At 42.5% G+C, this 253,009-nt stretch overlaps 15 protein-coding genes across 24 annotated transcripts; 5 read left to right on the top strand and 10 right to left on the bottom strand.

Moving 5' to 3' along the window:
• Window positions 1–34,471: 34,471 nt before the first annotated feature.
• On the top strand, window positions 34,472–167,221 carry adrb3a (adrenoceptor beta 3a). 3 transcript variants are annotated; one of them, XR_011584400.1, is made up of 3 exons: window positions 34,472–36,327; window positions 43,427–45,410; window positions 167,203–167,221. XR_011584400.1 is itself a non-coding variant. In XM_070833067.1 (2 exons), the coding sequence occupies exons 1-2, from the start codon at window positions 35,024–35,026 to the stop codon at window positions 43,452–43,454; spliced, it is 1,332 nt and encodes a 443-aa protein (XP_070689168.1). In that variant the 5' UTR covers window positions 34,472–35,023; the 3' UTR covers window positions 43,455–45,415. The 3 variants fall into 3 exon arrangements, 1 of the variants encoding a protein (XP_070689168.1); XR_011584401.1 differs by lacking the exon at window positions 167,203–167,221 and having other exon boundaries at window positions 43,427–44,197; window positions 44,251–45,415; XM_070833067.1 differs by lacking the exon at window positions 167,203–167,221 and having other exon boundaries at window positions 43,427–45,415.
• Window positions 47,382–56,885, top strand: got1l1 (glutamic-oxaloacetic transaminase 1 like 1). Its single transcript, XM_070834473.1, has 8 exons — window positions 47,382–47,514; window positions 53,845–54,026; window positions 54,260–54,383; window positions 54,865–55,082; window positions 55,187–55,337; window positions 55,801–55,966; window positions 56,185–56,327; window positions 56,746–56,885. Exons 1-8 carry the CDS (start codon window positions 47,382–47,384, stop codon window positions 56,883–56,885), a joined length of 1,257 nt encoding a protein of 418 aa, XP_070690574.1.
• On the top strand, window positions 64,735–66,459 carry prlhr2a (prolactin releasing hormone receptor 2a). The gene is made up of 2 exons (XM_070834442.1): window positions 64,735–65,195; window positions 65,823–66,459. Exons 1-2 carry the CDS (start codon window positions 64,735–64,737, stop codon window positions 66,457–66,459), a joined length of 1,098 nt encoding a protein of 365 aa, XP_070690543.1.
• Window positions 69,576–82,533, bottom strand: rab11fip1a (RAB11 family interacting protein 1 (class I) a). Of its 4 annotated transcripts, none has more exons than XM_070833665.1 (6): window positions 81,819–82,533; window positions 76,107–76,543; window positions 75,041–75,971; window positions 71,978–73,765; window positions 71,554–71,659; window positions 69,576–71,083 (listed from the first exon to the last, which is right to left on the bottom strand). In XM_070833665.1, exons 1-6 carry the CDS (start codon window positions 82,166–82,168, stop codon window positions 70,883–70,885), a joined length of 3,813 nt encoding a protein of 1,270 aa, XP_070689766.1. In that variant the 5' UTR covers window positions 82,169–82,533; the 3' UTR covers window positions 69,576–70,882. The 4 variants fall into 4 exon arrangements, with proteins under 4 accessions (XP_070689766.1, XP_070689768.1, XP_070689769.1 ...); XM_070833667.1 differs by having other exon boundaries at window positions 71,584–71,659; XM_070833668.1 differs by lacking the exon at window positions 71,978–73,765.
• adgra2 (adhesion G protein-coupled receptor A2) lies at window positions 84,104–122,599 on the bottom strand. Its single transcript, XM_070833439.1, has 19 exons — window positions 122,226–122,599; window positions 105,111–105,182; window positions 93,643–93,714; window positions 92,521–92,592; window positions 92,349–92,420; window positions 91,421–91,584; window positions 90,807–91,020; window positions 90,484–90,648; window positions 90,207–90,405; window positions 89,943–90,092; window positions 89,684–89,845; window positions 89,271–89,471; window positions 88,928–89,117; window positions 87,934–88,142; window positions 87,712–87,839; window positions 87,500–87,623; window positions 87,268–87,416; window positions 86,435–86,524; window positions 84,104–86,284 (listed from the first exon to the last, which is right to left on the bottom strand). Exons 1-19 carry the CDS (start codon window positions 122,525–122,527, stop codon window positions 84,865–84,867), a joined length of 4,155 nt encoding a protein of 1,384 aa, XP_070689540.1. The 5' UTR covers window positions 122,528–122,599; the 3' UTR covers window positions 84,104–84,864.
• Window positions 127,143–160,208, bottom strand: pdlim2 (PDZ and LIM domain 2 (mystique)). Of its 2 annotated transcripts, none has more exons than XM_070833912.1 (10): window positions 160,120–160,208; window positions 152,004–152,132; window positions 149,852–150,003; window positions 146,537–146,606; window positions 145,942–146,096; window positions 144,619–144,682; window positions 133,161–133,279; window positions 129,453–129,601; window positions 128,872–128,980; window positions 127,143–128,311 (listed from the first exon to the last, which is right to left on the bottom strand). In XM_070833912.1, the coding sequence occupies exons 2-10, from the start codon at window positions 152,094–152,096 to the stop codon at window positions 128,119–128,121; spliced, it is 1,104 nt and encodes a 367-aa protein (XP_070690013.1). In that variant the 5' UTR covers window positions 152,097–152,132; window positions 160,120–160,208; the 3' UTR covers window positions 127,143–128,118. The 2 variants fall into 2 exon arrangements, with proteins under 2 accessions (XP_070690013.1, XP_070690014.1); XM_070833913.1 differs by having other exon boundaries at window positions 129,453–129,598.
• Window positions 161,453–183,993, bottom strand: sorbs3 (sorbin and SH3 domain containing 3). Of its 4 annotated transcripts, none has more exons than XM_070833062.1 (21): window positions 183,923–183,993; window positions 175,889–175,961; window positions 174,968–175,156; window positions 174,675–174,747; window positions 173,693–173,826; window positions 173,450–173,513; window positions 172,643–172,681; window positions 172,462–172,549; window positions 170,853–170,961; window positions 169,136–169,189; window positions 168,854–168,961; window positions 168,144–168,199; window positions 166,647–166,717; window positions 165,983–166,044; window positions 165,756–165,802; window positions 165,381–165,495; window positions 165,147–165,272; window positions 164,120–164,656; window positions 163,899–163,999; window positions 163,699–163,805; window positions 161,453–163,106 (listed from the first exon to the last, which is right to left on the bottom strand). In XM_070833062.1, exons 2-21 carry the CDS (start codon window positions 175,898–175,900, stop codon window positions 163,045–163,047), a joined length of 2,154 nt encoding a protein of 717 aa, XP_070689163.1. In that variant the 5' UTR covers window positions 175,901–175,961; window positions 183,923–183,993; the 3' UTR covers window positions 161,453–163,044. The 4 variants fall into 4 exon arrangements, with proteins under 4 accessions (XP_070689163.1, XP_070689165.1, XP_070689167.1 ...); XM_070833064.1 differs by having other exon boundaries at window positions 161,453–162,519; XM_070833066.1 differs by having other exon boundaries at window positions 164,555–164,656.
• A 2,839-nt stretch (window positions 183,994–186,832) lies between these two features.
• Window positions 186,833–189,696, bottom strand: LOC139204413 (E3 ubiquitin-protein ligase NEURL3). Its single transcript, XM_070834436.1, has 4 exons — window positions 189,634–189,696; window positions 187,825–188,334; window positions 187,511–187,675; window positions 186,833–187,360 (listed from the first exon to the last, which is right to left on the bottom strand). The coding sequence occupies exons 1-4, from the start codon at window positions 189,668–189,670 to the stop codon at window positions 187,179–187,181; spliced, it is 894 nt and encodes a 297-aa protein (XP_070690537.1). The 5' UTR covers window positions 189,671–189,696; the 3' UTR covers window positions 186,833–187,178.
• Window positions 189,697–191,633: 1,937 nt separating this feature from the next.
• Window positions 191,634–193,858, top strand: nkx6.3 (NK6 homeobox 3). The gene is made up of 3 exons (XM_070834417.1): window positions 191,634–192,400; window positions 193,091–193,260; window positions 193,533–193,858. Exons 1-3 carry the CDS (start codon window positions 191,986–191,988, stop codon window positions 193,764–193,766), a joined length of 819 nt encoding a protein of 272 aa, XP_070690518.1. The 5' UTR covers window positions 191,634–191,985; the 3' UTR covers window positions 193,767–193,858.
• Window positions 193,859–195,786: 1,928 nt separating this feature from the next.
• inpp5l (inositol polyphosphate-5-phosphatase L) lies at window positions 195,787–212,336 on the bottom strand. Its single transcript, XM_070834363.1, has 16 exons — window positions 211,831–212,336; window positions 207,702–207,743; window positions 207,191–207,291; window positions 206,593–206,680; window positions 203,494–203,557; window positions 202,810–202,913; window positions 202,495–202,547; window positions 200,809–200,928; window positions 200,451–200,535; window positions 200,250–200,345; window positions 200,079–200,153; window positions 199,666–199,739; window positions 199,469–199,580; window positions 199,001–199,069; window positions 198,849–198,908; window positions 195,787–198,032 (listed from the first exon to the last, which is right to left on the bottom strand). The coding sequence occupies exons 1-15, from the start codon at window positions 211,888–211,890 to the stop codon at window positions 198,867–198,869; spliced, it is 1,185 nt and encodes a 394-aa protein (XP_070690464.1). The 5' UTR covers window positions 211,891–212,336; the 3' UTR covers window positions 195,787–198,032; window positions 198,849–198,866.
• Window positions 212,337–214,085: 1,749 nt separating this feature from the next.
• Window positions 214,086–227,445, bottom strand: LOC139203860 (glycerol-3-phosphate acyltransferase 4). Its single transcript, XM_070833755.1, has 13 exons — window positions 227,317–227,445; window positions 225,944–226,550; window positions 223,730–223,799; window positions 223,330–223,630; window positions 221,474–221,548; window positions 221,254–221,343; window positions 219,041–219,134; window positions 218,785–218,900; window positions 218,563–218,618; window positions 218,383–218,468; window positions 218,118–218,246; window positions 216,687–216,766; window positions 214,086–215,486 (listed from the first exon to the last, which is right to left on the bottom strand). The coding sequence occupies exons 2-13, from the start codon at window positions 226,109–226,111 to the stop codon at window positions 215,378–215,380; spliced, it is 1,374 nt and encodes a 457-aa protein (XP_070689856.1). The 5' UTR covers window positions 226,112–226,550; window positions 227,317–227,445; the 3' UTR covers window positions 214,086–215,377.
• A 484-nt stretch (window positions 227,446–227,929) lies between these two features.
• polr3d (polymerase (RNA) III (DNA directed) polypeptide D) lies at window positions 227,930–231,943 on the bottom strand. Its single transcript, XM_070833841.1, has 9 exons — window positions 231,817–231,943; window positions 230,480–230,641; window positions 230,323–230,366; window positions 230,075–230,229; window positions 229,839–229,963; window positions 229,154–229,313; window positions 228,754–229,001; window positions 228,519–228,671; window positions 227,930–228,402 (listed from the first exon to the last, which is right to left on the bottom strand). The coding sequence occupies exons 2-9, from the start codon at window positions 230,633–230,635 to the stop codon at window positions 228,283–228,285; spliced, it is 1,161 nt and encodes a 386-aa protein (XP_070689942.1). The 5' UTR covers window positions 230,636–230,641; window positions 231,817–231,943; the 3' UTR covers window positions 227,930–228,282.
• Window positions 231,944–234,181: 2,238 nt separating this feature from the next.
• On the top strand, window positions 234,182–240,333 carry LOC139204279 (phytanoyl-CoA hydroxylase-interacting protein). The gene is made up of 5 exons (XM_070834278.1): window positions 234,182–234,263; window positions 236,587–236,763; window positions 238,368–238,542; window positions 238,749–238,866; window positions 239,787–240,333. Exons 2-5 carry the CDS (start codon window positions 236,587–236,589, stop codon window positions 240,331–240,333), a joined length of 1,017 nt encoding a protein of 338 aa, XP_070690379.1. The 5' UTR covers window positions 234,182–234,263.
• A 1,056-nt stretch (window positions 240,334–241,389) lies between these two features.
• Window positions 241,390–242,917, bottom strand: ppp1r3c2b (protein phosphatase 1 regulatory subunit 3C2, duplicate b). The gene is made up of 3 exons (XM_070834130.1): window positions 242,874–242,917; window positions 242,637–242,721; window positions 241,390–242,401 (listed from the first exon to the last, which is right to left on the bottom strand). Exons 2-3 carry the CDS (start codon window positions 242,654–242,656, stop codon window positions 241,540–241,542), a joined length of 882 nt encoding a protein of 293 aa, XP_070690231.1. The 5' UTR covers window positions 242,657–242,721; window positions 242,874–242,917; the 3' UTR covers window positions 241,390–241,539.
• Window positions 242,918–243,959: 1,042 nt separating this feature from the next.
• gins4 (GINS complex subunit 4 (Sld5 homolog)) lies at window positions 243,960–247,703 on the bottom strand. Its single transcript, XM_070834105.1, has 8 exons — window positions 247,569–247,703; window positions 247,377–247,463; window positions 246,248–246,361; window positions 246,067–246,164; window positions 245,898–245,986; window positions 245,667–245,757; window positions 245,416–245,520; window positions 243,960–245,094 (listed from the first exon to the last, which is right to left on the bottom strand). Exons 1-7 carry the CDS (start codon window positions 247,665–247,667, stop codon window positions 245,424–245,426), a joined length of 675 nt encoding a protein of 224 aa, XP_070690206.1. The 5' UTR covers window positions 247,668–247,703; the 3' UTR covers window positions 243,960–245,094; window positions 245,416–245,423.
• Between the last annotated feature and the right edge of the window lie 5,306 nt (window positions 247,704–253,009).

The following is a 253,009-nucleotide window of genomic DNA, read 5'->3' as shown; positions in this document are numbered from 1 at the left end:
TTTTTACCTCCTACTGTATCTAAAAATGTCTCCAGTCTTTCGCTGAGCTGTTTCACCACTGACTCTGTTGGTCTTCCAGTATTTTTTAATGAAAATATTGTATAAACAAGAATAGAATATCACTTTTACAGATCTCCTGCAAGCCCATGCAGATATGCATTGAGCGAGCCAACATGAGGTTTCGAAACCAAGGTTGAGAAACTTTTTACATTTCATTTATAAGATGTAACGTTGAACAATTTTTGACTAATTTTTTAAATTGATGAAGAGTCTTGGTTGGCTGCATCTTTATAGCAGTGTGGGACTTTCTCCTGCAGGGGTCGCTGTTCCATCACTAAATAAATGTGGCCATGCACTTTTTTCACTTCCTTCTTTCCATCAACGTTACAAATCTTAATTCAGAGATAATTCTACCAGTATTCATTCCTTTTTCAATAAATGAATGTATTTATCTATGTGTGTGTTTTGGGGGACTCATATTAGGCTTTGGACAATCTTTCACCTAAAACGTATTCACTGTTAGAGTTTAATTTCCCAGGAAACACTTTACCCTATTGAATTCCAAACTCTTGTCTACCAGTGCCACCTAAAGTGTTTGCAGCACAGATGATTAATCAAGCACCACATACATGTGTTTTATGTTTTCACTGTAAGTGGTTTACATACCGAATGCTTAATGTTTTAAGAAACATGGCTGTTGAGTCCTGTCTTTGACAATGTATGTACGCATGATTATTTGTTTAGAGAATACAGCACATTCATTCTAGCACAGCTAATGCCTTGGAATCAATGTAGCCACACTTATAAACATGTAGGGACCATTTTGCTAAAATAATTGAGCCATTAAGGTATTTGAGCTGCTGAGTTGTTTGTGCTCTGGTGATAAATGACGAAGCTTTGATGCATTCTTTCCTCGGTGCTCATCTACAATATGGCAGATCTCTGCTGGCCCAAAAGCTAAAGGTAAACATACTTTGTTCTCATTTTGTGTGGTCCCTTGAGAACCAAAACATCCACACAATTTGGTGTCTCAATTTAGATAATGTTAAATGGCAGGGTAAAAAAAAAAGCAAGCATTATGCATGCATACCAGCAGGTTGTAGAACGGGGTCTAATGCTGTCTGTGAACTGAGCAGAGCTGCAGTTACGTCGTTAGAGAAGTTGGATGCGTCACTGCGCAAAAAGATCACACTAACTTTGACATTTGACAGTTTTTATGTGTTATAGTAGTTTTGTGGTGAAGTAAATAAACCTCAGACACCTGACAAATTCAGTGTCAGTGTAGTGATATTCCTCCCAAAATCTACCATTTGAGCATAAAGGAGAAAGCTAGTGGATTTGTAAAAGTTTTCCTCATCAGTGGAGTATCAAAACATCCGTAGGAACTTCCCAACCACTCTTGAGTTATAATCTATCGGTCTTTTGCCCATCTGTGTCCTAAATATGTTCCACACAGTCCTAGCTTTGCAAAAATATGACTAAAACATGACTTGACTGATCAGAGTCACAAGATGGTGAAGCGTTTTGGGTGGAGTATCTCCTTAATAATAGGCCAAAAAACATCCCAACTGCAGCAGTTTCTTCTTCATGTGTGAAATGATCCTTTGAATGATTCAACACAAAATAACACTGTCTTAATTCTCAGAGCTCAAAAATACATGAAAGTGGTATTAATGTTTTCACTCAAGTCACTGAAGTCATTTCAAAATAATTAGACTGAAAACAAGGATTCATTTCACGCCTTTGCCTCAACTTCACCTCAATGCCTACCTGAATCCTTCCTGATGAGATTAGATTGATTTTTATACTAAATATTGTGAAGCTTTGAATAAAACACTTTTTATCTCCCACGCTTACTAAAGGAAATGAAAGCACTTAGCATTAATGACACGGCCTGACCTTTATCCTCCCTCAGTTCCAGGTAACTGTTCTCATCGAGATGGCCTTTTTCAGCTTGAAATGACCTTTCATTATCTTTAACGCCATGCAGTATATTGTCCATTGTCTAACTGTCAACTTGGTGTCGCAGCCAATTAACTCTAGGATGGTGACTTGAGTCAAAACACAAAACATTTCTCTCTTTTAATGGTAATTTGATCTTTGCATAACACAAGTAAAAATTGGCATGTTCATACTTACTGCAGATAATCAAATCAGCAACTGCGTTTGGATTAGATAGTCCATCAAGCTTGCTGAAAACACAGCGATTATTCATGTAGATAAGTCTGCGTATATTAAATCCCAGTCAAGGCAGCTGGATCCCAGTCCCTGATAGATGGTACTTTATTTCTGATAATCAAATCCCACACGATTGTGAAAAGAGGGACTGTCAGACTCCTTCCAATCTGCCCGCTTGTTTTGGCATTCAGTACTATTTTAGAGTAGCTGATTGTTAGACTTTTTGAGTGTGTGAGACATAACATACCCACATGAGAGAGCTGGATTGTCCTCTTTCAGACACACCACACATCTGGATCTCATCTCCCTGTGAGGGGAAGCCAATCATCACATACCTGAGCAAACACTCTTGACTTCCTTGGGATTCAGCAATGGAGAGGTTCAAGCCTTAATTATTGCACCCATCAGAAGCATAAAGGTTTTTAAAGGTATGGTCCAAGCTCTGACATAATATGTAGATTCTGGATTCTGGAAGCTGAGCAGGCACATTTTCAAGGAAACTTGGCTATCTGTAGAATACTGACACTGTGCAGTGAAGTGCATCTTGAGCATCAAAAGGAATATTTTTAGAGGAGTATATCATAGCCTGGTAGTTCTTATAGAATATTGCATTTGTAAAACAATCTGTCCCCACACACTCTGCTTCAGTCCCCCCACCCTCCATCTGGAGCCACACATTTGCCTTAAATCCCTGCCGGTGGTGTAAAATCACAGGATGGAGAAATCTTCAGTCATGGCTGGGTCCATGTCTGATTACTCCAGCATCGTGGATTGTAGCTGGGGTCCTTTACCAGTGTGTGTCTGAATGCTTTGAACAGAATACTCCCAGATTTTTCCTCTCTTGGTTTTCCACTCGTGTTGCACCAAATTCATTTGAGACAGAAGAAACATGGAAAGTAGCAGTGCAGATAATTGAGAGCAGATTTCCTTTATGCATTTCAAGTTTGGCTGTGATGCGAATAAGCCTCGTGTAATGCCTTATCGGCCGCCAACACAAGCTTATTCCTTTTTCATTCCCCTTGAAGTTCTTCTAATTCATCACAAAATATATCATAACCCTACAGGATGGACATCTTTTAGTTGCAAATAATAACAGGATGTAGAAAATGTATGCATTCTTTGAATTTGTCTTAATTTCTTTTCAGAATATAAAGTAGCGCTTAATTCTAAACCTGCCTATGGGCATCAGGGCCATCACTGCCACTGACGACACTGGAGACATGTCCTTGGAATTTATTATTTTAATTTATGTGTATTTCTGTGGTTTAGCAACGTTGGGGAGTTTACTTCATCCAGCTAAAAGCATGCACATGGAGAACATTTTGTAAGTTAGTTCCAGTATTTTGATTAAATTTGTATAAAACGTTTTTGTGCTATAAACTGTGTAAATTGCAATTAGTGTGTGGAAATCTTCAGTATACCACAACCATTATAAAAGAGATGTCTGTGAAACTGTCGACAGGACAGCTATAAATACGGCCAATTATTATGCTTTGTATTGTATATTATGAACACTACTGCGCATATTCAGTAGGCTGCTGAACACAGAACCCAGAAGCCTGATACTTTTTTTGGCTTAGGCGCCTGGCGAGTAATTGTCATTGGATAGAATAGGCGCAATCTTTGCCTTTGGCATCCAGTTCATCCATGGATCTGGTCGTTGCCCTGGATTTTAACATGATGGTAGATAGTTTTGTGTGTAACAAATCTGACATATATTTACTCTCTTGTCTAGTGGTATATTTAGGTGATTAACAGGGCGTTTATACATGCTGGTGTTGTTATCCAGAATGAACCTCTGTGCTTGTGAAGCATGCAAACAGCAGGTACTTCATGTATGGTAATGTAGCTAATATGTACACCTCACATCAACCACATTAGTAATTCAATGTAAAATTTGAAAATTAATTTAAAAAATGTGTTAAATGTTGTTAGCAATTACAGTATGATGAGCTGTCTTTGGTTGTTAGCTAACATTAGCTGTGTGATGCCTCTAACTGTTGTACAGCTGGCCAATTGGAATCGACCCTGAGAAGTTGTTAGAGCTTGATGGCCAATCCCATAGAACAAGTTTTTTTGACTGCGTCTGTCACTCAAGCATTTCATGGAACCGATACTCTTCCGTTTTTTCAAATAAATCTAAGTCTTATGATTAAGCAGTTTTCACTGTGGCTTTCTTGACTTGCAAAATCATCTTTAAAATTGACAAGCATCGTACGTGTGATTTGTGGCACAGTTCGAAGGGGATCAAAAAATAGCATGAGTATTCTGTGTACGGTAGTCTCTCGTACATGTTTTTTCTAAAATAAGGTCACATGGTAGTCCACTGGAAGGGGTAGTACTTGACCTTTCTATTGAATGACAGAAAGCTAATGCACCACTCTTGTGGATTCCCAATAAGGACATGGCTGTAGCAGAAGTGCACTGGAAAAGGTAAGCTGGCAAGCTCGCAAGTGACATAGGAATCTTTCCCATCTCTACTGTAAACGTGGCATTAGTATTTCTAAAATTCTGACCTCCCTGACACATAGACGTGAGCAGAAGGTGTTAACACTAAGTCACATAATCACTCCCATTCATCAGTCCACCTGACATGCATGGATTTAGAAGGGGAAAGCCATGTGTTGTAACCCTGAGCCACCGTGATGATGGCTACGTTCTCCTGAATTAAATGCTGTGCATGTTTGCGTGTCAGTGACAGTGTCAAAGACACATTCACCTGCTCTACAGCCAAGTATTGTATGCACGTATAGTGTTGGTGGCAGTGGGACGTGCTTCTTCTCGCAGGTTCACGGTGACAGGCAGCTACTCTGTCAGCCACACATAATACAGCAGCAGCTTTTGGATTAGTCCTCTGATCACGGTGGCAGCAGGTGTGCTGATTGGAGTGGATGACGATGATGGCTGAGGTGACAAGCGGCTGACCTGCCTGGAACAATCACACTATCTGATGGAGCTTGTGGCAGCTGCAACAACAGTATCCTTTGTGGGAAGAAAATCAAATAAAATCTTTGACCCTTGGATGCAGTCTGGGTGCGTAGGATGAATGTGCGAGTGTGTGTGTGTGTGTTAGACTTGAGATGAGCTACTGATCTATCCATGTCTCATGTGTACACTGACTTTTGAATGTGAAAAACACAAGTAAAATGTCGTAATAATTTCTCTCTTACAATATGTAGTGTTTGTAGCATTTTTTTTTTCTCAGCTTATCAGTGTGTGAAAAAGTTTCACACCACCAAAGGTCTGAAGGTTTTCTCTCCTCATTAGCATCTCTTATCGGCCCACCCAGCCAACAGTAATCAGCGAAGATCAGTGGAGGCAGGAAGAGTGAGGGATTAAGGGAAGAGGCAACGGGTAAACTTCCTGTGGAATGAGCCTGTTGTCTCCAGCAAAGGGACAGAAGAGGGGCATTTTACCCTATTTCTTTTTTTTTGTTTTTGCAAATTATTTGTGGTCACAGTACACTAAGCAAGAATACTTCCCTGTGTTAGTAAGCACAGACAGTCGTTTTTTGAAGATAAGACTGTTTTTCAGGAATGAGGAAATGACCTTGTGATGCCAAAGCCTAGAGTGAATTAGAGTACATTAAACTCGTTTGCAACAATGAGAGTCAAGATCTGGCTGCTATGTCAGATGATTCATTATATGTCAAACGGTGTACATTTCATTATGTATTTAGAATATTCTTTGGTCAGAGTTGGCCGCTGTTTGAAGCAACAGATTTATGACAATTATGGCTTCAAATGTCAAGGCTTAAAAGTTTGATGAGATCCATGAGACCATAGGTAGGCGTGTGTAATTCATTTTGTGTTTCCTAGTAATCAAAAGTGGATTTTCTCTCTGCTTTCTTATTTCATCTCCTTTTTTTTGTCCATGCTTTAGTTTCCGTCTGCCTTGTTTTGAACTGTTTCAATGCTTACAATACAATTTCATCAAGGATTCCCCAGTTCTGAATTGTTTTGAGCAAGACATGCTGTGAAACTGCTGACCATGAATGTGATAACAAATTCTCTCAGAGTGTGAGGGATTACCACCACAATAGGGAAACTGTCGAAGCAATTGCAGACAGTAATCATAATTGCTGTCTGTGGCAGCTTTCTCAATAATACACATGTTTAAATCTGTAAGGAATTCACTCCAGTAAATCAGCTGAATATGGCTTAATATCACAGTCATCAATAACAGATGGACACATGTGCCGCAGGAAACTGAAGATGCAATGTGTAACATTCAGTGGTTCAGCATATGTCTTCAGTAGTTTAGGAAGCAATATTAGGACTTTGACAATTCCTTTAGCCATGGTTTTAATTTGTCTTCTGTTTCATCATCAATTATGTGTGTGCCACCATCAGTTCAAATTAATTTCAGGAATTCCTTACATATGATGCCAAAGCTGTAATTACTATTAAAAAACAGGAAAGTCACAGTGTTGATGATAACAGATGCCTTGGAAAGCTCAAAGCTCAGATGTGGTTAATGGGAAGTTCACACCGTATTTAGACACCGCTGTCTACAGATGAAAATAAAGCTGCTTGTCCCCTGGAGTGGCTGCAACAGATACCCTTATTGCTTTCATCCTACCTTCTGGCACAACAGACTACATTCATCAAATGTACAACAAATCCCCTGTGGATTGTTGTGCCACACTAATGAGTGGTCAGAGGGGTCCTTAGGTCTGACCTCAAGTTCTCAGGAGGCCACTGAGCAGCAGTAACAACAGCGAAATGGACATGATGGCACTGCCACAACACCAGGCAGTGTACCGTTTTATTATTTCCATGTGTGACATGGCTGGTCAGAAAATCAGCTGTTGTAAAAACAGCATTTTTGGTTGAATGAAAAATAACAAAAAAGCTTCTATATGACAATACAATGGTTTAAATTCACATCTACACCAGTCAATCAGTCAAACTCATGCACATATGTATAGTGTATAGTTGAGTTACTCATTGTACTCTAAATAAATAACTGGTTTTGTTGTGGTTTCTGTCAAAGTGATACGTATAAGGTTTCTTACAGCAACAACAGCTTGTCTGAACAACAGCTTGTGGCAGGAGTGCTATAAAAATAAAGAATCATCTCTGAGCCAAAATTAGAGTGAACATTTGCTTCACCTTCAGAGTTGAAAAGCACTGTGAGATGACAGCGGAAGTCCATTGTTACCGAGCAACAGGCTACAGTGAGTAATTTTACGTTTATTTTAGACCAACGGTGACACGGACTTTCAGCTTGGTACAACTACTTTGTATTTATGTATTTGTAAAGGCAGAATTATTATATACCAAGTCCCTAGATAACGTTATCTTAGTGCTTACCGACATCTATTTTAGAGGAAATGTAGCATTAATGTAATCAAGAGGAGGTTGAGAGGTGCATAATACATATCATGTCTTATTTTTATCGTTTGCTTATAGAAATGGGGACCAATTTAACCTATTAAAATGATGTCACACCAGCCTAACATTTACAGAAAAGGGCATAGTTGTAAATTCAAATTTCTGCTTTACCATCAATATCAGCTGAGTATTGCCCACCTTTAAGGTCAGAGATCTATATTGCTACACTTTATGCAGTGTTGGCCAAACTTATCACTTCAGTTCAGTCCGGTTCTTTAATGTCCCCCTGAGAGACATTCAGGTTTGCAGCAGAGCACAGAAAAATGATGACATTAAACACGTTACAGTACAACAGAATTTATGAGAAAATGTACTGATGACAGATGAGGTAAAATGCTACGCTGCGATGTGTGTGCAAGAAGTATATAGGTGCAAGGTTACAATGACCTTTTGTGCAAGTTAAGCATGTGTATTGCACAGTGGACAAAGGGAAATTGAAATCTATTGCACCTTGCCCTGTACCTCTGACCTAAAGGGAGAGGATGAAATGGGCTGAAGAAGGGGTGGTCCCTAAAATCAATCCTGCCTTTGTTCAGACCTGGCAATAAATGTTAATTGAAAAATGTAATTAATTACTCCTCTAAAAACTCATTATATTACAACAGAAAACACAGCAATGGGGTTCAACAAACTGACAGCCTATATTTTGGAAGTATTTGCTGGCATTACTGTACTGCCCAACGCTAAGCATACAAACTGCTTGCTAATGTGACCATATTCTGAAAGGAATCCATTGTAAAGATGGTATTTATTTGCTGTGGCAACCGTTTTCTTTTTCCAAGGCAGTTTTCTGTATTTGCTGAGCTGACTGCTGTTCCACTGTTCAAATGGTAAAAAGATTAAAAAGGTATTTTGATGCTTTCATCCTGATCTGAATGTAGCATATTTCATGCATAAAGAGTTCTGCATCCCATTGCACCAGCTATGCCCAACTAATTTGATACTAAAGCTGTGTCAAGGTTTGGTTGAGACAGGAGATTCATCTTAGCCACAATGGCATTAAGTCCACACTCCTGGGCTATGTGTAAGATTTATGTTGTAACTTATGCCTACGTTGGAACTATTTCCGCTGGTGCAGCCATTAAATTGTTACTAGTGTGTAAAATTAAGTTCAATCAAGGCTGTGTTTTAATTCACAAATAGCTGGTGCAACCCAGTGCTAAGGGTCACAAGATGTGATGCAAACCCATCACTGAACTTTCAAGCTTCACATGTGTTGATCATAGCAACTCAGTCTGCTTGGCTGAGGGAAAAGGTTGACAAACATTAGACAAATGATCAGTCACTGTAAAACCAGATGGATGGAGTGAAATTAAGCGGGCATTAAAAGGGTTGTCTCATGCAGCAGCAATGTTTCCTGAGCCCGACATCTCATCTCTGGTCTCCAAATTACACACCGGTTTCTGGCAAGCTATGCCCTCCAGATTGAAATAACAAACTGAACGGCAGAAGCAGGATAAGTATAATGCTTTATAAAGCATTATACTGATTTCACAAATATGGCACTATGGGTCTTCACGGCAGATTACTGTTAAATCTAAAAATAACGTACATGATTTTCTGGTTTTCTTTACTACTACATTTAAACTGACTACTGCACTACCTGACATTATACGTTTACTCACTAAGTTTGTTTGTTTGACTGTTTATTGAGCTAAGCCTGTTGTTTTGCCATCACAGACATGCTAGTGACGCGACTCCGCCTCAGATGACAGCGGAGACTCATGAATTGATTCATGGTGAAATGTTGTGAGGAAGACTCAGAGGTGCCCGAAATCTGTAAGCCTGCACCTTCTGCACCCACACCCACTTCACGGTCCACGGGTGGAAGTTTAGTATAATGTCCAACATCCAGCAAGCCAAAGCTTCCAACTTGAGTGTGAGCCGTATGATCCTTGTCAGGTAATCAAATACAACCTGAAGGCTATGCAGGTTGTATTGACATTCAGGGCTGCTCTCAGAAAAGGAGAGTCTTGTGGATGTTAATGCTCTGATATTGAAATTTCAAACTACCAAGCCAAAGGCACAAAGCTCTGAAATATTGGTTTTATGACTTTGGTAATCCAACAGCTGACAAAAAAACTGCTAAAGATGCAATTTTGGCAGTGGCTGCAAGACTCAAGTTTAAGAAGTGCAGGTACAGCTTGTGGCCTTAGTAGACTTCCTAGGGCTGCTGCACCTGTTGCACTATTTTCCTGCTTCTTCGCCAATCACATGCCTGCTTATCATTGCGTATAAGCACAAGCAACCGACTGCATTAAACTAACAGTGACCTAGTGTATGTTATTGTGGGCATTGTGGGAAACCGATTACCTCAATGCTTGGCTCTGCTGTGTGAACCTGAATCTCTGGGAGCCAGTGTTTGTCTCTATGTTTTCAAGCCATTTTCATCAGTAAGGCCAATAAGCTTGATCCAGAGGAAATATGGAAGAATACTCACTGGCTTTAAAAAGAAGAAAAAAGGGGTTGAAAATAACTGGAGGGATTTTGTTTCTGTGTCTGTTGACCCAATTCAATAAATCACTGTCTCCAACTATTAACTACCGTTTGATGGAGGGATGTGCTTGTTTCCTCTACAAGCTAACAGACTTCATCAATGTAAACCACACAAATGCCATTTCCTTGTGTTTTTCCTTGCTTTTGGTGGGTTATAAATCACAGAACCAGAGGGGCGGGTAAAGTGGTGACATTTTGAAATAACCCCTCTCGTAAAAGCAGCATCAGGCTGGGAAAGGATTAATGAAGTATGAGGTTGGGCGGAGCGTCCAGAGCGAGTAGAGTCACCACAGAAGTGGAAGCACAAGAGAGTTCACTTCACCTCAAAAGACACGACTCATTTCGTCTGACTGTATCTGCTGGCCACTGACCTTCGGGTTTAACACAAGACATCATCACATCATTAATGTTACTTACCAGGTGAAAGCTGAAAATAGGCTGCTTTAAGTTGTTGACAGCATGAAGTAATGGCCAGCGTGACTTTTTCCAAAGCTCCTCCGCACTGACAACAGCACCTATACAGGGCAATTCACAGTCCTCACATCACCGTTTCTCAATCTAATCTGGAAAGTCTAATGTGTCTTGTTATCATGCCAATTATTGTGAGGAACGAGGTAGGAACTGAGCTGCACTGTGGCAGCAAGCCAATATGTCTCCGACTATAACAGCTTTGTGGCGAACTCACATCCATTAATGTGATGTAATCCCAAGGAGTTCTCAGCCTCTCCAGAGACTTGATCACAAATGTGCAATACATGTGTAATACGCACCTTAAATGGCTCTTAACTGTGCCTCTTATGAAAAGCCAGAGAGAGAAGGGCATGCCTCAGCTGGAGTCTAAAACTCTAACACAGCAGCCTTTTGATAGTTAAAGCTGATATCATGAAAATTAAGAAAAGATTATCTGTGAAAGGCTGTCATCAGTTAAACACAAAAAAAAATACGGGAAATACACATTTTTTTCCGTCCTTAATTCGATAAGGATATCATTAAGTAATCTTTCCTAGTAAGAACACAGCGTGACCCAGGGGAAACTAAATGAATGATAAAAATGTGAATGAATGAATCAGGAAAGATACATTTAGTGTGGGCTGTAAGCAGATTCTCAGAAATAATCATCAGAAATTGTTTCATCAACAGTCTAAGTACAACAACATTATCGATTATTTGATCCCTGCTTCAGAGTTATTTTGGGAGCAATTATCACCAGTAATTATCACTTACTAGAGAACATTCCATTGTTGCGTTTTAGCAGCTGGACAAATAAGCAAACAAAAAGTCTGTTTTCACTTAGAGCTGAGATTTTAAGAAAATCCAGACTCACAGTCCATGCAGCTTTTTTCTCAGCTTTATACTGGATCAGGAGAAGATGGAGTTTGCTTGGTTGTCATGGTGATGGATCAGTTGGTGTGCCAGATCAGTACTTATTGTAACACATTCTTTTATAGGCGTTTTTACAGCAGATGTTTTGACTTGTGAGATCCAGTGTTGCAAAGAGCGTTTATGATGGCTCAAGTGTCCCATTGAGCCACGGCAGTGTGACAGCGAGCCAGCATGTACAATGCAAGGACCCTGAAAGTGAAGAGCTAAATGGAATACAGCCCTCATTAATTTAATTATCTCCACCAGTGCTTTTTTTTTTTACTGTTTACTACAAAAATGGCAGCAGCCATGTTTAGCTACATTCCCCACACCTCCAACTCCTGCACCAAGCAAACATGTCCCAGGCCAGTCTGCGTGCAGAGAAAGCACTCTGATATCAAGCATCCACCTACACCCAGCTTTATGTCTAGATAAAGACTGGTGCCGCCTATGTTTCTGCTTGGATGTCCAAAAATGTCCTGCTGTTGAATGACTCCACGCCCCAGCACGAGCAGTGTTAACAGTCTCTCCTCTAGTCTGGGGATCTAACTGCTCAAAAACAGGCCCACAGCCTTGGTGTTACTTTTGACTCTGAATTGCCTTTTGATTCTCAGGTGAGAGTGGTGCAGTCCTGCTTTACCCTACTGAGATCGCTCAGCAAGATCAGAGGTCGTCCATGCTTTTATATCCTCCAGACTTGACTACTACAAGACACTTTTTTGTGAATTAACAGGCGAAACATCCAAACACTGCAGCTGATACAAAATGCTGCTGCCAGGCTTTTAACACGTACTAAGAGGATCGACCACATTACACCAATCCATGATGCCCTTCTCTGGTAACCTGTGAGTTTCAGAATTGATTCAAGATTTCATTATTTGTTTTTTTTTAAAGCCTTTAAATGCCCCTAACCGTAACCCTGCCGATATCTGTGACCTGCTGACTCCCTATGAGCCTGATGGCTGTCTGAGCTCCTCAAGCAGGGCCCTGCTAATGGATCCTAAATATTGACTTGTCTCTAAAGGTGACCTAAACGGGCCTTTGCTGTCCAGGCCCCTCAGCTGTCTGCACATGACAGGCAGGCGAACTCAGTTTCCTCTTTTAAATTTCTTCGGAAGACTTTTATCTTGTGGCTTTTTCTTGTTGTAACTTTTTCTAGTATTTTGTCTTGTTTATTTCTTAAGTTTGGGATCTTATTTGCTTTTATTATCTGTTGTCATTGTAAAGCACCTTGTAACTTTGTTTTAATTATTACCCCCAGTATAATGGCAAACAAGCTGATCCACAAATTATCAAAGTAACTGAACTGGGAGTAGTAGCTCTTATGTAATTGCAATTCTTGAAGATACTTGTAACTTGATACTTGAGTACTTGTGCATTACTGCACGGCACTGTTCTTGCCACATCATATGAGTCGATGAAGTGTAATGTAATGCAATTTCATCTCATGCATCTTCTTTTCATTGATGAGCAGTGCAAGAAAAGTTGATGTCTTTTGATATATTTAGTAACTGTTTCTCAGCCCTAGGTGGTCCTTCAGTAAGTAAGGAAACTTGAACTGTATTCAGCTTTGGCAGGGTCTGACACAGGGAATGGCCATGTGGAGACCAGCATGAGGGCCTGAGAACAAGACTGGAATGTCAACGTACCAAATCACACACAACTGTAAACTGCACTGCTGGGCCAAAAATAAACCCTGAAGCACTGCAAACAAATACATAGACGTATGCAACTATCTGTTGTTTTCCTATTTAGAACGTATACTTTGTGTCTCAAGGGAACCAGCCTTTGAAGAGTATAGAGTAATTGTGCTGAGGATTCCCATTGGTCAGAGCAAAGTTCCCACAAATCCCATTGGCCTTGGCTCTCTGAGGGTGTGTGTGTGTGTGTGTGTGTGTGTGTGTGTGAAATTAATCATGCTGGCGTAAAGAAACCCAGACATTTCCGAGTTCATAATGGGCTCATATACACCCACTCTTTGCTCCCACAATTCCCACCCCAAGTCCTCATTTCCCGTTGTCTCCTCCAGTAAAAGGTCAATGACGTGATGCCTAAATTTTCTGTCTGAAAGCATTTTTTAGGTTTAGGTTTAAATGCATAAAAAGATAACATACACACAGTATGCAGCACCTCTCCTGTATAAGTACTCACTTGAACTTAGTTATTTGTAATTTTTCTGTTATTCAAAGTGTCAAAGCACCACGTGGTGCGACCGTCTAGCTATGACAGCTGTTTGGTTTTCGTTTAAATAATTCTAAATCTATTTAAATGTATTTTCTGTCCTGTTTTCCAGAGTGTAGTTCCGTACAAAATTACAAAGCATTTATACTCATATTTTCTTCATAATAACAACTCTGTTCAATGATGTCCATTTTATGAAACATGTCACTGACCATGAAGAAGTGACCACTTTGCTTCCAGTTTTTCCAGCATAATCCCCTGCAGCCCAGAAACCATCTTCACAGTGTCGAAATTGTGAAAGAGACTTCTGTAAAACTGGTGACAGGCCACCTCCAGCTATAGACATGGTCAATAATTACACTTTGCAGCCTATTGGATATGTTTAAACCATGGGGGGGTTAATGTTACTAAAACTTTTCCAAAGCACAGAAAGCCTTTTTTTTCCTGAACAACATCACCACTGTGATACGAATCCATTCAGCACTATGCCTGGCTGGGCCAGAGGCATGATGGGATGCATGTAATTTCACTTTATTTATTTATCTAATGTAAATTAAAGTAAATGCTGCTCACCAGAGGCAGAGTCCTAATTCTGGCCCTGCAGCAAAAGATTACTTAGAGATGAACTTGTATTCTGAATATAAGTTCGTTATAAGTAACGAATAATATTAGCTCACTGGATGCAGCACCAATGCTAATGCATTGGAAAACTACTGGGGAGAAGATACAAGAGACGACAAAATAGCAGCAGTCATGCCACTTGAGAGGTACAAATGTTTATCCACTTGAAAGATAACATGACCTCTGACTCCAGTGAAGATCGCCTGCTGAAAATAAGGTCTGAACTTGACCACATGAGGAGCAAGTATATGGGAATCGAGAATGAGATCTAATCTCAATTGATGAAATAATGGTTCATTACAAACAGCAAAAAGCTGGAAGTCTGCAGCAGTATCTACCCAGCAAACCTAAGAAAAGGTTGTTCAAGACCTATGTGTCATCCAGTATATCAGGCTTTGTGTACAACCTCAGGGTTTACACAGGAAAGCCTACATTTGGCGGTGCTACTCCAGACAAAGAGTTTGGGTAAGGTGCAAATGTTGTTCTGCAGCTGTGCAGAAGTCCATGCGGACAGGTGAGAGCAGCCACACAGCCTGCATGAGCGCCACGGCTCAGGTGTGGCTCATGTAGCTTCTCACCACGACATGCATGTGGTTCACAGCAACAATACACAGCAATATTGACATCATACCAGCGACAAGAAAAATACATATATGGCTCAGAAACGCCAGTGTCTGAAGGACTGTAGGTTGGATTCTGCCAAATGACTCATCTACGCTGAAAAGGAGAAAAGGAAATTGAAGACTACACACCACCAAGAGTAATCAAACAGCTAATTCTCCCCGGGCCTGTGGACAATATGATATATGATGGGAACTACTAACTCCCGATCCTGTCAGTGGGAGGCTGATGCAGGATGTGCCAGGATGGACAGGCCTCCATCATCTGCAAAGTGAGGCTTTACTTTGCTGCTGGTCAAAATGGTCCCAACTATTCCCTCAGCTTCCATTGCCAAGAGGATACTTGTAGTGTACAGGCACCACAGGGAAGACGGTACTATAAAAACAGGAATAAGATGTTTTGCCCGTAAATGTTAAAAACTTCTTGTTTGTTCAAAGATTAGATTAGTGTCCAGCGTTCAAAACATATGTGGATGACTATTGCACATTTTTAACTTCTTTAAAACATTGTATGTGAAACATGAAAGAAAGTAGCAAATCCATTGCTTAGAAAATGTTGGCACATCAATAATGAAAAAAGGGGCAAATGTTACATTCATACCCTAAATGTGTAATGTATCTCAGGAGATATGGAGTGCAAAATAGAAAATGACGAACATATTTTGAAATTGTGTCATTTTAGCCAAGATACACTAGAAAACAGCAATTATTGTCTGGTTTAAATCTATTTTTGGATGGAATTCATTGTTTATTAATCTCTTAAAATACATTTTTATGGATATGAGGTCACTAATCTCGCTGTGCGACCAATAACAGTAATAACTGTATTACATTCAAAATTAGACAGCTCTCTTCTGTGGCTGAAATATTAATCACTGATACAGCGAGCTTAAGTGAATGGTATTTTTCAACCTTTTTTTTCTGTTCAGTTTTATGCAATTTACTGGAAAAATAAGTCAATTACTTTTAAGAAAGTGACGGTAACATCATAAAATACGACATCAGTATTTACAAGAATTCAAAAGAAATGCTAATACTTTGTTTCTAAACACTTTATATTACTGAGAACTTGTGAAAAATGTTAAGGAAACAAATTCATTTTAAGATAAATCTCAACTGAGCTAGATAAAAAAATTTTTATATATCACCTGGATGAAAAAACACTGAAATCACTTAATTTAAACAAATTTAATACATTTTGATATAACTTTATGTCTGCTTAATATTGAAACAATTTCAGTAAATATTATTGCTTTTTATACTCTAAATTTGGCCTGTTGAAAATCCGCAGACGTCACTGACCTAAAAACAGCCTGTGCTATCTGCCCGTGTTGCTTGACATGCTAGTCGCTCAAATCCAACACTGTTTGCTCAGCCATTATCCGCTAAATTCACCAGGAAAGCCTCTGGACTTTGCGGCCACTATCGGAGTGAAACTTATTACTCAAGTCTGCAAACAGATCTGTTCCCCAAGAAATACATCTGGACCAGCTGTGGTGAAGCAGCTCCTCACACTACGACCGGAGGTACTTAATCACAAACATCAGAGTTTCATCATATTTTTAAAGTTGCACAATTCCTGTACCGATAAGCACGCAGCGCCGTGGTATGCCTGGATGTCCAATCAGCTCACAGTCTTGCAAATGCAGACTCATGTCTGTCCTATGAACCAGAAAACAAACAGGCTGCATGCGGATGTGAGGTTTAGGCCAGGAGGTGAAAGGTGAAATGCAGGTTTATCTGATTTGGACTGATAGCCTGAAGGAATCTGATCATCTGATGTAATGTGTCTGGATTTAGAAACGGCGCCTGACTGAAGCGGCATACCATCCCACACACCCAGGTTGCTCCATACAGCCTGAGAGAGACGTCACAGAGAGGGCAAACACAACACAGTGTTAAGGGGAGAGAGAGGCATGTTCTCAGCCCACCCTAACAACTACAGCTGTTGTTTTGTTTTGTTTTTTCAAGACTTTCTATTTCAACTCACTCACAGACACAGAGGATAGAATGTCTCCTTTTACTGAAGCTAAAGTTAACATTACTATGTTATTAGATAAACAATTGAATGGCCTTGAGTGACTTCTGTAAAATCCGTCCTCATAATGAATATGTTAATGACGTCAGAGCGTTCAGACTAGTGAGAGATGTGATTCTCAGGCTGCACTGTTTGCCAGCCTCGTCACTCACCTACTCTCTTCACATGACAGCCACGGAAAGTGATACATAAGCGACACAAATCAAAATCAGAATCTCCTCTTAAATGCAGCTTTCGTGCACCGTGAAATGATTTCTCTTTTCATGGAGTTGTTGGTCGGGAGGCTTTAGGGGGTCAAAGCGTGGTCAGTCGCAATCTGGCCATCTGGGCTGTACCTGCTGTAGGAACCACAGATGGAGGTTGAGTTTACACAGCACACAAGGCAACGCCATTCATTCAACATGCTGACATGCAACGCTGGAAATTTCCTTTGTACCATGATCGCATCAAGGGTTAAAAAAAGCACAGTGGGGAAACTTGATTCATTGTGGTTCTGGAAATTGTCAATGACTGGTGTGAGAGAGTTTGCACCTGTTATGAATTATCACATAATTTGATACAAAATTATCAATTATAATCAGTTATTATTTACCAGTAGTTTTTCTCAACAATATGTGGTCTTCAGTAAACGAAACTGAAAAATACACCGTGTTTAATTGTGCTAAGTTGTCGAGCAGCTGTATTGGATGGTGATTGATAGTAATGGAGATGGAAATGGAGAAAGTGCGCAGTCTAAAGTTAGATCAAATGCGTCAACACTTGTTGAAAAATGTGAAAAATTCAGGTGTCATTCAGGCCGTGAGCTACCTCCTCTGCTCAAGGTGAAGTCAGAGGCAGTCAGACTGATGGTCAGACATTACATACCCAGTGCTGCAGCGCCAATATAGACAGAAACCGTGCTGTCTTATGCAGTCAGAGAACACAAAATGAGTCAATTAAACAGTGTGTTAGCAATAATACTAAAACTATTGTTGGCAACCGTTTTTCAGTCTCACTCATCCTATGTTTCAAGCAACAAATTGTCTTTAGCCTAAGCCTGGACCTGCCTTCCTTGCATCAAGGATCCATCATGGTGGGAGAGGAATAGGGGAATGCTGGAGTCAACCAAACAGGCAGCAACCCAGGAAACTCTAACTCAAGAGGGAAGCATGATGATACTGTCAGATAAACAAGGAATTCAATTAGAAGACAGTGTGGGACATTAGAAAAGACTGAGAAAGCCTGCAGCAGGGTGAGACAGGAGATGAAAGACATAAAATGATGCTATGTACAATCTCCCTTAAAAATACAGTATAAAGCTGTTATTTATACAATTATTACAATGCCTTTACGGCTATAGATTACCAGTTAACATGCAGGCTAAACACTGGAAGAGACCGAAATAGACTAAAGTAATTCTAATCCAATCCAATCTAATTCAGACACTGTGCCCCAATGAAGGAAAACTCTCACTTTCCCATCGCTCCCTGCATATGCCTGCATTAACTCTCTCCATACAAGAAAATGCATGAGAAACCACTGAGGCATATTTAATGAACATTTTATTTGTGGTGTTAACTCCAGCTGAACTCATCTATTTCAGTGCACTCTCACAAAAAAAAAACATTAGCCCACAGGCTTTGTCATCCACTCTATCAAGGCTAAGTGGGTCATGACAATAGACAGGATAATCAAATAACTTAATTTAATTTCAACTACATTGTCTTGGCAGTATGTTTACTTCAGTCTCTGTGGGAAGGCCCACTGTGCAAAGTCACACAATTTGAAGATTAGTTACTGAGATTAACCCTCCTTTGTGTGTCCGTATTTCTGATTCCTGGAACCATCCGGATCATTTCAACACAGCATGGATTAAAAAGGTCTATGAACAAATATTTCACTTTAGCTGTTTGCATCCCTCATTTAGCAGCCCCTACAGACATGTCTTACTTGGCACACTGTGGGGGAAACCAGCATTACAAAATGGTTTGTGCAGTTGGCTTTTTTGCACGTCAGACACGTACACCTACAAAGAATTTGTACAAACACACACACGTGCTGAGCGCATAAAGTAAAACTTCTGTGCATGGATGCGCATGGGATCATGGTCTGTCGCTCAGTTTAAACTTTGACCAGAGGCTACTGTAGAGTGATAGATGAACCTGCATGCTCAGGACTTAGGGGTAATGATTCCATAAAAAGCAAAAATGAATCTATAGCGAATTTATTATTATAATCCTATTTTATATTTAGTATTATTAACTTAAGTAATTGATGTGGCTGTGGGACAGTAAAGAAATTAATCTCAAGATCCAAGTAGCGAGTACTAGTTGTTACACACTAATTTCTTCAGTAACACTAATTAGGTTTATTGGACCATGGTCTGTTTTTTGAAGGCCATTCTACAACCAAAACAAATTTATCATGGCATGCAACAAAAAAACCCACAAACAACCACAACAAAAAATAGATTGAGAGAAACAGGACAAGGCTCAAATCACAGCAATGGGAAACTGCTATAGGCGTAAACATGGAAAAGAGGTTCACCCCAATATGTGTAGCTAGCACAAGAGCAATGATTCATTTAGATATGATACTGTTGACAGAGCTGATAAGCACAAGATAGCCTACATATAAGGAGTCACAACAAGAGAAGGCAATTGCTTCCATATCTCAGCAAACAACTTCCCCTTGGCTAATAAGTGCCCATTTGGCTGGGCTCTTGTTATCATAGTGCCATTAAAATAAGTATATACGGGGACAATTCTTCTGGTAACGCCAGGTCAAATCTGCCAACATCAAGCTGCAGCAGCAATGGGAAGTGGCTATTTCTGCAGCTGACAGAGTAAAGGACGGGGAACTTTGCACGCTGCATCAATGTGCTACTTAAGCTGTGGCTCATGCAGAGCTGCTTTTAAGTCTTTGGGGGCAAATGAAGTCTGTATATACCAAAATAGCCAATAAGTCCTCATTAGGATATTACAAGGCAGGATGCCAAGTTTGTATCATGCATATTGAACAAACCCACTGAAATGCCCTTTGCTCTACGGAGTGTTTAACATCTTTAAGCTTAGTGGTTTGGCTTGAAACTTTACTGTTCTGTTCAGTCCAGTTTTGGTTTCTCATTTGTGTCATTTCCTAATGCAACTGCTGTTATTGAAAAAGCTCTAATAAGTCACCCACTGTACACCATCTGTCCAGCATCAAACAACAGTCAGACACAGTGAGCGACTCCCTGGTGAACACAGCAGAGCATTTAGCGACCCTCAGGAGTTGGTGGAGACCAAAACAGAGCTAAAATGAGAGTGAATATTAGACTTGAATTAATTAGCTAGGCTTAAACACAACTCCAAATGAATGCTTATGTTGCTCTTTATCTGCTGGATGAGTAAATGAGCAACTGTTTGCTAACAAGTTCACCATAATACCATAACAGGTGATAATATATTAGCAGTTTTAACATAGCTGACTCTAGGATGCAAAATGTGCAAACGGTGCTGCATTATCTATTTTCAAGGTCAAAACTTCATTTGCAAGTCTCATTCAAGTCCAAGTCTCATGCCCAGAGATTTGGGGCACATTCAGCAAAATGAACAGATATTGCTGCATGGTGTAGATTTTGAGAGATCAGATTTCTATCTGATCTGAACAGCCACAGAGAAACACGGTGGGACACGGTGGTAGTCCTGCCTACCTGATCTCAGAGTGTCATTAGCCTGCTGCTGATAAGTTGGTAATTACTGGAGCAATCAATGTCTGAATAACATGTAACTTCATTAGAAATCTGACTTACTGTGCTAAACTGTAATCAACACTGTTATCACAGTCTCCATTTCCTACTTCTCTACCCTTTGGATGACCTTGTTGGCACTGCTAACATCAAACCAGCTTCAAAATAAGGTGACAACATGAGGCTCACAAACACATTGCCTTGAAAAGCTATGCAGCAAATTTTCAAAGAGAAAGAATTGGATATCCACATAAATGGAATATAATCTGCCTGATGCTGTGAAGTATCCTCTGCTTTTAGTGAAGTATCTAATGGCTGAAGTGCTGTTCCATTTGGAACAGAAAGCCAAGGTTGAACATTTCAGGCCTGTTTCTCTAAAAAGGCAGCATTAACTGAATTCGGGCTCAGTGGCAAGGCAGTATCTCTAAATGACATTGGGATAACAAGACTTGTTTCTCCAGCCGTGTTGTTTTTTTTTTCCCCACATAATGAGGATTGGTTTCCCCTCAGCAATGATATGTCCTGTTTGCATTTTTGGGCTGGTACTCGACCAGCCTTGCCGCAAAGGAAGAACCAAACACAGGGACCGGCTGTTCTATTTTAAAATCTGAGGAACAGGTCTAAGCTCGTCGACTGCCTACATATACCATTAGCAATGTCAGTAATGTTCCAAAGCAAAAGGAAGCCGGCTGAAGAGATGCTATCGCAGGGTGCGCTCTCATGTTTTCATGCCATTCATGTCCCTCTGCCGTCTCAATCTGAAGCCTAAAACCTCTCCTGCCGGTCTTCTCCTTCGAGCTTATCCCTCCTCCAATCATGCATTCTGACGTTCATATCGATCCTTTTTCTTGCTCTGTCTCCCCAGTGCAATTCAAGCATAAACTGGCAGGTCAAGATTCTTACGAACATACAGGCAAACAGGCCTTGTGGCATTAGACAGCAACGTTGAGGTGTGTCTTTCTGATCTTAGTCTGACTGGCACTGAGGGCATTGAGGAGGTGAGCATGTCAAGGGACTTGCGTGCAGCACAGGAATTTAGGAACAAAGGAAGGCAGATTCCGCCCCACTGGCCTCTTGTCAATTTATCTCTGAAGCCCTTTTGGGATCACTAACAGCATAATTAGAGATGCTGTCATGAAACTTTGCCAAAGTAATAACACAGACCATGATTTAACTTTAAGACGCATAATCCAAAAAAAAAAATAATCATAGTACTACAGCATGTTGTTCTTCTCAATGAGGGATCATTCACTAGTAGATTACACAACCCAGTTCCCCTTCCTCACCATTTCCTTTTCTCAGCTTTATCTTCGATCAGCATGTTAAGCCTTATTACAATATGCTTTACATGGCGCCAGGGGCTGAACCTTCTAACAAAGTCTTAAAGGTGCAGTCACACTAGGCACCAGTGGATATTGGCCTAACCCCTCATTAATTCTAATTAAAAATTACATTAACGATGAGTAAACCTTTTTGTAACTTTCATTTCCAAAACTATATTTTATTCCACTGAACACAGGCATCCATTTTGAGTACATTTTGAATTTTCACAGCCAGCCAGATGAGCACGTCGACCTCTGAAAGACAAACTGTATGACAGGCAACCAGAAGTAGTGTTGTTTTTTTTGTTGTTGTAGAATAATACAGTACATGGAGAAAATAGGAGAGCCAGGAGTTAGCAGGAAGAATAACTTTGTCTTTTGAAAAAATAAATCAACAAAGAGGAACAAACTGAGTAATGTGGGCTCTAAGATACAACCAAAATACTGCACAAATCCCCTTGGATGTGTGTGATAACAGGATTTTCCAGTAAATTAAAAAGTAAAATGAGACGGTGATAGGCAGAGGGCAAGACCTTTTACAGTTGAAAAAGAAATGCCTTAAAAGGTTACGTTAGTGGCCTGAAATTTAAAAAAAAAAATGAGCACAAAGAAAACTGGGATTGTAGGTAAAAACAAACCAAAGAGATGATATTGATCATCCTGATGGAATGGATTAATATATTCCTGGAAACGCTCAATAATACATGACCTCCTGACAGCATGCTCTCATTTTCTATTAATCTATGATGCGTGTATTGAATCAGTGAATCACTCTTTCAAACAAAATACATTTGAAGTAAATGCTGACATCAACTGGTGACGTTGTAGTCAGATAATTATAATTAATTATGCAATCTGATAATTAGCTAATACGTGCTGTGAGATAAGAGCCCCTACAGCCTAGTATTTGAATATACTTAACAACCTGGACATAGGATAAAAGATAGAAGGGCACTCGGAGAGCACAGATCTTCCCCAAGGCCAAAAGTCCAGATCTGCTAATAATCGCTGATCTGTGAGTCGGCTCTGGATCTGCTCTAAAATTTAATGGGTTCTTCCTTGGCCCATGCTACACCGTTCCAGCAGGTTTCATGTAAAATGGGCCAGTAGTTTTTGCGTAATCCTGCTGACAAACAGACACAACACAGACAAAATGTAACCTCCGTGGCTCTTAAAATACAGTCATGCAAATCCGTTAATTTGCATATGTGACATGACAATGCAATGATTTATGCATGTGTGTTAAAGAGAGATTTTCTGAAAAGATGCCACGAAATACAGTATGATCCAGTCCAAACTATATTTACTTATTTAAACAGTTAATTACAAATACATATCTGCACATCATTCACAACAAAACCAAAGAAGTCCAAAGCAAACAATGGGGATTATTTAAGACTCTGCTGTTGTCTGAGTGCCAGATGTACGTCTGCAGGGTCATGACGTTAAAGGCGGTCAACAGAGGCTGTAGGAGCCATGAGTGAACTGTTTTGTTGTTACGTTAAGGGGCATATTAATTTATTAGGTTTTGGTTATATTATTGTTTGAGATTATTGGATAGCGGGTCACATGGGTATGGGCGAGGTTATTTAGCTAATTGACTCACCTGTGCGTTGTGGATTATTGGATGGAGAGAGAGGGGGTGAGCTGGGTGGCCGTATTTTTTGCTGACCGCTGTTTTCGCTATTTTCCTTTGTTGGCTGTGACCATTTTGATTATGAGTTTACGCATTATTTATCCTGAGTGGATCTTCTTCTTTTCTTAAATAAAATTTATTATTGGTAATCGCAGTCAATTGTTCTTTTACGTGCGTCTGACATACAGGCCCAACCTCAGTCCCTCAGTGACTCCTTTTGGTAGTCGCTACAGAGGCGATAAACTAATGCTCGCCGCACATTTTTCCTGGAGAGAATATCGTCAAGGCCAAATAGTAAACATATAGACACTCATGTTGAATGAAGAGCTGCTGAATAAATTCTTATTGCTGACAACATAGGAGTGAAAAGAAACAGGCTGTTGATGGTGATGAGAAAAACAAAGCCTCGACACATAGACAGGACTGCTGTCCTCAGCATGAGGCCTGTTACTACGTTATTACCTGTGGCACACATTAAAGCTTTCGGATGCAAATATCAGATTGTTTTGAAATAATAAATCTTAAAGGGAGGGCAATAAGTAAAAGCTCAAGATGCATCACAGCCAAGTACACCTTTATTTACCGCTGACAGCAGTAGGTAAAGGTGGGGTAGGGTGTCTTATGTCAACATAACTAATCATATTGTGCAGAAAACAGGTAGTGTAATCCAGATGAGATTTAATTTGGCATGTTCTACTGGCAAAATGGCTAGTTGGCAGCAGTACGTGCACAGTGCTCAGCTTAATTATTCCCTATTGCACAGTCACCGGCTGCTTGTCAAAAATGTGATATGATGGTTTGTAGGTCACATATTGTTGGTTTACCTCGACCGATCCTGTATATAAAGAAAGCACACGAAGCATCCTATGGTGTAAGGTAGAAACAACATAAAAAAGGTGAACTGATTCTGATTCTGATAACTGATTCAATTTAAGTTGACTCATTATGAATTAAATTACATTTAAAAAATTAATTAAACTAAATTAGTTATTTTATTAATTTTATTTAATCAAATGTTCTTATTTCAAGTTTCTTAATTGAACGAGACTGAACTGAATTGCATTTAAAGACAATGAAAGCTTGTGTATCACAATAGGTACAATCAGAATCAAATACAGTATTATTAAACCAAATGTTTATCTCATTGTTACTGTGTGTGTTCTGCCTTTGTGAAGCTGTCATATTCGATTAAAAGACGTGTTGATTAACCTTTGGGAAGTTCAAAAGCTGTTGTGGGGTTTTACTGGATACAATTTATAGTATATTACTGACAAACTATAAAGTGTGTTAAAGACCTATATATTTGTTTGACTTGCACAGATGTATCCTTAGTTCCCAGTCCTCCATCCACACCCCTGAGATTATGTCCCACTGTCTCCCTAAACCCAGTACATTTGTCTTATTTGACTGATGTTTTCATATGAAATACAAATAATTTCATGTAGATTTATGCAAATGCTTATGTGTGTGTGTTTGTACAATGAATGAATATAATCAGAGGAATGTAGTACATAGGGGACTGGGTTAGCACAAGTCTGGAGCTTAAGAAATTAGGGTTCAGGCTGAGGTTCAAGATTAAAGAATGAATAGAAGTCAGTGTAATACCCCCAGTCCCCAGTTTTGACCAGGACAAGGATGTGCGTGTACTAGTGGGAGTGAGTATAGCTTGATATGTGGGTGTGTGCTTGTTTCAGCTGTTTTATCAGGTGAATCTACACATTAAGGAGAAAATTCTGGATACACAGCAAATGATCTGTGGCCTCACGCTGAAGCAGCATAAAAAGCAGCATTTCACCAGAATTATTCAGAGAGCTTTCCTTCGGACCCTAAAATACAATAAATGGCTTGGTCTGTAATGAGGCCACTTAATGTGGGTGGTGTGTTGCAAAGCAATATACAATGACCTGCCTTGACAACACTGTGGCTGGAGCACTATGCTCACAAATGCACTTGACAAGTTAGTGGAGACTGGTTGGTTGCTGCAGAATGACCGCTGAGGATGCAAGCCAGTCAAAAAGGATTCTGTGAGTTCAAATAAGGACAGTTTGCATCCCCATTACAAAAAAAACAACAACTGATGGACTTTGCTTGTCTTTCTTACTATATGGTGGACTTTATGTAGCCAGAGAAAATGGGTGGTACACCTTGTTTATTTGGCCCAAAGTGTTCACTCACAATGGGCTGGGCTTTGACATTAGTCTGGAAAATGAGCGTATATTTCTCCCTCTTTCAGTGTGACTGTGCACACTGTGTACTGGAGCATGTCAGTCCAGATAATGTCTGCACAGCGTCTCATTACTAATGTTTAGAATATTAGAGGAGAGTTTGCTGGGCAAAACAGCTGCTGTGGATAGATACAAAAGTATTTGCATGGAACAAGTCAAGCGACCCTGAATATACAAATGTGGTAGAAATAGATGTAAAAGAACAGCTTAACTAGTTTCAGTTGTACAGGGTGCTACAACAAATAATCCCTTGTATCTTCAGTTTGTAATCTTTTGGAAGATAAAGATGGCCGGCCAACGGGGTGATTCCTTTAACGGCCCATATCGTACCATCTTGAACATGGCGTTCACAATGTTGGATCTGTTCAAACCTGTCTCAGTTTCACAAACAATCGCCCTGCACTGAGGTTATCATTCAGCAGCTAACAATGGCCCAAGCTATGAAACAAGAAGTGGTGTTCTGAGATCTCGAGGATTTGCACAGTGCCTCATTTTGTATTCAATGTGTAATTCTGTTGTGGTGTTTAAGTGTGTTCTTGTCACTCTATTAATTCCTTTTGTCAGTCAGATAACGTGAAAGTTATCAATATGGGAGAAATTAGTTGGGATTAGCAGCCACAGTAGCAGCCTTGGTGCTGAAAACCCTCTCCTGGGTTTCCTCCCGCAGTTCAAAGACATGTGTGTCTGGTTAACCCTCCTGTTGTCCTCGGGTCAAAATGACCCGCCACTGTGTTAAAAACCCAAAAAAATTCCCCTAAACGATATTTTTTCAACTTGAAATTTGATTTCCTAGATTGACCCCAACATTAGAAAAAGTGAATTGTTGCCTTTATTCACATTTCCATGTAAGCTGTACAAAAAAAGGTACAAAGATCGTCTTCGGGTCAAAATGACCCGACAGTCAAATTGAGTTGAAATCACAGTCACAGAGTTAGTTACACACCACAGAATGTGAGAAGGTTTTAGTTCTGTCTCAGATCAATCAGTAGCAGACATAAACAAGACAAGACAGGTGGTCTTCTTGCAGACTGCACTGCCTTTGATCTGACCCAAATGTAACAATATTGCCCCTTTGTCTGTGGATTCCCAGAGGCTATAAAGGTGCTGCAGATGACAGTACCCCGAATTATCTCTGTGCTGAAGCCATGAGTGCGCGTCATAACGTCGAACAGGCTCTAGAGCTGATTTTTTCAGATGTCCAGCAAGACAACTGTGATTCAGAAGAGGAAGTGGAGGATGTATCAGAAGAAGAAGATGGGGAGGAATACCCTATAATACCCAGAATCTTAGCAGGTGTATACAGTCATGCGACTGCAGCTAGTCTATGGGATGCAGAGAGTGGAAGGCCAATTTTCTGAGCCACAATGCCACTCAAACTCTTTCACACCTACTCAAGACTGCTACGATTTGATAACCGGAAGTCAAGACAACAAGAAACAATAATACAATTGACAGTGTCATAGCAACGAGTGGTGTCTTGAATAAATGCAATCTTTCTGCCAGGTGAAGAGGGAAAACTCAGGTATTCACACAATTTGTGGTGAATGACAAGTTGTTTCTTCAAGCAAAATAAGATTTGGTGTTTCAAATTCAATTAAGTTGCTTATATTGGGGGTTTAACGAAGATGGGTCATTTTGACCCGGAGGACACGGGGTGTATACAGAATATGAGGACAACAGGAGGGTTAAATAGAAACCTCAAACTGGCCATCATATGTGCTGGGACAGGCTCCAGCCTCCTTATTCCCTGACCCGGGTAAAGATAATGGACTAACGAATGTGAATTGTGGGCTATTTGTTGGAAATACAAGGCAGAATTACTGCCCTAGGTAGTTTATAATCATTACCTGTACTGTACTTGCATTTTGCGTGCACAGCAGGATGCACAGCTTATTGGAAATAGTGGTAAAACAATGTTGCCATTATAGTGCAGAGAAAGGCTTCACGATGATGAAAAAAATGCTACTTTTAAAACATTTGAAAAAGGCGTTGCAAAAGTTAACTTGCAAAAAAAAACTAAACGTAAATAGAGACAATTAAAAAAAATGTTGAAGTGAAAAATATAGAGAAATACAGTTTGTATGAACTAAAAATGCAGATATGAGAGCTGACCGAAATATACTTAGTGTGCAAATGTGAAATATATTTAAGTGAACTAGTCTACAAATGAACTGCATTTACCATTCACCAGTTCACCAGGGACCAAATTTGGGGTTTTATTGTCTCACTCAAGGACACGTTGACATGCTGTTTGGAATATTGAACCACCGACCCTGTGATTCCCTGGACAAACTGCACAAGTATCTGATGAGCACACATAAATACAGTTATGGTCACATAATAATCTATGAGTGGCTCCTTTTTTCTTTCACATTCTCCAGTTTTGATGTTGCCTTTTCTGCAGTTTGCTCTCCTATTTTTTCTCTGTGCTATTCTTGTGCCTCTATTTTACTTTTCTACGCCCCATTAACCGCTCGTTGTTTTGTCTCTCACTCTTCTGTTGTACTGGCAAAACTGTCATCACTCCGTCCATCAAGGTATCCCATGAGGCCAATCTTCGTCTGGCATGTACCTGACAGAGGACTTCACCTGTTGGTCGATCTCACCTGGGCTGCCGTCAATAATTCAGTGAGATCACAGGCAGTAATGACTAATGATGATGATTAATGTCATCTAAACTCCTGCTGACTGCAAAGGGCAAATATGCTGCTGACACTAGCCGTAGTCATCGGTCCCCACGGGACCAGACGAGAGCTGAACCAGAGCTCCTCTCTCTCCGTCTGTGTGTCCTCGTCTCTGGCGCCAGTACCCTTCACCCCTGCCTTCCCCACTCTGACACTGATGCAGAGGATGATCAGAAGCAAGCCACTTATTTCATAAAGATATAAAGCCACTGTCAACCCCAGGCTCTACTTCATTGTTTGCCTTAAAGTAACAATGGCAGACCTGATGTGGATTTTTAATAGCATGTTGTAATGGCCATCTCCAACAATCTCGCAGATTTACAGCCTCCTGACAGCTTACTTCTGCTGACCAAGAGTCCAATGTGAATATCACAAGGAGCAGAACAAGGCAGATCACATTTATTTTCATTTCAGTATTTACCAAATGGAAAGGCCAGCATGGTTATTATTCATAATTTGTTATGACAACGCTTTGCTTTCAAAACTAGCCAAACAAGAAACTCTCTGGCCTGCTGCCTGTAGCATGTGTCCTGTTTTGTACTAAAGGTAACTCTTGGTCATTAGAAGCTGCGTCCTGTACCCCAATGTGGACACTTCCAACACGATGAAGAACAGACATTTAAGTGAAATGCGAGACAGTATGGTGGATTTCCCTTAGTAAGCGAAGGCACAGAGGCACCAAACTCCAAAACATAAAGATATATGACAAGCATCTGTATATCATCATAAGTTGTGCGGACATGCGTGAACAAATTTCAGTGGTGTTCCATGAAAACAAACACTGCAGCTAAGTTAAGAAAATAAATCACACATTAGTATCTGTGTGATCCTCAGATGACCCTGAACAGGATAAGTGGTTTAGAAAGAATGAACAGATTCATTCAAAAAAGCACGGGGGAAAATAATTCTTAAAGGGGCTTTTAAATATACCTTTTATTTCAATTATTCTATTTACAAATGTGTCTGCCTGTCATGTTCCATTTCACAGTTCATTTGTTGCCTTCTTTAACATTTACAGCTTCCATTTGTTGCTTACATCCAAAGATATCTCTTTTTCATCTGTGCAGGCAGCGAAGTACAACCTACAAAGCCACATCTGGAGCTCTGATTGTCCAGCTACGACATGGTGGCACAAATCAGAACTCCTAGTCAAACTCACAGCCCGATAATACTTGTCTGGACTATAAATTGTGAAAAAACATTATTATTATAGGAATAGTTCAGCATTTAAATCCAATCAGGAAAGCAAATATAAAGATAAGTAGGTGACATTTGTGCTTTGAGATTGTGCATAAGGAACTGTCACCATTGCTAAGTAATCCCTAAACGTTATCTCCATTCCATCCAGTTATTGTATGAACATGAGCTTCTTCATATAAGCATCTTCATATAAATATATACATCATTATTACTGATGTATACATTTATTACTGATGTATATATTACTTAAACAGTGTTATTACTTTTTTACTCACTGTGTATTTATTTTATTTAACTGCACTATATTCATTGTGGATGCTGCTGATACAATTTCCCAGTCTGGGATCAATAAAGTACATCTATCTGTGTGCATTCTGGGTGGTTTTCAGAATGCAAAAGGATACTTGGCCAATTTTCAACTGGCTTTGGATCATTACAATATGGGTAGTTTATGCAAATGATGTTTAAACTGTCTAACTTCAACTTTGAGAGCCGTGTAGGTGACATGGAGGAAAGTTAAACACTGTTCATTTGCACAAACTACTCACGACAGCAAAGTATCCCTGTGAAATGGCCCCAAAAATAGACTGACATTGCTCTTGGACATCTCCCGTGAGAGTGTATGGAGGAACATCAGTGCCTTAAACCCTCAGCGTTCCCTGTACACTGTCTCCAGAAATCTTAGCATGTGGTTCCACTCAGAGCATAATTAGTGTGATTTACCCATGACATGATAGTTGCAGAAAGCTTGAGCGCCTCAGTCTCCAGTCACCTCAGCACATGGTCTCATGCTATTTATCTGTTGGCCAAGGAACTACTTTTGGGCTTAAACCCCCACAGGATGCATACATGGGGAAGAAATATTCTCTGGTCAAACACCATTTCTGTGATTCATTTTCTTTAAATTCTTAATATATGCTGCAACACAGTACATGCTACACATATTATGAGATTACACATCTTGTTTTATGAGATAAAGTAGAGCCACCATTAGTGTCCTGGAGTCTGAACTTTTGTATTGCACTTGCAGCCACTCCTTCCTCCTCCTTCCAGTCATGATTAGCTTCTCAAGCTAATGTAGAGTTTCCTGTACAAACTCTACAGAAGAAGAAAAAAAACCTACACATTGTCTGATGCACAGAAAAGTCACAATAATACAATAGGTGGTGAAGGCGTGATGTGAAAAGAATCCCAGCTAACATTATTATGAGACTTAAACTGGATTTCGATCACAGTCCTTCAACATGGAGGATTGTGAACATGATGCACTGATTGTGTAGTCGCTCAGTTGTAATGGAAGACCTTGACCCAACAGCAGATCCAGACAACTCAGCATCTTGAGGAGCTACTCGATTGAAGAAAAAAAAAATAAAAATCACATCTGGTGTTCTAACGCATGGCGTACGATCAACCATGATGAATGTGAGCAAACTCAGATATCAGCAAAATGTACACCCCCAGGCTTTCTTCAGAGTGGAAGAATGACTGCGTGGACTTTTCCAAGCATGGGAGTCTTAGCACTGAGCAGATGGGTTGCATTGTGAATTGAGATTTTGGCTTGTAAAGTCCAGATGTCAGACGCAGATCAGGCCCTTGCTATATGCTGTTAACCAAGAAATACGAGAGGTTTTTTGAATACAAGCTGATTGGAGCGTATCACCTCTGAGGTTTCCATGGCAAGGAGGGAAACATTGCCAGAGTTCAGTATATGTAGGTAATAAACATGCTTTCTAAAGGCTTATGACTTATGATTTACAGCCTGCCATCACGAACTCGGAAAAACCTGGAGTGTTTTGTCAAATGTACCTTAAGAGAAACAATTCACTTCATACAAAGCAGGTGAGGGTGCAGCAAACATTTTAGTCTGCTGAGGTCAAGTGCACTGAAGGGCCATGTTCATCTGAAGAGTTTTCACATGATTAAAATTTTCAGAGAGCACAAATTTGGCCTTAATGGGTGATTTACATCACATTAAAAAAAACACTTTAAAAACCTTCACTACCATCAACAACATAGATTAGTCTTGTCGGCTGTGCAAAGAGAATGTAAAATGTTATTCTTGCAAATGGCTTATTATGCAAGATAAATCACTCCATGCGCAGCAGACTAATGTTAATATCACAAGGCTCCCTCTACAATGATGAGAAAGCTGTCTCGGCTGATTCCACCATCAACAACTCAGCTTCTGCCAGCTGCCGTGCTTGACTGCACTAGGACCAGGTCCAGAGCCACCGATGGCATCTTCTCACGCAAAGACAAATGAGCATCTGTCAAGCTGTCAGCTCCACAGCAGTGACCTTCATCTACAGAAATGCCGTCAAATGGGGCCTCTTGGTCATCAAGTTTAAAAAGGCGCCGGCGTTTTCCTTTTGCCTGCTTTTCCCGTTTGTGAAAGCACTCACAACTCCACAACTTCCTATCAGATGAGTGACAAAGTGACCCAGACTGAAAAAAAAAAACCTCTTTAAATCTAAATGGGGCAAAAGGGAAGGAGGACATATATTAGGACTGCATATGATGGCAAAGAAAAGCGTTCTGCTGTACAACACAATTTGATTAAATATCTATTAGATTCTCTCTCAAGACCGTTTGTTTAATGAGTGACTTTTATTGGCAACAAATAAGTACAGACGGAGACAGTGTTCTACCTACTGTAGACATTAAAACTTAATGAAATGTTCAATTAAATGAAAGAAGAACCTCTGTGTAGTCTGTGAAATGTTCAGTGTGTCTACTCACACAAGATTACTACTCTCAAACAGTCCTGAGGTAGCAAAATCTACCTACCCACATCTCTAAAGTTTACAAATTAACACTTATATTTTGTTTGTTAAAAAATTAGTTTTTGTTGTTGCTAAAACAAAAGTGTGAAAATAAAAGAAATATATGAGTTTTAGAGGTGCTGGTAGTCAGATTTTGTTAGCTTTGGCTAGGTTCTTTATCCTATGCTAAGATAAGCTAACCATGTTTTGGCTGTAGCTTAATTTTTGTAGCTTTAAAGCTCCATTATGCTGTATATCAAAAAAAAAAAATTAAAATCATAATTGTTGTTGTGGTAGTGTGTTATTAAGCTAGCTTAAGCAACACTTCAACAAAAACAATGGCGACTTGACGTCCATGTAGCCAGCCGTGCAAGGCTGTTTTGTAGTTTTGTCGCACAAGGTGTGAACACGGCAAAAGTTAAGGTGATGAGTCTATGTTGGTTATTTACCTTTTTCACACCTTGTTTTATTAGTTTAAGTATAGTTTCTTAAGAACAGAGACTGCCGCCTCCCAAGAACAATGTAAAGCTTCCCTGTGTTATTTTGCTGAAAATTGTTGGAAAACCTTCTACACGACATGGGTTTAAATTCGAGGATTGCTGTGTATTTGACACTCTAACTTGAGGGTAGAGTGCTTCCTAACTGAGAATTTCTTTGACTAAGAAAACCTAAATGACAAAAAAATGCTGTACAAATATAATCAAATTCCATCCATTGTAGATGAAGACAAACAGACACTGTTCAGACTCAAAAGATAATAAAACAGTTGCCTTGAAGTAAAAAACCTGCATTGACCTACTTTTTCCACACAGAAAATGAATCAAGAATCAATAAGGGAATTGATAAAGAATTGAACAGATAAGCAGAATGGATGATGGTACTGGCATCAATAAAATCTCATCAGTTCCCACCCCTAATTTTTATTGTGTCAATACAAAAACATCAATTACAGCTGCTTTAAAGTAACTGTAAAAAATCAATCTCAAATCACTGGAATATTGATCATGAAAAAATCATCATGAAAGGTGCATAATTGCCAATTAATATATATATATATATATATAATATATCAATTCTTATGGAATTATTCTCTTGATTATCCTCTCATTAAGAAGAAGTACAATGTGAAGTGGGAATAAATCACAGCTGCAGTAGAGTGGATCAGACCAAAGAAGGAACTGCTCGGTGACAGGAGAGCTCAGTGCCGCAGCACAACACTGAATATCTGAAGTGAATCGCATGGAAGGCATTTGCCTGATTGTTCTTCTCCAGCGCACTGGCTTGAGTAAGAGTGAGATAACAATCCATTATTTTCTTTTACTGCTTTGAGTCAAAGGGAGGGCACTTGTTTCCTGTTCTCTACAGTCGGCGGAGCCTCGTGCCTTGTGGTCTGCAGAGCTGACCACAAACTGCATTACAAATAAACCTTCAGAGACCTTTACAACTGTCCTATTAAAGTAGTATTAAAGAGATGGTGAAAATAATCGCAAATAAATATCTGCACTTGCCAGGAAAGTGCAATAATTCTATGTTTACTGCAAAGCTGGTGTTCATATGAATGACAAAGTTGAGGCTGAGTCTTGGAAGTGTGTGCTTTACACAATCCAGTATCACTTGACAAAGAGAACAGAAGCCAGCGACGAAAAAGCCTGTCACATTGTTGACACAGTCAGGTGACAGATACACTTAATGGGTTAACAAGCTTAGTGTAGCTGCTACAACACCAGCGACATTAAAAAACAAAGAGCGGATGGTCATCACATACTTTTACATTTACGAGTAAACAATGTGTGTATCTGCAGTTTTCATGCTTCACTACACACATTTTACACAGGATTAGTTCTTTGCCTATAGTACTACACATTTGCGTGTGATTGCTCGGATGGCTACTGATCCCAGTATGACTTTGGCTCACAGGCACTATTTTAAACTCCTCCCCTCTCCCTTCAGCCGGGGTGTGATTAGAGCCAATACAATCTTGGGCAACCTGCACTGACAGAGAGAGAGAGAGAGAGAGAGAGAGCAGAAGAAACAGTGGACAGCCACTCTGGTGGTTCTCGCAACAGCGTCACTGTTGCTTGATCTCCAGCAGTCCAACTGTGGCATTGTGGCTCATGCAAGATTGGGCGAAAAACACTGCAAACTACTCTAATCCCAGAGGACACACTTATATATGGACAAGGCTGGCTTTTCTTCTCAAAAACTTTTTTCACTCAATGTTAATGTTTCCTGGACTCATGAGACCGTTGCAGCTCAGTGAAGAAATATTGCTTCGGCTTTGTGGACGGTTTGGATACATCTTTTTGGAGAACATGCTGTTGTTTCCTACACGAGGAGAACTTCAACAAACATTCACGTCAACGGAAACATGGAAAGCCACTACCCCCTTTTGAGCGCTGCCACAGAGGACTACCAAGGCATGAAATGTGAGCAGTAACTGCAAAGTAAAAGTGTAACTATTATTTAGTGAGGAAAGCATTGTATTTTGAGAAGACTTATGATGTTTGTAAGAAGTGCGTATTCTTTTGTTCTGCTATTTTTGACGTGAAAAACACATCTTCGACTTCTCGTGACCAAGCCGAGCCGGTGAATAATGGATGGCAACCTGAGCGCTTCAGCATCCAGTGTAACCAACAGCACAGGACCCTACCATGATGCGGCGGGACCCTGGAGCCTCATCATACTGGTCATCATCATCCTGATCATAGTGGTGGGAAACCTGCTAGTCATCATCGCTGTAGCTCGGACTTCACAGCTACAGACGACAACAAACATCTTCATTATGTCCCTGGCGTGTGCAGACCTCATCATGGGGGTCTTTGTGGTGCCTCTGGGGGCCACTATTGTGGTGACGGGTAACTGGCAGCTCAGTGACACATTCTGTGAATTCTGGACTTCCGTGGACGTCCTGTGTGTGACGGCGAGCATTGAGACGCTCTGTGTCATAGCAGTAGATCGGTATGTAGCCATTACGAGGCCGCTCCGACACAAGGTTCTTCTCTGTAAGTGGCGTGCCAGGGTAATTGTTTGTTTAGTGTGGGTCGTGTCCGCCTTAATTTCCTTTGTACCCATTATGAAAGGGCTTTGGCGCGCATATGATGATGATCCTGAAGCGAAGAGGTGCTACGAGACCCCTGAATGCTGTGACTTTGTGACCAACACGACGTTTGCCATTATATCTTCGATAGTGTCTTTTTATATTCCACTGCTCATAATGATATTTGTGTATGCAAAAGTATTTCTAATAGCCAAACGGCAGGTCCAGCTGATAGATAAGCATCGCATACGTTTCCAGAATGAGCATATGCAAGTCAACCACATCAACAATATTCTGCCATCGGCGTGTGCAGGCTCCAGCAGCTGCAACAGCGCCGCGCGGAGAAAGAGCGCCAAGCGGAGGCCGTCACGGCTGATGCTCGTCAAAGAGCACAAGGCCCTCAAGACTTTGGGTATCATCATGGGGACCTTCACTGTGTGCTGGCTGCCGTTCTTTGTCACCAACATCATCAACGCATTTAACCGAGAAGTTCCTCCAGAGAAGATCTTCCGACTGTTGAACTGGCTGGGTTACATCAACTCCGGCCTTAATCCCATCATCTACTGCAGGAGTCCAGAGTTTCGTACTGCCTTCAAGAACCTGCTGGGCTGCCCGTGGCTGTCAACCCAGGGGCTCAATACTTTCTATAAGGGGCTGCGGACCCGCTGTTCCTGCTTTCTATGGCAGGCTGAGTCAGGCACAGCAGGCTCTTTCCAGAAGTCTCCAACCGGTGGGACTGAGGGTGGCGAGAGTCTGGCCAGTACTCAGGGAAGCAGCAGAAGTGAGGAGGCTTCCCCTGGTCCTCTGCAGTCCAACGGCAGCACACAGTTCAGTGACTTATCAGAAGCAGGCACAAAATTGTGAGTTCTTTTGTCTTTTCCATTTTAACCCACACAGTCAGTTATTTTCTTTCAACAGTGATGAATGCTTAAAAAAAAGTCCACTTTGTACAACACATAAATACCTCTATCTCTTCAAAGTGCATTTAGTGAAACTCTTGCTTAAAGGCGATGAAGTGTAAAATTTTGACAGCTCATGGACACCTGGACATCAGGCACAGCATTAGACAATGGCAACAAAGTGACCAGTACAACATTAACGTGTTTTAATTTATGTGGATTTTCTGAGTAATATGATCATTACATAAAATACATGTCATAATACCATACATCACGCTACAATGAAATCTCAGTGCATCTTATTTGAGAGAACTAATAGACTCTCTGAAAGGGAGGCAACTGTGAGGTACATCATGGACTCTTAGAATCCACCTTTATCCTTTAGTGATTTTTCATTAATTCAACAAAGCAAAGTGTTGCATCAGTGATTGTGTGTGTGCGCGTGTGTGTGCGTCATGTGACGTGAGCAGATCATTCGCACTGTGAAGCAGAACTGTGAAGACTTTCAGTGTAGATTCAATGTCACGGAGAATCAAACAATTTACATTACTTACCGCTTTTGGACATCCTGTTGCAGATTAACAAAGTGTTGCACAATGATGATGGAGAAAAACACACCCACGCATGTGTGCTTGTTTTCGGTCTGACACACAGTTTGACAGTTGCCAACAAAATAATCCCAAAAAAAAATTGTATGAATGTACAACTTGTGCAAACTGACAGCCATTATCACTTTCATATGAGGTTTCATATTTCAATCAAATATCTCTTGTAAATTTCTCTTGTAAATAGTTTGCCTTTTAACAAATTATAACCCTTTATAATATTTTCATGATATACAGCAAAGACATTAACTAGGCATCCTAGACACCTCTAGACATATCAATAGTCTTGGATTTAAATTAAACGCTTAATAGAAAACTATTGTTTTACTGCCCATTGTGCATATAATAAAAGCAGAAATCCATATTTGGACATGTACTAATACATCAATGTGCTGCTATCCAGAAGTGAAATAGATTAAGCAGAACGGTGTTGAAAAATCAATAATTTCTTAAGCACTGGCTGCTATTGGGGTTTTTGCAATATTACAAAACTAAAAGTGAAACTCGATATTTGGATTTTCACGCATGATCCAATAAATGTTTGAGGATTGTACCGTAGCGTATCAATGTATCGGTAAATGCACTTTAATGTCACATGTAATCAATCTTTGAATCCAGCTGATGTCAATGTAGTGAAAATAACCACAGCACCTGTGTCCCCGGTGGGTGGGTAGTATGTTTTAAAACACACTAGTTAATCAAGTTAACAATACCATTAATTCATTTTGTGTTTTATAGAAACCTCCAGAGTGTAAATGTAGATGTTTCTGTCAGTTTCATCATCTGGTGTCTGAGAAACACGAGGCACTCCATAATGATAAAGACGAGTGTAAAGTGGCTCTGTAAAATTGTGGCACGTTTGAGGACATTTGTAAACATTAGCGTGCCTCTGTGCCTGTCAGTGGGCCTCAGCGTGCCCTGCCCAACACCCCCTGCAGCAGATAAATCTTTATCACAGACGCACAAGACTTCCCTCATAACTGGAGAGGCTGTTTACGAGACTGACAGCCAGTGAGTTACCATAGGTTAAATGGTGTGGCACAGCTCAATATCTGATCCGTTACTATTTTAATACACCAGTACATGATGACAGCAGGCCCGTTACAGAATACAGCAAGACACATAGTAATAGTTATGAGATGTAAAAGTATTCTAGAAAGGTGTAAACATTGTGCCACTTGAATTTTATGGTCCAACTTTGAATATAGTTGAGGTTTTTGTTATTTGTTGAGGGTTTTTTTCCTTCAAATTCTAATAAATTTCAATTACAAAGTTTTGAAATTAAAATATTCCCCAAGATTTCAAATGCAATTCCAGCAAACTTTCTGTTTGTTGCAACATCAATTCCACATATTATTATTATTATTATTATTATTATACTGTGGTATAGTTTTAAAAGCCAAATAAGACAATGAATATACTTAAGACAGTTTGAAATGTAGTAACCTACCATAATCACTAATATTTAATTACCATGTTTGGTTGATGTTTTCACAAATTACATTTCTATTAATGTTCAGTGAATTTGACAGGGTTTCAAATGTCAAAATTAAGATTAAAATCCTTACATTTTATTTCAGTGACGTACATCCAAATGAAAACTGAGTAGTTCAATTTCAGAGCACAACATTTAAATTAAAGACTCGTGATTCGAATTCATTTGACGTGATGTGGCAATTTTTACACAGCTTCCCATGCCCTGTGAAGCCCAATTTTATGGGAAGGGGATGTTTCATTTGTAAATATTTACCCCGCACGCTATATATCATTTTTCTCTTCTCTTTACATGACATCCTCTGGGTGGAAATTTACAGACATAATCAATGGGGCTGTAAAAGGGGAGACATTTAGGAGCTTATAAAAGTCTTCCTTAAAAGGAGCCTGGTGTGTTCTGTAGTAAATCACCCCAAGGGGAAGGGCTCAGCGTACTCACCGTGCGCTTTGAGCAGGATTACAAATGTTAAGTGAGACCAGCCGCTCGAAAATGACTCTGGCGGGGCCGCGGCTTTAAGACAGGTTTAATGAAGGAACATGACAAACGCTTCCAGGTAGAGTCTGGACTGCTGAAGTGGCCCGTTATTGCTTCAGAGAATAATGAATAATGCCATGTGAGACATCTGCTGGAGAGCATGCACTCTACAGTCATCCCTGTCAACTTTATATATCTATTTCCCCTGCGACACAAAAGAGCAGTAGAGCAGCATATTTCCTTTAAACCTTGGGACAACAAGCAACAGCAGGTTCAGTGAGGTCAGGGACTGATGTATCTCAGGGCTGATAAAAACAGCCGTGCAACCACTGACATAAATGGTTACTAGGGAAGAGTGGCTGCACCGTACAGAATGGCCATTATCAATAGTTACTTTGTTTTCATAGAAATACATGCAGACATATCACCGCTGCCCTCATCAACATCCACAGCAGACTTCAGCTTCTGTCACGTATGCGTACCACGGTGTACAACAAGTGCAATTTTTCATGGATTCCCTGCAAAACAGCATTTCTAACTCATCTTTCATGATCACAAATTGAAAAGATGTTTCAGATCATCAGAGTAGAAGTGGAGGTAGATGTGGACTGCGTAACTTAGCACACGACTTTTGACTTTTCCTAAGCTCTTGTCAGTCATGCTGCTCTGAAGTACAACAGGCTGATTAGTTGCCCTCCACTACTGTAAAGCCAAATAAACCTTTTTTTAGCCTTTTATACGTAACCTCTTTTCACACCTAGTCAACAGCTAGCCATTTGGGACCAGGCTGTTTCCAAGAATGAAAGCATTCACTCCTAAATGTACGTCATTGATGCTTAAAGTGTTTGTGATTGCTACAATACAACATCTCCCATCTCTCTGTCTTCAACTGCTCTTGAATACACTGTAGCAAGCGACAGAGAACGAGCTGCACCCAAGATGCCACTCAGTGATGTAACAGTTAATATACAATACACAGTGTCTACTTCTGCCTGTAGTAACACACTACTAATAAACAGGGCGGATGAAGGGTTGTCAAGAGAATCAGACGGGCAGATATGTGTGCAGGCAGACAGAATAAGACAAAATCTTCACGTATTTGAGAGGCAGCATTGTGTGTTATGAGCAGAGGGACTTTATTAGCACAGTTTATCCATGATTGAGAACACTAAAATTAAGCTAACAGAGAGCGGGAACATTATATTTCAAAGAGCGGAAGCCAACTTGGTTGTGTACTAAATTGCAGTGTGGATGTAGAGCACAAAGAGTTTGACAGAGTGGGTTAGAAACACAACCGGAGCTTCAGAACAGGAGCCATGTGTGAGCATGGAACAATATCATTATTACAGAGCTCACATAGGAAATGTGTTGTGTGCCACACCAGTGCTGATGCATCACAATCAAAGTATCAAGAGACAAGCATGAGGAAATGACTTGTCAACATGTTGCAAAACGGAAGATGCTGTGTATATATATATATATATATATATATACATATACATATATAAGATATATATATCTTGTGAGCTTTCAGCTGTACAACAAAAAAAACCTCCAAATATCTTAAATGTCTAAATAAAGCCATTTCACAAAGCACAGAAAGAATGATGTCATTTCCAATATAAATACTGGCTCACTAAAGTTGCCAAAAGTGGCTCATTAATCCAAATGATCATGTAAATGTTTCAGACATATTAGTTGACAGCTCATAAGGACAAATCTAAGAGGACACTGTGTTTATAATGCCAACATCTCAGGTTTATAAGTAACTGTGTGTTACTGGAACATCATAAATATCATAAATATCATAAATATCATAAAACATCATAAATATGTAGATGTAATTCTATTTCCCACATGGGTGCCCAAGGCTAATGGACACTTTGTAGTGTGCAAATATGACATGCCGTAAATATGGAAGACAATTTAAGTATGGACTTAATTTCAATGTATAATCCACTGTGGAGGATAAGTCATGTGTTAAATAGGAATTTGAACTGGTGGCATGCTTTGCTGCAGAGGCAGTGATTGACAAGCTTTTTACTACTCAGAGCTGCAGAGTGCGGCAGGTTACAGTTCCATGTGATTTCAAAGTGGCCTGAACGCTGATGTAATAAGTTAAGGCACTGCAGTGAGCATATGATTAGGCACACATTAGGGCAACCTGATGTTTTGATAGCGTTTTAGGAGGGGCCACCGTGCACTAATGCTTTTTTTCCTGTGCTGTGAATGCTGTAAATCAGAGCTTTTCTCCGCAGTGTGCTAATTGCGCCTCTGACCCAACTTCACAAACCAACTCTTCCCTAATGTGCATTTAGTTAGCTTAGAGTGAGATCAGGCACAAGACAGCGTGAAACAAGGAGCGGGATAAAGCAAAGCATGGTGGAAGTGACCTGCAGAGAACCTAAACAGGTCACTGTTGAACCTGGCTGATATCAGAACCAATCACACTGCATTACGGTCTTTAAATGGAGGCATCCGGGAGTTGAGCAAACACTTGAGAATGCTATAGATAAATAAGGCTGGGACAAATGCAATAAATCATATCTGGATATTCTTTTTGCTGTACACACCAGCAGCTAAAATCAATACTGCATGACAGAAACTGACAGTATCAAGACTGAGTCACAGAAATAGCACCAGAATTCAACATATTAGTACTCTAATGCAATCATCCATTTAACCATTAATGGATGACTGTAACCATTTAGCAACATTTATTGTGTTCAAGCCAAAAAAAAAAAAAAAGGTTGCACAATTTGATTTACCTAATGACATATGGAAGCATTAGTACGGAGAGCTGGCTTGATTTTATATACATGTTTGTTAGTACTTTTGGGCTGATTGGTTGTTAACTTGTCACTGCTTGTTGCAGTTGTTCTTATATATTAAGTAATTAATCATCTTATTTAGTTTAATTGTGTATGATTTACCCTATTTATTTATTGAAAACACCACCACCATTTATTAATTTTCACAAAATTGCTAATTTAATTAAAAATCTGTTTAATGTCTGGCTCTACTTTGAAATACATTTTCAGCTGCCGGTAGGTTATGTAGTTAAAACTAATGCATTTTACATGACTTCACCACATCATTTTGGAGTGCTGTGGAATTTTATTTCATTACAGAGGTATTTCTAATATTTTTTTTCTACCCATGAGGTGGACAAAATATTAGAAACACCCCTCAGTGTGTTGCAGTACAGCTCTCCAGCACCACAAACTACAGCCTCCAAACTGAATACAAAGTTAATTCAACACCTCTGTCACTTTTAACTACAAGGGAACATTATAACCTTCATGAAGGTGAGATTTACTGCAGGACTGTCGGCTTTAGCTAGGTGCACTTGATAAATTGGTGACTGAGTGCGTTATTAGATTATGTTACAAACATTTATTTTTTCTGATGCTGCACACATTTCAGAAAGTATGTACCTTAAATTATTTATAACTGCATCCCACTTTGACTGGCAGAAAATAAATGTTATACACATGATGGATGGATTTTCCTTCCTAAATATGTGCGAGCTATGTCTGCGTTATATGTTTTAGAATAATCCAACAAGTCATGTGTGATTCAAAAGAATGTGTAACATAATGCTCTTCCTGGAATCTTTTTCCATTGAGTCATCCAAACACATCAGCTTAAAATCACTCTTACCTATAAGCCATGAGTGACACGGACCAAAGGCTGCAGTCGTTCCACTGAAAAACGATTAGACTCCATAAAATGATGGGAATTCTGACAGGTAGTTTGAGTCTTCCTGTACGGACATGTACACTGGAGGTGATAGCATCAGAATTCCTGTCCTGTTGGAGGAAAAAATAACGATGAAAAAGTTTCACAGAGCATTTAAGGAATGAGGGCAACTTTGCAATAACTTTTTGTAATTAGCCAGAAAAAATAGTTAAAAAGGAAACAGGTGCTGCGGTGATATTGATGCTGTTTTCTACATGAAAATAACAACACGCTTACAAATAACCTGTAAGACAACAAACCGTCATTGTTGTCTTGAATCTTTCTTATCTGATCGAAACTGAAATACCGTACAGGGTGTGAGCAGCACAGGCCAACAAGTCGCGCAGCAACAAAAGTCCATTTGTTCGTAGGGTCACATCTCACAGAGAGTCAAAGATTTATCGAGATTCACTAACTAGCTGGCAAAAGGTGTTGGGGAACGTGTTCAGTTATATGAAACCAGCAAAGCTAAAAAATTAACCCTGAAATGAAAATGAGCTGCTCAGAGCTGAATGGAGAAAAGGGCTGAAAAGATGTATGTTGAATCCTGTCATTGTGGGACATTTCTGCCTTTTATCTTTAACTCATAGAACAGAGACTAAATAGCACAATTACAAAACTTACTGATGTAATGATCATCTAATCCTGCCACTTTTAAAATGCACCAGATTCACTCGTGCCTTATGTAGCAGTGACATTCATTTCAGCACAGACTCTACATGCTAATATTTCCATCTCTTTTCAGCTTCACATTGCAGGAAAAGGATGGCTGAACTATAAGATGTCAAGCTACTGAGGCAAACTGTCTCCAGCTGTCAATGTGATTCCCGCAAAAAGGCTGAGACCAAACAGCGCAGACAGGCTAAAGAAGAGCACAACCAGCGGCCCCCAACCCTAAAGACGCTACAGGACTGACTGTAGAGAGGCAGCACATTTGGTTGGGACAGAGGAGCGCTGTGACTGCTCCTGTGGACAGGAGACGGGCCGCTCCAACGCAGACACCAGAGTTGAACCTCCCAGTGCCATCTAAATACTGTCTGCAAAAGACAATGCTGAAGTTTTCAATGTGTTCCAGGAAATCGTTGGATACACTGTATGTGGCCTGTGGTTTCAGAAAAATGACTATAAAACAAATTTTGTACAGTATATTATCTCGTAACTTATCTATTTATGATGATACACTGAATTTGCAGCAAAATATGATAGTTGTCTAACTTAATTCAAGGTCATAATTCTGCCATGGCTGTCTTCACTGTGCAGTTAAGAAACATTAATGTTCTTGGCACAAATTAATAGCAGCTAAACCAAAGGGCTGGACTTTAAATATTCAATTCTGTTTTCTGTTTTCAGTCTTAATCTCTCTGTTTGGAGCACAATCGTTATCTTGCTTCAATCCCCTTGTCTATGTTAAGTTATACCACCACTAAGGAAAATGTTCATTTCTGATTGGCTGGCTGATAAAATCTTACATCAGGACATAATTCCAACCTAATAGCTGTCAAAAGTTCAACCATCAGTACAAATCATTGTGCAAGGTACAGTATTAGAGACTACAAGTAACATTACAAGTTCATTGTTACCAGTGAACTCCAAACCTTTTATTCCTTTGGTAAGCGGCCATGGCGTACGATCAATAACGCAGTCTAAAATGTCCAAATATAGAAAAATAATGCACTTTATGGAGGAAACATTGCCTCCACCTCATCCATTATTTTGTTATATCCAGACACTTTGTCAAGCGTTAGTACTTAACATCACCTGTTGCATTGAGAAATAAAGAAAATTGAGAAAATATCGAAAAAACTGTGTTACACTGTGTGCGCTGTGTGCAAACTCGCCACTATGGAGGAAAAGATAGGCCATATTGTAAATCATATAAACAGCTGAATGTATTGAGGCAATGAAATATTCAAACCCATCTATGTGGATGGTTAGCACTGTTGCCTCACAGCAAGACGGTTCCAGCTTCGAATCTGCCAGCCAGATGGTTTGTAGTTTGAACCTTTCTGTGTGGAGTTTGCATGTTCTTCATGTGCTTGTGTTGGTTCTCTCCAGGTACTCCTGCTTCCTCCCACAGTCCAAAGACACGCAGGTTAGGTTAATAGGTGACTCTAAATTGGTGTGAGTGTGAATGGTTGTCTGTCTCTGTGTGTCTGCCCTGTGATTGACTGGCGCCCAGTCCCGGGTGTACCAGCTGGGATTGGCTCCAGCGCCCCCACGACCCTGACGGATAAGCCGTATAAATGATAGATGAATGGATGCATCTATGTGGATTAATATCCTCTTAGCCTCTTTAGGTTTCATCGATTGAGGTAGAAAATGCGTCCAAGATCACAAATAAAAAAACAGAACCGTATTTAAGTGCTCAAATTCAAGAGGTCATTTTCAACTCTAAAAATACAAGTCAGAAATTTGATCGGTAAAATTCAGACACCAAAGTTCAAGATAAAAAAACTCAAACTGAATAGAATCAATAAGTCTCATCGGTTTACGTCGTGTCAGTTGAAATGATAATTACCAGCTAGAAAATCAGATAAAATTTTGAGTCTTCATTTGCCTCCATACATCACAATCATCTATCAGTGTGTCACCTCATTATGACCCCAGTGGACACGAACTGTGATCAGTGTGACTCATTTTTCCCCCACAGGTTGTTTCATTACGAGGAGTATTTGATGTGAAAAACCGAGGCATTTTGAGAAAAGTCACAACAAAATAAACATCATTTTGTGTAAAAACCATCATCCCTGGCTCTGCTACTGTTTGACCAGACATCATGTTAAGTTATGAGAGGAATTTACAAGATTTGGGACTTTAAAAAAAATAAACCAAGAGCTGAATGCAAGGCATTTGAAAACAAACTGCGACCAGTATCAGCTGTGCCAGTTGGGCTGTGTGACTACTGAAATACCATCAAAAAAAAAAAGCCACAACAACTCTGAGTGGAAACAATTATCCTGTCTGAGAGTAAAGCCACATTCTTATCAGCTGATTCCTGTTACAATGTTTTCCATGAACAGGCATAGATTGAAATCACTTCTAAACATTTTTGTAGGGAGAAGAAAAGAGAAGCAACCACTTAAGGTACAACTGGAACTACTTGATGAGATGTGAATACAGATGTTACAAAAGTCCCCAGATTCATTTCTAACAATCGCAAACTTCATACTGGAACTTTTCTGTTCTGCCAACATTTTTTTTCCTGAGAGACTGACAGTACAGTTTTCATCAGGACTGACAACATATTTGCAGAACACAGGGCGTTTCAGACAAAAAAACAAGTCCTGTGACCCTAAACTTAGTCCTCAGAGCTAACCAGTTAGAAGCTGTTTAATCTAATTGAGTCAACAGCTCCATAATTAGATAAAGTATCATAGATTCATCCAGTCAATGCTGTGGCGTGACTGCGTCCAGCTTGCAACCTCTGCCATGGCATCCTCTTTCTCACCACTCACACGACATGACAGGAGATTAGCAGATCTCAAAATCCAGAAAAGTATTTTTCTGCGAGCCTGGAGTCATCTAATCAGCAGTCATTACAGGGATTTTTCCTCTGTACCTGCTTTTCTGGCCCATTTTGTTGTTTGACAGTATTTTTTCTTCTTATTCTAATGGACAACTGGGCAAACAGAGATAGCCTGACATTTAACTGCAGCCACAAAGCAGTTGGCAGGAGGAAAACAAGCCCAGCAATCGACAATGTCAAAAGGTAAATGTTTTGCTGTTTGTTGCTCCCTCAGGATGAAACGGAAGGGCCTTTTCTGACGCACAAGGAAAAATCCATCACAGCATGGGAAAAGATACACATAATGACAGCTGCCCGCCACTCCACTGTGTAATATCCGTCTTAGGCATTTAACACGTTTTAACAGGAGGATGTAATTCAAATTACTCCTGTCCAGCTAATTGGCAGGACTAACTACCTGATTCAGTGATCTACTGCCATCTAGTGCAGTGATTTGTGATTACTCACGTCACATGAAGTGAAGTACACAAGCTGGCTCACTGATTTTTTTTTTTTTTTTCCGTCTGCAGCAAGATGTGGACTTTGATTATTGGTTTTCAGCTACTGTGAAATCCACTGTTACCTCCTCATCCCTGTACAATGGCAATTTTCTGACCAAGAGAAAACTTTCCCATACACCTGGTGTACAAACACTGTGGTGTTTTGTCATTAGGCTACTTGGGGGGAAGTTGGGTGTCTCTTTTTCATTGGTGTCTATATTACCCTGCTACATTTTATACAATCAGAGGCTAATTCAGATTGCACAAGAAATATAATTGCACAATCTAGATGCAAGCCTGTGGATCAGTGAGATCCATGGCAGTAAGTTATCCTCCTCACAGTATGCAAAAATATGTCCAGCTCATGTTGACTCTACAAACAATAGATGAACCAACAATTAAGTGCTGCCTCTGTGTCTTAATTAGTTCAAGAGGGCTTCATGTCCACTGTGGAGCCTCCAAAGCAGATCTAATGAGCAGCAGAGGGTCCTCTTTGAACTGCTAACTAATAACTGCTGCACTCGGACTAGCCTGTTTGATGGCAGCACAAGTAAACTCACCAGAAATTAGGCTGCGACAAACTCATCCATCAGCGTTGCCGGGGCGACGGTATCTAACTACGTGCCGTTGCCTGGCAACAGAGTCTAAACAAAAGGCTCGCGGCTAGCGGGCTGATTTAGCTGCCTGGGTTCAAGATGAGCCAGCCCGGCAGCAGCCCTGATGAACAAGGGGTCAACCAAAATGGTGAGCCAGGGGGTCCTGAAACAAGGCTGTTATCCGCCTTCAAGAAGGACACCCGGGAGAGGAAAGTTTACCTGGCGGGGAGAGGTGAGTCCGATCATCCGCTCATCTTTTCTCACGCCTGTTCACAAACCTAAATTCTGCACCCGGAAGCAGGAGCAAGAGCGACAGCCTTTATATTCCGGGCTCCAATTAATAATGACGACGACGTTTGTGTGCCCCTAATTAACACGTCCTTACTGGATATGACAAATCAGTCTTTACTAACAGGCTATGTACCGCAGTCCTATAAAGTAGCAGTAATTAAACCTCTCCTGAAAAAGCCTACTCTTGATTCAGGTGTGTTAGCTAACTATAGACCTATATCCAACCTTCCCTTTCTCTCCAAGATCCTGGAGAAAGTTGTAGCTAATCAGCTGTGTAATTTTCTAAACTCTAATAGCCTATTTGAGGATTTTCAGTCAGGTTTTAGAGCGAACCACAGCACAGAAACAGCACTGGTGAAGGTTACAAACGACCTCCTTATGGCATCAGACAGAGGACTTCTCTCTGTCCTGGTCTTGTTAGACCTGAGTGCTGCTTTCGACACCATTGACCACGGGCGTGGTAGTGGGGGGAAAGGTGGACCTGACTACCCAGGGCCCGAGTAGGGAGAGGGGCCCATGAAAATCCTGATATATATATATTTTTTTGTGATGTTTTCATTTCGAATGAATTGGGCCCTCCAATTAATTGGTGTCATAATTTATTTCAAATATATTGATAACATCAACTGAGAGAATGAACTATGTCAAAGTCCTCCCAACATATTGGACATTCTGGGGGCCCCTTCTTGGAGGCGCAAAATGGTTTAGTCCGCCTGACAGCGACCGGCGACAAGTGTAACGTCAGTGAGTCCAGATTGAATGACCTGGGGGCTAGACATCATGCTGCCCAAGAAGCACAAGTCGGGGTATCAGAAGAGGAAAGAAAAAGAAAGAAGGCAGAATGAGGGGAGGCAGTGGCAGCTGTTGACTGCTTTCTGTGAACCGAGTTTGCTTGTTATGCAAAGTCCAATTAAAGTTAACGATGTTTGTATGCTCATGTGAAGTCTTTAGCTTACCTAGTTGCCAACCAGGCTGCTTGCGGCCATGGATGGCTATTGAGAGTGTACAGGGCCCAGAATTTGGTGCTACGCCACTGCCATTGACCATCACATCCTGTTACAGAGACTGGAACAGTTCATTGGTATAAGAGGAACTGCATTAAGCTGGTTTAAGTCCTATTTATTAGATCGATTTCAGTTTGTACATATTAACAATGAATCCTCTGTCCACACTAAGGTTAGACATGGAGTTCCACAAGGTTCAGTGCTTGGACCAATACTCTTTATCTTATATATGCTTCCTCTGGGTAATATTATCAGGAAGCACTCCATTAATTTCCACTGTTATGCAGACGATACACAATTATATTTATCAATAAAGCCAGATGAACCCAATCAGTTGGCTAAACTTCAAATCTGCCTTAAGGTTCTGAAACACTAAATATGGAGGTGACACGCGACTTTGAAATCGAGCGTTCCTACAGAACCGGCCCGAGACATAGCGGGGATCGTCACATCATTGTACGGTTTTTGAAGTTCAGAGCCCGGGAGGAGGTTCTCCGAGCAGCCCGAGAGAAGGGCCGGGTCGAAAGGCAAGGCAAGCGGATTTCGTTCTTCCAGGACCTCTCACAGGATGTCATCCAGCGGCGCAAAAAGTTTGACGGAGTGAAAAAACGGCTGAGGGAGAAGAATGTGCAATACGCGATGCTGTACCCGGCCATGCTGAGCGTGGTTATTGAAAATATCCGACATACCTTCACTACACCTGAGGCAGCTGAAGATTTCCTCTCAACAGGACCTTGAAAGACTTATCCAATGCCTGCTGGCGGATTTACTATGGAGGACAAGCTGTTTCCAATTGGGTAACATGGCTGGCATGCTTAAGATACTGTCCCAGGGCTTCAGTCTTAACAAATGGAAGGAGGTCTACACCTTTTTCACTCTTTAGAGGTACAAGACAGGGCTGTCCCCTAAGCCCATTAATTTTTGCGCTGGCACTGGAACCTTTAGCAATCGCCATTAGGGAAAACGTCAATATAAAGGGTATTAAAACAGGGCAGGCAGAACATAAAATGTTGCTGTATGCAGATGATATTTTGTTGGTGTCTACAAATCCAGAAACAGCTGTACCTCACATGCTATCAGTGATCGAGTCCTTCTCTGCTATTTCAGGATATAAAGTTAACTGGGGCAAGTCAGAAGCAATGCCTTTGTCTAAGGTGTGTCCGCAGGATGTCAGACAGGGCTGGCAGTTTAGGTGGCTTCCATCTAGTTTGACATACTTAGGTATTCATCTAACTCCAGGTCTGAAGGATATAATGATGGAAAATCTTCTCCCCCTCATACTGAAAATTGCAAAACTGGGCTAAACTGGGACTCTCTCTTTTGGGCAAAATAAATATTTTAAAAATGATAGTTGCCCCACAAATTAACTATATCACTTATATGTTACCCCTGAATTTCCCTCTTCCTATACTGAAAAAGTATAACAAGGTGGTAGAGACCTTCCTATGGACAGGTAAAAGACCATCCTTCAATAGAACGAACTTGTACGCTGTCAAAGAGGATGGAGGCCTCGGAATGCCAAGAGTAGATTGGTATCACTATGCCTTTTCGCTTAATCAGTTATCTAAAATATATAGTACAGATGGTCAAGTTCCAGCATGGGTATTAATTGAGAGGGAAATTACAGAACCTTTTCCCAGTCATGCCTTTATAACACACACAGAGGGAGAAATCCCATTTAATAACCCACTACTGAGGTTTGCAAGGGAGACATGGAGGACGTCACACCAAATTGTAGGGTCAAAGCCTCTTTTCACTCGAAGATCATCAATTTGGAATAATAAATTGTTGAAGGTGGACAGAAAGGCCTTATCCTGGCATAAGTGGACTAAAGCAGGGATTGTATACATTGAGGATGTCTTGGAGGGAGATAAATTCATCTCATTTGAACAGATGATGACTAAATACCACATACCTAAAACAGATTTCTGCAAGTACCTCCAATTGAGAAGTTGCTTTTTGTCCACGCAAAAGAGGATACTCCTAACAAAGCAAACATTGATACAGGAAATGATACAGGACAATCAGCTGACCAAAAAAACAGCATCTGCATTTTATAGCTTAATGAGACATTCTCACCCGCCAGGACTTGCAGGCCTTAAGAAGGTTTGGGAGGAAGATTTGGGGGGGGGGGGGGGGGGGGGGGGGGGGATAACCAAAGAGATATGGAAGGATATTACAGGGTCATGGTATAAGATATCAAGGGAGATACAGACCAGACTAATTATGTACAAAATCATTCATAGATGTTATTGGACCCCATCTAAGATGGCCAAATTAAAACTGTGGGACTCAGATTTATGTTGGAGATGCCATAGGAGTAAAGGCACACTCTTACACATGTTTTACGATTGTCAATGGATCCAGAATTTATGGATGAATGTAATAGGATTTGTCAACAAAGTACTGGGTACAAAATTGGTGCAAAACCCTGCACTTTGTATATTAGGAATAGGTGTGAGGGGGGAGGGACTAACAACCCAGCAGACCCTGTGGTGTAGGCTGGCCCTCTCCACGGGGTGCAGAATCGTACTTAGCCAATAAATAAATATATAAATAAATAAAATAGCCAATTATGAACAGTCAATCTTTAAAATTAATAATAGACTAAATATATTTCAGAGGACTTCAGAGGACCCTTCATGGATGAAATATTACACAAAAGAATAGGCTGAACGGATGGTAATGTGTATTACTCTCATGATGATATATTGGACTTGTCTCTTGGCAACATAAAGGATGGTTATTATATAGTGATGTGTGACACCTACACTGCTGCTGTGCTACAATGTTTTATTGTCTTGGCCTATGTCTCTTATATTCTTCTCTTGGAAAGATGTATTATATAATTATTTATCCAGTGTAACACAACAGATTCAATTTTGCCTTTTTCTGGTTTTGTCTACTTGCGTAACCCCCTTTTTTCTTTTTTCTTTCTTTCTTTATTTTTATAATTTTATATGTATATTTGTGTGTATGTATATTTGTGTGTGTATATATATATATATATATATATATATATTATATTTGTTTCATGGTTCTCAGACTGTTTAAGTTCTGTTGTTGTGGAAAAAATGGAAAAACTAATAAAAAGTGAGTTACAAAAAAAATAAAAATATAAAAATAAATAAATCTGCCTTAAGGACATAAAGTCCTGGATGAGCAGCAACTTTCTGCTGCTAAATTCAGATAAAACTGAAGTTATTTTGCTTGGCCCCAGACACATCAGAGACAGCTTTTCTACTACCATAACTGCTCTGAACGGCATTACTCTGGCCTCCAGCTCCACTGTGAGGAATCTGGGAGCCTTATTTGATCAGGATTTGTCCTTTAACTCCCACATTAAACAGATTTCTAGAACTGCCTTTTTCCATCTACGTAATATTGCCAAAATCAGGCCCATCATATCCACTGATGATGCAGAAAAATTGGTCCATGCATTTGTCACTTCTAGGTTGGACTATTGTAACTCATTATTATCAGGCTGCCCCAATAAGTCGTTAAAGACTCTCCAGCTGGTCCAGAACGCTGCTGCTCGTGTTCTGACGAGAACTAAAAGAAGAGACCACATCCTGTACTGGCTTCTCTTCATTGGCTTCCAGTAAAATCTAGAATAGAGTTTAAAATCCTTCTCCTCACCTACAAGGCTCTTAAGGGTCAGGCCCCATCATATCTTAAAGAGCTTATAGTACCGTACTACCCTACTAGAGCACTGCACTCCCAGAATGCAGGTCTACTGGTGGTTCCCAAAGTCGCCAAAAGTAGTGCAGGAGGCAGAGCCTTCAGCTATCAGGCTCCTCTCCTGTGGAACCTCCTTCCAGTTTGGGTTCGGGGGGCAGACACCCTCTCTACATTTAAGAGTAGACTAAAAACCTTCCTTTTTGACAAAGCATATATTTAAGGGCTGGCTCAGGCCTTAGACCAGCCCCTAGTTATGCTGCTATAGGCTCAGACTGCCGGGGGACTCCTATGGTGCACTGAGCTCCTCTATTCTCTATCCTCCTCTTCCTCTCCATCGTTATGTCTCATGTCAGCCAAATGTCTGCCTCTAACTTGCTATCTTCCCCGGAGCCTTTCTGTGCTTTCTCATCTCTCAGGTTCCTGTTGATCCTGTGGATCCTGGTCCTGGCCCTGCTGATGTGGTTCTCTGGTTCCTGTGGGTCCTGGTCCCGGTCCCGCTGATGTGGTTCTCTGGTTCCTGTGGATCCTGGTCCTGGTTCTGCTGATGTGGTTCCCTGGTTCCTATGGATCCTGGTCCTGTGCATCTGTCCAAGGCTACAGCCTGTCCGTCCTTGGGAGCTGGATCTCTCCTTCATTGTGGTGCTCCCGGAGGTTTCTCTTTTCCCACTGGGTTTTTTGAGTTTTTCCTTCCCGAAGAAGGAGGGTCATAAAGGGCAGGTGATGCCTCGGACAGATCCACCGGACTGATCCTTTGGCCTCATCGACTGCTGGACTCTTTATTAGATTGTTTGTTCGCTTACACTTGTTTATTTCAGTGAACTTTGTAAAGCACTATGAGACACTCTGTTGTGATATTGGGCTATACAAATAAAATTGAATTGAATTGGTTGGACTTTTAAAATGATGCTGTGTAGCCAAAACACGTGAGAGTAGCACAGAGTAATGTGGCTGAACACATCTGTCATGTAGTATCTGATAAGTACAGATACTGTCAATGTTAGTTCTGCACTTACGGAGCTGCTGCTCCTGGATTTATTTGCATGTTTGTGGAACACCTCTACTTATACATTGCATTAAATTAGTCACCAAGACAATAACTTTTTAAGCACATTGCCTGTAGAGGATCTGTACCTTAGGCACTGCCACATTGCTTGAATCTTTTTTAATCTCTGAATTATTACATCTTGTTTGTTTCTTGATTAGGGCTGTTATTGTTACAGCTATTATTGATTAATCAGGTCATCATTTTATCAATTATTAAGCCAGAAAAATGGTGACAAGTGCTTAAATGTGACATTCTCAAATGTTTTCGTCATAGAGACACCACACAAAATTTACATTTGAGAAGACAAAAATAACATGATTATCAAAGCAGTTGGTGATTAAATAGCTGATAATGAATCGACTAATCGTTACTTCATTTTCTTTTTTTCTTGAAAAGCTCTATTCTTGATGACATGATGACTGCAAATTACACATTAAAAATGAAATGCACTACTTAAGGAAGAGTTTTCACTCTATTTTAGGGCTGTAATCTCTCGGACTGTGTTGGTTGATGGCGCATTTGCATTAATTGTCTTTTGCAGAGTATTACAGTGAGAAAGGGAAGACTTTTGAACTGCGTCTAGTTGGAAAACTAAAGCAGCAGCTAAGCGTTGATCCCACTCTTCGTCCAGAGTATCCACCTTCTCTTGGTCTGACCAAATTCACCAGGCGAGCCACAGAAGCTGCTTTGGGGAAAAGCTCCCGAGCTCTAGTGGAGAACCGGGTAATCTCACCTGTGCACTGTAAACACTGTCATTGATTATATATTGTTTGCACAGAAACAAACACATAGATGAAGCAGTAGCCTGTAATTAATTAATCTGCATCATTACCTGGGGGGGTCACCATGCGAAAGGAATCTGTAATTCTGCATCACATGGATCTATGTCCAGCTTCATCCTCACAGGAAATCAATACAAGGTCAGCAAGTGTTTTAGCATCAGCCTTCTGTTGTAGGTGTTAGGTGTCCAAACTCCTGGTTTTACCGCTGCTGTGCGTCTTGGGGCTGAACTCTTGAGACACTGGCATGATGTCTGTACTGACTGGTGCAGGCCGGTCTACCTCTCCTCCCCTTGTGATGGTAAGTAAAATCCCACTTCCCCTGGGCAGCGTTAAAAGATACAACCGCAAAGTGTGTCGTCTTTAAAAATGATGGTGCACATAGGTAACACGGCGCCTTGTAGCTAATGATGACTTAATTTTCGCGGATGCAGACGATTTAATGGTGATGTGGACATAGAGGACACCTCTGAACAGAAAACATTAATATGCAGTACTCCACAGATGTGAGGCCTGCAAAAGAATGTGCAGTTGAGATGGCAATTTGCACTCCATGCAAAAACTGTAAAAACACTTTGCTCACATCGCAAATGCAGCTCAGACTAGAGGTTAAAAGGTTGGACAATTCAAGCATTTAAAAAAGAAAGCATCATAATAGTATCCTTTCACAGTGGGGGCTGCACACTGTAATCACATCCTGGGGTTTAAAGCAGCATTGATCTTGAGGAGTTTGCAATCCTTTTCCGTAACAATGAAATGTTTTGTCTTCATCCTTCTTGCAGAATCACTGGCTCATATCTTCCGTGCCGCGGGGATCCAAGACATCCGGCGTTATCATTACTGGAATGACAAGCAGCAAAGTGTTTGTTTGGAGAAGCTTCTGGAGGATCTGGAGAGGGCTCCAGAGGGAAGTGTTGTTGTCCTCTCAGCGTCTGCCCACTACCCGACCGGAGCAGACCTCTCTCAGAATCAATGGACTGTGGTTACACAGCTCATCATGGTAACTGACCATAACTACATTTATGCCGACATTGTTTTCATCAGACAGGTAGCTCTTCACTACTATGTCGATCATCATTTGCTGTCCTGGTTCTGTTTCAACAGAGGCGCAGACTTCTCCCTTTCTTCTTGCTACCCACTCAGGCGCTCTGCTATGGGGATTTAGAGCGGGATGCCTGGGCTGTACAATACTGTGCATCGCAGGGGATGGAGCTACTCTGTGCTCAGTCGTTCTCTCACTGCTTTGGATTATATGGTGAGAAGGTGATGGCAAAATGAGCCCATGCTACAAACTAATGCTGTAATAAGTGATGTTAAACCAAGCAAAAAAAAACAGTGCAGCCCAGAGCTCATCTTCCATTAAAAGAAAATACAGGAAGTCCATTTGAACTCGATCTTCTTTTCCTTTGTGCAGTCAGACAGTGTGAGAAGCACAGTCTTACCCTACTGAAATGCATGCTCATCCATTCACAGTCACGCTTTGTGTTGCCTTCCAATTTTGTTCTCTCTCATGTATTAGGGTCAGGTAACTCATTGTGAGGCAGATCCACTTTCTCATTATTTCTTTATGACCTGCAGAATATTCGCTCGCCCAGAGCTGCGCAGCATTTTTTTTTCTCTTCAACCTTATTTTCAAAGCCACAAACATAATAGAGAGCATAACATTAGACTACTACTGCTGGAACACAACGTTCTCCTCTCCCTTTTCTCTTCACCAGGTGAGGCTGTCGGACACCTCCTGTGCGTCTTAAAGCAGAACGCCCTCCTGTCATCTGTGCAGTCTGACGCTGACAAAATAGTTAGATCGCTGTGGGCCCAGCCGTCTGTGGGAGGAGCACAAGTTGTTGCCACAGTGCTCAGTAACCAAGCACACCTTGTTGAGTGGTGAGTCCTGCTCCACTTAAAGAATGTGGCCTGGACAGCTGCATCGCTGCTGTATCAGTACATGTCCACAGTGATGTCTGGACTCTTTTGGCTTTTAAAATGCACTACTGACAAAATCCTTATTTATAAGACTGCTCACTGGATCTTTCATGTGTTGCAGATATTGAACAATCAACTTTAGATATTATTACTCACATGCTGCCCATTGTGTTTCTCAGGCAGGGAGAAGTGAGGCACATCGTGGAGAGGTGCATGCTGATCAGGGAAATTCTGAGGGAGAGGCTGAGGCTTCTGGGAACTCCAGGTTGCTGGGACCACCTGACTCAACAAGGTGGACTCTACTGTTGTACAGGCTTGAATGGTGAGCAGCAGACAGCACAGTCGTTTGTCTTGTTGGACTCTTGTAAAACTATTTTTCTCATACTCTAGAACAACATACGATTGACTGGACAAAACAAAGCACTTACTTATATTCAGAATTAGCTCCTCTGAAACAGATGGCATTTAACAGCACATTTTTTTCTTATAGATTTATGACTCTGAACCGATTCTGGCTCTCTTTGATCATAATGTGCAATTATTGCACTTTATACATGGTAATGGAATATGCTTGGCTGACTTGCACAGTCGCAGACCTTCATCAGTGTGCATTAAAGCAGTATTCACCATGCCATCAAGGAATACTTTTTTTACTTTTTGTGCACTGGCAGAAATAAATAGTGAATTCCTTTCACAGTATTTCTTGTGTTTTTCTTGTGTTTTTTTTTTGTCGACTTCAGGTCAGCAGGTAGAATTTCTGTCAAAGATCCGACACATGTACCTGCTCCCCAGTGGCTGCCTAAACGTGAGCGCAATCAACGGCCGTAACCTGGACTATGTAGCCGAGTCCATCCATCTGGCTATAACTGCTTCACTCTGACCATGTGGCTTTTCATCAAGATCTGAAATCAATGTCAAAGGAACTTTTCAGCCTTACTGAACCTTTCACATGCTGCAGTGCAATGCTTGTTTATGTGGTTAATGTGGTGGTCATTTTACATTACGCTTGCGTTGCTCTGGTTTGAATTGTCTAACATCAAAGGAGCTGTAGTACCTTGTTCGGCTATATGCTTTCACATGATCTGCAGATGATATCCAGACACCAGCACTATCCAATATAACATGAATTAAGACCTCATCAGTAGTTCAAGAATAACCTTTAGAAGAATAAGCCTCAGACAAGCACCCATATATTGCTGTCTGCCTTCAAAGCAAAAGGATGCTCTCCAGCTTAATGTGTTCCTGTCAGCTGCTGTGAACAGTGTCAGAAATATAAATGTCACATGTATAGAGAACACACAGGCAACGTGCACACAGCAGATCTCTCCTGTTTTATAATTGAACTGGGTTTGCTGAATAAACCACCTCAACTCAACAACAACAATGCCAAACCCCCGTGCCTGTTTTAAGTGAGTCTGATATATAACTGTGACCATATCTGACTGCTAGCGTGGCAGAGACCAAAATAGAAAATAATAAGGTGATTCTTATTGAAATCATTTTATTTCAAAAATAAAATTCTTAATGCCATAGGTTGGGTGCATCTCACACAGTAACCTTTTACTGTCACATGGTCCAACTAATGCTTTACTACGAAATATATTTACAAAAGCTGTGAATCTATTATACAGCAAATGATTATTCATTTGGAAACATCAAAGAGGAATCCTTTCCTCTATGGTGCACCTCTGTGCGGGAGTAATGGAGCAATACAAAAATTAGCATTATTTTCTTATTTTGTTACTTTTTTGGCAAACATACAGCTTTTATCTAAGTAACTTTTCATCCGGAGGAGATCTCTATTCATTTGTAAGATATGCCACTATTGTCACTGTATGCTGCTTAGTTCTGGGAAACAGGTTGCGACAAGGTATTTAATGGAGGCTGTGTGCCAGCTCTTTTCATTTTAGTGACCTCAGATGAACAACAAGGATAATCAACATCCACCATCATGCTGACCCTGAGCCATTAGACGCTGTCTGCAGCCCTTTGATTTGCATCTGAGCCTGTTAGTGCTCAGATCGCAGGTTACAAGGCCTGGATAGATTGTTTCCATGGATCCTTATATTCCATGTGCTGTTATCCCAGTTATATGTTGTTATAGATGAATACAGAACATTCCTAAATTACAAATATTACCATGGAAACTGAACTCTCGTAGTAGAAATCTGTTGCTTGCTTTCCAGTTAATGTCAGCATTTAGCCTTTCTAGAAAGTGGCAGGGAGACAGGGGATGCCTGTAACACCTTTGGTCTCAGCACCTATAATTCACTGTTAGAGCTTTCTGTGTTAGAGCTCTGAAACTTTGACACAAAGTACCCAGGCTTCGGTCTACTTAAAAACACGTTTCCAACTTCTCCAACTGTATCACGGAATTCAATAACTGATGCCAAATACAAGGAGCTGTACCTGTGTAAGTTGTTAGAAGAGAGGAATTAAAAAGAGTGCAAAGTATGTGGCGAATATATCTGAAGAAGCTTATTCAGGACGTGCCAACACTGGAACATCTTCCTGTGGCTCACCAAGTACAAGAAGAACTCACCACTAACCCTTGCTGGGAAGCTACAGAAGCCATTAGGGAAGCTGGGTCTGGACGGCCAGTGACTTGGGAAGATGTGAAGTCATGCTCCTGAAAAACATCTGGGTGAAATGGCCAAATGCCTCTGGCTCTGAATCCAGCCTATATGTTGCTGGGTGATGCGGAGCTGGCCCCACAAGACATGGCACGCCATAAATTGATTTGGCGAGATTCATCCTCCTCCAGGCATCCCTAGCAGAGTTCATCGTCTTCTTCAATGAACCACAGACACTTTGATCTAGTAGTTGAAGTCTGTGTGAGCAGTGTTGGGGGAGAGCCATAATTTGCCATAATTAACTGTTGTCTCTGAAATGGGTGAGCTGTCGCGGTTATACAGGAGTAACACCTACTTCTCTGGATCGTCGCTTAATAACATCCCCAAGCCTCTTGAAAAAATAACTTGTCCAGATAAAGCAATCTCCATGCTTCTTCACACATTTACTAAGGTTTCAACATCTGGTAGGAAGAGGTCACACATGAAGTTGACTTGTTGCTGTTACAACGATCCCCCACCTCCCCAGTTTTTAGCCACATTAGCATTAGGCTTTGAGGAGGGCACAGCATTGGCGGTTTATCTGTCTGACATTAATTAACAGCTACCATGCATGTATGTCCTCAGTGAACAGTCATTAGCCACGACTCACTCTGAGTAAGCCCGACCAAGTTCAAACGAAAAGAGTGAATACAGTGGAAATGACATTCTAAATGACAAAACCGTTAAATGATTCCCTCATTTCAGTTCACTGGAGGAAGAATACCACGGTAATTGTCTGAAATATAAAAAGCCTTACTGCTCTTGACAGGGCATGCTTTTACATACCAGACTCTTCTGATTCAGAGATACATGATAAAGCTGCTTACAGTTCTATGTTGAAATATTTACAAAAAAACAAAAAAACTGTGATGTCTAATTCTATTTAACCAGCGGGTGAGTCAGAAGGGCACTGGTTGATGTTGATGCCAGTGAACTGGGCAGCTGTGAAGATTTTTGGCAAGTTCTCAGAAATGATTTTATAGTGTTGCTCTAAAATACTGAACGGGCTGCAAAGATTGCAAAGCATTATGATCAAGTCCTTTATTCTGGTTTCTCCTTCGAGGCAAATCAGAAGCCAAAAGGTAGAAATGTATATTTTAGATATTTTGGTTTCATGATGGCACCTAGTTTTTCATTAATTTGACTGAATACCGTGGGTATTAGGTGCCCATCTACGTAGATGGAGACCTTTCTTGGATACAGCCATTCAAATCTTGCATAAAGACGTAACATCAGTGTTCTATTGTAGGCAGAACAGATGGTCACAGTGGTGTCATATGTACAATAATTTGACCATTTTCAAAAATGGTCACACAAAGGCAACTGGTTATTACCTACAGGATCCAACCAGTTTTTTTGGAAACTGCAGATCTTTTCGAATCAACAGAGGTGTTTTGTCACAGGGGGACCAGAAAAGCTTTACGAAGAAATGATCAAGCCATTATTTATCAATAGATGTGTGCTGCTTGAAAACCTTGTAGGTGTCAGATCAGATCAGTGCGTGGGTGAATGTACCACAATACAAGAGCTTCAGACTTTGAGCAATAATCTACCTTAGCTTTTCTGCTAAAGTGTCTTGTTTGTGTTTGTCCAATACACTCTGCAGCTGGCTAGGCCAAGAAAACCTTTTGTCTTTTTGATAATAAAGAAAAAACTATTAAGAAGTTAAAAAACACTTCATTTTTGACTACAATCACTAAATATAAGTTCAGTTGCATATAGAGGCAAAACAGCACAAGGAATCTACAGTCATGTGAGCAGCTCTAAGGCTTGACTGAGGCACACTGGTGCTTTGGGCTAAAAACGAATGTCCGCATGCTAACAAGCTTAATGATGCGCTGTTAATCAAGTACCAGGTTATATCATTCACCATCTTAGTTTGGCATGTTAGAGCATGTTAGCCTTTCAGTTAAACACAATGTTCATCTGAGACAAATCTGAGTCATTAGATTTGCTGCTATGTGGCCAAAGAGCATTGGACAAATAAAAAAAAAAAATCACTAACCCTAACCCTGAATGATGAATGAAACTTAAAGGTATCACCAGAGCTGTTAATCCTGCGGGGACCAATAATGCCTGGACCAAATTTTATTTGCAATCGATCCAATAGTTGTGGAGACATGATGCTGGAGCAAACATTTGGGGACAGCAAAAGTTGCTCAGATACATCATCTGGAAATGATGAATATCTTTATATATGCAATTTTTGACCAATCTATCTAATAGATGTTTATTTCACTGCGTGAGAGAAAACTTTGACCTGCTTGTGACGCTAAAGGAAAAGTCACCATGATGATAATATAATATAAGAATAATTCAAGCTGCATGTGAGAAACAAAGAGACACCTGACATCTGTGTCTTGATCGTGATGTTTAGAGCTGATATTCAGGAAACCTACAGTGTGATGACACAATCCTGTAAAATGTACTGAGTCAAAAAGATAAGACTATTAAAGCCACGTTAGACTAAACTGTACCACATCAGACAGCCAGTTGTCCACAGGCTTTGAAGGATGATTCCATTGTGACTCATCTGTTCATCTTCCTGTATGGTCTGTTGTGAGCATGTTTGGCCTTGCAAATGAGTGGTCTGAATGCTTGGAATATTGTCTCTGAGGCATTTGGAACATACTCTGATTTTGATGCTATGATGTTGTTGTGCCGAGCAGCTGTTCGCTTAGGTGTCTGTCATGTGTGGTGTTTTTAGGAGGAATCTCCCAACCTTGCTTGAGATCACAATATTTACAGTCATGTATGACCTTGACAACATACAACAGAAAGCCCTTGAATGTGCCAAAATCTGGAAACACTTTACACAAGTCACACAGACAGGGAAACACTCGATAAACGACCACAGCGTCTGTAGTTATTAGCACCGATGCTCGGGCATGGGAATGAGCCATCCCCCTGTTTGAACAAAAGATCTTTTGCTTTGTACTTGTACAGCACGACATATGACTGAAGACTCACATAGATGTCAGATAAATGCCAGAACCACAAGGTGTAAAAGAACAAACTGTTTTGAAACCTTAAAAATTCAAGTGTTTTCATTAATAATATACTCTACACAGCATGTCTAGCTGCAGATTTCCTCTGCAGCTCATGTTGTCTTTGTCTTTATTTGCTTTTTCTCTCTCGTTAAGATCCCTCCCACAATGTCTCTAAAGCAGGTCCTCGGTTTGGAAGGAGACTAACTTCTACAATCGTTTCTTGTGCTGGTTCTTTTGAATTCAGTGACCAACAACGTTGAGACTGACTCGAAAGTCATATGACACATTATGGTAAGAAGGTTGAGTGCGAACTGTAATTTCTGTTGCTCAGTGTTTTGACTTCTTCCAAAAAGCTTGAGGGTAAACTCAGGCTCACCTCTGTCTAGAGAGGCCCTGCTGACAAGGGACTGAGTTACAACTGGCTGCATGCTGGAAGAAAAGTGGGGAGAGTTAACCTCTGTTGATTACAACCAAACTCTTGTGGATTTAAATGAACGCACAGAGGCCTCAGACACACTGAATACAACTTCCAATGTGAACGTCCCATCGGGGTCTCCTACACGGGGCCTAGTCATCTGGCTGCATGCCGGGATATTGATTCAGAATCAATCCACTAATGCCAGCATACAGCCGCGATTGTTTTGTCTCTGCCTCGGCTTGTTTGATAGAAACTGGGAGTCGGCTTGCACAAATGAAACACCAGGCCGACAGGGCTCCATCTCTGACCACCCTCCTCACAAAGGCCACTCAATCTTCAAACATCACATCACCTCCTTATCAGCCTGCCCCTTGGTCCCTTTTACAAATATTTGTAGCTGGTGAAGGATGACAGTTCAAACATTAGAGCCACTGTGGCGGTGACCTCCGCTGCATTAACCCAGACAGCAGTGTGGCCCTTTGCATAATAGCAATAATAGAAATGCCATGCCTTCTCTGTATTTCTCAATATGAAAAACTACTACATTTACCAGCAGGTCAGATTATTTTATAGCAGTGAGGATCATTATAGTGAGCCCTTATAGACGATAAAAAGCAGAAATTAATTAAAGTACACCAAATGATAATTCTCTCCAGCCTACAGACGTAGCTTTTGTTGGCATCGTGTAAAGAGCGTGATATTTTTAAAGCCACGCAGGTTAAACTGTCTCACATGGTTCTTTCAGCAGTCAACTTGTCAGTTTAACGACAGATATTGAAGCGAGTCATCCGTCCGCGCCCGTGTCTCCTGGCAACACGCTCCAAACGCTCAGAAATAATCACATATGTAATAACTGTGCAAATCAACACTGACACATTAAATATGTGGGGCTTCAGAGCTGCTCGGATTCCTCCCCGTGCGTTCATTTGCGTAAGAAGCGCGCATCTATCCAGCGGCGCACAGAGGCTCCGCGCTGCTCCTCTCCTGCGCTCATATTCTGGGTCTGAAATCTGAGAGATCAACACACGGTAGGTGTAACACTTTTTCTACGATTCAACACGCGAAATAGGTTTGTTCTCAATTCACTTAAGTCTATGTAGAAGCCGGCACAAGAAGAAGCAAAATATTTGAGTTGAAAAGAGAAGGATGCAAACAAAAACAAAAAACACCAATTCTTTGCAATTTCAATGCTTTTCTCTTGAGTGAAATATTCAAAGTTACTTAATAGGTTAGAGGATTTTTATTTGGTCATGGTACGTGCTTAGTATGTCCGAGAGAGGCAGTTTTACCTCTAATTGCCTCGCAGTGTCCCAAGGCTGCGTCTCTTTGAGAAAATTAATCAGGCTACAGTAAATATTTTTAATGCCACGCACTGATGTCAGCGTATGTTTATCCTGTGGGACACAGAAATGTCAACCCCAATTAATTTTTGAAAAAATCTGCTCTATTTGACAGAGAGGATGAGTTGGGAGTCAAAAATCAACATTATTTATGTGTATGTATATATATATATATATATATATATATATATACACACTCACTGATTGATAAAAAAAAAAAAAAAAAGATCTGAATGTGTGAATGAAACCTTTCAGTCTGCTCTGTAGCACCTGTTATGTAAACTGCATTGGTCGGCAGTATAGATCTAAATATTGTCGCGTCAGCTCAGCGGAGAACCTGCTGTTGTTATATCTATAAGAGATTTCACACTTTAATTACAGCGACGTTTTGATTAAATTAAAATATATTTTTTTAAAATAACATTAAAAAATGGCTATAAATAATTTTTAAGAATGCCTTAATGTTTATATAGCATTAAATCTGATGATATGACTATATGGCTCTCCTGTAATGGTCACATCAATGTAACTTTTGTCATCTAGAAAACTGTGGAAGCTCGTGATCAAATCAATACAGTAATTCCTCAACAGGGTTTCACTTAAACTACCAAAACACAAGAGGAAAATCAAAATGCAGCAGGTCTTAATGCATCTCTGCTAAGTGACTTCACTGCTACAGTGGTTATCATTTATGCATCCTGTCCTGTGTGTTCATGCAGTTACACTGGCATAATACGTCTTTTATATTTCCTCAAGTGAGCTACATATAGTCGAAGTGAACTGGTGTAAATTGGACACAGCAGCTCTCCTGCAGAGTGTGTGGACAGATGATCGTCAAGAGTGGGTCTGAGTCACACAGCAGCATTTGCTTTAATATTCCATCTTTGTGTAGAAACTCTGATGAAATAGCAGAAAGACACCTGACTCCCAGTAAATAGCCAAGCTGCTTCATATCTGAATTGTGCAATGGCCAAAAAGAGAGAAAAAAAAAACACTTATTCAATACTTCAAACAGAATGATAGAAAGATATTTTGATATCAGTTTCTAAATGTGTTTAGTCAAGAGAAACTTTTTTAGAAGAATATAAACTGTCATACCGAGATGTTTCCTTTGGAGCTGCAAAGGACTGAAAAATATGTTATTACAAGAGCAAGAACAGTATTTGGACAGAGGAGCTGTAGATTTGAGTGCATTAAAATCAATTAAATTGATTCAAAGTATAAAAAGGTCTCCAGTAATGGGGAATCCATGTGTCCTTCAGCATGTTCTTGACTTGGCAGAATTTAATATCACACTGGATGTTGTGGAATACATGCATAGTAATTATGATCACGATTCACCCCTCCAGGTTGACGTCGGACTTTTGGGATGGAGGGCACAGGCAGTGGCTGGGCAGCTGAGCTCACCCCCCCATGTGTTATGCATGAGGTGAATGTTAACGACACCGGTCAGGTTTTTGAAGTGGCCCTGCAGAACGGCTCCTCCAAGCGCAGCCCCCAGTTTGTGGGCGTGGAGCTGCTGCAGTCCTTCAAACTGCTCATCATCCCCTGCTACACTCTGGTGGCTCTGGTGGGCGTCTTTGGCAACTACCTGCTCCTCTATGTCATCTGCCGCACCCGCAAGATGCACAACGTCACCAACTTTTTTATTGGAAACCTGGCCTTCTCTGACATGCTGATGTGTGCCACATGTGTCCCCTTCACGCTGGCCTACGCCTTCAACCCCCACGGCTGGGTCTTTGGCCGCTTCATGTGCTACCTGGTGTACCTCATCCAGCCTGTGACGGTGTACGTGTCAGTCTTCACTCTCACCGCCATTGGTGTGGACAGGTAAGTCGTACTGAGCCAGAGGACTGTGCACAGAGCCTGTAAATAAACCTCACCAAGAAGCTTATTTACATGCATTTCACTGACAAATGCCATAATGCATCATCAGAGGAGCAAAAGCAACAAAGCGAAAGGTTTTCAGCTTGAGTCATTAATGCTAACCTACTTAGTAACCCTGTGACAAAGTGCACATAAATGGAGAAATAATATGGTACACATTTCCGCACGTTGAATGTCACCATCTCTTGGCAGATTCAAATGTAAGCATCTGGATGAGGTGGATTATTATGCAAACATTGGCATTCTATACAAGACTTTAAAACTTTGCCCCCTCGCTCACATCCTGCTTGGTCTGTTGACCTTGGATACACTGGCAGAGCTGAATCGGATTAGATTTTTATGAAGCTAAAACACATTGTTTTTTGTTAGAAACTGTCAAATTGTCTGAGGTCATTTTTGAGGCTGTATAATCGGCTTTACAGCTTTTCTATCATTTGCATGTTGATGGTTGTTGACAAGTGATGCCTGATGTTGCAGCTAAATCATATTTAGCATGTTTCCTTCATGTTTCCCAGCAGTTTAGACTGATAACACTAATCTAATCCAGCCGACTCTGCTTTTTTTTTGTAGATACTACGCCACAGTTCATCCTCTGAAAAAGCGCATCTCAGTCTTGGCTTGCACTTACCTTCTGTCTGGGATCTGGCTGCTGTCCTGCGGTCTGGTGGCTCCAGCCGTGGCTCACACCTACCACGTGGAGTTTAAGAATGAGGGCTTCACCATCTGCGAGGAGTTCTGGATGGACCAAGAGAGGGAGCGACTGGCTTACGCCTACAGCACTCTCTTCATCACCTACGTCCTGCCACTGTCGGCGCTCAGCATCTCCTACCTGTGCATCTCGGTCAAGCTGAGGAACTGTGTCGTACCTGGACACCATACCCAGAGCCAGGCAGAGGCTCAGCGCATGCGCAAACGCAAGACCTTCCGGCTGGTGAGCCTGGTGGTGGCTGCCTTCGGCGTCTGCTGGATGCCCATCAGTGTGTTCAACGTGCTGCGTGACATTGACATTGACCTGATTGACAAGCGCTACTTTCTGCTCATTCAGCTGCTCTGTCACCTGTGTGCAATGAGCTCCTCCTGCTGCAACCCTTTTCTCTACGCCTGGCTCCATGACCGCTTCCGTGCTGAGCTCCGCAAAATGTTCACATGCCGCCGTCGCATCGGTATCTCGGCCAACAACTGCGCCACAGCCAGTGTGGTTTTGTGAAGCACTCGTGTTTCAGGCTACTATTGGATAGCCTTCGCTTCTTTCATGACTTTCAGACTCATGTCATCCTGGTAACATTCAGGACACGCAGAATTAGTGTACATAGGTGTAGATGGATGTATAGATGTAAAGGGATCCAGCTTTCGCTCAAGGTAATCGCATTATGTGCATCACGATTCAGTAACCAAGTGTCAAAAAGGTTGCCCTGTTGTTTACCATTAGGCTTCATTAAATGAGCACTCCACCATCCCACCATTCATTACTTCATTGAGGAAAGCTCTCCTGTAACATAGTCAGACTCACGATGGACAGTTAAAAAAAAAAGAACAATAGTAATAGCAAATCAATGCAAAAGAACCAGAGATGTTGTCTGTAGTATTCCACACATTCGTCTTTGTCAATGCCTACATTACCCACAATGCAACTCAACTGATGACAGTACAGGCAGATATTCTGATTTGATATGCTAGTAGCAGCTAATGTAGCCTTGAGCTGCTAGCCTCAAGCAGAGATGGCTAGCGGCCTGCAGAGGTCTGGTGAGCTCACTTCTTTTTAACGTTACTCCCACAATTAAAAAAAAAAAAAAATCAGACTTGTAGCCTTCAGACCAAACACACACTGACTCAAGTGACATCACTTGAGGCAATTCATCAAATTTTGCACTGCTCCCAGTGGATGACTAAGATGACTTGTCTGACTTGTCTGTAGAAGCTGTTTGTAAAGGGGCAGGTGTTTGGATGAACCAACTATCTATCATCGTCCTCAACCAATCAGATCAATGAACCAACGTTGTTAAACTCTTCTTGAAAACCAGATGGAAGATGGATGTGCTGTTCTTTGCACTTCTTTCATTGAAGAAATCGTTTCAAGATCAAATATAACTGATGCTTTACCACAGGGGTGTCCAAACTTTTTTCACTGAGGGCCACATACAGAAAAACACTCAAGGGCTGGGCCACTCACTAGAAGTGAGCTATATTGCTGACTTTAATCCACTAGAGGTGATGTATATCGCCTCACCTCTAGTGGATTAAAGTTGGCAAAATCAATCAAATGTAGGTAAATTCTGCTTGATAACTGAATATGATTCAAGAAAAAAAAACAGCCTTTCCATTAGTGGGCTTTCATTTATTAGTTGTGGTACAAGCTGGTCTTTGCCTTGTAGGCTCTTGTTCAGTGTGTTAAGGTGATCAGTGAGATCCACTAAAAATGGTCAGAGAGGGTCACTGAGCTCATGAAGAGGTCCTTCTCTCTTCAAAACTGGTCGATTTCTGATCTCAGGAAATAAAACCGCTGCAGCACAGAGCCACGACTTAGCCAGCACACATGAGAATGGTAGAGCCCCCCCCAGCACCAGCATCAGCATCAGAGAGGGAAGCTTGAAATAGAGCCCGGGTGCTCGAATTAACAGCCTTACCTCCATTTTCTTGACCCTCGGCGGACACCGTAGAGGCCATTCCTTTGCGCTCACCTGTCCCAGCTGGAGCCCCATCCGTCGTACCTCCACACACCTCGTCCCATTAAGTCCCATCATGCCAACTGCATCTGGCACAGCTTCAAAAACATCCTCACCCGTCGTGGTGCTCTTTAGACTGCTAACATCAAGCAGCTCCTCCGTAATGCAAAAGTGATCGTCATTAGTTATTAGCTGTGCTCTCATCGCAAACCCCGTCTGAAACTTTCTACACTCACTTGCTCTCCTTTGTTTCCTTAATTCTGCCATTTTGGGTCACATGTAGCAAATTTCTTCTTCGGTTACTCATTTTATAGAGAAGCTGCCTCATTCAAGACAGTTACTCCACCTAGTGGTGAGACTAAGAAGTACAATCCAGTCCAGCGCAAGTTCCATGTGTGGGCCGTATTCCAATACATTTTTAGAATTTCCTGCGGGCCAATGAAAATTGGACCATGGGCCGCAGTTGGCCCGCGGGCCGTAGTTTGGACACCCCTGCTTTACCAGCACCTCCACTAATCTCTTCGGGATCCCTCATTGTTGTTTTCGAATGAACACTTGCTTCTCGCTGTCGTCACACCTAAAACCCCGCCCGTAGCTTTTGTTGATTGGAACTTGGAGCCTGGCAACATGAATATTGCTGTGATCCTGATTTTGCAAATCCAGCTGCCTTGCAAGGTACGTAGTATTCCTCAACACCTGTAAACAGACTTTGATGTGTAAAATTGGCGAACTGACGGTCAACTGTCAAGGATGCCTGTACAGATGCAATCACACTGAGCAGCCTGCGTTTGGCATATTGTACGATTTAACTCTTCTATTTTTGAAATGTGTCTTTCTGTAGGCGAATTTGTTGGAATGTATGTACTGTATGATCTATTTTAGTGTTTGGATCATGAAAAACAACCTTCTTTTTGTCAGATTAGAATAATGACTTGATCGATTTGAAGGATAATAATAAAGCCAGCTAAATCCTGTCAACAGTTCTCTTTAAAAAAAAAAACTGTGCCCCACTTTTCTGTGGCTCTCAGCACCAGGGAAATTCAGTCCCAATTAAGGTGTAAAAATGGTGTCACAAATGTATTCTTTCCTTTTCCCTACTGGACTAGATCATTTCAGAGAACAGCTGGGCTTTGCAATTTTCACAAAACAGCACTTCAACAGGAGTAAGTTGTGAATTTGATTGAGTATTTATGCCCTGGTCATCATAATGAGGGAGTGAGCTACATCAGGCTTTACACACACCCAATAAATGTAAGCAATTCAATGCTGTTTTTGATTTTTTTTTTTTTTTTTTCAAACTGTGCGGTCTGAAAATTAGCAAAATATATTAAACACAGTTAGATTAATTATGTTTTAATCACAATGAAAAGAAGAGCAGCTATCGTGCACAATAAAACATGCAATGAATGTTTCCATGGCAACTGTTCTTTCTTATTGTTATTTTGAGACAATGTTAAAGTCTATTACATACATGTGACAGCATCTAATTTGATTACTAAGGATACAAAAAAAAAACATCTTAAAGTGTGAAAAATATGGTGTGTGGTGAAGCTAACTGAAGGTGTCGGTTGTGCAGATTTAATTTAGACTTGCAGGTGATAATGAGTTCAAGATATAACTGAAAGACTGGAATTGCAAGAAATTGCAGATACAGACAATCTGATGAAATAATTAGTGTCTTTATTTCAAATAAAACCATGTTTAGCTCAGCATCTCTTCCATTGAACTCCATCGAGCTGTCCATTCAGCAAATCAGACAGAAGAGTCATGAAAAAGGTTTTGAAGGCACAGGTCTGTACATTCTGATTATTAATATTGCTACAAGTTCTGCCAAGACATAAAATAATATTATCATATAAAGGCATATATGCAGGATTTATTTATTAGTGTAGCTCAAAGACAAAGTCAAGGCTGGTTGGTTACGACTGATACAGAGTCCACTGCTGCTCCTCTGGTGATTACTCACGCTCTCTTTTCATTTCATAAATACAACACAAACATCACAGTGATCAATAGCTCACATTATTTGTCAAAGTGTTTGATTCTGTACTGTTACTTGCATTATAATTTAATCTATGTGCACAGGCTACATAATAACCACAGGAAAGAAAAAAATGTGTGATTAGTAGCTGCTTGCTTTTCGTTATTGCTGGTTTTCCAAAGAACACCTCTTTGAAGGAAAAATAAGCTTGGTATCTTTTTAAGGACTGGACGGCCAGCTGACATTCGACTGTGGTGAGTAAAATGGGAGGAATGTTGTTAATTGCCTGCTTAATAAAACATACATGGCAGCTAAAGGCCCAACATGGAGATTTAAAAAAATAAGACTTCAGTGGTGAAGTGAAAAAGTCCCTTAAAAACAATCTTAACCTTGAACTCAGCTCATGAGGTCATAATTCATAGTTGTGACCTGCAGAAACTGAATTTGTAGCAAATATATTTGTATGAGAGAATTATTACATTCTTACCTCGTCAAGGTAGTGCATGGATTTGGACTGGTTGTATATGTCTAAGGTTATGTAAGTGATCGTTCATCGCAGAGGAATAAGTTACACAAAGCCTAGTGTAAAGTAGTAAAATAGTTTAAAAAAACAACAGTTTGTTGTCTGCCTCATTAGAATATTAAATAAAGCTCAACCCATCATCAAGTACTGTATGTAAATGAAGCTGTTGAATATATTTTCATATTACACATTTTTTAAAGCCAATTCCAGTACCTTAGTGTCACAACAAATACAATCATTTGCATATGTAAAGATTCTTTACTTGCTTGTTAAGAAATCACCAAAAGTTATTAATTCAGAGACAGTTTTCCAGCATTCTCAAAACAAATTTGACTCTGAAAGTTAAAAAGTGCATATGCTCTAAGACCTTCGTAGAGATGGTGTGTCTCTCAGTATACAGTGACACCAGTACAAACGTGCACAACAAACATAACTGGGTCCTTAGGGTGGGACTCTGCGCCTCTTACACTGGCTTGGCAGACAGAGACTGCAGGATGGCGGGTTTCTCCTCTATGACGCGGACCAGCAGGTTGTCTATGTACTCCTCCAGCTCAACGATCTTAGCGTCCTTCCTGGAAAGGTCGGTTTGCTGCTTCACCACCAGCGTGATCAACTCTTCCTGTGTCAGCTGAGTGTAAGGTCCACTTTCCACCGAGTCGGCCACCTGAGGGGAGTGAGGAGGAGTGTGAATACCGTAACAACGCATTCTAATGAAAACACATTGATTGATTTAATAAAGTGTATGCTGTCCCCTGAAACAACACACTGTAGACTGCTTTTTATAAAAAAAATTTGCAGGGTCACAGTTGTTACACTGTTTGACAAAACAAATTTGAAACTGCAAAGTGGACAGCCACAAAATTTCAGACATGACAAATCCCTCACTTTAAAGAACCCACTCATGAGACACAAAAATATAAATATTTCAATTGCAGGGACATTCTAGGGTGGATTAACTCAAACAGGTTGACTTGTAAATATGCATTACGTAGATTATGTTAAAGGATGAAAAGAGATAATGCATCCCAGAATTCCTCCAGCAAGTAAATCCAATTAACTTGCTGTGACGGGATATGTCAACACATCGTTCTGTGTTTTGGTTCCGGTATGTCATTTATGTCAGCATGACAGTACCTGAACCTTCCCTGGTGTGCTGCCACGGACCTTTATCTCTTTCACAGCGGGACTGCTGATGGGATGCTGGCTCTCAACTGAGCTCAAAGGCTTCACAGGATGAGGTCTGAAAAGAAAGCGCATGCATTATAATAAAGCCCTCAAAGTGATTACTGCAAGGAAGCGCAACAATATGCGCAGAGAATGCACAGAAATATTATACGCGGCAGTAAAAGAATAAACAATTGCATCTACTGCTTTGCAAATCTTTCCAAATCATTCCACAGTGGGGAGTTACCAAGAGATCACAAGCTTTAACAATAGTCCAAACCGAAGTAAATCCCAACACCATATCTGCCTGACCAGCAGCAGCCAGATGCCATGTAGGAAGTTTAGATGAGCAGTCCGTAAATGCATACTTTGTTGGTTGCCTGTTCAATCTCACCTGCGTGGGGGAAAGGCAAGCCCACCTCCATTGCTATTCTGAGCACTGACAGGCTGAACCTCAGAGGGCGAGACCCACGCTCGCAGTGGTGTCTTTCCCCCAGACAGACCCCCTGCCTGAGAGGCTGGTTCCTCCATAACTACCTGGAGGGGCTCCGAGGAGGTCCAGGCGGGGGTTACAGAAAAAGTCTCAGCTTCGAATGGATCCTCTCCTCCATAGAAACTGCTCTGTGTTTTCACATCAGCTTGAGGCTTCGATGTGTCCCTTGACGAGAGGCCTTCATTAGCTGTGGTTGTGGCTGTTTCTTCCTTATACGCGGGATCTTGGCGAGACTTGGGAGTCTTATTGTCTGACTGAGTTGTGGACCGAAGAATCTCTTTTCGTCTGTGCAAGTTCCTTCTTTGCAAAGCAGGACTGGCTTGCTTCGAGTCTCCCTCTTTTTCCATGTGCTCACTGCGTTTGCTCGAATTGCTGCCATTAAAACTAGCAAATGGATCCGTTGGCTTGTCTTGACTAAAAATCTTATCAAGATCGTCTCTTGTCATTCCCTGATCTTCAAGTTTCTGCTCTTTTTGGACACTGCCGGTGAAAAGGTCATCCACCTCTTGGTTGTGCTTCAGCTGTGCCCATGGGTCTTTGGACAGAAGCTCAGTACTGGGGAATGGGTCAAACTCTGCAAAGCCCTCTGTTGTCTGCCTGTCTTTTTTGTCCATACTGCTCATACTTGAACTAGACACTGCTTGGGTGTTACTGTTTATACTGTGGTCAGATTCTGCTGGTGTCGCAGCAGAATCTTCTTGCTCATCTGGCTCTTTGCCGCTAACCCGCTGCCTGGGTTTGGCTGTGGGTGCCTCTTTCTTCACAGTGACTTGCACTTTTCTTTGATCATACAGGGGCGGTGCATCCATTTGGCTGCTTGGTCTGGATGCATGCAATACTGCAGGAGATGGGCGTAACACCCTCCTTGCTCCCTCAGTGGACATCACTGAGAGACTTTCTCGGCTCGAAGTGTTGGTGTTTACAGGTCCTGGGGCTGCAGACGGACTAGGCCTCGTGAGGGACTGGTGGCCAATATTCTGGCTCTGTCTTTGACTGGAATCGGTTACTGACTGGGGGGTTGTGGGTGTGACCGATTTAGGGGGAGCTGGGGCTGCTACTTTTTTTGATGATGTAGGTCTGGTCTCCTGAGATTGTGTTTGATAATGCTTCATAGCTGGACTCTCCTGTGGGAGTGAAGACCTACGACTGGGTTCATGCTCCTCGGGGCCATCCACACTCATCTCTGGACCCAGGCATTCAGATGAGGAGTCCCTGTGTTTCTGATTGACCTCTGCTATTATGTGGTCCCATCGAGTGTGCCCCTGCACTCCGTGTCTCTTCTGAGGAAACAGGGTTTCATAATCAGGAAGTGGTAGAGACATTTTGTTGCCCTGCTGCGATCCATCTACCTCTACGTATGCAGGGTTCCTGATCTCTCTGACAGGAACGTGATTTCCTCCAGTTTGGGGCCCATATGCTGTATTTGAAGGTGCAGGGGGGGCTCTCCTCTTCTTATCGGCCATGGTGGGTGAAGATCCCACTGAGGACAGATTCTCTAAGCTGCCACTAGGGGTACCAGATGAGCTTTGGCTTATGTTTGGTGGAGCCAGGGATGAGTGGAGATTGGAGAAAGTTTCGGGGGACTCGGATGGGACACTAGAGAGGGTGGACTCAGAGGTGGCTGGGGAAGGACACAGCTGACTGGGGGTTTGGCAGTCAGCAGGTTCAGACTCCAGAGATTGAGCCCATCTGCCAAGGAGTGAAAACAAAGGCCTACAGGTCAGTGTGACCATCACATCACCTAACGTCATTTCCACCAACGTTCAACCCATCACCAGTTTGAGTTCCCATTTGTAACGTCGCATAATTTAGTCCCAAAACAGTTCAATATTTACTCTAAAAACTCTCTTCATCTGCACTAGACAAAGCTTAAAAGAATTTGTAAATAACATTTAACAAAATAATTAAATAATAAAACTGTTAAATGTCAACGACCAACCTACAGACAGAACATCTGATATTCACGTGTCTTGCAGTTACTATTTTTAGCTGTGACTTGATCACACAGAGAAATGTTGACTGTCTAATATGAAAAGACAACAACATGAATTTCTGATTTATTTTTCGATTATACTAGGTAGTCCATCATGGCATCAAAATTCAAGATGACATAACTAATATAACAAGTAAATAATGAAAACAACTTTAAACACTATAGACTCTCTGCCATCTACTGTAACATCAATGACAACAGCAAGCACAAAGCCCTTACCATAATGATTAAAATATGAAAAATCCAGTCCCCAAAAAAAACTACAAAGAAATCTACAAACAAAGTCCTGATCACTCACGGGGTCCACACAGGGAGTAACACTGTGGCTTTGTCAGTCCTTATGAGCTCTGCTCAGTCCACTTCCTGTTCCACAACATCCTCACACACACACACATACACACACACAGGCCACACCCAGATGCTCATGTGTGCAGACACCAAACAGGTCAGACAGGTCCATCAACCGTTGGAAGAAACTCAGAGTTTTGGTAATTCAAGACAGTCACATGGTCGAGTCAACTCCAACAGAATGTTGTGAAATCCAAGAGTTTCAGCGTTGACATTCAAGCTGCAGGGCGACACTCAGTCAGAAAGAAGCGTTCCCTTACATGACATTTCCAACTGATAAGTGCACTTTTACTTACTTTACCAACTGATAAGTGCATTTTACTTGGATACCAAAGAGAAGAAATAACAACTCTCTCTTAGTGCTTTGCAGTCACTGTTAAACAAAATGCGTGTACCACCAAAAAGACGACTGTATGTGCAGTTATAAATGTGAGCCTGTTGAGGTAAGTATATTCAAATTCCAGTCAGGCAAGTCTCAGAAGAAATTGACAACAAGCCACCAATAGCATCCCCAGTGTCCTAACAATGACATAACAGTTCTTCAGTTCAACGCCATAACATAGCATTAGTGCAGGGTAACGTACTGACAGTGTATAACGCCACCAAATGAGAGGAAGGCCTACCTGGGTTTGACTGCAGACACTTTAGCGGTGCGGTTGAGGAAGACCATGGCAGAGGGGGTTTGTGAGTTGCGGCTGGATTTCTGCTGATCAGCTGGAGTGTCATTACCACCAAGTGGAGGATCTGAGCTGAGAGGGATGTCCTCAAACGGGTTGGTGGAGTGGTGGGGTGTCTGACGATCTCTGGGATCTCTTGATTCACTGTGATTCACAGTGGCTGGTGTTAGCTCCTCTTCCTTTTTCTCCTCCTTCTTTCTTATCATTCCGAAGAGAGAGGACAGCCTGTCGCTCATGGAGGCCTCCTCCTGCCGTTTCTGCTCCTCAGCTCTGCGTCTCTCCTCCTCAAGCTTCTGGTTTTCTGCTGCTTCCAGCATCCTGCGTTCTTCCTCTCGCTTTCTCCTCTCTTCCTCCTCCTCCTCCTCCTCCCTCTGTTTCTTCCGCCTTGCTTCATCCTCAAGGAAGCGTCTCTTCCTCTCCTGTTCCTCTAGGTATCTGCGCTGCTCTTCCTCCTGTAGCCTCTTGGCCTCTGCCCTGTATTTCTCCTCTTCCTCCAGCCTCTTGGCCTCTGCTAGGCGCCTCTCTTCTGCCTGCCTTCTCTCCTCCTCCTCCTCTTGATGGCGCTGTTGCTCCAGTACTGCCCTATCTGCAGACTCTATCTGTAAGGAGGGAACAGGCACACTTTTAAAGGAATCTGCGTCAGAGGTGTGTTTGCGGACGTCCTCCACAGACCCTTGGCCTGAGCTGTTCAAACTGAGAGTAGATCCGCTCTTGGGCTCTGCGTCCTCTGTGTACACATGGCTGCCGTTGATGCACAGGTTGTTCAGGTCACTGTTGCTCTGCTTGGAGCGACCCAGTAGGGAAAAAGGACCCTGAGACACCTTGCTGTCAGAGCTGCCTGTCCGCTTGTGTCCCAGGAATTTGAATTTCTTTTTAACTGTGGGAGGAGAGAGGGTGAAACATGATGTCAGTGTTGACATGCAAAACACTATTATTGAACTTGCTTGTCCAGCAGAGGAAAGACAGAACTGTCAACACACAGTGCACACAGAGTACGTAAAGGTTAAGATACCTTCAGGGGAGTCCACGTTGAGGCCAGACGAGCGGCTGCCACTGAGAGATGTATTCTTCTCGGGAAGAGTCCCCAGCGTAGACATGGACTGTGAGATGTTACGCTGCAAGTTTGATTTGGGAGCAAAGAGTGTTTTGAGCTTGGATTTCTTTTTCACTCCTGGAAACTGATTGAGTGACTGTGCGTCAGGCTCTCCTTCGCTGTCTGTGAGGACCTGGCTGACAGAGGGAACGATGGCTGAAGCAGAGTCAGAGAAGCTGTCCTTTTTCTTCCCACGGACTTTGTCCTTCAGCTTGGAGATGCGGGAGCGTGGTTTGTCTTGCATAGAGAGGTCAAACATGCTAGCGGACATGTTGTTTCTCATAAATTGGATATCTAGCAGCACCTCCCCACGCGCCTTGTCCTCCTTTCCAGTCTTGTCCACCAGCTTGAACCAACTGCAAACAACAGAAAAAGACAAATCAGATGTTTAGGATGGAATCCATGCTCATAGGAATTCCCAGGGAATAAATCAGAGGATCAAAACCCAAATCTTATCACATAATTTAGTCTTATATGCATACCCTTCAAGATACATACTCCATGACTCTAAAAACGCTATGAAATAAGTTTCTCAAACATGTAAAACAATCCCGATTTTAATTTTTGAAATGTTTCAAATTTTCTTTTCCTGATTTGCCATGATTTCAGAACATGTGATGAGTTTTTTTTTTTTTACCATTTTGACACTATATAGATTAACATCTGTATTAATAATGAAAACTTTAATTAATTGATTGTAAATAATAAAATAATCTTAACTTGCACACTTATTTAGTCCAAAACAATTTGAGCGTCTAAAATGTAGTATATAATTGCAATTTAAATATCTGGGTTTTGCACGCTTGAATGGACAATTTGAAGACATTGCTGCAGGCTTTGGGAACTTTATATGCACATTTATTGAGAACTCAAAGTAATTATTGACAGACTAATTGATAATGAAAATAATCATTAGTTGCAGCCCTTCACTGCAAATGTAATGTCTGAGTCCATGTGAATCTTATGTTCAACTGCTGTAGATTATCAGTGTTACTACAAACGAAGAGAGCTGTGCCACCACCGTGTGCTTTCATCATGAGGTTACTCCTTTACATTTTCATTTTGTGTAAACAAAGCAACATACAGCAAGGTGTATATAAATCCTCCAATTTAATTCCAGGTTCCTATAAGCTCTGACCTCAAATCTGTCAAACATGTTGGAGTTAGTCTGCTATCTTATCAGACCTGAGTCATTAATTAGTGTGCAGCTTGTTCCAGTTCCTGTTGGGCGCACCATGCCAACGACAGATAAAGCCTGACAATTACTGCTTTGTTCCGCCCCCCCACCCCCCTGTCCTCTGTGTTGTACAGGATCAGCACTTATTGTCTAGAAGGGAAAGGTAGGAGTGTTCTGGAGAGCCCTTTCTGAAAACTATGGCAAAACAAGCAATTAGTGCCATTACATACAGACACTTTCTGCTTGTATAATTAAAGCATTGCTCTTATTAGACATACCAAAACAGAAGTTTATGACAGGCCTCTCCCCCTTTGTTCCACAGTAGAGCCCTCCAACTGTTTCACCGATTGTTTGTTTACAACTGGCAACACACATTTTTCCACACCTAGTTCACCCCGTCACCCCCGTCATTCACATCCAACCTTGTGTCCTCTCTCACGATACACCGGGGAAATAATTTTGATTCCCTTATTCATTCCTGTCAGTCTTCCGCAGATATGCCCACACATTCAGCAGTCATTGTCTCCAAGAAAGACATCTGATCATGTGGCCGGTGGATATAAACTATCCACCTCCGTGAAAACAAGAATTCCTCTTTGGGGGTTGAGGAATGTAGAGTAAGGTGGAGGGGAAAGTGACACCATCTTGGGATGGCCTGTAAACCACTCTGTAACTGGAAGAGAACAGTGAAATGCCACAGTGTCCCATACAAATACAAAATACTCACGTGCCCCCCGTCCTCACTTGGCAAAAGTCTTTCTTTGAATGAAAATAAGCACTCAGTGTCGTATGTCGCAGTTTGAAGTTTATGCAATTGTATTTTATTCATTTTTAGGTGACGATGTAGCAGAATGTCATTTTGTTGTAAACAGTTGCTTACAATAGTATGTTAGCATGTGTAAAATAGACTGTAATTACACAGAGGTTTGGTGGTGGTTGAGATTAAGTGAAAGATGTGGTCATTAATATCAAAACAATGAAAAGTCACCCGCACTAACTTACTGCACACTGACTTCTGTGAAGAGTTTGGAAAAAGTGAAGTCAGTGTTGAGAAATGTGTGTTAGCAACGGTAAATGTGTGTCACTGTGCGATTTCCTCTTTGATCACTGGTCGAGCCTTGCAAGAAGTAAACTGAATTAATATATAAGTAAACACAGTGTGGCGTTAACCAGACAGTTATCTGCAGTTCATGTGGAGTTTACTGCAGCAGCATTCATTTTAGTGTCATGTACTGTAGCAGACATCCAGACAGGCTCTCCTGGGAAAAACAGCCAGGAAACAAGTATGGGAGTGAACCAACATTCCTCAAACACTTCCAAACACGCAGGGATGTGCCGTACAGTACGTGATGTAATGAAAGTTACACAGAGTCTAATTCACACATTCCTCATTTCCCACTTCAAACTGAGCACGCCAAGTCAAACAGTCGCTAACCAAGTCCGAGCATAAGGACAGTGAGATTACACTTTCTCAGGCTAATCAGGAGACTGCTGGTTATTCCTTTGTGTCGATTACAGCTGGGAACGCACCCCAACTAACTGCACAGAGACGACCCATTGTCACGCTCATTAACGCACTGACAGGGTGTACATGTCCTGTTCTGTTCTGTTCTGTTTGCAGAGAGACACAGAGCCGTGCCCGATGCCTGCTCTCACCAGTCCAGCTGGACAGGTTCCCTCGGTTGACTGTCAAGGGCACTTCTCTTGTCTCATGTAATGATTAACAGGACTGCCTGCATTTATCCCATGAGTGGCCAGCAGACCGGAGTAAAAGGTTTTATTACAGTACAATGTGGATACACAGGTGGGAAATATTGGTTTAACACTTGACGACAACACACAATCGCATTTTTAGGAATGCTTGTAAGATCGTATCTTGTTTGTGTTCTGTGAAGGTGGCTCTCATCTAGAGTGAATAGAAATAATGCGAAAGGATGGGAGATATTTTTAGTTCCACTCTTTGTTTCCAAAAAGAATATTGTGACTGAGGTGTCTGAACAAATTAAGCAGCTACTGTAGAGGCGGCTCTGCAACAGTTGGAACAAGTCGATGAATGTAACCCGAATATCTATGTGAAACAATAAGTTAATTGGTGGAAAAACTTAAACTGCGACTATTTTGATAATGTAATATTTGTTTGCATCATTTTTCTGTCGTGGGAGATGTCAAACTGAATATCTTTGGGTTTTTGGACGACAGAATGGACAAAACAAGTGATCTGAAGATGTCACGTTGGGCTTAAGGGAAGGTGATGAATGGAAATTCTGCACAATTTTCTGATATTATATAGATCCAACAATAGAGTAATCTAAGAAATTGACAGTAGGTTGATCAATGAAAATAAGAAAAAAAAACTTTTTTGTAACAAATGCACTTAGATCGAACCTTTAAATCCTTTCACACCAAATAACCACCTGATTGTAATAAATGTAATTTAATTCCTGAATTTAAATGGTCTCCTAGTTATTTATCTCAGTGTCTAATGATCTGTGACAGTAAATGACTGACTATTGTATACTAAGACGTGTGTTTACGGCCCTATGACCTAATTTAATCTCATCGTCTCAAATACACTATTGTATCTGAGGCTATGGCGGAGCTTCCTTTCAGTAGAACAACAAAGTCTTCAATGTCACACTGTGTGTCAGCACCACAGGGAAGCCAGATAGTAATTGAACACCACAGGCTTCAAGGCGAACACAGCAACATCCAACACCCACCCTGTATAGTGGCTCTTAAAGGAGAGAGAAGCAGCTCAGACTTGGAGAGCAATCAATGAACTATGCCATTATATTGTGCAGTAAAAACTTAGTGAGCAAACACAAGATAAGATTTCAGATAGGACGGGACGAAAATGGACAGAATGAGGTCATACTAGCACAGTATCAAGGCCGCCCTCGGTTGAGTGATTACTGAGAACTCAGAAGCACAACTTCGGCCAGCCTTTACTAAAGGTCATTTGAAAATTAAAGACCACAATTAGAAAAGTTTACCAGGGCGGTAAAGAGTTCACAGACCACCTTCATTTTTAATTTCTCTTATATAAGCGGGTGTGTATATCCCAATTTAACACCAATGCAGTGTTTTATTTTGATTCCTGTTCCACCCTCGTTACACCCACTCGACGTCAAACCACAGATGTCATCCTGACTCATGGAGCGTATCTAGGTGTGAGCAGACGTTTTGTGTGCTAACAAATAGCTCCCATGAGGAATGTGTGGGATTAACAGCAGCAATGTGAGAAAATACATTCATCACAAGGCTGGCACAGACGGCGTGTTGGCCTCACACCTAATTATGAAGTAATACTGTGAGACAAACGTTAGGGCTGGTCCGACGCGGAGCGAGAGGACCCAGGGAAGTGCTGAGATTAGAATTATCTGTCTATTTTCCTAACATCTCATTAATTTCTGGTTCTCCTCACAGACACTGATAAGAGGAGGGAGGCTCCATCACAAAGTAAACATTTTAAGGTTAATAGCCTGTTATTTTCCCATCACCACTCTGTGACCTGTTTAAAGTGCTCTGTATTTGAAGTATTTATGCATTATTAATTTGTGTTTCTACATTTCTAACTAGACTTGACCTGGTTAGGTCAACAAAACTCCTGATGGCCAACATAATGGTGGGTAAACTAAAGGGTTCATAGGTAATTTTCTGCTAGGTCCCATCAAGGAATGCTCTTAAATGACTGAGCGATGACTTTTATTAAAGACACAACTACAACTACAAAAAGCTATGACAGGTTTTATCGATTTCTGTGTAAGAAAGGAAAAGCTAAAATGCTAAAATTTACTGTTAACAAATTCAAATATGGATCACAGGTAATAAATACGTAGAGACTGGTAAAATGTAACCAATGCTTGTGGTAAATAAACTGTAACATGTTTCCTATTTTAGCCCAAGTCAAGATTCAGATCACCAGATTACCTTGCCAGTAAAAATTACGAACTGCATTGTTAATTCTATTGAACTATGTTGAATTGTGGCCAAGGACAAGCAAGAAAAGAAATTGAAGTCATTGATGGCTGGACAAATATAATGGAAAAGAGTAGGCTAACCTTTCAGTGAAATTAAACTTGGGCCGATGACATTTTTATGGTGTATTGACACTGTTAGTCACAGTTTTGAGGGGTCCTGCTCCTTTAAAGTTTGCTTGTTCATGGCCAAAATGAGTTTTTCAGAAAAGCCTTCAACATCAGTCTTGGCTCAAATTAATTAGTAGACAAGTTAACCCACGGATATTGTGGGGGACAAACCAGCCCCCTGAGTGCAGTTTAAACATGTGTTGAAGCCGATTAAAGTATCACGGTTGAAGCTGAACTTTTAAGGAGAAAAATAAGAGTTTGCGCAACTCTTAACAACTCCACAGAAGCCCACAGCCAGGGGGAAACAGTGTAACTAGAGTGAGTGAATACATGTGAGTGAGGGCACACACAGCAGTGGTCACTTACTCGGTCTTTTTGCGAGACTTGTTGTCATGAAGATCCAGTAAGTTTACCACAGCCTGACCCAGGAACTTGTCGAGCCCCATTTGAGCCCGGTGCATTACTACGATGTACAGGGTGCAGCGCTCAGCGTTGCCCGGGTGGAAGAGAGGCAGGTCAAACGAAGCCTCCTCTTTCCACACCGGGGCGACACATTTCTCGGCCACAGAGGTAGAAAACTTGTCTTTGGCCACCTGGATGATGGCGTAGGCGTCGTTGGTGCCATTCTTGCCCTTGACGCGCAGGTTGCGAGCCTGGTGCACCGTTACCTGGACACTCGTAGGGAACCACTGCTGGCTCTGGTCGGCCAGAGACATCGCGGAAGTCCGTTAAGCTTTACTAAAAGTTAATCCCAAAAGTCTTACGAAATCGCTCACTGGGTCGGGCTGTTTGTTAACCTTTTCCAGGACTCTGTTTTTCACCTTCGGCGTCCTCTGTGGCTGGAGGTTTACGTTACCTAGCTTGACTTCAGGAAGCTCAGGTTGATGGCGTAATACTTCCCTGCCCTCCTCCTCGTAACGCTATATACAAGCTTCCGATGACACACGCCTGCGTTGAGTTAACACTCGGTTAACCAACTTACTGCTAACACTAGCCTGTGTAACTCAACCAGCACATCACTGCGGTGCAACTACTTCCTTTAAGAGGCTTTAAAGAAAACATTCGCCTTGGCTTTACCTCTATCAAGTAAAAACAGTTTACTTCCCTGATGTCGTGAGTTCCCACCCATACTCTACAAAGTGCCGCCTCATTGGTCAATATTTCTGTCAATCCTTAAAGTCCGTCAGTGATTGGACGGCAGAGGAGGAGGGCGTTGACACATTGCGGACCGTTAAGTAGCATTGTCTGTCACTGATTAGAGTTACATAGCCCAACAATTAAGGCTGAACTGAGTCCAGTCATGCTATTTTAGGATCTGAAGCATCTGATCTGATGTCCAAAGTATTTTTCTGGCTTTATTTTGGGTCTAAAATTGTAAGGACCAGTCTTACGTTATCCAAGCAAAGACAGATTTCAAAAATACCCCATAGAATGTCTCTGTAGGAAATTAAATAGTGACATGAAAATGAGGTACAGATGTGGCTTTTTCTTATGAATAGGAATGTCATTTATCTCTCACTCCCATCTTAGTATCTGGAACTTCACCTTGTACATTTCCCCCTCGTGGGACCAATAAGGGAGTAGCTTATCTTATCTTACCTGTTCACCCGGCCTTCATCAAAATGTTGAATACAAATTGTTCAAGCAATGTCCCTTTAGTAGTAGATTATTACAAGGACTTAAAGTTTAGATCAAATATTTCATATCTCTCTATTGTCATTGGTATTTTGTAGGCATGTGTAATGTACATTACACAGAATGAATGATTCAGGAAGTGAAAAAGAGTGGGACATTCAGCAGGATTTAACATTCAGTTATATATAATTAGATAAGTTGCTCCATTCCTCCGCAACATTGCAGACATTTTGGCACGAAGAAAAAGTGTCTTATAATGTTTAACCTTTGGTTGCTCTTGAATACATCTACAAGAGATGCATGAGGTACCTGATAACATTGAAATTCGTATTGAACCATGAATAAAACAAGTACATCTTCATGTTTATACTTGTTTTCCACATGAGGTTCAAAATAGATCACAGTCACATGGATTAGATCATCATTTTCATGTGTAACATCCTGCACTGGGTTGATCCAAAAGATCATACTGCTCACAGAATTTACAATAGTACGCAATAGACACACTGACCATTTCGAAACACCTGACAGTGACAACAGGTGAGGGGACTCTCTAGATCGAATGAACACTTCCTCCCAAAGAACAATGAGAAAACACATTGACAATGAGCCTCATATCATAAATACTATTTCCTGTGAATGCAATTTCCTGAATTGCAATTGAGTAAAAAACAGAAGCAGGGCTTAGGCCTTTGTACAACTGCTTAAATGTAAATTAATTCAAAAAGCTTATAATCTGCATGCAATACTATTTTTTGGAAAGGCCCCTGATATGTTAAAAGTATTTTGTGCATACTCGTTTGAGGATCTTTTTAAACAAACACCTCGAAATGGCAATGAGAAGGTTTACTAAGTCAGCCTGAGCTGGATTAGTTTGTCATTGCAAAAGCTTCCTGAAAATGACTGAAAAGTTTCTCTGCAATCCAGGGGGGGGCAGTACTTCAGTCTCCTGCCAGAAGTGAAAATTGAATCTGAGTGAGTGAGAGAAAGCCAATTATTCTTCAGCGGAATTTTTATTCTTTGTGATTTTTTTAGAAAATGGGAGGTCTGCCAGTGCTGATGGGAATACATAGAAATAAAAATGAAACATTTTCGTCATATATTCAAAAGTCTCGCATAGCTTTTTTTATTCACCTTGAGATTCTGTACAGCCACACTGCAATGCAATAACTCTCCTACTGTATGTGCATACACACATGCACACACATTCACACACACACACACACACACACACACACACACACACACACACACACTAACACACACACACACACACACACACACACACACAGAACATACAAAAGCATACATGAGCACACGCAAATAATTACTCGAAGCACACATAAGGGTGAAAGGTTGTCCACAGATTAAATGCATATAGCTGTACTTTGGAAATGGAACATCTTGCGTTCCATTTCATGCTATAGTTGATATGCATAGAAAAAAAATCACAACTAAAACAGTAAAGCTTTGATTAGACATCCAAAATCAACATCATATGCCAATTTCAGACATATCTTGTACATTTTTTTGTGAAATGAATAAAATAAATGAGTTTCTTATGTTTGAAAATGACCTGCCTTATTTTTTTTTTACCATTTCACAGCAAACTCTTACAATGCTACGGAGGCAAAATTGCCAGTTTAGGGTCCTGGATGCCTTCATGATTTTATATCTTAAATTATATAATTATTATAATCAAGAGACCATTAAAACATAACCCAATCATTTGAGAGTCCATTAAGGTCATGCATAGAAGTTCACATGTAAGTATAGGTTACACTGTGGTTTCACTTTTCCACAAACCACTCTTCATTCCGACTGAGCTCTGGGATTGGTCCGTGCCACTCATGTCCTGCTCCACCTCAAACACTGAGTTTTTGAGGGTGCCATTTGGAGCAGCAGCCCCTGGCACAGTCGTGGTGACACTGTTCAAAGGGTAGGAGCAGCGCTTAGTTTCCCGCTCTGCCGCAGCTGCCAGTTTCAAATTGTCTCTGCTGGCGCATCGTCTCTGAGCACCATGCATGGCTGCTCTGCTGGCCATAGAAGGCAGCAGAGGGAAGGGTTTGCGACTCCCGCTGCTGCCCCCATCACTCCCCTCTGAGGGGCTGGTTGCGACTGACTCTCCAACGTGCTTCCCATTGGTAAGCGGGCTGGCCTGGTTCTCTGATAGGCTGTGGTGGATGCTGCCATTCTCACTAGTGGCCTGTTTGTAAACCGCATGTGAAGAACTGAGGTGGTCTAAACCAGTGGGTCCTAAAGCTCCCAGGCTGCCCCCACCTCCAGCAGTCCTTAGAGCTTTGAGACGATAGTGACTTCTGCCCTCACCCCGGTGGTGATACTGGCCGCCTCCTTGTTTAGTTCTGCTGCTCACTTTCCTTCTCTGGGGATGCACTGGGGCTGCAGAGTTAATGGTGGGCAGAATATTGTTTGTTGGCTTGGTGATGTTGTCTGTGCTGGTGCTGGTATTGTTGCTTGCAGGGGCACGTGCAGCGTTGTTTGGATTGTCTTGTGCCACCTGCAACAGGTTGGTGAGCTTGCAGGGCCCGGGACCCACACTGCTGATTCCACTTGGCGTGGATGATGACCGAGCCGATGAGGAGTTATGAGAGTCACCAGGTGGATGGCAGTTGATGAAAAGTTGTGATCCCTGCTCAGAGGCCTGCACTCCACTCCCTGTAGCGCAGGTGTGTGTGTAAGTAGATATGGGATGCGAGCGGCGATAGCCTGGGCAACATGCCAGCCACGAGGCCTGGACGTCCAGACGTCGGAAGCAGTGATGCACCACCAGAAACGCCCCCAACACCGTGGCAGCCATCCCATAGAGACAGCTAAACAACAAGCTAGTGTGCCCTGTCAGCCACATTGCCATGGCTCCACAACACCACACAACCACAAACAGGAAGTGCGTTGCCACAAGCACCAAGAACTGTGTCTTCAGTGAGTACTGGTCCTCTGGCGCCACAGCAGGGTTTATAGGTCCCACCGCAGAGTCTGTGGAGAGGAGGCTAGTGCTTCCTGCCAATGCAGGCTGGCTCTCAGTCACAGGAGAGGACAGGGTGGTTCCTGTGCATTCTTTGGCCACACGGTGCCTCAGGCGAAACACAGTGCACAGGAAATAGATCCAGGTCACCAGCACCACTAGGCCAGCAGGGACAAAGAAAGAGCCCAGACTGGGGCGCCACAACAGCCAGCAGCTGCAAGAGGCAGAAGAGAAGTCAGGAGGGTCAGAGCAAAACAAGGACATGCCTGTGTATTCAACGTATCACACAGAATCATTCACTTCGGCACCAAACAAAACAACACAAAGGGCCAAAGGACTCAAGGATAAAAAGAGAAGTACTTACTAAGGGCTGTTGTCTCCATAGTTGTTGACATTGACAGCTGCAGTGATCCCACAAATGATAAGAGGAACTCCACCAGCTATCAAATAGAACCTAGAATAAAAGATAAAAGCATCTCAAACACAAGTTCCTGGCTGCCGTTTTAGAAATAAAGAGCAGTCCTTTTTTGTGCCACAGGATACTGTGTGACCTCTGGCTGAGACAACCCATTTTTGAAGTGAACATGTCAGTGTGAATTTCTTTTTTGTGTTTTCATGTCTATCTGGCTGACTATAATCTGAATAGAGCTGTGTGATCTTTCACTGTCTTAGTGGGCAGAGTGCTTCAAGGGTCAGTATAGGCTCCACAAGTCTGTGATTTATGCATCCCATGTGGCCGAGTGGGCAACAAAGTGGTGGTGGGAGAGCCAGTGAGGTCAGTGTATGATCGCAGCTTCAAGATCACAGGGTTAGAGGGAGGAGATGGGGGTGGGAGACTAGAAGGGAATATTTGGAAAGACAGTGCTCCCCCTGAATGACCCTGCTCAGATTTATGACAGCCTCTTTTGCTTCTGTTATGTTGGTTTCATACATTCCTCCCCTCCCCCATTTTGAGTTAATGTTGGCTTATAGCTTTTTTTGTGCCTTACAGCAAAACTCTGTTAAGCCCCCCCAAGATTTCCTCAAAAACAGAAGGACTTTGGTTGTTGAGCACAATGACCCACTTTGACGGCGCACAGTCTGGGTGGCCATGCACAAGAGCTCCCGCATCTGTCTAAAACGTAAACCTGTTAACAGCAAATAACAATCTCATGGTTTAGGAAGTGGGTGTAGGTGAGCTGTGTCTTGCTCACTGACCTGAGCATAGGTCGCTGAGTAGGTGGAGCAGGAGACTCTCCCTCCGGCTGCTGTGGCATTCTCCACACAGTCTCTTTGTAGATGACCCTGGCGCTGACTCCAATCCACAGCAGGGTCGACAGCGAGGAGTAGTGCAGAGCGATGCCCACCTGTCACATTTTACGGTCAGATAAGACGGCAAGCGTACATGACACAAATCAAAACCAGCAGGGCGTGTAAATTTGGGACTTACCGCTTGACAAACCACTGGGTAGGTGGTCAAGCTTATGCCTCCAGCGTAGATGGCTGTTGTCATGGCGATGTGGAAGCAGGTATTCAGTAATGTGTGCCAGCTTTTTCTTGATATGTAAATAGAGCTGTGGGGCATCAGAGTAAAGTAATAAGGGGATGAAGCAAACAATAAACAGTAGCGAGAAAACTGTCTGTACACATACATAACAGTACCTGTGGTGTAGTATGTGCGTGATGATGATAGTGAAGAGGCAAAGGAGGAGCACTGCAGTGCAGGCATAGACCACAGGGTGGAGCACCCTCACAGAGATGGGTGTAGAGTTGGGGAAGTCAGGCACCTCCTTGAAAAAACATCACACGCAAGTCAGATGAAAGTCTCATTGAACCTCTGTGATGCTGGATGAATGATGAATGAAGTACTCAAGGCCATCCTACCTGCAGGACAGCGTAGTTGCTAAGCAAAGAGCAGCGCATCGAGGAGGTGCTGCTATCACTGTGGACCAGCTGGCAGCCCTCCTGGCTCCAGCCTCCCTGTTTCTCCAGCGCCTTCAGGCTCCACTGGGCTGCCACAGCATCAGTACCAGGGGACAAGTGGCGCAGAGACACCCAGATGGGCTCAGAGTGGTTCCACATGCTGCAGCCGTCTGTCACAGAGAGGGAGTAAATTACTAAAAGAAAACTGTACTTATGACTGAAATGTTTATTGTACACTGAACTGAACTGAAAAATCAGTTGTAGATACTTTTATATCAGTACAGTTATGTAAAATACACACAACTGTTACAAACACTTGATTCAGTAAGGTCAGGTGGCTGAGAGGACAATTCTATATCTTTGATAATAGACATTCACTACATGGAGGTTTTAATCATTTAAATTCTTCTTCTTTTGGGGCCTAAATTTTTCTCAAATGTAAATAATATTTTTGCTGTCTGAATTATACTATTTTACTATTTGTCATACTATAATATTATTTTATCTATGTTGGAAAAGTCATTATTGGGAAAAAAGAAAAACCTCAAAATAACAGGTGATTCCGAACTTTTGAACGGTTGTGTGTGTAGGTGGACTGAGCTACAATGACAGCAAAGATTTGTCATGGACCAGACAAAGTGAGTGGGCAAAGAACACTTTTTAGGGTGTGAGTTTTTTTACTTCACATCATACAGCACTAATGACACATCTGCAAAACCTCAACTGACACCTCTGATCTCTGATGTTGATGTTATAGATTTATTTGTTTGATTGAATAAAGTGAAAATGTATGAAAATGTTGTCACAGCTTATATGCTACAGACAAGAACCAGGGTTAAAAAAAAAAAAAAAGGCCCAGAATTGTCTCTCTATCAGTATTTTAGGATGTGCTTCTTTCTTATCATGTGAGAAAGCAAAGGTGGTTTGACTGAAGAGGCAGGGGAAGGTTCCTCACCTAGACCAACAAAGATGACAGGAGTGTTGACGCTACGTCGGCGAGAGTGTTCCCCAGTGTTACTTGAGTTCCCTGACAGAGGGAAAAAGCTGCCAGTTCGAAAGGTTACAAACTGCAGTTTACAGTCTGCAGGCGCATCAGGAGGAAACAGAGTAGCTGGGAGAGTCACAGAGGCCAGGGCTACTGAATTCTGGAGAAAGAAACACAGAATATGCATGCAAAGGTTGAATGTGTTGTTGAAATCTACCAGAGAACCTTGATAACAGTGACAGCAGATACAATAGGTTACTGATGGCACAGAATGTAGTAATAGTAGCCACAAGAGGAGGCTTGCACGCCTCACCTTTAGAGGAAAGTTGTTGAGGGAGGTGTTATGGGAGCCAGTGCTGCAGCGAAAACGAAGCTGCTGCTCAGGACTGGACTCTGCCATTTCCATTCCCAGGCTGCCTGCTGAGACCTCACGACGCTGATACGCAGTGCAGGTTATGCCAGTGAAGTGCGCCGGTCGAATAAAGTGAGCCTCCATCACGATGTTCCTCGACACCTGTTCATGTCAAAAGCATATATAAATGGTAAAGATTGGTTCTGTACATTGTTTTATTACATAGGCAAAATCATTGTTTCTTATGCTTAAACTACTCATGCACGTATTTCTTGTTGTCACAATCTAAATATAAATACATGGGAGTGACCATAAATGCTTATGAGATTAAAAAAATATACAAAAAACGTTAAACCTAGGTTTATTGTCCCCACCATGGAGAAGTCCTGTGCATGACTGTGTAGCTGCGGCCAGGCCAGTGTCTCTAGAGAGTAAACTATGGAGCTGCAGGCTCTCTTCTCTCTCTGGGCGAGAGCGAGGATCTGGTCATCCACCTGCATCAGGTTACTGCCCATCTCGACCAACACCTCTGACAACTGGAACAAACACAGAAAGTGTACAGTAAAAGGAATAGATCCACCAAAAGAAAGCATTGCACAGACGTACCTTTGTACAGCCATGTTTGTTTCTCACCTCTCGCAGCTGTTTGACATATTCCATAAACTTCTCCATCATTTGCGCCACATATAATACATCCACAGAGTCTGTGAAGCCTGCGGCCTCCAGGGTGTACGTGCGCACCTGATGCGCCACAGTGACAGCATTGGACGCATTGATGGGCCTCTGTAAAGCAAGAGCAAAATCAGGACATGGATCATGAAACTAATTCTATATGCTGTTTACTGGACAGGAATCATCTAGTGTTAGTGTAAACCTGCCTCCGGCAGCACTACTGACCAGGATGAAGGTATGCAGGACACGGGTAATGCCATTGGTGTAGTGACAGTCTGAATAGTCACCCTCCTGCCACTTTCCAGTTCGGTCACAGTATCGAGAGGCTTTTTTCTGCTCAATACCCCCTTCCACAGACAGGGAGGGGTAACGCAGCTGCAGGCAGTACTGATGTGAGGTGATGCCTGCCAGAGTTCTTGGCCACCTGGGGATTAAAACCACACGAGACTGAGAAAGCCAAATCTTCAGGTTTGTAATGATAATCACTGTAACTGTAACTAACCTGAACTCCCCGCGGTTGTTGACAACTTTATCCTCTGGACAGAAGGAGGCACTGTTCTCCAGCACCACTATTTCAACACTGCGAGAGGTGTTGCCCCGCCCAGTAGAAACCACACACTCCCACTCTCCCCTGGCCTCCACATGTACGTTGAATAGAATAAGCTCGCTGAATACAGAGGGTAGAGAAAGTTCAATCTAACACCACATACTCTAATATATGTCCGAACTTTTCTTTAAGTTTCAGTTTAAATTGTCTTTGCACAGCAATGAAATGTTTTAAACATTTGAATGCAGACACATCTTTACAGGAAGTTTGTACTGTACCTGGTGATGAAGGTGCAGTCATGCAGCACACTGTTCTCCATCTGGACACCCGTCTCTGGGTCAGAGGTAACCAGCTGACCATTGTGACGCCAATGTAAGGTGGTGATCTTGTCCACCAAGGCCGCAGTGCAGTGGAAGGGCAGCCGATCACCTTTGAAGACCACCTGACGCTGGGACGGCAGCAGCGACAGGGTGTGCAGCTCTAGAGGACCATCTGAGCAACATGGTGGGAAAAGACGCAGATGTGACCATTACACATCAGTCTGAATTATTTCTGCCGCTCTCTCATTACCCAACCTCGGCTAAATGTTTCCACAGAAGCTATTATGAGTCTGCTGTTCAAGAGCAGATTGGATGCAGGCAGCAGCAATTCGTAAATGCTACCCACAGGATTAGTTGTTGACACAGCTCACTGGTACTTTTAGAAATATGTCCCTGCCGAGCTACTGGGATGGATCTATTTCCACCCTTTTGGCCTGCCAATTCTTAGAAATACTGAGACGATCTTGAGCTCAGTCATGAGTCCACTGTCATTGTCATCCACAAGCCAATGTCCTCTGCAACACAGTGGTGAACCGCCTCAGTCATATGCCTCATACTAGCCAGGCTCTCACCACAGCTTAGCTGGCTTTCTCTCAGTCCACGAAGGGGCTTTCCCCTCAGGCTCCTGGGGTAGGCACACAGGGTTTCGTCCCCCAACCGGGCTGAACTGCTGCGAAAGAAGCCCGGGACCCAACGCAAGCCACAGTCACAGGACAGGTAGTCTGAGTTGAAGTTCCTGGAGAGAGAAGTGAAGGTCATTTAACAATAAGGGAGATAAGCAAGTTTTCACTTTTGCCTCTACCTAGCTCAGATACAGCGTTATCTCTAGGATCAACATGTCATATCTCTTTATTATACACAGTATAATGTGCAGTGAAATGTTCTTAGTGCCTGTTCCAGAGTGAAACAAATAAAATAGAATAAATATAAAAACACACAAAGTGAAACAATAAGAGTAGAAACATATATATACACACATTAGATAAAGATAAATAAATAATAAATCAAAGTCTAAAACTGTACTGTACTGTACAGGTATGTTAAAATAAATCATACATGAATGCTTGATGCATGCATACTTTACTTAAGTAACGCCTAATGTGGAATTACAGCCACCCTTTCACTATATCTGTTACATATTACAGATTTATTTTTTTCTTTTCATTTCCTTTTCACTGAACTGACTGTTTTATGCCAGAGCTGGCAGTAATGCATTTGAAAGACAAGCAAAGGTTTGTTCAGATCAGAAATGTTTGTGGACAGACTTATCCATTCATCTACAAGCAATACATAGATGAAAATATCCAAATTTAAATAAATACACGTTGAATTTACTTATTTTAGTTTTTTTGCTACAGGCTTGAAGTCATTGTGAAACAAAGTTAACCACCCCACAACAAAATGTTATCGTTGTCTAGAGTATTTATTGTTTTACTCAGATATGGAATGGTATGCTGTGAGGGGGAATTCGTCAGAGTGCCGACAGTGTCTAATACTCACACTAGCTTGAGAGACGGCAGCTCCTGAAACACTCCTGGATTCATGGTGGATATGATGTTGCCAGAGAGGTTCCTAGCAGTACACAAGTTAGATATTATCAAGTTGACTCAATAGCTTCCCCACAACGCAGAGAGTACAATGTTTTTATGGAATCAATTTATCTGTCTCTTACAGTCTCGTGAGATTGGTCAACCCCTGGAACATGTCTGCAGTCAGGCAGCCAATGCGGTTGTTGGATAGGTCGCTAAAAGTGTGAAAAGACAAAGGAATGTGTTGGCTCTTTTTGAAGGACAGGACTCGGCTCAGGCACAGAGTGTGATATCTTGACTCTTTCAATACCCGTGTTGTTTTTGCGATATTAGATCAAACGCCACATATCTGAAATATGGGCAAAACTGTGCAGGACATCTCATTTATAAAAAATAAATAAATAATAAATAAAGGGTTTTCTTTGTCTCGTGTGTTTTCCATACTGATAGGCCTAGGAAGTTAAACATCTCAATAAGCATGTCCACAGTCCCTGCCACTTTCCCTTATCTCTGCTCCATGGGACCCCAGGAAAAATTTATCACCAATGGGGTAAAAGCAGGGCCCCTGTTCTGCCGTCCACCTCTGAGTGTGATGTATAGCCACAGCCAGAGAGGGATCTGCTCTGTTGCACCTCTGACACTACCCAGCAGAGAGCTGTCCAGAGCATGTGTTTATCTCCCCCTGTTTGTTTTGAGAAGCCCCAGACCTTGCAGGGAAAACACAAGTAGGGGGAGGAGGGAAGGGGAGTCACGCAGTGCAGCGCAGACAACCAGCTCCGACCCACGCCGCAACCAGACCTTGGTGTCCAAAAACACAATGAGTGAGCAGCGAGCGGCTGCAAACAGCTGCCCTGTCACATCCAATGAAGCCTCGGCTTGGCCCTGAGGTTTCCACGGTGGTGGTGCGGGGCACCAGAGATGACATCCCGCGGCCCCCACAAGGATTGGCAGAAACACTTGGCGAAAGGGGTTTTATTGTCACACTAACACCAGGAGCTCAATATAACATATGACATCTGCCATGAGCTGCCAAAACAGAGTGCGCTTAAGATAGATGTGAGGGGGATATGTGGGCCCGTCTCTTTCCACAACTACTGTGAATATGGCAAACGATGCTGCTCATATCATAAAAAAAAAGCCTACCCTGACTTCATTTGTCTCACACCAAACAATTCAATATTTCCATGTCTGCATTTATGATTTCAGTTAATATGTTTGCTTCTCTGAACCCAAAAGGAATGTGAATTATGTTAATGTCTACTTACAGTTTCCGAAGCTCAGACAGGCCTTGGAAGGCTCCAGGCATGATGGTGCTGATTAAGTTGTGCTTGAGGTCCCTGGGGAGAGAGCAAATATTAGGCCTATGAGAAACTGCACGCAGGGAGGATGTTGACACGTCTTGGCAAATTATCGTTTTTGTACAGATTAAACAAATGAGATACAACGTTTTAATTGCTGACCTTTAGAGGTGTTGGTTGGCAGATTTTGTTACCTTTGGACAAAGCCAGGCTGGCTGTTTCCAGCTGTTTTCAGTCTTTATGGTAAGCTAAGCTAACTTCATACTTAATGGACAGACATGAGAGTGATAGCCATCTAACTCTCAGCAAGAAAGAGAATCAACGTATTTCCCAAAATGTTGAACTATTCCTTTAACAATGAGACTTCAGTGGAAGGCTTCTTTAACCCTTCAGAGTCTGGGGTAAAATGGCGTTTTTTACTACTTTTCATTTTACCTTTGTGTTTCCCATTAAAACTGCTTAGCTTGCCTTTCTTTGTGTCTTTCTTTTCAGCACAACCTCACCTATGTGATTCTACAAGTATTTATTTATTTTGACATAATATATGGACACATTGTATGTAAAAGTGCAAAAGAAACACAAAATCCGAGTAGGAACTAGTTGGGTCTTTGGAGGAGCAGGGGTCTGTGCGGACACCTCCTCTCGTTCGTCTTCACGCGCAGCATCCACTTCATCCTCTGAAAGGAGTCTTCCTCAGAATCAGAACGTTCTTCCCCAGATTCAGCATCTTCTAACTCGTAGAAGAGCTGTAGTGCGCGACTTCGGCTCTTCATAAATTTAGTCTTAATAGGCCGATCGACAAAATTCAAACACTTGTAAAAAGTTTGAAGTGTCCGCTTTCCAACAGTCTTTGAATTGAGCACCTGCGTGCTTGTGTCACAGCTTTACATTTTCAAACGTGCGTCATGTGACTTTGACGCCGTGTGGCGGTCCAAGACTCCGAAGGGTTAAGTTGAAAATGAAGGGGAGTGGAGGCACATTTCCTAAACCTGGATCCTCCAGTGGGACACAGCAGGGTGTTTCTGCACACAGATAGGAAATTTTATCCCATCAGCCACCTGGGCTTGAGGCTAGCAAGATGTAGACTCTTGACCAAATAAACTAGAAGTGGAATCTAAAACTGCAAGCAAGGGGTTCTGTCATTTTTCATGTTGTTTCAAAGTGACTCTTCCCATGATAAACTTGGCCATTGCTAACCATAAACATTAATTCCTTTAACTGCCTTTGAGGATCTAATTTCATACTATCCGCTGCACTTTACTCCACCCTTTTCCCATTCCGCACCCACACCCACGTGTTAAACTATTCAGCCAGATGCCCCTCTCCATCAGCTAACCTGCATTAGATTTTGAATCCAAGTTTTTCATTGGCCAGGTGGGAATAACGGGGTTAGGGCAGGTCATGAGACGGATGGTTGTCGACAGGACATGGCCGATGTGGGCTGGAATGCGATCCATGTTTCTACAGCATGAAAAATTATTGCTCCCATCGGACTAGTCGCAGAGGAGGATTTCCTTACAGGAGCTCTAAAGCATCAACACCGTGCCTGCACTTCTGCCTATTTGACTTCTACCCAAGATGCCACTGTGGTAGGCAAGACCTCAGGGGACTTTCTGGTCCTGTTTTCCACATAGATTATCTGACATCGCTGTTCTCAACCGCACTGCCTCACACCATGTACGACCTCAGGCATCTCTTAACCATTGTCTTGTACACTTTCCAAGAGATGAGCTATTTTGATCAAACTCAGGCAAGAAAATTGTTTTAGAAAATAGCTTCCCGTAAAGAATTAGACCGTGCGGTATGGCTGGGATAGAGTCAGAGATCAGGGGTTTTGCTCTCGGTCCAAACTCTTGGTAAGCCATCACTCATATCTGGATTATAGACGGGAGACAGGTTATAATGATGGAGCAGAAACTATCTGGCTTTGGACCAAAAGGCAGAGGTCTGTTGTGTTTGTTTCAAAGCAGACAGCCTTGGACAGCTCAGCCCAGCTCTTTGAGCGCCTGCCAGCTTGTCAGACAGAACACTTTGCAACAACTTCACGGCTTTTTAAAAAGCTGGAGACGTTTCCACCTCTGTGATTCTGACCAAGAAGCTAAAATAGAAAAAAATCAGCTTGGTGCTGTATACATCTCTTCAAATTAAAGAGGAGTGTGTATGTGTTTGCGCTTGACAGAGAACAAGAATACTCTCCAGCATGTGTGTGTGCGGGCTTGTGCGCCTGTCACTATGTATGCGGTAATCTTTGTGTGTGCTGCTCTGAATGTACATGTGTTTCTGTGTGTCAGGAGCTGTATAGGATTTGTTGACCAGGACGGGGGGGAGAACAATACTGCTGTTTCCAGTCTGTGTGTCCCGGGGCTCATTAGTGCAGCAATGAAAGACGAGGCACTGCCCACTATTTCCTCTGTGACGACCGACTCCCCCTCCCCGTTTGCCTTTTTCACACTCATACGCACACATGCATTTGCTGTGTAACACTGACCTCCATGTACATGCACTCAAATATGTATCTGCTATACAAATGAGACAATCAAGAAACTGATAATGTTATAGGAGTGCAATGTTAAATTGATGAAAGGCTCTTTTAAGTTGATTATCTGTACCTTAGGCCACCGCCCTATTTTATACATTTAATAATGGAACTACTTAGAGATTTTTGTGAAGCTGTTTGTGTTTTATGTCTTCTCTCTGTACGTATTTCCCCTGCTGTGCTCAGTTCTCTCTTGGAAAATAGATCTAATCTATCAAAGTACCCTAAAAAATAAAGGGTATAATAATTATAGTTTAAAACATTATTACATTTGAAAGGAAAACAGTCTTGCAGCACAATAAGGAGGACAAATATGATAATGTTATACGATGACACATTATATCAATTAGTATGTGGTTTCTTGATGCAAGAAGAACTGTTAGACAATATGTGTTGTCTATCTAAACAAGCGGAGTATACAGACACAAATGTACATGCACAGGCATACAAACATTGGTTTCGCTATTCTTAGAAGGCATTGCAATGGGTGCAATTCTTTGCCTGGAGACTAGAGTAACCTAAAGCATACATGCATGACCCTGACTGAGCCACAAAGATGAAACAGGCACTGAGAGCCACACACTGGCACATGACACTGATAGTGCGTAGTTCATAAGCACCTCAAGTTTTCTTTAAATGAATATTTTCCCAGTGTGACAAAACCCATCATCAACTAGCAATAAAAAAATAAGTATCAAAGACATCAAACATCTTCATTTCCTACAGCCTGCTGCTTTAATACCAGCATGAGAGGGTACGGTGCTGTGTGTGCTTTGGCCCGAGGAGTGCCAACAGTCCACTACTTCTGATACACTCTCTTATCACCAGGCTGGGGAATGTGGAGGAGCTCACCAGAGTCAACAGGGCTTGAGGCAGTGGCCAAGTGCTTAGCCCTACCGTAGCCCGAATATCAGCTCTTGCTTACCACCACAATCCAGGATAAATCTCTGCACTCACCCACACTCAGACTTGTTTCCAACTTTCCTTCAAACCAGCATAAACTGCAGCCTCAGCAGGCCTCATGCGCAGGCGATGACTTGCCTGTGTGCCCTCTGGGATAGACAGCGCCCTCCCTGACAACAGCTTCACGGCTCAGTGGCCTCGACACTGACGACAACAGCTGTCACCAAGCAAAAGGATCATAGCAGAGACAAGAAATACTTCAAAGCATCACGCTTGCTGAGCATGAAAATATCACGGTGGAAAAGGTTAGAAGTTGCAACTTGTAGCTATCCCTTTTTCATTATCTTCTGTAGCATGTACTTGATTGGTGGTGACATCGTTGTTATTATGACTGTGGTCTTCCTCTTTGAGTTATGCTTTGTAACCTTGGGAGTGCAGTGCTTTATCCCCTTCACCACATGTGGCCTATGTGATTGGGTTGCGACAGGCTCGAGCTCACTCCCAGCCCAGAAGAGGCCATTGTCTGCTGCCGCTGGGCCTAACACCAGCGGCTGCCATTAAGAATGTCTTTTTTTCCCCTGACAAACTCCTTCTGATCAATGGGGCTGGTCCTCTGCCATTCTGAAGAGTCATTTCTCTGTGTGGTACATGGGATGAGCACCTGGGCCCCATGCAGGCTGGAGAGGAGCGACGTGCTTGTAGGGCAGGGAGAGGGTAATAATGAAGACATGGTCTGTAAAGCGCTCCAGACGTGGAGTGCTCCATTATCAGCAGCACAGCAGCAGGGACTGGAGTGCTCCACTGACATTGTTTAGGCCCTGGCCCCGGAGGGTGCTGGGAAAATGACTGAAGCCAGGGAATGGCCACTCATTATCGCCAGACTGGAATCAAGAATTTCCTGTTCCTGGATTTTTTTTTTTTCTTTTTTGATGGAAAGACATGGCGATACAGTGTTTATACTTGAATTGTATTTATCTCTTGATGTAAAGCAACATATGCAACTGCCTGAAGACAGAAACACATAAATAAGTCTATGGATGGAATAAAGGAATGTTGGAATAATAAAGCAAGGGGGGGGGATAACTGGCACCTTGGTTCCTGACAGGGGTCAATGGAGACCATTTTTGTGCTGCGTGTCATTTCCTGTCTGGTTGGCGTCTCTAGCAGAAGCCCTTGCTCGTTTATTTTTACAGTTTCCTTTTTCTCCTTTTTTTTACTAGCTAGCTTTCCCCTGTAGGGAGGGGCAGGTGGGTTAGGGGATTCAGTACTGTGCAAAATCGTCCCTGTGTATGGCCCCGCAGACCCCACCTCCCTACTCCTCAACACACTTGCTCACAATGGGGGCTCTGTAACACAGGCCCCAAACGTACTCCTGCCTTCCCCCCAAAACAGGAAACCGGGATCTGCCGAGCTCTTGTTTTTCTACTAATTTCCTGCTTTGCTGCCCCTTCCCCAGATTATTTTCTTTACTTTTTTCTGGTTCCTCTCAGATTGGATATACCTAATCAACGTTTTTGTCTGTACTCGTCTGGCAAACCAATGGCTTTTGTGCAGCCATGAAGCCAAAGGTGCAAAGATAGACCCTTTGTATTATATCTTTCTATATTTCATGTCATTTGGATTACCACTGGGCACGTATTTGAGATATTTCCTTTCAAACCTAGACAATCACCACCTGATCATACACCATTATTACTGTAATACAGTGTGGTTCAAAGAAATGACTGACAGTAACATTAACAGTGAATACAACTGCACAGCCGTTAGCAGGACATACAGAAAAAGCAATATACACTTTTAATTGAAGTGTAAAATTTCCCTAGTTGATTATATGTTTCTATAGTCTGCAGCAAGAGGAGCTGTAGATTATTCTGCCAAGGAAAACTCTGGAACGCCTGAATGGACTGTTATTGACTTCAGTTCTGGGTTTTGGAGCAAAAGGGGGCCGATGCCCGTTTGGCAGCTCAGTTCGTTTACATGAGATCTCCCAGCATGCACAGCAGTCAGAAACAATGAAAGTTGGTTTATGGTTTCAATGGGACATACAGTGCATGGTAATATTTGTCTGTCAGATTAAAGACCATGTAAAATTTCTCAGGGTCAGACACCTTGAGAAAAAAGAAAAGGCGGTTGCTCTTTAATTCTATTTCTTTTTTTTGGTTGCTTTTTGCTGTTTTTGCAGTTATTAATTCATAAATTACATTTATGAAATGATATTACTGCAGTTTAATTCTGTCAAAAACCTCATTGATATCTTGAGTTAATAGACCTAGTGCTGAAACAATGCACACGTAACAACTGGGAAGGAAGCAGGAACACATGCCTTCCATTCAAATTATCAATGAAAAGGGGAGACTCATGTCCGTGAGTGAATTTTCAGCCAGTAGGTGGACTACAGCATGAAGAGAGTGGGAAGGGGGAGGAACAGCCAGAGACCCAGTGAGCTGGGAGAGGGGAGATGTAAAAATAAAGCAGAAAAGGAACACAAACGGAAGTGGGGGGAAGTAAGTCCAGAGAAAGCTCAAGTTCCTTTGGAGGAACACACCACTGAAACCATATCAAGTTTGCCAAATGAGTGTGCGAGAGAGAGTTACAGGCGTATAAAGCGTACGATTTGGTAATGGGCTTATGAGGGGGCTCGCTCGCTGTTTCAATAAACCCCCAGAGCCATGACTGAGCTAGGCTTGCAATACAAACACACCCCGTTCCTTCAGTTTATCTGAAAGACACATCTGGAGTCTATCAACTCCAGCAGCACCCCCCTTTCTGTTTCCACTCTCCAGCACGCTTAACCCCTTCCTCACCCGCTCCACCCCTTAATGTCATGCACTCTCATTAGGTGACCGTTGCCTAACCGGGGGCCACTCAATGGCGTGTGCGGGTAAATGTACTAACAGAAACGTTCATTTTTCTGGGCGGGACACTCCCATGTGCAACCTCCACAGCTGGCCTTAGCTCTCTCCGGAGTGGTGGGCTGGTACAGTCTGAACCTGGTCTTACCCAGGCTGGTCTAGACAGGAGGGCTCCTTGCCATGTCCGCACATTCTCCACTGTTTTTACATGGTATAGTGCTGCCCACCTCTGCTTTGTTCCCACTCATCAAGGTAATTTGCTTAGCCTGTGTGGAAATAATGTTAATCTCCCACTAAGGAAAACAACCCCAGATTTATATAAGACATAGTGCAGGAGTGTGCTTTTCTTCTTTCCCTCCCTCTCTTTCCCTCTCTCTCCAGCCACCATACCATCTTTAGCCATCTCGGCTCCACTTCCCCTGCGTCAGATGGTAAAGTTGTTTAAGTTGGACAACTTCCTAACCCCAGCTGCTCAGAATGGCAGAGGCGATTTCAAGGTCGGTTTCAGTGAGGATCAGGCAAAGACTGAGTGGCCCGTCTCCCCTTTCTGTAGAGCAGATACTATCAAGTCAAAAAGTAATGAATCGGCCTTAGCCTAAGCATTCTCAAACATAATGTGATAATAGTGTATATGTTTTCTATCATGCAGACATTTTTCTAAACATATCCAACATCTGCACATTCTCATGCCCCGTGTGACTTATTGGTCACAGGTTTCAGTGCAAACTTCCCGTAATTCTTGTTGCTCTACAAGCATAAATCACAGGCACTCCTTATTTTCTGCTCTTGAATAAGGTTGTTAAGAGTCAACAGGAAGTTTTCAATTATCTTGCATGATATTTCCTGTGCGTACTCCTCTGTGGTGTAACAACAGCAAAAGTACAGTCATGTCAGGCAGGGATCATTTCAGACTGTCTTGTTGACAAAGTCTATCATGCTGCCAACACCTTGAGCCTCTATCCAGTCTTAACCACAAGCCTCACTCCTGCCTTTCAGACCTGTCCACTGCAGGCGCCCTGCTGCTCCCTCATCCATCATCATCGCTGCCCTCTGCTCTCCCTCCCTGCTCCCTCTCTCCCTGTAGGGTGAACAGACCTGGTAATGAGGGCCCCTTGTGCCCTGCCTGCCTGTCCTGTGTCCCATGGTGCAGTGGGGCCCAGTTGGACAAGAGCCAGACTGCCTCTGCCCTTTTTGCTCATTATTCTCATTACCTCGCCTCAAATCAGCACAGGACAGGCTGCTGGGATCTGTCCGCAACTCATAAAGGTCCCGGCTCGTTAGTGGGGCTGCCAGCGTCAGCTCCCATCAGAAAGGGTGTGCACAGAGGTGGAGGTACTCAAATAGGTGCACAAGTACAGTATTGAAGGACTGATGGTGTCTTGCAGTGTGACCTATTTTGCATATAGCAAGTGTCGCCACAGAAGCCAGGTATGATTCAACAGTTGTCTCATCCCAAAAGCTGGAAAACACGGAGGTATTCCAAGATCCAAATGTAGCTGTTGGATGGCAAGCTTATTTAAAAGAGCTACAAAAACACAGTAGTCCAGTAAGAGGGCAAAAACAAACAAGGCTAAATTGCTCCTCTGCACTTGGGTGGTTTGGCAGGTTATGAAGGCAATAGTGGCTTTGAGGAGGTTTGTCCCAATGAAAGGGCTAACTGTGTAGATTGCTGCACTGTCTGGCCCAGGCCTGGAGGAGGGTGGCCTGCCCCCGAGCTGTATTCTCCAACTAACAACAGCAGATCAGACTTCATTCAACTCTGAATAGATGTCTGGTGTGAGTGTGTGGGTGTGAGTATGCGTCTGCTGAGAGTTACCAGACCCATTTGAAATGACTGGACAAGAAGCGAAGGTGCCCATACTAGGAAACACACTCGAGAGTTACAGTACACACTGGAGTCACAACAGAGATGGGCCAAGAGTGAGAGTGTGTGTGTGTGTGTGTGCGTGTGCCGTCAGGGAGCAGACTGTGTTTATCCTTGTCACGTAGGGGAAGAGATGCAGTGTAATTCCCTGATGTGTGTTTACTCAGCCCTAGTGGGCTGGCCTTTGATTACAGCACTGACCACATAATATGAGTAACTGCTCACTACTGCTGCAAATGACAAGCACATGTAGACGACACACTGGAAACAATGAGGAGACCTGAGCAGCGATGGCGGGCTGAAGAGAGCAAACAAAACTGGAATCTGACGGAAACCTTTACGGTAAACTCTCTTCTCCCTTCAGACCCTTCCATCGCAGCAACGGTGAATTTCAATGTGGCATTTTTCACATCAGACAGCAATTTCACCATGAGCTCAGATGTAATTATAAGCTGTGCAGGGCTCAATTAAAGGTTGAAGACGTCAGTGTGAGTGAGCAGACCTCCACCGCTGTGTGTCAGAGAGCCAGCAGAGGTTGAAGCAGAGGAGTGAAATGAGGCCTGCATGATTTACGCTATGTCCTCTCCTTACACCAGACGCCCACATCTGCCTCTGTGGAGCATAAGTATGTGTGTGTTAGTTTGTCTGCCTGTTCTGTGTCTTTCCCCCTGGTCTTTTAGTTGTGAGCCTCCAGGAAAGCTCCACCCTGTTGCCTCCTGCTAGTTTTATCACTGCTCCAGCTACATGGGCCAGTTAGTGGGTAAGCTCAGGTTACCCGACCCACTGACCCCACAGAGCTACGGGGAGCCTTGTCCTCACTTACAAAAACAAGCAACATCAGCTCATTTTACACTAAACACTTTAAACTACAGATATGCTATGACTTCAGTTATTTTCCCAAGTATTATTAGTCACAAGATCTTTTTTAGTGAACGGCTTTATCAGCGTCTTCAGTACGAGACAGTTGAGGTGAGAACTGAGAACTTGGCCTTGAAACTGTTCACCCATGGTGTTCACATGCCAGACATAAAAACAGCGATTCAGCTAAAATTTGGCTTTTGTTCTCAACTGGCACCTCTGGTGTGAGCTCCAGCAGGTAGGTACTAACAAGCCAACAACTGCAGCAAATTACCATATTTTTCTTTTTTTTTCGCCATTTTTGAGAAGCTCGTTAACTTCATGGGTGGCAACTCCAATTGGCATGTGGAACTAATATCCCTTCAACGTACCCACCCCTCCAACAAAAAAAGTATGTTTGCCAGACTACAGTATCCAGACTGAAGCTGCTCCATGTGTGTTGTTAGCTACCGGGACGCTGTAAAGCTTTACTGGGATGCTCTGTAAAACAGAACACCTTCTGGTGGGAAACACACACAGATGTAATTCTCACATAAGAGTATCTGAGCGTTCAAGGAGCCCGGAGTGGTGGCCTATAATCGCCAGTCTTGCCTGTGATGACTATAAAGTTGACTAAAAGACATATACCACGCGTACTGTACACTTAACTCCAAATGCACGATGCCTGCTGTTTATCTCATTTCCTGTTATCTAAATCCACACAGTCAAATTGTTACTGTAGTCTCTGAGCAAATCTCCTCGTTCTGACTCACCTGAATTTTCTAACAGCAACATGCTACTGTAACATGCTCACAATGGCAATGGTAGCGTGCTTATGCTGAGCTTTGCTGATTAGCACTAGTCATAAAGCAAAGACCTTGACAAATAGACCCAATGACTGTGGCGGGCCGTTCATTTTACACCTGGGCCTTCAGTGGCGTCCTACCTGAATCAAACCACCTCTTAATACCATCATTATGACGTCACGGCTATAGAAACCATCAATATTATACACAAAGGCAGTATAACAGGACGCTGCATTGCAGACAGGTATCTCATGTTACGAGAATGAATGACATCACTAAAACAAGAAACCCAATTAAAAGAATTCAACAAGTCACCAAACACTCTAACCACCGACTCGGCTTCAAACACAGAGTCGTTCAGTTGCCAATACCAGACATTCTCAGCAACACAATTTGCTCCTCTGTAAGCCGAGGGTACCGCTCGTAGTTGCTGACCTGAAAGTGGCGGACGAACCCTTTTCCCGGCTGGGACAATCAGAGGACGTGAAAATACTGACGTCATCGTACGCCTGCTAGAAGGCCCTGGGGTCACCAACTCGAAATCTGATTGGTTAAAGCAACAGTTTCATTGCGATGTATTTTAAGCTACGGGTGCCTGCACTTTTGATTCTGAAGGCCTCAGGGCAGATTTCTTTGACCCTGGCAACACATGATGGCTGAAATATGATTGGATAAAAGCTCTAATATAGACATACACTGCTGGAAGCACCCCAGCCCAGAGACGCGCTATGAAATGAAGAGCATAGACTATTAGGAATAATCTAAAATGATTAATGGGAAAATATTAAAACGTAAATCAGTGATTCTGAGTTTAGGCCAGCAGAGAAGGCCTTGCTGGCCCTGACGGCCCACCACTGCTGTGACTGTAATTCATCCACTGGGGGTGCAAATTTAAATTTCAGATCCAAATTTCATGACAATCCATCCAATAGTGGTCGAGACACTTTGCTAAAAACCCAATATGTTGATGTCATGATGGTGCAAGAGGGAAAGGTCAGAGGATCCCCAAAGACTTTAGGATTCATCATTTAGGGACCATGAATATCTGGACTAAATTTCATGGCATTCCGTCCAATAGCTGAGATTTTTCAGTCAGGATCAAAGTGGCTGACCGACTTATGGCTTATGGCTAAAACACTGAAGAGCTATTCTGATAGACAACAGTTCCCTCTATGGTTCCTTTCCTGTTTGTCGCCTAGACGGCCATTCATTTATATTTCCCCACAATTATCCTGCCCATCACCTGCCTCACACTCCATTCAGAGAGATTACAAGACTGTCTGTGAACCACAGGCGAAGCTGCCAACACACATCTCCTCCCAGAGATCTCCCTTATCTTGTCCTGTGGAGTGGGGCTTACCTGATAATGACGGACTGAAGCGTAATTATGTGAACTTTTCAACATAACTCTGTGATAGCCGGTCTGAGTGCATCATCCTCCCTGCTGGACAGAAGCCCATGATTGGATAGAAGCGCACAGAGCTGCTCAGATCCCCCTGATACCCTGTCTGTATTTCTTTGCCTGAGACGCGCTAAGATAACAGCTCACACGTGGATGCATAAGATATATCTCACATTAGCAATGACATATGCAGAGATGAGTAATCATGAAGGATGATAAACAGCAGGCTACTTACAGTTTTTCCAAAGCGTTAAGTCCAATGAAGGATCCATTTCTCAGAATTCGGATTTTGTTGTGGCTCAGTATCCTGTAAAAAAGAAACACAAGAGTATTGTCAGAAGTATTCAACTGGGAATAAACTGAAGCATATCTTATGATACTAAACTCAAATATGCTCCAGGGGAGCTCAGATTAAACCAACCACACAGGGAAGGGGTCACAAGAGGAGGATGAGAGCCGAGTGAAATGTCCACTTGGTGCTGCAGTTTCACCAGATTAGCCTGACCAGAGATATTAGCTGAAGATGTTTCCAATTAATGGTAAAGACGGAACAGTACATCAAGATTAGGAGGGAAGCTGTAATCTTGATAATCATTTCGCATAAATTTTTACATCAAAAGGATGTCTTTCCACATTAAACCAATGGCGGCGCAGGCCATGTTAATTAGCCCTTTCCCTACTGGCGAATCACTTGGCTTATAGGATTCTTATCAGCTTAGAGGGCAGAGGGCCACGGCACACAGTGGAAGTGAGGTTTGCTTCGTCTGACAGGGGATCATGGGAAATGGATATTTAAAGTAATCACTTTGCTCCGAGGGACTTGCCATTGTCAGAGTCAGCCAGGACAGACCTGTGTGTGGACTTTTACAGGAATACTTTGGCTTTTTGTGGAATTCGCTTTCTTGCCGGGACTTAGATGAGAGGCTTGACACCACTCTCATGTCGGAGGTGCTAAATAAGAAGCTATAGCCTGCAGGTGTGTGGCTTAGCTTTGCAGAAGGACTGAAATCAGGCTTGCTGCATCTCTCCTGGCTCTGCCCACAGGTACCAAAATAATCTCACACACATAAAGAAAACACTCATACTGACTCATTAAAGCCCCCTGTAATTCTTGTCTTTGCTGAACCCCACTGGTTTAACTTTTTAACTGGTTTTTCTTTTCTCTCTGTGACATCACTGGATACAGTGTTGAAGGCGGGACTCTTATCATTCCTATGAAATTTGCTTAGTGGCGCATGAAGCCAAAAAGTTCAACTTCCTGGGTGTAAAAGTATCCAGATGTTGCACATTGTCGGGCCCATGGACCATGCGCACTAGCATCCCGACCCTGCCGAGCCGGCAAATAAAATGCTCCTCTAGACTTAATGTAAAATATCTAAATGTTATTGGACCGAATGGATGAAAGTCTAATGGTGAAACGAGTCATTTCATGGGGCTTGTGACTTTCACAATGTAAGTCTATGGGAAAAAGTCTTTTGGGTCCAATGGCATCACGTGATGGACGCCATTGTAGTAATCACACAGTTTGACCACTGTGTAAAATTGGCTTCAAATCCTGGCGCACTTCCTGGGGGCTTGCTGACATGGAGTGGACCAAGACACTGCTTTTCAGCCTGGTGTTAAGTTACTTTACTACACAGCTTTGTTCAATACTCAATTCTGATTGGTCAATTATTCTGTTAAGTTCTGTTCTGTTAAGTATAACAAACTGTTGCTATGGACACAGTTCTGATAGCGGAAAGCATTTTAAAATCAATATTTAATTGATATTAATATGAAACTGTGTAATAAGTGGGATGATGTATTAGCCATTAGCGGCCATTATCGTAAAACGAACCCCAACAGGGTTGTGCAGGACCACAACGCGACACCAACGAAGCATAAAACTCTAACACCAGAGATTGGAGACATGTGTTGTTAGGTTTTTGCCACTAAAACATTGGGGAAAAGTTAGGGGAAAGACTGTGGTTTTGCTTAAATGTTGAAAAAGCCAATGCATCCTGTCTCAGGCTTCAAGTCAGTGTTGAGTTATTCAATATTCAGCCAAGACCCCCTCCGCTTCTGCACATTTGTTGTATAGGAACATAACTTTCAGGAGACAGAGTTCAGTGTTTCCACTACTGTGGATCCACAGACCTGCCCACGTCCCCTCAGCAGGAGCTCCCAGTGCAGCGGGGGCCCTGCACTGGCGACAGCCCGCCATCATTAACACACCCTTCAGTTTCACATCATCCTCGCCCCTGCCACATGGTGCTTAATGGGCTGTTTGCAACATTGAGTGTGTTCTTAATCGAGAGAGTGGAGCTGTGTGAGCTCTCTTAAAAGTGGGAGCGGATTGTGAACAGTCTGTGAGATTTACAGATTCAGCAGCAGCAGTCCACCCCACCCCCACCCCCCCTTCCCGTTTCCTGCCACATCAATAAAAACACTGCCTTCAGCTCTGCACCTTCCAACTCATTTAATGACCAGATTTAATCATCCAGTCTTGATATACGGGGACAAACTTCGGCCCGACTTCACTTCAATAACTTCACTGACAGCCACAATATCAAGATGACTTGAAGACAGAACAGTTTATTCACAAAGCAAACAAACAACATGAAAAGTACATTTTCTGTCTCTTCAAGTTGTTCTGGACACCTCTGTCAATATCGTCCTACAATAATCTAACAAAATTAGAAACCAGATATATGTATTTTCAAACTGAGCTGCAATCAAGAGACGAGAGACGCTCCACTGATAATTACTATAATCTGACTGTTTTACTAGGCATTTACACCAAAATCCTCTCTATTTTAGGTTTAGTTGTGAAAATGTGCTAAATCAGTAGGATTCCTATCACAAAAACCACTTTCATTCCCAAAGTTGAAGCCTCCAAAATAGACATCATCCCAGACCAGAGCTTTATTTCTAGCTTTGGAGAAGAAATAAATAAAATCATGGCATGTTCGCAAATCAACACTGAATTGCTGAAATCAATCACAGTCAAGTCAAGGCTTTTTTCGTGTGGGTGTTAAACAAGAGCAGAGTCAGTCCTCTTGTGGTGTAGCCTGTATTTGAACCTATGACTCCTGGACTTTAAGGTCTCTCACTTGACTTTGGGCACAGTATCTCTCCCATAACTGGATGCAGGCCCGGGATGAAAAGCTACAGAAGATCCGGAACTGCCTGAATAATTCAATACAGATAGGAGAGGAGAAAGTCACATCTGGCAAAGAAGCAAGCCGTTTAATTCAACACAGACAGTTTAGATGCAGTTCCTTCTTGACTAAGCTTATCATGCAGAAAAAAAACTACAAGTCAGAGGAAAGCGCACATGTTTGGGTTTGGTATGCTTGAATATGTGCGTATCAATGCATTTTCTATGAGAACAAAATAGATAATTATGATCTGATTCGCAAAGTTTCCTGCTTAAAACATACACAGATGTGTTTATTTGTGTGCAGTGTCCATGCATGTTTGGAAAGAAAATAATTTCACATTTGGCATCCTATCACAATAACCTTCATTTGTCTCAAGTTAAGACATTTCAACACACAATATTTCAATTAGTGTGCTACTCTGTACATCAGGACTTGAAAGCTGACTTTCACAAATAAACAAAGGCCACAAAATGAGCTAAGTGAAACCCTCCCACAGACAACAAAAGGCGCAGATTTCCAGGAACGCGAGGGAGTTGCAGAAGGCAGGTCACTACTGTATAATCCCCACAGCCTGATGTTTGGAGCGCAGTTGTAGTGAAGGACATTGTTCTTTTATAAACAATACACAGAGCACAACTCTGCGAAAGAGAGAGAGAGAGAGAGAGGCTGAACTCTGTAAACAGACAGAAATAGTCGATGTTCCCATCAGGCTAAACAGGAAACCCAGCCAATTAGCTGTTTATTCAGAACCCGGTTTCAGGGGTCAGAGGTTGCAGAGAGAGCACTTCCTGGACAGCCAACAGACAGATGGAGCAGTTTTTGGAGGCAGGTGACAGCTGAGGCATATGAGAGTGCATCACTTCATCACTGGAGTATACAAAGGTTAACAGAGCTTTACAAGCAAAGAAGATGAGTAGCTTCTTAAGCATAGAAATCCACGCTACTTGGAGGCCCCTTCAGCACTGCTACTGAGGTCTTACTGTACACGAGCGGCGAAGTGACACATCAGATGGTAGAGTTAGTCAGCTTTCAAGAGCAATAAGCTGTACAGTACATGGAACGACAGTGTGATAACTCAGTCCAGACTATGGATGGTATCTCTCATTCACTTAACCCTGTCAGACCACAAAGGCCTCGCAGAAATCAGACGGGCTAATTGAATCCATCTAATCCAAAGAAAAAAAACAGGCCCACATGTCAGGCTCCAGGACCCCCATTCACCCATTTCATCTAATTCATTTACATTAGGATCAAAAAGCAGGGGGTCACATGAAAAGAGCCAGGTCAAACAAAAGCATAGACACCAGCCCTGCCCTTGTGTGGTGCACTCATGGCAGAGGGGTTAAACACGGTCAGTAGACATGGAAGGTACATATATATCACCACCGCACTTCATGTCCTGCTGTGTTTTCTATCAAATCTGAAATAAAAATGAAAGTGAATCTATTGTTTCACTTCTACTAAACCCGGATCAGCATCTCATGGTTGAAAGTTATCCTGTAAAAAAAATTAAAGTTACAATATGCTCTGCAGGGGGCTTGCACGTTTTATACTTTTTGGATTCTATTTTTGTGCAAATACTTTTGTAATTAATTATCTGTATTATCTATCTAACAGGCATTTGCAATTGCCCACACTTTTCATAGTTACTGTAGCTGACTTTGGTTAACTGCATAGAGCTCTATAAAGAGAAATAGAAAAAGACGACTGCAGGTAACCTGGTCCAGTGAAGTGGTCAGGATGTCTCAGTGTCTCATCTCTTATCAAAAGTGTTCTTACAAATTGATGAAAAATCTCCTGCATCACCTTGATCCAGATGATGTAAGAGATCTCTCCAAACAAATACTGTGTATTGGAGTCAAAGCAAACTTTAACTACAGATTAGTTGCACAGTGTATGCATTTATAGAAACACACTGTCAGGAACGCAATGTTTTTGTGGCCATTTTAATTCATTATTTACAAATAAAAAGCACTGCTACTATGCTTGATGCTTCGGTAGGATGTGCCTTAGCTCAGTGTTAGCTCAGGGTTTCCTTGGTGCGTGACAGAGTGTGAAAAAGTACAAACCACACAAAGAGTCTTGTCTAGTAAACCACAGCAGCTCCTCCCTGCACCATGCCACTCACTTTGTTGGTTTGCTCAATTTGTCTCCTAAACCCACAAAGCCTTTGAGGGCCACACAGGGGCACAACAGCACGTGCCAAATCGTATTTGCTCACCGTTTCACTTCTGCTCTTCCTCCTGGATCCTAACTGGAAGGCAGTCTCACTGTAATGTTCTGCCTCAGGTGTGTGTGTGCATATGTCTTTGCGTACCTGTGTGTACTGTAAACTGTGACTGTCAGTGGAAAGCAGCATGCTTCCCACAGCTGCTTCTGGTTTTGGGGTCATTGTCAACCCATCATTTCACTGAGGAATCGTCTCTGTGGTGGAGCTGGGAAGGCTCTCTGTGTGGTGCACGGCACCGACACAGGCAGCAGCTGAACGCAGTCCTTTCAACTTTCCAGATCGCAACCTGGTGCGGAGGAACAGCGAGGGAAAACACATCCTTCTATCTCCTGTCCTAACCACAGCTAGAACACCATAAACCAAAACTCAACAGAAAGTCCTACTTACAGTCGGTTACTGCTGAAGGTTTGGTGTCAGTCTCTTTGCACCCTTTATCCTCTCTTCCCACTAGACACACTTAAATCTTGTGCTTTTTTTTCTCCTTTCAAGTGGGAAGCATGCACAGGAAATGCTCCATCCTGGTTTGGCATTTAGTCCCGGACATGAATGAGATGCAATTGAGCAAAAAGCACTGATTCCAATTGGCTGCCGTTGCCCCCTAAATATTTAGGCATGCAGAACTCAGACAGTGAGCTCTATGTAGCTGCAGGCCTCAGCAAACCACAAACTGACTAAGAGTCTTAAGGAGGGATTTATATGTAATAAGAATTCATCTGCAGGCTAAGCTGCCTGCTCTCATTACCTATGTATTACTATTTACAATCTAGGAATTAATAACAATGTTTTTTTTACTGTATTCTGAAGACAGAGAAGACAGACACACAGTGTCACTGGATATCCATGAAGGCATGAGAGCTGATGAGACGCTCCACCTCCCGTCCCACCCTGAGCGTTGATCCAGCACTCCAAGGCCAACAGAGACAGAGAGACGCAGGTTCAGCTCAAATAAAAAGAGTCAAAACAAGCGAGCAGGCCACTGTGTAAACATCATTTAACTTTGGATAGGTCTCTTACCCTCGAGGACCACATGCGAGGTGAAAGACAAGAACCCTTGAAAGAGATTGGTAACGTGCCATAAATCCAGCCCTAATTCAGAGACCAACGGGAGCCAGATAATGAGAGTGATTTTCAATGAGAGTCTCAGAGCGTCATTATTGAATTAAGCCCAGTTTAATTAGCATGCTGACTTGATAACGCACACGCTGGTCTGTGTCACAGCAGTGCTTCAGTTCCAATAAATAAAAAATAATAATTTAGCCTTCAGGGAATTTTCCTTAGAGGTAATTAAATTCTGCAGAAAGCAATACGATTATCCACTTTTACACTAACAGCACAGCATTGTGTGAGCACTTTAATTTGTGTACGTTACAGCTGAGAACATTCTATACAAAACCGTCAGTGTTTTTTACTGCATTTTCCCTCTTTGCTTTCCATTTGGGCGGCTTCTGCTTGCCAGAGTTGCGTTTCAAGTAAATTGGCGGTTCACAGAGGAGAACTAAGAGGACATGGCAGCATTTCTCTTTATATACACATTACACACACTTCAGTCAGAGTAACGAGGACAGACGTAGTGGATCAACAAAATATTGTGGTTGAACCAAAAGATGGATTAAAAGATGTATTACTTAATTTGGCTGTTACCGGGTGTTCCAAGGCTGCTTGCACCGGCCCAAATGCCAGGTCTAATAGATCAAAAGTTCATTACACTGCAGCTTAACCTCATGGACGTGGAGCTGGACTCAATCAGAGAGTCTCTTTTCAGGGTCAGTTATGAGCTTCGGGAACGCCAGTGACAAGGGACACTATGATCATACCTACAAGATACCTAGAGAGTTAGATGAGGAGGTTAATGTCAAGCTTAAATGTTATTTGTTCATTAATCATAAGGTTACAGCAAGCTGCCACAACCACACACTGCTTTCACATTTTTAGTTTTGGTATGGATTTAGCAAATGATAGTCGGCGCGTTAAGTGGAGAGCTTCAGAGGTAAAGGCATGTGGATTTTGTTAGCTTTGGACAGAGCCGGGCTAGCTGTTTTCCTGTTTCCACTCATTACGCTAAGCTAAGCTAAGCTAAGCTAATTGACTGCTGGCTGTAGCCTTATACTTAATGGTCCACATAAGAGATTGGTATCAATCATCTCATCTAACTCCCAGCAAGAAAGCACATAATTGTAACTCCAAAAATGTTGAACTATTGCTTTAAAATTTGTGAGATTTGCTGCATTAGGGAAATTCAGTTAAATTCTCCATGTCAGGACAATGTATTCACTCTCAAAGTAGGTTAAAATAAACTCTTAAAATAAAATGTTGTCCTATGTGATATATTTGACCCAAGTCTACACGTAAGCAGGCTTCAAAATGAACTGATGACTGTAGCCTCCAAGACAAAGTGTAAAATTGTAAATGTATTCACATTGAGGTAAAAGATCAATTTTTTCCAACTTCTTAAAGGTGCCACTTGTATCACTTGCGTACATTTACAAACACACTTAGACGCAGCCTCTTGCCAAGCTGAAGCTCCCGTGGCACCAAACTTACAGCAGTGATTGGTGTAAACCATCATTAGTGGCCGAGAATTCTGGGTCATATGTGTGTGTGTGTGTGTGTGTGTGTGTGTGTGTGTGTGTGTGTGTGTGTGTGTCTCCCTGGTGCATTTGGTGCAAGAGTTGGTATATAGGGTGCATCAGGGTTTTAATGATCGCTACAGAAAGACTTACATTCCCGATTATTTGTTCATTTTCACTCAAACAGATCTTTCGATTTGTCACAGTAGGTAGAACAAATGTCTTGTTAATAACATTAACTATGCCGGTGTGACAGTGAAGCAATATTCACAATACCAGGACCCTGAAGCTGAAATAGCTGAGAGGACGTCAGTCACAATTGACATTGGCAAAATGTCTTCTCAAAAGCCAACACATTTAACACTGAGGCAAACTTTTCCTACAGAAAGAATCTTGTTTTAGTGAACTTTAGTGAGCTGTCTTTGCAAGTGAGGACACATGAAAGATAAGAATTCAATTGATTGTGTTTGTCCAAATAAAATGTTGGAGTATTTTCTGCTTCCCCTGTTGTTATTGAATCCCTGTCTCCATTTGATAAAAGTTGGTGGTCTGTATAAACACCATTGAAAAGAAGTTGCATCATTTATACAGCACGTTGTTTGAAATGTGAAGAGATGGTTTTTTTTCTCTGAAACTGCCTGTGTCCTGATTCATGATAGTAGGTTATTTCTCTTATTTCAGTGGTGTATGGCAGCTTCTGTGTGTCGTCCAAAGGAAAGAAGTTCAATTTAGATGGAAGATAACATGTTTTGAATAAAGTGTTTAATTTTGTCTGAGGTTTGGCCAGACTAAGTGTGGCTTTTTTTTTTTGTGCTTACAGCTTTGGGAAAGTAAATTGACATTTCAGAAAATGTGTGTAAAGCGGGCAGTGGAAAAAAATAAAACTGTAAAAATTTCATACTGGCCAGTCTGTGTCACATAAGCCCTTGTAATGAATATGGTGCAGATGGTTTGATTATGTTTGGATTGCATATTATAGATTTGCTACTGTGCTGGCTGTGTGTAACATGATAAATTATATTTAATATCATTCATTTTATGGTGAAAGTTCACATGTGTGGTTGTTGACACTTGGCATTTGTATCAGGCTTCAAAAGCCCGCATCAGTTGGGCCCAGCTCTTGTCTCTCGGTCTCTCTCTTGCTAATGGACACTTTTGCAGGGACAGGAAGAGGAAGGATGAGGGAAGAGGAGTGAGAGAAAGCATAAGCAGAGAAATCTCTCAGACTGGGACGTGGCTGTGTCATCTTTGTTACAATAAGTACTTTATAAGAGGCCTCCAGACTGCACCCACCATTGGGCACCTGGGTCCGTCCAAATAGCTTAACCCCTTCGCACAGAGAGCCCCCTAAGCCAGCGGTCCCAGGAGCCCCTTGCACCCTGAGCCCGTCCTCAGAGAGTCACGCCACTGAATGTAACAGAGAGACTAAACGCCCTCAAGCGCAACAGGCACTTTAGCAGCAAATGCATGTCAAGATGTGAATGTCCCCATTGTTCTTGACCCACCGGAGGGCTTGTGGCAGCCACCAGGGAACGCTGCCAAGCTACAAGCCCCATTTACCGCCTGTCATGGAAAGGAGCATCCATGTAATTGCATGCAAAATATTTTTTGTGAAATCACTTTGCGAACACCAATTTAATAATTCAGGAGGAGAGGAGGGCGAGAGAAGCCACATTAAGGGGTGAAAAAGATTCTTGTCAGACATGTTAAAGTGACAAACAAATGAGTTGGATGATATGTAGAGAATCTTGTATTACTCAGCTTTATTATCATACTTTCATGCCTTGAGGCTAGATATGGGGAGTGAGCTGATGCATTTGATATGTGCAACCACTTATTATAGAGTATACTGCATTGTGCTTGGGTTACCAGGCTGGGCCAGGGAGTAAGGCTTTGTGGTTTGTGGCTGTGTGTGTGTGTGTGTGTGTGTGTGTGTGCAGATTTGGATGCACAAGTGTGTGACCTATCAGATTTATTTATATGGAAAGTGTGTATGTTTAACTCAATGTGTGTATGTGTGTGTGCGCTTAAGTGGTCCAAAAGCTACTAGTCTAAAATTAAAATCTGGGTTTTTGAAATGTCTCTAATTAGAGAGGGGAGGACTGAAGCCTATTTTGAGAGCTGTGGCCATGCACGCCCTTCCCATATGTGTACGCAGAGGCAAACAGCCTAACACACACACAATACCCACTTTGGAGAGGAAGCTCCCCCACTTGGAGTTACTCTTATTAGACAATTCATCGAGTTTTGCTAACAGGAACCGTCCATGAAGTGTGCTTCTTGTGCCGTCTATACGCAGTTTACTAAAGCTGGACAGCCAGTGGACTTAAAAGACATAAACAAGAAGCTGCTACGAATATTAACAGCCAGAGAGCACAAGTTGAAATACCACCGCCTTACAGTGAAGCTGCAATAAATTATTGCAATATTTGGAGTCAAAGACAAGTCAAGACAAACCAAATTGAAAAGTTTATGGCCTCAGAGCATGAACACAATAGTCAGTTTAATCACCGTCTAAAGTGTTTTTACACTTTTAATGAGGCAATTTAGTGAATTTAGCCTTTTCAGACAGTGAGTGGAATGTGGTGTATGCCTGGCTAACATTGTCTCATTGTTCTGTCTCATAACCAGCCTCTGTTTTCTGCTCCTGAGCAAAGACTGCTGGGAAATCAGCCTGCTTTTACAAAGGGTTGGCTAAAATCTCTCTGCTCCAGATACTCTCACGGTGTCTTTTGAAGCATCTGTGAGAAGGTTGTGTTTTTATTCACAGTTAGTAATCGCATCGCCCCAATTCTAATTGGGACACCAGCTCTGACACCAGAATTTATGAAGTAATCATAAAGCACGTATTGTAAAAACATGGTAGACCAACATGCTTTCAAAAGAATGGTTTGATTTCATGCACGCTGTGTCTTTAAACAGCGGTTTATTCCATCAATTCAGAATTTAATAAAAGCTTATTACTTTATTTCACAACCAGCTCCGTCCCTTTGATTGAGGCTGTGAACCAACTCATATTTAGAGAAGGAGCGGTGTATATAAGAGGCATAGTGACAGATTTTTAATATCTTGTGGTTCTGTGTTACAGTAATAACATACTCGACCTTAAAATGGTTTGGAGGGATGATCTAGAAGTCATGAAGATGAGTTGTTGTTGGTTGCTTTAGACATAATCAGACAATGAACAAAAAGTAGCCACACTCTTGATATTGTATTGTATTAGGACGAATGAGATTCATTCATTTGTCACTTTAAGCTTGGAAATGTGCCACCTAGTTCACTGGTAGATTGGCCTGAACCTTTGTTTAATGACACAGCAAAGAGATGTCTGCAAAAGAAGTTTCTTACTATCCGTTGATGGTTTAAAGATAGTTGTTAGTGTTGTTATCCCTTCTAGACGATATTATTCTATGTAATCAGCCAGTAAAAAAAAAAAAAGCTCCGAGGCTAATAGCTGGTTCAAATAAATATGACCACAACACACCACATTCAGTCAGTTTAAAATTGATTTAAGGATTTTATTAATAACTTTTGAAGCTGTTTGTGGTCTGGCACCTAATTGTAGAACTGAGCTCCTGACTCCACGACTTATGGTGTCCATATGCAGACTTAAAGGACATTTTGGGAAATTCCCTGTCTTGCAGAGAATTAGACGAGGAGATTGATACCATTGTCATATCTGGGAAGTATGAAGCTAGAACCAGCAGATTTAGCATAACAACAGGAAACAGGGGAAACAGCTAGCCTGGCTGTGTCAGCAGCTCTACATTCTATTTAATAACGTGATGCACCCATTTGGTTTGTCATGTTGTACTTTTTTATTAAGTACGCAAACCAAAGTAAAGACAAGATGAGGTTTCATGTCTGGACACAGCCAGGCTATCGTTAGCTGTCCCACTGTCTCTGGTCTTTATGCTGAGCTAAGCTAATTGTCTCTTGGCTCCAGCTTCATATTTATACTGTCAGATATAAGAGTGCTATTGATCTTCTCATTTAACTCTTGGCAAAAACAAAGGAAGCATATTTCTCAAAATGTCACACTATATCGAGAGTCGAAGTGATGTAATCAGTGTGCTGTGTGGTTCACTTCAGATGTCTAGAAGGACAGTACTTTTTTTAAAAAGAAAAATAATCTAATATCATTGTTTACTCATTATATCTGATTTTCGCTGCCTTTAACGAACGATAGTCGAGAAGCAGCTGCAAGCTCAGATATGTCTGTAATAACAGCCGGACAGGACGAGGTAAAAACCTGGGTTTCTAATTCTAACGGCACGTACCAAAGTGGATGCCAACATTGTCTTGAAATACTGAAGTCGAGAAACATAGTCCATTTTTTCCGAATGAGAGACATGCTGAATGAAAGATTGCATTAGTTATGGAAACAGTGGAACCAAGGCTGAGCTGGACATGACGTCATGGCTTCAGCTCTCAGTAGTTGGTATCCAGAAGGAACCAGGGACCATTTGTCATCAGCTCTGAATAGTTTGCTGATTGAACTTATATCAGTCAACCCAGCAACCTTATTTAAATCTCTTTGTCTTTAGGTGTCTAAATGTCTTGTCATATTCTTGTTTAGTCTGTGCTCTGTGTCAGTGTTTCAATGATTTCATGCATCTCTAACTCTGTATGGAAAGTTGTATTATTCATATTGGTAGATATAGTTTATATATATATATACTTCAGGTACTTCTGCGACATTGACATCAAAATCCAGTAGATGACTGCACCATTGTCATGGATTATTTCTCAAGACAAAGCATATCAGAAACACTAACACACACACACACACTGAAGCCACAGGCATTCCCACTATAGACACCCATTATCTCCGCCTGTATCCATGTGTTGTCGACCCAGAGCAGGAACTTTGGGGGCCGCTGTGGTCAGACACAGGGAGAGGGAAGTTAGCGCTGGCAAAGAAAAGTCAAAGTCAGGCATTTTTGGAGTAAGATAAGAAGAGAGCTGCGCGAAAGGAAAAACTAAAATAACAAGAAGCCACTTGGGGGTATGCGATTACTATGACAACACATGGCTCTGTTTTTGCCAGGTTTTGAAATATCGCAGCCTTTTAATCAACAAACACAACGAGGTGATAAGTGAAATTCACATTCATCATCCAAACAGGCGGGCAGCTACAATCCAGCACAGTAGGTGTGCCGGGATGTCCCACTCCGGTCATGTTACCTTGACCCGTGAGGGCACAATAAAACCAGGGGCTTGTGTGGCATTGGCAGGTGCTGCAGCTGAGTGTAAAGCTCCGAGTATCCAGTGTCAGGCCTTTGTTTGCTTTTTTGATTTATTGCTGACCACTGCCCCACCTAACATGTGTGGAGGAGAGCCCGCTCCCCCTCCTCTCAACACCTTTCCCCACATAAATAAACCCTATCGCTGCAGGAATGCCTGAGCTCTCCCTGCTATTGGAATTCTCCCTGCTGATAAGACGACTGTTTAGGGTGCTTCATCGACATACTCCCGTCTCAACACATAGTGACTCACAGACCCAACATAAACCACCAACACATCTGCTCACCCTTCGGTATTCATCCACACACTGGCCACAAGTAAGAGGCCGACGACGTGACTCAGAAGATAAAATGGTGATTAAAGGGACGCGGACTCATACTGTTGCCAATTGATGATTCTGTTGAGGTGAGTTGACTCTGAGTGACACACAAGACACATCAAAGCTAAATGAAACCTAGACTGAAGACAGAGAAATTAGACAAATGAGGGCCTCTGTGTAAAAGGCTCCTAATAAATAAGCACAATCAACCTACAAACCTTTCCAGTGGCAGATTGGTTCAACTTTCGTGTGTTGATCGCAATATCATTTCCATTACCGAGACAATACCAAGGTAAGGTAAAATGTAGAGTGTACATATCCTGTAAAAACTTCTCAAGAATCATTTTGTTGTTTCAGGTTGCCAAATACACTTTCTTACCCAGAGCAAAACGAGAAGATTGGTACCAATCTGTCCGGTTTATATAAAGCTGTACCGCCAGGAGCCTCTTAGCTTAGCTTAGCATGAAGACTCGTAACAGGGGGACACTCTGCTTTTCATATAGTTAACTTGTGGGAACCCCGATTCCATTCTATATGCTAAGCTAAGCTAACTGGCTGCTAGCTGTAGCTTCATATCCAGCATAGAGACATGACAGGGGTATCATTGCTTTCAGCTAAACGTGAGATCAGGCCATTGTTCAGCCAGTGTTTCCACACAAACTGAAACTGATACAGCTGTTAATTTACAACGGTTTGCTATACTAGTTGGAATATTTTCGTCTTGAACCCCTGACGACCAGCCAGCATTAGTGACATCCTGAGCTCAAGAGGAACCACACAGGGAGCAACTGTTTCGCAGCTGCCTTGGGTGTGAGGGCATCAGGCCAAGGACGGGCATGCTGACCCCCCGCCGCCCGCCCCCACCCAGAGCATCTGTGCCCACTCATTCAGACTGGCACCCACTGAGCCAAAGCCATCAGTCACCGGCAACGATGACAACCAAATACGCCAAGGGAGGAGCACGGTTTTGACTTTGGTAGAAACCACAGGCTATGAGACACCAGCACGATCACACATAGACTGCCACTGTACATACTCTTCATTTGTCTGTTATCCATTAAAACATTAAAACAAACACAGCTGCCACCACACAGCGCTGAGAAGGGGATTATTGCTCTGCGTGTTTCGGAGCTATGAGATGAATGTGTATGATACGTATCCATCTGCAGGCAGAGGTTGTTTTTTTTCATCACCAAAATAACAACATTTCCACTTAAACACAGAAGGGGCCGATAATCCACACGGAGCAATGCTTTGTGGAGAGAAGCTATGCTGCTACACTGAGGAGCCCTGCCTCCTCCTCCTCCCTCTCACCCCAGTGTCGAAGATCTGTTAGTCAGGGGCTGGGGAGTTTTCAGTCTCCAGGGGCACATCCCTCTGAACCGCCTGCCAAGCTTCTCCTCTCCCTCCTCCATCCCCTCTCTCGCTCTGCTCTCTTTCTTTGTTCCCCTCTCGGTTCCCTCTTGCCACTTCTTCTGCTCCTCACGCTCAGCTCTCTTCTTCACTTCAGCCTCTTTTAAACTTCTGTCATTTATTCCCATTCTCCCCTTAACAACTTCTCGCTTTCGCGCTCTTATCTATTTTCCTCCCTCTCTACCCTTCCGCTCCTCTTCCTCTCCCAGTCATCCAGCTCCTTTGCAGCCGTGCATAATTAGGCCTAAACACAAGCCTGCGCAAGCTCACATCTGGAAGGAGTTTGGACATGGCAGTTTCCTACCAAGACGACTAAATATTTAGGTTGAGAGTTACTGCGTGTGGATGAACTCATGATAGAGGGGGTGGAAAGGGGAGAGAAATGGGGAGCTGGAGATAAAGGAAAAGAGGGAAAGTGGGACAGAGGACTGGAGCTCATGGCGAAAGGCTGAGAACAGCCTGATGCATCATGAAAGGGGGAGTTTATAGAAATGGTGCAATGTATAATGTGACACACAGTAATGTAATCAAAGTGCAGCACAGGCACTGACGAGCCTATGGAGGAGGTGATAATATTGGGGCGACTGGTTGCTCCTTTATGGCTGGCAGGAACAACAAACAGCCAGCTAATAGTTTTAATAAACAAATCCCCGTTGGGATTTCCCATGAGGCTGAGGGGCCTCAGCTGGAATGTTCACAGGGGCCAGCTGTTGTGCATTACACGTAGCAGCCGGCCCCGGAAGCCCTGGGCCTGGTGTCCTCCAGCCTTTGCCTGCACAGCATGGAGGAGAGCATTCCTCCAGGCTGCCCCAGGAGAGAGGGCCGGCTGTCAGGCCGTCCGATGTGGGGAGGGACCGAGGTGGCGTAGGGCACGGGGAAAGCTCCCCTGCTGCACCTGGGATACTGTCTCTGAGCAGGCTGAGGAATGTCAGGAATAACACGAAAATCAACACAACTTCTCACATTCCACATCTGGAGCTAATGTCATGAGCAACGACGGGAGCGTGGGCGCTTGAGGAACTCACCGAATCTTCAGGAAAATGAGCTTCCCAGACACCACAGAGAAAAAGGTAAAGGTAAAATGGCGGCGTACGACTGGAATTGTTTGCTCCTCGTGCACGGCCTCAGAAAAGTGTCGCAGAATGCTAGACATCTGTACAAAAACAACTTGACCAAAATTAGTAGAAGCGGGTATGGAGGATTATCTTCAATCACCTCGACCACTGCCACCCAACCCTTTTTTTTTCCCCCTCTGGTTTCCAGCAATGTGTTCCCCAGATGTTTATTCTGCCTTTATTAAGCAAGAAGCATAAGGCCCTATAAATGGACTGCTGGCTGCAGCTCTCCTGGGGCATAAATCCTCTAACTTTACCTCATGTGCTCGCTGCAGTGGGGCAGTTGAACATGTTTTCTTAATGTGCCCATGTGCTGTTAACATTTCTCCCACTGGGTCAGAGTACAGAGACAGTAACATACTGTGGGAAAGAGCAATGTCTTCAGAATGTCTGAGCAGCTGTGAGGAAAGAGCTGCTTTACGCCACCCCAAAAAATTTGTCATTGATAGATCAGTAGTCTATCCATCATGAGAGATAGTGTGTTTTGGCCCGTGATGTTGCCCTTTCAAGTTTTGTCCAAACAGACCACACAAATAACTGCTTCATAATTAAAAAAATATCAAACTAAGCCCAGAATCATTGCTGTCCACTTCTCACTAAATGGTTTTGGTGTTTTTGGATATAAAATGCTGAAAAATGTGTTTCTGTTTATTCTAGTTTTTGCGAGGCCAAGTCAGCTGGACCATGTGCACAGGGTGGTGGTGGTGATGGTGGAGGGAGGAAGAGAAAGCTGAACTGAATTCGGAGCTGCCCGGCTGGGTCAGACACAAATTTAAAGTGACAGAGTTGTGTCAGAGAGGGAGGGAACATGATGGCTACAGTCAGCCTACCCGCTCGCTGATCTTCTTAATGCTTTACAGAGAGGGACGCTGAGCCCTCCACTACAGAGTTAAACTAGATCAAGATGTAAACTTCTGACCTAACAGGCCTTATTACTGCCGCCAGTCCTCAATACGGTTAAACCAGAGGTCATGGGTTCAGAGTCATGGGTGTGTGGGCCTGATCAGAACACTGTGCCCTCACTTTGGTTTTTCACGTGCACACATCTCACTCTGTGGGTCCTCAGCCAAATACAGTCCACATTTTTACTGCAACTACTGCAAAAGCCATGCCAGCTTAAAACAGAGCATGGTAGGTTTATACATTTTCATATAAAACCTTTATGTGATATTATAGGAGTGCTGCTTCCATGCCACAGGACATGGGAGACACCATAAAGTAAGATCAGCATGTGATCTCAGCAGCCAGAGCCACAGCAGGGGGATCATAATGTGGAGATGACTCGTTGGTTCAGAGGTTAACTTGTTCCTACTCACAGAGTGCCGGTTCTGTTGGGCAGCAGGCTGGCATCCGGAGGTTCAGTCAGCTCCTCCTTGCTGCAGCTGACCTTTTTCCCCACAGCCTGGGCGCCGTGCGCTTTGGACCGCTCATCCGTGCAGCTGCAGCCGCTGGTGGAGGCGAGCAGCCCGGGACAGGCCTGCGACAGCCTCGGCTCGGAGGCGGACAGCAGCAGCAGCATCAGTACCAGACGCCCCGGCAGCGGTGGGATGCCAACGCCGGGCGCAAACATTGTCCTTCGGCTGGATCTCACCTCAGCTGCACCCCCGCCTCCAGTCATCCCATATCTCCACCATGGAGCTCTCAGGGAGGGGGGTGGGGGGGCGTGAGGAGGACGAGAAGAAGAAACAAAATGATCTTTCAGGTCTTGAATGAATGGTAAACTCTGGGGATCCTGGAGCTCAACAATGATCACACATCATCCGGTCACTTCAGAAATATTCAGCACCCTTGAGTTTCCAAGAGTGTCCCGTTATGTCATGGCAGCCCGGGCGCACGACTCCCTTTGGTCCAAGCGGTTAATAAATTCAAGGGATGTGCGAGTCCATCCAAAAGTCTTCAACACCTACACACAGGCGCACTATTCTCTGATTCTTTTTTTTTTAATAAAAAAAAAAGTTGGCGTCGCATGAATCAGTTTAAGAGATTTCACTTCAAGGATACTTGGGAGTGTCCAGATTGCCGTTATCTCCCACAAATGAATCCAGAGGTTGATGAGATTCACGGCAGAGCGGCCACAGCCAGAGCCACACTGTCACTCACGCGAGGAAGTAAAGAAAAAACTATATTCTCAAACTTTTTGTCAGTTCTTTCGATGATCTTAAAAGTTTTCCTCAGTCTTTGCCCCCAATCCCAGCGGTCTCCGGCAGACTTCTCTCATGCGCAACTTGGAACGCGTTTAAATAGATGGTTTAAAAATACTAATATTTCGGACGAGACGTGAGCTGGTCTTGATGAGGTGGTCTGTGTAATTCCTAAAACCTAGCGGTTTTTGCCTGCTTGCCTCTGTCACACTCAAACTCTCTCAGTTAACTACCCCAAGTGCGCCCATTCCGTCTCGGTCTGCGCTCTGGTCCCCGCGGTCCTAGCGCATCCAGCCGGAGAGGAGGTTTCACATTAGACCAGGGCTGGACCCACCTGAGCTCACCACACACACACACACACACACACACACACACACACACACACACACACACACACACACACACACACACACACACACAGCCCCCCAGGCTTTTTTTTATGGACTGCATCTGGCCTAAATGATATGAATGACATGAAGTACAGAATTTTCCATGCACTCTCTTGCGGCCACAGTTCAAATCCCAACTCCCCTGCAGTGTCCTAAAGGGAAACACCATGGTGCAAAGAAGGACATGATGATAATGAGGATGGGGAAGAAGAAGGGGAAGGTCATACTGGCCTAAATAACGGGAGAGTTTGGGGCATAGAAATGGGTTCAGTGCCATGTTGCTGTTGTTTTGTTGCTTTCTGGTTTGGTTGTAGAAGACAGGAAGGCACTGATTTCAATGCGCAGGAGCAAACTGAAGTTATGAATGGATGCTGAAGCTCTCTTGTGTATTGTGTAGTTCAGCAGATCAAAGGAGTTTGATTCAATCAGCGGGAAGGAGAGGAAGCAAAGACTTTTATAGATACACTTGAGTGAATTCTATAGTGCTGCCGCAGAGAGAGTTATAGCAGCATAGAACAATTTGATCTGGAGAGTGAAATGAGACTGAGCTGTCATATTGGAGAAGGTGACTTTATGGTGTGAGAGTATTTTTGAATCCCAGATGTTATTATTGTCATGTCCACTTGGAGGCCACTGGCAACAGCAAACTACCCATAAAACACTGCGATAGATAGGTGCTTTAATGGGAGTTTTAATATGATGATGGCTACACTTAGGGACACAACCATATGTTGTTTTCGTTGTGAAAGTAGATCCAATATATGGGCTAACAGAACTATTGCATGGTGTTGCAAGGACGGATCATTAGATTTAGAGACACTCTGAGACTCAAACTCAAATTTCACATTGAAAGAATAATATTTTTTAGAATATGACATGCTCTCCCCCTCCCTCCCTGAAAGAATCACACGCAATCCAAAAAATACAGAGGATCATAAACTTCCTCAAGGTCTCTTTTTCACATGTTTTGCCTGTGTGTATGGAAAGTTCCCAAAATACAGCTCTGTTTTAAAAATACTTTTTGATATACGAGAGGCCCGGGAGGACTGAGCCCATGGCGATTCAAATCTGGAGAGCTTTTTTTTTTTTTTTAAATATGAGAAGGTGAACCAGGAAAGCTTTTGAAAAGGAACTTCATGCGATTGGGTTTGACATGTATTCAGTGAAACATCCAAGCTGCAGGCACCTCAGTCATGCAAGCATGCCCGGCAGTATAATGGCTCACTGTGCTCTGACCCACACAGTGGACCCCGGGTTTGTTATTCCTGTATATGATACTGTACACTGGAGCAGGCTCAGAAAGCCAGCATGATTATTGAAAGAAAGCACAAGGAGTGGACGGGCGCCTGCTCAGCAACGAAACAGAGGGCTGTTTATCCAAGCTGTTAAATAAGGCTTCAAGTACAACACCCCCCTCCGACTCCACAAGGCCCAAATCTCTCTCATCTGGAGAGCACAGTTTCCATTTAAAATGTCACGTCCCAAACTGCACATTACATCAAATTGTACTTAATGGCATCCAGACAAACTTTAATGTCGTTCCAACATTTTCTCTCCGTGCTCTCCTCAGCCCCCCCTTCACTCCTTATAGCCAAGCAAGCAATCTCTCCTTCTCCCTGCTCCACATCTGGACTCCATTCCAGGTGGGGTATGGAGAAAGGGGAGAACAGTGGGGAAGGAAAGGTGGAAGGCAGGAGGAGGCTCAAAAAGTAAAACTGAGATAATGTCTTGGGGGAGGTTTTGGTGGAAGTTACGCAAGCTTTTGGGACGTATGACAGACGATACGCTGTTTGATGATTCCTCTAGGGCACGTCCCCGTCGTCCCTCCAAATCACACGTTAGAGCAAAAATATCTAAAAACAATGAGGTTTTCTGCACAATCAGAGATGTGAACCAGACCAAGAGACTGCTGAGACTGAGGCATGGCTCAGGCCAGTGTTTCTGCCAGGGGATAAACAAAAGAAAACTTCAGCTGGGAAGCAAACATCAGGCCCTCTGAGGTCTGTCTCTGCTGCTGCTGCTGCTGCTGCTGCTGCTGAGCTTTTCTTGAGAAGCTTGTGACATCTAGTGGTGTGATGAGCAGCACGCGGGTGTCCCGCTCTCCCCAAGCCACCCCGTCAGTCCACCAGTCAATCCTGAGCACTTCCTGAATGAACGGTTTTGATTAAGGATTTATGGAGGCGTTAAACTCACCGCCTCCACAATTTATGGTGTTATCAAATTAGAATGTGCGCCATGTCTTTCTGCACTAAATATCTTTGTCAATCATTAAGAATTATTATGAGCAGCACATGTTACAGCAACAGTGCTAACCCCACTGGCAGTAGCATGTTGGTATGTAGCTACGCACAATGACATGAATAAATGTATAACTTGCATTAAATGTATACATAATTGTTAACTCAAGTTCATATAAAGCTATCCTAATTCCTACAATGACATTTCTCCAGAGGTAATGGAGTCAGCCTTTTTTGTAAACATTCAATGTATTTAGGTCCATAAAATGCTGTGAAAATAAAAGAAAGTTTACATACACACTATGTGCTGCCCCACTGTTACAGTTGCCCCCCTAAAATCCAGAGGCACTTTTGAAACTGTGGCACTGCTGCCCTCCTCTGGTTAGCACTGTGAACTATAAGACTATTGTTTCAAATGATCTTTGCACTGCGTGATTCTAGTTGAAGGCTATGAGGAGCAAGTAAAACAGGGTTAGGACCTGCGTTTTTCACCGTCCGAACACTTGGAGACCCTAGACTGCCTCACATTCAACTTTATAACTCACCCTGCCAACGTGCTGCTTAACTGTACCGTCTGAAGCGGCCGACAACCGACTTGTCAAACCTGTCAGAACAATTACCCATCCACTCCCAGTTTATTAATGCTGTGAACTCCATCAGTAGTCACTCATAAGGGAATCTGAACGGGAAGCAGACGGGCAACTCTGTACAACTCCTGCTCTTTCAAAGAGAATTCTGTGTAGTTTGTCCAATAAATATCTCAGTTCTTGTACTCTGTATAAACGTGTGAGAAACTACACAACTGGTGCCAAAACACCAGCAGGAGGGAGGCGATGCAATATTTTTTCATGTTATGTTCATGCAATATGTCTCCTATCACTACTACCAATGATTTATTTGCATGTATATTTTTTTTCTACCCCAAACTCTGATCTAAAGTCATGTTTTGTATCCACAGTTAGTTTAAACACTTAAGTAGGACAGAAGGTTAATGATTTACTGAGTTGTTGTCATGTGCTGTCAATGGGCCATTTTCACAGCAAACATTTTAACAAGTCAGAGCAGGAAAAGCACAAGTGTCAATAATGACATCAATAATGGCTGCATCCCTCTTGCACAGCCCTCTTGCGGTTCATGCTGGCTGACACACATCCAGGGAAAAGAATCACCATTAATGAAATTACTAACACCTGTGTTTTACTGCCAAGATGTGACTGAATCACAGCCACAGACAAAAGGCTACTGAACTTAAAGAACAAAACCTTCTAATTGTATTACAAAGTAATATTACAAACAAGAGATTACTTCATCTACACATTACGTTGTGTAACTTATTCTGAGAGACAAAAAATAGCTCCTTTTTAACCAGGTGTACTTGTGTAATGTGAAGTCGGTACAGTAAGGATGCATTTACACTTATTAGTCCAACACAGTCATCATCAGTGAAGAAGCTTCAGGTTGTGCGATTTTATTAAGTGCCACATGAAATGCGAACATAATAGTGTATCTGAGTACTGCTGTAACTGGACAATTGTATCATCATTATCAATTCTTTTCACACTTAATGTCCTGTGCATACATTATGCATTTTTAAATGGTCTATGTTATAGAATACAGTTCAATCACAAAAACATCAAAATATTTGTATATTGAATTAATCTATAGTCCCTCATAAGCAACAAAACAGCAAAACAAGTCAGCAATATGTATTTTTTCATTATTTCTACTCATAAATTCTGCTTACAAAAAGAAATGTAGAAAAACTCCAGGGCTTTTGGCCTGACTCTAGCGCAAAATTTACAAACCCCTTTGCATCTTGGACTTTCTCTCTCTCTCTCTCTCTCTCTCTCTCTCATGCACGCACACACACACACAGTCTCACACACACACAGGCAGGCAAAGTGTGCAGAAGCCACCACACTTCTGCATGTGAAAGCATGCACCCACACAAACCCACAGCATTGTCTGTGTACAGTACATGTTTAAAATGGCATGTAGTGTAGGTGAGATTTTGGTCCCTTTGTGTCAGCAGGAGATTCAAATGATTTTCCAGATCCTCGGAGAGTCAGAGAGCCAGTCCTGTTGAGTTTGTCTACAGCGTTGGTGTTGGTGTAAATCTGGCCGTTGTACAATGTGATGTGGCTTGAGTCCACAGCAGCTGTGCATCATTAGAGCCAAGAAAAACCTAAAGAGAGTGTGGAGGCTGGGCTATATGAAAAACAAAGCCCCAATTCTCATACACTTATAAGAAAGGCAAGTAAGTGAATCATAATATTGCAAAGTATGGTTAAATGTGGTCAGAAAAGAACAGCCTGTGCCATAACTCTGACCAGTATCCACCTCCACGCCCCTTCCCAAAGTTTATAATCGAGTCAGGTGAGGTGGAGCTTCAGGCAGACAAGCAGCACTCGTCCAGAGTGGGGCAGATGTGGAGCAGCAGCCTCACTGGCGAGGCGACACGGTGGCTCGGGGGGAGCTACCCGTGCCTTGGTACCTCTGACTGGCGTGCTTCTCACAGTACATCACATCTCCAACCCAAAAGTGACCTCTCATCTTGAGGTTAAGGCCGCAATCTGTGCAGGTGTAGCACTCGGGGTGGCGGAAGTGGTCGTCAGAGATGCGCACGGCCAGTGTGCTGTGGAAATACGAGCGCAGTCAGACACGAGACAAGCTGCCCGACAAAAGGGTGAAAACATCTTCCTCATTTCCAATGCAAATCCATTCAACGAACTCAAAGTCTGCGCAGGTAGACATCGTAGTTTCATTTGTATATTAAAGAAAAAGTGACACCACAGGAAAAACTATTAGCATGTTCATGACGTGTTGTCAATATGGTGACACAATGTTTGAGATTCTTCACTAACACGTTACAATGTTGAACTAAGGCAGATAACTTATCTGTACCACTTAAATCAAGAAAACTCAAACATTTTATCTGCTTTAGAAAGATGTAATACTGCCCCATTGACTTGTTTAAGATCAAATGAAGCTCATCATTAGGATTAAAAGACTTTTTCCATTGTCTCCAGTAATTTAATGTAACCGTCAGCCTAATAACTGGTTGTGTGGCTGTTTCTAGTTATTTTTTTTGGAATGTGTCCAAAGTAACAAACTAAATATCACACTGTACATGTGGAACACCTTTAACTGCAGGGCACATTATCACTGTAATTATTCACACAGCAGTGGACTTACACAATGCTGGTGCCACACTTCTCACAGGTGTGATTTTTCTTGACTCCTACTGACGTGCCTGGATTGGGGCTGTTGGAGGAGAGTTTCCCAGGGAAGCGCAGGGCTGCCTCTGGAGTCAAACACATACACAAATACAGCTGCTCATTGGGACGTCCTGTCTCTGTTCATCATATCACTCTGTCCTCACTGCCCTCTGTCAGTGGAGCCTGTTTGCGTTTCTCACTCGTCATCACTAGCTCATCACCTGTGGGACACACTTCATGAAATGGGTTTCACACATTGGTCATTATCACGTCATGAAAGAATGCCATTACTACCTGGATTTATTTGCCCCACCATTTATCAAAGCGGACGGGAAAAAGGAGGACAGATGCATTCCATGATTTGCTGTTCACAATGTAAACTACACACAGGAGAGCTCTTCCCTACATCCTGCACAGGTGATGGCCATATGGAGATAACGCACGCTCACTTGTTCTTTTAAAAAATGGATGTAGGCTATTGAGTATTGCATGCTACATGGGCAGGGATCATTTCTCCTCTCAGCTGTGCACGTATTTGTAATGCAGAGTGTTTTTAACCTTTCTCGTCAGCCTCCAGGACCTCTTGAAGCATTTTAAAGGTGTTGGACTGACGAGGCGCCGAGCGGAACTCCTTATTCTCCTGGATCATCTTGTATACCTCAGAGTCCTTGTCGAACCTCTGCATGGCAAAGTCAGAGCTCGAACTGCTGTAGAGGGAAGGAATGGAAATCAATCACAGGTTATCAACACACGCTACAATCATACTTTGAGCTCTTGGTGGTGTGTTCAGTAGAAGATGTTTAAGAGACTTGTGAGGCTGGTTTAACCAAATCCAGAGAAATGAAGGAAGGGGCAACAGTTGGCTTTGACACTTGATCTTCTAGCATGAAGTCTAGTTTGCACACCGCAGGCGTGAAGCTAAACAGTGTCCAATGGCATACAGCCTCAAAGCAAACACAAAGACAACGTAATGCTGTCACAGGAAGCTACATACTGCAGCACAAATGAAATCTTCTCCAATTCAAAATAATGGTCAAATCTTTGCAGGAACCATGTTTGTGTAAATGAATGGCAAAGTACTACGGCCGATACAAGGTATGACAGAAAATAAAGGATTTGAATTTTGGACTAATGGTCAACAAAACGGCAAACAAACAGGAAAAAAAAAAACCCAAAAAACAACCTCCAACCAAGTCAATGCACAGGAGGGGGCCGGGGGCTTTCACCTTCATGTAGTATACACCGTCAACTCATTAAGAAATTAGAAAAAACAGTGGCTCACTTTACAAGCAATTTTTTTACCCCTGGTGTGGTGGAAAAGCAGTTACTTTTTACTGCTTCTTCCATACTTAATGTGTGGTTGAACTAGTCCCTCCCTACCCCTGCTGAAGTAACACATGCATTAAACTAAAAAAAAAAAAAAAACAACAACAACTAAAAAACACAAAGTCTTTTTTCCTGTCGGTGCATTTGTCTGGAAGGAGCTGGTGAGTGTTTGCTGTCAGTTGGAACCGGTTGGCCGGGTACACGAGTCAGGGTGGATACAGGTGGAAAGCATCAAACCACACCTGGCCCGTCAGCCACAGTCAGTCAACTTAAGCTGATGGACTGTCCGACCTGTTGTCACATCCAACAAATATTTACCCTTTAACAAACACCTGTGCTGTGAATAATCTGTTTGCAGAAGGTGACCTAAACCTCAACCATGTAAAAGGTTTTTTTTTTTTTTTTTTACTGTGATTTATCACTGTATGCAAGGAAAGTGGCGGCAAACCTTCATAAACTTTGATAAAGTCACATCACATATTTGGCATCACAACCTTTGTAGTCCCTACCATTTATGACCCACAGAGATCAGCAAATACTTTGTATCTTCCTTGGCGATGCTCTGCTAGCAATCTTCACTTCTTGTTTCTGGCTTTTGCCTTCAGTCTGTAAAACGCATGCTCTGGTCAAGAACATTTAGCTGTTTGGCAAAAAAAAACTGCCTGGTTTCTTTGGTTTTATCTTTAGGATTGCTGTCCTGCTGCACTGTTGATGGCAAATAGACAAGACAACAAATATACGTCCAAAGCAAATGCTTAGACCCTTTCCTCTGCATCACCAAACATGGTTCAAATTGAAAACAGACCTCTAAAGAACACCCTCCAAGTTCTCCACATGCTCAGCCCCACCCTCAGTCCAGTTCCCCTTTATGCTTTACTCACCATCCCTACTGAAATTGCAATCTCAAAACAAATGGAAAGTCTAGGTCAAATGGAAGGAAAACAAATAACAGAAGTGAGGGTGAGAGGGAACGGCATGCATCTGAACAAGCAGTCGAGTGCACAGATTTGCAGTGGAAACAGATTTCACAAAGTATCTGAACGCAGTCTGTCATCTGGGAATTGTGCTTTTTTTTAAAAAGTGTTCTCACATCTACACAATGCCTGTATCTACGATGACTGTTGCTGGTTTCCATACCCTGATTTGGCACAGAGGAAACAAGATAATGATCAAGTTAAAGCGCACTCCTGTAGCCAAAACATATTTAGGATCACAAGGCTAAATTCCATCCAGATTTTGCAAACCAGCTTAATTCACCCCCTAAACCAAAGTTGGTACATCCTGACAAAAGAATCCAAGTGACAAAACTCAAAATGATAAGACTCACCTCAAAAAGACAGAAGGAGGGAACAAAGAAAGGGAGCTCAACTATTCTTTCCAGTAACTGTCCCTGTATTTTGAACACTGCTGCAGCAACTCAGAACATAGAAAACAATATTAGCATGCAGTTGCTGAACACACGCACACCTCTATCTAAACCAGACGAGACAGAAAAACAAGAATCTGACTGAAAGGTGTGCCTCTGGCTTGAAACTCATTGGCCATGCGACATGAAGGGGTGGGTAAATGGGTGTCACTGAGTCTGTGATTGGCCGGGGAGGAGCAGGGAGAGGCTTGCTGTGCAGGCTGGGGGCTCCAGACTGGGGGCCAATCGGGGGGGGGGGGGGTAAAAGTCTGACTTTTTGGGAATATGGGGTGTTTGGATTTGACTGCAGTTTGCTGACACGTCATATCACTAGTGGTGGTTAGCCATGGGGGAACTGGGGCCAAAGTCAACCATCCTGCACTGTGAAAACACACGGACCAGGCTCTCCAGCTGAGAGTGTGGACACAAAGGATTACGTGAGGGACTAAAAGAAAGATTTTCCATTTCTGTTGGGACAAAAAACATTGGTGAGTGTCAGTGAATCCAAAAAATGCTCAGAGGGCAGCACCTGCACATTATGAAATGAGTCAAATTACAGCTACAGCACCTCATCAAACGGGGCAAAGCAGGAAAAAGCAAACTGCAGTGCAGGTGGTGGACACAATATAGTGTTTCCCCAAAGGCTAAAAATTCATTTGTAGCTGTTGACTGAGTGCAGCTGCAAACAGCTCCAAGCACCAAGAGTCAGCAGCAGCACAGCAGTGAATTCAAGCTGACCAGCACGGAATGAATGCATTGGTTTGACAAGCTTTTCAGTCCATTTGCACTTTCAGCTGCCACGAGTGTGAAAGAAGGAAACAATCATTACAAATATACAAAGGAATGTTTCTAGCAGAAACTGGCAACCCAGATGAATTCCAAAAATAGGTCATACTGCAGTATAACAACCATGGATTCAACCTCATGTCATCCAACACAATGTCTCTGCAATGAAAACTACTTTTGTCACTCTGACCAGTTTATGTTGAAATGGTGTAAGAGCTGTTGATTCAGTTATATTGTAGGTTTAAATAGATACAATTTACTCAGTAGATGGGATCATGCTTCCATTAAACAAGTCCCAGTCCAATAAAACTACAGCTTAAATGTTACCGTACAGTTGAATTGGAAACTCTATCACAACTTCAAATAAATAAAATCTTTACAAAAGGAAACCATTCCTGTTTATATTACTAAACTGAAATGTATGAAAGGACTAAACTTTTAGGACCAGGTAATGTCGATTTCTTAGCTTTGAATCTGTGGATGTGACCACTGCTGGCCTAGAGAGGGCGCTGAGTGACTGCAAGTACTTTACAGTATTACAACTTCTTGTTAGATGGGACACTAGAAGCTTTAAGCTTCACATGAAGAGGAATGGGAGTGTAAAAGCTTATCATTTTAGATTAATTTGGCCATAAAACTAAAATGGAATATAGTGTATAGTCCGTTCTTCATGTTGTTCATCTTGTGGACTGTAATCATCTGGTTGTTCTTATTGAAGCATAAAAAGTGCAATGTGCAAGTGTATTTACCTGCGACGAGGCGACATGGGCACGTCCCGATCAATGGGGCTATGTGGCGAGTAGCGTCCTGGTGGTGTCGGGGTTCTGCTGGACACAGAGTTACTTCTGTAGTCTGAAGGGGAGAACTCCTGTGAAGAAGAGGAAAGCAAACCGAGACAGTGGGTAAGAACGAAAGTCACACTTCCTGCAGCAACTGACTGCACCAACTTTGCAGTTTAGAGTTGAGGAATCTATTGGGACAGTGTGGAAGTGCTTAGACCATGATGCAATGTTACTGTATGAGAGTCACTAAAAGAGCTATGTTCAGTGCAGAGGTAGGAATTCACCAGCAGTATTTCTGGATTACTGCTCCTCCAGGCAGAGTAGTGGAGCTCAACAAATGTAGGGTCCTTGTTTCAGGAAGCTCTAAATCTGAGGAGACTGTACTGTATGACAACCTCGAATAAAACAAAGTCGACACACTATCATGTAGGAAGTATCCAAGTGAAGATCAAAACAGGAGAGATTTATCAGCAGTTCAAATGAGGTCCACATGGAGAAACACCACATACTGAACACTGGAGATTGTTCTTTCTACGTCATCATCACCATCATCCCATTTGACTGAAACCTGAAGAGGTTCTTTCAGTTTCGTGTACAGAACAAACACACTTTGTCATTGTTTATTTGATGACAAATGCAATCAAAGTTTCTATTGCATGAGTCACACCCAACATTCCTCTAATGCGGGCTGATCGGACTCAATCACAACGACCCACATCAGCATTTTTTACTTGATTACTGTACCATTTACATCCGAGCTGTACTTTAGCCCCACAGCTGATAGATGACAGATTGCGTGGCAACAGATGTTTGGCACCGACTTCAGTGTTGGTTCTGATGAGAAAGTCAGAGCCAGTATGTACTTCAATAGGTTCCAGATGCAGTGCAAATCTCAATTATTCATGATACTTATAAACATTGTCCCTCGTCTTGCAATGAGAGACGCCTGCCAAAGTCAGCCAAAGTGAATGCTTACTGTACAAACAATCGTGTGACTCAGGAATGAAACTGTGAGCAAAGTCTCGGTTATGTGAATATTTTACTTTTGACAGAGGAGGGCGCTAGATACCTACTGTACACCAGAATCTCATACCTAAGGTCTAAGTACTTGTGCCAATGGCATTTTTTATTGTAGCTGTTCTTTGCTGAAACCTAAAAAAAACAGCAGCACACACTTTCATCACTACAGGTAAGGTTTGATTTATTTGCATTTAATTTTGTCATAGGAGAGCAAGAATGAGCCACTAGTGAAAGTGACCTCAGGCACATGTTCACACTAAACACCCAGCACACCTGGACCAAGTCTGCACAGCACATAACTCAACTCAGACACTTTAACTGTCAGGAATCCCAACAAACACATTGTTTTTAACCATGTCCACCCCTAATACTGACAACTTACTGATCACAGAGAGCATAGCCAAGCAGTGCTGCAATATGCAAACTAACAAAATGAAAAAAAGGAACAAGTCTCCAAACAGCTTCACAACTTCCAGTTTGCTGGGGAATCAAAGCTATTACTTTATTTTAGGTATGTGCACAGTCCAGGAAAATCTGCGAATCAAACAGCCCACAGACAACTCAAGAGTGCAGCCTTCACAATAAAGCTCACCGACTTCTTCTAACTCAGCCGTCACCAGCTGGCATCAGTGTTACACAGGCTCCATCCAAAAGAGAAATGTCTCCACCCGACTCTTTGAACCGCTACATGTCTGAGACACAAGTGGGAGCTGATGCTGGAGCTCGATGCTAACACAGTGGCACTGATGGAGTCAAAAATTTGCGTGTCCAGTGCCAGCACCCGCTTCCAATTCAGCAACTCTTTGAACAATGTCTCTGTTCTCAATTGAGTCCAATTTTCCTCCTCTTTTTCCTTAGTGAGTGGGCAGATTAGTGGTGCGTGCCAGGAAGCCTTTACCAGAAACGATCATTGGGACATCTCACTGCGATTCCTCCCAGGATAAACCCAGCATAATAACTGCAGGCTCATAAGATCACATATTCCATATCATCAGACATAGGAATAGGGAGAGCTATGTCCTCTCCTGCTGTGAACCAATCTCAAGGGCATATACCTGATAGACATACATGCTTTAGGGATTCTGTCAGGAAGACCTAGTGAAGCCAGGCAGTATGTGCATATGAATCTGCACTAATGCAAACCAAGCCTATGTTATATAAGTGTCTGGCTACTGAACGTGGATCTTCATGCTCAACCAACAGAAGACAAGTTAAAATCACAAGTCTGATCTATGAGACTCAAGAGGAATGCAATGAAGTAAAGAAAAACAAAAGGAAGAGGGAGAAAAAACAAGCGCTCCACTGCGACAGGGAGTATGCAGCTGTGATCGAGTTTGACCTTAGAAAGTTCAAAATGTGATGGGAAGACTGGCATCAGACACTGTCTGTACCGCCAAGGCAGTCTTTTATACCAGTAACCATGGCACGGCTGGCAATGGCCTTAAACTGGGCTCCCCAAAACATCTTTGTTCTTTGTAAGCCATCAAACCATTACACAAGGCTGATCTCAGAGCAACAATGCATTTGGTAAACTACACTGTGGCACTGCCAACTATGTCCCCATGTCTCATGCACCAACAAACTTAGGGAGGGGCACAGGCTCACTGAGGAAAGCCTATTATTTTGTCTTGGATGGGACCATGGTTCAGCAATGGGAGAGACCACTGGAGAAAATCAGCCAGTTCTTCCCGGTTCCTGTAGCTGGCGAGATGAGGAAGCTCTGATTAAAGCTGCACTGAACTGTAATTAGGAGCTCAGAGTCAACATACCCGGGATCATTAGGGCAAGTCATAGGTATGTGCCGGCCTTGAGCTGCATATACAACAACATAATTAACCTGAAATTCTTCCACTTAAAGTTTTCTACTTTAACAAACAATTTTGAATATTTTTCAAAAGTGTTTTCTGTACATTTTTTCAGAGTGTGCAATGGGTGGGTTTTGGTTGGAAAAAGGTGATGTCACCCATTTCCATGCACCAATCAAAGCTGAGCCACATCAAAATGAACCCACACAGCCTTGACAAAGATTAGCTTTGTCTGTTTATCTGTTGAACTCTTCATAAGTAATACCTATGGATGTTTTTAAGCCTAACTTTAATTATTGCTTGTTTACTGATGGATATTTAACATTATAGAGAATACAGGGGCTTTAATGTTGAAATCTCCAACTTTCTGCAGTCTCAGTCTCTCTGCAGTGGGAAGACATCTGCAGCAAAGATGGCAGACTAGTTATGGAAAGTTTTGCTGAAGCTTGCTGTTTATTTAAAATCATCCATCCACCCGTCCATTTTCTATACCCGCTTTATGGCTGGCAGGAGTGTGGGCGCTAGAGCCAATTTAAGCATGCACTGGAAGAGAAACAGGGTACACCACTGTGCGTCAGCAAAATGTGACATTAATGGGATTCAGCTTGATTTCAACACGTAAAAATCCAAATGTGAAATGTGTCACTTCTGGTGAGCTTACCCTGGTCTGAACATACTTTGTGACCTGACAAGCCATAGCAAGCCATATTTCTGTGGAAAATAAAGAGATTCTCCAACCACATTAATTGTGCCAATTTGTATTTTAAGTCACAAGTTTAACAATAATTTGTACGTTTATAAGCATGAAGGATACCAGCTCTAAAATCTGTTTCAATAATGTCCTTTGTTACCCTAAAAAGTATTTTTGGATGACAGGACATAAATGTCATGATCTGATTTAAGTGAATAAATGATTTAGTGTAACTGGCTTATGTTCAAGAAAAGTCTCAGCGTGGGAGTGAAAGAAATGGCAGATAAACTGTCAAAGAGAATCTCTCCAAAACGAAAAACAAGCCTCTGTCTATGATTGGCCACTTCAAGACACAAACAAACAGGAAATGGTGAACTGAAGTGAGGGCAGCTGTTTCAGATCAAGGCCCATGGGAGACGTTGGGGACAGTGCCAGTGGAGGAGCCTTCAGTCTGGCTCCAAGCAAGCCACTCTGCATCATCATCATTACCACCCTGTAGCTTCAATTACAGGGCATGGGCCAGCAGTGCGCAGGAGCGATGCCTAAGGGAGCTTTTATTTTGGGAAGCTTGGTGCTGCTGTAAGAAAGTGCCATAACTGCTCATTCACTGTCTCCACCACAGACATGACTGCTGTAGTACAATGAGGCGGGGGACACCAGACATCCTGGGCTGGGTAATAATCAGAGCTACCCAGCAGTGTGCATTGGTGGAGGTCCTGAGCAAAGGCCCGAGGCTGACTGTAGCCTACTCGTTATCCACTGTCACTGATGGACCCTGCCTTGTAATTATGTCTGAGCAATGGGGCATTGCTGTGTCCTCATTCTCTCACAAATAAGACACGATATACATCTGGGCATTGTTTTATATTGACATTCAGGTCATTAACATTCTTTGCCTCTTTTATTGTATCCCACTGCAGCTGCTTTATGGAAGGTCGCAGATAAAAATGGTGATTGGACTAATGATATGACTGTGGGCTGATGGGCGCATAGTGATTACAGCTGCTATAGAGGCTGCTTCAAGTGATGAGCACATTTCCTCTATTCTAGAGCTGTCCAACATTTAATATAGACAAGCTGTATACAGGATCTAGTTTTCTAACCTTAGGACATGCTTAGCTTTTCAAAATAGGGATGTAAAACTCTTCATATACAGTGCCCAGTCCATACTGCAGTACATGGAGTAAGCTTTAAAAGTCCAGCTCAATCCTCTATAATGCTTCCTACATATAAATTCTTGGTCCAGGCTTACACTATGCAGCATTCAATAACATGGAATAAAGTTACAGATCTTTGTGATGCCAATACCTCCCCCTCTCTCCATTCGTTCACCACGGCCACACACCATTAGACTGCTCCAGATATAAACCATATGCACAAGATTAGTGGCCAAATGAACAGCAGAGAGATGAACAGGATGACCATGACTGTACAGTAATTCACTCTGTGCAGCTTTTCCACTTTCAGCTAAAGCAGAACTGCATTAAGTTAAGTTTTCTGCCAGTGAGACTACAATTTCCATTGTTCAATCTCAACTCAACGGCAGTGCTTTTCTGTACTGTAATGTTCACCGTTCCTGAGCTCATTACATGACAAATGTGGATGAACCTGATTGCGTGTGAATTGTAATGGCACAGTGAATACTTTGAGACCCTCGAGCCAAGCCAAAGCAGTCTCATGTGATCGTACTGTAGGTGGTCTGAGGGAGGCACTAACCCACATGGCCATCAAAAATCAGACACACAATGAGGAATGAATCCGAGTCTGAGTGTTTATTTATCCACGAAGGGTGCTACAAGCAACACATTTTTCATTCCTATTAAATTCCCCACAAGACTGCGACTGGAGCAGCATATCAAGCCCATTAGACATCTGGAGTTCATTATGGTTGGACTAAAATTGCTGGACTTCATGATACTTTTAATTTATGCCTCTTTTCATATGCATCACAAAAAGGACTGTAACAATCAAAAGAAGATGAATTTAAGCCAAGTGCGATGAGCAAAGATGTCACGCTGGGGGCCTCAATATAGTGCCACTTTTAACAGTTAATCAGTGAAAACAAGCCCACTGTAATGCTGATAGAGCTCTACTGGTTAATGAGACAGCATTGAAAGTGCAGTATATAGACAGAAGCCATCTGGTATGTTTCACACAGAGGTACAGGAACTCTGCTGTATAACAGCAAAGTACAGTCCTAGGACTTATAACGCAATATGATGGAGTAAAACCTAATACTCATATTTCTACAGGAATTTCCATGAATGGCTAAAGCATAAATCTAAAATGTCAGCAGGACATGCATTCATAGTGTCTCAGTGCAGTAGAATTATTCTGCAGTGTTAACTGCAGATGTCATTTTACCAGCTTAACTATTATGATTTATTACCAACAAATGCAGCCATAGTGACGATTACCCCAAAACGTAGGTGTTGTTCTGTGTAAAACTGGGGCAATATATGCTGACATGTCTGTTTTTGCTGGCATGAATACACTGAAGGGCAGTTATACACGTCGTTCCCTTGACAACAACTTTTGGAATGTTGACATACCGCTCAACCACCTTCGTAAACAGCACCAACGAGTAAAAAGGCCCATCTCTCCCAGCCAACATTTCCCCATAAAACCTACTGGGCTGAGTGTCCCCATGAGTGCACCCGGGGGCCTGGAAAGCATGGGGAATCAAAAGTGCCCCAGTTTGCTTTTCCACTCCAGGGGAAAGAAAAACAGGCGTGCTGATCAATCAGAAGGGATGAGGAGAGGCATGCTGCCCGCGCACTGGTCACAATAGACCCCAAGCTTAACGGCTATGAGTCCACGTGAAAAGACCTCACACTGTCCAGTCACAGAGCTCACTGTGCAAAGAAGAAGAAGAAGAAAACATCCCTCCACTGTGACTACAGCCAGCACCGCACCACACAACTCGCCCCACCCCCCCCGGACACTGGCTGGGCTTAGTACAGCAGCGGCCCGCCAAACCAAACAACAGCCCCACTCATGTCAGACCTGAAATAGTACATCATTCCAAGCGGTCATCGTCAAGGAGAAGAAATGCATGTCTGCATTTAATGCTGGTTGAGAAGCCACTCCAGGTGAGGAGCATTTAACTCTACAAGTCTCCAGTCTTGAACATAAAGACTTTCTAATAACTTCCATCTTTAACCAACAGTGTGCACGCAATACGATGTTTCACATTTTGACTCCATTTAAGAAAAAAAAAAAAAAAAGAGGCAAGTCTCCATTTCTGGTCCAAAGCGATGACCGCAGCTTTGCACTCCAGTCCACCACAACCTCCAGAATAGAGCAGGACAAAGCCAGCTGCTGGCGTGCAGGCTGGCCTTCTGTGAGGAGAATGGTGGATGGAGACATGAATGGGATAGAGGACGTATGGATGGATACTTACCCTGCCCTCTGGATAAAGAGCTTAGTGACACATGTCAAACAGCCAAGGCCACGCCACCCAATTTAGCATAAAGAGAAAAAGTTTGGTCTGCACAAGGCCAGCTCTGAGTGTCACCCTGCAGGAGCTGGCCATCCTTCACTAGGAGGGATATTTATAAAACAACCACCCGATCCCAGCACAGGCTCAGGCAACCCACTAAGGCAACCCTCAGGAACCTCAAAGTGCAGCAACTGCAAACCCAGACATGGAGCCTGGCCTTAATGGCCCAGTGATGGGTCAAAGCAGTTTGGTTTTGGCCCTGCTCATCGCAACAGAGATCCTGTTGTGGTCATTTCTTGATGATATACACAGATGCTCTGAATCATGACGATGACCGGCCAGTTTAGATACAATCTCACGCCTGGCTTCCAGGAATCTAGGATGCTCATTTTGTCATGGTGGTTGGTAGATATTAAAGTCGATGAACACAGCCATTCACATTATGGCATGACAAAACAAAGCTACACCTAATAAAGTACGTCAATGCCACTTCAGTATCAGGCATGGAATTAGCTTTACTCACTCATTCCTGCAGCGTTTTCCAACACGTCTATAGCAACGCATTTTAAATCTCAGTTTACAGTTTTCTTTGCGTTCGTCTTTCCTCTTAAGGTCCGAGGTCAGGGTAAGCTGTCTGGGACTGTTGGTTCAGGAGACGACAGCAGGATGAGTGCTTCCTGCTACGAGGACTTGAACCCACACCTCTTGATTAAACTTTCATTATTCAACACATTACTGTTTAGAGCTTGATCAAGACGTACTGTATAGCTTTCCTGAAAAACATTCATTCACATGGCCAAATGTAAAGGTCACTGCACACATTTTTGTCCCTAGGGGAAAAAAAACAAACACTCAACCAGAAATGAATCCAATAGACACTACACGTGCAAAGCAATGTAAAAGTGTGTAGAAAAGGACAACATTCACCAGTGTGGACGAAGAGCATATAAATCAAAGGCTTCTGTATATGAAAGTAATGAAGAGCAGTGTTCATTTTTAAACATGCAATTCTAATCTTGTGTTGTGTGGGGTGCTGCAGGCGGCTTGGGACTCCGTGATGAGGCACAAAGGACATTGCTGTGTTTGAGCGGCCTCTGGGCCAAGCAGAGTGGTCTGATGGCTTAAGTACAGTTTGGGAATGTCAGCGGGCTCCCTGGTGTCCACTCCGCTCCACCCCGACCCCCGTCTCCTCCAGCTCCCACTGCACAACGACAGGCCTTGTGACGCGAGGGAAAAAAGCAGCACCAGCCTTCCACGGCCCCTGCCATCACAGCCACTATTGTACACAGGCTTTTTCTCAGGATATCCAACACCCTGGAAAATGGGGGATCCTGTTGCGCATCCCACTCTCCTCACTCAGGGAGCCAAAACAGGGGTGGAAAAGCCTTTTAGGAGCTTTTCAGAGACGCTGATCACCTGATACAGCAGCACTCTGCACCTCTCAGGCAGGACAGAGGCCCTTGTCACGGAGACTCCACATCTTAGCACTCATTGGGCTGCTGTGTTCCTGCCAGCCCGAGCAGCATAATGCATAGTGTGCCCATGGCAGGCCTCTTCCCAGTTTTTTCCCCACAGAGCGCTCTGAAAGAACTCCACTCACTAATCACAGCACTGCGGTGGGAGGCTCGTCACTACTTTAAAACCAGGGTAGACATCCCTAGGAGGAAGGGGTCAGCCAAAACCCAAAACTCTCATCCACTAGGCAGGATGATGGTAAACACTGAGGCTGTCAGGCATGAAGCAAAACAGAGCAAGCAATCCAAATCAGCTTCAAGACCAAAATTAGTTGACATGCGAGTACAAAGCTGTGATTAAACATCTCAAATTAAAAAGTCTTCTCAAAACATATAGCTTATATTTATTCACAGATGCTCAATGAACAGTTAATAGAAGCCCGATAAAGCCAAAAAAGACCAAGTTGATATTGCAGTAGAGGGAGACAGAAGGAATGCAATGTCTCCCAGAGGAAACAAGACAGTACATATTCCAACTTTGGGAAAATAAGAGAAAAGGGTGAATTTAAAAATGGTATGGAGAATGGGCGACTCCATAAATACCACAAACATGCAGGGCTGTCAGACGGACAGCTATGACAGGAGTGTGTTCATTCCTAAGGGCTCGCTGATGGAGCTCTTAGCCACAACACAGCTCCTAATGTGTTTTTTGGTAGGCCAATACGGAAGTTTGCACCGCCATGGTTTGCTGGCCACAGCCTCACTGTAACTCCGCAGTGGGTTTCTGGATGTGGCTTGGATTGATGCTGAAAACGTCAGCATCTGTATTGTATGTTAACAGAGAATTACAATGCTTTCAATGAGAAATAATACAGTGATAAACCTAAAACGTGAGATCCTCTCTGCCTGGTAAATGCCCATGTCTATCAAGCTCAACTCCAAGTTTGTAACTAACACTTCCTGTTTAATTTGAAGGCTCAAGTCCAATTCCAAAAAGCCCAGACAACATTATCAGACTTTAAGAGCTCCGTCCAGCACCACAGATAAAATGGTTGTATAATATCTTACAACCATTTCCACAGGCTGAGTAGCGCTCTTTATGGCAAGCAATCTTCACATTAAAATCAGGGGAGTACCACTCTGACACTCACAATCGGAATTTGAAATGGTTGATCTAAGCAGAGAGATGAACAGGATGACCGTGGTTAATTACGTTTTAGCCAGGGGGATCCAGAGCACAGAAAAGCTAATTCACTTCCAAACATGCGGACTTGACACGAGACGACTTCATCATCTCCAGTCCAGCCTGGGGCGTCATTCCAAATGAACATCACATATCACACTTATGTCAGTTCAATCTGACTAAAAAGCAAGCTGGTCAGAGAGCTGATTCATGTCTGCACACACAGACATCATGCACATCCTCCCTGCCCTAAAACAACTTGGAAGGAGACAACAGGCTATGTGGCTTTGCACTCACATCAAATTAGTTATTAAGGAGCGACTCTGGTCTTGCATTCCTAAAGACTATATTTTGCTGGGACCAGATTTCATTTCAGCAGTCATGACTGCAGCATTTAACTCGATAAAGGCTGGTCAAAAATGACAAGATCCTAAAGAGAGCCACTTGGACCCCAGTTACATCATGGCTAGACTAGTTCATCTTCCTCCCAGCGTGAAAGAGATGAAAACTACTCAAACTACGTAAGCCGCCAGTCTCTGAGAATGGACACTGCTGTGAGTGACAGTGCATCTGAATCCCATTTAACACAAAAACAACAACAAGAATTCCAAACTCGAAAAGAAATTTTAAAAATGGACCTTCTCAGCCAGAGGCCCCTTCGAAGGAACGCTTGGCTGTTCTGAAGTTCAAACCTCTGCATATTTATCTAACTTTATGTAATGTCCAGGGTTATAAAAATGGCTGGAATCCATGTGCCTTAACAAAAGGTCTTGCCTGTTTTTTCCTCTTGTGTCATCTCACATGTGCTATCAGTGGGACCCATGCTTGAGACTAAGCATGTAGGCATAGCTGAAATAGCTCATGATGAACTTTCCCACAACATTTTCTCTCTTTAACTCACTGAAGTCTTTCCAGACGCCCGAGTCCCCTTTCTTGGTTTTGTTGCTGGAATGGTAAATAAGCACAGCATAGTTTAGCTGCAGGCTCATGATAACCCCAAGTCTGTATTTTACCACTTCCCATATTTTACTGCTTACTGAGACTAATGGGTCTCCATTCAGACAACTAAAGGTTAAGGCCATTGTTTTGACTGAAAGTAATCATTTTTTTTCTTGGAGCAGGCTCTGAATGGAACAGCTCAAGACTGTTGTTCAGCTTAATGTCAGATATTTTCAAAAGACTGACCTTTGAAGTTTATACACTCCCTGCTATAAAAATGTCAAACTCTCTGTATCCTGCCTTTACTGTGAAGCCCACATACAGTACACTCCAGTCCACTAACCCTTCGTAGGGCATCGTCTGTGGCATTACTGAGTAACAACTCCAGAGGAAAGGCCAGGAATTCAAATGTGTTATTCTTACAGACGAGCAGTCAAAATAAACTCCTATCACAGATCTACAGACAGGAAGACAAAACCCTTCAGCTGCATGGACCAAGTCAATTGCAGCTACAGATGAAGGACAGTTTGGCCATTTATCTAGGCATCTGCATGTGTTTGTCCAGTTTATGTACTAGTCCAGGATCCAAAACCTATGTATGCGCCATGATGCTCAGGAAATCATGATATCATCATCATCTAAAGTATGAGTTTTTTTTGGGTTTTTTTTTTACAACAGTCATGGTGCAAATTCAGCAAAACAAACTCACTCTTGTTTCTGATAAGAAACACTCACTAACAACCAGTTGTCCATATCTAATTAAAAGACAGTTGGACAACTGACTAAACAAACAGTGACCTCTTGACTGCTCATCTCAGAAAGCTGTAAAGTGGCATGTATAAAGACAAAAATAGAGAATTTGTCTGGTTTAAAGAAAAAGCAGGAACCAACCTGTGACAGTGGTCTGGACAGCCGCTGACTCCTCTCTTCTGGAGACCATGAGCGCAGCTGGATACTGTCACATGAAGACAAGAGAGAGTCAATGAAACGGCAACATGAGGATAAATAAATCGTCATCTGGTCGACTAGTTATCCTTGTATGCTACTGTGGAACACCTTCACCATAGTCTAGTCCTGCAGGTTCCACATGGTTTTAGGTGGAAGGTTTCAATGGAAACAAAACAAAAAAGAAATCCCCAAATTGTATGAATGTACTGCACAGTTTTACTGACAATTGAAATCTGAGTGTCTGTACATAATATGATGGTGGAAGAACAATATCATAATACTAAGAATTCTAATTATATTATTGACAAGATGGAAGTCAAGTGAGTGCAGGGCAGGAAGCTTCATCAGTCCAGAGGATGGAGAACATCTTTTTTTTTTTTAAATTATATTGTGGCCTACAGAAAAATTGTCCAGGAGAGTCAACAAACGCTTAGAAAGAGCATGGTGAATGTTCCACATTCTGTCTTTTGTTAAAGTGAATGCAAACGGTGGAATGTGATATCCTGTGCATATCCTTTGTTACTACAGTACAATCCCATGGCTCCACTTTCTGTCTGTTACTCCCATACCTATTGAATCTGGGCCTGTTGTGGAGTCAAGAGAGCACTTGCTGCAACCTTTTGTCCAGATATAAGCCTATTTAAGCAGTGAATGAGCAGGTTTCTGAAAAAAGAATCAACTGTCAATCTGAAATGTCAAGCTCTAAAATGTCCCAAGACTTTGTCTTAGACTCTGCTCACGTTGAAAGAATTTCTTTTAAGTGTAATCTTTTGGGCCGATTGTCCAACCTATAATTTACAAGTAACCAGATAGTATGTGTGTGACTTCAGACACTTGAATCCTTTGCTTTTGTTACAACATTGGTAGCACAGTAACACCACAAACGAGGAAACAAGCTGGCTGAGGGTTTAGCATCAGTCCGACAACAACAATTCCTACAAGCCAATATTAGATTTCCTCTAATGCTTTTTGTTTTGGCATTTTTTTCCCCATGTAAATTCCAAACTTTGTGGTCCAGAGTGGATTCTTCACACTGCAAAATTCTTATTTTCATTTAAAATGAATTTAATTTAATTTCAATTCATTTTGTGACATAAGAGGAACATAGCATCTTCCTCAGGAACCTTCTTTTCATCAAATGTGTATTGCAGTCAATTAGCGCAATAGATTTCTATCAGATATGCAAAAAATAAAAAATACAAAGATTTGTTGGCAGGCTTGAACATTGCAATGCTGATGTCAGATACAGCAGGTCAAGTGAGCTACCTCTTGTTGGTGGGTGTCAGCCTCTCCCTTTTCCCGTCGGGACTAGCAGGAGGATCCGGGGAATAAGGTCCAGGAGACAGAGATGCAGGGCTGGAGTACTGTGTGGTGTACTCTCTGTAGTTCTGATTTTCATCTCGACTTACGATTACTGACTCCTACAAAACATCACATCATTATCGCATCAGTATCTGTTGGACGTAACTTGATCTTCACAGCTACATTTGAACACTTGGAGCATAATGGACACTTGTGAGAATGTCAGCACACACAAGTACGCACAAGTAAATGTTGTATCCTCAAATGGGTCTACAAGACTTTGTATTCAGTATTGCAATGTATTGTAGGTGGTGCTTTTGGACTCACCATGTCCATAAAACATAATAACAAGTACTAATTCACCAAAATGGCTTGTATTGCTTGTATGCATTAGTAGAAATGGAGCAGCATACGATATACTCAAAACACCAGATTATCCAAATAAAACAGGCTATGAAATATGGAGAATGCAGCTCGGGACATCAATGAGCCATTGGATGTCCAGCAATCAAGACAACGTGTAGACAGATTGAAGCTCCTGTGGAGCTGCAGCACTGACCTGGAAACGTCCAGTAAGCTGCTCAGGGGTGCTGATGCCGTTGGTCTGTCCAGGGCTGGGAGGTTCAGGTCTTGAAAGGAAGAAAAACCACAGAGATCATCCGACTGTCAACACCGATAATACTGAACTAACACAGTGAGGAAGTTCATGTTAAATAAATAAGCACAGTGTTTAAAACTGGCCTGAGTGACATTCTGGACAAGTTGATGTACTAAAACATTTGTAATGTGTTCAAGAACTTGCAAAGAAATTGCTGAGTGAAAGAAAAATAATCCATTCTCAAAAGGGTTGTAAGTCTAAGTGAACTTCATTTGAAGCTTTTTGAGATCCCTTTTGCTATTGTCCTGGCAAGCATTCGTTGTTATGTTCCCATGAATCCCAGGGATTACTGCAGAAGACGAGTACTGCAGACTCTGTCCCCCTTTTGAAAATAGTCTCCCAGTGGATCTCGTCTTTCCAACTAGTCACTTTTGTTTTACTTTCTTAAATAGAAAACACATTCTGTATGCAATTCCATCATTGAATTTGGAGGGGAAAATATGGGCAGTATGAGCGCCAATGCAAACACACAGTGCCCCCCTGGCTGCAGGGCCAGAGGCTGACTGGCTTTTGGTTGAGCCTGGGGTAATGAGGCACACAGGAAGGCTTGGATGCCTGTGGTAAATCACCCAGAAACACACCTCTCGTGGCCTGGGCTCCAGATACTGAGTACAAGAGAGAGATGGCAACAAGACGAAAACTGATACAGCAGTCGTGAGACATTTCTTCCCATAGGAGGAATATTAATGTGGCAGGCCTGAAAAACTCGTTGCTTTGAATTAGGAACTGCAGCGCTTGTCTTTAAACTTTCCCTTTCTACAGTGTTCAGAGCACCAGAGGAAGTCGTGGTCTTTAGATAATGAGATGTATTTTAGGTCAGTGATCAGATCAGTGTCTAACAGATGACCTTGAGTTACAGGTCTCCTTAAAAGAAGAAGAATTTGCCTCTGGTGAAAATGGTAACTGTGACTTTATACCACAGGGAGGCAAAACTGGCATAAATCAGCACTTGAAACTTTTTGCTGACTCTAGCTGTTCACAGCTGTCATCTAGAGGACCTGTAGTTAACCTGCCTGAGGCGGATTCTCCAAATGTTGTAAGAGGACCTCTCTATTCTGAGAAGAGAAATATAAAGAAGCTTCAAATCAATCCACAGGAGGCAAAAAAGAGGTACACACTTCAAGCTGTGACCAGTAGTTAGGATGCGGCAAACCACGTCTTTATAGGACATGGTTATCATACAAGCACTAGTATCAAAATTCCTCAAATGATTCCAGGTTTTAGTGATGTAATTGCCAAAGTGATACTTTTCTTCAATATCTATTATATACAGGAATTTGTATATACAGGAATTTGTAGAAAAATATATGATTGAAAGGAAACAAAAATGTGAATCTGACCAGATATTCCCTGACTTTTGTTACTCTGTCTGAGGATAGAGGGTGTTAAAATGATAAGCCCTCACCGGCACATTTGTGATTTGGAGCTAAATAAATAAAATTCACCTTACTCGACATTCCTATTGAGGTTTGATTCATAGACCTGCTGCTTTACCAGTCAATCATAACTCAAAGTAATGCAGTCAAGTTCATATGGTGTTGGTTGTTGTTGTCAGCACTTCCACAGCAAGCGTAATGAATCTTTGGTGATCAAATTAGATGAATGACTTATGCTAGCTGCTGGATGCACACATATATATCACAGCATCTCATTATCAAAGAAGAAAAACTATTCTACAATACCAGTATAGCAGTGTAATAAAACTGCTCTGATGGCCAACTCCATTAGACAGAGCAACAGGATCACAAAGACACAAATGCTTTGGTCAATATGACGTCGGCTGCAAGGCATCAATGAACAATGAAGTCCAAACAAGAAGCTGTAACAAAACCTGACTAAAAAGGGTCAATGCCAAGACAGTGATGGCGTGGTTGCTTTGTCATGTAAATAGCAACGTCTGGGATGAACATGTCACTGGATGCACAAACAATAAACCACTGCCTCCGTAAACAGCAGCAGACATCCTTAAAAGCAACACTCCTCTATTCTGAGGATGGGCTGATGCCAGCTTCTCCCAGTGGACAATACAATCTGTGTGAGGACGGCCAGTGTCAACATCACTGCTGCTTTCATGCACGTAAACTGCCAACCAGATGCTGAGCTGTACATAGGGAGCGATCTCATCTAAGCAAAGAGGAAACAAACACCACTGATGTGTGCTACTCAATTACAAGACATCTTGAGAGCTCTTCTGAATACATTTCAAACAGGTAATAAGCTTGATAAGTGGCATTAAGACAGGAGCCTGTGAGGTGCACAAAAGTCTTAGTGCTGAAAACCACTGATGGTTAACAGAGTGGGATTAAAGACATGGCAGAACTACACAGTGGCATTGTCCTGGGCAGGCGAGGAGTAATGGTGTTGTTCCTGGCTCAGTGGGAGACATGAGGTCAGTGGGGAAAAATTCACTCACATGGATGTAGGACATCCAAGGAGGAAGTATGTGAAAGCACACGTGCATGAGAGTGTGTGTGTATGTTTATGTGACTAAAGACTGAATAAAAAAATAAATAAAAATAAAAAAAAGGGGAGAAGGGGGGCCACACGAAATGAGAATTTAGGGAGGACCTTTAATCAAAATGCCAGCCAAGAGCAGTCCTGGCTCAAAGGAAAACCTTTTTGGTAGCCAACTCCCTGTCATCCAAACAAGGTCTTGCCAAATCTAAAAACAAGGTTTATTACGAAGGACCAGGAAAGGGAACAGTGTGGCTCTCATACATGCTGGCATTTCCCCTGATTACAATCACTTGTTTTTGTTTGTACAATGCTTGCATGATAAAGTTAAAAAACGGTGCAAAGAAAGATGGAAGCTGAGGCGACTGCGGTCTTGGCACAAACAGCAGCGTGCAAGATGCTCATGAGGGGAACTACACTGCAGAAGTATGTGTGTTATGTTTAGAGTCCAACATACACAAATGCACAGTATAAAAACTACAAGTTGTTATGGCAGGAATATTCATTTCTACAGTTGGGTGATATGATAGAAATGTTGATCTGTTTTGAGTCCTTTGTCTTTAACGCACTGTTTGTATTTGGAAGTTCCAAATAAGAGTAGAATACTAAAATGTCCATGAAGTACAGCATGGTCATTTCAAATCATTTCTTAATTGAATTAACAGAACAGTTACTGTGTTGTAATATAGAATTACATATACCCTGATGGAAGATTTTGCCCAGCCTTGCTTGTTTCAACAGCAGATCTGCATGCCAGCATACCTCTCCACCAGCAGCTGCAGCTGGGTCTTTGAGTTCTTGATCTTGTTCTGGGCCTCCACGTTCAGCATGTCAGCCGTGTTTTCCCCGTTGATCTCCAAGATAATGTCACCAGGTTGCAGGTCTGCCTGCTCTGCCTTACTGCCCCCATTGACCTGTCGAGGAGAAGAATGAGCACCAGTTAGGTCGTACTGGCCCCAGGTCCTGCCCTGAACGTAACACTTTATGGATGCTACCATCTGGTAAGCACAGACAGCTCTGTATCATATGAATGTTTAGACCATTTGTCAGCTGACGTTCAGCATCAACAAATGAGCAAAGACAATGACATGAGAAAAGGTGCTGACGAGTTGCTTCACACTTTTGCCACACTCGTAATCCAGCAGTCTCTCTCTACAGCTCATAATACTTGTAGCAAATAGCGACAGACGCCACAGAGATTCACACACATGGAATGTCAACAGCGGACAGATTCATGACACCCTCAGGGAGAAGTCATTAGTGTGATATTACTTGATGGTTTGACTGGGCTTGACCTTTGCAACCAGCCTGACTGCATTTCAAAGCCAATGCTATACCACCACATTAAAGGGAATTCCACACTAATGGGCCAAAACCGAATGTCCTAGCCATCGCTTTCAGCTTGACTCCCGTGTCCCAGTCATACACAGCCAGGTTTAGTAAAACAACAAGGCAAAATGTGGAGATTAGTGTTGCAATTGCTTAAACTATAGAGAGAAGAATGACACTTTCCACAAACAGTGCTTGCCTCACAATTAAAAACAGAGTGGCAATAAAACAATGAAAAAAATAATGTATGACAAAATAAGTATAGAGTCAGTCACAGAAGATGAAAGTCTCATTCTTACATCTCTGGAGGAAAAATAGATGCAAAGACAATGCCTGTTTGTCAGTTTAGCCAGGCAAGAGGGCAGAGGTGCCAGGTCTGTTGGGTCCACTCGAGAGGCAATTAAGCGTTGCTGTGGTGACCCACAATAGTGCGTGCCTTTTCCTATCAGGACACGCCTGGTTTCACATAAACTAAAACCAGTTGGGGGTTCTTTTCTAGGGTCTGTGCCCGAGTGAATCTGGGGTAAGCCATCTTTCAGGCCAACAGGAATAAAAGAGGGCATCCATGACGTCTCTGTGCCAAGAGCCAAACACTTAAGATGGTCCAACCCTATGGCTGTTGAACTGCTGGGAGGGGGGCGGGTGGGGGCAGACAAGCTGTTTCTCAAAGTGGTCTTCACAATCCCGTTTCAGTGGTGAAATTTCTCCCTCAGCAGGAATCCCTGTCACTTCAGAGACCCCGTTTGATATTTGAGACAGGCCAACATGCTGGTGTTGTTTACTGGACAGCAGTAACAAAATCAGACTTAAAGCCCATTAATCATGAGAAGACCACCTCTTCTAGCATAAGTTGTCGAGAGGGGGCAAACAATATATGTTTCGGAGTCTGTGTAAAGAAGCAGTTCCCTGCCGTGGTTTTTCCATAATTTATCCTTTATGGTCTGAGGAGCAACTGTGGAAGTCTCATGGGAAAAAAGTCCAGGCTGAGGCGGTGATGTCGGACCGGGATGTGCAGTAGGCAGAAGTGCGTGTCGCTGGCATGCAGAGGTTAGTCTGTGAGAGGTTTCCTGGTGGTGTTTACTGCGTGCTGTCTGCTTACAGTGGTAATGTTTCCGCTTCTTCTGTTCCATCTTCCCCTTATTTTATTTTTATTTTTTATTTTTTTAACACTGACTGGGAAAACATGGTCTGTAAAAACAACATGCACGTGCTAAGGTACAAATTTACTGATGCAAGTGGTAATGCATGCACGTTAGCACTGAAATACAACAGAAACAAACTCTCACTCACACACTGCACTCTGGGATCAGGAACCCATCACCTCCCACCTCAACTTCCACTGTAACTGTAATCAGTGGTTTCCTTCTAATGTAATCTACTTCCATTCTTTTCTAACGAGCTCAGTAGTCAAGGAAATAGGTACGAAGCAGCCCATGGACACAAACAAAGACAAGAAAAGAGACATAGTGAGGAGGAAGTTGACTTTGCATGACATGCCATTACAAGCTGTGCTTTCACAAAAACAGAGGATATGGTTTGATACGGTGTGACGAGGTTCAGCAGCATGGCAGCTGCTGACGAGTACCTTTGATACAGTTATGGCCTTCTTGAAGTCCCTTCCTCCAAATATTCTGAAGCCCCATGGTGAAGGGCCAATAAGGTTCACCGTCAGCGCCATTTAGTGATCCGGTCAGCACACACGCTTGTCAAAACTCTGAAACAAAAAGAAGGAAAAAAACAGAGAGATGCAGTGAACATGAGGTTGAGTGTGAGGAACAAGTGGGACACAAACGTGTACATGGATGAATGTTTTCATCGGAGTCAAGTGCTTCTGCTGGCCAGACTTGATATTAAATCAACAGGTGAAGACAGTGAACATTTGCATAAGCCGCCTTTCATCTCTGGCAAGGCTTCACTTCAACTGGCCTAAGTTGCCTTGACATGAATTGTGTAACCACATCAAATAGGAATGGGAAGAATCTGAAACCAAAGACACATGACTAACATTGCTAAAGTGCCTGCAAAGCCAAGGAGTTTCATTAAATCCAAATGCTCTTTCAAGAAAACAAACGCAAACAGAAAGCTGAGCGAGCAGTGTTCAGGGAGCTAAACATCTCGTTGTGTTCCACTGTGACCTTTGTGTTTAATGGATATAAATACACTGTGCAGTGGTGTAGCATGATGTGACGTGTGTGTTAGCCCTTTAAGACATGTTTATAAGAAGGGGCCGTATAAATAAACGCGTGACAATTCAGTTGTAAATCTGTAGGTCTTCAGTGGATATTTTATATTTGTATGGTTAGGGTTTGCACGAAATTTTACTTTCCACAAAGTCTGTTGTGAATTAGGGAATCGAATATAAATCTAGTGTTGAAGACGTGGATGTATAGTAAAACCATGTGAGAAGTCTTGATTGTTCTGTAGCAGATGATGGCATTAATGGGATATCAGGGAAGAACAAACCATATTCCAACATCTTCCACGTGCCTTTTGGCTGAGCTTCTCCATATGGGACGTCTTAATTCACCTGAACAATAGTTTGGGTTTGACAGTCAGCACTGACTATGTGTTAAGGCTCAAGATTTTGTTAAGCCTTTGTTAATTCAAATCTACATGACAGGACAGACAAGTATCAGATCCCCAGATGTAGATCTTTAATTGAGGTGAGGATTGAGCTTTCAAAATACAACCTGCTGCAAAATTATAATTGGTGATGACAGCGCGGACGCTCAAGTGTGTGACAGGTAGACTTTCAGCACTTGTCTGTGAAACCATCTGCAAATTAATCCAACTAACTGGGACTTGCCAACTATTTTGATAATGATTAAATCAAATTGAATAAAGATTGAATAAAGTCCAACATTTCTGATTTCAGTTTGTCAATGAATATTTTCTGGTGTCTTTAGTTCTCTAGGACAGTAAATTGCATATCATTGGGTTGTGGACAAAACAAGATATTTGAGGACATCGCCTTGAACTTTGGGAAACACCAATCATCAAACCCCCCCAGACACACAGTCTGGATCAAGCAACTAATCAAGAGACTGATCTACAGATTACCCAAAATAATCAGTTACAGCCCTAGTATATGTACAAAAATGAGGATCCATGAGACAATACTATGTGCTAGAGCAAAGATATCTCTGTTGACCTAGCAAGGATTATTGGCTCCAGCTTCATGTTGCTTGACTATTATCAAACACCCACATGTTTTGGGATTGTGTTTGGGGATTTCAGTCAACTCCTCGAATTATCAGTGTGAACACTGTTGACACGAACAGCATGACAAGATAAATAATGTTCTTATCAGCAAGGAACAAAAGGGTAATCTAAGAGGATAATTTCCACCACTGTCACTGAGCACCCACATTATCGGCCAAACTCAATGTAAGACAATTAACATTTACACTATCTTCTAAAAATGTTTTATTATATATTATTAGTGGCCCACAACCAGAGCACACATTAATGAATCAAAATTATGCGGATGTTCTTCTCAAGTTGACGATAACCTGTGATTCATTTGCCACTCCTCAGACTCTGCTCGTCGCTGCAGGTGAAGCTTGCCTGCTGTATGACTGCGTGCGGAGACAGAGATCTGTGGTGTACACTGATGATGGGATGAGCGCTTAGCATGCAGGTTCATAAACACTCACCTGCACAATGCAAACACACACAGCTGCTGTGTCTGTCACTGAAACTCATCTCAATGAGAAAATGTGCATTCATTTTAACTGAAATCTCACGATAAAAAAGGCGGAGGTGTTGAGTGTTGCAGGAAGGAAGAATCTATAATAATGAACTACAAGAGAACAACAAGCAAAGGTGCATGTATAGACAATGACATAAGCTTTTTAACTATAGACTACTTCTCTTCAAGAAAAAAAAAAAGAGTTGACACCCAAACTATTTTACATCATCGGTTGCTTAACTCAGCACAAACAAGGCTCCGTCTTGCATCAACCAATTAAATGCACCTAGTAGTTGTCTGTACCTTTCTACAGAGACATGATGCCATGCTGGATTTGTCAAGACAACTTCGCTGCAATCATTTCTATTATTTAAGACTTTACCTGCACACTTCAGTTCAGCGAAAAGTCATACGGAAGCATCAAAACATCAGACAGTGTCTTTAGTTATGTTTTTGCACCTCTGAATATGTGCTGTAACTGTATCAGTTACTAATGAGTTAATATCCAATTTACCATCATACTTGAAAGTTGAGGTTGAGCCAAAGCATTGCATATCAGAAAAGTGTAGACAGAAATATATGAATATAATGAATAAAAGCTTGTCAATGATTACAAACATTGCATAATACAATTATCAAAGGTTTCTTAAAGCATGAGGAGCAAACAGGGAAACCTTCTGGAAGTCAGAGTAAAGTGGATCTAGGACATCAGCCACACTACTCCCCTGAATCCCTCCAAACACTGGCCCACTTCATCGGCCGCACATTCCACAAGTGTTTGGGACATGCAGTGCAGACCCACTTAGTTATTAACAGTCTGGGCCAATTAGCAGGGTTACAGGGCTCACCATCATTAGGGTCTCTTAATTGCTGTGGCCTCCAGAAATAAGTGCAGTTGTAATAATGACAGGGAGAAGCCGCCCCAAAGTTTCCCAGCCATTGGGGGTGTCAATTAGTTCCATGAGCTTCTGCAGCGTCTCCTCCGGAGCGCCCATTATCAACCGAGCACCCTGCTAATTCTCTGTGTAAACGTTCACTGGGAGCATCGTAAAAACACTAGTGGTGGATAATGACAAAGTGAAAGGACGGGGGAAAGTATGCGGCAGAGTAGACAAACAGTGGACAAGCAAAACAAGTAGTGGTGGTGAGGATAAGTGGCACACTCACAGGCTGTGCTTAATTGACCACTGATGGGGTTTTAAGACTGCGCTGCTGCTCACATAAAACAAAGTGCTGAATACAGTTTGATGAAGCCTCACCATCGCACAAAAGTACTATTGGGAAGCTGCCAATACACATAAAAGGTGAGTTCTGTTCTGGTGACATCTCGCTGCTGCGCCAATTTGGTATTATGATTCAACACACCCGACACAATGAGAGGAATTCTAGTCATGAAGTCATTTCTATGGCTCGCAGTTCAGCATCAGCCGCACAGCAGGGGGTCATCAGGAGGAGCATGGAAACTGGTACTGTAGGTGGAGTGAAATACTCTCACCTCAGACAAACGATGGACAGGCTTATGGCTTACTTGCATTCCTACATGCCAAGAAACAGCAAGGTGACAAGTTTGACAGAGTACAAGCGGCAGCATCCAGATTTCCTAGACAGGTTTAATCGGTTGTTATCTTATACCTTCTTGTTGTGAGTTAATTAGGGACACCAAGCTAAAACTAATGCAGCAGCACAGCAATAAATCCTGCATCCTGTACTTTGTTTTGGTTTTAAACATTTTTAAGAGGTGTTGATTGAACTTTTTGGTAATTTTGGAGGCTATAGAAGGCTGTTTGTTACAAGGTGTTTGTACCATTTTATTGTGCTAAGGCGATTAATCTACTGCCAGAAAAATATTCTGCAACCATTGTGATCACACATTAATTGCTATAGTAATTTTTCTAGCAAAAATACCAAACATTCCCAAACTCCAGCTGCCCAGGATTTACTGCTTTTATTTGACCGTAAAGCAAATGGTTTAAGAATTAACTTAATGACTTATCACCGCACAGTCTGTCCGTATCACCAACTTGGACTATATGAAATTGTAATGCAAGTTTTATACAATTTTCTGACATTTTATAGACCAAAATGATTGATCAAGAAAAGATTCAGTTGATTAACGCATCATCAATACATCTCAATATTTGTATTTCCAGGTGAATGCCCTACCAGCATCTATCAAAGCAGTTCATGCCAGGTGAGCAGCTCTGAGTGGATCACCCTGCTTTAAAGAGCTGCTAAACCCACAAATATTTTATCAGTGTTTCAATGTAGAACTTTATTTGCACATGATGGCCTACAAAGAATGTCCAATAAAACAAAAATAAAATCCAGGGGAAAAAATCTACAAATTGAATGTTTTGTGCCGTTTTTTAGCCATTAGCAGCTTGAGACTGACAAAAATATTAGAATTCATGTTGTTCAGTATAGACTCAAATCTCCTGTTGCTACTCTGCATAGATAGTGCATTTAGGGGTGCCACTGGCAGGACACAATGAGCTCAGGCGTCACTTGACTCAGACTCAGTTTCCACAGCATTTTTCACTCTCTGGGGGAAGTTTAAGGCTCGTCATGTACATACAACATATGTAAAGGGTTTTTTGACACTTGTCACATCTTTGAGGGATAGTCCCTAGAGGCAAGAGAGATAGCGGAGGTATGAAGCAGAAGAGCGAGCCTTTTCAAACGATGGATTCAGGAATCACTGCCCCAACATGCAGAGGGCCTCAAGGGTTTCATTTGAAAAAAGGTTTTCAATAACACATTTCGTGCTCATGGGCAAAGTTGATGGATCGATTAAAAAGAAAAAAAACAAAACATACAACATACATATAGATTCTCTCAATTTTGATGAAGCTAAAACAAATATGACCAATATATTGTTATTGATACAAAATGCTAGTCTAAGACAGTTTCATCTTTATTCAATATGTCAGTCAATTATTTTTGATTGAGGATACTTACTGTTTGACAGAAGAAGTTTAGAAGCCTTTTTAGGTTCTGCTACACATAGTAAATATGTTGCACAGTGTTTTCAAAACAGTACTGTATTTGTGTTTTCTTTGACTAGAAATAAGACTAAAAAACTCCCTGGTGGTCAGGGCTGCTGAGCCTTACTGTCATTTAGGCTGAGGCTCGTAGACGCACAGCGACGCCTCACCTCACCTGATGTGCAATCTTCAATTTAGCATGCTTAACATAATATGCAGTTATGGCTCGTTTGGGCCGAATGAGTGAAACCTGCTAACACAAGTCTGAAACTGTGTGTAATTTACTCGAGTATGGCAAAAATTATGTTGACTCACCCTCGTGAGTCATTAACTTTGATCAGCATGTCACCACAACACAGCTATGGCAGCCAGTGCTCATGCTGATGGCTATAATCGCCATTGAATATTGAAAAAAAAAGCAATAGATGGAAAGAATACATAGCCCCACCATAGCTATATGTACTATGTGTGCATCACAGGAAAGAATCACCAGGAATTTAACATTTAGAAAAACAAGTTGTTACAATATGTATTATATAATTAACCACATAGATGGCTGACTGAACCTCTGTGTAATTAAATGTCATCTTAACATGGCCACCTACATCAGCTCTTCATCGCTCCTCTGAAAAACCAGAGTTCTTTACAGAGACCGTCTTCTGCTTGAACTTGGGGCCAAAATCCACTGGATTTGGAGAGAAAAAGCACTGGCTCTCCAACTAGCTAGGCTGATGAACAAAGCAGGCGCAGCACATTCAGCTGAAATATCTGGCTGAGCTTTGATGCGAAGGCAACCTCGCTCAGATGAACCACTGCGGCTGCGGGGGAATATTCCTGGTATGAATCACAGCTGTCAAGCCTCTCGCTGATGGCCATACCCCGGTGTGAACTTTCCACAGCCCTCGTCAGTGATGCAGCCTACTGTTGACGCTACCCTGTGTGTGTCACGCCATATCCTGACAGGTCGGCTCCTACCTGGACACACACACACCCACTGAATAAAATAAAAAAAGAAGAACGCAATAGCGGGCCTCTCCCTGACCTGAGCAGAGTTAAATAACATTCTAGGCATCCAAAACACACCCATGCAGTCAGATATAGCTGCAGTCACTAGGGAGATGAGAAAATATCAAACAATAATAAATGATGTCAAAGGGGGTGTTGGTAGATGAGCGCTCATGTGTCATAAAAATAATGATAGACTGCCTGTAATTTTTGTGGCTTACTCCCGGTTGAGTGAGAAAGGGTGCACTCTCCTGAAGGGTTTCATGCTCCAACACAATCTTAAAGATGTTACGTATTCTAATCTACTGCGGTACAAGACAATTTCAACGATTACCCATCATCCATTTCCCACTTTGGTGCAGCACTGCTACAGTGGACTGGATTGTGTCCACTGTGAAGTATGGTGTGTAACAAGACAAGGACACTGTGGTACTGGCTCCACTTATCTCGGCTCAGCATCATCATCTGGAGATCATATTACTGGTGTTCACACTGAATAGGCACCACACACACACACAGCAATCAGGCCGGTTCATCACATCCTCTGTACGCACCAGTAGACTCTCGTTAGGCACCGAAGACACACCGAGCAGCGCTTTGTTCATTACATACACGTTCTTGAAACACACTTCTGCAATGGTGCACCCTAGTTCATTCTGGGGCTCGGTTGATTCTTGGGCAGATATGTATCCTCTGCCTGCTGTTTTACAAGATTTGATGTACTGCAAACAGCAAGAACCACCCTGCGACACCTCTGCCTGGTAAAACTGAGAACCACACTCTGTGAGACAGGATCTAGAATAAAAAAACTCATCATTCAAGGCTTCCTGCAGCAGTGCACATGTTTATCACAGAGAAAAGCTGCCTGAAAAGAAAAGCAGCATTTTGCAAAACTAGACGACTAAAATGTTCAACTAAAACCTCAACGCAGTTGTAAAACAAAAAAAATTCTCACTCCGAGTTAGAATGTAATGAGTTGGCCTTTTCCCTGTTTTCTTGAGAAGCCACCGCTGTATCCAAAATTACAGTGGTCCGTTTATGGTTCCTTGATGGCTCGAGTCCTTTCCTATCAGAGTACCAGCGACGTGCAAAAAAAGCAAAGCCACCAGGAAGCAAACACAATATAAAGTGAGGAGGGTTGGGCAGAGCGCGCACATGAAAGGCTCAGCCACAATGGAGAGGGTACACAAACAGCAGGCGGTGGGGGGTTCAGGAATATGAGGTTTCACTGGGACTGTTCTGGAAACACCTTAAGTGCTTTCCCACCTGCTGAGCTCACAAGCCTGATCTGTTTATTTCTGAACTACGTGAACTGGAGGAACGGCCATGCAGAAGCACCACCAAAAAGGGGAAGAGAACGGGTGAAGAACAGTGCTGGGGCTTGAACTTGCACTACAGAGTCATTGAACAGGCCACTATAAGAAGAGGGGAGAGATAACAGCTTCACCAGGCGGCGTGATGTGACATAAATACTGACTTGAAAGTTTCCTGAGTTCACACCTGGTCCGTCCTCCATTCAAACTCCACTGACTGCTTGAGGTGCAAAAATAACCTTCACTGCTCTCCTGGAAGCAGATGCACTGACAGGGTGGAGGGTCTACAGTAGGTGCTGGAAGCTGTAGCGAACTTCTTTCAAAGTCAGTTACATAAATGTTCACTTTCCACTTATCTCATGCATCATTAGCCAGAGCAGCTCATATGTGGGTACTGCACAGTGTAGCTGCACACATACTTGGCATCAGTCATAATTTAGCAAGGCTTCACCGCATTCTGAGGTTCCCACACTTTTTTATGAGCAGGAGAGTTTAATGACTACAATAAACTTATAAATCACACTACCTGCCATAAAGTCAAGCTATCTCATGATGGTGTGAAATACAAAAAGTAACTCAGCAACACAACAAATAAGCATTTAACCCACCAGAGATTTGATTAATTGAGCTGCATCACGCTGCATTTTTTTAATTAGCCAAGAGGTTTTAGGGACATTGAGATACTTTTAATACGAAGTGTTTACGTACCAAGGTGAGTGCGGTGTGATTTCAGGTTTCTCCTCCACCTGCTGAATCTCCGCGCGCTCCCGGACTAAACGCTGAGCACACACACAGCAGACAGCGGCAAGTCCCGGCTCACCTCAGCCTCAAACAGCCGCCTCCGAAATGCGGATAAAACGAAGCAGAAAGCAGCTTTGCGACTTTCCTCCGTCAGTGTGGGTGCACCGTGGCGCTGCTGGTATCCCGTCTCTGTCCGTCTCTCCGCTTCACACGTTCAGGGGTCAAGCATGAACACTACCTGAGGCTGCGCGCGCAGAGCTACCACCGGGACAGGCTCGCGGGGCCATGTGCTGTCACCAAAATAAAAGCTCTGACACAGACACAGACAGCACGGGGCGTGTCTCACCGGGGAGGAGGCAGCAGAGGAGGGTGCCGCCGCGATAATTGAGCCATTTATCCGAAAAAAAAAGAAAAAAACCCTTTGCGGCTGCGTTTTGTGTCCGCGCGCCACCTGCCGACGGCGCGCGGCAGAGCAGCCCGTCCTCCAAGCAGAGTCACGTCAATTAACTAGTGACGTAGTTCGACTTCCGGTCCCTCCAGCTTGTTAATTGAAGTGAATCACTGTCACCTGGCGGCACAGGTGTAAAAAGGACTCTGAATAGATTTAATTGCTGCTGTAGTTCAAACAAACACAGAAACTACACGTCTTTTGTCGAAAAGTATTTTTTTAAATCTCCTTTGCTCTTGGTTTATTCGTTAACTCTGTTCAGTATTTCATATTTCTTTCATGTTAACTATAATCTTAAATCCTTGTCCTCATATTAGGTCACAAGGCCAGAGTCAACATAAACTCAACATAAAAATTGACCATAAAGCAAATGCACCAAATTTCATAGGTGCATCAATGATGTCGATAATCTCCTTTTGTTAAACTCTGATCATTTTCCATTGTATGAAGTAACCCTGTAGCCCATCTGTATATGAGAATATGAGTGTGTGTTATCCTCATCACATTTATACAATACGCTGATTAAAACAGAGTTTGTTGTGAAATTTGATATCACTTAAGCATCTGGGTAACATGCATAAATAAAACATATAGACTCAGTGTCGCCTTCATTCGGTACACCTGTACAGTCTAATGCAATCCAATATAACTATGAATATATATATATACATATTTTTTTTGTTTGTTTTTTTAAGTTGTTATGTAAAAGTCATTTTTTTGAGATGTCAGGAAGGACGGTTGTTGTAACTTTCTCAGACTAACCATTCACGTTAAGTGTGATCAACACTGTACAGTAGATGTCTTCTGTTCAGAAATGAAGAAACATGAAATATTGTCAAAATGAGTTCCATTTATTACATTTTGTGTGAGTGAATTTGATTTTATTTTGGTTTCTGTCGTTATTTTATGCTATAGGTGTACATTTAGAAGATTCAGTACAAAGACCTGCTGAAATTATGAAGGTTAACATTCCCTGGTCTTCCCTGCAAATCAGATTAATACTTGCCTTCAGTGTTTGTTGAATCATCATATATGTATAGCACTTAGCATTTAACGGGATGAACGTATGAACACAAGCGTCTCTCAGTATCACTCCGTAATCTTTAATTGCTTTAAAAAAATGCGTACCATACATATGAGATAAATTGTTTTATAAGCAAATATATATTATACTTTCAATTTGACAAAAGGTTACAGTCTGTACAATCATCTCCTGTGTCTACTAAATACGATTCATTTTTACAGTGAAATCATGAATAGATCATATGAAATTGCCAAATGACTTCATGATAAGGAATTCTAATCAGGCGTAGAAGTGACACACCTGTCAAGTCTTGAACTGGTACAGACATACAGTAAGTGGTTTTGAAAATACTGTCAAAGTGAGAGTGTTAAATCCCCTTAAGCACAGACAACATGATGAAAGCAGTAGTAGCAAATGTAGCGGAAACAAGGCAAGCTGGGACTCTTCAGGAGATATTCAAAAGGAGAGATGTCATGGAAGTTTCAATTTGGCACATACAGCATCCCTTCAAATACTTTAAAGATCATTCAACCATTCACTGTGGAGGAACTGTCTAGATTTTAACTTAATTATTCAACACAGCTGATCTTGCACAACTTACGGAGTCAACTTCTATTACAGCACCGGACATGATCCATCTCTTTAATGTCACCTTTGGCATACCACTCCATGGCTTAAGAGGGACAAACGTCATCCAAAAACAAGCCAAATATTCCCTAATGAATAATTTGCTCAAGTACATGCATTAATTATATTTGCTCTTCTGCATAGCCTAGTGAAGGGCTGTAAACTTATCTTGACACGTCCGAGCCCTTTCTGCTTTTTACTTTAAGCAAGCATCTACAGATGTTGGTGTTGTTTCCTCAGACTTGCCCAGGGAGATCTGAGACGAAATCTGAGGAAGATATTTGAAGGAAACATTAATCCATCGAAATGCCGGAAAGTCAGACTTCTCAGCAGCGGTTTGTGATGGCACTGTGGTGGCAGAAAGCTGAATGCAACATCATACTGTATCAGGACCTCAGAGGGAACAGTGCTGTTCACTGGGAAGGAATGTAAATTTCCTGCAGCTGCAACATTGTGGAACAAAAAAGTCCATTCTTTGCATCTGAAACAGTATCATCAGCATTCAGTGGTGTGTGTGTGAAAACGCTCTCCAAGTCTCAGTGGAACACACACACACACATGCAGTCATGCAGGGAGGTGAGGTGAGAAACCACATGTCCCTGCCTTCACCTCTGTTCTGGGAAACAGAGAGGACATGCAGGTCTGACTAAACCACATTTGGGAGTGTCGTGGGTAAAAGGGAGGAAGAAATGCTGGGGTGTCGAAGCGGGATCTGTTGGAGTGAGTTTAAGTGATTGGATGGGTTGGGCTCTTATGAGTCCAGGTGGTTGTGGGCAAGCAGGAAGTGCGGAGGTCAAACCGGTGCCACGTAATTCCCAGGAAAAGTCCCAAAAGCACGAGTCCGTTCAGACGTACCTACGGAGAGTAGAGCATGTGCTGTCGTCACACTACAGAAACAAATACATTTGCATATATTCTAAAAATTTGAACAGTTTAAGTTCATTGTGCCAATTACATCTGTAATGTTTCATGATGTCCACTAGAGGGGGGGCTGACACTGCAGCATGTTCAGTCACAGTGAAGCAAAAGTTAGTTATCTCAAAATCATTTACTTAATTTTTTGCCATTTTATGAAATTTTATTTAATAACTTTGTGGGGTATTTTTTACTGCCCTTAACTGATACATCAGTGGTGTACGATCCACAGAGGGCTGACAAATTAAAGGGCTCATCGAGTATGAAAAATATGTGTGTCACAGCCTTCAAAATCAGGTTGTCATAATACAAACAAGTACCTATCAGAGACTCTGTAGCAGAGTGTTAGCTGTTGCCCTGCACCAAGCACCAAAACACCAAACAAGGGAATATCAGTATCATTGCTGTTTTTGTCACCAATCTGTTCAAGATCTATATATCCTGTTTCCACAGGAAATATATTGAGGGATTAAAATATCCCAAAAAAAAGAATTGTTTGAGATTTTAGAATTAATCTTTTTTTATTCCTTACCTACAAACCAGCCGTCATCACATTTCTCCATCACTTGCACAATGTCTCCCTCTCTGAGCTCCAACTCATCTGCATTCTGTGGCTTGTAGCTGTAAACAGCTTTATATCTGAAACAGAGACAACAAATGGTCTGAGCCACAAATTCACCCAAGCAAACAACACTTGCAACAATATCAACAAACAAAAATGTGGAGACGTACGCTTGGCTTTGTGGCACCGAACCAGGGCTGTTTGGCACTTGTGTTTGTAGGAGGGAGTTAATGTGAGGATTAGACAGAGCAGTCTGGTTTGGTATTGCACCCTGGAATGAACAGAGACCTCATGTCAGGCATAGTGGACTACAACATTCCTGTCAATACAAACAGTAACACCACGGGTGTGGACGTGCAGTGACTTTCTCAGGGAGGCAGTGAGAGCAGACCTGTGACGGCTCAGTGTATCTGGGAGTGTTCGCTGTGGTGGCTCCTGCTCTGTGCACAGACGTTGATGACTGAGTGGGAGGTGAAACAGCTCTAGCCGTGGAGTGTGGCCCAGCCCAGTGACTGTTCTGGTTGGTGGGTGAGGCAGTTTTGGAGGTGCTGTGGGGCCACAGGTTGGCCGTTTCTTTGAGTACAGGTGTCTGTGTGGGGGAGCGTGACTGTGAAGCTGGGCTGCCATAAGGTACGGGTGAAGACGGCTTCAGAGGGGAGTGCTCAGGTTTGGGGCTGAGGGAAGTGGGGGTGAAAGGGGATAATGGTGAACGCGGGCAGGGTGAGTGGAGTGGACGTCCTGGACTCTGGGGTCCAGGGGAGATGGGGGACTTGGGGCCAGGTGAGTAGTCATCCGTTGAGTATTTGGTGCGGGGCATCTTGTTGACCTGGACATAACTGGCTGGGAAGATGCCGCTCCGGATGGTCCCTGAGATCCTTCCCTCTAACCATTTATCGTCAACACGTCTGGTTATATTGATCATCTCACCCTGAGGAAAAAAATAGAATTAGAAAGTTCAAGGACTTCATTGCTCAGATCTTATATGAGAGCTCCCCTGATGATTGATCTCATGATCGTACAGTGGATGTGAAGCTATTGCCAGCAGTCACTTAGCTTAGCTTAGCAATCAGGGGAGGCGCCTGGCCAAGAAATCGTTCAGTCACACACTACCACAGTTTTTACACTTCAGTTTTTGCGCAGATTAAACATAACATGTTAGTGAGCTTTAGGGATGCTTGTAGGAAAGATTTATTACAGAGCCAGGCTGACTGTTTCCTTCAGTCTCCAATCTTTATGCTAAGCTAAGCTACACTGGTAGCTTCCTGTTTAGCAGTTTTAGTTTAGTGGTGTCAAGCTTCTCATGTAACTCAAAAAGAAGATCTTCAGACAGAGTCTGACTTGTACTATAAATTCATGGTCACCAATGCAAAAATACTCACTTATACAATAATGATATAGTACAATAATACAGTGCTCACTTTACGAAAAGAAAGTTCAACAGGTAGATCAGCGTTGAAGTTAAACAGAGCCACAGCTTCCCCGTAGTCCAACACCTGTAGAGTGGGAGACTTTATAGGAGTGGGCTTCTCTGTCGGAGGCAGAATCTGTGAGGGGAGAGAGTTTGGATCCAGTGTTACAGGGTCTTAGATAACCAGCACAAAGCAGCAGTGTGCACAGAAATAGCATCCTGGGACAGTTATGAAGAAATTCACCTCCACATAAGATGTGGGGAAAATGCCAGCTCGTCCGTGATGTTCGCCTTCAAACCAGTTTGCATCTACCTGCCTGTGGATGTAAACAATGTCGCCTTTCTGCAGCATGAGCTCCCTGGGGAAAGGAATAAGGATGATCGGGCACACAAAGGAAAATCCATTAGATTACAGTATAGAGACACAAGTTCAAAATTCAAAATGGAGCTTACTGGTTGTTTCAAACGTAAATTATGTAGAGAATTAAGACTTCATATTTGATCCAGGTCTTTAAATCTGATCTTGCTGTAACTTCATTTTTTCCGTCAAATATGTCAATAACTATCCATGAAAGGAAATATGCATCAGCATATATTATTAGCTCACTCTGTAACTCACTTGGGTGACTGGGCCAGGAAGTTGAACTTGGCTCGCGCTGCTTTCATCTGGAAAAACAAACTAATCATTCATTGTTTGGGGAAGATTTGTATGGATGCAGTAATTATATGAACAAAACAGAATGTACTCAAATCTCAAAAGTAAAAATGCTTAAAATCACACAAGAAAATAAATTCTTGAAAGATTTTCCAGCCTTTTTAAGTAACAAGCGAGGCCCAGAGACCTACTTTTTTCTCTTCTTTCTTGGGTGGGAGCGCCATGGTTTCATTTGCAGGGGAAAGACGTTCTACTGTGGACCAAAGCAAAGGCACAATGGTGTGAGTGGAGACTAAAAAGGTGCACTCTTTTGTTCAGAAAACGTTTTTTGTATCTGTTGCGATTAAAAAGCAATCACAACCTACAACAACTACAATGAAAATTGTTCGGGCTTGCTGCCTCCGGACTAATCTCCAGGAAAAACAATTGGATAAAGCTAATCTTTAATCAGGTCTTCCGAGCTCCACTTCCTATTTTTGTGGGCTTCCTCTCCACCCATGTGCAGTTACCTTCTGATTCTACAGGGGGGGAAAAACCTGCTAAGCTTTCCATGTTCGCACCGGCCTCATCTAAAATGTGAAATACCACAGCAGAAGACAACAGTGGCAATGAAAGAGAATCATGGGACCTTTAAAATATATTAGATTACTAACAGCTTTCATCAAATAAATGCTGCCTGATTGAATGAGAGGCCTGCTCACTGAAAGGGCACGTCTTTTGGAGGGTCATTGGGTTCGAAGAAGAAGAGGAACAGAACATGACTGACTTAAGGACAGCACTGATAGAAATACACTTCAAACTACTACAGTGGGAAAAAAATCACATTGTGCACGTGTGTTGTGGAGCCACGTTTACCATGTGTGGGAGCAGAGGTGGATGATGTGCCGACAGAGCGATGGACAGGCTGCTTTGATGCTGATGAATTGCTGAAAAAGTGAAGACAAAGTCAGCTTTTTATGTTTGTATTACTGTCAGTGTGTCTCCAAGTCAGGGGGGTTTCTAATGACACCAAAGGGCAGTCAGACACACATGTACAGAAACACACACAGTCCAAAGCTGCTGGGGGACAGTGTGTGTGGCAGATTTACTGTACAACACATCTGGCTGCAGCTGTTGGTTCATATACTGGACGGGGATGAGACAAATAACCAGACAGCTAGAAGGACACAGACATTATAGCTGGATGGCTCATGTTGTTATCCTTGAATTTAAAATCTGGTTTAGATGAAGTCTTCATTTATGATCAGGAGAATGAGTCTGTCTGTTTCTGGGTTAAGAATTAATCTAAAACCCAAAGCCTGCTGCCTGGCTTCCTCTGAGCTCATCTGCATATTTCCAGACAGCGTTGTTTTGTGTTCCAGTACGCGCAGCTGGACCCCTCAGCTAAACAACTTGTCTGGATAACAGGAAGCTGTAAAAACCAAAAAAAAAACAACTGACAATCTCTCAGTTTCACGTGTGCTCAGCAACAGACTCTTTAAAAGAAACCCCTTAAACCCACCGAGCCGGGAGAGGTCAAAACCCATGACCTCAAACTTCACAAACAACAGCGAGAATCCTCCCTGAGAGCATTACACACATGGCGAGAAATGTGGAATGCCGCCTGCTGTTTGAAGTAACACACACTGTACTTGAGCTTGTTAAAGTTCAACAGCTTCCTCGCTAATAGGACAGGGTCCCCGCAAAGCTTTAACGGTTGTGCTGTCCAATCGCAGTGCTGGATTTCTTAAGACAGCAGGAAGCGAAGAGCAGTCACTCCCACTTCATGAAGCCCTATCAAAGTGGATTAAGAGGCTGCGTGTTGGGCTCAGAAGAGTCTGTTACGTGGTGACTGACCCAGGCCTTTCCACTGATTAACTGGTCCTGCATGTGCCTCTAGAACATAACTCAACACAAAAAAACAGACACATTCTGTTTCTGCTAAAATTAACACCACTTTAAGACCTGCTAAACATCACCATCAATAACACTATTATACTGCTTTCAAATATCTTGAGGTATCTAACCCTGAACTCAATTTTTGCAAAAACAATTAAAAAGCAAACAGTGCTGAGAAACACATGCTGTTCACAGTGAATTCTGAAAACCCTGAGACTGTTTTAAACATGTTGTTGGCATGTGTAAGAAAATCTGAGTATCATTTAATCATTTGCCATTGTCATGTAATATAATATGGGTATAAGTTTACTATAATGCAGAAAAAACACTTTTAGGTAAGCTTTCAGTAAAAAATGTATCTAAAAAGATTTACAAAATGTGATTAAAGGTCAGTAAGAGTTCATTATAACCTGCCGGACATCCTTCTGAGTAACCAAATTCCATATTGCTTTCTTGAGTAATGTTGTCACTGACCTGTAGTTTGTAGTCGCAGCCTTTGGAGTGGTTACTGGATCCCTGCCTCTGGCCTCCTGAAAGCAGAGTGAACATTAAACACGGTTTGTTCCCTGCAGCCTTCTGTATCTCACAGCTCAGAGGAAATCTCACAACAACTCAGACAAAGTAGAGGTGCTGACCACTCCCAAAGGAGCAAGAAATCCCCTGGGTCCTATCCTCCTTGGGCTAAAAACAACACCACTCACAATCTGTCTGAGCTGTCTGTGATTTCAGTCAGATCACAGCACTATGAAGCAAATCTGATCACAAGAATCAAGAACTTGCGCAAGTGCCAACATTTTTGGCAGTCGCTCTTTGGAACAAGCACTGTGGGGTTGCAAAGGGAACATGATCCAAAAAAAAAAAGGAAATTGATTGCATAAAGGTCTCCATTTTTTGGCAGCCAAATTTGCGCTTGCCTAAGTAGGCGGGTGGGCAGGCAGGTGATTAACACAGCAGATCAAACCAAGTACAAGGCAGGCAGGCGATTCCAGGTGCTGTCATCCAGATCACAGAGGAAAAACAACATATGTGGTCACAGCTAGCAAGCAGGGAAAGTCTCACTGAGACACGCGGCCTTCATTGAGAGTGGAGGGTGCCGGGTAAGGGTGAGGGTGGGTGAGGATTCTGCTAGATTGGAGGGAAGGAGACATGCTTCAGCAGAGAGAGTCAGGAGGGGGGCTCAGTACCTCACCCCGGCCTCGACGCTGCTTCTTCTGGGAAAGTCTCCTCTCCAGGCCCTGGATCTCCGAGTCCAGCTCAGCCTCAAATCGACTCAGCTCAGAGACCAGACTGGCCTGAGCCCGAGCCACAATGGAGTTGGAAGGGCAAAATTAAAACACTAATACAGTATACTAAAACAATGTGGTTTTTGGAGCAGGTGGTGTCCTATTGTCAGTGATTAATAAGATGAAGTCATGACAGAGTGAATGCAGAGAGGCAAACACTGAAATGCTCTTAAAGCAGCTCACCTCAATTGAAGGGGACTTTGGGTTCTCTGGCTGTTTCTTCGGGGACGCACGGGTCTAAGGACGGAAAAAGAAAGCATTAGCAACGTGGAACAGAGGTTTCTTTTATCAAAACATTGCTACTAAACTGATAATTTCATAGACAGCCAGGGGCCACAACAGCCTCAGGGTCACTTTACAACTGGATAAAGCTCTGCTTTCTAAAAGTGCTTTGAAGCGACACACAAAAAACCTGGAGTAATATTAATATTGTTCCAGCACAGAATTACTTGTTAGTTTTTGGCTGCCTGGTGAAATACTTAAGCTGCAGTGTACCCTGGTAATTTAATCCAGCCATGCTGCCACCACTTCACAACTTTTTTGACAATGTGTTTAGGAGTCAAGAGGGATTTGAGATGAACTGAACAGCTTTTGGAGGTGCTACGGTTTTATAAAAGCAGCAAGTAAGACTATTAAATATTTTTAATATCTCACCTTTATAAGGTAAATAAATAATTGAACAGAGGTTTCAAAAGGCAGGAATGCGGGCTCGGTGTTAAAATGCCAACGGAGGCATAAAGAAACACCCACGTATTTCTTTTGTTAATATCACAGTGAACTTTGATTCCCTACCTTGGCAGCACCGCTTTCACCCTCTCTTTACAAAGACTTCACACCAACCAAGCAGCTGATTCTATCAAGCATTACTTTAAAAGGCTCTGCTGGCGAGAACCACAGAGCCCCTGCTCCATTTTCAGGCTTTTTTTTGTAAAACATTGGCTGAATGGGTCTCTCTGAACGCCAAGGCCTTCCCCTCATTTGGGAGTCATCCTCACTGCAATCACAGTCTGTAATGTCACTGTGAAGCAGCACAACACCTGATATGGTCTGTGCATCTGGTTTTCTAAACACCATCCAGGGGATAGGACATAGGCCGCTGTCATAAAGGAAATGAAATAAGTCTCCATGCTGTGGGCCATTACACACCACAAGAGGTTAACACCATAATACGGATCACAAGACACCTCAGCTCCCGTGGGGGAGTGCAAACAAAGATTCCTTTTCTTCACAAGCGCAGACACAAGGCACAATATGCACCAGAGCTGGGATTTTATTGCAAGAGCCATTTAAAAAAAAACTTTGGAGACACCGCTGTGTAACTCACCAGGGGTGTTTATACACAGAGACACATATAAATGGCTCTACACTCAATTACAACAGCCCCCTTGACAGTGGAGAATACACACGACAATAAATTACAACCCCAGGGGTAAATAAACATGAGTCAAAGTGTCAACCTCAATAGCTTTTAAATCACAGACTTTCAGCACAATGCGTGATAGAAACACCAACAGAAATACTTAAATCTTGTCTTTTCTTGTCTGAAAAGATGAATGAATGAAAGCTGGAAGCCTTTGAATAAAAGAAGGGAGCGCATGTGGTGGGAAGCAGCAGGTACACTGTGGAATAACAACACTCACAAGTTACCTCGCGTGAGAAGGTGAAATATGAGCACTTTGACTATAATCCTTAAAGAAAAGGTGCCCGTCCTCAAACCTGCTCTTGAGCCCCACACTGGGAAAACCGTGCAAGACTTCTCAAAGACTTTCAGTGATTAGAGTCTGCAACAATGCTGGATAACTCTACAGGCTGAAGAGCAAAACAGACACATTCTGTTTCTGCTAAAATTGGAGCAAAATCACAGAATATTTTTAAACTCTGGCTGCATGTGAGGTCATACCTGACTGCGGCTTTCTGAGGGGGTGCTCTTTCCAGGCTCAAAGTCGAATATGCTCTTCGGCTGAGGGTGCGGCTTTCCCGGGTCTGACAGCTTATCTACATCCTCACTCCTGAAACATAACACCCCCAACACACACACGCACACATACACACATACACACATACACACATCGTGGACAGCAACTTAATCATGGCTTCATTGTGAGTGCCTGTAGCAACAAATCCAAACCTGCCTGTTTTCCACACATTTTCCCTCCACTGCACTGAGTTTTTGTTGGTATTCAAATACGCCGGCAGCTGTGTTAATCTGATGTGAGGACTAAAATGATATTGGTGTGTCTTCTACTACTAGTAATGAAAAAAAAAATCCACAGAACATACATAATAGTGCTGAATTTGCACATGAAATAATTTCATTTCACTTGAACTTGAAAATACACTTATTTGCTTCCTGGCCTAGAGTTAGATAAAAAGGCAGATACCACTTGTAAACCCTGGGGCATTAGCTTAGCTTAGCACAAAGACTGGCGACAGGGGGAAATAGCTAGCTTGGCTCTGTGTAAAGGTAACAAACCTGCACCTCTAAACCCTCCATATTAAAACCTGATATCCAGTTTGTCTAATTTTGGTTGTCACTTTTACGTCAGTTGGGCTATGGTCACCATATTTTCAAACCCCCCAAACGTGGATCCTTAAGTGTACATGCATGTGCACATGTATGTGTTTATGCATGCACCTTTGGTGTTTATATCAGAATGGGTGCCAATTATTTCAATGCTTGGCACACCTAGCGAGTGTAGCTATCAACACCATAGATGCCGTAAACACAGCGTTTTTGTTGCCGGGGAGTTTCTGAAGGAACAGGGAAGCCACCTGGAGCTCTCTAGAGACCAAAAAGGTTCAGCAGCAAGCATCAGAGCCTGCAGGCTTGATAACTACACTCAGACACAATCAGTGTTGAATTTAGACACATGGTGCTTTGTTTCTGTTTTGTTTATATTGGGTTGGGTAATAATGAATGGGACACAACATGAGAAACATCTATGTAAGTGCTAATAGTATAATATTCTAATTATTATGAATTGTGGTGAAAACTGGGACACTTTGGAAATGAATGTTGTCACATATTTGTCAGGACTCGAGACGCTCAGATTGAAACTGGGACGACTTGCTGTTTCCCCTTGTTTTCAGTCTTCATGCTAAGCAAGGCTAACTGTTTGTACTTATTATTAATATCTAGATATTTTTAGAGTACAGAAGCAAGAGTGGAATCAATCCTTTCATCTATCTCTCTGCAAGACAGGGAGTAAGAGTATTTCCCAAAATGCGTAACTCTTCCTTTAAGTTTGATTCCTGCCTCTGGGCCTCCCTGTGTGGATGCTCGTACTGTGGATTCCCAGGATTGATTTTCTTATCACAGTGAAAAAACATGCAGCTCAGGTTGACTCATGACTTTATTAAATTCCCTAACGGTGTGAAAGTGAGTGATTGCCAGTGTATGTGCCATGTGATGGACTGGCAGTTTGGTCGTCTTCTCTGCGGGGCATGCTGCGATATGCTAAGCCACCCCAAGACCCTGGAGCAGTTACATCAAACCAGTGCAAACTCACCAATCGGGTAGAGCTCCATGAGGTGTTAGTCTGAAGAGATTCTTGTCTGCTTCATTAAAGTCTTCAGCGCTGGCAGCCAACTGGAGCCCTGCAGATCAGTGGATCAGTGCAGACCAGTCTTAAGTAAAAACACATTATGTAACTGGACAGGATAACAATGTGGACTGATGGATTTGCTTACGTTCGGCTGACCACCGCTCTGAATCCTCCAGCTCAGGTTCTGGTAACCACACACAACAGAGAGACTTTTTAGACTTATTTCACTGAGCACTTTATATAGATAAATCAATATATTACACTTATACATTTCTTTTTCATAACCTTATTTTTCTTGAGTAAAAAAATTGTATATATGATAAATTAATTATTTTATTCTGTAAGTAGCTATTCAGTGTTGTGGTTGGTCACGGTGGAGCCAGTTTTAACTCCTTCAGACACTGTTGGATACTTAAAACTATTAAAAGCAGTATATTTTATAAGATGTTAATTTTCTACCTAAAAAATGCATAAAAGAGTAACTAGTAATAACTAGTGTAGCAGTCAGTAGAAATGTAGAAACACTGTCACTGTCTAGCCGTGCCCTTGTGAGTTAACTGTGCTCACGCTTTGAAATCCAATATTGTTAAAGAAAACAAATCAGTTAGAGAGAGTTGAAAATATCCCTCTGAAACAAAACAGATCCGGAGCAATTCATGAAAGCCATCTCAGTGCCGCGATGGTGCCATTAACCACACTAATGACAGGGAATGTGTCTCTATTACGCAGCACATAATAGAGACAAATGAATGGCTAGATTTAGGAGGGGCTGAGATAAGAAGCTGGATTATTGTTGGGGCTAATATGCAGGGATGACATAAGACTTAAGGGCTCTTTCATCATGTCTTATTTTGCCTCTGCGGTAATCTGTTTGCTGGATCACCTCAGCGGTACCTGACACTGACAGAGAGGAATTCTATCTGGCGTTGTGGAAGAGGAGGAGTGTCCTTACCCTCTGGCTTCTTGTGAATCTGTCTGAACATGCTCTTGTACCAGTCTCTGGGCTTGTTAACACTCTGGTTTGAAGGAAACAGGGAAGGGTGCAGAGGGTAAACAAATATGGCAAATAAGACAAGAAGACCATAAAAATGTCTGCGCAACTCAAAGCACGTTTGTTGAAAATGTGTGCAAAAAGATATATCGATAAAATGATAAATGTAAACTAGTATCAAACAGTTCAGCATCTTGGTCTTACTGATCTGGAGGCAATGGGCATCCCGGTTTCATCCACTGGGCCGATTCCTGAGAACTTGATAAGCCTCTCCTCCTTGGTTGGAGTCCAGCTGCGTGGTAGAGTGGCAGCGCTCTGGACGCCATTGGACAGTCCACCTGAGTTACAGTCAACAAGACTTCATTAATTATGTTTTTTTCTACTAATTATTGATTTTAGTTGATTTCAATCAGTTGAATTGCTTTTAAACCCTACCACATGACATGAAACCCGGAGAAGCCCAAGCTATTGTGTAGCGCTCACACGTCAACTGCCTTCGACTTTTACTCTTTCATCTCTTACACTACTAATGACAGTTCATGTCTTTACACATCCACTAATATTTTGGCTGCAACCACTTCTTTCTTTTCAACTAACGCTTTAACTCCTTTCAATGCTCACACTTTGACTGCCACTTCAAATCCTTTCAGGTCTCAGGTCCTCACCTTTGAACAGAAGAAAACTACTTCAGCTCTTCTGACTCCCACAACTGTTCGTGCCCGATTTACTGAAACCGCTTTCCACTGACACTTCAACTGACGCATTCTTCGGTTTATGCACTTGAAGTGGCAATCATTTTTCTCAGGACAGCCGCTTCAACTGACACTTGCAGCTCAGTTTATCACATACAGTTGAACTGATATTTCACCCTTTTCACTGATTGCCCAACTGAATTTTCTACTAACCAAAAACTAAAACTATAATTTAGCCTTCACCCTTCACTTTATTAACGCTTCAATTTCATTCAGTGCTTCCACTTAACATATATATTTTCTGCAGAAAATGTTGCCCTTTCAAGCTATCGTTTCCAACCTCATATTCACATTAAAAAAACATTAAATGCAACATTATACTCCTGTGATGCTTGACATCTCCCATTATTTTAACTTTTCCTAAATTAAGCTTATTTTAAGTTGTACAGAAAGGCACTCATGATGCAAAGATTTAAAAAAATACCTAACCTTACCGTGCGATTGTGAGGGACCATAGTAAGCTCCAAAGCTGAGAGTTGTTGGTCCACTTCCATTCATTTCTAACACCTTAAGAAATGCAGAATTTATACACATATATCAGTAAAACAAGCATATCAGTGTAATGTAGCTGGCATTATGCGACAGTGATTGTTGTGAAACATGTCTATGGCTGAATGTATGGCATGTGATGCTTCCTTTTTCCACAGGGAGGAGCACTTTACTGAAATCCAGGCACTTGGCCTCAGCATTGTCACCAACACAGCCTCCAGGACAATACTGTGCATACCTTGAACTCTGCAGATGGGAGCCCCATGGAGCGAAAAGGGCTCAGAGGAGGCGTAGGGAGTCCGGGGGAGATGACAACCTCATGGGTCAGCTCTGAAGAAGTTAGGATCTGCTGACCAGAGGAAGCTCCAGGCTCCCTGGAGAAGGTGATCCGGGAGCCATTTGGATCGCCAGCCTCTTCTGCACGTCGCTAAAACACAGAGAAATATGGATGAGCAAAAACAATGCGTGAACTTTGCTCCTGTCATGTCTTCCTGTTGGCCCTGGGTAAACACTGCTCTCTATGGGAGGTCATGTGAACTTGTTAGCAGCCCAGCTATTCTCCAGAGAATAACCGGTCTCAATGGGGGAGCCTGTGATGAAAAGGCCCCTAATTTATTTAAAGCAGGACCAGCGGGAAGTGGTGTTCCACCCACTTCATCATCTCTCTTGCCACAACTGCAGAAAGGCCTCATTCAAGGTGCAGAGAGGGGGCACTGAAACAGGAGAGGACCATTATGAGCCCATTAACTCCCTATTCACCAGGCCTCCCTGTTCCCCAGCCAGGGGGTGGAGCCGGGGCCAGAGAGGTTGGGAGGGGGCCATTGATGTCAACCTCAAAGTCCAGCAGGGTTAGCAGTGGTCTAGTGGTCTCCATAGTGATCTCTTTACTCCCCCTGCCCATGATGACCAGCTTCGTTAGAACATTAAGTGCATGAATCAGGTGCTTTGGTCTTCTCTGTGTGGTTGCCAGGGGTCATGGGAAAGCTGCTGTGCCTCGTCGTAATGGTAGAACTGTTGTGGCACTGGACTGGATTGAGTTGTGTGACACTCGTGAGTGTTTTTCCCGGATTTTGCAGGTTTAAATGTGCATATTTGAGACAAAAGCATTTGTTAAACAGTTGGAAATATCGACACTGAGGTTCATTAAGAATGGCTTTACCTGAGACTGCATGTGATCTGTTATGGTCCTCGTGCGATAGATGTCAAATTCTTGTGCCCGGCATCAAAGGTATCTGTGATAAGACACACAAAAATACAAAGCTTTTTTTCTCAATGTCACTGATATAGAGGTTCAATGTCCCAACATAAACCCTGTTATATTTTCATCTACATTTTATATACATTTTATTTTTTATTTATTATATTATTATTATTATCATTGCATTGGTTACCAACATTAAGATAAGTTTAAAACTGAAAACAAACTATTATTTTATTAAGATTTAAAGAGTCCAATAATCTTCCTCAGTGTTATAATCACACAAGTGTCATCACAGACATAAGGGAAAAATAAGTGACATCACCTTTTTCCAACAGTCTTAAATAGAGCCTCAAACCAGTGAGCACAGACAGAGATAAGGAAATCTTTCATTTCTTTAGAAATAACCTAAACTGTTTTAACTTGTTAGGATTTTGTTCAATCAGAAAATAGGTTTACAGGACCTCTCAGGGTTGTAGGTCTATATTGTTTTCATTTGAGATCGAAGATCCGAAGATTGCAGCTATCATATTTTTATTTTGAATCTTGCCCTTTATAACTCTTTGTTTCATTAGCTGCGTGTTGTCTCTCGAAGCCTCTCTGTCATAAATCACATCTTACTTTCAGGCAGGCTTGACAACTGTTCCATTATCCCATCCCAGTAGTATTCCAAAGAGGGAAAGTTAGCGTCACCCACTTTTCCCTGTTACTAAGGAAAAGCCCGCCCTAAACAATGAATGTGACTCACATGCCTGCTTCACTTTTCCCAGTCATACAATGCCGTAATAAGCCAGACTTGAGGGGCTGGATGATGGAGAAGGTCAGCTACTGAAAGCGGAGCCCAGCTTCTAATCAATTGCACCTCAGAAAAACAGATTAGACCTGCTGTTTCAACATCAAAGGCACAGGGGAAATGAAGGGGAAGCCATTTCCGCTCCTGTATGGGGCAGGCACCTCTCATCTACAGTGGCTAAATGGCCCATAAGAACAGTGTTGGCATAGAAACGGCGGCCACCGTATAGCCCTGCATCCCTGCAACTCTGGCCTCTGCAGAAACATTGTAAAGTGACTCTAAGGCTTTCAACTGTGGACAAAATGTATCTTGGGGGGGAAAATCATCAGAGATAGTAATTAATTGTATGAGCAAATAATAGGGTTAATATGAGGATTAGGGTATTTTTTTCTATTCTGGTGCACACTATGGCTTTGTAGCTTGGCAAGAAAGTAATGACCAAGTGTGGGCCAGGCTACTACAAGCTGAGAGCTGCCCAGCACAATCTTCACTGATGAGTTTTCCATGTGGCATTTGCAGCTAAACATTAGAGGCTATAATCATTGTGGTCAAGACTGAGAAAACTATATGCACTGTGTCTCTGTGCACAAGGTTATGAGACAGCAGTGATAGAATCAATGTTCCTGTTTCCAGACAACGATGTCACTCTACCGGCATCGTCATCTTCCAATAAACTGCGTTACATAACAGGAGAAATATGGGAACTGGAGGATTGTGTGTACAACAATACCATTACTGCTCAGGCATGGCAGATGACCTGTCGTCGCCCAGAGCAATCACAGCCAGCTGATTATTCGTCCAACAATAGGTAACACTGCAAACAAACTACATTCATAAATAATGGCTTTAAGTAATCCCATTTATATTGTGTTTGACATGCTGGTCCTCATTTACACAAGATCTCCCCTCAGCAGGCTGCCACTCACATTAAAGGTCGCATCACACTGATGAATAACCAACTAGATGGCTAATTCATTGGCATTTTAAACAAGAACATCTTTTTCACCTCCACACTGCTGCCGTCCAAGCATCAACAGCAAATACGGCAGTTCAATATAGCTGCCTGTGCTTTCTGTATTTCATAATGCGTGTGGCAACTTGAAAAATGAGACTTTTAGTCTCTTGTACTTGTCAAGCGCCGAGAGCAATGGATCCTACATTTCCCATTATGCAACTCAGTAGCATCTTTTCTAATTTGAACAAGTAGGCTAATCTAATCTAATCTAATCTAAAAATTAAACCTCAAATGTAAAACCGGTGGACTGACCCTTTAATACTCAGAGGAACATCATATTAATGCCATTAATTGAAAGGGATGTGTGAAGGCAGTGAAAGCAACACTGTGACAACAAGAATCTGTCTTCACATGTGTCAACACACTAATAAATAAACTAATAAATTCTAATTTGTCTCATTATTATTAGGATTATGGACCACTTTTTGTTTTCACCACATACTGAACAAGCCCACGCTGGAAGCCCCTCCACCCAGAGGCCAGAAAACTGAGACACCACGCCTCATCACTGCAGCATCCTGATGAGTAAACTCTTGTCATGACAGCGTCTCTGCGTCCCATTTCTTGGAGGAGCAAAATCCAACAGAGAAATCCTCCGGCAGTGTATGCATTCCCTCTTCCAAAGCACCAAACACAATCCTACCTAATAAGGCAAAATCAGTGTCGATATCTAGCAAGAAAATCCCTGTCCAGAAGTCTGGCTCTCCATGGGTTTGTTCTGAATGCTCAGGACATTCTTAGATAATTACTGAGATTCGGCAGCTATGAGCTCTCGCATGAAGACCGGTACTGTGCTTTGATGCTATCGTTCTGAAATATCTGAACTTTATAGTCCAGATATTTACAAGTTAAACCCCTGCTAGGTGAAAGGTCCATTATCGCCACAGGATCAGATCTGGGATGGGAGGAAAAACAGAGCCGTAAAAGGCCCCGTGTGCATCTCAGCTGAAAAGGAGATGATTTCCTGCTCTCTGCCCTCAAAGCAACATTTTATACCATTTTCTGATACATTCAACCCATGTTTTACATTCAGTCCGTCATGGGGTAACTGAGGACATACAAAATGAGAGTCTGGGGACTTTAGTATGTAAATCTCTGAGGGACTCATCCGGTCCCTCGCAGCAATGGGCCAGATGTCAAACTCTGTAAACTGATCCATAAAACAGAGTCTAACAACTCCATTGACATCATGGAATTAAACATTAGTGCTGTGATATACTTAAAATCAAACAACCTTCATTAGTTAAGCACAAAGGCCTTTTTCTTCCCCTTTTATTACCCATAAGGAGCAGATGAGGAACCAGACTGAAGTTATCTGAAGTATCGCAGACCTACTCAGCAGCTACAAGGTCAGTGAACTTCACCACACACCTGCGATCCCTGTGAATCACAGAGGAGAATAACAACACAACAGTAATGTAATAGTAACTATTGCAAACAAAGGATAACTGTCAAACCTTGAAAATGTGTGAAAAGATAAAACCATTCACCCCCACAGCTCCCATTCAGCTGATGACAAGTGAACTTGCCATGAGGTCAGTATTCCTCAACACTCATTAGTCATCAGCTTTGCCTCTTCAAACGTTCAACTGCTTCCATAGAAGGTCTCTGTGATGAGAAGACCCTGACCTACGGTGACCTCCTTTTTCCACCACATGCAGAGCCTCTTGCATTGTTCTCCCCAAGAACAAGGCTGTCGAGGTGACCACACACACAATGATGAGTAACTGTCCCAGTGATGACCCATGAACTTCTCCGATCTATTGGCTTGCCATCAGGAAAGCAATGACTTGTGGTCAGAGGGAGAATCACGTCGCCCATAAATCAACAACACAAGCAAGTGGCAGTGGAGAATGTGTCAGTGATGAGCAGGGACAATGACTGAAAGTCCTCTGACTTAAATAAAGCAAATAAAAATGCCACTTGTGAACTGAACTCCATTCATTAGTGTTGTTCTCTGCCTCCGTGTGCAGGGTGAGTTAATCATTGACCACACGAGGTGGGAACTACTGTGGAAGTCTTGCTCACCCACACACACATGAAGGAAACCGGCCAAAATATGAGCTCAATATTTGCGTAAGGTGGTCGTTTTGTTTGGGTGAGCGCTGACCTGCACTATATTTGACCTTAAACACTGTTGGTCATATTGTACAATCTTCAAAAAAAAAAAAACAGATTCTGATCTTCTACTAAAGTGTTTATTTCCTGGTTAGTGACTGAGAACAACACGACAGACAGAAGGGTAAAGTCTTATCAAGCATTTGCCAGTACACAATGTCACCGCTACCCAACAAGTTACATAACGGAGTCATAAAGAAGAAATCCTGCCTTAAAAAGTCGAGGAAAGGTAATTACAAGCACATTTGGAGAATAAACAAAGCAGGCATTTAATTCTAAACACATTAAATGAGTCACTCTGCAGTTATTTGAGAGATGTTAGAGGTCCTGCGAGGTTGATCACACAACCAGACTGCCCCTCTGCAACTTCGCAGATGTGCAGACGCAGCCCATACAAGGTCCTGGAGCCGCAAGTTTATGATATGCAGTTATTGGGGGATACACACATTTATCAGGAGGGAAGTATTTCACCTCCTTGTATGGTGCTCCTCCAGCCCGGGCAACAGGAGGAGACGGCCTGTGTGCTTCTTGTCAATGGAGAGGCGGTGTGTTCCCAGGAGGAGCCCATAAATCAAAGCCCCTCTTCCCGAGAAGAGACTGAGCTGGACTTCTGTGCAGGTCTATCGGATTTTACTCTCATAACAAACACACATTCAAGATATTTTTCCTTATTTGGGTGAATTTGTAAAACTGTAAAACAATGTGTCAGAAGACAAGCATGAGAAAAAAGCACACTCAAGTCACAGTAACTACAGAAAAATCTCACAAATCCGCATGCCTGTCAGTTTCCATCTTCAAAGCTGAGTGCAGCCTGTGGATATCAGGGCTGGCAGCTAGAACCCGCAGTAATATCACAAAGGGAATCAGAGCCTGCTGTGGAAATCACCCTGACAGTAAGGGGAGCCACCGGAGACGACTGGACCGTCCTGATTTCAGGCCACTGCGGCTTGAATTTCTGCAGCAGGAGGATGGGAAGCTATTCTGACAGAACAAATGATTTTCTCTTACTGCCTTCAGCTGAGCTGGCAGTTGTCAGTGCACACGTACCCACTGGGCAGAGCAATGAGGGATGACATGTTGGGAAACACTGCCCAAAGTGCCCTCTCTCTCTCTCTCTCTCTCTCTCTGTGAGCTCCAGCTGTAGCTCACAGCGGCCCTTGCCCTCCACCCAAAAGCTCAGTCACTTAACTCCCACAGGTCTGCCTCGACATCGAAACTACACAGACCACATGGGTCAGCTTGTTTTCAGGTGCATCCCTCTTTAAGACAGCGTGCCTGTGGGTAGGTCTCTGCAGCCTTAATCCTGAGGAGCCCTGAGCAGTCAGACAGGTTACTCAACCTTGGAAAAACAGCCGGCCAGACACAAGTTGCTACAGTCTCGATGTTTTAAGCCCACTCCCTGTGATTTAAATCTGAGGCTCCCATGGGAAAGAGTGTACTCACCTTAAAAAGTGGCACCAACAAGTGAACTCACACCTCTTTCTGTCTGTAAACCACAATGCAACGCCCTCCCCGCTCTTTCTCCCTCTCTCTCTCACTCCTGAAGCCAGGGCACCCAATCTCTCTCTCTCCCTCTCTCTCACTCTAACTCACAGCCTTCGCTCTGCCTGTGTCCGCAGAGGACTTCCCGGTTGACAGGCATCGCCATAGCAACCCCACTTCGGCCCCGTTCAAAAGGCACCCTGCTCTTGGCTTGTCAGTTCTGGGGGGCACCTCCTCCAGTGAAGCAGCCCCATTGTTGTGATAAGGTGATATTTCACAGCGCAGGGTTAACCGAAGGGGAATGCAAATAGTTCATCACCTCCACCTCCCAGACGCTGCCCAGTGACTCCATGACACCCCCTCCTAACTTTATCTCTCCAATGTCTCCCTCTGCTTTTGTGTGTGTGTGTGTGTGTGTGTGTGTGTGAATGAGTGAGTGCGAAGGTCTCTGGCTTGCCAAAGGCTCTGAAGGAGAATAGGAACACTCTCTGTTCTGGTAGCTCTGGAGGTGTTTCAGAGTCATTACTCTACACGGTGTGCTCCACCACTGACAGCACGAGTCCAGCTGACTTTCTCCCATGATCACACACACACACCCGCAATACTGTTGGGCGACAAGGATGAAGGCAAAATGTTTTGCCCCTTCCGGCGGTAAATTATTCAAAGTAGGAAATGCGGTACATGGACAGATAAGTAAGTCAGCATTCAAATTCCAGTGGGATGCTTGTTCGAGCTGCAGAGAATGACAACAGTCAAAGAGGAGTGAGGAACAATTCTCAAAAGTTGCTCCCACATCACAGTTCTTGCTGAAATAAAACCAGGATTTCCAGTTTGCCTGCAGTTCTTGCCAATGAAGACAAAACGGTGCAAAACCTGAAATCTAATGTGCTGACAGTGTGCAGCATGTAGCCAGAGTTACAAGGTCCATAATACAGGTGAGAGATCTACCCGCTGATGAATGCAATAAACTAAAGGCAGGACAAAGAACAACATTCAACAGGGTGCAGTCAATAGTCTATCCATTCGTTTAAAAGTGCATGTGTGCTGTGTGTGTGTACTGGCCGGGTCCAACCTGAAATTGAAGGACTCAGCTCTTTCTTAATAATTCAGTGGTCTGGCTTGGTAGAGCGAAACTCAGGGCAGATATCCATTTACTGAGCCTGTACTCCTAACAGGGTTGTTTTTGCCAACAGTTGAGCTACTGAACCTGAGGGGCAAGCCGGGCAGTGCAGGCTTCAGGCGGAGGCTCCCTTCATAATCTGTGTCCCGCCGGAGCAGACTTTCACCCTGCTGTGACCACATCTGACACCCTGTCACTCTGCAGCTAAATGAGGTAATCACGCAAGAGGCGATTGCAGCTTTGGCCCGGGACATGACACCTCTCCCCACACTGGATCCTTGTTCACTTTGTATCAGTCTCTTCGCTAAACAAACACAAGGCTTCACCAATTCCAACTCCCTTTTTTTTTTATTACAGTGAAACATTGTCAGGAGATGAGAACAGAGGCATGATGTTTTACCTCAGTCTTTCTGGGATACAGATTCCAGCAGACATTTACTACACTGCAAAGTCCAACAACCGTCCTTTCACACTGAGCGGTATGTGCCAGTGTGTTACTATAGATGCTCATTAAAAGGTTTGACAGCCAAAGACTCCAGCGAGTGCATAAACCATGACATAAAGCTCTTATATAATCAAAAGCTACATCGCTTGTTGACTATGGCCTTGGGCTTTTTTTGTTCTCTGTTCTCAGAGGAAACAAGAAACAACAAGTCTGTGAGAAACACCAGATAAAGTTATCATTAAATGATGATATAACTGAAGAGATGCAAGTTGACTGGTAGACAGATAAGGAGCCGCGGACATCATACTGTACTGCAAGTGTCATTCATACCACAGGTTGTGCTCTGAGGGAGCACTCGAGGAATGTCTCAGAGAGCAAACACAAAAGCATCAGGGTTTATTTCAGCAGTAAACAACATTTTTCTGAGCTGTGCATGTCCCAGGATCCGAGGACACACACAGTCTCTGGTATAGACGTGAATCCCCCCAGGACCTGCTGCTCTTAGGATGCTTATTTTGAGAGGTTTGCTGAGTATTTTTCTATCCAGGGAAGATTCACACACGAAAACACTTCACGTCTAAAATAACAACTAAAGCCAAAGCAGGACGCATCCTTTGGCCAGAGGTCTGGTGATAACCATCTTCTGAACCACAGATAGTAAAAGATTGGCATCTGCTGCAGTAAAGTCCTCCTCATGTCCACCCATGTCCAATATAACTGCTCAACTGTTGCTCAACAACTTTCTGAGATAAAATGAACCCCCCCCCAAAAAACAAACGTCCCAATAATGATAAATAGTGATAAACAGCCTTTATTTATCTGAGTGGTTTCCAGTGATAAAGCAAGTGATGAAAAAACACCATGATGGTCAAACCTATGTCAGAGGCACTTTCCTGTCAAATAAAAATGTAAATCAAAAACACAAAATCAGAAGAATCAAAGATTATTTACTAGCGTCTTGTGATTCTAAGCCTCGCTCTAGTCATGGTGTGAAGTCGCAGCACAAGTTGTACAGTACTTACAGGCGAGTGCAGGCTGGGCAGTGAGGTCTCCTCAGTGCAGAGGGAGAGAGGAAGTGAATGAAAAAGAAGGAGGGAACCACTGCTGCTCCTCTCTCCCTCTCCCTCCCTCTTTCTCTTTCTCAGGCCAACAGGGTGTCTTTTATCTTTGGTGAATGATTCAGCGTGGGTCTGAATGTTTGACTGAGCGTCCGTGGGCGTGCGTATGTGTGTGTGTGGCTTGTGTTTGCATGTGTGTGTGTGTGTGTGTGTGTGTGTGCACTTTAATGCTCATCAGGGAGAAGGCACTCAGTAATAGTTTCCATCCACAGCTGGAAATAATAGAGATTCCCATACAGGCACAAGCTCAGTAGCACCGCCCTCCAGTGTTTTACGTACAAGGGAGGAGGAGGCGATTTCCATAGCTATCTCAGCAAACAGGCCTGAGTGACATACACATTATAATGGCATGGTCTATTCACTGTCTCGGGTCTTTGAACGTCACTTTCGGATCAGGCACAAAAGGCTTTCTATCCAGATCCAGATAGCTCAGCTGTGCTGCTCATCTGTCCATCTTTCAGGAAAATAGTTGTCTGTGCATTTCTGAGTGCAAATGCATACACACATACAACAAGTGTGTGTGTGTGTGTGTGTGTGTGTGTGTGTGTGTGTGTGTGTGTGTGTGTATATAGGGGGGCTACACACACACACACACACTTGAGGGCCTCAAGGAAGCTTCAGTATTTCCATGTTCTGTTCCAGTACCACACTTAACCCAGTGTGAGGAAAACCTTGCAGGAAAGCCAAGAGGAGTGACAGAAGTGGTGCTACTGTATCATCACAGCAGATCAGCTGTATTTCTGTTACTGCAGCTTAACAGCTTCTGTTAAGCTCCCTGTGAGGTTTATCTGTCGATTCCCTCTCCCATGTTTCCTCGTGTGGAGCTTTTAGTCTGCAGACGCCTGCTGGATTCCTGCACTCTGAGTCCAGGAGCTCTGCCATCCAAGATAAATATTTAACAGGTTGGCTGCGAGATCAGCAACCAAAGGTCACGGCTCTCTCTTTCCATCCTCGTGTTGGACCCATGAGACGGCCGTGTCACCCAGCAGCTCCACAGTGACACCTTACGCTACTTTCAGTGGAATCGCAGTCCAGGTGTGGAGAGAAGCATTAAGCATTTATGACACCCTAACACACTTGAGTTTTATTCCATCACTGGTCTGATAATGTACCTGTGATGGTTTTACATGGCTGACTAATGCTTTGTTTGTTTGTATGTCAAAAATGCAACAGGTGTCCATTTACAAAAATGTCTGAAGAAGATACACTTTGCCAAAAATATCCTCTTGTTTCACTTCCTCAGACTTTGCGCTGCAGTGGGTGTTAAGCAGTGCCACACTGCCTCTTAGTGGGTCTGAGAGGAAATGTGTGGAGTTTATGTTTCACCTTGAAAACAGACAGATGTCGCCAGAGTCACGAACATGCCACCATCAATCTGTGGAAATAGAGTCAAAGCACAAAATTGTATTAAAGACTAAAACAAACCACGATTTCTTACCTGACTAAAACTCCAAAATTAATTAATTGGCACAGCAAACATGGTTTATCATACACACATATATAATAAATGTGTAATATTTTCACATAACATTGTAATGCATTGTTACAGAGGCCTTAAAACAACGTATAAATGTATGTAAATGCATAAATAAGCAAGAACACATAATTTCATTATGTTCAATCAAATTCTAATTATACAGCATAATTAGCACCAAAAGCATTTGAAATGTAAAACGTTTATCTAAAAAATGCCGTGTGACACAATAATTGGTTATGTTTGTCTATTTGGTACCGATGTGGACATGTGGCCTCTATGACACTGCAGCACACAAGAGAATTTGTTGACAAGTTGATTTCTTGCCTTTGTTATGGTCTCATACAACATACATAAATTCCTTTTTGCTCCAATCACGTAGATTTCATCTGTAGATCTGTTATGTCCAAAGACATCAAGACAACAATAAGTCAAAAAATGCTGTTTCCACCGCTTGAGCACAGACTGCAAAACAATAAGTTGCTGCCGGTCGACAGCGATTGTGATCTGGTTGGATTCCCATGGCCTGATAAGGAACGCATTCATCGCTGCTTCACAGAGGTCTCCTTAACTTGAGTGCATTCAGGACCACAGTTCACACTGTAGCAGATGTCAGAGATAGCAAATCATTTTAACATGTACCCACATTCATGTCAGATGTCTATCTATGTCGTCATGTTAAGCACATGCCAGTGGAGTGCATGCTTTTGATGCACAAACCACGAGCGTTACACTATGTAGAAAAGATGAAGCCTGTGTTTGTCCTTTCAGGAGCATTAAAACCGCTAATCAATCTGCATACAGACAGACGGTGAGATCCAACATCCACGTCCTTTAACCTGCATGTGGCTAGTCAGCAGACAGCTCTTATGGTGAAAATGACCAATACGATTGCTGCTTGTACCAACAGCTCAAGGTCAAACTAGACTTTTATTTGCGTAACTGCTTTGATGGCACTGATTCAGATCAAAACTTAACTGATATGATAACAGTTAAGAATGCAAACAAGTAAGAATGAAACTTGCTCACTGTGCCTCTTTTCACTTTCTTTTTACATTTTATGTTAGGTCATGTTTAGGTTCGTGAAGCCTCCTGGTGCCACCTGAGTAATGATTACTAACTGTGGATCTGTGGAAAGATTCATGATTTCTGCCATCTGCTACTGCTATCTTTTCTTTTCAAAATTATAAAGAATTGAGGGGGAAAAATGAGAATGATAGAAAAGAGATTATTCATGATAGATACATTTATTTTTACAGCTTTTTTTGAGAAATAAAATAATTCAAAAACATCATTTCCAGAGTACTAAAATAAATTAAAATTAAAGATTGATTCAAGATTTACAACATCAGAGAGGTGAAAAAAACTGTGCAGTGTTTATCCTCATTTACAATTAATAATAATAAGTTTCCTCAGTTTCCAAGCGGTGAAGTTTCACTCATTCTTTTACATGATCAGTAAATATCCTCAACATTTCAACATTTCAGTGGATCTTAGCTTACACGTGTTGTACAGCATTAACTTGTTAAAGAAGACAGATCTGAATTACATGTGACAACGTTTCCTGGCTCAGCTTCATTCTGGGATACTGTGGCCACCTGGGAATCATCCCCGACCACTGGGCTACCAGAACACACTGAGCGGGTGCCGCTCGCAGTGTTTCCTTTGTTACAGTCACTCAGTAGCTCAGGAGCTTAGAACACCCACAGTGCCTCCACTGATGCAGTCTGTTCGGCACAGCGGGCAGATGCCAAACATCTGGCGGACCCTGGAGCTGCAGTAGTGACACAGACACCGGTGGCCGCAAGGCAGAGTGACTCTGGCCTCTTTGTCAAAGCACACCACACAGTCCATGATGCTGTCTTCACCTATGACCAGAAGAGAGCAATCACAATCACAAGACATCATCAAGACACAAGTCTTCATAGAGTGCCATAATTGTTTCTCTGATTACATTCTTGATAAAAGTGTGCGAAGCACTGAAATGGGATGGTATTTTGTCTGAAAGACTTTCTGACCTGCTGGGATTTCCGTGTCAAGAGAGGAGAGGCATTCATCAGTGCTTCCACAGAGGCTGGAGACATCAGGGATCAAACTGCAATGATTGTCAGCATCAGGTGAGGTGATGCATTCAGGTGCAGGACAGGAGCGTCTGGTGCAGCACATAGATTTTTTCCCTGAGCCTGTGGATCATTCAAACATTTACTTTACATTTTCTTTGCATGTGAAATGTCATGCCAACAAATAAATAAGAACAAGAAAAACAGGCAAAACAGCAAACAGGCAGGACGGTAAACATTGTTACGTCATTATTATTTCATAGTAAACTCACCCAGGAGAAAAACGGAGCATGTTGCCCCGTAGATGTCAATCATGGCCCACAGGGGCTGGCTGAGATCCACGCCTGATAGGAGCTTGTACTGCCTGTTGTTGCTTCTGATGTACATGCTGCCTCCATAGGAAACCCAGAACTCCAGCTCTGAACCTGCTTGGCAGTAGAATTCATTCACGGGAGCAGCCCAGTGCCCAGGTTGGTCAGTGAGGTTGGGGATGGCGATGGTGGGCAGAGGCAGAGGTCTGCCCGAGGGCGGCACACTGGTGAAGCCCACACGCAGAGCTCCGTGCCAGTGAGACACAGTTTTCTCCACCCTCAGACGAATTCTCTCCTGGACTCTCACTGGACGGCTGCTAAACACCAGGCCGTTCTTGAACGTGTTCCTCATCTTCTCCGCATGTCGAGAACCCTGGCTCAGGCGCACTGCGTCTCCCACAGCCTGGCAGTGGAAGGTCAGAGGACCGAGGCAGAAATGGCCGCACCTGTGTGACGTCTTTGACCTGACATCTGCAAAGGGACGAAAAAGACAGTCATGAAGCTTGATGTGCAGGCCACGTTTGCATACAGTGAATTATTTTTCAGTCCAATCATGTAGATTACATCTGCACAGCAATGTGCTTGTGTCATAGACACGCAGCACAACAACAACAACAACAAGCTGGGAAATTTTTGCAACCTGAATGCAGTGTAGTAAACAACAACTTGTGCTGCACATTGGTGCATACTTTTAGACTATATGTAATGAATAATAACATGGAGAATTAATGAACTACAACTAGTGAGCTTGGCTCCACCATTGAAATTATAGCTAACTAATTCTAGCGGGCTAAAGCTGTTGTGAATGATATAATAATATCTTATAACAATAAGAGTAATTTTTTAACAAGGTGACATTATGACCAAACTGCCAGTTTCACACAGTTAATCAGTTGCTCTAATTCAGCAATAAAGATAGAGATAGAACAACAGCAACAGCAACTACAAGTTGAACAAACTTTTGCTTTCACCTTTGAGGAGCAGGTACAGGAGGAACAAGAGAGCAAGTGGATGCTAATTACGTTTATCAGAAGATGAGTTGCAGCACAAGTAAATGACAAAGCAACCAGCCAGGCAGCCCGTGAGCACTATTTTTTCTCCCTTGCAGGTGTGACAACAAACATGTAGCTATACCACCAACTAGTTAGTCACTGCATGTAAAGCCTCTTACTCAGCTGAGCATTTCCAGTAAAGACCACAGTTTCAAGTTATCTCTTATCTCTTTTATTTGATACTTAACACAGGTCATGAATCCTGAATTACCGCAGTTTATCTCGATTCAACTTCCTCTCTTCATGTTTTACAGCACATCTTATCTCACGTGATATGACCGTTGTTTTAATGGACCAAGTCGTAGTTTTCAGTAGCTTATGAAATAGAAAAAACTGATAATTTCATGATGTACATACACTGAACTTTTTTAACACTAAATAAATATACATTTGCCATAAAATAATCTGTTTTGATGGCATTAACAGCTAAAATGAAATACTGAAATTTGTGAAACTAAAATGTGTTATATTTAGTTTAATAATGACATAAAAACTGATAACTTATATTAACTTTGGCTACCTAGCTGTAACTTGACAAAGTGTCAGTAATAAAGTGACTTTATTTATTTAGATAGATAGAAATACTTTATTGATCCCCGGGGGGAAATTCTGCAACAGTTAAACAGTTTTGTCAGTAATTATTTAATATATCTAACAGTTTTGTAAATCCAATATAAAGTTCTCTGTAATGACTGAAGACAAAGAGCAAATATCTCACCAGAGTTCAAGTTGTTGTAGAAAGCAGTTTTCTCCATGTCTTGGGAGAAGATGTGCTGGCATCTGTATCTTGCTTCAGTTGTCATGAAGTGGGTGTGTTGGCTGCTTTTAAAACATGGTGCACGTGTTTTCCCAAACACAAACAGCCACTGCATCAAAGTGAAAGGGGAGGGACTGAGGGAGGAACCCTGAGGAACTTTGTATTGCATCTGCTAGTGTCAGGAAAGTTTGGAAATTTACTGAAAGCTGAGGGCAGCCAGGATATGGAGAAAACTTTCTTTTTCAACTTTTTTTAGGGCAGTTCCTGGTCCCAGCAACCTTTAGAGCATAAACCCACAATGTGATGTCCTGAGCCATGTGATTCTGGCTCCCATGTAGAATAGTATGATTGTCATTCTTTGTCATCATCCTGTGATTGTGTTTTATACTGACTGACAAAGCTCATTCAAACCTGTGTTTTATGTGCATGCATTTCTGTGCACAACATAGAATTGATTAAAAATACTATACAGCAATTACACTACATTTGACACAGTGGACACTACATTTGATGCTGCAGACAATCCGTTGTTGTTGTTGCCTGTATGTATGTAACCTTTTAAAGACTATGCAACTAGCTTTCATGTTCCATCTTACTGTGCTTGTGCTTGCATGTGATGTTAAACAAAGACACCACCTGCACAGCCACCATGCTGACTAACATTTGAAGACCCTTGCCCCACTTTAGGAGAGCCTCAGTACAATCGGCTCTTTAGGGGAAAGCAAAGCATTGTGACCTGATTCAACACATCATGGAAAAAACCACAAAAGTATTTCATATCACTTCCCTGTCTGGATCAGTGGAGGTACAGAAACTTGTGTTACAGGAGTACAAGTGATGTTGGTTCACCAAACACCAATCAGTGCAGAGCTTTGTCGCCCTCCACAGGACACATGAGCTCTCATTGTTTGCCAGCCTGGATCATGTGACAGGATGAGGCCATGACTGAAAATCCTAAATGACTCATCTCTCTTGGAAAGTTACTAGCTCTTCTCCTATGACCAAAAATTTGGCCAAAAACTTAGAAAGAGAACATGTCCTTTCCCTTGAAATTCCACCATCTGTCACCTGTACATCCCGCAGGCCACATCTAAAACGAATCCCGTTTGGAAGTGTAGATGTGTTTTTATATGCATGTGATTGCAAGCTGGAAGAATTATTGTCCTGTGTTTGTTCAAAAAGCACAGCAGTAAGTAACTTAATATCAACATTCAGGACTAAATTTGTTCATAAAGTTAATCATAAAGCATCATAAAAGAATTACTACTTTATTGTGGTCAATAGAAGTAAAGTATTGAAAGTAAAAATGGCATTAAGCTCAGTAAAATATCCACCTCTCTTCAAATTCAGTGCTAGCTGTCAAATTCTTAGGTTTTTTGAAAATTGAATTATATTGATTTACATTATTATGGAGGCAAAAAGTAATTGCTCTAAAAGTGTCAAATATATGATGTAACTGAAGTCCATGCAACATATTCCATAAATGAATGTCCCCAGAAGGATTACAGACTCTTTACTATGAAATGAATCAGCAGTACAAGATAATAACTGACATGAACTGGTGCGTACATAATGATGTTTGTTTTGTTAAGGTTATGGGCAAGGTATGTGTGTGTATACATACATAAATATACACACACACACACACACACACATATATAAAACAGTTGTTCTTCTCTCCTCTCCAGTCTTAGCTGCCTCTGCTCCACCACACTTGGTCAGACATGGCAGGCCATCAAAAAATCAACTTGTTCCCACTCCACCTGTTCAAAACACTATTAATCTGCTGCCTTCCAATAAAAGGCTTGGCTTTCAGTGAGGAGCCAATAGAAAGCCATTAAAGCTGTGAGACCCAAGCCAATCCCAGGCTGCATTCTAATGTGGCCTATCTTTATCAAGGTGCCACTCCATCTCCAGATACTGCTTATTTATTATTTCTGAGGAGAGAGCCGGCAGGAGGCTCGTGTCTTTAGGAGAACACTAAAATCTGTGTCCAGAGGGCTCGCCCGAGGCTTCAGATATGGGATTATCACAGAGCACACTGTGGCTGAGAAGAGGTGAAGGGCGAGAGTGAAGAGTTTCTCCGTTGCTACACTTTTTCTGATGTGGTAGCAACTTTGGAGAAACACCAGGGACTTTGTTGAAATTGCTATTAAAAGAGCTCGTAATTATTTGAACATCTGGGGACGGTGGGTGTGACCCCAGATCCCAGACAGAGAGAAGAACTCCCTGTGGGCCCCTCGAAGGTCCCCTCCTGCCTGGATCTTATTGGATGCGTTACTGAGACCTGGAGAAAGAGTTACATTACTCCCCATGGATCCAAACATCCAGGGGTCTTTCCTGTTCAACAACAGCCTGAACCAATTCCCCTCGGACCTCAAGGCGCCGGTGTGCCAGTACTCAGTGCCTAACTCTTTCTACAAGCTCAACCCGGGCCTGAACAGCCAGCTGCAGGCAGGGACCCCCCACGGCATCAGTGACATCCTGAGCCGCTCTATGATGGGGATGGGCTCCACGGGCACCACCACCCTGCTGTCCGGATACTCCACCGTGGGGGGGTTCGCCCCCTCCGTCACCAGCACGTCCATGTACTATAACCGAGACTACAACTCCAACCTGGGTGGCTTCTCCAAGCCCGGCGCCGAGTGTCCCATGAAGGGTCGCAGTGTGAGCTGCTGGGCGGAGAGCGGCTGTGACTGGAGAGGAGGGAGGCAGCAGTGCGCCAACAGTGAGTCTAAATACTGCAGACTGGACTCAACAGCCAGACCCTCAGCACACTGAGACCTCCCTGGGTCCGTCTCTGAGGACTCAACAACAGGGGGAATATCCTTTACTTTACTGAAAAATATATAAATTCAGTTTAGTCCGTCTAAGGAGAAGAGATACAGAAATATACACTTAATAGTAACTTCAAAAACTCAGACACATCAAGTTCAAGTAAAAAAATTTATGATTTGACCAAAACCATTAGTTTGCATTGTTCTGACTGTGTAACATATATATGTTATTAATATTGTAAATGTTTCAGTGTAAATGCACATTTTAAGTCATTTCTAAGGAGTGTAATCTAAAGGAAAATACAAAATCAGGAACCTACAGGGGCTGATGAGTATGTGAGGCATTTAAACCGTCCAATCAAATATTCATAAAATGTGATTCTTATACAATATGTGGATGCTGCTGCTGATGTAATTGTTTTTATTGATGGTTATAGTAAATGTAGAGAATATTCAAGCTACCAAATGATGAGTAACAAACAGATTCTGAAACATGACTTGGAAACACTGCATCTAATTATGATACTGAAGTAATACAAATACTTCTGTTAGCATCTTTTTTTTTCCTTCTTGATGGTTAACTATGTCAGTGGATGGATCTAATTCCTGTGCAAATACTCTCCTGTGATATTTTTTTTCAGGTAGTGGTCCTCTGGGGGAGATGTCAGGCAGGAAGAAACACACCAGACCAACATTTAGCGGACATCAGATATTTGCTCTGGAGAAAACCTTCGAGCAGACCAAGTACTTGGCCGGGCCTGAGAGGGCAAGACTGGCTTATTCTCTGGGCATGACTGAGTCACAAGTCAAGGTGAGGATGGCAGCAGGGTTACACTACAGCTGCTGAAATCATGGCTTTGTGTGAGGGGACTCACAACTTTTGGTTTTATGATCTTTTTTTATATTGTGTTTGAGCATTCCCATGAGTTTAGTGGCTGCATTTTATGGTTTTATGTGCTCATGTGGAGCCAAGTGATACAGAAATCGGGTCATGTATGACTTTCACAGCTCTCCATGCTGAGCAACGCCTGTAAAGGTTCATTAACCAGCAGATAACGCCCACCCCTGCTGTGTTGCGTTCAGGTGTGGTTTCAGAACCGACGCACCAAGTGGAGGAAGAAGAGCGCCTCGGAGCCCAGCTCCACGCAGACCAGCCACGCGGGCGCGGGCGGCGAGGCCTCGGAGAACGAGGTGGAGGACGAGGAGTACAACAAGCCTCTGGACCCGGACTCTGACGACGACAAGATCCGACTGCTGCTGCGCAAACACCGCAGGGCTTTCTCCGTCCTGCGCCTCGGGCCACATCACCACGTCTGACCAACGCGCGCACGCTTCCCGGCATACCTGCATGCTGACGCGAGGGTGATCAGTTTGGAAGACCAAGTTTAATCAGTGAGCATAAAGCATGTTCAGAGGAGGTCATTATGGTCGGCCAACAAAAGGGTTCAACACACAAACAGGCTGTAAAAAAAAAAAAGTGAAAAAGACTTTTACTTTTGTAAGTTACTGTAGGAAATGTTCTGGCCTGATTAATGTTACACTGGGATGTGGGACAGTTATACCACGCACATCATTTTGTAAAAATAGAGGAAAATGACATTTAAAAAACTGCATGATGCTTTTGGTAATACTGCTGAATAAAAAAAAAAGAGATTAACCTGAAGTTATTCACGTGTTCTCTTATTGAGGCCCTTTGTGTTAATGTTGTCTTATATTTGAATTTCAAAATAAAAACGCTTATGAAAAACCACAGAAAATGCTAGGCCACATGGTAAAATATAATCAATACACTTGTATTGTATGTACACAAACATTAAAGATTAAAACAAAGGTTCCTTACATAACCTTTGATGAAGAAAATGATAATAATGTCAGAGAATGAACTTTGAAATGAAAAACTGATAACCCCGTAGTTAACTATTTGTAGGACATTTGCTTTTATATAATGTAAGACAATTTAACATTCTTGTTACAGGCACTAAATGAGGCACTGTGATAATGTGTATGGGTTTGGGTGAACCACGGGCCCACAAACTCTGAAATGCAGGGTCTTTAAAATGCAGGAATAACATATATTGAAGTTACTGCAAGTTGACACCTTTGTTTTACATCACTGTATATTTGCTGTTGAGATGCAATGTAAAAAATTAAGCTGATGTAAATTTAAAAAAAAAAAAACACCTGAAATGTTGCACAATAAACGATTGTCAATCATCTATTAAATATGGTGGTGAACTCCTGTTATTTTAATGTGAAAAATCTAACTTAAACACACATTATCTGGCTGCAGGCTCTGCAGTGAAATTGCTGTCAAGTGACAGTTAAAATGAAAGTGCAAAGAAAGAGGCACAAACACTGAAAAAAAGTGCAAAGGTCAAAGGTCCATTCTTGTGTGATTTACCAGTGCGGTACGGCTTCACTGAAGACAATGACCCCCACAGCCCACTTCAATGTGAAATCAATACCAACAGACTAGCTCTTTCACCATTTAGGCTCAGTGAGTTTAGACTCAGGCTGCGGCATCAGGCCGGACAAGTTTATCATGGAGAAGCTGAGGAATGTTTTGAATACCACCATCAAAGACAAAAAATACACGTAAGTGTGCCAGCAATGTCCTTGTGCTGATTTTAGTATCACACATAATGAGATCTGTCACTACTTACTGTAAGTCCATGCTAGACCTACTGTGTGATATTGCAAATATTTTCAATGATCAAGCATTATAAAATCTTTTTTTTGAGGAGGCAGCTCATGTTTTAGCTTAAGTCTAGATTTATCTCTAAAACCGTCAAATCAACACAAAAATGAAATGCAATAAAGGTCAGAATCGGTCTCTTGATTTGTTAACCTTTGAAGACTTTCAATCTGAGCAGAATGTCCTCAGTAGGTTTAGAGGGCAGGCTTAATGCCTCCGCTGGTTTAGGCATCATGTCTTTCACTTTGCGCAGCACATGGCTGAATTCTCTGACTATGACACAGACCGTAAAACACTCTGTGGGTGTCCATTCCTTCAATGTGACCAATTAAAAAGTCAGCAATTGTGTGACATGTCACCATTTCTGGAAAACTCCCCAGTCAAGATCCACGACCGTTTTCCCAGTAACAAGAGCACCATCTAGATTCCTGCAGTCTGTTGCAGACAAAACTTTACCCAACATTTCAGGTTTTTCAGCTTCATATGATTATGATCATGTTGCATTTCCTAAAACGGTGTGACTCATATTGACTTTTAAGTGTTGATGGTTTGGGCTTGTTCCCAAAAGCAGAGGCTGTTAGTCTCAAAATCCTTGACATGTGCTGCAACATATACAGTGGTGACAAATAACCATGCAACATGTTTAGAAGGGTTAATATTTTATTTACAAAAGTGAAATATCACAATAGTGTAGTGTTTGACCAGAGTTAATCTACAGGTAATACTGGCCTCATAACAACCTCCACTCCCTCAACTGGTGAACAGTGAGCCGCTAAAAGTTTATTAGCTACAAACTGTTCTCGATCTACACAGAGAGATAATTTAGTCCTGTAACGGCAACACTTCAGTCCCACTGTACAAACATGACTGACAGTCCAAACGGGTAAGAATATCTGTGAATGTATGCATGAAATGTACTTTTTGTATGAATATAGAGAGTGCACAATAGAAGTTTCACAAAAACCAAAAAACATATTTTAAATTCTTTCTATTAGTTGTTATTCAAGCCAAACTGAAAAGTCTAACCAATAATTCACACATCAAAAAAATATTACAGCACTGGTGCTACACTATGAGACTATGGATCAACAAAACAATATAAGACATAAAGAAATCCAAACTGTGCCTTCTGTGTTGTGTGTGGGTGAGCATGTGCATATACTGTCTATATACAGGATTTTGTGAAGTTCAAGAGATGGATACATCCACACTCCCGAACCACAGTCAGAAGTAAACATGTGAGGCCTACGGTTTAATTCTTTTGGCAATAAAATAAAGTCGATGCCAACCAGAACTGGGTGGGAGAGACAAACTGTAAAGATATCTTTCTCTGACTGAGGACAGCTAAAATCGAAAAATAGAGAACAGCTGAATTATAGTTTGTGGAATAAAGCACTTGGTATGAATGTAGAGTTGTTACACAGAGAAAAGGGGGAAAAGACTGCAGCTTTAATTCCAGCAGGGTGAAACACTCGGCTGCTGTTTTAGTGGAATTAATTCAGCTCTGAAAAGACAAAACTGCTGTAGTCAGTTTGTTGTTGCTTTGAATTGGCCTTTTGTCCACTGTCTTGTGTCATTTCTACATCATGATCGATATTAAAAGGTTCATATCCATTTAACGAAATCAGCTCTGAAATAGATTTTGCTTTGTAACCTACACAATGGTTCTCAACATGGGGTCTGGGGAAACACAGGGGTCTCTAAGAGGGTTCCAGGGGGTCCCCAGAAAAATAGGAAATATTCCAATTTCACTATCGTTTCTTTTACAAGTCGTTGATTAGAGAGTGTATAGTAGTATTTTGTTCATAGGTATCACACTCTTCATTGTTAATCTGCCGATCTACAGTAAAGACAGTTATGGAGTAACTAAATCTTATCAGACAGATTACTTATCAAATACGGGTCTGATGTGTATCAATTTGCGGGTCCTTGCCTACAAAAAGGCTGAGAACCACTGATCTAGAGACATTTGCCATAGTTAAAGCCGCTGTGGAGGAAGTAGCTACATGTATGAAAAACATCCAGTCAGTAAGAAATCCTTCAGACATTATGGTTTATCTTCAGAGGACATCTGACCAAACATGTGGACACTGCGACAGCAGCATTCCTCTGCTGTGTTTCTCTGTGGTGTTAACTCAACAAAAAAAAATAAATACCAGAAATAAAAATGGCTTAAAATCCAAAATAAAAGCATACATGCATCGTCAGGGACTGGCCCAATATTTCATATCAAAGATCCCAATTTGTTTCAGTTTCCATGATGTAGTCTGTGGCTCATAATAACATTAATGTTCTTCATAATGTTTAGCTAAAACTTACTTATGTAGGAGTTTCATTACATACTGGATTCTGATGTAGTTCAGCTGCTACAAAATTTGACTGGACAAATGTAATTAATTATTCAGGGCCAATAAGGAATGAGTAAATTGCTGATGTCTTGAATGGAGTTTGTCTGATACTGCCTTTAAAAGAAAAGGCGTATTTTAAAATATAACAAAATGAATCTGAATTTAAGAATTTTCTGCATATGCATGTCCATGATTGTGAAGAGGCTGTTCCACAGTCACACGCTGTAGTCTTTAAAAAAAAACAAGCTCCGTGGCTGCGAGCCGGAATAGTAGAAACATCCTAAGTGACACTGAGTGACAGCTGCCTCAGGAATCCAGAGAATCTGCTTATAAATGTGTGCTCGTGTCTCAACAGTGACGGTGTGTTCGACAGTGTGTGGCGGTGAGATCAGTTGTGAGACAGCAGTGATGTGAAGATGGGGTTTTCTCAGCTGGGACTACCTGAGTTAGGACCCACGGGTGGCTGATGGGTGGGCAACCATCATGCTGATTGCCCCACTGGTACTGATGTTGGGCTCTGAGGATGGTGCAGTTATAGACCTGCAGCACACAAACACACACACATAAAACATTGAAACAAATGAAGGTGGGCAGGAACCCAGTATCTTGTTGACAGGGATTATAGAAAGTGTTTAGCCTATTGTCTGATACCATTAACACCCCGGAAGGGTGCATTCAAAGCACACAAGAACGCTTCCCTTTAGAAAGGAGCCTAGCCAATCCCATGTATGTAAATGTAAGTTGAGAAATACCGACTGATGCAATGGAATAAACTTCTTGTGTGTCTCAAATCAAATCAAACACCACAGCAAAAGCGAGCTGGTTGTAGCATCTTTTAAGTCCCTTCATTACGTGGGTCTCATCATTTTGCAGCCCTCATGAAAAAGGACCCTCATGAAAAAGCGGTCCATCCTTAGGTAAATAAATTTAAACGGCAGCAAAACAAAATCATGGCCGTAAAAATGCCAATATTCTGTCCGACACGATGCATGTGTCTCTGGCCGACCATCCAGATGGTAATTAATGAAAAGCGGGCCAGCGATGCACCTTGTGTGTAGCCACAGTGACAGTGAGAAGAGGATTCAATAGACATAGATCAGTGAAAGGTGCTGATCGCCTGTGGTCCTACTGCACTGGACACAAAGGAGCGCTTGTGTCCCGCAGGCACTTCATCTTAGTTCATATCCCGACTCCAATGGGCCAGCCTGGGTTATTGCTCTCTGGGGACGGGGGCAAGATTACTTTGATCGCTCTCATACACTGCGCGCCCCCCTCCGCTCTGGAATCACCACAGAGACACATACACCTCTACATGCTGCACCATATAGAAACATACTCACTGGCACATGCTCTTACCATTGAGAAGGATCCAAGTCAATGGTCATTTGTCTTCAGTGATAAGGACAAGAAAACCGGCTACAAGAAAAACACACCAGAGTTACTCCACAACGCTGGTTTGTTTGCCTGCAGAATATACCATTTCTATATCACGCTAGCTAAACTGTTACCTTGTGGTCTCCCATACACACATTAGGACCCACTGTGTCGTAAACGACGCTCTTCTCGCCGTCATCTCCCTGTAAAGGAGAACAAACTGTTTTATCATCTGAACACAAAAAATGCAGTCTGATCAAGTATGTAGCCATTTAGTACTAATTAAACATTAAAAAGTCAGTCAGCATTTTCAATCAACTCATTATGCTACCGTTAGCTAGTTAGTTTTAATCGCAGCCAACAATCGATGGTCCTTACGCTAGAATGAAGAAGCCCGTTTGTGTCTACCTATATTTGATATAAAGTGATTGTTTTGAATATTACTGTCAATTTTGAGTGGCTAATCTCTCACCGTTAATATACACATATTTTTAATGCCAAAACTAATATGTAGAATATGTATATGGTCTTTTCCCTTAAGCCGATGTGCAGATAGTTAGGAATTTCATCTTCAAATACAATGATGGTAAGCACCGACTGACCCTGTGGATGAATTCTTGGCCAGTGTGTGACATGAGGATGCGATCGCACCAGGCAGGGCATCGAGTGTTCATGTACTGGGTTGGTTTAGTGTACTCTTCACTGTAGGGGTAGCTGAGAAGAGACAGTGCATTTAAGGGATAACAGCAGAGTTTATGCACAGTGTGTTTGCAGCAGTCAGTGCAGTTAGAAGTCTTACCTGGGTGGAAACTTGATGTCCTCTTCCGTTACAACATCATCAAAGGCTGCTACTTCTTTGTCATATTTCAAGAGCTGAGGGATAGAAGCCAGCACTGGTTAGCTCTCTGTAGGAAGTCTCAGCACATTGCAAACAAGCAAGAGGTGAGTGACGACAATTTGAGCACAGATGTTCACTGTCAAAGTTATCAGTATTTTTTTAGTTTGTTTTTTCTTTACCTTCAAGCTTTTGTATTTACTGTACTGTCATTCATAGGATTGTATTTCCGTTGATCTAATCTAAAATCTGTGAAGACATGTCAGATTGTTGCTAGGCACCCTGTAAATTAGGTAATGCCACTGCGCCAACTTTCTTTCAGGCTGTGGCGCAGCTGATGGAATCAGTGTAGGTGAAAGTTGACACTGTGTACTCACTGCCCTGCCGTTGTCCTCCCTGAAAATGGCCTGGTGCAGGTAGGCAAACAGTTTCTCCTCGATGTGGAGCAGCACCTGCAGGTGTAATGAAGGCAGGTAAGGTGAAAGCAGCACAAAAAAATAAATAAATAAAATGTCATCTGGTGTCTTAAGTGAACTGATCTTAGTCACCTGGTGGTCGTTGTCTTTTTCTTCGCAGATGATCTTCGCTACTTCGTTACTGCTGTCCTTCTTCACTGTCTGCACATCTGCTGACGTGGACAGATGCTGCTCACAGAGACACAAACATACGGAGGGCTCTACGTCAAAAAGGCCAGGCTCATACATGTCCCTATCATCTGAGCTTCAGGAGAAATGAGAATCATTACATACCTGGACCAGGCTAAGTGTGTCCAGACGGAAATTGAAATCTCCAAACACAAAGAAAGGCAGAGGAGTGTAGCGGCTGTCTGATATCCTGAAAGAAAAAAGCACTTTCAGGATTAAGAAACTGAAAGGAAAAAGTAAACTATCCTGACAATAAAGGCCAGGGCTTATTCAAATTCCTGAAATATCCTATTTACAAGATATTAGCCAAGACTGTAAGAAATATAGTCCATTCATGGAGGTCATTTGGCCGAGCAAGGAGTCTTAAATGATCCTTTTTTGGTTTGATAAAGTGTGTATTTGCAGCCATCTTGTACTTCTTACAGTCTTGTTTGTCATAGTTGTGTGCAGCTGGAGATCTGACCTGTTGATGACATATCTGAGAGCGTTTTTGCGGTTGGCTGAGTAAACGGAGGGACTGGAGTTGCAGGCAATGAGGTTGGAGGCATCATGGAACAGGTGGACGTTGACCAGGTCCAAACCTCTGTGAAGGACACACACAAATGTGGCAGGTGGGGAGAGGAAATGGGAAACAATCTGATAACACCAAAGCTGGGCATCTGACAGTGTGTGTGTGTGTGTGTGCCAACATGGGTGTCAATTCTGAGGTGCTTTCTTATCAATGAACGCACTCGTGCTAATGCTGAGTCCACAAACAAGCACATTTGCCTTTTGTACCAAGCGTCCGCTCCTTTTCTTTAGCTGTCACTGGAAAACAATTAATGTGCATCCAGCCAACGAGGTGTGTTGACTCACAGCGTGATGTTGTGGCACACAGGTCCTTTTGTTATTACCCCCAGGTAGCAACACAGCAGAGCAAACAGTGACTACACTTCTCAGAAAACACAGGCTTTAGCAGCACCACTGACTGATTTATCCTGGCTGGTTCCAGAGCTATAATTAGCTCAATTTCAGTTTAGCGAATAAAAAAAAAACAGATAAATACATATTGATTAAATAAAAATGTGTTCACACTCCTATAGCATTCAGCATGTGGTCTACGTCTGCACCAGGTTGTCATTTTTTATTATACCAAACTACAATGCCTAATTTCAGTGGTGTTCATGACACATCCACATGAGACACCACAGAGGAAAAAATTTTTCTATTCTATTCTAGTAAAGATCTTTGGCTGCTGCTGATTTAACATTTGAACTCTCAAACATTGGCTTATTTTAACCATTTCTAGTTGATATAGTGAACAGTCGTGTTTGTGGCGGCCTGTTTTGATCTCCACCAACTTCTCAGAGAAATACCTGCCTCTTTAGTTGCTCTAAAATGCTCCAAATTGTTCATTAGCTAGTTACTGAATTTGTCTGTCTGGTGCTGAGCTGGCAGTTTTTAGAGCACTGAAAAAACAGCTGCCTGCTGTGTCTGAAAATGACGCTCATGAGTGAGTTTAAGTGAACCGAACCAGTAACACTGCGGGTTGTATAACCAAAACAATAAGCTAAAGGATGCTAAAATGCTTTGTTATGCTAAGGTGAACTGTACAACTGGTCATGTCTTTCACTGAATAAAATGCTGCTTTAGTTTGTAATATACAAGTTTGTTTTTCTAAAAAATCTTTTTTCAAACAGTAGAACTGATGCTGCAATTTTGTATCACATGCAGGAGACTGTGTCACAATTGAATCTTGGCTATACCGTGTGTGTGTCCCAAAGTCAAAAGAGTCAGCATCCCCATTAGCTGATGATCCATGAAGAAGATGTAGAAATTTCTAACAACACCCAGCCCTCTTCTGAGGTGCCGCCAGAACTGGAACCAGGAAGAAAAACAGGCTGTCCTTTGTTTGATGAGGGATGAATCATTCAAACTTCCCCTCCTTTCTTTTCTCATTACAGAGAGCTTTGACAGCTGCTCCACCAAAGTGTGGCTTCTTTGTATTTATTTTTCTTTGTATTTACAAACAAGTGGCGTTAAACGCTGTTGTGAAAACGCGGTTGTGACTAGATACCACAAAAGACAACAATCAATCATAAAAAGTGCAAGTGAGCTAAGCCCAACCCTGACTTTTTAAATCTGAGTGAGGTTAGCGTACAGTACGTACTGGTTGTGTATGATCCAGCGGGTCCTCGTGAAGCCCTTTCTGGACCACTTGAACTGCAACAGAGACAAATTAGAGTGAGTCACTAAACAGCAGTGAGCCGTGTCTTCGAAGGGCCCAACTGATAATTATTGATTCTTTCACATAATTTGTCTCATCTCCCTGTCAGAGCAAGCAGACAGCCCCTACAGCCCCAGTAGACTCATTTGTCCCAACATCTCCCTTTGGTCCTCACATACCCCTCCCCACACTTCCACACAAACACACCACAGACAAATGTAGGCATACACAGGTGCACACTCATGCATACATACTCACATCAGGCCAGAAATTCTTTGGGAATTTTTCTTTCTCCAGTGTGGTGACCCCGTCCAGAGAGCCCACGTGCCTGTTCTGCCCCGACACTGCTTTAAAATCCTTAACTGTGAGAGGGAGAGCGGGGAGACGTGTAAAAGAGTGAGAAAACATGCAAAGAGCAATCAATAAACTGGTGTTAACCTCATCAGAGCGGCATACGTGATGAGAGGATCTATAAGTGAGCCATTAGACTGTGTTTGGTGAACAACAATCGGTTCAGGCCACGCAGCGAGTGGCAGCTGCAGGATGTTTATGGTTCTTCCATAAGCTTTTCTGAGGAGCTTTTTCACGCCTAACGTGACTGGACTATATGCAGGAGGAAAATAACAGCTTCACTTTAAATTCAGGTTCTTTGCAAATATCTGGCCAGGAGGGCTGGCCATCAAACTGTCATTACGCACAGAGAGAGATGTCCCAATATCCCACTTATTTAAAAAAAATGGCAATCATTTGCAACATTGCTCTTATGAGTCAGCCACTATCAAAACAGTGTAGTACGCAAGGCCATGGGTTTATCTTGACATCGAAAGTGATCTAATTTTTTTCAAGGAAGAAAAAAAGCAATATGAGTCTATCACCAGCTGACAAAGAAAAAAAATGATAAAAATCAATGCAAACATCATGCAGAAGGAGGAAAGTTTTTACCATTAAAATCGTACTGATAGATGTTTTTCAGTGTCTTGTGGATGAAGTACATGCTCCCCAAAGCCTGTGGACAGAGAGGAATAAACACAATGTCATAAAAAAAAGCATCTGTCAGCAGCACAAAAAAATATCTAAAATCAGTTTCAGTTTAATCACTATAAAACCAAACCATTGCACATGTGCAGGAGGTTGTGGCAAGTTTATACTTTTATTTAAGACACAAAGAAAGAAAACAAGAAAATCCCCAAAAGATACATCTTGCTTGCCAAACACAAGCGCCCAGACGTGTGTCTTACATATTTTCGACATCACAACGTTTAACTGGAACAATTGAGCTCTGTCTGACCCATTTAGAGTGGTTTCATGGCAGTGATCCACAATGAAACCTGAACATCAACATATGGTGACAAAAACAGGAGAAATCATCTCAGCTCAACCTCCGAGATGATGAATTGAATTGTTTATTTCCCCATCATGTGAGCCTGTTATCGAACAATCCAGCACGGCGCAGTTTATTGTTACTCTCCTAAAGACACATGAAACTTTAAAGAATAGAGACGTTTGGAGCCAACACGTAACTGCGCAACACATCCACATGCTGCCCCTCGTACACACACACTTCAGCACCCAATCATGCCTGACATGAAGCTGACAATTTTTAATGTACTAACTGCCTGCTCCACTGATCTGATTAATCATGCCCTGGGAGATCAATAAAGACAGAAAATTAAAACAATTTAAAAGGTATTAAGCAGTAGGCCTGCTGTCTGCCGGTGCTGCCACTGTGACTGGGTGGCCGAAGAAAAATCAGCCAGCGCTCAGAGGGCTCGGGGCGTGACGGACCGCTGTGCAACACCCCCCCACCACCACCTCCAGCAACCCCTGCACACACAAACACCCAGTCGGAGCATGAGAGATCTCTCCCTGAAGAGATCATTTATCTTCAGTGCCAAAGTCATCCTCATTTAATAAAATGGAAGTGTCTCCGTGGACGGCTCCAGTGAGCGGCAATTAGGGAGCAACTTGTCCAAACTAAGCTTAGAGGCAGGGAGCTATTTGGACGAGTTTGGTGGGGTTGTTACCTTCATGTCACAACAACTGAAGAATGTTTTCTGTGACAAAGAATATATTGTAGTCTTAGTTAATTAGAGGCAAATTATGATCCCTGTAGGGGATTTAATGATTATAGTATGATAATTAGCTCAGGAATACTGATCTAAATTTGGACTAGTTTATGTAGGATCAGTAACAATGTCATGTTTAAACAGTGCGGCAAAGAACACACACACACACACACACACACAGATACACACACACACACACAGATACACATTCTCCTGCACATACTCTGCCAAACACCCATCTTCATCAATCAGGTTTGTGCACAGTTTAATAAAAAAATATTGACTTACAAGTGATTTTTTATCAAAACATCATTTGTACTGGGGACGCATGCAAGTCTGCCCCCTCTGCTCCTGCAGCCCCTCTGAAAGGAGAACCCCCCAAACTCTCTCTTGGCCACATAACTGATGATCCGCAGCCAGGGGGAAACAAATTGAAAATCAATGCAGGTGGCACAGACGAAATGAGAATGAGGCATTAGGAGGGGTGGGGGGGCTCTGAAACCCTCTCAGGGCAAACAGTGGAGGGTGCGAACACTCAAGCGCAGGGGAAACTTAGTCCCAGCTGTCTTCCAGCCCCCCCCCTCACACTTTATTTATCGTGCACAAATGGGCTGGGATCAATAGTTTTAATCTAGAGTTAAATGTATTGACTTTGGCCCGTCTCCCCCACACCTGGCCATTGACTTTCCCCTTTTTACTTCACACACCTTCAGTCTGCAAAATGCAGCCATTGACCCCTACTGTCAGACGTCCAGTGTGAGGGTATCACATGGGAGGAGTAAGGGTTAATAGTTTAAGAAATACTCAGCCACTTTTCTCAGCTGGGGAGGTGTTATGCTCAGCCAGGGCAGATTTTCAGACAAAGTAACACTGACAAAGCAACACTGACAAAGCCGTTACAAGCATATCTACAAACACAGTTCAGCTCCAAGAAAAAAGACAGAACATGCTTGCGTCGTGTAAGGGTCACTAAAAAACAAGTTGGAAGAAAGAAATAGCTTTCACGTCAGGTGAGGAGATTGGGGCTGAGCCCATGACCCGAGCAGAGTCCCGTCACGCACTGAGGAGCTCAGACTTCAGTCACAGAGGCAGACTCTGGGTTCAAAAATAGGTTTGTTGTGCCACTCATGCCATGACCTACTTCTCTTATCAACATCTGTCTTTAAGAACGTCTCCTCTTCTGCTGTGTATATACTACAATATTGTTTCATACTTCATCTTTGAGATCTATGTTACTTGCACAATGCTGCGGTTTTCCACACGTATAATATTGTGCTGTGAGCCTTGGGGTATGAAATCCAACTCAAAAACACACACGCACACACCAGTCCAGATTACAAAAAGTAGTGAAAATCTGCATATCTACTTTCGCTCCAGAACACTTTCTGTTTCATCAAAACATCCCAGGATAACCACTGAAAAAATCCTGATGTCTATGTTTCGACAGTCAGATTTGTGGTGTTGCCATGCTTTCATGTTGTTTTTAATCACACTGACATTTTAAAGTCTCCTTTTTTATGTCAGGAAAACTAAAAATCTAATAATACACAAAATCTAATAAATCAAGGGCATGTCCAAATTTAATCCGTCTTGATCAACCTTAGCAACCTTGCTGTCAGCTCTTGTATCAAAGCGCTCTCATCTGTCCACATTTTTAACAGCGTATACCTTGAAATTGATTAAATCCACAAGTATAAACAAATCCAAGAGTGCTATAACTCATGTATATGTGGATGGCATTTGACCTCAGTAAAAAGGACTCCAAAACATTATTTCACATGCCAAAAAAGGAGCCAGCTGCTCCACTGGGATCTGTCTCGCAGTGTTGATTACCAACCAGCTCCTGCTTTTCAGTTAGCAGCCAGGAGTACTTTGAAAGCCACCATCTACGTGTGAGCACTAACATGGAGGAGGACCCCATCTAGTGGAAGAACTTGTGAACTACTCTGACTGAGAGGTTGGTGTGTTTTCTCACCGTGAAGCTGTCCTCTGCTTGGAACTGGTTGTCCACATAGATGCAGACCCTGTCGAAGTCTTTCATTTCCTCACTGGACTCAATGGTCCTGCAAGCATCAGAGAAAAATAAGAACTAGAGATGTAGAGATGGAGGGTTTAATCAACTCTTTGATGGACATCGATGGACAAAAAAATTGACTGGCATTGATAGTTAATTCATTTTGAAGACATTTTTAAGCATAACTGCCAAAACCTAACTGGTTCTATCCTCTCAAATGTGAATGGTAGTTGGGTTTCTTAATCTCCTGGGGTTGTAAACTGAATATCTCTGGGTTTGGGAATTTCTGGTAGACAAAACAAAATTTCTTAGTATGTCAGCTTTTAGGGGAAACTGTGACTGTTTCTTCCCATTATATACCCCAATGATTAATGGTGAAAAAACAATTGGGCACATTAATCACCAATTATAATGATAGTTAGTTTTGAATGCAACACAAATTAATGGAAGGAGAGAGGACTTTATGTTTTTAAAAGTCTGTGATAATATCAAACACATGGTGAAAGAAGAGCATAACTTCACTGTGAAACATGGATATTGAGTGGCATATTAGTCCTACCAAAAGAAGCTTTCAGCGTGGCCCATATTGACCATGTAGTCTTTCCCTCCCACCTCCTGGAAGTGCAGGGCGACAAACTGCGGCTTGTGGCTGTGGATGGTCTGGAACAGAGCATTGCAAACAGGCCTTAGTGTGCAGGTTTTACATTACAGAGTAATGAGGAGTGAAGAGGGTCAACACTGTGCGCTACAGGGAGAAGTTAACTATCCATTAGGGGTCATGTGGACTTTTTCTGTTATTGAATCTCTGTGCTAGGCCCGGGGTGGCTATGTTATCAGTTATCAGCACAGTATCTGTTTTCCAGAGGAACACAGGGCTGTTCTGTATAGTAGGATGTCACCTGGTGGAGTCAATGTAATGACTCCAGCAGCCTACAAACAGTTTTTATGTAACTCAAAACTACAGCAGACTATCCACAAAGTAAATATATGACACTGTCAAAAACGAGTAAAAACATAAAATGTTTAAAACTATGAATTATTCATGCAAGACCCAGAAGGCCCCAACTTACCTTGTACAATTCTTGTAGCCATTTATTTTGAATTTCACCCACCTATAAAATGACAAAGAGAAAAAACATCAAAGGAATGTAAATCTTTCAGGGAGAAGAGGTCTAAAACCAAACGCTTGGATTAATTGAGATTTTGGCCACCTGGGGGCAGTGCAACAAGCAGTAAACACACCGCTGACATAGTATTGCCTCATAAAGATGTTATGGTTAATGTGGTAGCAGACAGTTGGTCATTTACACATCCAGCAGGCACAGAGCTATTCATGTGGTTTCCGATTTCTGATGGCCTGAAGAGTCTAAATTCAGTCCCCTTTTAGCTCTGTTTTGGTCTCTGCCAACCCCTGAGGGAAATATTTGTCTTGCTCCACTTTGTTCACCTGCTAGTGGCTCACTCCTCGCAAAATGTCGTTAAAAGCTATCATTTTTTTTGGTAACTTTTTACCAAGCTAATGTTTCCTTTACCACCAATCATTTTTTTTTTTTTTTTAATTTACTCTTATATTTTTCTTTCGTTTGCTCAGTTTGTTTTCCTATTCATCATTTTTTGCTATTGGCACACTAATCATCTAATAATTTATAGCTGTTGTGGTCACTCAACATTTTCTGGCTAGATAGCTCACCTAAAAACTCTGGTGGTTAAACACATTGAGAGCAAATTACAGCTTATTTAGGTCATAAAACGACACCAGCCACAAAGTTAGTAATCCATATATTGTACTATGTACTGCCGTAGTGTCAGTGGATAAACTTTTGTGGCAGTGCCTCAAGCATTTTAGTTGGTTGAAACAACGCTGATCATACTGGTAAAGGTGGAGGCAGAAAAACCAATGAAATTATGGAGCTTAAACAGTCTCACAAGTATTCACAAACAAATGTGAAGTTATGTAACTCGTAAATGCAGGGTGATTTGTATCTGCAAATGTGGTTTTGTATCTGTGGCTCTGATTTGCAACTTGTACATCAGCGCAGCGTTTTTGAATGGAAAATATTTTTGTAAATCTCAACAGACACATGGCAGAAAAAAATAATCACAAGTGCAGGGAAGACCAAGCGCTTCCCAGTAGATGGTGGTAATGTAACATTTAAGGAAGCTAAGTCCATGACACTAACCGCTGTTGTTAAACTAAACAGAAGAAGAGGTAGAGGAAAAAGAAGATGATGAAGTAGGAGGAGGATGACAAGAAGAAGACACCAAGAGCCGTGAAACACCACAGTAACACAGTCTCAAAAGGATCCACAGGAGTCTACTGAGATTCACAAATACATTTCCATTTTAAAATTCTAAGCTGTACAAATGATGATATACAAAAACAGATTTACAGATAAAAATCCCTCTACAGTCATGTGAGCATCATCTTGTATGAGTCACATGACTTGAAATTTATCTGTGAATACTTACGAGACTTTTACCTCCATATGAAACATGCTCTGTAAAGCTGAGGGAAACTGCAAAGCCAGGCGACAATCATTTTGTTTGTCACCATGAGCAACAGCTCTCACATTACAGATATTAATCTAATCCATTGGTAATTAAAAATATTGATTAGAGAAGATTTAATGATGGAGTCTCACTCCAACAAAACATAATAATAAGCCTGCTCATGTTTTGATAAGTGGTATTGGATATAAAAAACAAATAACTTATTAATTCATCCAAAAGTCACTATAGCTTGTGGCTCTAGAATTACAGGTCAAATTGAAGTCAGGCAGTCATCAATCACATAGAGGAAATATTGTGAGCCAATATTAACTCTGAGCAGGTTCAAACAAACAATAAAAATGGTCTGGAAATATTATCCCGTGTGTTCCAGGATGTAGTCTCTAGCGCAGCTGTCATAATCTGGCTACTTGACAGCCGACTATACTGTAAAGCACGTATGAGGAAAGCCGGTGGATAAACCTTACTCTCTGCAATCTGCCAAGACCCTTCCGTGTTTGGAGCCACAGGTAGACTTTCATTTACAGTGTAGGTATTAAAGCTGCACCTGCCAGGACTTGTGTCTCTGATTCACATACCAGAAAATCCTCCCCGACTCTAAAACCAGCTCCTCTGGCTTTTTAAAGGGCAGAGGAGCTGGCCTTTTAGCCGTATATCAATAAACAACTGCCCCTTAAACTAAGCTGTGACATTTGAACATGTTGTTTCTTACATGCCTGCAGTGTAGCCACAGAGTCAAGTACAGTCACCTGCGAGACCAGGAGGATTCGTGTTCATAGCTGAGAAATGGCTTTGCATAGTTTATTTGCATGGCACGGTGACAGGCATGACGGCACCTCTGCCGCTGAGACCTGAAGGACTCCTCTCACATCGTTCTGGCCAGTAACACTGTCTGTGTGTCCATTCATATATCACTGTAATGCATAGGTTTTAGAAATCAATACATATGGAAAAACACTAAGGATGCTTATCATGAGTATGAATAGAGTAGATCTTTTTCCCCCTCTGTGGCAAACCTGCACTGTAACAAGACCAGGCATGCTGAACAAGAGAAGTACCAAGTGAGCCTCCACATGAGCGCTGCACCAAAGATATGTTTAAGGTGCTTAAGTTAATGCTTTGTTGCTCCTAGTCTGTTAATACTTGGGAAAACTGGCTGAATTGTGTCATTGGCTGTTATGTTTTCCATCAAGTGAGGCACCAATTGTATGAATAAAGGGAATGTTTGTGTAACAATAGTATGAAACAGAGTCTATACATAGTAATTACTCAAGCTGACAAGAAACAATGGGCAAAATCTCCAGGATACTGCTATGGTGTGCTGTAGAAATGCTACTGACGGCACAGAGAAGCAGTTAAAGTCGACTGCCTCGCTAGATAAACTGCTCTGACAGGACACTCGGCTAGTCCAGCAGTGTAAAGCAATAGGATTTATCCTGTGATGTGCTTAAGGTCTTGCTCTTATCCCGAAGGCTGGGTGAACGTTTAGGAGTGTTTGTTTATAGAAATGGGGGGGCTTAAGTAAGTAGAAAAGCTCAAGTCCCCTGGGGAAGATATTCATCTGTTTACATATCTCCCACAATGGGATCTGACATGTTTTCATTGGAGCCAGATCTGGCAACCGGAAACATGGTACCGAGCCAAATTTCCATGAGTGTAAGAGCCCTCCTCCCTGCAGTGTCTAAAAGTTTTGTCAGCCCAAAACTGAAATGGATGTTTAGCAAAGTGTAAAAAAAAAAAAAGTGCGTTTCATTTACAGTCAAGCCTCTTAAATCCCTTATACATTGTGGTCTTAATGTTAATTTACAGATACAAACATCTAAAACTGGGCTATAAATGATAATTTACTTAACATGATAGAAATACAGTGATACCTCTGGAGTTGATGATGTAAATGCCATACAGTATGATAAGGATACTATAAACTGACTATTGAGTAACACAGACTCTCCTTGTACTAACAATGATTTTCGACCGGGGATTGATTGCACATTGTTGTGCTCTGGACTCTGGAGGGGGTCTACACAGTACTGACTTCTATAGATAAAAGGACAGAAAGGTCTTGATGACCACTGAGTGGCCCAAATATTGGATGGCATGAGATGTCATGGATGTGAGTTCCTGGATCATGCAGCAAGAACAACATGAGAGAGATAACACATTTGACACATTACAGAATTCAGTAATCTAACAAATAAGATTCACATGATCGTACATTAGTTTTTAATTTAACCAATTAATTATTAATTGTGACTATGTTTGCTTTGACTACGTTTTTTTTCCCCCATAAGTAAACTCTGCTGAACAATAAGCTTGACCCTTGTGTCACAGATTTGGTTGTAACACCTGTCTGCTCGGACAGGCAGCGGGTCACGTGAGGAGCCCCACAGGTAATAATAGATCAACTTGAGCTCGTTGTTTTCCGTTTTGGAATAAACGACATGACGGATAAAAACTGTTAAACAAGTGCAGCTGACAGCCGACAAAGAACCACGGACCGAGTTAGTCGACAGCGCGGAATTAGCTAACACAGGTGAATAACAGTGAGCGCGTGAAGAGGTTAGCATACATCCTTCTCCCAGAGATGCACGCGAACTTACCTCCTCGGCTAATTGTTTCTGTACTCGCCTGGCGGCATTAGCTGTAATCCCCCGCCAGCAGTTTTAATGCTGCTCTTACCGGTGTACTCACATTGTCGAAGAGCGAGCCGACGTTTGCGGTGACGAGCAGCACATCAGTGTACGTCCCCATGTTCACGAGCCACCTTGACGAACAGCTCGAGGAAACTCTTGCGAGGCGTCGCCAAATGACGCGCGGCCGGGCCCGAGGCAGCTGCCCTCCAGGAGCTTACAAAGGCTTAAAGTGAGAGCCCCGGACAGAAAAAGAAAAAAAAAAAAAAAAAAAGCTACTACCAGCGCTCAGAGCAGACCAGCATCCCCCTGACGGCACCGGCTCGCTCCTGGTCCAAGCGGTCTGCTGATGGCGGGCCGTCGACTCAGGACGTCATCATGTGGCGGAGCGGCGCTCACACCCATCGTCGTGCAGAGGAGGAGTGAGTAAGTTTGATGTACGACATGCGTGGATTTCCGGCTCCTCTCTTGGTTAATTGGACTAGTGGCTTCTTAGCGGACTTAAACCAGCCTGGAGGGCGCGTCTGCTGCTGCTGCTGCCCTTACCGACGCTCAGATAACCGGACCGCACACACACACACACACACACACACACACACACACACACACAGTGTTGGGTAACTAACTCCGGCGCTCCGCCTCCGCCTGTCTGCTCGCAGTCAATTACAGTCTTCCTCGTGTTGAGAGTCAATGTCGTGGCCGTCACTCTGAAGTGTAACCTCCTGAGGACAATCTCACTGTGTGCGGCCCGTGCTGCGAGTGATCTACTTGGCTTAAGCAAACTTTACCACCACAACCTAAACCCCCATACCGGCTTAAATACTTCATCATTAGTACGACAATAACTTAGAAATGACTTAAAGTAAAATCCAACCACCTGAGGGCATTAACAGACTCATTCTGTGTAGTCTCAACAGGAAGTTTACTTTCTCTGTGGAATAAGCTCTCACTGTAGTCGGCCTCCTCCGCACCTTTTTTTTTTTTTTTTACAGCTGGCAGGCCTCAACATGTATGCAACAGGAGGGAGGTCTTATCTCCATGTGTGCTCATCAGTAATCACAGCCGCCTTCACCCACATCACAACAAAGTCCCACCAGCAGAAGCTTATTTATACATATATATGTCAGGGGGGCTTGTTTGTATGTGCGTGAGCCACATTAAGCACCCTGCCTGTCTCCCACATCTTCCAGTCATCACTACAGCACGGTAATGGCAGTGTGTTTTACAGCACAGCTACAGTAGCCAAAGAGCTGTAAAACTCCTCTTTAGAGTAGATGGATCTGTGCCATCCAGCAGTCTGAGCTCCAGCACAGGGTAAGAAGCAAAGGCCCGACTCCAGCTCTCCATAGTTCCGCCAGTGAGCTGTTCAACCATGGCGTGGTTTCCACAGCCAAGCTTTTTGAGCTCCCTGCTTCCTCCAACTCCTCCTCCAAGCACTGTGTGCTTTATTCACCAACGTCAACAGATCCATTTGAAAGTACTGCAACAGAGATGCAAAACAATGCTGCCATGCTCCATCACCGATGTGGAAACAAAGAAGAGTTAAAAGGGAAACCAATCTGAAAAGGAGACTGAGGCCAAGAGGAGAAGCTTGGCTTTTGGGTGAATCAGCTGCAAAAGAACCAGCAACATACACCCGTGGACAGAGATGTTATTTAGACTGAATCCTGGTTATATAGGCAGCAAGAGAATAAATACAAAATGTGTAATGTAGATAATAAAGCTCTCAGTCCTCATGGCAGACTATGATATGGCAGCTTGGTGCCCAGTGGACAATAAATCAGACAGGAAATGTTATCAGTCCTGGCTTGTCTGCCAAGAATAGCACAGAAAGGCAACAGCTAATTAAGGCGGTTACTGTTTGGGGGGGAAAAAAAAAAAAACATACAATTCTAAAAATATCAAGTGAAAAATGCCTCGATGATATTGGAAAAACATTTGCTAGTTGAAGAAAAATAACCCACACTCTTAAATCAGATAGTTTTGCTAAATGAAAGTGGAAAACAAATTTGTGTAATTTGCTGTAATTTGTTTTAAAATAGGTCTCATTCTAAATTTGGCATTTTATTTTAAACTATTCCTTTAAAGGCAACTGTAAACTGTATATACATAGAAATACAAGCATATATTGAAGGAGATATTTTCTGCTCGTACTCTAAAGTTACTCTGGAGAGGATCTACAATACTGTACACCTGCAGCTATATTATGGGTCTTAGAGTTTCAGAAGCTTCTTAAGTTTAAAATCCTTTTGTGCCCGCATCAGAGGACAACATGATCAACGGTGTGAGAGGCACAAAAAACCCTGAAGTCAAAGGTCGAGTCACATTCTTGAACATTTATTTTGATGAACAGTTTTGACACAATCTAAATGACTATCCCTGATAACAGCAAACTAGAGGGATGAGACCCTCAGGGGGGGCCCGAAGGCTGTCCACTGTGTTCCCCAACCCCAGCCTAGTGTGGAGCCAAACTACAGCTGCACTCTGCCTCTCCTCGAAGAGGCTGCCAAGTAGGAGAAAGAGCACTGATTAGAGGGGAAATAAAGACCCTAACTTTTAGAGTCCACTTAAAATAAATTAGGCAAGATGGTCACTGCACAAGTAGGAAGCCAATGAACACGTGATGCCTGTTAGGAAGTGTGTTAGTGTGGATGAGTATCAGCTAATTGTCATTATGTTTTAGCCAGGAGACCATTTGTGATGGTCGTTATCCTACGCCACTACCTGTGAGCCGTGGGCCTTAAAGGGAGAATGCTAAATGCATCCTGAATAAATTCTTAATGAATGGACTGAAAACCCTTTTAGTCCAATTTTGCTGCATAATTAGCTGGAACAGGAGCATCTCCCTCAATGCATAAACCTCCATGAGTAACTGTGGATGAACAATTTCCACTTCATAATGTGAGGATTTACACATTCCGTGGAAAAAAGACAAATGGACAACATGTTGAGAGCTCATCTGCAGCGTATCTCTTATAGTGACCACGTGTTGATACAAGTCTTAATGTAAAACACAAAGCTTAAAATACATTTTTTTTTCTTGGAAAAGCCCATAAAAATATCTGAAATGTAACAAAATCTGGCATTTTGCCCTAAATCATGGGCACAGGCCAGTCATGCAAAATCCCAACTCAGTCACAGGTTTTAGCTTTAGAACAAACTAGTTTGAATCTAGAATAACTCATCTACGTCCCAGGTATAATCAGGTCTGTAACATTAACACAGTGTGATACAAACATGACAAAAGAAACAAAATTAAAAAGTTGAAACTATTAAAGACAGGAACTCAATGATAGATAATAATACAAGTTTTCCCTCAAAAGACTGCCACCAAGGAAGACAATGCCCCTTTTTCTGTGAGCACCTTACTTTCTTTCTAATGCAAGCAAGGCTTCAGTCGAGCTTTTCCAACAAAGGGCAGCAGACTCAGAATGACCCGTAACAGCGACAAACTCAACATGCCAAGCTGAGGCAGTGACCGAGGAAGCCAAATGGAGTACTGTTGACATCAGAGAGGGAATTTTCCGGTCCGGGAGCTCGGCTGACTGCCTGTATAGTCAGAGGTGCCCAAGTGGGTCTCTGAGCCAGTCCACCTCCACACAGGTCCTTCAGGAGCGACTGCGGTCCTCTTGGGTGCCCACCAGCATTTTACTGTACAGCTTCTGCTGCTCCTCTTTAAAAGTATCTTTTACCTTTCCTCGCTTCAACCCTCCATCCCTACAAAAGAGTTTGACATTAGTGACAACCAGAATTATTAGATACAGCTGTGATAGATGACACAATGTCAGCTGTAATGATGATCTTACAGGGTTCACAAAAAGTTAGGGATATTCGACTTTCAGGTGAAATTTATGGAAAATGTAAAAAGTTAACGCTACAGTGATATTATATCATGAAAGTAGGACATTTAAGTATCAGCATGCAATGGTAGTTTCTTCATCTTAAACAATTTATTGAAAGAAAATCTAACAACAGTGGAGGGTAAACGAGGGTAAACGTAAAATTGGGATGTGGCCAAAGGACGTCCACTCCTCTCCTTTCTGTGACTCTTCCAGTCTCTGTATCTCTGTTGCAACCTGCTGATGACACTCTGTGACCCTCTAAGCTCAGTGGACACTTCTGTCTGAGGACCTGTTTGAAGCCTCCAGTGTTGAGGTGCTGCTGATCAATAGTTAGGTGTCGTCTTGGTCTCATGATGTCAGAATGTGAACAGCATGATGAGGAGGACTGTTAAAATACCAATTCTAACTGAAGCAGGAAATGTATTGGTGGTGGTTCATCCTGAAATTTCACCTGAAAGCCAAATATCCCTAACTTTTTGTGAGTAGTGTATATATAAGTCCATATTAGACTCTCTCTTCTCTTCATAATTATTTGTGATTAGTGGCATATAGCAGATATCAGCAGTGACTTATAGGCCACAGTACCATATTATGGTTCTGTTGGCTGCAAGAGCAGAATAGATTATTATTCTGCTCTTCACAGACTCTGAGTTTAGCAATTATTGCAATATGGTGGTTGTTATGTTGACTTTTCATAAAAGGTGTCCAAATAAAGGAAACTCCAGTGTCAAATTTAAAGTCAAAAACAATAAACAAATGTGGTGGACGTCTGAGTATGTAAGAACAGTAACTGCAGGGTATTGACCTTTTTCATGGCGGGTGTTTTAATCTGACACAGCAGGAAAAGCACAGCTGGAACCAACAACTGTTCAGTTCTATAAGAGGCCCAATTAGCCAAACCAGCCAACCAGGGCCTTTTAACTAATACATCCTATTAATGGTAATGATTAAACCAATGCTTTTCCTGCTATGCAATGTCAAAATGTCTGACAACACTTTGTGACCTTTCACACCAGTCGTAAGGTTTGTAGGTGGAAGTGTTTGAAAGTGTTGAGCTGATGGGGTGTTATCTTACCACAGGAGGTCGACCAGTCCACCTTGCCTGGCTATGGCTGCCTTTACACGGTTGGCAAACTGTACAGCATCCTCACCCTCCTGTTGGACAACATTGATACAAGTATAAACACAATGTGTGGCCGTAGCAAATAATTAACAACATTGACATTATCAACTATAAAAGGTTTGTTAAGAAAATGTAGCCTTGTTATTTGCTGCTCATTTAACAGAAAATGAACTCCCAACCAACAGTTTGTACATTCATGAAGTCACAATAATAAGAGGGGAGCAGAGAAGAGAGGCTCTTCAGTTAATAAAGTAAAGGCTGGATTATCTGGCATGTTTTTATAACTGTACCTGAGCTCCGTATTTTTAAGGGTACCAACTGAATCACATTAGTACTACAGAGAACAGACACCCTGCAGCTTGTTCAAGTTGAACACTAAGTCTGCTTCATTTCAGTGCACCGGTGCATCACTTCACACGTGACCCTGAGGGCTGGGAGAACTGGTCCAGTCAGTCAGCGACTGCAACTACTTAAGTGGAGGCTGACAGAAACGACATCAGCAGCCATGGTAGCTTTCCTAGTTTTCAAATAATTGCCAAAATGGACAGTAATGTTACAGTGTGGTTTTATGAAAGCCTGAATGACATATACTATATATAACTGAATGACTGCTATAACCGTCAAATGATGTGTGAATGCCGCCTACTCAGCAGACGTATGCTGGCGAGGTAATGGTGTGGACCCACCGTCAGGGCAATGGTGAGCCGAAAGCGGCTGCAGGTGTGGTTACACTTTTCATAACTTGATGCAGGCAGTGCTCGTCGCAGTGTTTGTAATGCGAAATGTGAGGCTGGCGAGGGCAACACAAAACATGCCTGAACGATGTGATGACAGACTGCAACAGGCTGGAGGTTGTGGGGGAGGGGTTTAATTTTGTGTGGCGTGTAAAATGTTCTGAATTAATCATATCGACATTGAGATGCTTGAATAGCAATTTCTGTTGTTACAGAGAGAGTAAAGTACTGAAAAGGGGACCCAACTTTGCTGAGCTGTCACATATGCTGTCCTTGTCGTCAGTGTCAGCCTTCTTATCGTCAGGTGGGGAATTCAGACATTTGCTGTTTGTGGCCAAGCGACAAAGACTCCAGTGTGGTCTGGCGTGGAAACTTTGTAGCAGAGTGCAGCGTACTCAGTAGCAAAAAGTTCAATCTTAGTGTGAGAGAAAACATTCGCCTCCACCTTACTTGCATCCAGTTTGGGAGCCAGTTGACAAAAGATATACTTGATATTAGAATTTACTTTGAGCTTCACAATGCGTATTATCATATTTTTTATACTCATATATTTTGTATCTCTATTTTCAGGCTTCAGCTGATCAAATTTCATCGAAAGAAAACAAAAATCTGTTGAGAGGCCGTGCATTAACCCCCGGAGGAGCCTCACCTCTCTAGACATGGGAGGAAGATACCACACACTGCAGACGATGGCCCAGCTGCTCATCATACGTAACAGGTAGTTGACCATCCCATACTTGCTGCTGTTCCAGAAGGCATCTCCAAATCGGGGATCATACTGTGAGGGTCAAACACATCAGGATTAATAATCGATACATGCATCATTTTTAACAAATTTGATAAATGAACATAAATTCAAAAATGCTGATGGTTAAAATAACATGTAGCAGGTAAGAATAAGATCTCACACTCACCTTAATGGCCACAGGGTAGACTGTGGCGCCAATCTCAAAACTGCCCTTCTTAAACATCATGACTGATGTGTTGTTAATGCAGGTACCTGGGGAGTGAAATTCAGATTAAAAAAAGAACTAGATGATGATGGTGTGATTCTGGGGCCTTTCTATCTGTACCAGATCAGTGAACAAGCTTACCTTCTGGGAAAATGAGAATAGGCAGTTTAGATTTATCATCTATATGGTCATTCAATCTGTAATACAAGAATCATGAAGGTTATTACAACATTATCTGACATGAAAATATAATCTTCTTTAGATAGACACTCAGCGTCAATACAATTTTACTTTGCAACAAGGAAGAAAGGGAAAAACTTTACAATAACAACAGTTGATTAAAAACAAATGCTGTAATTCTACCTTTTGGCCACTAGGTGTCTGTCTTTAACTTCTGAACGTTCAAACCAAATGTGCGGGCAAGCCTTCACCATGGATCTCTGAATGACCCCCATCAAGCCACCGTGAATTTGGCCAACCTGCCACAACACAAACACATGTCTATAGCAACACATCTATTTATGGGAGAAATGTCATTTCAACAGACCAGCGGCTGCCAAGGAAAAGGTGACCGGTGTTGACATTTTTGCAGCTTACTGCTAGGCAGCTGTATAGTTACCATAGCGTAGCAGCCGTCACTGGCCAAGATGATGACATCAATGGGCGAGGTGTGGTTGGCGACACAGATCCCTCCATTTCTGGGTCTATTCTCACTGAGACAAAGGTGAGACAGGAAGACTGTTAATCTGTGTATTACGAAGGCAATTCCTATAGGAATTATCAAGAAACAAAACATTGTTGAATGTAGTAGCAAGTTCCAAAAGGCATTTTTAGCACACAATATGACAATGAAGAAAGACAGGCAATCACAATAGAAATTTGGGTATGCTTTGGTCCATAGCCTCTCCCAGAGAGAAACAAAGCAACCCATGGTGGATGTTAAAAGGTCGGACCCTCAGAGCATCCAGCACCTCAACATACTGAGTCCACATTCCAAAGAGAGTTGCAAGCTTAAATAGAGAGACAGAGAGAGTGCGACACTTCCTATGTCATTTGTGTATTTTTAGCCCCAGACTTGAGAGGACTTGCAGCAGGCTAGGACTTGATAGCAGAAAGCCACAACAAATGATACAGTTCTTTGTCTCAGCTACGAGTACCTTGCAATGGGTTTTCCCCCCTCAATGAATTTAAAGTTAGAAATGATCACATTGTGACTCTAAAGTGATACTGAAGTGTCCATCACTCAAATCTTTGTTCTCTAACTTATAATTTCACACAATAATGACAAGTAAAATCTGAATCATCCCACAGATTCACACTCTGCTACTAGAAAGCTACGTTTGACTCCATTTCAAATGCAGTCAAGCCTGCACAGCAGTTAACCAAAGCGACACCAGCTGTTAGAGTTGCCAGTTGATGGGTAAATACACAAAGCATCAACTTCCTCCTCCACATCCTGTTGCATGTGCCATCGAATCTTTACAAGCTCCATTTTTTGTGAATGTTGCTCTTAGATTCTCACTCTGCCATATTTAAATAAATGAATGTGGTCTTCATAATCACTTAGCACAAAATACTCTCTACCAACATCCACTTGGATCATAACACCAGTACACAATCATAGATCCACTCAGGGAGAGTGAAACTTGTGCTTGCAGAATACATGTATGAATTCAGCAGCTCCAGCCATTGTGTTTTAGTCTAAAAAATGACTGTAGCTTGATTGTTTTATATTCCCCTGAATTCAAATCTACGATAAGTTATAATCAGATTTGTTCTAAACTTCTAAAAGCTATTAGTTGTGACATGCTACACCTCGAAATTTTTGTTACTTTGTGTAATGTCTTTGGGGAAAAACATAATACTGTACAACATCTGTAAAATATCAGATAATATTTGTACCATTGACATTATTTGTCATTTTAAGCAAGTTTTTTTTGTTTGCCAAATGCAGTTACTTCCACAAGAGTGAAGCAGTGAGCATTAGAGCAGCACTCTGCCTAAATAAATTACATTTTTAGTCATGACCACAATCAGCAGCAACACTGCTTAACTGTTGTAACCATCTTTTTAGTAAAGTCTTTATACTTTACTACTTGACATGTATCAATATTTTCTTGAGATATGTTGCAAAGGCACAGTATACGAAAGCAAAATAGAAAATGATCGAGAAGTAGAGAAACTGCATGGAAACATTGGGGCATCGGTGTCACAAGCACAAAAGCAAATCAACCAGCAGCAGCACCTATCATGCTAATCTTTATGATAAAGACTGGCCAAACTGGTGGCAATAACTAGTGGCCGACAACTATAACCAACAAAACTAAGTTAGTGGCAATTTGTCGGGCAAAGTGAATGCTGTGCAAATGAATATACAGTGTGATGAAAGGTATTATAGGAAAGAACATCCATAAAAGCAGGAAAAAAAAACCCCTGCTTAAATCACCACTCTGATGTCAAAAATACACTTTCGGCAATGAAAATTTGTCTGTGTAACGTCAAAGTATTTGTGTCCCAACTGTCAGTGTGTGAGGTTTAAGGAAACCAGTCTAGCTGCTATGGGTCTTTTATGGATTATTGTTCATCTTAAATTATTTGTGTTGACATCATTACCACAAGTCATGTGCATCTGACCTAATTAGATTATTCAAGTGACTCCAGTGTTTGCATACATTTTTTGAGCCTATCAAAGTCTGAAGCAACTCTCACATGTGATCCATCTTCCCTTTTACACTTCCTGTTCTTATCTCATAAACACATTACCAGGAAGTCTAAGAAGAGCTATAATGCATGTTACTTGTCACATCATTTATAGAGGTGTTGGTCCTTTACCTGTCATGGTAGGTTATAATGGCAGTCAGGGCTCTGACACATATTCTGTAGCACATCAAATGGGCCTTCTCACTCAGAAAGTTTTTCATCCTGCAAGAAGGAGCAAATAACAGCAGAATTACTTTGTGCATGCAGACGGAAAACTCAAGATGATCATACGCACGGATCTAAGCTATTATTTCTGATACATGAAAACAAACCAGCTTGTCATCAGTCTTACCTTCCATTCGGCAGCAGCCCAACGATAGAGGTGAGGAACACAAGGAGGCCTACACCAGTAAAGGCAAGAGTTACCCTGGAAGACAGACAAGCATGGTACACATAATCCTTTGACAGGGAATATTTTATCACAGCACTTTTGTAACATGCACAGAGAGGAGGGAGTCCAAGCTTTGGTTCAACAAATTTAAAACTTCTACTGGTATTTAAATCCGAGGCTTGTTTATATCTGCATATGACATGATGAATACTGCTTGAGCAAACAGCCCCTACACTTCCATTTTATCCACCTTGAATATTCCTATTTTTGCAACCCTTGTTATGGGTAATGTTATCCAGGGGAGCAGGGTTCATTATCAATTAAAAGTATCACACACACTCTCCTCTACGCCTCACGATTACTGATAACAGACTCCAGAACCTGCAGGAGGGCATATTAGGCGATGGTTAAGCTGGCCAACAGGTCGACCTAATCTGGATGAACTAATCATCCAGGGTCGGAGAAGGTGCTGATCGAAATTGGCAGAGGATTAGACAAACATTAGGTGAAGGTTTCATGCAAAGCAACTGAGCCAGGCCAATATTCAACTGGACAAGTGCTGAACGAGAGAATCCATTAGCTGGATCAGGAACCAAAATGATGTCTGTCTGTGCAGCGGTGGCCTGATTCGTCTCCCCACTGGCAATTGGAAATGAGCCAGGCAGGCTTATTACTTAGTCACTGTCCCTCTCTAAGCTGACCCCAAATGAGGATCTCCCTCTTTTACTCTCTGCATGTGCCAACATTTAATGCAAGTCTCAAACCCCATGCAAGTGCGCCCAAGTCTTTGAATTTGTTCAAGGCTGTATGTCGTCTCTTTACTGAGAAATATCAAAATAGGAACATGCCAGGCTCACATGTTATTACACTGGGTGCCTACAGGTTCATTAACTCTGACTAAGGGTTGCTTAGTACCTTTTTCATGCCAATTATAATTGAGATTACGACCAATTTCATGCTGACGATGTGGAAAATAAAAGTCATAAATCGTGTAAATGAGTTTAAACTCTCATTAGTGCTCTGAAAACGCTCAACATTTTTAGACCTCTATAAAATAACGTTTGACATAATGGCTACCTATAGTGGTATTACAGGAAAATACCTCCGCTTCAGGTAACGGGGAGTGTGGCGGGTCATGGGGTAATGCTGTCACATCCCAGTATAAAGGCCTTCGATTTGAACCTGACCCTACTGGGTGAGGTCTTTCTGATTTTTTCTCCAAAACAGCTCAAGCAGCTGGGTTGGAAACTAAATTGGCCCTTAATGTGAATATATTGCCTCTGTGTATGCGTTAGCTGTAATGCATGTTGCCTGCAAGCCCCCCCTGACTGGCACAGGTACTTGCTCTGTGGCTGGTCAGGCTTTGTGTTTTTGGTGGTAACCCTCCAATCTCCTGGGCTTCCTGGACTACCCACCATACACAGTTGGCATATTTGTCTGTTTCAGCTGTGACTCCTCAAACAGTGTAACACCTCCTCACTGGACTGATTTGTCTTTGATGGGGAAAGATATTCGACTAAAGTCTAAAGACTTGTAACATTGGGTAGATATATAAAACATCATTAGAAAAAGATCAGGTTTTATCATTAAGGTTTTGTATCAGATAACCCCCAGATGATCATCCTGAAGTTTGTTAGTCAAATCCAAAAGTAGAATTTAGTTATCACAGTCTTATCCTGGTGGTCATTTGAGCAGGAGGGACTGAATTTCCACTCCAGGCCTTTCTCAATACGTTTAGTTTTTCCTCAAAAGCCTGTGTGCAAAGGGTTCCTCTTCCAATATCAAACAACTTCTACGGTAAAGGGTATAGCCAATACCTGAGAGGGAGCAGGAATCCGTAGCGAATCAGCAGGCCCAGCCCCCATAGGACGGTCAGTCTCAGGCTGATGTAGTGGAAGTTGTTGTTGCTGCGTGTCAGCAGATTCCAGGACTCCAACTCCTCAGCAGAGAACCGCTTGGTCACCTCATCGTCCATAATGCTCTCCACTCCTCGCCGAGCAAAATAGAAGATGTCGGACATCTCAAACTCAGGGGCTGAGTCCAGGTCTCTGTTGCTGCCGCTCCGCCGGATCTCCTTGATCTCCTCCTCCAACGAGGTGGGCTCCTTGGCGATGATAGCTGTCCAGAGACAGGATGTCAGCAATACTCGCCTCTAAAATAAATACACCTACGGAACAGGCTCACATGCTGGGGGAACACACCGATATCATGTCTTACCATTTGAGTACGGTTTGTACAGGAGGTGATTCTTCTCTTTTGCTCCTCTTTCTATCCTAAGTGTGGCCCACTAGAGAGAAAGAACAAAAGGTGTGTAACCAAAAATACCTGGAATGCAGCATGTTCATGTTGCTTCTTGAAGTAATTCAACTCACATCAAACACTGATCATTATGAGTCTGAAACACACGGCCATAAACATTTAGACAAGGGAGTCCAGACTTCCTGGAAAAATGTTTCTGCAGCAACCAGCTAAGAGCTCTGAGTGTGGTTGTCAATGCTGTAAACTTTCTGGGTGCAAAACTTGAAACAGAGCTTTGATTCTGTAGTTGCAGTTGACATCATCCTACACCAAAAACACACATGGCCTATCTGAGAGCACAGCCTTGTTCTAAGACACTACTATTATAATGCCCACGTCTCCCTCTCTTCTGTATGTAGCATTCTGTTTTCACTCTGCATGCTGAGACGAAGACAAACAGGTTGTGTCCAGTGAGAGACAGAAAAAGGACACAGTGTTCTAACTGGAGGACTGGGCAGGAGAGATCAAGAAATGTTGGACTGGGAGGTGCTTCACTCCCTGTAAGTATACTCAAATACATTAACGGTAGGCATGCATGTTAACGTATGCCAAAAACACTGGATTTCACATGCGCGCTAAAGCCCTCCAGCAATGTTGAGTGAATAGTGATGTAGACTGCACCTTGTGGCCGCAGGGGTGAAATTCACCTGAAGGAACATCCATCACTGGGTTATCTACCATTCCTTTTGCATTCTTCTCTTTTTTTTAAGTCATGCTGTGACATGCTGTATTAGTGAGTCATCATATCAAAATGCAGTTGCAGTTGCGTTATAATTCTTTGGGTGGAGAGCGGAGGAGCAGAAATGCTGGCATGTGGCTGGTTTTTACTTATTCATTCCCTATGAAGTATTCCAGGTGTGGGATTACATCACAAACACCTTTCACTTAACTGAGCAGGCAATAGTGATTTTGTCACACTGACGGTCTGACTGCAACACAAACTCTTTATGAGCCACTGTATGTCTTGTGTTGAATTGATGCAATCAGTGGAGGTCTTGGTTCTACACCCGACTTAAATTATATTTTTTGAATCCAACAAGCCTGAAATAGACCTTCACCAGCTATAAACACACGCAAATAGTAGAGACACGAAGACACTCTGTACAGTCTGTACTGTGTCTGTCCTTTGACCTTTTGTCTAATTCTATTGGTTGCTACTGGAATCATGAGCTGAAAACATCTCTCATATCTCCCACTGGTCCATTTATTCCTGGCACAGGATCTGCTCTCAGAGGTACATACTGGAAAGTGATGACAGCTTTACTAGTTAAGATACACCATAGATAGCAGAAGGAGAGAAACTGGATAACTGGGTCGAGTCAAATGGGCAAAGAGACCATTAAATGGTAATTACTGATATTTTGAACTGGTCTCAATGCACAATGGGACTGAAATGTCACAGACGTCACAGACAACAGTGTCTGACAAGGTCTGTTCCCCTGTTTTCTCCGGTTACATAATAGAGAAAGGCTCTGTGACTGTGATGTTAATCTGCATCAGCCAGTTGATACAACGGCGACTGGTTGGATGCTAACGACAAGGAGAAAGCCTGCACCTAGCTAATGCACATGTGAAGCCAGCACATTTCTAGAAACTCGCTTCTCCAGAACTGCAGCTTTAAAAATATTTTGCACAAGTTACAGCAAAAAGAGCTGAATCAAATGCACAGCCTGAGCTAACAGTGGTTGTCCTCGAACAACTTTCATAAACCGTAGTTTGTTGAGTAACAGGATGTTTGGCAGGAGCAGCTGACAGATAACTGAGGAAACCTTTATGGTGTGTGTGTATTTCAATCCATCCGCAGCTTCATCCTAAAGGCCAAAGACCAAAGGTCATTTGTGATCAATGCATCACCTTAGACTACAGTTAACACGTAGTGTTCACTAATATCTTGTTTACAGTTTGCATTAGTCTGTTTTGATACTTTATTATTTATATCTTTTCATAATAGTTTAATGTTAACCTCTTTTCAGTGTCTTTGTTTTAGTTGTATGTATATTTCGGTATAAGTACACTGAGAGCAACAAAAAAGCAGATTGAAATTCCTTGTCTGTGTGCACATACTTGGCCAATAAAGCTGCTTTTGATTCAAATGAACAGAGCAGGGTGGGCCATTATGCAGCAAGCTCTTACCTCAAAGATCTTTAACAAAGTTTTCATGTAAAGACGTCGGATGCCAAAGGACACCCCAAAGATGGCAGGCACAATAATGAAGACCAGCAGCAGGGTGAACCACACGGTGAAGGAGATGCCCAGGAGGATACACAGCAAGTTGTCGAAGGGGTTGAAGAAGAGCTCCATCTTGAAGTCAGGAGGGCAACAAAATCTATTAAACAGTTGAAATCAGAGGGCAGCTGGCGGAGGAAGTACGGCCCTCCACCTCCTGGCCCCAAGTGGCCCTTATCTTTTGTCAGAAAAAGGTCTTCATCAAGATAACTAGGGGATGGAGCTTCTCCTCACACTGAACGGAGAATCAATACAAGTACAAGTGACGATCTTGACGATGCCCTCTTGGGCAAAATCAGTGAATTTCATTATCCTCAGCATTTATCAGTTGGGGAAACTCAGTTGAATCCAATCCCAGAAAAAGGGGAAGGTTAAGTCTTTAATGGCCGGTCCTTGCTGCAGATGTCCAGCCTCCCGCTGGTGAAAGAGATGTAAACAACAGACAACAGGACACAGCAGGTGACTTCTCTTGTCTGGTGGAGATCCGGCGGCTCTGCAGCTCCGTCACACAGACCTGCAAAGATGTACAAACAAACGATCAGAGCGAGCCATGTCGCAATAACATGTCCTCCATGACCCGAGTACATGCCGTGTACAGTAGACACAAGACGTGTCCCCATCCACTGTGTGTGTGTGCATTATAAATACACTGTGTGCAAAGTTAATGCTAGCCTCTGGCTACTCCGAAAAGAAATTGATGTGTAAAGGTTGCATAATGGCCAGACATCCTTTTCCAGTGAAGGGCCATACAAGTTTCCATGCTACCGCCGCTGTTATCAGCCACACAGACATCGTCAGAGGCCCTGTGCCCTCCTCCTCCTCTCTGGTGAGGCAGCAGGACGGCTAACCACAGCCTCCATCCCGGATAAAACCACACCGGGTTGGTGAGCTAGCCTCCGCAGAGGCGCTCCTCACGGCCAGAGGACCGCGTAGCACCCTCATTACCCCGCAAAGACAATTACTCACCGGTACGACTGTTCAGCTAGCGGAGGGTGGTGAGGCTCGAGCGCCCACAGGGATGTTTTAAAGCGTAAAGTTAGCTCGTGGCCTCCGCGCTAACGGTGTAGCTACATGTTACCTCCTGGCGCTCAGCTAGCTCGCGCTCAGCCCTCGAGAGGACCGTCCGGGTGTGCATGAAATGCTGAGCCAACCTTTTTCTGTTATTACCAGCCTGGGCTCGTTACGTCAACTTCATATCTTACAAGCTATTCTCCAGCAGCAGCAGCAGCAGCTACCGTGCGTGTGTTTATTTATTTATTCTACAGATTCACTTCACCAACCTTCAGTCACGTTTCGTCCCGCGCCGGTACTGTGGGCTTTCACTCGCTCGCCTTTGTCTTGCGGACTGTGGTCACACTCCACCCGGCGGACAACATGGGCTAACGGGCTTCTCGGCGATGGCTACGTATCAGGAAAACGACCAGCCCTCCGCCGGTCTCAGCTCGGTGCAGCCAGTGCTGCCCCGACACCTGCCGGCCACAGGCCCGTCCTGCACCCACACCGTCAGCTGCGTTTCTAAAGATGACCACCGGGGGCGCTGCGGGGCGGTGTTGTGACCAGCTGCCGCACACGTGATGGCGCCGCAGGCTGCAGCGCCCCTGCTGTTTGGGGGAGGTAAAAGCTTCTTTGGAGGGAGAGAGACACATTGAAGACAGTTCAAAAGTGGTAAAAAAAAAGCAGCAGACTATTTGTGTTGATTAAAGCAGTGACAAAATAAATTCCATTAAAGGGCCACTCACCTCCACTTCACTTAGCAGAAATCTCATGTTACCTCAAACCGAAGCAAATAAAACCAAGCATGTATTTGCGGGGCAACTAAATGACGACGTTTTTTGTTTGTTGTTCAGGTGAACAATCTGATGAACCAATAATTTAGAGCATTTGACACCAATGTACTGGAATAACAAAAGCTTTTTTTATTCACACATTTACATCCATGTACAGTCTTGTCAAGTAATTTCAGACAAAGAATTGAAAACAGTACTTAAGTTTGGCACACTGTCCAACCTTTGAACCCTGAATATGCCTATTCCACAAAAGAGGATAAGTTTATATTCATAGATAGTGTATTTCAATATGTTATTATAGCCACTCTGTAAACACAAAAGCGCAATCAATGGCTGCCATACTTGAATCAGATGCCAGGCTCCAAAGGAACAGTCCATGGTTCATCATTATCAGAGCACATCACGAGTGCATCCTGTCGCACGGCCTGTCAGGCGGGAGGCGGCTGAGTCTGACGAGCATCAAGCGTTGCTGCTCTCCAGCAGAGCCTCAAAGTCTGGGGAGCAGACCATTTTGTTTTTGACTTTCCCCAACACGGACAAGTCGCCTGTTCTCCCCTCAGTGCCAATAGAGACCAGCTCCTGAGAAAAGAGGGTGGATAAAGAGAGAGAGGAAATGTGAATCATCCACAGTCTATGATAAAAACAGTGGCCCGTGTAGAGAAGCAGACACATTAATAACGACATTGTGATCATACCTGAAGGAAAGAGCACGATGTTCCTAGAGACACATCAAGCGTCACATGTCCCAGTATGAGCTGTACGCGGCCGGACTTCCGCACCAGCATTTTTCCTATGAGCCCCTCCCGCAGGTCTTTCAGACTGCAGCTGTTGTCTTCAGCCTCCTCCTCCTGTGTCAGATCAGAACACCGTTGGCACACGAAACCTCGACATCGTCATGTGTTTAGCGTGTGGACAACAACCTTCTTCTACCTGAGACTCCGTTTTCAGAAGCACAGACTGTCCGTCCTCTGACTGCACCTCCGTTTTCACCGGCTTGTGCTCTTTGGTGGGGGGCTGGCCGGGCAGCGAGTCGGGCAGCTGCATGAAGAACAGCTCCTCCCCTTTGCTCAGACTCCACCTGTCCAGCAGGTCAGGAAGAACCTCAGGCTCGGGGAGAGGGGGCGGCCGGAAATTCCCCTCTGACTTCTTTAACTCAATTTCCTCCGGCTCCTGCTTGACTGAAGAGAAGAAGATGTGTATTGTGTGAGCGCAGGTATATGAACAACGTGCTTGTCATTCATTTTCTGCTCTCATAAACAACCAAATTTAACTTTTAGTTATTATCGTATTAACAACAAAATGATACCAAAAGTACAAAGTCTGCAGTTACCTTCAACTGCAGCTTCCATGGGTTCCTCATACTCATCTACCTTCTCTATTTTAATAGCATTGCTACTAAACTCCTCCTTGAAACCCCATCCTGACACAGCGAGGGGAAGCTGGACAGGGCAGCTCCTCTGCTCGCTCCTCAGGAAGGGATCGTCTATGAACTGAAAGAATGCAGAGTGTTAAGAAAGTTAAATTCATGGAAAATCCTAGACTGTGTAAAAGAACATATACGAACGCCCATCCATTGATTTATATACTGCCGTTTTGAAGCCTCTAATTTAGTATTTTGTGCATCGCAACGTTTGGTTTCAGAACAAAAAAATGACACTCCATCTGTGAAAACCACCACCTCTGATTGGGTAGTCACAAAATGGGACCATAATTTATAAAATGAGGATCATACTGTATTGAAGAAGACTTGAAACTAGCAACTGAGACCATAAACTAATCAGGAAAATGTTAAATGAGGTAATAAATCAAGTGAGAAGTTGACATAGTAGATAATAGACTTCCATTCAATCAGACTTGTTTTTGGAGCCAGTGGAGTCGCCCCCTGCTGGCCATTAGACAGAATGCAGTTTTAAAGCACACACTTCAGCACTGTCTTCACTTTCAGACCCGTGAGCTACTTTCTTTTAAACAGTCTGCGTGGAAAATGCAAGCTTCTTCATAAAGACGGGACTCACATTATCGCGTTCCAGCTTGCGGAGAATCTCTTTGGTCTCTTCCTCAGTCTCTCTCTTCTCCTTTTTAATGTTGATGATGGGAGACGGGCCAATGCTGGGAGCATCTTTCTCACTTTCATAGCCACCTGTGTGTGCCAAATGGATTCACTTAATCCAAAGAAAGACACAATCCCACGTGTAATATAGTAGTTGCATTGGTTTAATAAAATCCCCAAGACATCCAGCTGAATTCCCACCTCTCTTTTTCAGCATCATCTCAGCGGGCCCCTGCTCAAAAATAGAGTGGGACTGGATGACCTCCGGGCGACCTCGGCCCCTGCCTCTATCTCTCGGACCCCGACCTCGATCTCCATCCCTCCTCTCCCTCCTCTGTCCGCCCTCAACTTTTGCTCTGTAATTACAGACAACGTTTACAGTCAAGAGTCAGAAAAACAGTTAAATCTGACACATTTCTTCTTTCTTTCAATGTCAATCATGAACTTACTCCTCTTTGGCTTTTCGGCCGATAATGTTGGGTGTAAAAGTTTTCTAAAAAAGAAAAGAATAAAGCACAAAAACCATACTTGAGCACGGAATCAATTAAATAATCATGAAATATATCCAAACAAACAGGTATTTATGTTCTACAGCTCTTGCATTACCTTCTTCACTCCTCCCAGGGTGAGGTCTCTTGATCGCATCGAGGGGAGGCGGCCAGGAGAGATGGCGGCTGATGGTCGGCGGCCCACCAGCAGTCCTATAGGCGTCCCTCCAGGGTTTGGCGCACGTTGACCACTGCCTGAGCCTGAATCTGCCATCCTAAACTGGAGACATGTGGCGAAAGGAACGCTTACCATGTTTATGTGTTACTGATTAATAATACGAGCTACAATTATTGTGAACTGAAGTGTTGGACAACAACAGTTTACTCTTACTGTCTGAACTTATTTAAAATGAACAATGAATGCCTCACCCTGTTTGGTTATCCCATCACATTTGGTAATTTACATTAAAAATGATTCATTCTTAAAATTGCATTAATAATTCCCAAATAACTGAATCAACGACATAATATTCAGCAACAAAAACGGTGATTTTATAGATGTCTATGAGGGAAACTATGAGTGAGTTAGTTTTTTCCTCTATTGACAGTTCTGTAGTATAAAAGTGAGAGATATGAGAGCTACTCATTCAATGTCTCAGTCATTTTAATCATTTTACTGATGTGATTATCCAGAGTGGATAAAAGTAGTCAGCTACAACACCGACAACCACTTCGGATGATAGATATACTGACTTATTTTGCATTGAAAGGCACACAGTTCTCCTTCAGATAACATTATGATAATATGAGATTATGTGGTTATTATTTCTGTCTTTGTAACTGTGTAGCTAGTAGTGCATTTCTAATAGTGATTTCCCTGCACAGATAAAAAGGTACAGATGAAGTTTATCCGAACAGTTAAGCCCAGATGTGGTTTGAAATGTTAAATTGCTGCACTTGAGTGACCTGCACAACATGGCAGGTTAATATGTGCAGGAAAAACATGACATTTGATATGAATAGTGGCTTTTGTCTCACAGCACATGGTGTTGTCACATCACTGTAGTACTCGTGGACATTTAGCATAAATACAGCTATTAATTCATTAAAACAGCATGATTTCTATGTACAGCAGAGCCATTAGAAAACAGAGTTCTCCTGATTGGAGACATAATTTATTCCTTTTAGAATAAAAAGGCCCTCTGGTCTTTGACCACCGCAACGCTTGTAGTCAGTGACACAAACAACTGGCAGCCATCTTAAGCGCACAGACCAAATCACCACTTTTTAAATATCGGGACCATAAACTGTATGATTGCTAAGAATTATTAATTTTGACTCAACAAGCAAAAATCCAGCAACACGTGGCCAAATCAAAACAAGAATACACCGAAACCTGAACTTTAACGCTGTCAGGAACAACCTTTGCCTCGCTGAGCTTCTCCACTAACTTACCTTAGGATTCCTCGGACGTCCCTGATCGATATTAATGCCAAACTTGTTAGAGAGAAAGAGTCATTACAAGTATTTCAGTGCTTTAGTTTCTGACACTGCAGGACGGGCGGCGCCATGACACTTCCGCAGTGTCGTCACTCTCTGAGCTCACGCAGATCAAACCTGCGCTGTGCACAAACTCGCGCATATTCATCAGTTATCGCGTGGATAGTTATCATAAGGATAATTTAGTCATTGTCTGGACTATATTTATACACGTACTACGAGTTCATGATAAAATAATAACACTATGCGCCGAAAAGTCCCTGAATGAAGTATTTACAATGCATCTGGGACAGTGTGTTGTTATTTGATAACGTGCAATTGATTTACAAATTCATTTTGCATACTGGCCTAATGAAAATAGAGGTCCTGGGATTGGCCTACTACAGTAATAGTCATTTACAATATTGCTTTTAACATTACAGTTGTGATAGCCATGCAATAGGCTGACAGAGTGCCAACGAATAATAATACACGGTACAATAATAATATGTAGAGTGTATAGAGCGCCGCGCAATAGTCCTACAGTTTGCCCAAGAATAAGGAGGGTACATTATTTTCTCTTACATCATTTAACAGCAACATTTAAACACTGAGGCTATATCATTACAATCCAACACAATATCTATTTTCATCAGCCTGAGTGTAATTTATTTTAGATACATTTGCCAGCTACGGCACCACAACTGATTTACAAAATTGCACACAATCATAAATGTAAAACGTCTGTTATATGTTTATGTCTATAACCATCAAATGAGCATTAAGCTACTCGTGAAATGTGTCCATAATTTGGTGCACAAAGATTCATGTGTAGAAACGCAAACATGATGCTTAAACTATTTTAATATGCAAGTTGTTGTGGTATCATCCTGCCAGAGAAACAAAACGGAGAAATGAATCCCCGCCCCCGCCTGCCTCTGATCACTGTGGTGCCCCAGGCCAGACATCCACTTCAACCTGGTGGTGTCTGTTCCTGCTGATAATGCCTGGACCTTGGGCTTGGTCTCCTGATATGCAGAGGGTGTGCTGTGATGAATGGATCCTCACAATCTGTGGAGAATGTAGAAATAGTTGGCATACAAGGGTATATTGTCCTTTTTTAAGACCTCACAAATAATTGATGTAAATACCGCCAAATTCTCTTCTGAACAGATACACATCCTCAGCCTTCCTCTCACAAACCGACTGTCCCCACCTCTGGATCTGAGAGTGTTATTTGGACTGTCATGGCATGACTAATGATGGATGATTGGAGTTTAATTACACTCTGAGGGTATCACTTATCTGCGGCTGGGTAGAAATAAATGAAGCATTTCAATGGTGCACCCAGTCTGTGGAATTACGGCAATATATCTTTGTCATTTTTCAGATATAAATATTATGTTTGTGAAAGGACATCACTCTCACTATGGGGTCATCCCTTTGTTGTCTGCCTTTATCCTATGCCCACATCCCTTGTTTTAGCAGCAGATTATAGCCATTAATCTGGGAGGGGTCCCTTTAATCTCCAATCAAATCCTAAATGAAGTTGCTTCATGACGTTGAACAAGTACAAAAACATCCTCTGAAAATGAGTGCCAGTGGAAATCTGCTTACTCTGGACTTAAACAGTGGCATCCCTCGCCTCAGGATGGGCTGGGGGTGGGGGGGTGGCCTGTGGAGATCGTCCATATGGCATAGCAGTTGGCACATGTATATTTTTTGAGGTCTTGGTGGTGCTCTATGGAATTTACTGGGACATCACTCAGCATAATCTCTTCTGAATAGTCAGTGGCCAGTGGAGCATGGAAAAAATGGTTCATTTAGTTGCTCACAGCTCTGGTGTTCACAGTGTGTCCATATCTGAGAGGTGACATGTATGCTAAGTGTTCAGTTTATATTAGAGTGTGTATGTGTGGATGCTGTGCCTCAGGGCAGGGGTGATGTGTTCTGTGTGATTGGCTGGCGAGAGCATGATGCTGACAAGGTTGACTGAGTCTCGGTGTGGTCGCACGCTGGTTGGAAAATTCTCTCTCTCTCTCTCTCTCTCTCTCTCTCTCTCTCTCCTTTTTTTTTGCTTCTTTTAGGTTCTTTAATTCATCCGGTGTGGCTGCATACATGAGTCAAGTCAACATCATCCTCAGAGCCCAGAGCGAAAATGAGACTGGGAGGGAGGGGGAGGATGGGGGTTGGGGGGGTTAGAGTGTTTGTGTGACACAGAGAGTGAGAGAGAAACAGACGGATAGAGGGAGAGAGAAAGAGAGAAAGAGGAGCCTGTGTGTTCGTTTCACCTCCTAATCAGTTTTCCTGAGGGATCTATCATCAACTGCGGCAGAGGAGGCAAGTAGAAAAGCGGAAAAAGAAGATAGTGGAATTGAGTCCGGCTATAATCTTCTCCCATCACAAATTTGAGCCTCATACAAGTAAGGAATCGCTTCTGAATCAGCTGTCTTAGAGATGCTTCTCATGCTCAGATAATAAATCTGCTGTGTTGTACTCTCAGCATTTGAAGTTGTGGACATCAAATAATCCGATGTTGTGATGGTGTGTGTAATTTGTGCGTTTCACTTGTAGTACTAGTAGATATAAAGTCAGATGAATACAGCAGCCATATGTTTTAATTGCGTGTTGTTCTCTTGATGTACACACGCATGTGTGATGACATTTATTACATCCCACCCATGCCACTTCACATGAGACTGTGAGCATATTTCACACGGCCGCATTGACTGGCTCATGTAAGATAGTGTGATTGGTGCCCATTTTCCTACATTTTAATGCCTGGTTTAATTGGGAAAAGGGGATGCAGCGTGTCGAACTGTATTTGTCACACAATATCTCTCTTTGACAGCTTGTTTATTGAACTTCACACAATTTTTTCTTACCATTTCATACTGTGTAATGGCCATTTTACCCCTTTTTGTTTAAACAAATGTACTGGAAAAAATTTCTGCTTCCCTTGCGCAGCCATCAAAATGTGTTTTAAAGTATTCTCCCTGGAAGGAAAATAAATGACTTTCAACCACAGAGTTGCCTTCTGCAATCTGCTCTATATGCATGAATGCAGCGGCTTCTTTCATGATGCTGTTGCACAGAAACAAAAACATCTCTGTAGTGTAAGAATAGCAACTGAGCATTTATCTAGAGGTGTGCATACTTTTAGATAAAAGATGATTAAGAATGTTTGCCCCTGATGTAATTATCAGTCAGCCCCAGTTGCCTGATTTGGAGAAACTGGCAATCAAAGCTAGTTTTGCAGCAGAGATAATTGGCTCTTTTTACAGGCTGATTTATTAATGAGGACAATGGGATTGTGTGACCGGTGTGGAGACCTGCTTTTGAACTGTGCTCACATGCATTCGACCCAAAAGTGGAGCACACACACAGACGTGGGGCTTTGATGACTTCTCCTGTGAGATTCTCCTCTTGCCCCAGTTTTTATCTCTGAAAAGACACCATGGTAAGAAACGAGAACAGCAGCTGGAAAACAGACGCGTGAAAACACACGTGCGTGATGCTCCAGCTCTCTCCCCTGGCCCCCGTGTGAACGAGCTACCGCACAAATTTCACAGTTCACAGCCTTTAATGAGCTGCTGCAGCCTGTCCATCATACTGACTGGAGAGCACCTTAACGGACCTCACAGTCAGACAATGACACCAGAGCACGCATCTTGTAGGATCACAGTGGCAACAAAATGAGCGCGTTGCAGATTGTTTGCACTCAATCGCAAGATTATTTTTAGACACATCTGTGATTTAGCATACGCTCCGCTGGTGCTGGGACGCTGGAATTCTACAGAAATAAGGAGTTAATGCCTTTTTTTAATAGATCAGTAAGCAGTAATGGAGGGGATGATTGCAATAACAAATTTAAGATGCATGAAAATAACAAGCAAACTATGTTTGAATGGATGTGCACTAAGTCTCAGGGCAAAAGAAGATGACCACTGCAGAGATTCATCATCAGTTCATGAGAGAGGCTGACAGCTAATCAAACACAAACCAACAGATTGCCCTCAGCCCGGCACTCAAGGCTATGGGCAGCAGCCTGGATCGAAGCACTAACGGGCAACCAAGGAAATATGATCATACATCACCTGCTGATGATACCCACTTAAACCTCCCCCATGTCCACTCAAACCATATAAAAGCTACAGGAAGAATTCCCCTTAAGCTACCAGGAGCTCACTTGCTCAGCTGTTTTGATAATGGCATGCACTTAAGGGAGGAGGCACAAGTGTTTAAAAAGTTAACCTTTAGTTTGAATTGTTGGTGACGGGTGCAGCAGTGCTTTCGTTTGTGACCCCGATCCTTGAGAGTTACAGGAGAAGACTGAGGGAGGCTGCAGACATGTGGTTGCTGGGAGACTGCTGTAGGTGGATTATGAAATGCACGGGGGAAAGCAGAGGCCAGTCACTCAGCTGGGAGCGAATCCAGTTGTGTAATGATGGGAAATGTCAGGTAAGGGCAAGAACAGGGGGGAGGAGGGGAGAGAAGGGCAGGGTAGTGAATAAAAAAACCTGGACACAGATCCCTAAATGAAAGGTTAATTGAATTCTGTCTGAGGCGAATTCAGCCAGTTAGTGTTAGTTTCTGAGCTGTTGTCGAGTGTCCACTTTGTTGCTCTTTGTCATACAGTTTAATCTGCTTTAGCAGATGTTGCCATTCCCTAGCGCTGGTGTTACAGGCCCAGATTACACTCTGGTCTAACTCGCTGTCCTCTTTTATCTCTCGGTTTAATGGCAGATGACAGACATGGACGCCGCTCTCTCCACCCCCTGCAATATCCAGATTTGTGAGGTGACCTGTGACTCCTTCCGCATCATGTGGGATATGACCTCTGAGGACACTGCCAGAGCCACGCACTTCTTCATTGACCTGAGCCGCAAAGAGAGCAAGGACCCCAACCGCTTCAAACACAGGGTCTGACAGTCTGAAAGTGCTGCACCACCTCATGCCTTTGTCCCTCCTTTCCCCGGCTGGACGAATCTGTCCTTCAAAGTGTCAATGTGTCTCCTGCTGTGTTCATATTCCAGATTTACACCAGTCAGTTTTAACCACAGGAAAGCCTTTTAAAACAATAATAGAGTGACTTCACTGAGTTCTGGCTGTGTTACCACGTGGGTCTGCCTGCCTTATGATATTCTGCATTAGTCTGAACACAGAAAAGAGCGGTTGCGCCCTTTCAGTCACTTCCAATACAGGCGAAAAAGGAAAAATGAGTGCAGTCAACAGCTTCGGGCCAGTGACTCACGTGTGCATTGTTTCCTCTTAAAATGGACAAAAACTGACAGCTTCATCTGCAGCGCTGAACAGTTTCCATGTTAACAAATTAAAAACATTTCACACACCACAGATCTAAGATTTTAATGAATGTATTTATCAGGGACTATTAATTTCAGGCGGTGAGAGGAGACACTTGGTGCCATATTTAGCTACCAGCTACTCTCATCTGCAGATCATCTGCATCTCTAGTCTGTATGTAGGCCTGCAACATATAGTAGCATGGCCTAAGGCATGGCAAATTCAGTCTGTCTGATGGTTCCTCCACCGCTTTGGTCCAAGCTAAAATATCTGTTCTGCTAGGCTATTCAATGGATTGAACAGGAGTTTGGAGCAACACATATTCTCTCCAGGGTAAAGTGCAATAGCTGTGCTGACTTTACATTTCGCTCCATTATCAGATCAATATTAATGTGTGCAACAGACCAAACACCTGCAGAACTGATAGCATCCCAGTGAAATTTAACTATACTTTGTCTATATGGCCAATAAGCAAATATTAGCATGCTGTCGTTCTAAATTAAGGTGGTGAACTTGGTAAACATAATACTGCTTAGCATCAGCATGTTATAATTTTGCCTGTGAGCATATTAGCATGCTGACGTTGGCATTTAGTAGTACAGCTAAGTACAACTTTACAGAGCCGCTCACATGGCTGTAGACCCGTAGTCTTGTTTAAATACTGCTAAAGCAAACGTTCTACATTTTTTGGATGTCCACAGATTAAAATTGTTATTAGCTTTTAAATGATCATGTCAGTGTCTAAATTTAGCTCCAGCAGCTGAAACATTTATGATCTCCCATCATTAAAGATACAAAACACTGTTATCATTACTATTGCAGATGGCATTCAACAGCTGTGAAAGTGTTTTTGTGAAGTCAAGTCAAGGGTAGGACTGGGTGAGTTGCTCCTGAGTGGAAGATAAGCTTTCCCTCTGATACACAAAGGCACAAACAAACTTGCATCAGGGATGTTGTCATGGATATAAGGGCCTATGAGGCCGCGGTAATTAGCTGCGCTTCTTAGAGGCCTTGTCCAAAACAAAGCCGCTGATTTGATTAGAGGTATCCTAGTTACAGCAGCTTGGGCTTGAAGCTGCTAATAAGGCAAAGTTTATGGAGGGAAATGTTTGGCTTAACAATTGCATTTACATTTGTTTTGAAATGTAAATTAAACACACAGCAGCCTGTTTTGGCCTTGCATCCCGTCTCTGATGTCAACTCCTGTCTGCTTTGCCCTCCAGGATGTGCCAACCAAGCTTGTAGCCAAGGCCGTTCCTCTTCCTATGGCAGTGAGGGGACACTGGTTCCTCAGCCCGCGGACAGAATACTGCGTTGCTGTCCAGACTGCTGTCCGACAACCAGACGGTGACTACCTGGTGTCAGAGTGGAGCCAGGTGGTGGAGTTCTGCACCGGGGGTATGACACACCAACATAACCAGCTAAAGTAACACTGATGATGTATTATATAAAGTATGAGAACCAAAGTAATGCAAGATAAGGGCAAACAACTGCACAGAAGCGGCATAAAAAAAAAAATAAATCTGCCTCTGTAATGTGTAGTCATTAGCATTTCAAAGAAGCACAGACTTGTAATGGTTACACAACTCTTTGCAACTTTGCAGACTATGCCATGGAGCACCTACAGCAGCTTCTCGACAAGGCCAAGGGCTCTGCAGGGAGGCTGCTGAAATTCTCCATGTTTTATCGCAACCAGCACCCAGACTACTTCGACTATGTCAGGTGAATTCTTATCTCTTCCTTCTAGACTGCAGCAATTAAAGGAATAGTTGGATATTTTGGCAAATGCTTGCTTTCTTGCTGAGAGTTAGATGAGAAGATTGATACCACTCTCTCTATGGCTACATGTTCAATAGGAAGCTATGGCAAGCAGCAGGTTAGGGTTAAGTTAGGGTGCTCGCTGTAGCTTCCCAAGCATCTTTCACGCATAAGACCTGGTAAATTACTGGGATAACCTTTCAGGCACTGCTAGTGATTTTAACTATTCACACATGTAGCCACACTCAGGAACATGTCTTTTTCACACATGCCATGCAGTGACGGAGTAGATAGGCAAAGGACAGTCCTGCAGGTGGCGGTAATGTAACGTTTATGGATGCCAACTGCCGTAAAGCCCAACAGAAGAAGAAAAAGATGGGCCAAGGCGGGGTGTACAGGACGTCTCTTATTATTTTGCAATGAGATTGGCAATGTATTAATGTAATATTCAACAAGTTTATGAGGCAAGTAATGTTTTTTCATGAAAGCACTACAAAACAAATATTTCAATAGATAATCAGCGGAGTCTTGTGATTGGTTTGCTCGCTCCATGTGAAAACAGCTTTCATCAGACAGACAGAACCCTTTATGTGCTTGTCCCTGCAATGTTACTGCTTTCATTCACAACACAGCTGAAACATCTTCCCTAAAAGTCTTGAGGAAATTGGCAGTATAGAAGTATAGATTTCCCTGAATATTTCAGCCCTGCTCCCACTCACACGTGACTCAACATGTCAAGGATGGATGGCATGTGTGGAAGATACACAGACATGAGAGTGGTATTGATTTTAACATTTGGCCCACATCTAGAAAGTGCATTTCCCGAAACGTGTAATTATTCTTTTAACTCTAACAGTCCTTTTTGTCTCCTTATCTTGGATTAGAAGTGAATGTGGAGGCCTGATGCGTCCAGCTGTGAAAGACAGCAGTGGGAGTCATGGTTCTCCTATTAATGGCAAACTGCAGGGAGTCTTCCTCAGCTGCAACACAGAGTTTGATACAGGCCTCCCTCCCAAAGACTCCCCATACGGCCCACTGCGTTTCCAGATCCCAGCTGGACACCTGCTCAACCCCAACGTCTGCCTGTACTTTGCAGACTTCTACTGTATGTACACAGCCTACCACTACGTCGTGCTGGTGCTGGCTCCCATTGGCTCAGAAGGAGATACCTTCTGTCGCACCCGCCTCCCTATGCTGGACTTGGCCTCCAACCCCTTCCTGACATGCACTCCCCCGCAGAGGCCGGGGGAGGAGCCTCTGTACTGCCACGCCAGTGATGTCATCCTCGAGGTGCTTTTCACAGAGCCGGTTCATTTGGATCAGGGCAGCGTGGAGCAGATCAGCGGGCACCACCAGCTTAAGAGTCTGACCACAGCCAATGCCAAGAAAGACCCGAGCTGCAAAGTGTGTAACATCAGTGTGGGACGCTGAGGGAGACGCTGATGTAGGACAGACCCGGGGGTGTGTGAGCCCACAATACAGAAAGACAGTTGAGCCCATCATGTCTAGGTCAGAACACAGTGGAAACAGCCCACCTCTCAGAGCGTGTGCATGCTGCTGTCCCTCTTCCCTCCTGCCTGGACTAGAATAGCGGGTATTAAATAGAAGACTTGTAAAATGTGTATCGCAGAACCTCATCATGATCACAGCTGGAAGAACAGTAAAAGTCCATCCATCACTACTGAACAAAAGATTATTGAAGACATAAAAAGCTTTAGAAGACTGGAGAAAATCTGTGCTCCTTATTTTTGGAGAGTCATTTGTGCTCTCCGGTGTCTTCATTTTCTAAATATCCTTACCAAAAGTTTTAAATGTTACATTTTTATTAAGTTGTTAAGTTAAGATTTATTTCGTTTTTTGTTATGCTGGACTTGTTAGTTTGCTGTAACTTGTTTGGTGTTGCGTACAATCTGGAAGTGCTAGAAGCATGCCCCTTCTGAAAGTCAGTCACATTATAGAGGTCATCCCAAATGTTTTGCTATTTCCACTTCTTGCGATGCTCTCTCGAGTTTTCAGCATCACTGCCAAAATTGTAGAATTATGATTAGGGAATGCATTGTAATCCTTAATGTTGCACAGCAGACTTTTCCTGCAGAAAAATATGGTGCAAAGCGATGATGAAAGCAGGGCCATTGAGTGTGTTGGCGTTTTAGGGGGAAGGTAAAGGGGAAGATGGTATCACAAAGTTCCTTGCTATCAGCCTGGGACAGCAAGACTTGGCTCTCTAAACAGGGCTGAGCTAAGATTAGCTTCTCTATTGCTATGGGGCTTCTGTTTGTCGCCGCCCAGTAATCTCTGACCTATATGGGAATCCCAGAAATGCCCAAAGTGAAAGGGATCCCTTCCCTGGTGCACGACAGTAATGCATGCACTGGTGAGTGGCCAATATGTAGGACATGACAGGAGGGTCTGTGCTGAAAAAATAAGGTCACCCATGCATGTACGTGAAGCTGAATGTGAAAGAAAACTGGAAAAAACTGACCCGTTTTAAAGACTTTTTTATATAAATATGTCTTAAACATTCATGAAAATAAACATCACAGTGAAAACAATGCAAATGGAATAAAAATATCCATATCATCTTTACACAGGGCTGATGTATGGGCTGTGACGAAAATACGGATCATGTCTAGTCAGTCATGCCCTTTCATTCAGTTTCTTCCCGCAACAGAGATGTGAGCTCACACACACAACAATGCTGTAGTTCTGTCCGTCGTTATTGTCCCAGTAAGGCTCGCTCTGCCCTCCTGGTAAATAACTCAGACAGAACTCTACCCTCCTTTTGGCATCTAGCACTTTAGGAATGGTAATGTCAAATTCAAAGATGTCTGTCTGGGGGCCTCCGAACCGTTTCTGCAGGTATGCACAGGGCACATCTCTGTAGCTCTGCCATGAGTCAAAGGTGATGCGTACGCGCACATCCTTCTGGAAGCTGATGTTCTTGACTCTGACGGTACCTTGGAGGACCTGTTCGGTAATGCTGCAGCTCTCCAGGATGACCATGCTCTTTGCCAGCTTGGCGCGAAAGGCCTGGAAATCTGCAGAAGGCTGAGGGAACCCCAGTTTGAGCAGTGTTCCTGGGCAGCAGGTGCTGACGGTGCAGCTGTAGCCGTCCTCCATCATGCTTCCCAATCCCTGCAGCGACGGCAGTGGGTCGAGGTCTGACTGCTCCTCTTCGTCAGAAAACATTCGCACGGCTGTTAGAGACAATCCCCGGGAGTCAGCGAAAACCACACGTCTGTTCTTGACTGGGAGCCAAACGTCGTCGTCGTCATCCAGGTCATCCAAGAAAGGTTGGAGAGGGTGGGTCAGATGGCTCAAGATGTCCGAGGACAGTTGATCTGTACCAGAAGGACGGATGCAAGGCCGCTGGGGCTTCAGGATGGGCACCCAAACATGAGGACACAGTTGTTTACGTTGGTTCAAGCACAGCCTGACAGCAATCTCTGCCAGGCCAGCTGACTGGGCCGTTGACCTGAGGCCAACCACTGGCAGGAACCTTGCAAAACACAAACAGTGAATTAACTAGATATGTGATACCTTTGTGTATACTGTAATTGTGCTGATGTTGGACTGTGAGGTGCAGTAAGGAGAACGTCACAAGATCAAGGTGACAACACAGCATTACTATTCACTTGCACTCTTGATCATAATAAAAGAAACGATGCAAGATAATGCACCCCACAGCAGCATCATCATCATCACAGCACACTTCATTTCCATCAAGTGCTTACGTTGTGCTGGACATCTCCATACTGGCAGTCTGCTGTAGAGTGATGGGAAAATTACCCTAAATATGGACGATATTTGAGTGGAATTCTGGAAAAAAGAAAAAAAAGTTTGATTCAAAGATTTAACTGCAAAATCATTATCATACATCAAAAATCTCTATTTGTGTGCAATTATTACTACTATTAATATCACAATAAGAACCTAATAGAAGTCTCAAATATGTTTTAAATCTTACTTACAAACTCCCACAAGGAGCAAGTTGTTGTCTGTAGTCTCAGTCATCCCTTTGCCTGCAGGAAGCTGTGGCACAAGGTCCTATTTATACTTCTTGTCATGTTGTATACTCCACCCTCTCTCCCCTCCTGACCAATCAGCTTGTGGTTTTCTTGTGTTATAGACCTGCATGCAGTACTGATTTCAGATCATTTACAGCAACATTTCTTATATTTAACTTAGTGACTACCTCTACTCAGCCAAATTCCACAGTTCACATAAGTATTAGATTTGATGTAAAATTCTGTGTCTGCATTGTCACCTCAGAGCCGTTGTCCAGTGCTGGCGTGGTAAAGGACGTGCAGGTCTGCTGTATGTAACTCTGCTCTGCATTGTGGAAACTATTCCAGTCATCCCGGGCTCTATTCTCAGACCTTTCACCTGGGCTCATATCCAAGTCCTTTCACAGCTGGCTCCCGTCCTAAAGGGATCGCTGTCCCACAGCCATCAGCACACGTGACACTGAGGAGGGCCGGATTACAAACGACTCTCAGCGTGCCAGTCGCTCCACTGAGGAAGCTATTCAAGAATCAATCCAAGTACATGTGGATATGTTGAGTTACATGAAATGTGAGCCACATATGGGGGTGCAGCACGTCCTGTTTGGGCCGCTGTTTTGTGTCGTTTGAAAATCATATTCTCACAATTTGCAGATTTATTGAACTGATGTAAACTTATATTTGGAGCAATTAGTTTTGATCTATTGTGATTAATCAGATGATGATCAGCTGTGGTAGAGGGACGGGGTGCGACAGTCTTGGCTTCTTTAGCAAACGTGTATGAAACGCAGTTACAACAGGGTGCCATTTCACTCTTTGACCACATTAGACTCAGAGAGGTTACAAGTGAGAATAAATCTGTTAAGGTGGCACAGTTTGAAAGAGAGAACAACCCACGACACACACCGAGATGTATTTGGTGGCAAACTTCAGGACATTTTGTTGTCTGACTGTTCCTGACGCTGCAAAATGAAATCCAGAAAGCTGACTGAGCCAAAACAATGTTGTGTGCTGCTATTAATAAATGATCAAATCAAATGCTCTCACAAGCAATCATTTACAAACGTTTTTATTCTGCTCAGATCCACATTTTCAAGCATCTTCAAGGTTTAAGTGCACCCTGCTTTCATTTTTGTTGATACATCTTGATTCTTTTCCTGTTTAGATCACCTCTCTATATGAAAACAGTCTGTTACTCATAAAACTACCAATAATGCTGAGTCCATATTAGCCAGATCAGCACTGCAGTTCAAAAGACGGCAGTCAGTTGACTCATAGTTCAGGTTTTGCAGAGTCCGCTCTCCCTCAGTCACTTATTCATTCCAATTACTGGACAATTTGTGTGAGGGCAAACACCAAGCCCCCGATTGCTCCCTATGAAACTCTTACATAACAATGCTATTTCACCAATTATGTCTCAGAGAAGGCAATGCTCCACACATCCTGTTAGGGTAAAACCAAACACACACGCAGAAAACCTAAACTAAACTTGTGAAGCAGAGGGGTGCAATACAGAATCCTGGATTTTGTGGCCAAGGAGCAGAGACGTACAGAACATTTACAGGATCTCTGTTATTTATAATCAGAGTAACAAATATCAATTTAAGTGTGAATGTCATTAAAATGTGGCGATCAAAAGAAACGCACATTAACATGTGCACACTGGGATGTTGAGCACTACAGTGCCAAGTGAACTGATGAAATTTCACCCTTGGGTCGCTTGCAGCAGAGGGAAATGTCCATAATGCGACATTGTGTGGATAAAGTAACCAAATAATGATGAATTAGCAGATTGGCTGGACTTGTGTTTAGCACTCACAGACACACACACGCTAGAATACATTATGATTATGTAACCAAACTTATGTTGTGACATGATTAAAATGATCCAAAAATAACACCAGAGCTCTGCAGAAGCTGCTTTGGTGAACAGGGTCCATTCTCCAGCAAGCGCTTCTCACAATACCGGGAGGTGACCTCATATTTGGAGTTATTTTTCTACTCAGTTATACGTCTTCACGGCCCACAAGTTAGACCATAACCCTGACAACAGTGAGAAAGATGGGTGCATTTCCAGATGTAATGTCTGCAGGTTAGTCGGCCCATTCCTCATTAGCACCATGTTACATGGTCCGCTGCTCATTTTCTGACCTCCTGAAGCCAAAAGCATCCACACCAGCAGACAGACCTGAAACGAACAAGCAAGTACATAAAGAAAAAATAAATAAATGTTAACTGCATTTGATTGTGAGATGACAAGTCTGCCTGATTGTAAACATATTGTGGTTCTTAAAAAAGACACTTTTCTTCCAAAATCAGTTGCCAAGAGACAATGAAGGCTGCAAAAAACAGAAAAGAGGAGAGCTAAAAATAAATCCAGATGTCGCTGTAAAGCAGTTGCTTATGTAAGATCTGCAGAAATGTATTAGCAGATGTCTGTGCAAGAGGGTGAGAGAACAGTATTGGCAGTACTGAGTGACATGACACAGTCAAACCCATCGTTTCTTACCTCGACATTCAAATTAACTGCACAGCTCCGCCTGAAACAAGCGGCGCTATAGTGCGATAGCGCATGAGATGCTGAGAGCCCTCCTCAAGATCCACAACATACTCTCTGATAGAAGAGACAAAGCAGAGGTAACATCAGTCGCTTCAGTATCTATGCAGAAAACTACAACTGCTGAGTGTGTAAAGGTGACACCGCCACCTAGTGGGTCTTGAAAACAGTGACAACTCAAGTGAAATTTTGATGAAATGCACCTCTGATCATCAGTTTCAGGCTCGACCAAGATGTTCTCCTGTCTCTCTTTCACCCGCAGAAACACAAAGGAGTCCAAGCATGGCTCTGGCACTGGGATTGCATCGAAAAACATGGGACTCAGCGAGACGGTCAGCAAAAATGTCACAGCAAATGTCACCGTCTGCCAACGCATGCTAATATAACAAGAGTTTGGGAGGTAAAAATAAATGGAACATAAAAGAGATTCTTACCTGCGTTGAGCATATCCAGTGTCTGGAGGTTGGGGGGCATGCGCTTCAGTGCCATAGCCTTCAGGTAGGTTTCTGTGTTGGCGTAGTACCTGCGCGCCACATGAACATGTGTTTTTACACAAAACAGCACCAAAAAAAATCAGCTCTGATCTCACTCTGCAATACTCACTCTTTGGCAAAGGCAAACTCCTCTGGTGAGAGCAGCGACGGATCTCCGTCCCCACGAGACTTTTCTCTCTCCAGGACGTGTGGGAAAAACTTTTCAATCTAGACAGATTAATAAATTAAATAAATAATCGGGCATCGAGTGAGATGCACTCTTTGCATGCTGCGTTGTTGACCTGGCTGACCTTCTGCAGACGAGAGCGCAGGTAGCTGCTGAGCACAAAGCGGATCCTGTCTATTTCCATGCGATGGACGCTGGCCTTCATGTCGCCTTTCCTCACCCGCTGCAGGTTGGCTTCCTGTTGGAAGAAAGGTCAGGATACTGTGAGGAGCGAACACCTCTGTACACAACGAGAGAAAAGCAACAGACTTGATCCACCTCAGTCTGCAAAGCTGGATCTGCTATTGGGATTCCAGCAGCAATAATGTAAGTCACATTGATACACACACACATTTAATAATGTAGCCTTAAAAAAGTCCTATTATCATTTATAGGATGTTTTATTAATTCATTTACACAGAATATTGAATTGGAACATCATTTGGAACTAAAAGCCCAAATAATTTATTTGACAAGATGTAGAAGAGTGTAAAGCAAGCTGCTGTCAGGTATCTGAACAAAACAAACTGTTTAAAAGCATCACTTTGAGCCGTGGGGGATTGTAAGGGGCCAATTTTACTATTGTCTGACATTAATAGACGAAATAATCAACAGTTTAACAAAGGTCAGATGTGACTAAGTAGATTTACTCCACTGCGGTTCATAAAATGTGGACGTCGAATACTAGTACTGCAGTTTCATTGTAGTTTATACTCCCAATACATTTCAGAGGAAAACTTTGTGCTTCCACCCATTATCTTCCACTTATCCGGGGTCAGGTCGCAGTGGACATGTCCTTCTCCCGAGCAACGCTTTCCAGCTCCTCCTGGAGGATCCCAAGGCGTTTCCAGACCAGGTGACGTAAATAATCCCTCCAGAGTTCTGGGTCTGCCCCTTGGTCTCCTCACAGTTTGTACTTACTGTACTTTAAACAGCCCCACAGAGTATAAAACTGCTACCACAGTAAAATCCTGCTTACAAATTACATTCACGTGAGCCATTTATCTGCACTGAGTACCATTACTTTTAATATATTGACTACATCTTGCTATCTATACTTTTGTGTGTGTACTTTCCATTTTTTACAGTGTGCTATGACTACTTTTAGTGGAGGAGTGGACCTGAGCACTTGGGCATGTCTCTGGACACACAGTGTCAGGAGCAGGAGGTGTTCCCGTGGATGTACAGTGCAGGTTATTCCCTGTGTAGTTTACCATGTGAGAGAGCTGCTCCATCACACACTCCACCACCTCCGACTTGTTTTCCAGCAGCTCCGGTGAAAACTTCTCGTTCAGCCAAGCCTGCGAGTGCCAGAGGACACGGGCTTATGAGGGTGTTTTTACAAAAGACTACAGCAAGTCTACTGGGGCTTCATGTCTATGCCACTTTAGTTAATTTCAGCTCACCTCCTCCAGTTTGACGATGAGCTCTGCCGGGGTCATAACATCCTCCTGGCTGTCATCTCGGCTGATGTCGCTGCCGTCCTCAGACAGAGCGTCCGACATACTTTTCTTTTACGAGGTAAACTAAACGAAATACTGGGCTCAACCGAAGTGCAAACTGTGTGTTGAACCTTCAAAATAACACACACATATATATATCGATAGTAAAGGTGTTATGTTGTAAAACGCGCAAGAGAGACCACCGATAGTCACAGAGTAACTATGGACGAGGTCCTTGTTTATTCGCGCCACCGGGCTCTTCTCGCGAGATGTAGATTCGTTGTATGTGTGAGTGGTTATTTTTACCCTACCTTTGTCTTGTAAGGCACGGTTCATAATCTCAGGCTGCGTGGAGTGCGCCGATGAATGGCATAGACACTCTAATGCTTTAGTTTGCCGACATTTTGGCTAGCTTTTGTGTCATGGCAGTTGTAAGCATCTGTTCTCACCACTATAGGAGACAAGATATCATACTGCCGAGGAGCTGTACGTCCTTTGAGTCATACCGCAGGGAAAAATAGCCATGATTAAATCTAACCAATACAGCACTGAGTAGCAAAGAGGCGGCCCGCAGGCCAGGTCTGGGCCGCAAGAACCAAATGTGCGGTCCGCACAAACAACTGTCATAATATGATAAATAGTGCGCAACATGTGAAATAAAGACAAATAAAGTGCTGTTTTATATTTACATGTTAGATATGCACACAGACTATAGCTGACATCAATTTATTGTTGTCCATTTGTAAATATTATTCTTGTATGATAACAATTACAACAATAATGCCAGCAGTGTACGTCACTTGTCATTGTTCAAATGCAACAAGTCCTGATTGCAAAGAACAAATAGATGAGATGAGAGAACAGACAGTGGAAAAGTAGTAGACTACTATTAAAACAGCAAACTATAATAGCAAAACTGAATAAAACAACTACAGTATAAGAAATGAAATTAAAAAAATAAAAGCAAATGGTATTGTTTGGGCCACAGTAGGCGGAGATGAGTATCAGTGTGTGTGTACCGCTGTTTGCTGTCTGTGTATAAATTTGCATTAGTCCTCAAGCACACTGTAACCACCATGTCCCGACGAATCCACAAAGTGTTTTAAACAAAACGTTGGTTTTGGACTGACTTTGTTTTTAAAGTTTTATTTTCATGTGTAACTCTCATCACAGGATTTGATCATCTCAGGACTAATTGTACTACCACCATCACCACTAACGCTACTTGATGTTTTGGCCCTTGTCTTGATATTCTTGACATAATTTGGCCCCTGGGGAAAACTAATTGAGGAACACTGTTCTATAACATTCTTTAAAAAATGAGTTTATTTGCACTGAAACTGTGTTTGCAAGTATCTTCCTAATAAATGTTAATAAAAGGTTGGATATCTGCCTATAGCTGGTCAGTGCATTAACACCAGGCAATGTTCAGTAGCTGGTCGATAATGAAGAAGAATTTTCTTAAATTCTCTGTAATAATCTGGGAAAAGCTATTGTTTCTTACCAGACGTATTGTTGTATCACTAGACATGTTTTGGCGTATTCATACATTCATTCCATCTTTTCCATATTCACCCTGCTGCTGTTTATTCTATTCTATAGATTAGCACTATATACAGGGCCTGTATGTTTATATATATTCTATTATTGTTTATTATTACTTGTATTGTTATTTCTACTATTTTTATGCCGATTTATTAACCACATTTATTAGTATAGGATTATCAGTAGCAAAGATAAACCAGGAAGTAAAACATAAACATCAGAAACCAAACTGGGACATTTGCCCCCGTCTGACTTTTTATTTCAAACACTGTTTGGTGCTATTAGACACACTTGGTTTTTCACTTTAGGAATTCTGACATCAAAACGTCCACCTTTTTGCTTTTACATTAAATCTTTGTTCTCCTTTTCGTTTTTATCTCGTCTCTCTGACGCTTTACTCTCCTCTCTCTGAAAAATCAGATGATGAAGAACACCAGTTACACATTTCAAGGCAAGCAGGTGAGTTTGTATCATTTAGATAGAAAAACATTAGTAAACACTGATTCTTACCTTTAAAACCTTTAAAGAAATGAATATTCACCATTTTCCAGGAGAGGGTTCACATGTCGTTTGGTCTCCTCGCCGCCACATATGCACACAAATCAAACCCATTGTGCACACAAATGAATGAATGAATAATGACACCTGTGAGAGGGTAGAAATCAGAGCAGAGAAGTAAAACATAAAAATTAAAGCTAATAATCATATAAGATTTATTTTAGAACTAAGGTTAATTGGCCACCAAATAATTGTCATTGGGGAGGGGGAATTCCTATCCTTCAATCAGGTTCGATCAGAAAGGTTAAAACTTATTATTGTGACAGCTTTTAAAAGAACGTGAGCTTCTTCCCATTCTTTGAGGTGGCATTTTACAGTATTCATACTATTTAGCAATATTATAATTGATAATTGTTGCTTTCATTTCTTGTAAGAGCAAGTTAATTGCATTATTATGTTTGACGATCTTAGGTCAGCTTTGTTTTTATCCGTTCTGATGAAATATAAAACACTAAGATGCTGGCAAAAGTAGATTGACGCTTAATTCTGAAAGGTACAGGCCTGACTTCCGGTGTGTTTGTGTTTACCTCACTTTGACAGGTGAGGATGGAGCTGATGCAGAGCTGCAGCTCATCATTTGAACAACAGGAGATGCTAAAGAGGACATTTTCCAGGAAACACCCTGAATAAATAAACCTATATCCAGGTACTACCATCAATAATAATAACAATAACAATTAAAGCTGCAAGCAGCGTTGGAGGGCCCTCGCACGTCCGCGCTCGTCAGGGCGTGCGGCGGCTCCGTCCCGCCGCCGGACTCCGACCCTTCCACGCGGCTCAGAACGTGCATGTAGTTTGGACAGCGCGTGAAGGACTTGCACGTCACTTCCCGCGTCCCCCATGTTGCGCTAGAAAACGGCTGCTAATGACGTCCTGTATTCCAGTATATTAAGTGTTGACTTCACTGTGAAGGTCTTGAGGCTTTTCAGACAAAACATGAAAAGTGTGAAACACACTGGAGAATCTACAGTGAACTTAGAAGAACTTTCGGTGCCATGGCGGGACACTGAACTTTGACAACTCGCCACGGGTAAATCGTAAAAGATTATATAAAGCTTTTGATAACTTTTCATCTTGAATAGTGTTTTCACCAGCTGACCGAGTTTGAAGTCGATCGCTTTGACCCCCTCGGACTAGTTCGCTCATTTACGACCCCTATAAATGGCTGAAATTTTGACACTTAATTCAAAATGGCCGACTTCCTGTTGGGTTTAGGTCAACGCTCCAAGAGGCTTTTTTGTAGGTCCTATCGTCCCGCATAAGTATACCGAATTTGGTACATGTAGGTAAAACGTACACCGGGGGCTAGTTTGTCAAAGTTTTGTAGGGGGCGCCGTAGAGCCATTTTGGCCCATCCAAATCTGTTAACCCAATAAGATTATTCATTGTAGGCCTCCTGACGTGTATGCCAAATTTCGTGAGTGTGCACGCATGTGTAAGCTCGGAAATTAAAGTCGTTTTTCATGGCGAACGAGGCGTCGCCACGGCGACAGCGTTTGGCGAAACCTCAAGCCCTTCATACCTTTGCATCAACCACATCTTGAGAATGTTTGGCTCAAATTTGAGGTGTCTGTGGATAACCTGCTGAGAGAGAGACGTCCGAGAAAGAAGACATGTACCTCCTCCCGCCAGTAGGTGGCGCTATGACCATGGTTCAAAATGGCCATGTACATGTCTTCAGAGCCGGACAGTCATCAAACTGTATGAATTTGGTGAAGATAGGACCTTGTACAGTGGAGTTACAGCACTTTTAATTTTGATGGCGAAAAAAAATTTTCAATCGACAGTGTCTGCATCACCACGGCAACAGCTTTTGACACAGAGTCACGGCGTTCGCTCCAGACCAACATCAACATCTTGAGGCTTTCCTGACCAAATTTGAAGTGGATCCGATCAACTGGCTGGTCTTGAGGCATCATAGCGCAAAACATAAAGTTTCCTGTCAGCACCAGGTGGCGCTATGACTTAAAATGAATATTGACATGTAGATGTGTTCGGGGCGGGACTCTCATCAGACATGTGAAGTTTGGTGCATATTGGATCACGTACAGTCAAGTTATTAACAACTTCCTGTTTGACGGCGAGGCACAAACTTTTGACAGCTCGCCACGTCCAAACCGTTAAAGATTATACCAAACCTTTAATAACTTTTCATCCTTGATATTATTTCTAACAGCTGACCAAGTTTGAAGTCGATCGCTTCAACCCCCTCAAACTAGTTCGTTCATTTACGAACCCTACTTTTTAACATAAAATCCAAAATGGCCGACTTCCTGTTGGGTTTAGGTCATTGGTCCAAATTACTTTTTTGTGCGTCTTGAAGTGATACATGAACCCACCAAATTGCGTACACGTACATAAATTGCAGTTCCCGGGGTAGGGGTTTTAGTGTTAGGGGGCGCAATAGAGCCATTTTGCCACGCCCATTTGTGAGACCCATTAAATACGAAATTTTTCGCCAGGCCTGATGCGTGTGCAAATTTTCCTGACTTTTCGTGCATGTTCAGGCCCTCAAATTTGCGTTTGTTTCGGCCCGAGAAGAATAATAATAATAATAATAATAATTAAAGCTGCAAGCAGCGTTGGAGGGCCCTCGCACCTCCGCGCTCGTCGGGGCGTGCGGCGGCTCCGTCCCGCCGCCGGACTCCGACCCTTCCACGCGGCTCAGAACGTGCGTGTAGTTTGGACAGCGCGTGAAGGACTTCCACGTCCATTCCCGCGTCCCCTGTGTTGCGCTAGAAAACGGCCGCTAATGACGTCCTGTATTCTAGTATATGAAGTGTTGACTACACTGTGAAGGTCTTGAGGCTTTTCAGACAAAACATGAGAAGTGTGAAACACACTGGATAACCTACAGTGAACTTGGAAGAACTTTCGGTGCCATGGCGAGACACTGAACTTTGACAGCACGCCACGCCCAAACCGTAAAAGATTATATAAAGCTTTTGATAACTTTTCATCTTGAATAGTGTTTCTACCAGCTGACCGAGTTTGAAGTCGATGGCTTCAACCCCCTCGGACTAGTTCGCTCATTTACGACCCCTATAAATGGCTGAAATTTTGACACTTGATTCAAAATGGCCGACTTCCTGTTGGGTTTAGGTCAACGCTCCAAGAGGCTTTTTTGTAGGTCCTATCGTCCTGCATAAGTATACCGAATTTGGTAGATGTAGGTAAAACGTAGCCCGGGGGCTAGTTCGTCAAAATGTTGTAGGGGGCGCCGTAGAGCCATTTTGCCCCACCCAAACCTGTTAACCCAATACGATTATTCATTTTAGGCCTCCTGACATGTATGCTAAATT

Source organism: Pempheris klunzingeri, chromosome 7 (assembly GCF_042242105.1).
Source record: "Pempheris klunzingeri isolate RE-2024b chromosome 7, fPemKlu1.hap1, whole genome shotgun sequence".
NCBI classification, from domain to species: Eukaryota; Metazoa; Chordata; class Actinopteri; order Acropomatiformes; family Pempheridae; genus Pempheris; species Pempheris klunzingeri.
Note: the sequence above shows the minus strand (reverse complement) of the source record. Positions and strands in the feature narration are given on the sequence as shown.

What these genes read in the sequence shown, in the direction of transcription:
- adrb3a (XM_070833067.1), top strand. Translation starts at nt 35,024, where the DNA reads ATGGATGGCAACCTGAGCGCTTCAGCATCCAGTGTAACCAACAGCACA. An exon ending in TCAGAAGCAGGCACAAAATT is followed by an intron (nt 36,328 to 43,426) that starts GTGAGTTCTTTT and finishes ATCTCTTTTCAG; the next exon opens with CTTCACATTGCAGGAAAAGG.
- got1l1 (XM_070834473.1), top strand. Translation starts at nt 47,382, where the DNA reads ATGAGCCAGCCCGGCAGCAGCCCTGATGAACAAGGGGTCAACCAAAAT. An exon ending in GAGCTCTAGTGGAGAACCGG is followed by an intron (nt 54,027 to 54,259) that starts GTAATCTCACCT and finishes CTTCTGTTGTAG; the next exon opens with GTGTTAGGTGTCCAAACTCC. An exon ending in TCACTGCTTTGGATTATATG is followed by an intron (nt 55,338 to 55,800) that starts GTGAGAAGGTGA and finishes TCTCTTCACCAG; the next exon opens with GTGAGGCTGTCGGACACCTC.
- prlhr2a (XM_070834442.1), top strand. Translation starts at nt 64,735, where the DNA reads ATGGAGGGCACAGGCAGTGGCTGGGCAGCTGAGCTCACCCCCCCATGT. An exon ending in ACCGCCATTGGTGTGGACAG is followed by an intron (nt 65,196 to 65,822) that starts GTAAGTCGTACT and finishes TTTTTTTTGTAG; the next exon opens with ATACTACGCCACAGTTCATC.
- rab11fip1a (XM_070833665.1), bottom strand. Translation starts at nt 82,168, where the DNA reads ATGTCTCTGGCCGACCAGAGCCAGCAGTGGTTCCCTACGAGTGTCCAG. An exon ending in AAGTCTCGCAAAAAGACCGA is followed by an intron (nt 76,544 to 81,818) that starts GTAAGTGACCAC and finishes TGTTGTTTGCAG; the next exon opens with TTGGTTCAAGCTGGTGGACA. An exon ending in GCACACCAGGGAAGGTTCAG is followed by an intron (nt 71,084 to 71,553) that starts GTACTGTCATGC and finishes CACTCCCCTCAG; the next exon opens with GTGGCCGACTCGGTGGAAAG.
- adgra2 (XM_070833439.1), bottom strand. Translation starts at nt 122,527, where the DNA reads ATGACTGGAGGCGGGGGTGCAGCTGAGGTGAGATCCAGCCGAAGGACA. An exon ending in AGAAAGCCAGCTAAGCTGTG is followed by an intron (nt 91,021 to 91,420) that starts GTGAGAGCCTGG and finishes CATGTTGCTCAG; the next exon opens with ATGGTCCTCTAGAGCTGCAC. An exon ending in AACAACCGCGGGGAGTTCAG is followed by an intron (nt 90,406 to 90,483) that starts GTTAGTTACAGT and finishes TTTAATCCCCAG; the next exon opens with GTGGCCAAGAACTCTGGCAG.
- pdlim2 (XM_070833912.1), bottom strand. Translation starts at nt 152,096, where the DNA reads ATGGCGCTGACGGTGAACCTTATTGGCCCTTCACCATGGGGCTTCAGA. An exon ending in AGGCCATAACTGTATCAAAG is followed by an intron (nt 150,004 to 152,003) that starts GTACTCGTCAGC and finishes TCTCCTCGACAG; the next exon opens with GTCAATGGGGGCAGTAAGGC. An exon ending in TGTCCAGACCACTGTCACAG is followed by an intron (nt 133,280 to 144,618) that starts GTTGGTTCCTGC and finishes TCTTCTTCACAG; the next exon opens with GAGTTCTCCCCTTCAGACTA.
- sorbs3 (XM_070833062.1), bottom strand. An exon ending in AGAGCGGTGGTCAGCCGAAC is followed by an intron (nt 172,550 to 172,642) that starts GTAAGCAAATCC and finishes ACTGATCTGCAG; the next exon opens with GGCTCCAGTTGGCTGCCAGC. An exon ending in TTCCTGGCCCAGTCACCCAA is followed by an intron (nt 165,496 to 165,755) that starts GTGAGTTACAGA and finishes TCCTTTCCCCAG; the next exon opens with GGAGCTCATGCTGCAGAAAG.
- LOC139204413 (XM_070834436.1), bottom strand. Translation starts at nt 189,670, where the DNA reads ATGGAGAAAACTGCTTTCTACAACAACTTGAACTCTG. An exon ending in CTACAACAACTTGAACTCTG is followed by an intron (nt 188,335 to 189,633) that starts GTGAGATATTTG and finishes GTCCCTTTGCAG; the next exon opens with ATGTCAGGTCAAAGACGTCA. An exon ending in TGACACGGAAATCCCAGCAG is followed by an intron (nt 187,361 to 187,510) that starts GTCAGAAAGTCT and finishes TTCTGGTCATAG; the next exon opens with GTGAAGACAGCATCATGGAC.
- nkx6.3 (XM_070834417.1), top strand. Translation starts at nt 191,986, where the DNA reads ATGGATCCAAACATCCAGGGGTCTTTCCTGTTCAACAACAGCCTGAAC. An exon ending in GAGGCAGCAGTGCGCCAACA is followed by an intron (nt 192,401 to 193,090) that starts GTGAGTCTAAAT and finishes ATTTTTTTTCAG; the next exon opens with GTAGTGGTCCTCTGGGGGAG. An exon ending in TGACTGAGTCACAAGTCAAG is followed by an intron (nt 193,261 to 193,532) that starts GTGAGGATGGCA and finishes TGTTGCGTTCAG; the next exon opens with GTGTGGTTTCAGAACCGACG.
- inpp5l (XM_070834363.1), bottom strand. Translation starts at nt 211,890, where the DNA reads ATGGGGACGTACACTGATGTGCTGCTCGTCACCGCAAACGTCGGCTCG. An exon ending in GGCTACAAGAATTGTACAAG is followed by an intron (nt 207,292 to 207,701) that starts GTAAGTTGGGGC and finishes GCTCTGTTCCAG; the next exon opens with ACCATCCACAGCCACAAGCC. An exon ending in TGTGTATGGGAGACCACAAG is followed by an intron (nt 198,909 to 199,000) that starts GTAACAGTTTAG and finishes TTTTTCTTGTAG; the next exon opens with CCGGTTTTCTTGTCCTTATC.
- LOC139203860 (XM_070833755.1), bottom strand. Translation starts at nt 226,111, where the DNA reads ATGGAGCTCTTCTTCAACCCCTTCGACAACTTGCTGTGTATCCTCCTG. An exon ending in GTACAAACCGTACTCAAATG is followed by an intron (nt 223,631 to 223,729) that starts GTAAGACATGAT and finishes GTCTCTGGACAG; the next exon opens with CTATCATCGCCAAGGAGCCC. An exon ending in TCTACCCTGTGGCCATTAAG is followed by an intron (nt 218,247 to 218,382) that starts GTGAGTGTGAGA and finishes TGACCCTCACAG; the next exon opens with TATGATCCCCGATTTGGAGA.
- polr3d (XM_070833841.1), bottom strand. Translation starts at nt 230,635, where the DNA reads ATGGCAGATTCAGGCTCAGGCAGTGGTCAACGTGCGCCAAACCCTGGA. An exon ending in CCCTGGGAGGAGTGAAGAAG is followed by an intron (nt 230,367 to 230,479) that starts GTAATGCAAGAG and finishes TTTCTTTTTTAG; the next exon opens with AAAACTTTTACACCCAACAT. An exon ending in GCAAGCTGGAACGCGATAAT is followed by an intron (nt 229,314 to 229,838) that starts GTGAGTCCCGTC and finishes GCATTCTTTCAG; the next exon opens with TTCATAGACGATCCCTTCCT.
- LOC139204279 (XM_070834278.1), top strand. Translation starts at nt 236,587, where the DNA reads ATGACAGACATGGACGCCGCTCTCTCCACCCCCTGCAATATCCAGATT. An exon ending in CCAACCGCTTCAAACACAGG is followed by an intron (nt 236,764 to 238,367) that starts GTCTGACAGTCT and finishes TTTGCCCTCCAG; the next exon opens with GATGTGCCAACCAAGCTTGT. An exon ending in GACTACTTCGACTATGTCAG is followed by an intron (nt 238,867 to 239,786) that starts GTGAATTCTTAT and finishes ATCTTGGATTAG; the next exon opens with AAGTGAATGTGGAGGCCTGA.
- ppp1r3c2b (XM_070834130.1), bottom strand. Translation starts at nt 242,656, where the DNA reads ATGGAGATGTCCAGCACAAC. An exon ending in ATGGAGATGTCCAGCACAAC is followed by an intron (nt 242,402 to 242,636) that starts GTAAGCACTTGA and finishes GTGTTTTGCAAG; the next exon opens with GTTCCTGCCAGTGGTTGGCC.
- gins4 (XM_070834105.1), bottom strand. Translation starts at nt 247,667, where the DNA reads ATGTCGGACGCTCTGTCTGAGGACGGCAGCGACATCAGCCGAGATGAC. An exon ending in TGGAGCAGCTCTCTCACATG is followed by an intron (nt 246,362 to 247,376) that starts GTAAACTACACA and finishes TTCTTCCAACAG; the next exon opens with GAAGCCAACCTGCAGCGGGT. An exon ending in CCTGAAACTGATGATCAGAG is followed by an intron (nt 245,521 to 245,666) that starts GTGCATTTCATC and finishes CTCTTCTATCAG; the next exon opens with AGAGTATGTTGTGGATCTTG.